The following is a 288,358-nucleotide window of genomic DNA, read 5'->3' as shown; positions in this document are numbered from 1 at the left end:
GTGTTGCTCATTAGCATACATATCTAAAGACAGGAAGACAGAGAGAGTACCAGCATTGTTCATGGTAATTTGTAATGACTATCTTTACTACCAAAATATGTGCCCATTTTCAATTTGGATTTCATAGAATCATAGAATAGTAGAATAGTTTGGGTTGGAATGGACCTCCAAAGATCATCTAGGCCAACCCCCCTGCAGTGAGCAGGGACATCTTCAACTAGATCAGGTTACTCAGAGCCCCGTCCAACCTGACCTTGAACGTTTCTGGGATGGGGCATCTACCACCTCTCTGGGCAACCTGTTCCAGTGTTTCAACACACTCATTGTAAAAAATTTCTTCCTTATATCTAGCCTAAATCTACCCTTCTTTAGTTTAAAACCATTATCCTTTGTCCGTTCACAACAGGCCCTGCTAAAAAGTTTGTCCCCATCTTTCTTATAAACCCCCTTTAAGTACTGAAAGGCAACAATAAGGTCTTCCTGGAGCCTTCTCTTCTCCAGGCTGAACAGTCCCAACTCTCTCAGCCTTTCTTCACAGGAGAGATGTTCCAGCCCTCTGATCATTTTTGTGGCCCTCCTCTGGTCCTGCTCCAACAGGTTCCTGTGCTGGGGGCTCCAGAGCTGGATACGGCACTCCAGGTGGGGTCTCACCAGAGCAGAGGAGAGGGGCAGAATCACCTCCCTGAACCTACTGGCCATGGTTCTTTTGATACAGTCCAGGATATGGTTGGCTTTCTGGGTGGTGAGCGCACATTGCCAGCTCGTATCCAGCTTTTCATCCACCAGTACCCGCAACTCCTTGGCAGGGCTGCTCTCAACCACTTCATCCCCCAGCCTGTATTGATACCAGGAGTTGCCCCAAAACAGGTGCAGGCGTCTGGCTTTAGCTCACTGTCATCTGTATTAATTATGCCTTCCTATGTTGGACCAAAACCCCTAGAGCGTTTAGTGTTTGCTTTCATGGAAGTATTTCCACACTGTACTACTCAACTCTGAATAGTCTATTCAAGGCAAAAAAGCAATTGGGTCTCAAAGTTTTTCCACGTTTTATATAACTGAAGGTTCTATAGCACCCAAACAATTGTTATGGTTCTTCTCTGCTGTCTTTTCAGTTTTGAAAATATTTTAAAATAGAGAACCTAGAATTGAATGAATTATCCCCATCCCATTTTCCCCAGTGGTCTATACAGAGATCATGCTGAATGCCTGTTCACTAAGACTTTTAAATCTATTCAGTGTGCCAGAATACAATCTCTCTTTCAAAAGTATCTCTTATTCTTCTACCTATGGGACTGAATTTGGCTGTATGTTAATTTAAAAAGAATGGCCCCAGTTTGCCATGTAACTAGACTTCCCAGTGATTTATTTTCATTCTCATTATTTCCAGTCTGTGCCATTTTGCCCAGGATCACTAGCCCTCAACAAGCTTCAATAGACTACTTTCTATGTCCTTTGTACTTGAACTGTGTCTGGCTAGGATGGAGTTAACTTTCTTTGTGGAAGCTTGTTCAGTGCTGTGTTTTGAATTTGTGGTTAAAGTAGTGTTAATAACACACTAATATTTTGGCTATTACTGAGCAGTGCTCACACAGTGTCAAGGCTTTCTCTGTATGTCACTCTGCACACACACACACACTCAGTTGCCAGTGAGTAGGCTGGGGGTGATCAAGAGGTCGGGAAGAGACACAGCCAGGACAGCTGACCCGAACTGGCAGGAGGGACACTACATACTATATAATACATAGCAATAGATATACAGCAATAAGAACAGAGGTAGGTGAAAAAGCTAGGGTGTAGCTATTGCCTTCTGAGGAGGCTGTTGCTTGGAGTCAGGCTGGACATTGGTCTGCTTGTGGAAAGCGGTGAGTGACTGCCTTTGCATAGCTTGATTTGTTTCCTCTTCCTTTCACTCATTAAACTGTTTTGCTGGAGAAGAAAAGAAAGAAGAAAACTCTTGAGTTTTCTCATTTTTGCTCTTTGTATTACCTCCCCCGCCCCACTGGCATGGGGGGAATCAGCAAGTGGCTGTGAGGGTGCTTGTGGGGGTCAAACTACAACAATATTGGATGAATTACATTTTGTGATTAAAAAAATAATACACATGTTTTTAAATGCTATTGATACACAGTTGCTGGCTGTGTGAAATCTTAAACACATGTCCCAAACTGAGGTCTCCATAACAATGTACTGATAAGCTCTGTTGTGTCACCCCTGTTAATTGCTTCGACTGGACCACTCAAGAGTTTATTGTATAACTGATCTATACAGTTAAAAGCCTCCCTGTTAAACTCTACCTCTCTCCCTGACAGGGAGGATTTAATCACTCAAGGGCTTCAAACAGCGTATATTTGATTGCAATTACAGAGACATGGTGGGATAGCTCGGATGACTGGAATGCTGTCATGGATGGCTACATACTTTTCAGGAAAGACAAGCCAGCAAGGTGAGGTGGGGGAGTTACTCTTTATGTGAAGGAGCAACTGGAATGTATCAAGCTCTGCCTAGGGGTGGAGGAAGAATGGGTTGAGAGCTTACGGGTAAGAATGAAGGGGCAGGCAAATAGGGGTGACACAGTTGTAGGCATTTGCTACAGGACACCTGATGAGGAAGAGGAAGTCAACAAGGCTTTCTGCAGACAGCTAGAAGTAGCCTCACAATCACAGGCCCTGGTTCTCATGGGGGACTTCAGCCACCCTGATATTTGCTGGAAAAGCAACATGGTGAGGTGTGCAAAGTCCAGGAAGTTCCTGCAGAGCATTGAGGATACTTTTTGACACAGGTGGTGGAAAAGCCAATGAGGCGAGATGTGCTGGTGGACCTTATACTAATGAACAAAGAAGGTCTAGCTGAGGATGTGAGGGCTGGCGGTAGCCTTGGCTGCAGTGACCATGAGATGGTGGAGTTCAGGATCCTGTGTGGTAGAAGCAGGGCAACAAGTAGGATTACAACCCCGGACTTCAGGAGAGCTAACTTTGGACTCTTCAAAGAAGGTTGTCAGAAGTAGTCACCATGGATTCACCAAGGGGAGATCAGGCTTGGCCAGCCTGATAGCCTTCTATGATGGTGTGACAGGCTGGGTAGATGAAGAGAGAGCAGTGGACATTTTTTACCTTGACTTCAGCAAGGCCTGTCTCCCCTAACATCCTCATATGTAAGCTTAGGAAGTGTGGGTTAGATGAGTGGACAAGGGAGGTGGGTAGACAAGGGGCTGAATGGCAGAGCTCAGAGGGTCATGATCAAGGGGGCAGAGTCTGGTTGGAGGCCTGTAACTAGTGGTGCTCCCCAAGGGTCTGTGCTGGGTCCAGTCCTGTTCAACACATTCATCAACCATCTGGACAAAGGGACAGAGTGTACCCTCAGCAAGTTTGCTGATGATACCAAGCTGGGAGGACTGGCTGATATGCCAGAAGGCTGTGCTGCCATTCAGTGAGACCTGGACAGGCTGGAGGGCTGGGCCGAGGGGGAACCTCATGAAATTCAACAAGAGCAAGCGCAAGGTCCTGCACCTGGGGAGGAACAACCCCATGCACCAGTACAGGTTGGGGACTGACTTGCTAGAAAGCAGCTCTGCTGAGAAGGACCTTGGAGTGCTGATGGACAGCAAGTTGACACTGAGACAACACTGTGCCCTTGTGGCCAAGAAGGCCAACAGTATCCTGGGGTGCATTAAAAAGAGTGTGCCCTGCAGGTTGAGGGAAGTTATCCTCCCTCTCTACTCTGCCCTAGCGAAGCCACATCTGGAGTACTGCATACAGTTCTGGACACACACACCCCACACACACCCCCCGTTCAAGAAGGACAGGGAACTACCGGAAAGAGTCCAGGGGAGAGCTACAGAGATGATCAGGGGACTGGAGCATCTCTCTTACAAGGAAAGGCTGAGACACCTGGGCCTGTTTAGCCTGGAGAAGAGAAGACTGAGGGGGGATCTCATCAATGCTTATAAATATCTAAAGTGTCATGTCAAGAGGATGTGGCCAGACTCTTTTCAGTGGTGCCCAATGACAGGACAAGGGGCAATGGGCACAAGTCGGAACACAGGAAGTTCAACCTAAACATGAGAAACAACTTCTTTCCTGTGAGGGTGACAGAGCAGTGGAACAGGCTGCCCAAAGAGGCTGTGGAGTCTCCACCCTTGGAGACATTCAAAACACACCTGGACATGATCCCGTGCCCCCTGCTCTAGGTGTCTGTGCTCAAGCAGGGGGGCTGGACAAGATGATCTCCAGAGGTCCCTTCCGACCCCTACCATTCTGTGATTCTGTGATACTGTGATTCTGCGATATCTGGGAGAAGATGTCTGATATTAATTAATCCAGCAAATGAAACAAAATCCAGCGACTGTAACTTGAATTTAAACTGGGAGGAACATGCAATATTTAACCTTTGGAATGAGCATAGGATGCAGAAGACTCCTGAAGTCCTGAAGCTCCTGAAGTCCTTATGTTATTACTACATTTCTTTCAAAGTACATGACACAATTCAGTGGTGATCCATGGAGCAGAGCACCTAAACAATTCAAACTGCTTAGGGAATGCCTTGGATTGTCCCCTCACCTGAGTATGGGGTAAACTGGTGGTAGCTGCCTACTCCAGGTGGCCAGAATGATCCCTCCATTACATAGTGGGCACCCTGAAAGGCATGATGAAGACTTCTATCTCACTGAGGCACTGATGCAGGAGAACCCAATGGTCCTTGGGAAAGAAGTCACCTAGGAAAAACCTGCCCTATACCATTTCCTCTTGCGGTAGAAGTCTGTTCCCAGACTGCACCTTTCCAGGGGCTCTTTAAACTCAAGGAACAGGCAATGAGAAGGGAAGGGATGCATAACCTAGACACCTGAACTGTAGAAAACTGTAGGAAATGTCATACATACAGGGCCTGCCCAGTCCAGCTTTGCATGATTCCCTGCTACTTGAATAATGTCTGTGACTTCTTTGTTTAAAAAAGAATTGGCACCTCTAGCCTATTTGAGCCTTAAGTTATTAGCTCAGTGCAGAAATCACTGCTGACATTCTCTGGCCAGTGGCATGCAGTGTTATGTGCCGAGCTTGCACTCTGTGTTTAAAGTTGATGAATCAACTGAAGGAAGTCTAAAAGAAGAAGCATGTCTGGCTTGATTCTGCTGCAGTGATGAGATGACACTAGTAATTCCTCCAAGGCTTCAAAGATTGTAGGGAGAAAGTAGCATTGATGAAGGTGACTTAGGTGGATATGGGTGAAAGCAAGGGGATATATTGAAGCAAGTGAAAGATATTTTCCATCCTGCCATGAAAGTGTGCCGAGTAGTGACCTGATCTTCTATGTAAAGAGTAATAACTCCACTGCTGTGGGCTTGTTAACTGGCAAAACACTGGAAATCACCTGACAATCTGCCCCTCAGAGTACTGCAATGAGGACTCTTGCCCCATCCAAAGTCTGTCTTTCTTCTTAAGGATCCCAGAAGAAGCATGCCTCAGGTCCTCCCCAGCACTTGCTATGGTGGCAAGAATAACCCTTCCTTGAGACTTAGGTCTGTTTGCTCCCAGCCAGTGAGTGGGGTCCCTCTTCAGTCGCCCTTGCACATGTGCACTTCATTGTACGAAAGCTATGTAACAGTGCTGGCTTGATTTATGAGGGCTGCATTTCTTCCAGTGATCCCTGCTGGTACAGGACTCACTACTTCCCTTTTATGTGTCTGTGTCAGAGGGCAACTGGCAACCAGCTGTTGGAAACTGATTTAAAAAAAAAAACAACAAAAACCTTTATTATCATTGTGATATTATTTCAAGTCCCAGTACCTGCCTATAGTCTCTCTAAGGAGGGCAATGGAGACTGTGGCTGCAGGTTAACTTTATCACTGGTGTGAAGAACTTAAAATTAAATCATCAGATTTCCCACTTGGACAAGTCACTGGAGTTACTGAACCCAAACACAATCCCTGGGAATCCCACTGCAAAGCAACAGTGATTCAGTCCAAGGATGTGTTTTTCCAGTAGGGTTTATACTCAGAGACCATACAATATACACATTTCACCCTCCTAGATGGCTGTTAATAATGGGATATTAAAAGCTCAGGTACAATAATTATAGTAATAGCATCTTGTTGAAAGCAAATCTCCCCTCATACATCTTATCCAGTCGACCTATTGTGCTGCTGTACATTGTGCAGATGCAGCACTGGTGGAAAGAGGTGGGTGGTGCTCAGCACCAGGGATGGCTCCAGAGAAGTCTGCCTTCTTCCATTACCAGGCAACACAAGGCTTCCAACACTCCTTAGGTGGGCCTATAGCCTCTGCCCTCTTCATGTGTGCCCACCCTGGTGCCTCTCCAGGACTGTCCCTGGTTCAAAGAGTCTTGGTTTCCAGCTGTGCCAGAACTACTGGGGTGGGTGGCCACAGAAGTTCAGGATGCATGGACAGACACACCAGCAAATGGTCCAAGCATTACAGAAATGCATTGGAGAGAAGTGGTCAAACCATCAGTCTGAATGTTCTGGCCTCAAATGAACTTTGCAGAAATGTGTATCTGGAAATCCACACATGGTGTTTACAGAACACCCTTCAGTCTACTTTATGAAGTAAAAAGCCTTTGTGACTGCAGTATTCATCCTCTTGAGCGTGTCAGTCCCTTCCTAAGACCTGCTGAACTTAAAGGCCATTTGCAACCAAATTTGAGGGAGAGTTGAATGGCTCTGAGGTAACTTAAGTTAAGTAAGTTAAGCTGAATAAGGAGAAAGGGCCACATTAGTGTTTTCAGCATAGGAAGGAGCTGTGGACATTGAGGTCAGGTGGAGGGAATAGGAGAAGGTCTAGGACAGGCCAGGAGGACCACAGGTACTGCCAAGGGAGGGGCAGGGAGTTGGCTTCTTGCAGCAGCAGAATAAGAGAAGAGCTGCAGGGATGCAGGGAACAAACTGATAAGAAACCAGGCTTCGTGAGTTCAGTGGCTTATGGATCCTACCATAATGCTGCAAAATCAGTTTGCCAAAAAAATCCACCCCACCGATCTTCTTTACCTCTCAGTGAAATACACCCGGGGCATTTTTGAGGAGTGCTGTGTCACTGTAGCACAAGCGAGAAAGAACAAACAGGACAACTGAAGCAACAGGTGATTGAATTAGAGATGGGCAGCAGGAATTACTCCAGTTCCCATTGGATGCAGCCCCCAGGGCTAACGCTTTGCATGCAGGCAGAGCCAGGGGCTCTTGCAACCACCTTTAGACCCCAGCTAAAAGAAATCATGCAGGAGCTGAACGAAGTCCCCATATCTTCTTTCCCTATGGAAGGAAGGCACCCAATGCCAAACAGCAAACCTCCTTTTTTCTTCCTAGTGCCCTGTGCCACCCAAGCTGTTCCTGTCCCCCCACTCCTCAGCTCCTCCTGCCTGCACTCATGCCAGGTGACAGCCTGTCTCAGGAAGGTATTTATTTTTGCATTATTGGTTAGCTTTGTTTTACCTCCTAAGTAAACCTTCCAGTATTTATAGCCTTGCCTCTGCACTTGTAGTATATATTAGCCTTTTATGCCTTCTCTGTCACCTGTTGAAATGAGAACTCAGGGTCTTCGGGCCTCTGCGGCCCTTCCCTTACATTAACTTAAATCACACCAGATGTGGGCCCTTACTGCAGGGGAAGACTAATTGATTTCGCCAGTCACAATATGCCTATTGTTTTTTAACACAAATAAACACTGTGGTGTGTGGGGTTTGGGGGTTTTTTTGTTGGGTTTTTTTTTCTTTGCCACAAGAGCCAAAGGTTATTCAATTAAAGGACTCCAGAAAGTGTGACTAATAATCCACGGGCAGGGTATTTCTACAGTAAAAAGGCACAGGGAAAAAAAAAAAAAGGAAAAAAAAAATAATCCCCACGCTACCCTGAGAACAGCGGCCTCACCGGGGCCGGCCATAACTGTGATGGATGGCTGGTGTGTGTAAGACGTTATTATTTGTTATGTGAGTGGGGGGAGATGGCAGGCGCATTGGGCAGTACACCTGCTGGGCTCCGAGAAGCAAGAACAGCTGTGTGCATTGATTTAGACGCTTGCTACTTGGGGCTCCAGGAACGAATCAAGCGACAGCTCATAAAAAAAGAGGGTTTTATGATTTTTTCCCCCTTCTTTCTGCAAACAAACGGCCACATCATATGTTTTCCTAACGCTGCCATAACTCAAAATTAAATCCCAGCCCAAGGTGTCAGGCTGGTACCATGTCAGAATTGTAACGGCTTATTTTAAAGGTCTTTATGGATGTACCAGGGAAACACTGGGGGTTTCTGCACAAAGGTGCCATTTCGTTTCGCTGGAACTCAGGCACTTAAGGGCAATTAGCTCCACTGTTAAAAAATGAGCTGAGAGTGTTTTAACTGGTGATTTTATGCTAATAACAACTACTAATTCATTTTGTTTAAAGAGAAAGTGCAGGCTGCCAAAGCTGCTCCAAGCAGCATACTCTATGGCCCCAAAGCTTCGCCTTGTCCCTGGGTCCTTCCCTCGCCAGAAGGTGGGCTGCACATTGAACTGTATGTCACAGGGTCAGCAAACCTCTTCCAGAGCAAAGAAGACCAAAGTCTGAGCACAAATGCTGCAATAGGGACAACTAGGACCTCTTTCTCCACCCTGCATGCCTGCACACCTCCATGTTGGCTCCGGGCGCTACAGTGCTGCAGATACTGCTGGATCCCATCACTCAGCACCAGGGAAAAGCCACCGTCCCTCCAGAACATTGTGCAAGGCTGCGGACTAGGCTTTATTAGCCCATGCTTACTGGCTCTCGAGCACTAGGGTGTCTGGGACAGCACAGCAGTTATGCCTTCAGGGACACACCTGCAGTCCTATGAGCAGCTGGGGGTCAGATGAGGTGCCGCCAGCAAGACCTCAGCAAGTCACTTGGCTGCTGCCTCTGGAGGAGCCAGCTCCAAATGCTGCTCTTTTGGCTGTGCTGGCACTGCTTGTAAGCAAGGATAAAACATCGCTGTAAATGGTGCATCTGTACTGAGCAGGTACAGCTCTGACATGCAAAGGAAAAAGATCTGCATGAGCTCTCTTTGTACAGATGCTCGCCAGGACAAAAACACACTTTAAACAGTGCCCTAACATCTGTTCCTCCAGGTGGGTGCAGAAGATGACATGAGAGAGGAGCAGCTCCTGTTCATTGCTCTTCAGATGCTCTTTCTCCCTCTTTAACTCTGTTACTGAAGCAAAAGATCTCAGCCCTAAAATCATGGATTTTACTTAGCGCTTATGATGAAGAACCAGCCTTTGATAACTTGTGCAAAAGCATATACAACAAATAGGCACAAAAACTTAAACAAGGAGTGCCTTATAGGAAGACTAGACCACATGGCCGGGCTATCCAAGAAAATGCAATTGGTTTTGCTTATCTTAAAGAAGGAAGGAGATAATCAGCTTTCAGAGTTGGAGGAAAGTTGATCTATTCCCACTAACTGCCAAACAATAAGGTGCAAAGCCATAAAAATGATAAAAATGAAATTAATCTGAACATTGTAATATTATCCAGTCTGTTAGACTTTCAGCCTTGTCTTTCAATTATAAGAATGACAACAGTGAAAAAGAACTGTTCACAAACATAAAATTGCACTATGGGGCTATTTATGAAGCTTCTTCTCTGACCTGCCTTACAGCTTTGACATGGCAGTCAGCAAATAGAAAATTTGAAATAGAATAGGAATAGAATAGAAAATACTCTAACAAATAGAAAATATATCACTTTCAGAATTACATTCTGAAAACAAAACAAAAAACAATAGATCCCTCCTGTATATAGACACGAATGTGTATGCTGAAGCTGCAACTGAGCAGCAAAAAGCCTCATAAACCTTTGCATGCAGCAGGTGAACCTTTGCTGCTCCTCCTTGTTCAGACATGACAAATTCTTAGGTGTTTTGGGTGCACTGTCTGCACTGCTTGGACATACCCTCACTCCCCAGGCAGAAAGCAATGCTGTTTATTTTTATTGTCTCTGAGGATCTTTCTGTAGTGCTCAGTACTCCCCATCTGAGCTCTCTGCCACCCCTACTCTAGCCATTCCTCGAAACAAATGGGCCAGCTAGTACACCTGAACTTGGGTCTGCAGAGGTGGTGGCTGGTTTCTGGTGCAGCTACTTCTCCCTACTGCCAGAGACTGCTCAGGTAACATCTGTTGGAGCAAAACTGGAAGACAGTCTCTGCTTTCTCTCTCTGTGCTCCAGTTGATGAAGCCCAGCAGGGTTATACAAAGAACCAAAGGGCTTCTTCACTCAAATGAAGAGTGGACAAAAGTGGCAAACTGTTATTTGACCAAATAAAGTGAACTGAGATGTTAGAGTATTCTGAAAAACCAGTATCCGGAGCTGAACTTCTGCAGCCAGCAGGCATCCTTGGGAGTCCTCGCTCTGCCTTCTCTATATCTTCTCCATCCAGCTGCAAGCAGGCAGCTCTCAGACTCCCCTCACCTGTTGCTGGGGGACATAAAATATTGAGCCATTCACAGTAACACCAAAGAAAAGCCAGGGAGAAATCTCAGTTTTCTGTGTTAAAGATTGGATTAAATAAAGCCTGGAACCACAGACTGGATTGAGAAAATTCTTGCAAGTATAATGAATGCCCTTTGGGACCATGGCTGAGGTCCTTCCAACCCAGTAGCTGTCTCTGGCAGTGGCTACAGGATATGCAGTTTGGGAGTAACACGCAAACCTAGCCACTATCTGTGGTCCTCAGGATCCACAATCATTGAATTAAGAATGCTAGAGAGTACATCCCTTACTAGCCCTTTTATTCCATTTTATGGGCCTGCTATCCACAAATTTGCCTAAATCCTGATTTCTGTCTGTCTCTACAATGTCCTGTGGCAACAGATGCCAGAAGTTTACATCTGTCAGGTAAACAATGTACCTTCTTTTATCTGTTTTAAAGCTATCTGCTACTAGTTTCATCATGTGCCTTTGCAGTTTTTAGAGTAACTGTTCTCAATTCACCTTACCTACCACTTACATGACTTTGTTGGGTGCTGAGCAAGAGAAAATAACACAGTGGCTTTCATGAAAATAGAAAAATATGCCAGATACAGATCTCAAACACCAGTCAATGGTTGAGGGGAGCAGGGAGTAGTGTCATTTCGATAACAAATACAACCCAACATAACGAACCCATTAGATTAGACTGTAGGTAAAACCTTGGAGGAACATTGAGCCATAAGAGAAGGTGATACATTTCTAAACCTTGGGGGGTCAGAAATCTCTATTTTTCCTTCATAGAAACAGAACAATAGTCAGAGTACCCTGGCACAATGCATCACTCACTCTGCTGTAAAATGATAAAAAACTAAACATTGTGGAGCAAAACCTCAGCTTTTTCAAATTGTCATAACTTCACTGTCTTTGATAATATAATGACACTTTCCAATATGTTTTTTTAATAAAAAGAAAAAAGAAAAAATAATTAAGGCACAAAGCCTCCCATGGTCCTGTGAATCTCAGTGTTTTCTCACAGACTCAGGAGTTTTATTTCTAACTTCCCTAAAAACAGGTGCTAGAATAATGACGTAACTTCAGCCTCTTTAAGAATGGATAGACTTTTTTTGTAACTGTATAAAGAAATGCTAGGAAACCTGTATTTTTCCTGAAAAGTTTCACCACACAGAGAGTACCTGTGAAGTGCCCTTATTTCTTCTGATGTTCTTATGCTTTTTCCCATCTTCCTATCCAGCTTAACAACAGGCACATGTATCTCTCCCTAGTTTTTTTTTTTTCTGACTGCAGGACTGATGGAAGCCAGAATGTCACTCTTAGGGGCATTGTCGACATTATTTTTAAATTGCGTTAAGTGAACATCCTTATGTGGCTCTGGTAATCCACTAGGACAGAATACCACTTCTCAATATTTATGCATTAAATCTCTACATATGCATTGCATCTTAGGCATCTCTTTGCTTTCTTAGATATTTCTGACTTTTCAGGCTATAATAATGCCTGGCGAGGGAAGGGAATTGCAGCAACAATGGGAAAAAATTGAGGCAACTCAAGCAACTAAAAAAAAAGTGAAAGTATGTGAAGCATTTTTTTCCACTACCAAGATGAAGTAAAGCACAAAAGCTAATAAACTGCTCTCTTAGATAAACTGTCTCTAAGTCCTGAGCTTTCCTGTTACTCAAGAAATAAAACTGTCATTTCCCATATGAATTTGGGAAATTCATGAGGTATGTTATTCCATATAATTAACGTTGGTAATTGGTATGGTTTTTATGCTATTGATTTTAGGTTCCAAGAATCAACCTAAGCAGCCAGATACCTGACACCATCTTGTTGCATAAACAGGGAAAAAGTCCCTTAATATTTTAAGTCATTATAAAGCTGATCCTATATTAATTTAAAGATGCTGAGAATGTGTCTCACAGTGATTGAAATAGGGAAGAAACTCCTAAGTCTACTGTCTTTTTAGGGGCATCAAGCACTTATCTTAATCTGCTAAGAGCAACAACAATATCCCAAAGCACCTCTAAACTGTGGAACTCATTTATAAACACGCCAGTACTTTTCTAGAAAGTGATCCAATAGATTTTAATATTTGTTTATATTAAAACTGATCGGTATTTTTTTGTCCAAACTATTCTATGTTTTATTCTTGCATCAAAGACAGTATAGAAGCATAAATAAAATGTTAGCATTTTAAGAAACTGAAATATGATCACTTTTAAGCATGTGCAAAACAAGTAACTTCAAGGAAAGCATAAGAATTATGTAAGATATGCACTATAATGCACATAAAACAGCCACAACCTAAATTTTATTCTAAGCACAAATAAAATTACAATATACATGTTAGGCAAAACAGTTACTACCTGTATCTCCTGAAGGACATGCTTCTCTATTGTTAGAGAAGGTCTAGGAGGTATGTTATGAAACACAATAACCCTATAGGGTGGAGGGTGAAAAGTCCCCAGTCTGATTGGAGTAAAATTAGAAGATGAGATGGTATGAGGTAAAACTTGACTGAGACTGAAGTTAATATTTTAATTTTAGCAAATAGCTCTGTAAAATCTTCAATGGTCCCACTTGTTTTAGGACGAGACACATTCAAGTAATAGGAACAAAATTCTTTATAATTTCTTTAATTGTCTGCTGTGAAAACAATGACATAATTCATTAATATGATTTGCCCAGAAAAAATTTATCTCTAAATTCAGAGAGGACATGTCCAGAAACCCTACTGCATTGGTCCTTCACATCAAGAGAAGCATGTTATCTTCCCAGCTTCTGATATCTTCTTCAGACACTCTTCCTCTAATACCTCAAGGTTTCTTGTAAATTCCCTATTTACATGGTGACCCTAGCCTGTCTCTTTTTAGGATGCAAAATCTGACAGAATCATAGCACACAGGAGAATTTATTTGCTTGAAAAATACGTACTGGTTACCTCCTTCCCCTTCCAGGGTTTTGCATAGGGGCAGGCTGCCAACGTTTGACAGGTTCCAGATGGATATACAGAACGGCAGTGAGGGTCAGTGGTGCCTTGTTCTGTGGTTAGACTTCAACACAAGAGGATAGGAAACAATGGGGGAAAAGTAGAATATTTCAGGCAAAGTGTCCTACTTTCGGAAAGGGCCACGGAGTTTTTGTACATTTACAAGCACTTTCTCACATTACGAGCTGACGGGTTTCTACTGAAGCCCTTGTCAGTCAATCTCTCTCTGTATTTCTCCCTGGTGTTCTGTTAAAGCCAAATAAAACCTATTTGCCTCTGCTTTTCTCCCTTGTTGATGTATGTAAAGTTATCAGCTTCTTGCAGGTGTCTGCTTCTTGCATTTGTAAAGACAGTTTAACAAAAAATCAACCAAACCTGAAGCCACAGAAAAGCTTTCACAAGAGGGGTCAAAAGGGTTTCCTCTTCTACTAAAGGTCTGCTACATTATTAGCAGTGCCGTGCTAGAGATATTTACCTGTTGGTTGCTTTTCAATTGATTCAACATGTGGTTACAGGGAGGTTGAAGTCTTTAGATTAAACCCACTTCAAGTTAAAATCTTGGGATAATTCTGGGGGGAAAAAAAGACTGCTTGTCCTGCTTTGGCTCCATTGTGACTTTTCTTGCTGTTTTAAGTTTATCCTCTATTAAAAGAAAACAAGCAAACAACAAATAGAGAAAAACAATCACAAATAATTAGGGTTTTGACATCTAAGAAAGCCAATGTTGGATGAGGTCATCTCATCACAGCCCATAAAGCTATCTCTTCCTCCCTTTGTAATACACATGTTCCAGTCCAAGTTCCTCCTTAGCCTTTTTGTGGCTAAAGTGAACTAAACATCCCAGGCAAAATATGTGTCTGATTTATTGGTTGTCTGGGAGAATTAATGCTACAAATGCAATAATGTCTAATTTCAATTTAAAAGGAAAAACAAACCCCAAAAGCATAGACCTCCCCCTGAAAGAATTAAGGAACTGATTCATGGTTTATAAAGCCAGAGGGGAGCAGCCTGCGCGTTGATCCTGACCTCCAGGATAGCATAGGCCAGACCATTTCTTCCCTGAATTACTTCCTTTTGGAAGTAAGGCACATCTTTAAGTGAAACAGTCAATCTTAATTTTCAAATTGCCAGTGATAGAGAACCTTGCATAGCCACCAGATCTGTTCTATTGATTATTAGCTGCCCTTCTCTGGTAAAAACATGTGCCCCTTATTTTTGGTCTGAAGTTATGATATTTGTATTTACAAATACCTTTCTCCAGTAGATAAAGGCAATGCCTTTCTCTAGTAGATAAAAGACCAAAATAATCAAAACAATGTTCTCAGTGCAGGTAGATACAGACAGTCATTTTTATAACATCCTTTAAGAGCCTGAGCTCTTTTAGAGTCTTTTACTCCAGTATAAGTCTTCCAGCCTTTCAATTATCCTCTTGATTCTCCTATGAGACTTTTCCTGCTATTCATTATGCACCTTGGATTGTGGATGCTTGTGAATATAGATGTTATGGCCACATTGTCACCAAATACCATACCTGTATTCGTTTTTCTGCTTTCTAATTCACCTCTGTAACCCTTTCTCGAGGTCCTCAGGGAGCTCCTATTTGACGGCGTACTGACTGTGGCCCCAGCACCCTCCAGAGTACATGTACAGTGTATTCTGTCAATATGTCCTGTTTTCTTTTCTCCAAATGAATGCCTTTACTTCCTAATGTGTTGCTTGCATCTGTTTCACCAGGCAATCTGGTCTGCATCACTGTTTTATCTTCTTCCCTTTTCTATTTTTATTTTTTTTTTCACTCCATAATCTTTGTGTCATATCCAGTCTTTGTCAGTGGTAACGGCATATTTTTCCTGGTCATTGATGATAATATGAAATAGTTGAAAACTGAAAACTGACCCATGCAGGGCTCCACATAAAACACACCTATTTAACAAAGATTCCAGATTTATAGTATTGCTTTCCAATTCATCAATTCATTTTTAAAACATTTAGCATATACTGCATTAACTTTTTATTATGCCAGTTTCTGAATGAAAACACGTAGTGACACCAAGTTAGATTCCGTACTGAAGACCATTTTATTGACATACTAATCTTTATGCACTATATATAGAACTTGATCTCCCCTACATCTCAGGCTACTTGGGCAAGATCTATTTTACATAAATCTACTTTGAACACACTAATTTTTGACTACAGAAGCTCTGTCTCAGCCTCTGCTATTTTGCCTACCAGTTTTAGACAGGCACCTGACTATTTCAGTCACCCTAGTTTCCTTTTATAAGCAATGTTGTTGGAAAGCTTTTACACAGATATGTACATATTTTGCATTTTAAAGACTGTCAGAGTTTACAGCCCTCTTCTCAAAGTCCATAATTCTCCCTTTCATCTCTAAGGCTCTTTATTGTGGACCTTTGGCCAAGGAGGGCTTTTTGCATAATTTCCATCTTCCATGCAGAGCACAAATCTTCAGCAATCTGGAACATCTGTATTGGCGTGTAAGTACCAGCATGTTTGGTTAGTACAGTGACCAGAGAGACAAACATTCCTCTGTTCGTATCTCCAAAGTGCATTTCACATGTATGAATGAATGGGGAGCTAAAATAGTGAAAGCAGGTCTGAGAAAATAACTGAATGAGTAGAAATATGGGCAGACAGCAACACACACAGTGTCCAACTGCATCTTTAGCCATCAACCTTTTTTCAGATGTGCAAGAACATGGTAGGGAGATAGGACTGACAGCTTTGTGAGGCAAATTAAGATATTAATTTTTGATTAAGCTGTATAACTTGCGTGTATTCTACCATCGATACATGATATACAGACCCTGTTTGAGCTGCAGACATTGCTTTTGTGCCATGCCTCTCACCTCTAACATATAAGTTTTGTCCTTAGGATACCAAAGAACAAATATCCACTGCAGCCAGAAGTTTTAAAAGAATTGGCTAAGGATTTTTCTGAGCCACTGACAAAGCTTTTAAATAAATCTTAGATTCCTGAGGATGTTCCACAGAACTGGAGAAAAAAGCCAATCTTGTGCCAGTAATTATAAATGATCAACAGGAAGACTCAGGAAACTATAATCCCCTAGAAACTTGGCTTAGCAGCCCGGGGTCTGGAGCAGGTGGAGAGGAAAGATTGGAAGAGATACTCGTAGAGAGAGATAAGAAGATGTACGTTTCCCAGTGGCACATCTAACATCTCCCTGTAGTACTTTCTCTTCTCTTCTCTTTGACTGAAAAGTGGAAAATATCCTTAGCTAATCATTTCTGGAAGAAATGGGAGACTCAGAGTTCAACATATGGAGAAACCCTTTGGTTCCAACAGTCTACTTTTCATGTGCATGTCTGAAGCTGCCAGACACATGCTTCCTTCACATCTGAAGTATTTCTTCTGACCACTGGTCTTCCTTGTCTTTTTCTTCCCGCGAGACCGGGCTGTGGAGGGAATACTTTATTACAGAGAGTGGGTGTTTTGTTTGCCTCACACTTTTTATTTACTCCAATCTGTTACGCATAATAAAGTCTCTTGCCCAACTTGCCCTGGATAGTATTTACCAAATATCAAATATCATAGTTAATTTGATGTGGGACTTTAATCTTAAACCACCTGCTTTGACCCTGTTTTGGCTAAACTGTAAGAGGCATTAGTCTCGGTGCAGAAGTGGATATTTTTGGAAGCCACAAGAAAAATGTGAATTTTTAAGTTATGGAATGTATGGCTTCTCTGAATTGTTTTTTATGCTCTTGTTCTAAAAAGATGCTATTTTTGTGCCTTCATAACCAAAGAACATCTGAACTTTGCCAGCTGAAACTTCCCAGGTGTTTACTTCATGCTGTTCTCATGTTGCAAATAAACAAGTTAAAATTATGGAAGCATAATCCATTTAACACACTCCTGTGTACATTCATATTCCAAAACCTCTTTAAGATTAAAAGAGGAGACTCTGGACTCCTAGGGCTATTATGCACTTCCATGTTATCAATGATAAGTTGTTCCAGCATTCAGACCTTGCACAGAGGGGATGAAAATATGGGGAAGTATGTTATGAAATCAGCATAGTTCAGGAGTTTTTAGCTGCTGCTGCCATTTGGTTGAGGCTGGCCCCACTGCTGTTCTAAGCAGACTGTGACACTTCTTGGCATGGAGTTTCAGACTGGTGAATGGAAAGCTGATAGCTAACAGGTCTCACGGACTTAATCATGAATCATGTACTTGGTTTTGTTCAGTAATTTCTCTCTAGCTTGACTGAATAGTGGGGAAATTTAAGCAGTAGTAGTTCAAATTGAAAAGGATTTTGATTCTCCTTGTGTTTGCATGACAGTCTTCAATAAATATTTTAACTGCATCAGGATAATGGTGCATTAAGCTTCACTCCAATGATCCATCTGTTTTGCTTTTTCATCTCTGGCAGCAGTCAATATACAGGCTTATATAGGCAAAACTTGCCAAATATATAAGCAACAACCTGCAGGAAATTTTTTCCTATCTTTGATTAGGAAATGACCTTACATTTTAAAATAACAAGGTACACACCCATTATCAGCTTTAATTTATTTGGATAATATTTTTGGCACATTGTTTTACCTATGTAGCTTGGCATCATGATTGTTCTACACTAAGCAGTGCCCATGACAGAACTACCTGCAACTGCAACCGGCATTTTTTGTGTGCATAAAATGGATTTACAGCTATAAGGATATCTGCTGATTTCTTCTGTTGTGCACATCTTTCCTCCAGTGTTGAATGCTTCTCATTCACTGATAATTCAATGGCCGTGGATGTAAGGCGTATTCAAAGCCCATTTTCAGAGGCTTCATTTTCCAACCCTTTCTTAGCAGAACTCCTGCCCACCTGAGGGAAGATCTGGGTTTCCATCCACAGTATCTTCACACTGGTTGTTTCCTGGGAGGAGCAGCTGGATGTGATGCAGCAGATGCATGTAAGCTTCCTATGTGTCAGGAGGTGCCTTTTTCCATGATGCTGTAGGGAGGCTGAGGCTGCAGCTCCCGCTGGGGATGGGCTCCCCCTGAGGCAGGCTGGAACAGCCACCCCTTCACAGGCAAAGCCTTTTGTCCCAGCAGAAGTTGAATGTGCTGAAAATCTGCCAGGAATTACCCATGTGAAGATTACAGATATTTGAGAAAAGAGATGTGAAAATGGCAGGAGTGTAAAAATCTGGCATCTCTCTTCGTGATTTGCAAAGCAACACCCAGAGTCCAGCTGATAACACAAAGAAGATCCTTAGCTTTGGCTTGCCAGAAACAGAGGCAGGAACCAGCAGCCTGAATTATGTGAAGTCCAGCAGGTGCTGGCACTGGTAAAAAGAAGGGAAATTTCAAATAAATAAGGTGAAGTGGGCAGGCTTCCTTAGAGCACATGTACAAAATTTCATTATTGTTAAATGAGGGAGCCAAGCACAGCTTTTCATTTTCAGCTCCCTGCAAGATTGATTTGACTTGTGTTTAGTGAGGGACTTCAGTCTTTTGTAGCCACCTGGAGCAGGGGACAGGCAAAGGCCAAGGTATTTCTCTGTCCAGGTGGCCCTCATAAATATCTCGGTGGAATTTATTTTCTTTCATTTACTTTGGCATTGCTTGGGCACTGCTTGATTAAGGGGTGGTGTGTAGGAACTGACATGCCCAGAGATAGACAGCCACATCTGCTAACCATTTGGATTAATTATTACACCTGTACCATAAAACACATGTTAATAAAGGGCTGGTGAACAGGTTCAGGTTGCAGTTTTAAAAAGGCCCAAAGAAAGCGGAATGCTAGCCATATACAAGAATGAGCCAAACCTTTTGCTGATAAGATGCTGCAGGCTTCAACCATATACAAGGAAGAGGCAATGTCAGATACACACAAAAAATAAATCTCACACAGAAGGAAAGTGCGTATCGTGGCAAACTATGCCTTTGTAGTCTATTGGCTAGAAGGTGAACGACAGTACACGTTCTTTCTTTCCTTCTTTCTTTGCTGTTAGATGTAAAAGGAAAAAAATCATTAATCACTCTGCAGGATACAGCACTTAAATGGGTAAAGTTGCTGAAGGGGTCTGGTTAGCATCAGCCGATTTTTCATTTCCTTTCAGTGGGGACAGTGTGGTGCTCTGGAATCCCTGGAGTCCAGGAGCATGAATGCAGGTATTGAATTTTCAGGAGGAGACAATTAAGACCAAGCATGTGAGATACAATCATATTTAGATTAATTCAGGTACCTCAGCTGAAGACCTAAACCCTCTGCCTTCCTCTTTCTTTGGAAGGCATATTTGGGAGGGCTTTACTGGGCTGGCATTACTCGTTAATCATACAAGCCTTGTGTCAGTTGTGGTGGAACACAATGGAGCTCTGTATTTATTATTTCTTCCACTGAAGAGGTTTACCATATTCTTTCTGCCTGTGGAAAATCATTTTGCTGAACAAACTCTTCAAACAGCCTTTGCCAGGTTTTCACAGCCCTTTATTCTGAGATTCCCTGCAGTTGAAACGAATTGAATGTGTGCCCTGAGCCTGGTGCCAATTCTTCATTATATGTTAGATCTCCTGACCAAAACCGTTTTCCGTCGTAATCTGCAGATGGGCCAAAAAGGAAAAGAGAGCATAGGATCGTTGAGAGAACACCTCAGTCCTCCTCACTTTGGGCTTCATCTGTGGTTGATGCTGGTCTTTATTTGTTATCTTTGGGGGATCCTTTGGCATATTATTACACATTACTGCAAATATCACCAAGGAAGGGGCACATCATGCTGCTCTGATGCCCAGCACCACCGGGAAATAATGCGTGGTTAAGGAAATGCTTCCAAAAGGAGGAAGCCAGCGCATGCACCTGTCTCTCAAACCTGCTCAAACAGTTCTTCATGTACAAAACCAACAGTTCAATACATTTGGTCCTGACCTTTGCTCTGAGAAGCCATGTCATCCAGATGAAAGCTGAGGTCTGTGCTGTACCCTGCAGAAGCCATGGATTCAGCTGGAGAGCAGCTGCATGCTTGGCAGGTTGATCATGGGTTATGAATACCACTGCCAGGTTTGAGGCTTTCATATCATCACAACCCCAGCTCCAGTCTCGGCTAAAATGCCTGCAGCCAGGGACAGTTTATAAGACTTAGTAAGCCTAGCTACGGGATGGACAAGCAGTCTGGCCTGCCATAAAGTGAAGGATGCCCTTTCAAGGAGATTTTTCATGAATGAGGACAAAAAGATGAAGTCAAATATCTGCCTCACCTGCCCAAAGAAATATTTATATGGAAATATGACAACCTGCAGGGGATGGGAATATGGCAACATGAAATATACTGTGATATAATTTTAAGAGGTAGCCCATGGTAAGTCTGATAAGGCTATTTATATGTGTGTTATCGTCCGAAGGTTACTTTCCCCTACAGCCCCAATTTAAGGCCATTTGTTCTTCACCTGTGCATGTTGGTCACTCTGATCTGTTCGCAATACAAAAATGCAAAGACTTCCCAGAAATGAGGTTATGGCTAAAGACATATATATGGCTAACGTCAACCCCCTACAGAGGATAACACTGGTTTTCTTACATTACCTTTTTTCATTGCTATGATGTCTCTCAATTGATATCAGTACATGCAGAAGTTTTAGCAGATGAAAAAAAAAAGGATGTTTCTATATATTTCTATCATAGTCTAGAAAAGAATGGCTTGTGGCAGAGTGACACTAAAGTAAAGGTACCCTTCTAATAGATTAAAAGCTTCTGGGTTTGATTTTGGTTACTTCAAGTCTGTGGAGTTTTGTTGTTGTTGTTTTGGGTTTTTTTTTTTTTAAATACCTCTTGCATATAATGCAGGTTGAAGTTTCCTGAAGAAGACTTTAACTCAGGGTAACACGTGTATGACAGAGTAACTCTGTTTATAGGCCCAAAGACAGGCATATATTTAAACATTTGGGAGGACTGGAGTTAAAATTAGCATTTAGTTTTCAAACCACACTTTTGCAGTCTTCTTTGTATTACCTCTATATTATTCAGGAACATTTTTCTGGCTACTCTGATCTTTAGAGTTCTGTCCAGGTAACAGATGCCAGCTTTTAGCCGTTGTAGCAGTTGAATCGCAGCACACAGAGACTACAGGTACATCAATGATATCCATTCTTCTGTACTGGAATAATCCTTGGAATGTATTAATTGCCAGTTATTGTTTAGATTTACTATCCAGCTCCACCTTCTGGTAAACTTGTACGAAATCTAACTTGTTAAGTTTCTTTCTACTTGCAAACACTGAAAGCATATTATTTGCTTTGTAACTACGCTCCTGATCATCGCTTAAGGATGAATTTACTGACCTTTATTAACCCTGCCAATCACTGAATTTGTACCCCATCATCTGTTTCAGGGGTACATGGAATAAAAGCAGCATTTTCAGAATAAGCAATAAGGGAGATCATCTGCATTCTCAAGTCACTGAAATTTCTGATTCATGACATCTCTTAATGAATAGGGTCTGGGCTCCAAATGTATGTGATGGCTTCCTCAGACCCATACTGCCACAGTCCTTTTAACCTTAGTTGTTCCTGGAAAAGAATGTGCAAATGTATCCACTGAGGTATTTATTCATTCCTGCACAGTTTCTCAAACAACACAAGCATAAATACACTTATACTCAAAACTGAGCATTGGGTTTACTTAAAAATTGCTCATTTATCTCTTGGCTTTTTTCCCCTCTTTTGAAGTACTTTATGCAATCAGACTGTTAGCTGTCAAGTACAGGGAACATCCAATACTACTGATTTATGAAGCACCTAGGAGTGCTGCATTCCTATCTTGGACAGAGCATGGGGACACTATGAATTTCAAAACTAGCTATTTAATTAATCAGTTTAACCAGGCTCTTATCTACTTCTTTGGTTTTTTTTTTATGCATACACCTTCCCTATGAACTTGCAGTTTTCTTTTGCATCCTCACCTTTTGTATACATGTGCTTCTGATGTATATGGCTACATCTCTACTAATAAACTAAACAGAGTTGCAACACCTGCTCAAGAACTAGTCAACAATCACCTGTAATGTTCTCTTCTAGTACACTCCTTGACACAGTTTCCCTAAGCCAACTGGACTCCCATAGGCAAAGCCAAAACACAGCCTAAGGAATAGTACAGGCCAGCTGAGTATTTTCCATAGGCATTTTGGGCAACGGTAGGTATGTCACTCTCCTTCACTGCTCATTTTATTTTTTTAGGGTTGACATAGTCTATAGCTCCCATTTTCTATTCCTGAGAACGTCAAAGACTGACAAACTGGTCCACCATGGGGCTGCGCAGGACATGCTTCAGGACATGCAATCCTGGTATACATCTTGTGCAAACCATGACTAAAAAGACAGTTTCTTTTCCACTTACTCCCCATAAGAAGATCACCTTTGTGTCTGGCTGCTGATTACAATGTGCTAAGAATGGGCTTTTCATTACGCCAGTGTGCAGATAGCACATGTTTCAATATGAACAAGGCTGAGCACAGTATATGTTTTATTTTCTCTTGAACCAAATATTTAGCTTCTTTCCATCTTTCTACTCAAGCAGCATTCAGCTGCACTATAGCTAATGGGAATTTGCCTGAGTTAGAACTTATTAGCATTTGTCCTCTTGCTGAAGGAAAACATCTTTTTTTTTTTCTTGCTTATGTTATCATAGGGCATAAAATGCCTGTTTTTAAACCAAAGTCCCATAGGTCTCAGGACAAAAGGAAAACATAGTTCTGCCCCTCAAAGTGATCATAAGACAAAAGACAATGGGGAGCTACAGACAGATGAACAAGCACACAGACACAGAGAGACAATGCTGGTCAGTGCGATGAGCTGCAACCTAACCATTGTCACCGTCGGCATCACTGGAAGAAAAACAATTGGAAGGAGAACTGAGCCAAGAGAAGCATTTGATTTGCAGAGGAATTTGCATCTCAGCACTTGGTGGCAGTCCAACCAGAACAAACACCGGAATTGGTGCAACGTTGGGTGAGATGGGGCATGGATGCCCCGCCGGAGATCCTCCCCTGGCAGGCTGGCCTCGCGCAGGACTTGCACAACCTTCCAGTTGCAGCAAACCAGTACATGCCAGCAACCACGAAAACACTTCCGTCACAGTTTTTCCAGCCAGCCAAGCCTGAAAGAGGCTCGTGGAGCAGCTTTTGTCTATGATTACAGAGAACTCCTCCAGGAATGAGGGGTAGAAAAGGAGAAAACGTGGTCATTATATCTGAAAATGTAACGCATGGGCACTATGGTATGGCACCATAGGCTGGTCAAAGATCCAATATTGTCCAAATAATGAGAGATGATAGGTAGTATAAGATTTGACTGCAGACAGCTAGAAAGGAAAGACTAGCTCCTTGCACTTAATGCAGGAGGTGCAGAAGAAGCAGAGGAAGGTTGCAAATGAAAGGTGACATGATCACAGTGGCAGGCTATGAACAGAAAATGCAAACTGACAGAACTTGGGTGAGAAATTAGCTGTGTACATGGAAGCTCATATACCTGTCACACTGTGCAAAGTGTGTATATGGTCTGGATGGGATTAATGAGCCACAGACTCTGCTCATGGATACTCTGAGTGACCAGCAGAATGGCAATGTTGTCCCCAAGAACTAAGAAAGTGAGCTTTTGTCAACCTGAATTTAAAATATTAATTAGCTGTACATGAAGAAGTGCAGCTAACAGAAGTGAGATTTTAACTTGGAAGAGAAAGAGATTCTTCTCTAGCAGTGACGTGAATTGCCTACGTGGAGTGCTCTGTGTAGAGACAGTTGATGGATTTGTGCCTGTGCCTGACCAGCAGTTTGTGGGCCTTTACACTGAAAAAGGTGTCAGAAAGGATCAAGTTCATAAAGAAACTTGAGTCTGACTGGGCTTTGGCCAGAGGATAGAAAAGTTACCTCTGAATTCAGTCATCTGCAGGATATCTTTGCCCTAGGGTGTTAAAAATTACACAAAAGAATGGTTGGCCACCACCACCACCAGACTGAAATGGCTAGGACACTTCCTCTTCTGTAAAAGCTCCTCTTTCCCTTGGGTGGAAGGACCTAAAAATGCCCTGAAAGATGGTGAAAAGGAGACAGCTTGGCTACAGTTCCTCCTTACCGTTGTGTGTTGTTTGCAGTCTCTCCCTCTGAGAGACTCTCCCTCTGAGAGGACTCTGTTCTCTTTTTAAAAATTTCAGTCCTGGCAAGCACTACTAAGAAGATTCGCACCCCAATCTAGACAGGCAGGGATGTGTCAGTGGTACAGGTGCCATCAGAGAGTCAGGGTTGTCTCTCTTCTGGTTGCTGGCAGATGTTCACCTGAGAAATCCAGGAGGAGACCAGAGTTTTCTTTCTAAGTCCCTAATCCTGTTCTTTTCTCACCAAATCAAATGTCCTCTGCAAAGGTTTTCCCTATTGGTCTCATTTTAACCCATATGACTTCGGAGGTCAGTAGGAAAGCTGTTTTGCTAACCCACAATTTTATTCTCACTGGTAATCCAGTGCCTCACTTGGGTTTTGGTCTATAATGACAATAGTTACCAGTCTAAAAAGTACTTAATCTTGCTTTTTCTTGCCAGTTGAGTTCAAATGTCCTAAATGCTATGTAGCGACCCATTATGTTTCATAATTTTTAACTCATTTCTTCAAGCTTAAATGGAAGTTTCCACACCTCTAATGGGTAACGGGATACAAAAATTATAACTGTGATTAAAAAAACACAACTTGTAGTCTGTCACAGTATTTTAAATTTATTTGTGTTTAGATACTCAAGTTCAAAATTGTTCATGCTAGACCTCTTAGTGGTTAGGGAAAACAGTGGGGAGTTACTAGTCTGGAGCCAGAGGGTGTCTGATTTTCATTGGAAGCTGGAATATCCAAAGCAGGAGCTGGAGGAGCCAAAAGTCCTTCAGAATAATTTTTCTGTTTTGCAAAATAAACAAAGGAGGATTCAGATTAAAGAAATGCTGGGACAGATTCCCATAGGAACACACAGCACATTTTGGCGGAGTCCTGGGGCTCTTTTCTGCTTTGATTTATATCAGCAGCATAAACGCTCTTTATCGTTTACCAGCTGCTAAGTACCAGCAGAACCTACAGGAATAATATGATTCAGTAACCTACAATACAGCTATTTCTTGGTTACCTTGTTTCCCCATCTGTGTGCTCTCATTTAACTGTCCCTGTGCACATGACCTGGCTGATTTCGTCAGCAGAAATAATAAGATCCAGTACAACGTCCTGCCTCTTGCCACTCTTCTCTCCATCTTCAACAAATGGATTTTATAACAGCCAAGTTATGGTCCCTATAGAGCAGATAGTTACACCAATGCCTTACACCACTGAATGCATGTGTGTGTGTTGTACAAGAACATATGTCAACAACAGTATGACATAGTTGTACTGGAATAACTGTATCCACAGTTAGGGACTGCTCTGCCAATTTAATTGTGCTGAAATAATTCAATCAGCGCCAACTGCACATTCAAACATGTTCTTAGAAATCCTAGCCATAAGCAGGGAGTTGCCTATTTCCTTAACCCCTGATACAGCTTCAGCGGAAGGTCTCACCTCCAGTCCCACATCTACCTTGACACCCATCATAAATGGCCAGCTTAGATCAGCAGGGCAGCTAGTGGGAATTGCTGGTTTTCAGGATATTTTTCTGGATACAGAGTGGACCTGTGTCAGCACAAAGTCCCACTCCTGCTCACCTGATTCTCCCTCCTCTGGCCTCTCCACCTGTATGCTATAACCATGGCAAGCAACTAGGAACTGGGAGCCGAACGGACTTTGTTCATCTTGCACAACAGCAAGACTCTGTTCTGCACTGAAGCCTCTGGGCGATCTCTTAACAGCATGTGATCGTACTGTCTCTTCCACTTATTTAAGTGCCTTGTGGCACACAGGGAAGGTACGCTGTACAATGCAACAGTGTGTACTCCTGTGTGCGTCTTCTGACGAAAAAATACATAACGGAACACTTTTTAAAAAATATCTGGTTTTTCCACTTATGTGTTACTTCAGCTACTTTTAATTATTTTTCAGATTTAGAATATACCATTCTTGGCTGTTTAAAACAATACTTGAAGTAGGATATCTGTTTAAATTCTTTCTGCCAGATACTTTAAGCTAAACAATGCACTGGTGTCAATAAGTCACTTCCCACAAATGAAAACTATTTTCAGGGTCATAGATATCTAATACCAGGATGGACTCAAGGTCTTCTATACTCAGCTCATCATTTTACCCTGCACAACCAGAGAATTCCAGAAAATGGTCCTGAACAGAATCTCAAGAAATCATCTCCTTTCCTCTGCCTCCCACCATAGCAGCTTCACCTACGGCATCCCTAGCAGCCTTTTTCCTCTCTGCACAGACACAGCAGTGAAAGGGAAGACTGCCTTCAATTCTTCTGGAGCCAAGAGAGTTGGAGGTAGGCAACACCAGAAGGTGTAAATGTCAGTGAATGGAGAAAGTGTTTACTCAAAAGCAAAATTTCCCATGCAGAACAGAAGAACAGAGATCTAGGCAAGTTCATGTTATGGCCAAGTCAGTTTGCCTATCTGCTACTGAAAGGCATTCATCTCTTGGGTCCTAGTTCCCTTTCCCGGCTGCACCAGTCCCAACACTTTGTCACCTGCTCCTGTCCTGATGCTTGCCTGAACCCACTGGAGGCCGATTCGTACAACTAGCCCAGCAGTAAGGTCAGTATTATGGTGTTTAAACTGCCTACAGCACTGTAGGATCAAACTAACACCAGAGAGATGTAAAAGAAACAGCAGGAGCACAGGAGTGGGAAAACGTTTATGGCATGGAGAAGGAAGCAGGCCCCACAAACACCTTCCCCAACTGCTGTGTCCTAGGCTTAGCTGCAACCTGGAATAGTACCATCAACCTGCTGTTGATGCTTTAGGTGGACACAAGCTGCCACTGCTGCAAAACCAGCAAGACCATTGCCAGCTGTTAAACGCTTCCTCCATCCTGCGCCCCACCTTGTGCTACCCGATGTATCTGTGCACCCACACTTGGAGCAAGGCAAAGAAACCAGAGCTGTCCAGGTATGAGGAAAAGGACAAGGCAGGACCTGTGTGTGGGGCTGGCTCACTGCCTGCTTGTAAAGCAAGTGTTGATACCATGTCCCAGGCTGGGACATGGGCTCGCTTGAATGACATCTGCAGCAGAGCCACATACATCTGTCATGCTTCCCAGTGTGACCATCATTCCGTTAGATAGCTTTCTTTCCAATGAACAGGACTTGTGCCTGATTTGCCCCACCATTAATATGCCTCTTTAAGCATCTTTAATATTTGATTTTAATGAGAAGTCACAGGAAAATGCTTTGTTAGCCAGCACCAGGGAAAACATCCATCTATTTTATCTTCACTATGGCACTGACCACTCTCATCACCTGTGGCTGATGTCCTAGCTAACCCCCCCAGATGTGCTGGCTAAGCAGCACTTCATGATTTTTTTTCAAATTAATTTAAAATGAGGCCAGGAAGGGAGGGGAAAGAGTTAGAAGCTGATATGCTAAAGTCATCATTGCCTGCCATGCTTGGGGATTTCATGGGAGGGATTTCTGGAGACAAACAGATCAGGGACTGGGAGCTCAGTGGTACTTTGTCTCTGTTACTTCCAAGTTAGGGGTATGGCGTTGGGAGTGTTGGCAAGAAATAACGCTAACCTCCCATTGCTCACCTGCCTCAGAGGTCTTGCGCTGCAATGACACTAGCTGTAGATGCACTGTTTTCTCACCATGTAGCATTGCTTCTCTCCACGATAAGGTACTATGACATCCTACAGTCACAGTAGAATACCATTTGTCCAAAATGTTACCTCTCACAACAGCAATTGCTGTTGTTATTATCATCTTCAGACTAATTTTGCAACTCTGACAAGACCAGAGCTATTTCCTACAGCAGCTCCAGCTCACACTATCTGCTCTAGCACTATCTCCTGCTTGTGCTCCAGGGAACTGCATCATCAGGGAAAGTTTCACAGCTCATACATCTTCAGTAACATCTTGGTACATGCAGTGGCTTTTCATCTATTGCCATATCATCTGTACTGCACAGAGCCCTGGAGGAACTTCAAGCAGGAGGATGCATGGGAAGACTGAGCAGCTGCAAACCTTTGCTGGTGGCAAACTGAACTACCCGGCTATTTCTGTTCACAGCCTGCAATACAAAAGAGCTCGGTGCACACAAAAAGCGTGGTACAGGAATGCTGTGTTCACAGAAAAACACGTTTTCCTCTGTCTTTGTGAAGGCGCCGTGGCCAGGAGGATGAAATGCTACTGCTGAGTGAAGACCGCCTGTCTGAGCCACAGTCTGACCAAGTGCTCTGCTTGGACTTGGATTTTCCTTGAACCACAACCCTGCATGAATCCCAAATTATCCAGAGAAAGAAAAGGCCCAAATGAGGTGTTTGTGGTGAGACAGTCTCCGCTTAAATAAATGCAAAGCGACAAGGAGTTTTCTGCGGGACTGGCAGAGAGAAGCCTTGTGGGGCAAGGATGGGGAGGTTGGGGTGACCTGGGAGGGAGGCTGAACAGGATGACCAGGGAAGCAGGAGGGACAGCTGAAAACAGCCAGTGTTGCTGTCAGTGTCTCGGAGATAGGGAGATGAGCCATGACCTGAAGCTGGAGCAGAGCTAACCGTTACACCTCCCGGCCCCTGCTCAGACCTGAGGGAGCGTGTCCTTGGTGCTACCACATGGGATAATTCAGTGTCCCCACCTCGACCTGCAGGCAGCAGTTCTGCCAGCGGAATGAAAACAAAACCTTTCCGACTAAGTACATAGAAATCATACTCTCAGCTGGAAATGGCTTTCTGCAGTCCTGGGGCCTCTCTCAAAAGCCAAGTCAGCATTTTATATTGGTCTAGGTACCAGAACTATGGCCAAATTGCACTGTCGCTTGTTGAAGAGGTCTAGCAGAACTATTTATCACTGGGCAATTAATTTCATTGAAGTGGAATTGTTTCACAAGTCTGACTATTTCACGGAGGTTTTGCTTCAGAGGTAAAGGTGGAGGAGATAGTCTAACATTATCAAAAGGACAGGGTTCCTCTGAACAAAATCTTGGGCTGTGACCTTGAAATTACTTTCTGTAATTTTCTTTCTGGTGTACGGATATATGTATTTAATATTTGTAAAAGAGGGTGCCAAAATGAAATGTTTTGAGCTATCTGAAATGAACATTTTCCAGAATATTATTTCACAAGGAGCATCTATATTTCAGAGGCAGAGGAGTGGATCCTCACGTATTAAATTCCTACATTAAAAAATTGTAAAAAATATTCCATTTTCCACATCCTTCAAAGCTATTATCAGTCTGAGCTAAAAATCTTTATTTTCTCATTCTTCTTCATGAACATAGTACTGTAGCAAATATGTAATCCTCCTGAGGAATTCACTTAGTGGAAGCAGTAATTCAGGAGTGCCACATCTTTTCTAGGGAACGTGTCTGAATCTCCCCAAACATTTGACCTCCCTCTGATAGCTGCATGAATGCTAATGACTCTAATGCCTCTCACACTCTGAGCCTAATGACAGCAACTCCTGTTGCCAATTAGATGAGATTAGGGGAGAGCTGTCTTGTGCATACTGTACATGACAGCCTATTCCTAGAGCCATATATTGCCTCTAAATTGGCTACTGCTGAATTCAGGATGGAAATGGAAAGCTATTTGTGGGAGGCTTGTCCTGAGTCCCCAGCAGGGTGTGAGAATTCATACTTAGTGCTGATGGTAGGGTTATGCTGCATTGCTGATGGATGTAAAAGAGGGCTGCCAAGAAGAGACTCCAGAACCATTTCCTAAATAGCAGCGATAAAAATTACTGTTAGAGCCTAAATCTGCACTGTTTTCCTGTATTCCAGGCAACTCTGAGCTGCCTAGGGGAGCAAGGACATAATTCTCCCTCAGAGTGTCATTATGTGAGGTTTTTGTACACTAAGCTTTTTATACCCACCTCACAAGAAGGAAGACTGAAAGGGAAAACTTGGCAGGAGAGTGAGAAAGAAGAAAGTGGAGAAAGAAGAAAAACAGCCGAGTGGGCTCAACAGGACCAGAGACTGTGCGAGAATACTGTCACATCAGACGTCATATCGCTGCATGGTCAGAGGTGTCTTATGATCCCATGAAAAAACTTGAACCAGAGTAATCAAAACAGATTTCCATGCATTTCTTTGGCTTTCTGGAGTTGTGGTGGAGACTAGTTTTAAAATGCAAATTTTGGAATAAAATATCCTCTTTTGATTTGTCTTAGCTATTTTAAAAATTACACTAAATTCGAGCTGATCAAAAATTCCTATTGGAAATTTGTATTGCACAAAAATAACCCTTTCTTAGAAGAGGAACTTTCTTTAAAAACATGATTTTAAAACAGTTTTCTGATCTCTGTCAAGCAAAATATTTCAAAATCCTGGAATGTGTGTTACAATAGACTGGATTATATTTAGAGCTTTGTTGATATTTACTTTGTTCAGTTTTTCAATATTTATTTCTTTTCAAATTGTTTACAGTACTAGAAAAGTTACAGAAAAAAACCTACAGCTCAGTTGCTCTTTTTCAAATCTGATGAAGTTGCATGTTAGCGGTTTCAGTTTCATTTTTTTTCCTTCATAAACTAGCTTTCCTTAGTTGACACTGTCTTAAAAAGCCATATGAAGCAAAATTAAAAACTAAAAAGTTAAATAATAGCATTGACATTCTCAATGGTATTTGCTTTCAGCGATCTGAAAAAAAAAAAGCCTCGAGTAAAATTAAAATTGTGTTCGGGAAAAATAGAAAAAGGTGTATAAATACTAAGAACTGAAAAACCTTCTACCTTTATTCACCCAAAGGGGAAACAATTTTGTATTTGGGGCTTTTGTGTGAAATAGTTCTGATGTTTTTCTAATAGCTTTAATCCACACATATGTTTGTGCAGTGAAAAGAATGAAAAGGGTAAATTCAAAGCTACTCTGTTTTAATCCAGTCTGAGTGGAAATTGTCCTTCCTTATGCCTACAGCAGATACACTTTTTTATTGTACAAACAGAAAACATATCTCCCCCTACACATACACTTCTTTAAATGGGGAGGATTTTTAAAAAGAAGAATGTCCATAAGAATGTTAGGAGTATATAAGAATCAATTTTCCTTCAGTTTTATTTTCACATATGCTGAGTGGCAAAGCCATGCAACAGACAGGTCATATAAAATAAGAATATATATCTGCTAGCACATTCTCATTTGTATTTTTCTATTTACACAGTCTCTTGCAGAGTTTTGAGTTTGGCAATCGGATCCAGTTTTAACTTTCACCCTCCAGAAACTATATTTGTCTACAGTCTGTGCCTCTTGTTAGTCACAAGGAAGAATTGCTTTTCAGGCAATTTTTAGATCCCCTCTGCCCTCTTGTTGCAATTCAGTTCTATCCTATCAGGAGGTTTTGACTGACATCCCCAGGACTGCACTCCTCTACCAGGGAGAAATGTCAAGATCTGGTATACCCTCCCCTTTATCTTCAGCTAGAGAAAAAAATAAAATTATTTTTAAGAAAGACAGCAAGATGTATTTGTCTGTTATGGCTTCTTAATTTTGGGTTACCCCATCACATTAAAATCAAGAATGCATTGATTACTATCTCAAGATTATAAAGGGGCTGATAAAATAAATAATCCCTTCATTCCTTACCTCTGTCACCTTTACTACGTTTCACATTGAACCATTCTGAAACATGAAACCTTACTGAGAACATTTTTTAATTTTCCTGATGCTGTTTTCCATGTATCCACATTCCACTCTTTTTCATTACCTTTTTGCTTTTCCCCTCTATTAGGCTGAAAGTGTTGTGCAGCACCTTCACTCAGAGACAACTTTTGCCATCTATAACCATGGGTCTCTAGACACTTCTTTATTAAGTTTTATTGGTGTGTTGGTTTAAGGAATAATATTAGCCATTTCATCTTACAATCTGTGTAGACTAGTAATTTATGCCATAACCACTGTTAGAATCTCCATCTTACTAATTAATTTAGCAACCTGTTTCTATTTTATCCCAGAACTCCCAGGGATATTTCTCATAGTCTATAATGTTCAGGTTTGTTTCCTGTGGTATACTGAGCCGGGTCTAAGGAATAAGCATGACCTGCCATTGAAACATCTCTAGTTTATCTCCTGTGTTGTGATTTATGGGGAACTGTGACATGAAGATTGCAGAAATCAGTGTTTCTTTTGGAAGGTTCCTTTGCCTCCCCACCCCACGGCTGTGAGATCCCCAGGAAAGTCACACAGCAGATCAGATGCTGGTTCATCTGCAGCCAGTAACAGAATATTTTGGGCAAGTGTATATCCCACCAGGTCAGCTGCTAATATTTCGCTCTTGATTTTCAGCGAGACAGGCAGGCATGAGATACTCTGACTAAGACCCAACTTGCACATTCCCACTAAAGCTTAATTTGGCTGCATTGCAACATCTGTGTTGTGCTGAGTCCAGTATCTCTCTCTCCTTCCAGGGCCAAACTTATCTATCATCACAGGCAGCAGTTTGGAAGATGGCAACTGCTGCTGCTGGTCCCAACTTACTGACAAAAAGAAAAGAAAAGAAGGATTAATTTGTATTTTTAAAGGTGCCCGATAGCTAAGGCTTCCCTTGTAGGCAAAATCAGGCTGGAGTTACTGCCTGGACACTCTTCCCACACAAGAGGTGCACACCCTTGAAATTTAATAAAAAGAGCAAACAACATCCCATATTTTTTGTCCCAAGCACTGACTGAAAGGTGACATTACACAATAAGAGTAAATCTCCTGCTCTGCTTATACCAGCTGAGTACCCAGAGACATTTCTGCCATAGCTCCCAAACCAAAATAGCAATTGGTGAAATACAACCTGCGTGCTGTTGTCAAAAACAAGTGCGAGTATTGTAGTTAATGCTTGGCAGCAAGACAGGGAGCCGAAGTTCACCAGAGGGGCCCTGCTGGGGATTCCTGGAGGCACTGTATAAATCTCCGTTCCTCTCCCCGCCACCGGCAGAGGTTCACGACACGCTGTGTATGGGAGCACCTCGAGAGGCATGCCCCAGGCTGCCGGCAGCAAACACACGTCACAGCCTGAAATAAATATGAACACATGCGCCCTACATGTGCATGCACACATGGAGGAGAGAGGGGCAGTTCTTCGTTTGATGCAAACAGATAAGCTTGATCTGATAATAGTTAACCGATCATTGAGACTTTCATTCATTTGACTCCTACTAGATTTTTATATCTGACAATCATGGCCTGACCCTTTCAGCTCTCACTGGTCTGGCACATGCTGTGAATCTTGCCCCCAGTAATTCAGTTTCTGACTCAACAGGTCAAAGTCAATCCACAGCACATCTTTTAGGGAACCACGCAGTCCTATTTTAAAGGTTCAGAGTGATGCCGGATTTACCTTATCTATTGCTTATCTGTCCCAAAGCTCAAGTACCTACACTATTAAAAAATTTATATAAGGTTTGAATTGTTCAGCTGTCGGATCTCGTTATACCTTTGTCTGCTAGACCAAAGAGCCCTGTAATATCAGATATCTTCTCCTCGCATAAGTAATTATAGAACATGATTAAATCGTTTCTTAAGCTCTTTTACAAGTGAAACAAATAGATCCCTTCTAATCTCTCATAGTAAGCATGTTTTCCAGGCCACAAACCAACCTGGCAGGAGTCAACAGAGTCAAATGAAGTCAGTGGAGCTACACGAATCCTCGCTTGCTTAGGATCTGATCCCCAAAATGCTAACATGAATATTTACAAACTAGAAAGTGTCTAGGTATGTAAGTAGGCACATTCTAGTTTCATACCTTTTATTGAGCTCACAGAAAGTATTTGCTATGTTGACCGCAAGTGCTCCCATTAAATATAGCATATTCATACACCAGCTCAAACACACAGACTACCTGTAAATACAAAACTAAGCAAAATTCAGAGTATTTATCCAAGAGAAAATTCTGATGTCTCACCTTCTTATTTTATCCAAGCTCAGTAGTGGAAATGTTAACATTTCTCAGAGAAAGAAAATTAAGTTTTTACCAAAAATGGCAGAACATTGTGTTTTCATATTCTCCAGTGCAGACATATCACATCAACATTGCCCAAATTAAAACACTTCCATGTGCATCAATGTTGCTGTGAATCTACATTGCCTCATTGCGGTAAATTGCCTCGGAGGGACTGCAGGTTTGTACCCTAACGTCCTCGGTACTCTGCAAAGGGCCATGCTCCCTGATGAGATCGCACTCCCTCTCTCTGGCTGGCTCATGTGTTCTGGAGCCAGGCAGAAACTGAGCACCAAGAAACCTGTATAGCACTGCAGGAAACGGGGACTTTCAAGGAGCTTAGCTCTGGGAAAAGGTTAACAGGCTAAGTTATAACACCAGCATTTGGCTTAATGCTCTACCGAGCTGCTCGAAAACTTTTTAGGTAAGGGGAGCATAGCAGAATTGTATGATCCAAGTGGAATGAAGACTGAAGTATTTCATACTCACAGCATGCTCGTCAAAAACTACTGCTGACTGCTTTTCATGCAAATATATGTACACAGACATTTCACAAGCGTCTACATGCATATTGCACATACAAACAGAACTGCCATATGGACTCCAACATAAATATAAATCACAAGCAAACACACCTCCTGAACACACGCAGTCTCCATACCTAAAACTTAGATGGCTAGTCTAAACAGAAGTCTTGTCTAAAGTGCCTTCTCCTTCGGAGGAGATGAATCTTAGGCCAGGATAAGTTGCTTGCTTTGAAAGTTTCTCTCTACTTACTAGGAAGTGCATAAGTGGCTGATCTAGACTAGAAGCTGAACTTTAATATGGCTAGAATGTACATTATACACACCCACATGTGGTAAAAGCACATAAACATTTAGTTATCCTACAGATCCACACACGCAAAAAGCATGAGTATATGGTACAGCTAATACAAGCACATGCCCAGATGTCTACCCTGCAAACAGAAACAGAAACCCTTTCTACCAGCTCCCAGAATTTAATGCAGGTCCTGCTATTTTCTTCATGCCTTTTCTTAATCCTCAGCTCTTGCAACGAAACGATCACTGTGGAATCTACTTTTACAGTGCTCTTCTGTCATCAAAGCTGTAAAGATCAAATTAAAACCATGAATCTGACAAGCTAAGAAAAAAAAGAGAAAGTGGACAAAAGAAACCAAAATCTATCATTTTGCCCAATCTTATGACTTACTCAGTCTTGCTCTGCTCCATAATTTTTAACACTGTTGGCAACACTGCAACTAGCCCATGCACATTAAAAACACATTCACAAAGAAAACCTAAAAACATAAATACATGTAGATATTACTGGCATGAACTTAGCATATGTGTGCATATCTTACCACCACTGTGCAAATGTGAATGTACAAATGATACGGATGAGGGTACATTCTGCAAAACGTATATATGTGTAACACCTGCAAATACTCAACATGCATCCTACACAATACAGTCACACCACCACAATTATGCACGCACAAACATTGCAAACCCACATACCTGAAATTTTGGAAGCACAAAATAGTCTGACTTTCTGAAGAGAAGTAATGAAAATATTTTCATTTGTAATTGATACTTTGAAAGTAAATGAAAAATTTTGTTTTGTTTCAAATTAAAATGTTGATTTTTGGTCAGAAAAATAAATGAAATACTTTTATGTCAAAACAGCAATTTAAAATGACAGATTTCCTTCGGTTTCAATTTAAATTGTTGTTTCATATTGAAAAAAAAGAAAAAATATTTAACACAGAGGAAAACAAAAATGAGCGTTGTGTTTCAATGGGCCAACCCAAGACAAAAATACTGTTTGGAGAAAATGAAAACCAACCGGAGAAATTGTAATGAAAAATTTTCATTCAAGTTTTCTCTTGGGAACCCTTACTTTCTAGACAGTGGTAATGCACATGTACAAATCCCTTCTTATTCCACGTACACACATGATTTGTAAGAGTATTTCATAAGGGTGCACTCCAAGCACTTTACACACACACACTCATGGGCACTTTGTGTATGTGCTTTCGGCATGTGTGCAAGCATCAAACATGCATTGGCCTGCAGCAGACACACACATATGGTCTCTGTTAAGAAACCCAAGAAATAAAGCCAATTTTAGATCAAGTGAGCTGTGGTCCCCTGGCTCAGGTTCTACTGCAGGTGATTCTATAAACAAAGTTTAGTGCCAATGTGAAAGAACAAATACGCTATAAATAGTTCATGACTTCCAAAACCCCCGTCTCATTCCAGTCCTTGTTCTAAACCAAACCAGCAGATGGGCTGAGAGCACTTCAAACCCACTCCTTGAAATAAAATGCTGGAAATAAAGGAGAACAGCATGAAGGCAGTAAAACAAAATAGGAAAAGGAGGCGGGGGGCAGGGGGGAGAAAGGCTTTAATTTATTGGGGAGAGCACTGGGAATGTAAAAAAAAAGCAGGAGTGGAAGGAAGAAAGGGGACATCACCCTGCCTGATTGCAATTGTCATTAACTTGCAGCAAGGGTATTAAATTGCAGCATGGATGCAAGTGCACGCAGCCCACCTCCAAACAAAACCTCCTCAGCATCTGATTCTTCTCTGCACTGAGTGATTTAATGCCCTGGCCCATGCGGTTTATTTACTGCCTCTTGCTCCATTTAATTGAACCCAGGGGCCTTCACACCCGTACGGGTCAGTGACGAAGCATTTGTTACCTGTGCCAGGCAGCACACCAGAGGCAGGGGAGAGGGAGAGAATCAGCCATTCAAGCACAAAAAGCAACAGTTGGAGTCTGCTGGGGGGGACGTGGTTCACGGTGGATTCTGATTAGTTTTACAAAGCAGGAGGTTACTCTGACATCTGGAGGGAGTTTGCGAGCAACTGAGACAACACGGGGCTGATCCATAAGACTTTGCATGTAATGGGCATTTACACACAGACAGAGGTGTTAGAAGAACTTGAGAATATCCCCAAATTCTCCAGTCCTGATTCAGTGCCCTAAACGCAGTTAGGGAGGCAATTGGTTTAACTATAACCTTTATAGCTGCTGAATGTCAAATAATGACAAATACTGTCCATTTAAGACTAAGAATATGAGTATTAAGCTATTTACCTACACAAGAAGTCAGTGACTGCAGCAACTAAACAAGGTGAGACAGCATTACTATTAAGATTAAAATTAATTCATTAAAATGAAGATCTACTGAGATTAAATAAAACCAGAGTTGTATGAAATTCAGTATTTCCATGTGCTGAAGTATAATTAGCTGACTGAAAGATCAGCCTTCAGTGCTGCTGGAAAAGTCTCCACAGAAGTGAAGCAGCAATGACAGAGTGAGAGTGGATCTCCAGGAGAGGTCACTATCATATGACAACATATAAGAATTTAGGGTGCAAACACAGGAGACAGTGCCATGGAGAGATAGCAAGGCAGGCTCCAGAGATGGTCGTTCTGCATTAGCACGTGCGTACTAACATGGTGCTCCATGCAGGCCTATCCACTGTGCTGAGAAACCGTGTTATGTCAGCGAAAGCACACGGCTGCAGGACTAGCTCAGTGCACCGTGCCATGCAGACACAGCTTCAGGAAACTCTGTTTTCAGGAAGTGTGCTATGAAAAGAACCGTAGGGCTGGGAGCACATAACTCAGGAATAGAAACAAGTTGGAACTGTTGAAGAGCTGTAGACAGTAAAAGAAAACAGTTCAAACAGAGGGAAAAAAAAAAAAAAAAAAAAAGAAACACATAGTATAGTCCTGAGCACTGCACTAAAGCAGAAGTTTTTTTTTTCACAGGAATCCATACAAACTACATTGCTACTGTTAACCTCTACAGAGACTTCTAGCACCTACGTGCACTGCTAGACATTACAAGAGTAACTGTCAGAGACTACGCAAAAAGGCGTTTCAGCAGGCATGGCACACTCAAAAATCACAAGACTCTGTTTTCCTTTCAGAAAGGTTGTAGTAATTATCCATTAAAAAGAAGACCTCATCTCCAACACACAGCCAATTGAACAGGGACGCTGTTAAAATCGCTAGAATTCATTCAGAGTTGCAGAAATTACTCATTACACTATGTAGACAAATGCCCTGGAAAGGCACTGGTGAGAATTTTTGGTGCTCAGAGCTTCAGCATAAGCAAAGCCAGGAACAGTGAAAAGAATAATAGAAAAAAAAAAAAGAAGGACAAGAAAAGCCAAAAGTTGCCTTGACCCATGTCCCAGGGGTGTGATATCTGAACAAGAAGTGGCCCAGATCAAACTTCTCTCAGGAGAAATATCATCCTGGGAAAAAAGTCACAGGTGTCAAACAGATAAAACTTTGTTTGTAATTGTAAGAGTAGATAGTCTTTTTCCTCTGGAAGCACAGATAAACCTGTTCCCCTCAAACCCACAGTCAAAAGACATAAGAGCAGAAGGAAAAAGGTCATTGCACTCATCAGCAAGAAGCGAGAGGAATTTAGCCTGGCAGGTTGGCTGGATGGAAACACACTGTCTAAACACCAACACCACCACAACAACTGAGGGTAAGATGGTGCCCTTCGGTTTCAAGAATGACTTACATTTACACCTTCATCAAAGCACTCAGAAACTATACACAAAATTCCACACATTTTGAAGGTGTGAAAAAACAACCCTTCTTAGCCACAAGAAACCTTTTGCCTTTTCCCAGGCAATATTAGAGGGAGCTGCCTTAAAAAAATCCACATTATGCCATATGTCAGGCAATATAGGTATTATGGGAATATTATATAATGTTAAATATGTAAACAGATTATCCTTCTGTTTTATTTTATTCTAAATAAATGTGTCAAACAAAAGATGGGACAATAAATAATTCTGTAGTGGGACCACTTATATAAAAATTTGAACTCTAATTCCAGATGAAAATACCAAACGTTATGTGGTCATGACTGAATAAAACCTGAACACTGCAGTGTCTTGGCATGATACCACACAAGGTCAAAACACATACCAGAAGTGTAGGCAATCCCAGTCAAATGCTTTGAGAGGATGAAGAATGACATTGGAGTCGCTTAATAAGGGCAGAAAACCAATGCACTCATCTGCCACTGGTCTCAAGCTTGCCTGGGATGGTAAGGACTCAGTGCTTCTCAGGAATGTCCCAATCAGAAAATCAGTATAGTCTTTGCTTTCAGGCTGGAAGCAAGACAAGAGTGAAAACAGAAAAACCCTGAGCCACATCTCCTAACTGTCAAAGCTTTAAACCAAGTACATGTAGAGTAGTTTAATGGTTCTATTACTAAACATTTGGAAAGTCTCCAAAGGAATACAATCTGTAAAATCAAAGAGGTACCTAGGAAAAGTTGACAACATACCAGCACAAACTTCTTTAGTTCATCAGGGTAAGTTGTCAGCTTTAGACTGCAGTAGTACAAAGGTGCTATATTTGAAGAAAGTGAATCACAGGGAATAAAGACAGCTAGTAGGTGAGATATGCTCAGTGAGATCTTTTAATAACCATTCTAAAAGGAGAGACAACTGGAATATCTTTCATCACCATAGGTAGAGTTAGGAGAATATGGGTTACATATACAATGCTATTTAGACATCTAACCAGCTTGAGAAATCTTGCCCTGTACTCCTCTGAAAAATAAGGAATATAGTTATATAGTGTCTTCCCTATAAGGCTTTTCATTAAAGAATGAGGGTACACACTAACAATTATCACTGAAAAAAATGTAAAATTGCATGGCTTTTAGTTTTTGCAGAGGTGAGATGATGATGTTTAATAATGAATGAACTAGGGGATTCATTTGTATCACATGCTTGATTAGTAGGGTTGAGTGTTATTTGCAGGGTACCCAAACATAGCTGGTTTTAGCAAGATCTCCACTAAAGGGCCTTCTGAACTCTATCAGCTGGAAGAAGAGCTGAGTATGAAACATCAGGCTTCAATTGTTTCAGAGAGAAAATCTGAGAGAAGGATCAGTGATTAAAGAGAGTTGCCAGGAAATATTTGATAAGCAACAGACCTAAGGAACTGTTACGTGTCCATTTTCAAAATCCCTTTCTTTCCTGCTGTGCAAAAACAAGAGCATTATTTGGCTATGTGTGAACGACAGAATCTGAAACATCTGGGTGGGGGGCTAGACAAAAGGTAGGACAAAGAAGGAAGCATTAGGCATTCCTATTTCTTCACTGAAAAGGATATTTTTCTGTGATATGTGCTCTGTAAGTACCGGGTATGCTGCAGTATAGGGAAAGAAAAGGGCTTGATTCTACCTGTCCCTGTTGAGGACAGAGACAGCTTTAGCAGAGCAAGCGGCCTTGAAATCATTCTGCATGTGTAGGAACAAACATAGTTCTGCCAACAGACCAAAGGGTGTCATAGAGAAATCTGTCTCATTTGGATTCACAGATCTACAGCAAAGACAAGAGAGATGAAAGAATGGGAGAAAGCAGATTCCAGAGAATGCCCATTAAAGCTGTTCTCACTTTGGCTGAAATGGGAAATATACATGCAGTGGAAGTCCACAGCCCACATACCAGTCAGAGCTCCTTGGACCATGGGGCTCCATAAGCATCCAGCCTGCCCTGGAGCTGGCAGCCCCAGAGGGACAGTGTGCACTCATTTGGGCTTCTGCGGGATGCATGAGGGTTTGAATGTGTTCACATGGTAAACAGAACAGTCAAGGCTGCCATGATAATAATATGATTTTTTAGGTGCTTTGGTTTCCTTTTTTCAGACGTTATTGGGCTGAATTCAGTTTATTGTGGTAAAAATTAGGTGATTTGCTTCCTCCTCCTTCATGCCACCGAACATCCTCCTGTGAGAAATGATGAGACTTGCCACTGCCCTTTCCACCTTGTTGCATCCATTTGGTGTTCCTGTTAATCAGCTTTAAGCAGCCAAGCAAGTATTGAGAAGCAGAGGAAAGGAAATGGACTATAAGTGGTGGGATTTAGCCCTTGAAGATTCCTGCAGAGAGAAAACTCACAGGAGAGAGCCTCCCCTTGTAGCTCCTCTTGCGCCACCTTTGCTGTGGCTCTATTCCATCAGGACTCTGCATGTCACTGATTCGCCTCTAACACAAGGCCTGAAGCACAGCAGGAGTGCTCCATTTACACAGGGCTTTGGGGGCAGCAGGAGTGCCAGTCCAACACAGGTGGCTTGTAACACTTCTAGTGTCACACCTTAGTGCCCACTGTTCAGGGGCCTTTCCAGTTAGGGGTAATGGGTCAATTATTTGTCCTACACCCAGAAGGACACAGCAGAAGAGATGACAGTAGACCCTCATGTCCCATGCCTTGCCTGTTGGGTTTGACATAGAGAGCTGCTAAGCAAAGGCAGTACTTAAAATAGTTGGGCAAAAAAGGGTGAAAGGAGAAGTAAGCTCTATTCTGAGTATACAAGATTGTTTTCTATTTGATTTTGTCAGCTTTCACCTTGTTGAAGTGCTCCATTCATCAGCTCAAAGAAAAGCACTTTAGTTAACAATTCAACATATCTTTTCTGTTAAGAATTTGTAATTAGCATCTCATGTCTTTTCAGCTAAGAATTTTAGCAATCATGAAAAACAAGACTTGTATGCACGATACACTTAAGGTTTTTAAAAAAAAATCAATAAACACCAAGACTTCTCTGACTAGGCATCTTCAGCTGAACACTGTACTAGTTTATAAACATTGTAGACTGAAACTACATAATATAGGAAGGATGGAAGAGGTCACATTTTTTTCTGTGTTTCATTTCTGGTGTGTTACAATGATGTTTTCTGTATTTTAAGAAGCCCATGGACAGATTCAGGTGCAGCAACCACAAAAGCATATGACCATGAGAGCAAGATGAGGAAATACAGAGTACCTGCTTTCTCAGCTTTTGTGAACCAAAAGCATCCTGAGCAAATGGCATGGCCATTAAAGAAACCAAAACCACACAGGACACATCTCTTGTAGTTGCTTGTATAGTAAAGGAATGGAAGAACCAGCCTTTGAGTCCTGCATTCTTGCTTCCCCATGTCTTTCCCTATGACATTAGGCAAGGGGATTCAGCTGGGAAGAAGCCTATAGGATTGCATGCTCATCAGTAAGTATAGAAATCAATTTGCACTGGCTTTGGAGGGGTTTGGGAAGTAAACACTGATGGGCCAGGCCCATACATAGCATATGCCATCAGGAGGTGACACACTGCCAGTATGACAGATTTGTAGCAAAGATGCTTCAGTTGATCAGCCAAGACAGAATTTCACTATAGCGCTGAAAGCCACATCAATTATTTTCCTCACATCATATCTCAGATCAGGTGAGTACTAGGCTGTGATGAACATTTGCAAGAAATGTTTAAAAATGGGAACCTTCTCTCTTCCTTGCTCTACAACATGGATGCTACTTTCTTCAAAAATTCATCCTATGCAAGGAGTTAGGTCTGAAAAGTTATGGTCTAAAATGTAGAAGAAACTGGAAAGACAATCAAGAATGCAATTCTTGGGCAAACTTAACTACGTACCTGCCACTTTGGTCCTTGCAATATTTCACAGGCATTAACACCGGAAAGACTGCTACCATTGAATCTGTTGTAATGCAAAACACATCTTCACTCAAAGATTTGTGTCCTTATTGATGTATTATCTTCTATTGAAATGAGTGAATGACTCCCATTTCCATGACCCGGAGAAGGCCTTCATGTTGGAATTGCCCAGCAACCTGGGACTGAGTGGGTAAATAACTTTAAAATACACAGACATTCTCAATTTGAAATCTCCAGCCCCTTATGAAATTAGCTTTTCCCTTGATAACTGTTTCACGATTAATTATACTCATGGTTGAGAAGTTGTATTTTTTTTCCAATTTGCATTTTTCTAACTTCAGTTTCCAGGTGCCAATTCTAATTATCATCAGCTAGATTAAAGGGTCTCAGAATGACATACATCATCTCCTTTTTGGAGACATCTACTGATCATGATTAATTTACCCATTAATGTTCTCTTTCATTGGCTATGCAAAATAAGATCTTTTAGTCTCTCAGTTTAAGGCATGTTTTCCAGATTTCTTTCTTTTTATTTTTCAAACCTTCTTCAATATTCCAACTTTATTCTCTGAGTCAATACTGAAATCAAACACAGCTCTTGAGGAGTAATCTTAGCAGTATCCTTCAGAGAGTCCTTGTCACCACCTTAGAACAAAATAATCTGGACTGCTTCTGTTTTCTTCGCAGGCCCACAGGCTTCTGGTCTGCAGTCCCCTCAAATGTTCAAAGTCTCTGTATTAATTTTCAAATCCAGAATTTAGTCACTCAGACAATTCAGGCTGTGATGTTTCTTAAAATGTTTTCAGCTACTACATTACAAGTAAACACTCAACCTAAACTTGGTTTAACATTAAGTGTTGGCCAGTAATTTTACAAAAGAAGGATACAAAGGATCTACAATTAATCATTAAAGTGAATGGAGTCACTAACATGAAGATCACACAAACTTACATTGAACACTTACATTCATACATTTGAATTAATATATTTCTGAACAAATGTTCCCATTTAGAAATTATTCATTCTGCTGTAAAGATCTGTGGGAGTACAACTTAGAATAAATTTTTTTGTCAAAAGTGTGAATAAGCCATTTTGCAAATAAGAAGCATCTATAGAGATGGTTGAATAGAGTCACATGTGTGCAGTACAAATTCACAGAAACAGGCATACCCAAATGTGAGTTTTAATGTAATGACACGTTGCATAGTCTCCGCTACTGTCAAACGATATTTGCACTGACATAAAGAAACTCAAAAACATAAAATACTGTGAAACAAGTAAACTTTTCAGAATAAAGAGGGAATCATAAAGCACTGAGCAGGAAAAATCTTTTCACTTCAGAATGCCTCATCTCTTTTTGCCTTGGGAATAAAAAATCCCTTTACAGTCAGACTCGCAGCAGCTCTCTCCAGACAGGCTACAGGGTGTTTATTTGTAACATTCATGTCTGCATGAAGCAGTCTGTTCAGTCAAAGATTAAAGAAAAAAAAAGGAGCATATATAATCCTTTTTTTGCATGCACCAAAATCTGCAATTGTTCCCTAAAGTGATGGGTTTCTGTAATAAAGACATTCAAGAGAAACCTTTATAGGCAAATCTAACTGATTTCTTTTTCAGCCTTAATTAGACTAATCCAGGAAAGAAGTGTTTTCAGAGCCATCCTGATCATTAAAGAACAATCATTTGAAAGCAGTATAACCTGAGACACACTCTTTCTTTCCACTATTTCTGACTTATGGTCTTATTTAGTTCAAAAGGAACCACTGTGATCAGCCAGGAAAGTACATATGCACGCACAGGCAGAGCAGAATAATTCTTTACAAAAGAATAATTTCTATTAAACCTGGAGATTAAATATAGATGTCATGTCAGCCTGCAAACGAACTTTTGGTGAATCATTAAATGGTACCAATTTGCTGAAGTCAGAAGTCAGTGAAAAGAGTGAAGTCATGAGAGAATTGTGCTCCAGTGATTAGATCACTGATTATCTCATTTTAATGTCCATGAACCAAAGCTATCATGTTGTCCCAGCATTCGTGCAGGACTCTTTATGGAGTATTCAATAGTCAGCGCCAAGGATGCCACTGGCTTTGAGATCTGTTCTTTGTGAAGTTTTACCTGTCACTCATCATTTCCTACATATTTTTTTCCAAACAGTGATAGAAACATAAGGATAAGAGGAATTTAAATGCCCTAAAATTGGGCTGTTGAACAAGCCAGGAAAAAAGGGATAACAGTTCCCCTAGATATGCTTCCATCTCAAAATACCATGTGTACAGAGAATAAACGTGCTGATGATGTGGTAAGCCATTTGGCCCAAAAGAGGAAATTACATTCAAGTACAAAATATTGAATCACTTGGATATCGTTTTCATACTGAAAAAGAAGTTATTTTTGCCACAATTGGCTCTAAAGAAAACAGCTTTTTAAAGGCCTGTCCTTGCTGGGTCTTGTAAACTGCTGTAGCAGATTTCCGTCTGAGAGTGAGGAGGGCACTTTGGCATGGGAAGGAGGAGAAAGCAGGCACCAGTACGGGGCTACCAATCACAAGGATGGACTTCATCCAACTCCATTATGTCAGCTCAGGAGTCCTGTTGTTAAGGATTAGTTTTGCTTTGTCTGACCTCCTGAGTTCCTAATATCACATCTGACAAAAATCACAAGACATTACTAGGTCTCTCAACTCTAACTGGTATTGATCCATATGAAAGTTTCTGGTACGTGTCAGTTAAGACAGAGGCCCATGCAGAAACCCGTTGTGAACAGGAGATGTTACCACTTATAGTGAAATACGTACCCATTTCAGGAACTGCATGGGTCAGGATTTCTTGCAGTTTTTGGAAAACCACTTACTACACTGTCTTTCAACCTACAGTTATGCTACGGGAAGAGGTATTATATGTCACCATCTATGACAATAAGCTATCTGTTGCAACACCTCCAAAGAAAGGGAGAGTGCAGGGTTTTATTTCTTTTCAATGACCCACTACATCACCTTTAGCAAGTTTACTTCCTTCTCTCAAAATAACATTCACAGATTTTGCATTAAGTATGACATTTTATTATGGGGAAAATATTCAAGCTTGTAATGTTGTCACATGATAGTACAGAAGTTACTTCAAGCAAAACTTCAGGACAATACTAAGCCTCTTAGAGGCTTTCCCACATATGCATGCTACCTGTATGCAAAAAAAATATATTAAGGCTAGGGGAGTTGATAAGTCATTTGTTTGATTTATAGACTAAAGGAGAAATGTCCAGAATTGCACATTGGCCACTGTTATGTTATTAAATATTTTTTCTGGGCCATTCTGAGCTAATCTGCTGTCACACTGCCAGGAAAACAACAGTGCTATGCTGCCGGATTGCTCGGGGTTAGGATAACCGATGACATCAGATGGATTTGTAGCAGACTTGAGTTTGAAATTCTGTGGTGCATAAGAGTGATTCTTACAGAATTACCAGTCCTCTCACATCAATGCAAAAGGCACAAACTAAATAAACTCTTAGGTCAGTGGGTTGACAAGAAGGTAGCCTAAAAAATGGCAGGGAGGGTTGGCACAGTAGCAGGAGGATGTCCTTTTGGCACCCAGTACCACCACTCACATACTTGACTGTATAGTACTTCTTTTGTGGCGGATTCCAGTGGGTCTTGTTATCTTCACCACCACAGGAGAACAATGTTGTTAACTGGCCAGTACCAAAGACCGTGTGTATCCATGAACTCCTGCCTTCCCAAGAAGCCACTTTTATCATGATGTGCTCACAGAACCACCAGCAGTTAGTCTTCTGTTCTGTCATGTAGCAAGTCTTGGCAGAAAGTGTTCCGATGAATTACAAACTTAAAATTGCACACGCTTTGAAACAGCTAATGACTTAAAATTGTAAGTGGTTGCTCAGATGCTGGGAGAATACTGGCTATTGCTGAAAAAAATAATTTTCTGTGCTGGTTATGCTGCACAGAATAAGAGAGAAAATTCTACGAGGACAATGGAGGAAGCTGAAACTACTTATCAGAAACTCAGATAAGAACGAAGTTGTCAATCCTTGTCCAAAACTTGAGGCAAGCTCTTGGTATTACTACCACAGTGCTTCATCGATCTTTTCTACCCAGGCTCTACCCTGCTTTCTCCTTTTCAACAGCATTCAACTGCCTGACCTGGGTGACTATGAAATCTCTTGTCCACCTTCCACCATCTACAAGAAGTGAGGCCCAAGTTGCATTGATATGTACCTCCTTAACAACATAATCCTGATCCAGTCCCTAAGCCCCCTTTATTTTGTGCACTGAATGAAGCTGGTAACCTGCAAAATAGTAGAATAACAATGAAGTTAACACAGTAAACATCATAACACGTTTCCAAAAATGTTGAGCTAAGCTTGGGCGGGCAACTTTAATCCTGGGATTTCTTAACTTCTGAATACGTAGCTTCTTAGGTTTTTTATTATTTTTAATATTTTTATGAAATTGGGCATAAAGAGGCATAACAAGTATGAACTTCTGCAAAAGAGGCTGCTTCTCCTCTCAGCATTAACTAGCAGCAGAAGGGAAGAGAAGATGTATTCCCTGCCTGCTACTCCAACAGTGGCCAGCATGCTCAGTGGATAACCCACTAGAGTTACACATCTTCTGAACCTCTGCCTTTCTTACCCCAGCCTGAATGCAGCCTGCACCTAGCCACCTGTCTGAAAACCCACTTGCTCCCCAGTAATAAAACTGTGTCTACTGCACCTCCTGCATCCATTTGCAGGGCTATTTTTCTGACTGTCCTATTCAAGTATAAGTATTTCACTGCACTTACAAGAGAGGCAAACATAGGCTCAGCCTGCCTACCACACGTGTGTAAATATCGGCTAGTGCTTGCACTCAGAGCACAAGGCTGTGGCCTGTAAGCATCCATCACATCCTGACTCACTCCCGGGGCTATAAAATGTGACTTGAAAAAATAGCAGTTCTGTGCTTTTTGAAGGATGGGTTTTAGTTTAGAGAGACAGACAGAGCCCTGGGGGTGCATTCTGGGCATTTCCTGCTGGACTATGCAGCTGTAAAGATCAGTCACATTATAAGCCTAACCAACTTGACAGAATCCCTTTAACTAAATCTGCAAATGAAGGCAACCCCTGATGGGAAGGAAGGGCCACTGTGGCTTAATTAACTGTTAATGAAGAGCCTGGGCCTTTCCAATACTAGTACAGGACAATTTAAAGTAACACAACCAGTTGGGGATCACTCTTGGAAAAACAGAAAGCTTGCAGCCCCCTTCACAGAAATGATGCTTCTCTGCCTTTTATTATTTCTCGTTTGCCCAGCAAGTCTCCAAAATATGAGATGTAAGGCACAATTTCAGCCAACCATTGCTAATTGCCCTCGTATCCTACCATGGCATCCCACTGTCCCCACGTCAATGTACTAGCCATGCTTACGGAGTATTCTGACCAAGAAATTATCATCTCCTGTAAAATACATTAAGTGCAGAAGTCACTTAAAGTTTATCCTCTGAATCTCTTTTAACATTGCCTGGAGTGATGGCCTCAATTAATTCAGCTAGATAATTCCTGGGTACCAAGCAATGGTGAGATGTTGTCAGGTCCTCAGTTGCAAACCTTCTCCCTGGCAGTCTCAGGTAGTGACTTGCTGAGAGAGAGAGTGATCAGTTTCTCTGCCTTTCCACAAGAGTCAAGTAATTTGTGATCACCAGCATTCACTGATATACTGTGGCAAATGAGATGAGGAAGGAGAAAAAAAAATTGGGGGTGATATTAGCTTTCGCGTTATTGACAAAGGTTCGCTACAGGGATCCAGAAAATGAACATGCCCATGCATGTTCAGCCATCAGCAATAATTTTCCCATGAGCTAGCTCTTCATTAATATTCTCCAAATTTTGCACAGTGTCACAAAGATCATGGGAGTACAATTGGAAAAGTCCATTGTTTTAATAGTCCATTGGGACCAAAGAAGGCACACTTCTTTTGCTATATTCAGCAATTCTGTACTTCTTTTAAATGCAGCACTGTTTCAAATGACTCAAGAACTGGCTCTCACCATCTCTTGTAGACAAAGTTCCACAGCTAATAAATGTCAGTGAAATGACTTTTTTTGTCAGCGGCCCACCTATGTTTTGGTTTCTTCATATTTATCTCATTACTCAAACTGTAATACTTTACCCTCTTTGGTGTTTCATGCTGGAAGTACATGTGGATGGCTCACGTAGATTTATAGACTCTAGAAGGGAACTCTGTGATGATTAGTTTGACTTCTATATAACATACTAAAAACATTTTTGTCAAGCGATTGCTTCATCTCAGCCATTAATTTGTGGCAGAATAAAGCATACCTTTTAAAAAGACAATGAGTCTCCATTAAGAGACTTCAAGCAGCAGAGAATTTATGATGTCCCTGGGTAAAGTGCTACAATGGTTCGTTATTCTCATGGTTAAAATTTTAGTGACCTGAACTCTGAGCCACCAACTCTTGCTATAGCATTAAAGAATTCTCTATTTTCAACTCTGCTTGACTAATACCTTAGTTTTCACTTACCTTATACTAACTGTGAGAGTTTAAAGCTGTCTGACTATTGTATTGCAGTCTTGACAGAAACAGAGGTCTCAAGATTATTCAGAATTACCCAACGTTGCCCATTATGACTGACAGAGATCCCCCTCTCCCCTTATCTTAAGGGACCTCAATCTTTGTGCCCCGTCTTTCCAGCCTCCTGTCTTTCCAGCAAAAAAAGCCAAAAAGAGGAAAAATGAATTTTGAATGAGTGATTATTACCACTCTTTCTGTTCTACTTTTGTGGTTCTTTTCATCCAGAATATGCTAATTATCTGTACTAAGGAGAACACTTATACGCAGAGTTCATTTTCATGGAGGGTAGGAGCTGGAAGGCATGGCACTGAGGAATATATGCACCAGTACAGAAAGGAGGACAGTGCAGCAGTTTTCTTCAGAAGACTATTGTTATTAAGTGAACTTGTTATTATAGAAACTTACATATGCCTGTTTCACACTAATGCCTACTCTGAATAAACAGCATCTTGGTTTTTAAGGATTCCTCCTAAAAGCCTTTCCACATGCAGAACAGAAGGGAATTCATCCTAAGCCCCTAAAAAGTATTGACAATAATAATAAGAATAAGAATAATCTTTCATTGTGGTTTACACATTTGGCATTGTTGGGCATACATTTCTGTACCAGTATAAACTGTTTTGGTTAGAGGCTTGACTTTATTTTTACCTTTGAATTATAGCCTCAGTTGTGGATACAGTCATATTTTCTGCTTATCCTGGTAGAGATTATCTTCCTCCAGTAAAGGACTAAGATACACCAGTAGAAACAGGTGTGGACTCACTTACCGTAGGTGTTGCCCTCAGCAGCACCACCCACAGTCTGTGCTCTCCTGGGTCACACCATGCATTAATGGCCATGCAACTGCACAGCTGCTTCCTCCATTCACCCTGCCCAGCTATTAGCACCCTTTCTGGAGCCTAATAGCATGGATACAAGTGAGGGACTTGATAAAACTTTAACTAAAGCAACAGAACAACTGTGTCTAAGTAAAGGGGTTGCATAATAAGTAAGTTCACTGTTCACAAAGGATCTTTTGGATACAAGCAGAAATTGGGTACCCCAGCATGAAAAAATACAATGATTTCATACTATGATGTTATGTTCATTAGATAACTCCTAGTGAAGCAATGTTCCCCTTGCAGGCTCCTCTGCCCTGCTGATCTCTCTGTCCTTGCTCAGAGATCTTACAGGTAGTTTTTTCCCTTGGCTTGTCCTCCTTGGCTCCATTATTGAGCTGAGGCTCTACACCCAATGCACCTGCCTTGGCCTAGGCATTTGCCAACACATTTTTAGTGCTTTGGTTAAGTAGATTTGTACAGGTCTGGGAAAAACAATGCAATTTTTTATCCCCTATGACCAAACTCTCCGAGAAATTCAGTCCCTCAGGCAGCATAGGTTTTACATCTGACTTTGATAAATCAGATGTGGGCTAATTATTCCCTATAATTTTCATTCATGCAGATATGTCCCTCAGAATTCAAGACTTACAGACTTTAAGTTCAAATCCTGAGCACTGTTCATTTTGGGAACTGGTCAAAGTGTAGAGACTGCTGGTAGCTCACTCCTAGGCTGATTCAAATTCAAAATGGAGATGAAGACATGGGAACATACATGAAAATTCACAGAATTGAGATCAGGAATCAGGCCATTTGTCCAATCTCATACACAGAACTTTGGAAGGTTTCAGAGTATGACCTTGCTACTTTTCTGCAGAGTCCAGTGACTTTGGTTTGACTGAGGCATATCAGCCAAGAAGAGGACTGTTACAGAAAATACTTGTTTAGAAACAAAAGGAGCAAAAGCTTTTCTGATGCCATAGTAGAATGACATCCAAGTAAAACTGAGGTGAGCCAATGAGCACAAGCCACTTCTCCCTCTATATCACAGTAAGAGAGGGAAAATGCTCCACGATAGGTCAACAGGACCATTTTCTGTAGTGCAGCATTTTCAGCATCATGCAGCAGCAGGAGTTGTGCACAGCCCACTACCAATTACTAACTGCAACACCTACCATCTTTCTTGGACATGAGATAAAACCCAAACATGGAGCCATCTCAGTTCTATGGAGTTAAGAACTAGAATGTTAGCACTCCACGATGGCACATCTCGGATATCAGAAATGACATATCAAACCTACAGAAAATCTCATCTGGGCTGAATAAAACATAAAGCCCAGACTCTGCCACAAGGTGATCTCTACTCCATGCTGTTTCAGGATTTCTGCAAGTCTTAAAGAGCTATTTAAGTGAAATAAGGGTAACTTTTCATAAATAAATACTTTACTCACCAAACTTGCCAGAGATGCATCTCCCCAAACCTCAGGAGAAGAACTGTCTGTACTGAATCAGCCACACTGAGAAAGGTCCCTCTCTTCATGCCTTCAACACCTACAAATCTTCCACAGCCTGCCAGGCTGTCCACAGACTGACAGCATTTCTGCAATTAAAATAAACTGGCATAGAGTCAATTTTACAAAAGGAAAGTGCAGGATTTCTTTCCGGCTTATAGGGAAGAAGGCTGGGGGAGAGGTCTGGGGAAAGATAGAGTAGTAGGTACAGAGTTGAAGCAGTGCAGCAGAGGAGAGATAGGGTGTAGTTGCAAAAAGGTCTCCTGTGTTGCCCTCGGTGCCTAGAATTAGTTGAGCTTTGGCCATGTGAGAAAAATACAAGTCTTTCCACCTAACAAGAAAAAGACTTTTTTAGCCTTTTTTTTGGCGTTAAACACCTTGTTAATTTTTCACCAATTAACAGCCGTTTAGCACATGGAGAGTGCGGTGGGCAACTTATGTAGGCGAATAAATTAAGGCTAAGAATGCATGCTAAGATGAAAATCAAAGCTGTCCGTTTTATTGGAAATGCGTCTGCAAATGAGAAGGGAGGAAATTGGTATCTCATTAAAAATGGGAAAGAGAGCAACAGCAAGAGAGGGAGAGAGAGAGGAAACCAAAATCTCGTTAAAATAACTGGAGAGTCTGTCCTAATTATACGTTTCCAATTGCTAACAAGAGGATATTTGTTAGAGGCTCAGAGTGCTTTTCCTCCAACCAAAACAAACAATATTAACGGCATTATACTGTCTCCTTGGTGCAGTAGCAGTGACAGAATCTTTTTCAAAATAAACACTTCAGGGCTGGAGATCAGCAAAGTTAATGCAAGCAGAAAAGGTCAATTGCTTTTTCTCTTAATGACTAGTTGGAGTGTTGTGGCCTGACCTCTACCCTGCTGCACGTAAAGTGGCAGGTGGGGCTTAAAAAGAGGCAGCTCAGCTTAGTAATGAACTAGTCCACAGGGCAGCAGAGGCACTCTTACCATGAACTACAAAGCTAACAGCTCCCTTCAGCCTCACCAGGTGCCTGTGTCTGATGGTGGAAAAGTGTGAGACTCATCACTCGCCTCTGAACTCAAAGATAAGGCATCGTGTCTAGCAAACAGAGAAGTGGACTGAATGCCAGAAACTTGTAATATTTACTCCCTGTTCTTCCACTGGCTGATTCAATGACTTTTCAAATGTAGCCTTGCCTCAGCTTGCTTCTGTATAGATCGAGGATAAAAATACTTTCACCTATTATTTCAAGACCCCAGTAGAAATGAGACAGAAACACAAAGTTCTACTACACTGCAGAAGGAAGCCTAGAACCTACTTTGACTACTGAAGAAACTGTAACTCAGCTTGGCTATAATACTCCAGAATCTGTCTTGTCCCTCATGTTTGGGAAACCCATTGCAGATCACAACAGGTTTCAGAGCTGGAAGGGCCTGACCTCGTAGCATTCAGCTTTATCCCTACCTCCACCATGCCAGTGACACAAGCACCAGCCACCAGTTGGACAGCTTTAACAGGTACTCAATCTAGTGCCAGCTAAATTCTTACCTAGCAAAAACCAGCAGCCTGCTCTGAGCAAAAGTATGAAAGAAAGGCACATTTTACGCAGCCTGGAAAAACGAGGCTAAAACACATTAGAAATGGTGAGCTGGTTGTCATGACATGCCTTTTCACAGGATCCCTCTAACAGATCCTCAGATCCAACCCAAGCTACAGTGTGCCCACAGCACAAGTTCCCTTTCCTCCTTTCCAAACCAAGAATTATCCAACATGTCATACAGGACATATTTCAGCCATAAGGATGGTAGAAGGTACCACCTGAAATAGCACAGAATTCTCAATCTAGAAATAATTCACCTAGCATGCTATCATCTGCCTCTTGCTGAGGAACTTCGATACTCTCTGGCATGCTATCCTATCCAGAGCTCTTCTCCAGGCTATCCAACCTGCTCTGACAAGCAAAAAATCTAGACAAGGCATCATCCTATAAAGCTGCAAAGTTTGGCTGTGGGATACAGGAGATTGCTGATTGGCAGCAGGACAGTGTACTGGTCTCCAGACAGTATCTTCACCTGCACATGTCAGTCTAATGAAAGCTGGATACAGCTATAACTTCATTGCCATCTCCTCCCTACTCCAGCGCCCTACAAAAATGCACTTAGAGGTAGTAGGTGATGAAGAGAGCTGCAGAGACAGTCTGCCTGTGAGAGTAATCCCAGGCAGATGTAAAGATGGACGATGGAAGAGAATGATTGCTGGGAGAAAACCATATGGATTTCTCAGCAGGAAGGAAGGGGATGTTCACACCCCTGCTCAGTATTTGATCTTCCTCTCCCAAAGAGCTTGTGGTCCTTCACCCAGGATGGACAAGCTGCTTGTGTCCTAAAGGTGTCTTCAAATCTTCAGGCAGCACAGCCCTCCAGCCCAGCTATCCTGAAGGAGCTAAGAGCCAAACCCTCTGAGAGGGCAACAGGTGGCTGTGAGCACCTTCCAGGTGTACCTCACTTTTGTCCAAAAGAATCCAGGTGTCAAGTATCATGTTGTTCTGATGCCAACCTTGCTTTTCATGTGCAAAGACAACATCACCACAGCATCACAATGTATACTCATTCCCTGTCCCATAAGCCAACCAGCAGCAAAGCCAAGTTGTGAATAGATGGACCAGTGGCTCAGTCCTCATGTTCTCTGCTTGGAAAAAGCTGCCAGGCTTCTCATACTGGCTATGCCTGGTGCCACTAACTGTCATGATCCAGCTTGATCCAGCTTGTTCTAGAGGGTACTGCAGCATGTGTCTGCTCCCAAAAGTATACTCTACCTCTGCTTTATAGGAGCTCAAGGCCAAAGTACAAAGGGCATATGAGTCTGTGTGGTCAGGAGACAGCTGCATGATTCAGGGCAGCAGGTCATAAGCAACATTCCTTAAATCATAGGCAGGTACCTTAGGGCCATGCTGACTGACGTCTCTTTGGGAGGACAGGGTACTGGCCTGGTCATGTCTGTCCCAGGTTGCATTAGAATGGATGTAATGAACTGAGCTGTTGTAACTGGTGCCAGTAGCTATGGGCCTCCAAAGTAATCCAAAATAAGTTATATATTCCTTATGATTAACATGATCACAAGAACATCATGGCAGCAGTGTGCAGTGATGTGAATGCCATCCACTACCCCTCCTACTGTGCTGCTGTAAAATCTTTTTTGGGTGAACAGTTCAATTTAGTAGGTCCTGTCCTGCAGCAGTATGGCTGAAGGCCAACTTGCACCACTTGACCAGAAGACATGGCTTATTCTTTTGCATGGAAAAAAAACCCAAAACAACAAGAAAAGGACAATGTAAATGTAGACAAAATCTCCCAAAGTAAATCTAGGTGGCACATTGCATGAAACTCACAAGCATTTGAAACAGTATAGCTACCTCAAGGCAATGCTTCACCAAAATCATTATTGTGCTGCCAAGAAGCACGAAATACTAGCTTGGTGCTATCCTATCTACTGACTTAGCTAGTTTTGGAGTTAGTTTTGAACACGGATTCTCACCTGACTCTTCCAGACTGTGCACTGGGCCATGTAGGGGTAGCCTTGGGTCTTCCTGCCCTGTCTCAAGGGCAAGAAAACATACATGGCAGAGTGTGAGATGTTCAGAAATGTTAGTGGGTGAACAGAACCAGGCTCAAGTGAACATGGCTTTAAGCTAGTAATAATTTCTGGCTTATAAGGAGCAAACTGAATGCAAATATTGACTACTTAGTGACTTGGTTTGATAATGTTACTAAAATCAGTGTACAAAATCAGATTTTACTAAAATGAGCCAAGAACAAGCCAAATACAGTTTAAGATCTCTTCATTATACAACAAAATCCACAAGTACCTTCCCCACTGCTTATTGTTTTTACAGGTTATAGCCAAGCTGCCGTTAAGCTGTATGTAAGTCTAACAGAGAAGGCTGGCTCTAATTTATGTTGCTATGAATCATCCAGTAGACTTCTGCTATTGTATAAATACAATGATATGGGCAGAAAAGGCCTTGAGTTACTTCACTATGTTCAGAGAACCTCTATCCATCTATTGTGAAAACTATGGGGAGGTGAAGGAATGCACTGGTCGAAGTGGATGAGACTGCCCATGCATATACAGCACCAGCCTGAATCAGACAGCCTTCTTTCCAATTTTCTTTCTTTCCTTCCCCACTTTTTTTCTTTTTCACAGGCAATTTCTCCGATAATCCTGCATGCTGGTATTACCAGCAGCACACAAGTGTGTCTAAAACCTTGACGACAGTAATTAATGTATTCCATCAGCACCCATGTCTCACAGCCAGCTGTTTTGTTGTGAAATCTGCCAAGCCCTAGAGGCAGAAAACTGTGCCCCCTCCTTTCACTCCATTCAATGTCTGGTGTAACTTTCACTTAACGATTAGTGGCTTTATTCAATCCATCAGCATAGGGCAGGGGTTACGCTACTCTCAGGGGCATCCAGCAAAACCTGATCTGATAGAAAGCGCTCTGCTGAAGGAGAAGTGCCTATCAGAAGAGTAGCTGCAGGTGGAGAAATGAGAGAGGGAAGAGGGGAGGCCTTTCAGGGAGAGAAATACCACTTCTGTTCTGCTTAGTTATCAGAGTATACAATAGGATGCCTGGGGAAGAAAGATCTTGGCTGTCAGAGCAGGCAGATACGATAGGAGCTATGCTTGATTATTGCAGTGACCACCAGACTGTGCATCTGGGCTTTCTGTCTTATGCTATTCCATGCAGAGTCTGAGAAACCTGTTTTGTACTGCCAAGCCCCTATAACTTCCCTGTACAGGAAGCTCCATTGCTAACAGCACTCAAAATAGGAATGGAGTGTTTTTATGTATCATATATATTTGCTAACCTACAAGTAGAAAAGGAACTTCTGATAATCTATGAAGAAAACCACTTGTTTATCCAAGACTTAGAGGAGCTAGAAATGGAAAACCACTTTAAGAAATCCTCTTTAAAAAACCTTTGTACTGACCAATAAGTTTATAGGTCATTAAGGTTACTGCTTGTTCTTCTATGATTCATATCAAGAATGTGCATACAAATTAATTTTCCAATACTACTGTCTCAGTAAAGGCAAAGGAAACTCAAGTAAAGAGATGGGACTTGAGCTTTGCCCTCAAAACAGGTGGTTTTATAATCTTTCTCAAATCAATAGTTTCAGGAGACATGAATGTTCCATAAGCTCCCTGTTTCCTCTGGACCTGTTCCCCAGCCAAACCTATTTGGAAGCTCTCAATCAGTCTATGTTGGCTGCCTCATAAGTCCTTCAAATCCACCACCTATTCTTTTCCTGAGCTGCGCTGCAGGCTACAGTTATCAAACCTGGTTCCTGCACTCCAGGATTCTTGTTTTCAGTAGCCCTCTCGAGCTTAACTTTTGCCCCTTTGGCCTTTGCACAGTAAGTTTATGTGCTTTTTTTCCACCTTCACAACTCTGCTTTTAATTGTCTCTCATCCATGAATCAGGAAGGCTTCTGTGGTACAAACGCTGATTTACTGGGTGGACGAAGCAGCTGTGCATCCTTCCACTGGGACTGCCTGTTGCTGCATGTACACCTGCAACATCTGAAGCAGTTGTTGCTGCTCAGCCTCTCAGCCCAGGTCAGCACTACACAGCCAAATGTTGCTGACAGAAAATGCTTTCTAACCCTCATGAGGCTAGATGTTTTCTTATGCTGTTGTCTTCTCAGAAATATCCAGAACTGTCCACATTTAGGAGCTTTGCTTCTTATCTCCCAGGCTTTTTTTCCTATTTCCAGGACTCCTCTCTTTCAGCCAGATTTTGGGTTTGCTTATTCTCTTTTACCTAACACATGGCAAAGTTAAATTACTCTTATGAAGTCATGGGGGGAAAAAGGGAAAGCAATAACTTTCTAATTTCTAGAAGAAAACTGAGCTTGACACTTGACTGTAAAACAACCAGTGATGTTACTGTGTGCATGTGTTATTTTTTTCATAGGCTTTCCAAAGTTTCCCAGACCCAAATCCTGAGACCTGGACCTTGTCGACCAAAGAGTGTGCAACGCCATTTGATCCACTATTCTTTTGCAGAAAAAGCAGAAATTGGCCCTTACCAATCATTACTGTAGGTGACAAATACCTTCAGTAGATAGGTGTAGTTTTTAAATATAGGTAAAGACTCCCTCCTGTGGAGCTTATGAACTCTGCAAAACCCTATTAGGTTTTGAAACTTCTCTGCAGGGGAAGTTGTAAGTACTAAACAGCATTTGGGACAGGCATTAGCTTTGGGGACAATCCGTAAAAAGATGTAGGGAATCAGTCTGTGTCAGTGGCATCTGAGTCTAAATTTGTTAGCCTGAAAAAACAGATTCAGCTGCTGCCAATGTCATTAGGCAGCAACAGTGAGGTGGCTGTGCATCACTAAACGATTTTCAGAACAAATAATGATGGCTGCGATGCTGTCTGTTGCCACATGCCTGATCCCATGCTCTTTGCATTTTTGGTGCCATGAGAGATGCAGGGCCAGAGGTATCTGGAGGTATTTGTGGCTCATGGGGGAACTTCTGCCCCACGTTCATGCTTCTGATGACTGCTTGGGCCTTCACAAAGACCTTCTTCCAGTCAACGGGCATGAAGACCAAAGAGGGCACCTGTGAAAGACTGCATGAACGAAAACTGGGGGTCTGGCCGCTCAAGTCAGAGCTCCAGAGACAGCTCAGGTTTTAACACTTAAAGTTTCTCAGGTATCTCCATGTGTGTGCAGACCCTGCTCCGGCTCAACCAGAATGGCTCAGTGCCCACCTCACACTGAAGCCCCACTCCAGCTCCAGAAACCAGGTACTGCTCGACACCTTTCCCCCCACACTGGGGCTGACAGGCATCCCCTCAGGTGGTCTCCATTCCCGCCCCATGGTGGGGGCCCCTGAAAGGAGGCCAGTGAGCTTGGCCAGTGTGTGGAGGCCACTGTGGCTGCTCTCCCACTGGCCCACCCCAGGCTATAGAGAGCCCTGGGGCCAGGGGAGCTGTCACCACTTGACCATCCCCACACAGCCCATGTGGTGGCCCCAGGCCTGGGCCTTGCCTCTGCCCACCAGGGCTGCCCCTGCTCCTCCTGCATCAGCCACACTGCTGCCCCCTGCCCTGCTGCCATGTTGCCCTGGCAGCCTGAGGGCGGTCACAGGGCACAGAGCCAGTGTGGGGACAGCTGGAGGAGAGGGGGACATCGCCTCCTTGCTGCCCCTGCCTGGCTCCTTCCTTCACCAGGGAATGCTGCAGTCCTCAGCTCCCTGGAGCCCGAGCAACCCTCCTCAGGCCACCTGTCCCGCCTTCATCGCCCTCCCTCTGACATTGAAAAGGGACTGTTGCTGCCTCCATGGTGCGAAACCCTGAGGGAGTCCCTGCACAGGGCAGCCTGGAGGGGCTCCCTGTGAATCAGCTCGCATCCCTGCAGGGCAACGGGCAAGGCTGCCAGCGAGCAGAGGCACAAACACAGTGCCTATTGCTGAGCTTTACCATTTACCACTTTACAACTTTACCATTGGTTTCTCTCCTGTCACAGCCTTGGTCAGTATTTGAGAAGAAACATGGGATGGCCACAAAGAGCTGGACAGTGGATGAGGGGAGAAGTTCTTGAAATAGCCACAGCTCAAAGCAAGGCAGGACGTGACGGTGGGAAGCCCCCAGTGGTGCTCAGTGCAGTGGGGATGCATTTGAGGGGAGTTCAACACCAGTAGCAAGTGCATTTCAGCAGCCCAAAGGAGCCAGCTTCTTTTAACTCCTTCCTGATCCAAGGCCAGCCATTTAGGCTTCCCAGAGGCAAAGGAGGCCGTTGTGCATTTTATTTCTCCCAGAAGATTTGCAGTCAGCTCTACCATACTCCTTCCACCCTGCCAAAAATAATGTAAACTAGGTCCTTCTCTTTAGTCTGTAGCCAAGAAAACTTCTTATATTTTGAACAATTCTGGCCCTGATGATCAGGGCTTTTTGAACACACCTCTTTTTGGTTTTCTTTCAATTCTACTGCATTTAATGGCCTGTAGATGGTGTGTTCTCCTGTATTTATGCACAGCCTCACTTCTACAGGTCCAGGGTCAAATTCCAAAGCATGGCTCAAAGGACTGGATTGGGATATCTAAGTTTGAAAGTAAAATGTGCTGGATACACTAACAGCCCTATAGCAATGTTGGTGCCTCTTGTAGAAGGCCTGTCCAGCACTGGGAAAAGAGAAAGATGCTTTTACTGCTTCCTTCAGCTACCTTCTTTATATAGACAGTTATGTGCTGCTGGGGAAGGGAAGTGCACCCAGTAGGTAGAAGACTAAGCTTTAAAACATGATAATTGCTTTAGCTGTAGAGAATTGTTTTAGTATGATTTAGGATTAATTTCACATTTCAAAATAGCTCTATTTTATTTAAAATTTTTTTTTAGTATTCCTTGAGCAAAAAGCATCCAAATACGTCATAGAATGGGAAATTTTTTTTCACTTGCGTAACTGAGAAACTACAACAGGATTGTGGTCAAACTTTCTAAAAAAATTTACCTCCAGAGCTGAGACCATGCACTGAAATGGGAGATTATAATAAAAGTCCAAACATAACCTTAATGATAGGTTTTGCTGGTTTGAAAGCTATAATATAGGGTAACTACTTGTACCAGCCCAGCATATGGGGGACTTCTTTTGTCTCTGACACTTAAAAAGGCTTCCTTTGACCTAGGAAATCATCTTCACATTCCTTAACTGAATCACCAAATGAAAAGGAAAAAAGGAATAAAATTATAAGAAAAAAAGGCTTATCGAACTAGATGGATCTAGTTCAACAAGCTCCCAAAATAGCAAGAGAACTCTGCCAAACCTCTAATGCCACAAGGTTCACTCATTCTCTGACCTGATCTTGTGTTTTTCATTCCACACTGGGTTAGAAAATTTCACTAGCCCCTTCTGGAGCTGCACATCCTGTTATGTATTGTCTGCTCTTTCTCTACTAGGAATACCTATGGTCATAGAATAATAAGAGCAATAAAGAAGACCCAAAGGAGGGAAAGACAAAGAAAAGAATGGTTATGTGGAAAAGTCAGAAAATAGGAGAAGCTGAAGGGATACACAAATTGAGAAGGAAAATACAGGGGAAGGGGAAGAGGGGAGAAAGGTGATGAGAGGAATAGAGGTGGCTCTCAGAAAGAAAAGGAGATTATGGAGAGGTATTTTACTTTTCCATCCATCTCTTAGAAGCAGAGAAAGCCATAGAATTGCACTCCTCATTACATTGTGTACTGGGTGGAATTCTCCCATCTGGTTTGACATACCAGCTGAATCTACAATCCACCCTGTAGCCTCTACAAATACGTCAATCAAAATGACCTGCTGTGAAAGCTGTGAGAAGGCACTCTTTTGTGTTATCCTCACATGCATGTTAGACCCACACAGAATCCCTGCTGTATCTTATTTTCAATCACAGGACGTTGGAAAGCTCCTGCAGATGTTATTTTTGCCATGCAAATAAAGGAATATTGTGATGTGACTAAACCATGAAAGTTGAGGAAAAACCATGAAATAGGGGTCTGGTGTGTGAGCTAGCAGAAGGGGATCTGTCACACATGGGAGGCTCTGACAGAGGACAAGCTCAGCACTCTTTTACATGACTCATTCTGGAGCCATGGAGACAACCAGCTTTGCAAATATTGCTATAGAGCTGATGATGAAATTGCTACAGCCAACCCAGATGTTCCTATAAAGAAGCCCTTCAAGAAACTCCTGAAACATCAGTGATGGCCAAAGAAAACTTCCCCATTATACCACAGAGCAATTTTAAAAAGTTTCACCATCCAGCTGCAGGCCTTTTCTCGGGTTCTGGTCTTTCTTTCTTTTGTATGTCTCAGATGTTATTGGACACAAAAAGTCAGTTTGGTGATTCAATAACAGGTCTAAATCCCTCACCTCACAGGAGGTTTGAGGAATAGCTTCCCTGTATTGCAGTGTTAAGTTTAGATTTAGTTAAATTCTGAGGAAGCTGCCATACATATGCAGTCTGCTTGGTCTGCCATTGACAAGCTGGGCTTTATCCAGATACTCACAGTTAAATATGCCAACCCAAGAGCTCTCTCTTACTTCTGTAAGTAGTACGTGCAATAGGTAAATGATAATTGTTCAGGTTTGCACATCACTATTCAAATGACATACACCTAGACTCCCTGTTGGTACTGCAGATAACATGAATCTTTAAGCTATACAAAAGTAAATTGAGGCCCTGTAAAATGTCAGATTCTTTTCTCACCTTATGGCCAAGCTTCCAAAGGAAAGACAGCCTGAATAAAAGCCATATGTTTTCTTAAGATCATTCCATGCTATTACCTTTTCATCTTCTACCATATGCTTCCTCCACATTTCTATTCCCATTAGATATAGTGGGAGAAAGTCCTTTTTTTTTTTTTAATTTAAGCAAATAATGCAACTAATCCTAACCTCATGCTGTAAATTGACCTCATGTGAGAAATTCTGGCATTTCTGTGAAGAGGACCAAGTCAGTATTTTCACAATCCTGGTACACAGTGGCACAAGGAAATGCTATTTTGTGAGCACGCTGTTGGGAGGGGTGTAGTAGGACATCCATCATCTTGTGGAGCAACGACGATCAGTAGATAGAGTGCCAGGGTGGAGACTAATAATAAAAAATATAACAAATACCTAGTAAAGAGGCATCATTTGTCCCTCTTTCATAGACAGGTAAAGTCAGGAGCATAGTTTTCTTGGAAGTCCTTCATACTGACTCAGAGAAAAGCATAAATGCCCAGTAGCCTTACTCCTATCTCCTAAATCTGAACATCAGATGCTGATACCTCTTCATTAGTATCATACTCCTGGTATATGGTCTTCTGCAAAAACAAGGTGGCATTTAGGGCTCTTCTGTGAAGTAAAGCACATTATTTTAGAATAACCAGAACCTTACCAGAGGATGCCTAAGAAAACTTTGCTACTATTTCCTTCTGACAGGTAGTCACAACTTAAATAAATGTGTCTGGGTAGAAAACTGATACAGCAGTGAACACTTGTGTATGATCCCTGATAGAGTCCTTGGATGCTTCACTGATTAATTCATTTCAGCTTTAACCAAGTTGCTTTATTGGCCCTGCAATTGGATCTTAATCATCCATCTCAAAGGTATGGGGAGACAAATTGAGCCAACCTGATGACTCACTGTCATGCTAAGCAGGTCACACTTGTCCTAAAGGGTTGCGTAAGGGTGGGGGGAGGGAGCTCACCAGGATGAAGCTAAACTGATCTGTGCTGATCTCAATCAAGCCTCTGTCCAGCAGTAAATCAGATCCTGTGACACAAGTAATCAAAATAGAAATCTGATGTGCAAGTGTCTTTGTGAGCTGAAGACTGTTCCTTTCTTTAGACAGCAGACAAGTAAAATGATGCCTCATGTAAACTGAGGTGGAAACAGTTTTAGTAAGGCCTACTGTATCAAGCAGATTTTCTGCTCATAGTGAGAACATTGAAAGTACCACAGGAGTTGGTTTTACTGACAGGTTCTGATGCAAGCAATGCCAGATCTCTCGTGCATGTTCTGAGAAAACCAAGAATCTGTGTTTTAGAAGAAATAAAGAAGAAATGAGAAAAGCTGACTGGCGTTCAGTTTGTGCTTTCTGAATTTACATTGGGTTCTTGAACGTTGGGTAAATAGATTTTCAAAATCTGAATAAACAAGCAGGCTCTTCACCTCTCCTCATAGAGAATGTTTCCCCACAGTATCTTCTCCAGGAGCTTTCCTTGCTACCCTCCTTCACAAAATTCCACTCTCCATTCCCTATCAGATAACCAAGGTGAAGTTTTAAATAGGGGAAGCGTGGGGCCAGCTACATAGCCTCATATGGGAGAACGGCTCTCCCTTTCCTCTTTTCTTGTCATATGATCAGATGTACAACCATCACATGCCAAAAATGCCAGCATCCCACATCATGTGAGGGGCACACATACAGCCACATAATGGGGAATAATATTCAGCCACGTGACCAGCTCAGTCCTTGTCACTTGATGGAAGGAAAGGCTGTGGGGACTTCAGGAAAGAGGATAGCAAAGAAGAAACTAACAAAAAAATTAATCCAGGCTGCAACACACTCCCTCTCCAGCCACCTCCAAAATCACTTTCAAGTGGCACTTCCTCCTACTGATGGGCAGCTGGAAGGCTTTCCTAGCAGAAAATGCCTTGGCCATGTCTTTGTCATCACATGGCTGAACTATAGCAATGTCATAAACTTTGTGAAGAAGCCTTTAGCCCATAAGAAATTCCAGCTACATACAGAGGGGAGCAGGCTATCATTTCATCCATACATATTTGTGAGACGTGATGTCTGGTCACCCTGTGCTCTGGGTGTGTACTCTAAAGAGGTGCAAAACCAGAATCAGGATATAGGAAATTAGGATCAATATCTTCTTTACCATCTCCTGTTCCACATACCTGTCATGCTTTTTGATATAGTCTTCTCTAATATAAACACATAGCAGTATGTTCTTCTAACTTTTTAAAATAAACAAAAATTACAATAAATGCATTTCTCCCTATGAAGCAACTTTTTCCCTTCCAGCAGCATCATCTTCCACTCCTATCTTCACTGTTCTGGATCACTTCCTTCACCCAGGCATTCTCCGAGCCATCTCTGGCACTGTCTATGGCATGCCTCCTTGGATTCCCATCCCTTCTGAGCAAGGAAAGATTATACCTTCATTTACATTTTTTGGGGTAGTTACAGGTCCTATCTGAACAAGGTGCAAGGAGCTGCATAAGTGTAAGTAGGGTGGCTGATGCTAACGAAGTGGAGAGCACCTCAGTAAATCCACTCCTGAAATGCCTCATCTGGAATCAGATCATGTGATGGCCTCGAGCTTAACATAACTACAACATAGGTAAGAAAGTTTATATATTTGACAATTCATCCAAAATGAATCTTACATAGCAGGCTATGAGGCCCAAGAGAGAAGCCTAAGCACATACAGCTTTCAGGTAACAAGTCTTTGCATCAGATAAGACCCTTCTCCTCCCTCCAGCCTCTTGTCTCTGTCATAATTTTATCTGGAAGGGGACTATTTTCTGTTCTTTGTATGACATGTAGCATACAGAGATCTTTGTCCCATCACAGAGGCCTCTGAGGTAATAAGTAAAATGATAATAGTGATACAAATTGAATGAAATCTATTGTGCTGGTCCCGTTACTTTGCATATCTCTGGATAAGCAATGGGAGTTGTTTGGGAGCTGTTGCTTTAGCAAATGGTGATGCAAGGATGATTGTTCCTTTGGGGTCTTGTTATCTATAACTTTTGCCACCTCAGTTCCCCAAAATTTTTTAATTGCATTTCCCTATAAGACAATTGTTTCTTTGAACTCACAGGTGTCTGTTCTGTCAATCAAGTTCCCTGTGAGCTGCCTTCCTCTTCATGTCATAGCATTTCCCTTATGACCAAAAATTGATCAGAGGTTCAAGCTGACAGCTGCAATCCAGCCATTCAGCTGCACTCAGAGCTGTGAGAGACAGGCATCAGCCAAGCAACTCCCCAGACAACATGTGCTTTAGTGGGCAGAATTCAGCGTAACATGAGTTGATGTTTCACAGAACAAACCATGTCCGTTCAACAAACCAACCTCATCAACTTGATGGCGTGCATCAAGGTTTTTGCTTGGTCAAGATATTAAAGAAATAAATAAAGATTCACTATTTTTTGAATTTTTTTTTTTTAAAGGAGAAGTTTTGGTGGTTAAATTTTTGTGTTTTGATTTGGGAACAAAGTGAATATTGAAATACTAGGATCTCCCAGAATATCTGCAATGTAGATAACTCTGGTGTGTCACACAGAGTCCAATTACAGTTCCTTCTGATGGGAACTGGTTGCTAATAACCAACTGAGGAGCTCTGCTGAATTTTTCCTGAAGTGGAAGAACAGGCTTTATGTCTGCTCCTACTACCCATCACAACCTGGCTTTCAAGCTTTTGGGCCAGCCTGAAACACCAGTCTGTGAACAGCAGCATCTGGGCATAGAGGTGCTTCCTATTCTTCCACTTCTGCTAAAAAAGGTGGTGTCTCCAGAAAAGGACCAAGCAGAAATGCCAGATAAAAGCAGTACCTTTGGCCATCTCAGCAGACATTCAGTGTACTTCATCAAATGAAGCCCTTGTGCTTGCTGTACTGCTGGGCTTGCATTCCAGGAGAGACACCTAATCCCCCAGGTGAAGGCTATTGCCAAGATATTTCTGTGGTTGGCCTTTGGCTTTACAACACAGATGCCTTTGCCCTCTACTCACCTGGCAGTATGTGCTTTTTTTGTTCCCTGAAATCTGGCAGAACTCTGTGATACGACTTTGTGTAATATAAGTGCGATTGAATACTAATAAAAAAGGAATTTGGGTTTGTGTGGACATTCCAGTATTTAGCTTTTAGTTTCTGCACAAATGTTTGGACTGAGCTGAGGTAGGGTGCTTCCAATATAAAAAAAAAAAAGAAACATGAAAAATTCTAATTAATTCACTGACAGTAAGAATGGCATCTTGATATTTATAAGCTATCCTGACACGGTGAAGTGTTAATGTTCATGATAATTATCTGTATATAAAATTAACCGAACAGTAACAGTCAGAGTTTATATTGGTGCTCAGTCACTTTTCTGTGTGGCACCTTGTGAATCACATTTCTTTTCCTTAGCTGGTCATTCTTCTCAAACAATTTTACTGTGATTTTTTACAAAGAAAGTGGAAAAACCTTCATTTGAAGAATACTCACACCTCAGCTGACCAAAAATACCAAAACCAAAAAGTTCTGTATGTTATCATTTGATTCCATTATATTTTTTAAAGAATTATCTTTTTTAAAAGTATTCACAAAAATAACTTTTGGGAAAAAAACCTAAAATGGGCTACTTCCAACTCAAAAGCCATTTGCTATTAACATTTTCCAACTTGAGATCAGACTTATGAGAGCTAATGTAGAGTGTATTGAGATATCTTAAAGGACAATATGACAGAACAGCAAAGTAATATTTCTTTCCTACTGGGACACTTAATCACAAACTGCATCCAAAGTATTCTTAGTGAGCTGGGAATAAGACTTCAGGCTTCTGGCCTGAAATCTGCCATTTGAACACTATTAAAATCATGGTTACAAAAATGGAACAATAAATAGTACTGTTCCTGCACCAGGCATCCCCAGATGATACTTTCACTTAGCAAAAAAAGGAGACGTTTAATTATATGAAGACTTTCTCCATTACAAATTTCAGCCCTTGATAGCATCACTGTCTGAAGACAACAGCTGTGCAAGCAGCAGAAAAATTCACTCTCTGCCTCGATGTCTGATCAGAGTGAATTCTTGAAACATTGTCTTTTGTGACTGTGTAAGAGGCTGAGATTCCTGAAGAAACAATTATCTGTCCAGCACTTGACAGCCTGTGCTCCAGAGCATGTGTCTTGTGAACAAAGCAAGGTACATGCAGGTCCTGAGAAAAGGAGATCCCTCTTGTGGGTGTTTCCCACCAACCCATGAAGCTAACCAGCATAGCCCAGGTGAATCTGTTTCACATGGAAATGCCACCAGCACCTGAACAGAGCAAGTGCCTGAAAAAAGAGTGTCAATATTCTGAAGAACCTCATGAATGAAAGAGAGCAGCACATGACTGTAGACTTGACTTAATAGCTTGGGTATTTAAACCTCTGTTTTTTCTGCAGTAAAACTGTTATTATCGGAATTCTCCATCTTGGTTCCAAATATCTGGATTTTATCAAATTCACCTATTTTTGAGAAATTACAAAATAACAAAATCCATTTAGAAGGAGACAAGGAATAAAATCCTTCAGGAAAGTAATGGTTCCCTTTAAAAACCTGGAATGAGGCTCTGATCTGCAGTGCCAGATTGCAACAATGGCAAAGGAAAAAGTCATCAAGGAAAATGCTGACTTCATATCACACCTGATGGTAACAAACCCAGCTGCAATTTCAAGCAGGGGAACGGTACTTCTCCCTCATCACTTTAAAATCTGCTCTGTTTTAAAGTTCCTGCTAAATTTGACAGTTTAAAGGGGCGTTTAATGGAATTGCTCCTTGTACCTTGTGTTATGCTTTAGCTATGGAAGGAAAACTTGCCAGTTTTACTGAAGTCATGCCAGGAGTGTGGCAATGTGCGCTATGCGTGATCATCCATTTGGGACAGAAGCGAGATGGTCACTTGCACAGACCTTTTATAGCCATCTGAAGATCGAATGACCTGCTGTGGTTCTAATCAGGGCTCAGCTCTGTGGGAACAGCCAAAAGGAAAAGGCCAAAGGAGAGAGAGAATTCAAAGCTCACATCATAACAGCAATCAAGCAGGGCCATAGTTACAGGCAAACCACAGAAATGAGCAGGGTAAAAGAATTATCCAACTATCACAGGAACATTAACGCTGGTCACATTCCAAAGCACTCATTACAGCACTCCAGTGTGGCTCCCTGTACAGCTGGTCAAATAATGCTCATCAAATAAATTATTTGACAAATTTTTCAGAGTTTCAAAAACAAATTATCCAAAAAAGTGTGCTTTTTTAATTATTCCCACAGCTGTAGTCTTGTGAGCCTAGAAATATGTTCAAGCTTGCCTCTTTCCCTCAGCTTGCTCACTCTCTACATTTTCTTAATTCGTGCTCCCCAGTTGCACTTTCTGAGCAACCCTGTTAAAATAAGTCTCTGGGTGCACATTGCAGCCTTCCTAAGCAACTCAAAATAGCAATGCAGTGTACCTTGTCCGGTTCTCCTGCGCACCCCTAAGTTTTAATAATAAATCAGCATGTCAGTACACATGACGAAGCCCAAAACCTTGAGAGTTTCTCCCAGACAAGTCAGGCATCCAGTTGTATTTCATCAATGCTCCACTGAAGTTAACGGTACCATGTTGATTCACACTGGGTGAGGATCTGCTCCATCATCACAATGACTCAGGTCAATGCACATTTGAGAAAGTGTCCTGCGTAGCTGCCTGCCTGAGTTTGCTTCTCTGTTGTGTAGTACACTGGAGATTGTAAACACATATGATCCTGCAAATATATAATTCCCCAATAACCTTGGTTGAAAAAAAAAAACCCACAAAGCACTTATTTATTGAATTTAATGGATTTTTTTTTTTTGCCTTTTATTTGTGGAGCCATCAAAATGGCTATTTGTACATATCAGTGTATACTGAGTGCTTCCCCCAGGTAACTATAAAATAACAGGTCAGGAAATTTCTCCTAGTAGTTCTGAGTGACTTTAAATGTCAACTACGTTTGTACAGCCCAGATTATGCAGTCATCCCTGAATGCTAGACCTGGATGACTCAGTTCTCCACAGCTCTTGCTTGAAGGCCCTTCAGGTGAGAAATGTGTAGACCAAAGTAATTAATTTTTTTCACTATGGTTAGAAACAGAGACACAATGGCAGGAAGATAGTTTATTCCCTATTAAAGAACCAATTTAATTTCTTAGCCCTGCTGGACCAACTCCTTCAAGAGCATTAAGTATACATTTAATTAACTAAAAGAATCCAATATAGAAACAATTAAAAACTATGCAGGTACATTTATTAAATTGTCTTATTTTGATTGCAGATTCAAAGCCCTTTTACAAGAGGTCCCAGATACCTGGCAGATCAGCTCCTGCTCTTGCTTCTAATCAAAGCTTCCTTCTCTTGAACAGTGAATTGTTGGTCGATAGAGGGAGGCTTCTGACCATGGGAAGCAGGAGCCTGGCCAGGACCAGGGCCCAGCTGAAGAATTTTGCTGACTGGTGAAACAAAAGTGAATGTTCAGTTTTGCTACTATTAAGATTAAATGCAAAACCCACCTCATGGAAAGGTTTGGCTTTTTTTTTTTTTAAATAATTGGGATTCATTCATTTAGAAAACCAAGCCAAACTTAGCATCTTCTTATATATCAAGGGAAGAGGAGAAAAGTTTTTATCACTTACTCACTACAAGGGATGTACAAGCATCAGGGTTACTAGCAAAATTATATTGCAACATCGTATTTAGATTCCGAAAGACCTTACACTTCACTGCTATGCACTAAAAAACGTGTATTCTGCACACACGCGAATATAAATGTCTCAAAATTTATCATCTCTTTTTGACTACTTTTTGAAAATTTTACATAATGAATCAGCTGTGGCTAAGTGAGGACTATGGAGAGATCTGCACTATTCCTTTAAATCCAGAGCAGGGCAATAATTAACCTAAAGTATCTTTGGAGATAGATCGATTTTTCCTAATCTAATAAAGTTGAGGGGCAGAGGAAGGGTGCCTGTACTGATCCATATCATTCTGGTAGTTCAAGCCCCTCACAAATCCTCTATCAAAATGGGTGTTAAGCCATGTTGCAGTCTCAGTGGGAAATTAAGTTGTGGATTGTTCTTATGATTAGGACAGGAAGAGTGGTGTGTGCTGATGGAGGCTGTGTTGGTGATTTTAGGCATGTGGCCAATATGTATTTGTTAGGATCTGGACACGATGTGCCAGTTCACTCTATAAAAACTCCTGGGCAGTCCAAGTAGTTCAGTAAAGTCAGTGGAAAATTAAGTATAAGGGGAAAAGGGTTCAGAAACAGAAATGAGTAAAAATGAAAATGTGTATTTAAAATGGAATCAAGATCTTAAAATCAGAAGTAAAAAACAGAAGAGTGTTTTGACCTGTCTGATCCTGTATGCATTGCAAGAGTTCTTAAAACACAAGATCTTATACATTTTACCATTCTTTCTCTTTCCTCAGCTGTGTATTTTTTCACCTTTTATGTCTTATTCCTATCCACAGGAGTGGATTCCAACAGCACTTTTATGATCTAAGGATGAGCTTTCAATTCTATCAGAATACTCAGTCTTTAAAATAAGGGAGTGGGAAGGCATGAGAAAAGGGTCTAGGGGTGAGAGATGTTAGAAGGCACCAGACTGGTTTTTTTACCAGGTGCAGAATTACCAACTATTTTGATTTTTATAGGCCAGTCTGGAAACACAAATGGCATGCTTACATCCTACAGGATTGCAATTAGGGACTGTTAGACCTGTAGATCCAAAGGTTGCAGCCCTTTCGGGTGGCTCTCTCATCCTGCTGTTCATGTACACGAATCAGTTAGACGTGAGGTAAGGAGGTCTGGGCTCAGGTGTAGCTGTCACGCAGTCTCAAGTGCCTTCCTGGAAGCTGAGGACAGTGCAGCAGTGTTTCTGGTGGTTCTCAGCTAAGTGGTAAGTCACTGCAGGTACGACAGCCGCTGACACAAATTGATGGGTGAGGAGGGCAGTGAAAAGCTTTCCTTCCCTGAGCCACCTACACAAGTCTTAAGGAAGACTTAGACAACAGAGCTGAAGAGAGACTTATTTGGGGCAATGAAGGAGTCGACAGGAAAAGAAGACAAAAAAAAACATGCCAAAGGTAAACAAAGCAGAGTAGGTGTAAGCACAGATGCTAGAGAGGTTGTTAGGGAAGAAGACCCCATCAAGATCCTAAAAAGGCTGAGAGACAAATGAGGAAGAAATGGAAATAAAGAGAAAGAAACTTACAGAAAGAGCTATAAGAAGGCAGTACTTCACAGAAAATGTGCTGTAAGAGCAGCTGAGTGGGTGAATAAGGGCATTGGGCCAGCACTGAAGAGGATGAAAACAAAAAGAAAGCTACACTCATATCAAAACATCACTTATGCAACCAGTGAAGTCATTCAACATAAGGACTGGGCACCACAGGTGAGGCAGAAAGAGGTGGACAGACAAAAGATTCAGAGAAAGCAATTACAAAAATTGGAAAAGGAGCAAGGAGGACATCCATCAACAACAATCAGCCAGGATCCTCAGTGCAGTAGTTGAGTCAGTCTTGCCATCAGGAGAGGACTTGGTCTCAGTGACAGGGAGCCCCCAAAGTCTAAGGGAGCATTTTAACTATCAAGCAGGGATTTGAGAGGAAGCAAATGGAGGGAAGGGGTAAGAGGCATAAAGTTGGTTGGACTACATCAAGGACAAGGAAAGGGTGTAGGGAGAGTCTGGTATTTGGAGCCTCCATATTTCTTCCTTGAAATGATAAGGCAATTTATTTTGGAGAGGTTTATACTTCATGGAGGGTAAAGGGGCTGTAGATTATCTGTCTCATGCAAGTTACATTTGAGCTATCAGGGTCAGGTGGCACACGAAGGGTTAACTTCAAGTCCCACCAAGCGGCTGTACAGCTGGTGAAATGCATCTGTCAACAGAACTATTACTGTCATCCCCAGATCAGCACAATGTCCTTGACCCTGGAGGTCAACTGAGAGGCATTAGCTGTTACACAGACAGAGCTGTCATGCTCCAGTGGGAACAGAAAGGTTACAAGACCAATTAGATCAGTCCAAGAAGTAAAACTGTCCCTCCTTAACCAATAGTGGTTTAGAGGTGCAGGTTAAGTGCAGTGTGATGGCTTACTGCAGCGCCTTTTCCCTTTGGAAACAAGATTTAAACACTCCAATTCAAACAGGCAAGGAGAGGGACTCCGTTTATCGCCCTTCATAGTCCCCATTTACGAGCATCACAAAACTCTTGTGTCGTTTGCTGGGTGCAAAGCCTGCACTAGACACTGAATGGCTCAAGGCTGGAAGGGTGTGTGAAGCAGATTTTGAGGTGGAGACCCCAGGGGTGGCACAGTAGGACAGAGGTTGTAGGACTACAACAGTAAAGAGCTGCAGGACAGGACTAAGAAGTTTGTGCTTTTAACCATAAGAAGATGAACACAGGCATTAAAAAGTTCTCCTTTTTGAAGTAACTGGTAGCATTCCCATTGACTACAGCAATTTTTTTTATCATTTTGTTTACACTGCTGTCACAGTAACAACTTCTCGGTCATAACAGAGGTAGAGGGCTCTTACCGTCACATTTCTCAGAAGGGATGTGAAGTCTTAAAGCTAAGATTTCATTAGTGAACGATTTCACTAAACCTCCTCTGATGATATATATAGACACATAATCCAGTGTTGTTCAATTGGCAGGCCTGGCAATTACATCCCAGCTTAGCTGAAATATTATCTAAATTGCATTTTTAAATGGGTGATTGACAGTGGAATGGCAGCATTACCCTCAATACAAGAATATGGCAGCACAGAAGGAAGAGGAGAGCACTACAGAGAGACAGACGAAGCAGAGAACGAAGTCAGAAAAGGTGAATGGAGAGGGAAAAACAATCAGGTCCTCCATTTTCTTTGTAGATTGATTGTAAACTGTTAATCTGGCAGCACATTGTTCAGCTTGTAGAAGAGCCTCCCCTCTTGCTCCTCTAACTTACCCGCCCCCAAGTATTTTTTTATCTTTTGGGGCAACCTGCTTTAGCAAGACATTTTTGCATTACTTAAATCGGAGACAACATCCCACAGTGTGTCACGTAGGGAGAGGACTCTACCCTTTTGTTTGTCTCTGCGTTCTGCAAATCCTGCAGCGTTCATGAAGTTAGCCCAGTACTCACAGCAGGTGGAAGCTCCCAGCCCCACAGCAGCTGTGCACAGCCTTGATCTTCAGGTTTTCACACACAGTCCTCAACCTCCCCTGCCCAAGCCTCCTTTCCCTGTTTTTTTTAATGCGGAAAGCAGTAACCCTCTGGCCCAGCTAGCCCCCCGCTATCAGATTCCACCAGAGGAATTCTGGGCACAAAGCTTCACAGGGCAAACAGGTCTCCCGCCCTCTCTAAATATCTCCCCCTCCCTCCCTTCCTCTCTCCCTCCCTCTCTGTCGCTGGGAATCCACCCTTATCCACTGCAGCCGGAACGATATTTTTGAATTGTGTTTATTTGTTGGCACCCTGGTGTGAAAGCGCTTCCCATCAACTGCATATTAATCTTGTCAGCAGTTTGTGAACATTTTCCTCCCTCTCAGCCCTAACTAATTTATGACTTTTGGGTCTCTTGCTCCCTTCCATCCCCACCTCTCACTGTAATGAAAGAGAAATTAATCATCCTCATTTTTGTTAAAGTGACTCCAACCATGTCAAAATGGTAAAAGACTACTTTAGCCCTAGGAAGAGTGAAGTTAGGAAAGTTGTAAATTGACTTTTAGAAAAACATAGGTGGTGATACAGGTGTCTATCCATTACATGTTCACATGATCTTTGAAGATCCCAGGTCATTTTGCCTGTACCTTTTCCATTGATCCATAGCCACTGGTTAGAACCTCTGCTGGGTTTTTCTTATCTTGAAACCCAAAGGGACACTTCAAATACCCAAGACTGTATTATCCATTATCCTGAAACCTTTGAGGCTAGTAGTTATATTCACTGATACTGTTTTCTATTCACTATACTCATCAATACATTAATACTTCTGTTACTTGATTACCTAAACATCCCTGGGCATTTTTTGCAATCCCAGACTCCTGATCCCTATTCTTGGGTACATAGCCCACAGTGATTTTTATTTCAGTGTGGGTTTCAGGAGCTGAATTGAATTTAGTTGCACTGAGCAGCCTTCTTCAGGAAAAGGCACTATTAAGTTCCCTGGCTGATGGGGGCAAGTGCAAATGGTGTGATGTTGTTAATGCATGCGGACATTGACAAGCTGGAATTATAGAGGAGGTAACTGAGAGTGTCCACCACACAGGGGTTGCACATCCCCACCACCACCAATTCCATCAGAGAGGAGGGAGGTCCCCCGACGCCCTTGGCAGGGTGAAAATAGCAGACACTGTTCCTTTCTTTATTATTATTAATTTGATGGTCACTTCTGATGAGCTGCTCCAGACTTTCACTTCCTTGGGCTAGTGAAGATTAACGTGTCCACATCAGTGTGGACCCAGATGGGTCCTGGACCCACTACCAGAACAGTCAACTGTATCTAGGATGGATACTGCCAGCTTGCAATAAGCTCTAGCTGATTAAAAGTGGACCTGCTTGCTTACATAGCACCCCAGGCTATATTTACCATCTTACTTGCCCAGGAACCTGGCTAAATAGCCCAATGAAATGCAGAGCTTTGGACAATACCCTCTAGTGTGTGTCTGGTAAGACCCCGCTATCTGGAAAACTCAGCACACGTAGTCTCAGCCTTCCAGATCTACAACACAGATGGGCATAATTCAGAGAAGCCTCTGAACTATGCCCATCTGTGAGCTAGCTAAATGTCTTCCGTAGCTGTTTGGCATTCATATGATGGTAGTAACTCTCAGCCTCTACCACCTACATCAGGGTGTGACTTTTGCAGGGACCTAGCCACTGAGCCATTACAATTAATACTTTAATTACTTCAGAAGCAGATCACTGTTATGTGCTAGGGAGGGGGCTACACTTGAAAAAAAAATCTGCAGAGGTGGGAGTATGAAGTGAGTACTTGCCTTCTCAAGGAGCATCTTCCTGAGTTCACAGGTCCCCAGGGCCCTGGGATTTGTACCACATGCCTATTAGACTTCAATTTTTTCCCTTTGACTCAAAATAGCCAGGACCAACCTGCATAAAGCATCCCCTCTTCCCTGCGTCCTGTCCCCACTGAAGCTAGAGAAGGTGCCTTGACATATCCAGACTCAGAATCTCCAGACCTTATTTTATCTTTCCTCCATCATGGTGACCAAAATTGCCCAGATTTGTCAGCCTTTTGGGTACATCATATAAATTGTTTACATGATCAGTGTTTCAGGAAAAAGGTCAGCTATAGGATAGAAGGGAAAGAAGGAGCTTTCATCTGGGTGAAGGAAAGTGGACAGCAGTTTGGATTTATAGTGTTGGGCCATTGGACTAAGAATACTTTATGATGCTGGCTGACAGGCCTTTTTGTAAGAATTTGATATTGCGTAGTACTTTATCACTGCTGTATTTGAATTTCTATTTTTTCACAAAGCATTTCACAGTAGGCAAATAGAAATAGACATCATCCCAACTAAGAGGCCAATGCCTTGGCTGAAAAAATAGCCACTTGCTTCTAGGAGACTGGAAGTAAACTCAGATTTTTCTCTTTGTAGGCCAGGTTTTTCTACCACACAGTGGAGCAGTCTGATTCAGGCAAACTCTGCCGCCCTTGGAGTACCAGGAGAAAGATCATGCTAAGCACTAAAAAGTGCAGTAAAGTGAAGACTAGACTGGTTGAAGACTACAAGTGCAAAAGGCAGAAGACATGTGACCCTCTAGACACTTTAAATTCAACTAATTCCGTAACTCAGCCTCTTCCTGCATAGATTTCATTTGCTTCCTGTCCGAATACTAATCTCCTCTCACTGCTAACAGAGCTACATCCTTCCCTTCTGAGCTCTGATATTGTCTCTGCTACCAAATTCACATCAGTTGCAAGTGTGCCACGTTATTATTTATGTCAGCATCATTCTGGCTGGGATTAAGGAGGCTCTGTGTACCCCAGGGCTGCAGCTAGTTCTCTTATTTATGTTAATGAGTCCTGCATAATAGATCTTACTGAAGACAAAAAAAGTGTAAAATTGATGACATAATCATGGGAGAGTCTACAGGAATATTAAGAAGGATTAGGATACTATCAACAAATCAGGTTTTAAGTATTGTTCCGCTGGGCAAGGAGTGTTTTCAATTAATTTGTAATTAAATAAGGGAAGCAATTTAGTGAACTCAGAGATATTCCAGCAAACGGTTTATCTCATCAGTCTGAACCTCACATTCCTCCAGAACAGGATCATTGTTTAGATCTTGGGCATGTTATATGATCTGACCTATAGGAGTAATTTAATAAAACACCAATATTTTCCTTCTATTAACCCTCAGTGTCATGCTACATGGAGAGATCTGCCTCTGCCTCCCTTCACAGTCCCCATTAGATCTGCACCCTCTCTAACGGGTTGGACAGGTGTTATCACTAAGCAGCCTGGGGCTTTCAAACATAGACAAATCAGACACATTCTCCAGCAAATCTGCAGCACAGCATCCGTATGGAGGAATGGAGATGAAGCAAGGGAGGGACAGATAGAGAGGACAGAGAACACCCAGCTTTCACAATGGAAAACATAGTTTCACTTGAAGAGATTTCCAAATAAGATGATAGGATTTCCTCATATTTTCTCAAAATTTACTTTTCAAAATTATTTCTTCAATCAGACCCAGAAGTATAAGGTAGTTTAAGAGAACCTGAGAAGATATGAGCAATTCCAGATGGGGTTCTACGCATTAACATATCCAGGGAAGGCAACCATGGATTTGTTGATTGCTTAAAGGGCTTAGTGTAACAGCTGGGCACATTTTGTGTATGACCAAAAATAAGAGTACAAATGAACACTGATGTCCAGACATCTGGCCTTACAGCTATTGTTCTCATTTTGGTCCCCCCCCATCCCCCCCCCCCGCCAGAGTTATTCCATGGAGCAGATTAAGGCGGGGGGGGGAAGAAAATTCTGACATGAGGGAAAAGGAGCCAAACGAAGAGATTTAGGACATAATTAAGAGGCAGAGTAGGAAAGAAAAACAAGATGAGGTGCAAATGGAGTATAAGGAAATAGAGTAGGAGATGAAACAGGTACAGAACTGAAGAATAAAGATGTTGGGGACGAGGTATTAGAGAAGGGAGTGACTGAAGCAGGAGAAGACAAGACAAGCAGAGGGGTGAAGAGAGTACTATATCATAACTATGTTGTTAAAGACTTACTGCAGCTGCTGATAAAAAAAAGACATAGACATCTTTGGTATATATTCCTTCCTTTTCAAGTCTCCTTTCACTTAGACTTCTATCACCCTCTCTGCCCCTAGCTTGCCCTGGTCATTGTCATATTAATGATAAAACACTGGTCTGGATTTAAAAGTTTAAAAATTTAAAAATTGAAAAATGAAATTATGGACATTTTTATTTTTGCTCATATTGACACAATACATCCTGACAAATTTATTTTAGAAGCTGTAGTGGTACTAAAGTTCAAAAGGAAAATGTGGTCCTGTCAGAGGGAATGGCTTTTGAGTCAGGAGTGTTCCTCTTTCTCGCTTTGTGAAAACTATCAAAGCTTGGCCAAACTGGAAAGGTCTCATTTTGACATGCACAGGTCAAAGCTGTGCAGCTGAAGTCTCCAAGAATTTTGTGCATGCTTTGCATGCATAACAAGTCAAGTAGGTTGCTTCTTATAGACACTGCTCCTAGAGTTAATAGTGGTAGGACAGACTCCCTCAGGATTACGATGATCTGCAACTGGGACTCAGAAAACATGGTGGGGAGGACCTACTGAATGGAAGTGGATGTGGAGGAGAGAGGGAAAGAATAAAAATCAATTGATACAGAGCAGGAAATTGACTGGAACGTAGAAATTGTAAACAGGAGTTCTTTGGCTAATGCTCAGGGCAGGGATCTGAGGAAAATGGAAGGCTACATTCAGAAGGAAAGAGGAGGAGGAATCTGAGGAGGAAAGACTCAGTTTGAGAGGAAGGCTGGAGCCACAGGCTATACTGGAAACCTGATAGAGGAAGAGGTGTGGCAGGAGAGAGATCAGTGCAATGTAGGAGTTGTGTCCAAGGTAAAGGAGTTGGTCTAGCTAAACCCAGAGGCTGGAGATGAAGCAAAGTGTAAGGAAGGCAGAGAAGAGGGTGAACACCAAGGGTGTATGAAGAGTCTGAGGAGCTGGAGTAGTACAGGGCAACAAAGATTGCAAGAAACACAGGCAGGGAGAAATTACTGTAAACTCAGAGAGGCATAAAACCAGATTGATCAAGGAACTAGTCAATGCTGGTGACACAAATCAGAGAAGGGAGTCAGAGACAAACTGAGCCATGAAACCAGAGCAAGTATGGGGAGAAGGGATTGAACTACAACATGTACCTAAGTATGGGGAAAAGATAGAACTGCAGCAAGGATCAGGGAACAGCAACAGGGTACAAGGATCATAGCTTGTTTGGAGCTGGCAGAGGGGATCCCCTTTGATCACAGCCCTCATCAGAATGGAGTCCACATCTCACCGCTCCTTCCCTGCCATGGAGTCTCTCCGAAACCCAATAGTATGTGGTAGTAAGGATTGTATGACCTCACCTCTTTTTAATGCTCATTCACCTACCAAATAGCAAACCTCTGCTGTTACCAGTTATTCCAGTTAGCTCAAGTGACAGGGGCTGCTGAAAGTGATCTTAAGTTATCAGTTGTAGAGTTAAGGATGTCAGTGTGATCCTACATAACCAGTTTATTTTTCCTTCAGTTCACCTTTCCTCTTTGAGGCCTAGGAATATAAACTCAGAAAATATTTTAAGATAATACTATTAAGCTGTTAAGGTCAAAGACTTTAAAGTTGTTTAAAATAAGGTCAGCATTGTGAGGCATGCATCATGTCAAAAGTATGAGGTTTTGCTACTGTAAGAATTTAACTGTTTTTCTTACAATTTCTCCTGTGATGCTCTATTAATTTCTATTTTTTATCTAACAGTAAACTCAATGGCTAGATGAATTTTAGTACCCTGAGACACAGTGTTCAGCATATCTGGAAATGGTTCCAACAAAACTATAAGTGTCTGCGCCCTTCTTCAGCTACACATCCTGCAGAGAAAATGCCTATGACAAGAAACATCTCATACAGCTTCTGAGGGTTCTCTCCTTCTCTAGAAACTCCTCCTTTCCCATTCCAGCAGCTGTGGTTCACCCTGTCCCTCTCAAGCTCCTTGAGGTAGGTCCTGTTAAGCTATACAATGGCCTGGGTACTTTGAAGTTAAATACTGCTTGAAGGATCGGACCATATTTTCCAATTCCTATTTAGTAATTGCTCCTTACCTGAGCATAGCTCAGGCAAGCCCAGCTTCTCTGCCCACACCTGAAACAACTATGTGCTGCTATGTCTAATTTGCCTCAGAAACCTCGAAACAGATTGCTTGTCTTCTGGTGAGACCAGGCAAGACTGGGTTACAGAGCAACACGAAACTTCAGGCACATAAGAATTGCCTTGGTTGCAGTGCTGGGGTTTTGTATTTATAGGCTGCCCAACTCCAGGCGTGGAACACAGCCACTGACTTTGCTTGTTTATCTTTGCTTTGGTTGCATGAAAACCTATAAATGAAATATAAACCTCAAAAAAAGGGACTCTGAGCTTAACCACTGCTGAGCCTATGCCCAACCGTACAACCTCTGGCTTTCCCTCAGATAATTATGGAAGGACCAGAGGTTTGATCCTCAGTCATATATGAATTTTCTCTTCTGCAGAAGGGGAAAAAACAGTTCTTAAGAGGAGCCAAACAAGACCAGAGAATGTGCTGTAGGAAACAATGCATGGAGCCCAAGTTATGGATTAGGCATGGTCTGGCTGGCATCATTTGCTTCCATTATAGATGATAAGGCCAGAAGAAGCTGTTGTGGTCATCTGCTCCAGACTCTTGCATAACGCAAGGCATAAGACTTGCCTAAATTAGCTTATCTTAAAGCTGTAGCATCTGTTACAGGAGGAAAAAACATCCAGTCTTGCCTGGAAAATATCCATATAAGGATGCTCATCATAACGCTTGTTAACTGTCCCCAGCAATTAGCTGCATTCCACATTAAATATGTGGGGCCTTGTTTCCAGTCTGAACCAGTCTGTCTTCATCTTTGTCCACTGCATATCATCATGTGTTTGTCCAGTGTACTGGAGAGGTCCAGTCCTCATTCTGCTGTACCTGCGACATCTGAATGAGAGAATGACTCCACTGAATGGTGTCATCTCAGCAGCGCAGCTCTGTGAAAGAACATGGACTTGAACACCAGTCATGAATGACCCCCCACCTTACCAAGGGTTGCAGAACATCACTGGCAGAGCCCATCTCTTTTAAAGCCCATGGGGACTCCTAGTGGGGAAGACATGATGACTTTCAAAACACTGAAAATTGTTTATAATCGAAGTGGTCACTTATAAATAGCCCTCACTTCTTGTCACGTGGCCAGCTTAATTAAGTAGCACAGAGCGTGTGCGGTCACTCACCTCAGATAGAAAAATCTGTATTGGGCCTTCACCCTAATGTGAATTTCCTGACCTGACAGATGGGGATTGAGTGTCTGTTTATGCCAAGAGGAGTTTGCTAACATTTTTCTTCTAATTACTAATTATACCAGTGAAAGGGGCTTTACAGCCGGAGTCCTGGAAATGTGAAACTCGATCATCAGAGATTTGCAGGAAAGATGGAAGATTGATGGGTGACATCAAACAGCTGACAAGGAGGCCAGGGCAGCCAGACGGACAGCAGCTGCTCCAAGAGGCTTCAGGGGTTGGGGGGCAGCTGCTCAGGGGGGCCAGGGTGTCCATGGGGGAGCAGCATGGAGGAGGCTGAGCCATTTCAACAGTTCACACACACACACACACACACACAGAGTCATTTCAGATATGAATGGGTCTAATCTCCCTAGGCTCGAGGCTGCGCGTGAGAGTGCATCTACCAACAGGTGGTAAGGCAAAGCAGCAGGACTGAAGGCAGCTGCTACTGCAGAAGGGCACCAGCTCCAGCTATGGCAGAGGGCTCCACAGGGTGCTGTGAACACCAGACCAAGGAAAAGGAGATGGAGGATGTAAATCAGCTCCTCTGGGCCTCAGGTTCCCCAGATCCAAGCCTAAACATCAGTGTGTCCATTCCCTGAGGCCCCAGGAAACCTGTCTTCCCACCCAGCTGTGGAGTGAGGCCAGGGTCACCGTGAAGAGATCCCTGAAGGGCAGTTTCCTTCTCTGAGGGAGACAGGAGTCGTACATTCTCATTAAGCTGCATCAATTCCTTTTACAGGTCGAAAGCCAAATAATCCTGGTGGTCTCTGACTCAATGGTGGGGTCAGCACACTGCCTGATTCTCCGAAAGATATTTGGCCCAGGCTGGGCGGTGTTACCCCTACCCTGTTACCATCTGGTGGACTGGAGGCTGGTGCTGCATCACAGCACTTGGACAAGCTCCATCTCCAGTGGTCCTGCCACGGTTGTACTTCACGTGGTCTCCAAACCACCGTTTTCCTTGGCATTCTAGGGAATCACGCGGTTCGGCTGCTAGAGCTTCCCCTACTTCTCCTACAGACTCCCTTGTCTAACCTGCAGATCTTCACCCAATTACAGCCACTCTGCTAGTGTGACTGTCCACACAGAGACTCCCATGCTGACAGGTGGCCGCCTTCTGCTGGAGGAGTTAAACCACCATCTTGAATGATATTCCCTGAGTGAACATTAGAGTCCTGGTGCTGGCACAGCTACTCCTGCTCCCAGGATTATTGCCTGCCCGCCGGTGCCACCCTGAAGAGGATTATCATGCTGTAAGCCCACATCACTACACCAGCAAACAGCAGCCTTCATCCTGCCCAAACCCACTGGTGTAGAAAGTGAGCAGAGTGACCAATGGAAATACATAAATTGGGAGTCTGCTGAGGAGCTGAGAGAAAACAAGCTTTCACTGTCCCAGAGGAGTAGGCATCTAGTCGATTTGTATAACATTAATTAGGATTTTATTCTTGAAAAGGGCCAAGTGCACAGTGTTCGTTTTTTCATTCCATAAATGTGAAAGAAGCATGCAGCTTAATAGTAAGCCATCCTTATGAAAATTGCTTTTTGCTGGATGTGAGAGAGCTCAGAGCAGCAGTAGCATAGGACTGAGCAGATTTGTGATAACAGGAACTTTTTCACCAGTGCAGTGAGCTGAATTTCAAACTGATATGGTAAATAGAGCACATGTATTAATACATAAATAACCTCTACTGCCACCTAGCCAATAATCGAGGTAGCTAACATTACCCCAAGCTCCATCTCAGGTAACAGGACTGCCTTTCACCAGAGTTGGCAGAATATTGTAATAATTATGAGTGTTTTCCAGAGCTCTAGGTTGTGAGTGTAAGTTTGAAACAATTAAATGATCACATAGGAAATATTATAGTTTCATGGTTTGGCTCTCATCCCACCGTTTCTGGTCCAGGTGGGTAGCCTTTGATAGCACAGGGGATAACTCTGCAACATGTACATTCTCTTCCATGAAGAAACCTAGTTACCTATTCTACCTAGGAAAGGCTGCGGTCTCCCAGACAGATGTTTGCACTTCTATGCTTGTATTTTTCTTCCCATAGATACAAAGTACTGAGCATCTGCTAGCTTCACTGTGTGAAGAAAACTGCTATAAAGAATCTAGCCTGAGTTTTGCAGCTCCAGCTTTACAAATGCATACAGAACCACACAGATAATATGGATATTTAAGATTACAACTAGCTTCTTACTGTCTTATTCTATCTTTCTTTCTTCAAATTATGTTTTATACATACTACTGTACAGAATTGTCCTTATGATGTCTGAAAAAAAACCAAAAAACCCAACCCATCCACCACAGGCTTTTTGAAGCACCCACCATCAAATCCTCATAAATATCCCAGAAAACATCTGGGCAAGACATCCCCAGCTTGATTTTTATCAGACTGATAAGCTGTTCTTTTAAATAGTCTAATGCAAATTATTTCCAGGGCTTCCTGTCTAGGTCAGGAGCCTTTCAAAACTCAGTTGTAACATTCTATTTCCTCACCAGCTTGAGGATAACAAATGGATGAAAGTCTACACATAATGTTTCCTCCCTTCAACAATTCTTTACATTCCAAATATATAACTGGAGTTCTAGAGCCCAGTGTGGGAGGATGAGCAAACAAATGGGTTAAGGCAGGTCAAGGTATCTCAGTTTAAAGAGACATTAAATACATAGTGCAGTCCCTAGTGGTAATATTGACATGCCCCACCAGTACCATGCCCCACCAGCAGCATATTTGCATGGACAGTACTGGAATTATTTTCTCCCAGCTTCAAATATCTGCATTTCAGTGCCTTCTCAGCCTTCTCACACTTCCAGCTGCACGGACTGCTTGTTTGTGTGTAGCGGCAGCAATGCAGTGTGCCCCAGGGTTTTCATTTTGAGCTCTGTCCCTCCTGTGTTCTCTCCATGCCTTCACATTCCCTCCGCAGGAAAAATCAGGAACAGGAAGGTAGTCATTCTTTTAGAAAAACCACACTTTTCCTGTCTAGTTCATGGAATAATCGATGATGGCATAAAGGCAGCCTTGAGGAATGCCTCCCAAAGGCCAGGCTGCATCATCAGTAGCCCTTTCTCATGAACACTTAGGCAAAGAATTTGGTTTACGGCACTATGAAGCTTTCCATCATTTTGCCATATTTCTGAAAAGCAAAAAAGATAGCGCTTCCTACAGGAACTCCACCGTGCTTGGCAGCAAAGATCTCCAAATCTCGGATTTGAACAGCATCCTAGTACATGTAGTGGATCAACTGACTAACGTTTCATTAAAATCTATTAGAACCACTGGATGAGAAGTGCTGCCAATTGTATCTACTACACATTGATAACCTACTCATTCTGGGCCAAAAAGAAAGGTAAGCCAGCTCAGTCTGCCCTGTTTTGCCCTAATAGACAGCCCTCCAATTAGATGTGAATATACCTCCAGTAATCCAGGATGTGTGGCTGAAGGTGTATGAGCCAGGTACATAAGCTCAGATCGTTCAAGGTATCTGGGGAGCTAACTGCCTACAGATCTGGGCCTCAGCCTGTTGTTCGAAGCATCTAGAATTACTTGAACTCTGATGGCAAGGTCTGAATGAGGTAAGTGTTGAACTTTAGTAGTCAATTTTTTCCTTGCTTCAGAACTGATCAGCTTTTCCCACAGCTAGCTTACTGCCCCAAAATAACAGCAACATATTTGCACCAGCCTGGAATCCCAAGCACTGAGCTCTAAAAAGGAACATAAAGTGCTGATTGAACCTTTTGTGAAAAAGCTACGTTATGATCTCCGAAATAAAATTCCATCACCTCCGAAATGAAAACTACCCTAGAAGTGATTCATTTTCAGAGTAGCCTTTTAATACACTCAAACTCTCACACTTCTTGGTGGCATAGCTCTGTCTTTCTAGTGTTGTCCAAACATCATTAGACCAGAAGACGGCCTTTCAATTTCAATTTCAGTTCATTAATTTTCTGTCCTGGAAAGCAATAGTTGGTGTTGCAAAATCCAAAAAAAGTTCAAATAAATCTTGCAAATGTCAGACTTTTGTATAACAGGGAACCAGACAAGTTGCACTTCATTGATCCATGCTGGCAGTAACGACACTCAAAGTTTACTGTCGGGAGTTTGCAGTAAAAATAACTAATTCATCAGTGCTTTCTTTAAATTGTTATTGCTTAGTCATCATAGGATTTTGTGGGATGACGAAGAAAAGCAAAGATAATTCAAGGCAAATGGAAGATGATGTGTTCACCAAAAAAAGCTTTCTGTTGGCATTTAACATGTATTTTAAAGAAAGCTAAGAAATCCTGTTTTCTTTCATTTTGCTCCCAGTCTTACTTTGTCATACCTGATGACAGACAGTCACAACGCTTTATGAAGTTTGTGTACTCAGAATATATGTGTGTAGAGAAGAACTAGGGTTTAGACACCACAGCCGGTACGTTGGGGCAAACTGCTGAGCTCATCTGTTTATGTCAAATCTCTCCACATTATTTGCAAATGCTGACTAGTACCACTCTTATAAATCACTAGATACAAAACAAGCATTAAGGATGGCATGATCTGAAAACACTGGCACAGGCAGGCCAATACAGTGGGAGCATGGCCAGATTTTAACTAATATTGACCCTTTTCCATTGATGGCCCTCAGCGTCTTGCAACCCTGCCACAGTAAACGTTTTGCTTTGTCTGAAGTAATGAGATGGAGAGAGGTGGAAAAGGCCTGGTTTTCATTCTGAGTCATGTTAATGTGAATTAAGGAATTTGGCTGATGGGAATTAGTGCTAATACAGTTTGTTAACTAAGAAAAGTGCTAATTTGAAATCCTTTTAAATTTGATCTGTGTAATGATGTAATGTAAACACTTCTTGCTGCATTTTATTTGCTTAAAGGTTAGTGAACTCAAATGAATGGGTGGTCATGGCAGAAGCTGTACTATATTGATGATAAGGTGCTACCAATTGTCCTTTGCAACTTCTACTTATTACACAACACCTGTCAGTAGTAAGTGGAGCTTTTACATTAAAGCAGATGAGAGCATCTGATAGGGATGAAAATATTTTTTACCCTTCCTAAAATTATGTCATTTGCTCTTTAAATCTGCAGTGTCCACCTGAAGAAGCTGAGGAATAATACACTGTTCCAGACAATTCCACAAAGGTAAGCTACCTTTCATAATAACTTCCACCTCTCCCTTATCTCAGTAGAAGGGTGCGAGATGAGGCCCTGGCAGGCAGAGACTGCTCATAGCCTGCTCATCCCCATCACCTGGTTTTCACTGTGCTTTTCCTAATAATAGCTGAGGCTACAGCACTTGCAGGGGGCTAAATCCTGATGTCCTCAGGAATAATTAAACTTTCAAATTATTTAGGTTTCTGTAGGATGGCTGGCCAAATTACAGGTTCTGAACTCAACTCATTAACTACTGCCGTATGTGGCCTTCCCATATTCTTTTATTTCATATGTCATCTGGGAAATGGCGGTGGTGGTGTGTTCAATGAAGTGCAAGGAAGGAGTCACTCCAGCACAGCTGATGAGGAAGAGGACCACATATGCATAAATACTTTTGTTGGAGCACCATGCCAGGAGCTGACTGGGGGTCGGAGCGGGCTTGGCAGGTATCATGATCCCATGGACCAGCTGCATCTAGAAGCAAGGGCTGGCAGGAGAGAGGTGCTGGTCCTTCAGATGTGAGAGATCTCCTCCTCCTCCTGCTGCTGCTGGGAGATGCTGGCTTTGAGGCCTTGTAGTGCCACAGTCTGCTGACCCAGGCAGGGCTATGTGCTGGCCAGAGGGAAGTATTTCAGGGTATTGGGGTCCAGCTCGAATTTTGGAGGTGCAGAATGAGAAAAGCTTGTGAATTAGTAGGAATGGTGCAGGTGGGAAAGCAAGAGGTGTAGGATGCTGCTCTGGTCTGAGGCAAGGCGACTATTAGTTAGCCTTCAGGTTTACAGAAGAATAAATGGTTTAGTGGATGATAGGGTAAGGGATGACAGTGTTTTGGGATACAGTCCTAGAACTGGGAAGTTTAATTGTGGCTGTTCTCTAAAGCAGATTTTAGGCACAAGTATGACCAAGAGAGACAGGTGCCAAAATATGGCAGGAAATAGCCATTATTACTCCATGTACTTCTTTCCAAAACCTACTCATTGAACTAGATACTGGGGAGTATATGTGCTCAGAGAAACAGATTGGAAAGAAAGGAAGGGGAATTAAAGTTGAAGCAACAGTTACAGAATAGCATATATTGTTGCAATTTAGTTATTCTGCAATTAGACATTACCTCCAGAAAATTCAGTTAAAAACCGTCCAAGTATGAGTTCACAGAATTAGGACACCCAGGCCAAAGAAGTATGGTTCTAGCCACTTACTAATTTACCATTTAATGGCAATTTATTACCATTACTCCAATCCTAGTTCAGATTGCATGCATTTTTATAAATAACCTCCTCTCCTTTAAAAAAAAAATAAACAAACCCACCATATCTTTCCACCACTACTTATTAATATTTTCAGTGCAAATTCTGGCATACATCTCAGGCCTGTTTACCCTCCATGGTGTTAACGTTTGGTTTTAATGGATTGGAAACACTTTTATTTTTGCACCAGTAATGGTATAATGTTTCAAATTCCACTTATTTAGGCTTTGCTTTGTTTGGCTGTTGAGACAGGTTGGTGGTTAGTGCTCAGCACTACTGTGTAAGACTCCCTTTCTTGATGGTGGCAGGAGTGAGGAGGGCTGCAGAAGCACATCTACATGGAGAACCCTCTAACCTTAGAGAAACTATTCCTTTTGTGCCAGAAAAAAGCAGACAATGATAGAGGATTTGAAAGTGCAGGAGAATGGGGTGGGGAGTTTGGCTTCCTGCAAGGGTGGGAAATGTTTTCTTTGGATTTATTTCTTCAGGGAAAAGAATAAAGCCCTGTGATCTGTTTTGGAAAGGCGTAGGAATAAAGCCTGAGATATCTGAAATTGGACTTTTTTGCTGACTGGCAGCACTGAACTGCTTCCAAAATTCAGTTACCTAGAGACAGTAGATCTACAATACCAAATGCAGAGGGAGTCTTCCTTTAAAGAGGCTGTTGCACAGCATCCAGCTGGAATTTGGAAGTCACTTTACTGACAGATGATAATGGATTTCATTTTGAGCTTTGCCAGGAATCCTTATACCATTTGCTATAGAGAGGAAAAGGCATTCTCCTCGCACATGCATGCACGTGGGAGAGAGCAGGCTATGAGAGCATCTTTTCCAAAATTAAATGCAGGGCCTTGTAAGTTTGGAGTTTGGTGTGTCCCCCCCCCCAGTAAAACAAAGTTGGTAAAAGACTACATGATCCCTGAGGTCCCTTCCAACCTGTGATTCTGTGTGTGTGTGAAGACTCTTAAATGTAGACTTATTTGTATGTATAAAGGAAGTTTGATCTGTTCTGTGTGTTACACTTGTGATAAACAACATAGGCTACATATATTTCTAACTCAGCTTGACGAGAAATATTAAAGTGAAGAAGAAACAATGACCGGCCAGGCCAACACTAGATGCTAGAGCCAGAGGGAGAAAGGACTATCTACAACTTGCTTTGTTTTTGGCCACATTATTAGACTGATAGGCTTAAATAGGTTAGGTCTATTGATTTGTGCCTATAGTGGCCCAGCATCAGAGGGCAGGCCTTGCCATGTATGTGACAGATGGACTTGGCTGAATTGTACTGTCTTTACAGTTTAGCTATTCCTTCTCTCTCTAACCATCCTTGCATGTTCTCACAGTTCAGCAAGCATCTAGCGACCCTTATGTTATTAGGAAGGCCCATTACAATTTGAGGAGGAGAGCTGATTTTATGGTTTCATTATGGTTAGAACTTGGTCTAATTAAGAAAATATTGATCTTTGGCACTAGAAAAATTATAAGCGCACAATTCCACATCAACAAGGAGAGCGCATTAATATATTTATGCTTAGCTTAACCTTTGTCCCTTTCAGGGCACACACACTTATGATTTACTGATAAAGAAATACACTTTCTAGATCCTAAAGCCAAGACAGATATTTGGTCCGCATCCACGAAGCCAATGCAGTCCATGTGGGAAGCTTTATGCAAATTATATAAACAAATTTAGAGACTGAGAACTAAATTATAAGGAATCGTTTGGTGGCCAGAGCAGCAACTGTGGGCAAAGACCTCCTACATCCAGCCTGGTATGTGAGAGTTCAGGGAGGCTGTGGGAACACATGCCATAGCTGCCAAATCTGTGTAACTGGTGAGACGGTTGTGTTGTGGGGGTTTGCAAACTTCAGGCAAAAGCTGTTCCCAGCCCAGATGCTGCAGTGCTAGAAACTGCAAAGGAAAGCAAAGTGAGTTTTATGTTCTTCGCCTTCTTCCTTTGTGAGGGGAAAAAGGACTGGACAGTGTTCTCTTAAAACAAACAAACAAAAAGTACACTTTTTTTTAAAGACCTTTCTTCTTTTAGAAATACAAGGAATATGAAGGACTGTTTTCCTTAGCAGTGCTGAAGGCTGTGTTAGCTGTTCTAGACAACCTTCTGGAAAGTTTTCTAAAACGGAAACAGCTTTCTGAAGCCATAATTCAGGAAGCCTCCCCATTTAAGAAACATTTAAATCTTATGAAAACAATATAAAGCAATTAAATGTGTTCTTAAGGACTCAAGCAAAGAGGACTCTTTGCTCACTTCTCAACTGAAGGCAAGAAGTTGATGGTTCTTACTGAAAAGATCATTTTTTCCAAATATTTGTCAAGCATTTAAAATAAGTATTAAAAAAAAAAAAAAAAAAAAAAGGGAAGCACTATTAAAATTAATTCCCCTCTCAGTCAATCCAGCTTTAATCATTTAAGATCTAAACCCTTTACTGGTTCTTTAGTCATCTGTAGTCTTTCAGGAAATATCAAGTAGAGAAGACATGACTTTTACAACTAGTAATGCCTTTCCACTCCCCACACTTTACTGGAGAGCAAGTAAGCGCAAATGTTCTTTAAGTCACCCTACAATAAAAGGCAACCAATGTTTCTTCTTCCCGAAGGAGGTAAAGAGTATACCTAATTTTTAAATATTCCTTCTATATTTTTATTAAAAACGTGGACACAGGAACATGTTATTGCATCTAGCTACTCTGCAGTATTAACCACACACACTTTCTTACCCTGCTCTGTAAATTCGGAATACACAGGGTTGTTAACCCTTCTCCCAGGGAAGGGCAAGCTGCCTTTTAATTACACAGACTATTATTAGAATTGGAAGTGTATTGTAAATTCGTGGCTTTGGTTACTCCGCTCTCATTTGTTCATGTATTCACACACTATGTTTTCTAATAAGCCAGAAAATAAAAAGCTGACTTTATGATTTTCTGGTTGCCAGTCTCCCTGAAAACCTAACCATAAATATTCTTGTCACTAATAGTGGACACAGTTTCACTACATGGAAATGTCAGGCTTAGATGCACGCAATCCCTTTTTTTGTGCAGAAGATACCCCAGACCGTGTATTGTCTGTCTGGAGCCTTAATTTGCCTGTTCTTCTCACCTGTGGCTTATCAATATAGTTAAATTACATTCATTTCTGGTAATACAAGTTTTAAGATTGCAGCAACTTCATCTTTTAGTTCTCAGAAGGAAGCTGGAGGTTTTCAGATGGCTCGGAGACAACTGGGTGTTTTGTAGTCCAGGCCATTTGGAGGAAACAAAGGCTGTAGTTTCCCAATATTTTTTATTTGCCTCTTTTGTCTGTTGGAGGATTTAACCGAGAAGGTTTCAAGTGATGTGGTTTACAGCTTGGCCTACAAGCATCTTTGGCAGCATAACCGAATGGACATGGACAAGCATCCAAACAGAAGACATCTTTAGCTGACTTCACTACTGGAGTACCTATTCTAGAACTATACGCTAGGGCCCTTTGTAATAGGGAATAAATACAATTTATTTCTCTCTTTTGTTCGGGAGAGTGGTGGAGGTAATTTTAAATGAACTGCTATAAGCTCCCAGTGATCTGCAGTCCTACTTCAGCTTGACTCACTATTTGCTGCAACATCCAACAACAATAAACAGCAAGTTATCTAGATTCGTTTACCAAGACAGTTAAGCAGCAGAACAAAACAATTTCCTTCAGATAATCGTTATTTATCGAAGCAAACACACAACAGATATAAACAGGCCAGTTCATAGTTCTCACAGCTACTGTTCATGTACTCAGAGCTGTTTGTATGCTGACATCAGTCTTGCTGGTTCTCAACCTTCCGAACAACTCTGAGCATAAAGATCCAGGTGTGGGCATAATTAAGCAGTTGTCATCTCCCATGGACATCATGGTGGTGCATATTTCCAGCCATACCATCAGGACCTGGGTACACAACCTTCTCCCATCGGTCTTCCTGAAAAATCAGAAGGGTGGTTCATAAGGATGTCTGGCACCATTATCTGTGCTTTCTGCCCCATACCTCTGTCCTGTTCTGCATCAACTGCTGATCCTGCCCCGTTCCTCGTTCTCATACCCTGTCAGTGCACCTTAGCAGGCACAGGCTGCGTACCCAAAACTTTAATGAAGAACAAGGGTATAGTGGGAATGTCACACTGCCTGTTTCTGTGAACAATTGAAGTCTGATTTTTTTTTTCTGGGCAACAAAAGAAAACCTCAAAAAGAGAAAAATGGACACCAGCCAAGAAACAGGGTGGGGGAAAATATTTATGGATGTTGGCAAATCTACTGTGCCGCTTTCCCATGTTATAAACTACATCACTGTCTGCAAACCCAGGGAAGATACCCTTCTGCAAACTAAGATGATATGAGGCTTGCCTGTCACCTCCCCTATGAACGTAAATTCCTTCTTCTCTACTAAAACCGTGTAAGTAAAGGTGTTTTATTGAGCACGTACGCTAGGTCAGTATCATCCCAGAATGAAATCCTGACTAAAGCAATAATGTGCTGCACAGCAGGGCTTTAAGGCTCCGACAAAATTAAAATAAAGACTTGGAGGCTCTGAGCAATCCTAGTCGGTATAACGGGGTGGGGGAAGGGCAGCATGTGGTTTGGGATATTTTCACCAAATGTTAAATCACACAGAATATTTCACTCGTCTCCAGTGTGAGATCACGACATGACTCCTCTGTAATGAATTCTTTATCTTGGCAGCTCTCCTGCTTTCTCCCAACTGTGCCTCCCTTTCCTCTTCTGGTCCCAGTGCTGTAACATATGGTAGTATTTGGAGAGTGATTTCGGCCTGGGAGCAGGCCTGGCTGCCCACACCTGTGCGCTCCCCGTCTCGCTGCTCCGCAGGCGGCCGCACTCAGGTCACACTCCAGCACCACGGCATGAGCTCACGCCTTCGCCCTCCTCCCCGGGCACACCGAGAGCTGCCGACGGGATGGTTTCATGCAGCCCTTTGGATGTGACATTGGATTTGGTGTCTATGTGACCACGTGCGGCCCACTGCCGTGCCCCCCCCCAAACGCCCGAAGCACTCCTGTGCGGCCTCCGCGAAGCCTCTCCTTTGGGCAGCGGGTTCCACGTGGCGTCTGCAGCTGCCCACCCGTGTCGCAAAGGATGCGAAGCGGCTGACCGGCAGCAAACAACGCGCCTGCCCACTGGCTGGAAGCCCCATTAGCGCGCTCCGGCAGCGGCTTGGCGAGGCGGCCGCCGTCGGCCCGGGAGGGGCCCGGGCGGGACACGCACACCCAGCCCTACCGAGCACGGCGGCTCCGCTGGTGGGCACAGACGCCCCCTCCCCGGCGGAGGGGCCCGGCCGCTGCCCTCGGGAGGGAAGCACGTATCACACGAGCCGGCCGCCGCCGCCGCCCCGCCGGTTGGGGCGGTCGGATGGCGTCACCCCGCAGGAGCCGGTCGCCACGGCGACGCGTGGAGGCCTTGCCCGCGCCGCCATGGGCCCGAAGCGGCCTAAGACCGGCGGGGTCGCCTCCACGGGTGCTGCGGCCAAGAGCTGGGAGGCCGCGCTGGTGTCCGCCCACCTCGAGGAGGTGAAGGCCGCCGAGGGGCCGGGCCGGGCCAGGGCGGGCAGGGGCCGCCCGGGGAGCAGCGGGGTGGGCGGGCGCCGCTACCTGGGGACGCGGGGCACCGGGCCCGAAGCCGCCCTCGCCGCTCCTCTGTGGGGCTGTGGCACTGTCCTTGCTGGGGCCTTCCGCGGGGTCCCCACGGTCGCCGGTGGATCGTCCCGACGTGGCGCGGAGCTGCTTCCCCCCCTCCCCCCCGGCACCGAGCAGCAGCCCAGCGGGTTACTTGCTTTTCCTCCTCGGCACTTTTCTGGTGCTCTGGGTGCCAAGTTTTGGCTCGGAGTGAACTTTTTATAAACTGCTGAACAACGAGGTTTGATGGAGGTGCTGACACAGCATTAACTGTAGCGTTGAAAATGTGAGGCTGTAATTTTCCTGCTTGAGTGTGTGCAGCTAAAGGCACTTTTTTCCTTCTCCCCTGCCCCCCCCCCCCCCTTTTATAGCGTGTGAGGATCTAAAGGCGTATTTAGGTTTCCAGGTTCTGTGTAAGCAGTGTAATTCTAATAAATCTTGACTTGCAAGAGAGAATTTGGTTTCAAAATAGCATAGTAGTTTAGCAAACAATAATATTTATCTAGCATGTGTTTATCTAGCGCTGCTTCTGCAAGTGAGACAAATGACTTCGACGGCTTCTTTGTTTGGTGGGTTGCTGTTGTGCTCTATTAAAAAACCGAGCGTGTTTGTTGTTGTTGCTGCTGTGTTCTGGGTTTGTTTTGGGGTTTTTGGTTTTTTTTTGTTTGTTCGTTTTGTTTTTTTTTTTTACGTGCTAGCAGTTCTGGTTAAGTATGAGGACTTTTGAATTCAGGAGGAGGCTTTTAAACTGGCTAATCAGTTTTCAAAAAAATGCCACAGATGTCCAAAAATCTCTGAAATACTTACTTGCTTTTACTTTTATTTGGTAGTAACCATATAGTACACATTTAGCCAAACAAAATCGTTTTGAAGTAAGCTGCTCCGCTAAGGCTGTTGTTTCCTATTTTTCCCTAGAACTTCAGTTTTTCAGTAGAGTTCAAAGGTGCTTGAGCTCTTTCTTGCTTGTGAAACTCATCCCTACTCTAGGAGAACCTCCTGTGAAGCATGAGAAGGGGGTGGAGGTTCAATCTCCATCACCTACTCAATTCCCGACCTTTCTCCTGAGCTTACTAGCAAGGTGCCAATTAGTGATTTTATTTTTTTTATAGCGGTGTTTATTGTGGTTGTGGATATTGTCCAGTGAATTCACTGAACAAAGTGCTTTGTTTGCTCTGCTGCTTCTATGTTTAATTTATTACATTTTTTTAAATGCAAACTATTGTATTGAAGTATTTTAAAAAGTAGGAAAAAATGCTCAAAATTTGGGAAATTACAGAATTAATATCATTCAAGACCACACATTGAGGCAGATGGAAGGAAGTGTTGAATACATTAACTGACTGTGGCAAGAATTCTGTAGGAAAAATACGTGATCGCCTAATTAATGATTATTGTAATGCCTATACCCATGGGGACTGCATTAAGATTCCTTGGTTCCTTAATTCTGGTATTGTCCAACCATTTTCTGTTCCAGTTAAGCTAATTCTACTTTCTCTGTCTCACTGTTAGTAGGCAGAGCCTTGGGAACACAGGAAAAACTGTCTCCCTGCTGTGGTCAGCTTGAACTCAGGCTTTTGTGATGCTGGGCAGCCACTGAAATGTCTTATTGCAGGAAAATTTACTCAGCTCTTACAGTCATGGGCAGGAGCATACTTAGTGCAAAACTGTCAAATGCCAGCAAATCTCTTCTGGGCATGTGTGAATCAAGATTCATCAAGTTATGGCCAAATGTGGGTACACATAATGTAAATAAACATGCTCTGTAAAAGCACATCTTTGACACAAGTATGGCTGTGCTGCCAAATTTTAGTTCCTTCCTCTCAAACACGGCGGGAATTGAATGTCTTAATTACTTTATCACATAGGGTTTTTTTATTAAAGGATAAAAATTATTTTTAAAAGTCAAATCTCATTCTGCAAATAGTCTAACCACAATATCCTCCCTGCTCCCCCCACGCAAGATTTAAACTCGAATATACTGAAAGCAGCCTGTAAAAGAGAGTGTTGATCAACTTTGTCACCAGACATACTGCACAAAATTATTTCTTACTCTTCCTCAATATTGTATATGATATACCATATGAATCTGAAGTGATTTGGGAGATGACAGGAACTCCTATCAATGAAAAAAATTTCTCTCCGTGTAGTTATTAGAGAATATGCTTTCCCTTTAGTGGAGTCTAAGGGAATTTACTAGAACTGGTTTTAAATTGAACCAGATAGACTGAGCAATGAAATTTCACATTTTAATGTGTGTTTATGGCTTACAATATTTTATTAGTCTGATCTATGAAAAGGAGTTATTTTACCAGTGGTGGTAAGATTTTATGGACGGGTATGCTAACTAAAATATGATTTAAATGATATTTACTAACCAAATAATTGCTTTTACTAAATGCACTGTGAAAACTGGCAAACAGACAACTTAAAAATACGTACAGAGGAAATATGGATATTGCAGAGCCTCACATTATAGTTCATGTACTTTTTTTCTTTCTAATGTGCTATGCAGGCGAACATGGAGCTGCATGTTGTATTTGCCTTCAGATATTTGTCAAGGTATTTTGGCTGGATTCACTACGGAGCTAAATTACAAAATATAAATTAAGATTCTTAGTTAGTTTTAAACTTTGCATGCTTTAAGTAGTTACAAGGCATTATTTGCTAAGGCAAAGGTAAATTCTGGGCAAATACAGCCCTGAATTGAAATAATAATTTTAATAATTGTAATGTATTTTATCTTTGTTATTAGCTAGTATAACTAAGGATAGCAACTGGAAGCCACATTCTGCTCTGACTTTCCATCAGTATGGTTTCTCTCATTCTACTGGCATTTTATGGCCTGAAAATTGAACTGAAATTAAAGCCTGTAAAACCATTTAAAATGTTCTGAATCGGATGGCTCCACTTTTGATTACTATTCATACTGCTTCCTCTTTGGAGAGGAATTAACTGTCAGTTGAATTTTGATACTCTTTCACCTGTCCAGATCATACAGTAAAAGCTCAGGCTCCTAAAATCAGAATCCATTAGTAATATAGGCATGTGTCAATCAGCAGATAAGGCAAGTGGACTTACAGATTTCTTAGCAGTGATGCCCTACACAGTCACTACATTAGGGCTACAAAATTGCTGATGAGCAACCTTTCCCAGTAATGCCAGCTATATTTACTGGTTTACAAGCTCCCCCATTGTTAAAAGCAAAGAATGCTAGAGGTAATATTGCCCTAATAAATCTCATTATTTCTGAGGCAATACTTAAAAATCTGAGATAAAAGAACTCTTGCTGTTTGCTGCTGTGAAGTGTTTGGAGTTTAAGTTTCCAAATGTTTTTGTCAGCCATTACAGTAAGGTTTGAAATTGTGCTGTAATGAAATGAACCTACTGGTTGTGGCCCTAAGGGGGGGGAAGCCCAAAAAACCACAAAACCCATTTAATACCACAAGAAAAAGTAAAGATGCAAAATGATAGATGCTTAGGTTGCCTGGAAAGGGGGAGGGGTGAGGTGGCTGCTTGGTGCTTTTCCTGGCCAAAGAGATCTGGAAACTGGTACTGCAAAAATAAACAATATACATGACTTTTTCAAATGTATTCTCTAGAACAGCTGCCCTTTTGTGTCTAGGAAATGAAGCAGAGAAAACAAGATAAGCTTAAAAAGGAAACAAAATTTTGTGAGCTAGGTCTGCTTTTTTCTTCAGTGTGAATTGAAGTTAGAGATTTATTTTTTTTTTAACATACCTATGCTATTCCAGGACCACTGTGACAAATAAGGTGTGTAGGCTATGTGTACTGTTTTTTAACGGTTAGAAAAAAATCACGGGGATGTACAGAGGGACACAATGGAGGCTTGAGAACAAGATCAGGAGATGATGAGACACCTGTGTTTTGTGAAAACAAGGATTTTGGAAAACTGCTAGCTGCTTACATGGAGCTTTCAGAGTTAGGTGGATCTTGCTAGAATTGGAGCCTCTTCACCTGAGGGACATACAGGCTTCCCATGTAGATGGTTATTTCTAACACTGGAAGAGACTTTGGTGCATTTCAACCCTTGACATGGTCAAGAGTTATAAAATGGGGAGGGGAGAGGGACAACACACAGTGTCATTTGTGACAAGGATTGTCACTGGATGTTTTCCAGGGTACAGTGGTCTGGCCTCCTCTTAATTGGAGCTTGTTTCAGATTGTTAAAGGAGTATTCAGTTACCAGTGCCACATTTTCAGCTTCAATTTTTCTTTCATTCATGTTTGAACCAACATTGTTGATTCTGTGGGTTATCTACTCCCTGCATTTTTTTACCTTCTGCATTCTCAGTAAGTAGTGCTTGCATTACATTCTCAATGGCAGCCTCCCTAGACTGATTCCGTGCTTTTCCAGTAGTTATTTTTATGGTTTTCCTATCCTGTTCTTTAAGCTAGGAACCTCATTCGAGGTAGCCTTAGGGTCACTAATCTATCCTCTTTCAGATCCTTTCTCAGGTCTCACTTCTACAATAACATTTGAAAGAATTGAACTCAGTAGAGGAGCAGTTGTATATTGAGGGAGAAAATATTTTTAAAGTAACCATATACATTTTACTACTTCTCTCATTTTTATGCTGTGATTTTAGGTGGTGAGCTGTAGAAATAGGGTCTGTTTCTTCTCTGTCCTTTCAGTGCCTTGAACATTATGGATACTGTTACAGTATTGATAATGTAAGAGCAGTATTGCAAAAATAATAGATTTTTAAGGTCAGAAAAGAGCATAGTCAATTAAACACCTTAAACTATGTACTAACGCTGCATGTTTGCTGTCATTGACTTCAGTAGCTGTTCTCAGTGTTGAGCTTTTCTGAAAAATTAACTTTGAGGGCTTCAAAATTGGTCAGTCTGGAAATAGATGACATGCTACTAGTAACTCTCAGAATTCTGGATCATTGTTCCCTGTTAAAGTGCGTGTAGCTCTTTCTGGTATTTATCTAGCTCCAATTCCCAAGTATTGCACCTTTTTTTACAAAAGGAATATTTTTTTCTTCACTTCGCAGCTAGGGAAATAAGGGCTATCTCTAATCTGTTTAAATTTTTACACAAAAGACCTTGCGTAGAGTTGCATATACTTCTGTAGAATTGAGTTAGGTGGGGTTGTAATTTTCACTAGTTATCTTGTAGAGGGTCATTCCATGTGTCTTGTTTTTAATATATTAGCTAGTCTTTTGCTTATGCTATAAATCTTCTCATAGCTGTTCTGTGGAGAAACTTTTGCAGCTTGTTTCTTTGAAACAGAGGACTTGGGGAGGGAGAAGATGTGCCACACTGATGCCAAGGGTGTGTCTTTTGCTGAGGGCATACTTTTTTTCTGAGAATGTTTGTGTTTGGGTAAATTCTAAGTATTTTGAAAAATTCATTTTTCACAAGCAGGACCCTGATGTTTTGCTTTGGTGCTTTGTTACAGGCTGATGTGAAGGTGAGCACCACAGTGGAAATTAAGAAAATTCTCCTTCCATTGCTTTTAGTGCCTTCCCAGAGAATGCACAACTATCGTGAAGGAGGAAGTCTTATTGTTCAAAGTGCCTGGGAAGTATTAGAGAGGGTAGACGATAAGGATTTGGAGAAGGAATCTGAGGATGGAGAAAGCTGGAAATGGGATCAGATAATGAAATTAGGGACTAGCTGGACAAGGAGACTGAGGATGAAAGCAAGGGGAGCAAGTAATGGGTGTGGGAAGCATTAGGAGAAGTGGTAGAACTTAGATGAGGAACAGAGAGTTGCAATGGAACGAGAAGTGAGCTAGGGACAGTTGTGACCAAGGGGTGGAAAGATCAAGAAGAGGCAGGTCTGTGAGGAAGACAGGTTTGACAGACATCCTTGTTGCAGGATGATGATAATCAGTGCTAAGCAGTTGAATTTGTGGGCATCAAGGTATCAGCATGTATTAAGGAGGAACTGAAGAAGGCATAAGGTTTCGGGACTCTCTGGTGGAGATTTCTTTGCATATCTGAAGAACTGCAGGAAATTGTGGGAGCAGGCACTTTATTTCTGCTGCACCATGCTTCCCCTAGCATCTAGGTTAGAAGCTGACATTCCTGAGTCTTGCTCTTCTTGTGCTGTCAGCATCTGTCTATGAGACTTACTGGGCCTGTTCCCCTCTTTTGGTGGTCCTCACTGAAGAGGACAGTGTAGTGGTATCGGTCGCTTCATTAGCTCATGTTGCAGGTGGATGGTTGTTCTAAAGGCTCTGTCTCTGCTGGCAAGCCCTGGGAACACCGGGATACTGCCACGTGAGGGCATTTAAAGCTCAGTTCTAAAAGCCTAGAAAATTATGCATTGGCATGCTAGTACGGACATCTAAATGCTCTCAGTTCAAAGAACGGTAAAGTCTTTGTGTACAGCTCTTGGCAGCCATACAGTGATAACGTTACCCTGAATTCAGATTAACTGCAACTCCTGTGCACGTGATTTGATGATGACATTGGAATACCTAGCTCTTTCATAGTGCTGTGCACTGGTGGCTTTCTTTGCAACTTTAGGCAGGAGGAGGTATCATCCCCCATCCTCCCCCCAACTAGAAAGGGGAAAAAGAAATTCAGTATACTTGGTGCATTCCCCATACAGGCCATTGCTGCCACTGCTTCTTCATTGAGCAGTGCCTGCTGCCCTAGGTCAGCTGGACACTCTCCGCTCATAAATTCCTTCATGTTTGCATGTTCTTAAAGCATCAGTGTTATGCTTGCACTCTCTTGCATTCTGTAATTTTAAAAACTTAAGGTTCATTTTGTGCTGCTGTAAAACATCAAGGAAGTTTATGGTGTGTGGAACTATAGGGGCCCTTTTAGATTAGGAATCTGGTCTTTAGCTACTTGCAGTTTCAGAAGACTACAATTAGTGACCCAGGTGATCTTTCCATCTTTTTGTTTCTCTGAATAGTCTGTGGAAAAAAAAATGGGGCATGTATGTATAATCATGTCATGCCATATTCATGTGATGTTATGCTTTGTAACCTTAAGAGTATGACAAACTCTTTCCCTCCATGCAAGCATTTACTTGTTTGAAACTGACATGGGCTGTTGATTTCTCCCATCCCAAGTCATCAATTAGTCAAACTGCAAACATTTAGGTAGGCTTTTTTTTCAGCTAAGAGAGGGGAACAAGTGAAAAAGAGTACAGTAAAACTGGAAAAAGAAACTTCTCATTTTATCATTTATATCTAACTTTTTTTTGGAATGGTCCTTTCCCTCACTTTACCGACTCAGGTTTTGTTCCTCTTTTCCACAAGGATTTTGTATGTATTATACACACATGAAAATATTTCCATCAAAATCCTAAAGTTACCATCCTCTCCTAAATTTGTCTTTAAAATATTTCCCTGCTATGATACACACTGGACTGGTTTGTGACTCTGCTTCGCCTGGTCCTGATTAGTGTGACAGTGTCTTGGGACCACCTTGATCTTACTGAAGCTCTTTCCATACTTACCTTTATGCAGCTTTATTGATATCCTTGTAGTTTACACATGCAGATGTGCAATGAAAAAAAACAATTTGGTAATTCCTGAAGAGTGTACAGCACAACCATTGTAAGTGCTTATGGTTCAGGGACCACTGATGCTGATAGAGGATACTCTGGAGTGAGATGTAGATGTACTGGAGATAGCCACTTGCTTTGTGAAAGGGATTCTGGCACGTTAAAGCAGAAGAAATAGAAGAGTAACCAGTAAAAGTTGCTTAAATGACACCATTTTGAAGCTCTTGTGGATGTATATTGCTAAATAACGTGTTCCAATCTTCTCTTGTTCTGCATTTCTTTAATGCTGAAATCAGACGGGGTTTTTCCACAAAAATATGTGTATTTTAGTGCAAAAGTTTGAAAACTGCTTGCTTTTTTCATTTGTCAATACTGTAGTGAAATATAACTTGCCATTGATAAATACTTTTTCTTAGTTGAGAATATATATTGAAACTGTGTAAGAACCATGGTATGCTTAAATATACCCTCATAAAACATCATACAAATAATGCTACAATTTTCACAAAATAGTATCTGGGTATTAAGTAATTCTCAGGATGAGGAAGCTGAAATTTGTTTATCTTTTTTCTACAGCAAATAAAAACAATAATGCCTATATCCAATTCTGATAATATTTATATTCAACATTCATTTCTTGTTTGCATGCTGAACTGTCAAATCTGCAAATTACATTTAAAAGTTACTTTATCTTTGTGTGATGCTAATTGAGCGTTTGCCTGTGAGGAGGTTTGTATAGGTTGTTAGTAGGCATTTGTGTTTTCCATAGCATAATGCTGCCACCTGATGGCAGAAAGAATTGGGACAAAGTAGTATGTGCTTTTTCGGGTTGTATACAGTTTATTTCAGTATGGTTAATACAGTGCTGTTGAATATGTCTTAAAGGGAGAAGCCATCTCTACAGGATTACTCCTTGAAATGGCGGCGAAGTGCTTTTGTTTGCTTGTGTTTTAATACCTTGAATATTTTATTTTGGAAAGTAGGATCACTGGAAGCCTAGCATCGCTTTCGTTGTTGGGACCAAAATTGAGGATGAAATCCATACCAAGGCCCTGTCTCTTGCTGTGCAGGTGCCACAGCGGAAGCTCTTCAGTGTGGTTACATGTGAAGACATTTTCAGACAGGTATTCCAAGAATGGAACTTTTAAAAACAAACCAAACAAAACCTAGATCTCATTTCTAGATACTAACTTTTGGTCTGTGGTAACTACAGATTTTTTATTTAATTGAACTACTCTGTGGAAGCTTTAAAAATTACACTAATTCATAGGAGTTAAAAATGGAAAAAGAAAAGCTTACTGTATAAGCTGGTCTGCTTCCTAGAAATAGTGAGATTTTGTCACAGACTTTTCTTTGAGATGCTGATCACAAAAGTTCCCTCCCTAAGGTACAGGGGTACCATAAGATGATTCCTCACTATTTTGGAGTGAGTGTGAGTGTAGTGTTTTCAAAAGGGAGTAACAAGTAAAATAATCTGTGTAAACTTAAAATCTTCTCACAGTGGAATGCTTTATTTCCTTACAGATAAGAGAATCTGGAAATCAAAAGGGAAAAAAGGTTAAGGATGTGCCTATGTACTATGAGGTAGGTTAAAACATGTATTGCAGAGTCAGTGCTCTTTTACACAGTGATAAATACAGCTGTGTAATTGTGTTACGCATACCTGAGTAAATGCAAATCTACTGGATGTAGCTGGTAAAAACATTCAACCATCTAGATACTTAAACTGCTTTCTTTTTGTGATACCAACAGTGTTCTGTTGGGCTGCTAATTAAGTGAGGATCAAGATGTCTCTTTAGGTTGTGTTTTATTATGTTAAGACTAAGTTATGTGGTGATGGTGGTGTCAGAAATTACAGAAAAACTATCAGACTCTGCTCTCCCAAATTCTTCCAGTAATTTAGAGTTATACCTTCATTTATGGGAATGCAGTCCCGTAAATGAAACACCATCTCTGTGTGCTAGTATCCATTATAATCTCAGTTTGATGTTAAATTCTAACCTGGTTCCTCTAGTGGGGTATGTCAGCGGGGTTAGGAATCATGCTTAGTACAAAGAGGACTTCCTTCTCCCTACCTTGTTAATGTTTCACTTACAGCTTGTGAGAGGTTATAAAATCCTGTGATTAATTAGAAGATTGTTTAAAATTTTCTCAGGTAGAGTTTTATGGTCCTACAGACCTGGAGCATAAAGAATTTTGGATCCCTCTAAAAAGATCTTGTTTGCATTTTAGTTCTACAATGACTAATAAACTTTTTATGTGTCTCAGCTTTTGGTGGACTTTATAACAGGTCTTTTTAGTTGCAGTCTGTTTTTCAGTAATGCCAGACTACTATCTGAACAAGTCCCTTTGGAATTATTTACCACTGACATGACTGTGAATTTTATGCAATTAACCCTCTTCGTTTAGGACTAGCCTCCCAGGCAAACTCACCCTTATATTACCTGGGATGTAAAACCCCATCAGTCCCACTGACAGAAGGATTTTGAAGTCTGGCTCTAAGCAGAAGCTTTGTATGATACCTGTATTTAATTACTAAGAGCAATTTTCCTTGTGAAGTGGATACTTATTAAATTCCAGCTGTCAGTGCTGTGTCTCATTAGCTACTTACTTTACTCCTCAAAGACATTTTTTTCCTCCGCTCCTTTAACAGAGAATATAAAATGCCTGTTCTGACCTTTCGCTTGGACTCAGTTTCCGTTCTGGCTGTAGCAAATTAAAAGATTGATCATGTTGCCATAAGCATTAAAATCCTGCCTCTCTGGGCAGAATTTGCTCCTGAGCATTCACTTAAAGTCCATGTGCAGTTTGTGCATTCAAAGCTTTCGCTGCAGTAAGGATAAACATATATGAGGTTAGCACAAAACACAGGGTTGTGAAATGTTCTGAGAGGAGCATTTGTATCTTCAGTGCATGCAGTTCTCTCCTCTCTGGTAGGATTCAACACACTGGCATTTCCACAAGCACGTATTCATTTCTAGGGAGACTGTAAATAAGATTAATAAGAGGTTTAATGGTCTTTGAACATATGACATGTACATGTGTGTGAATTTGGGACTGATGACATGCATAGTAATGTGGTTACTAGTGGTATTAATAGTAACATTGTTACCCATGTCATTGGTCTTGCACATCGTGTCTACTGTGAAATGCAGGGGTTTTAGATAAATTTCAGTGCAGCAGTCTGCAGTGCCTGCTTGAATTCAAGAAACTTCAACTGCTCTTGGTGTATTGCAAACTAATTATACATCATATTAAAATAATTCCTTTTGTCTATTCTAAATTATTTCCCTTCAGGGTCTCTATCATCTTACTGTGTTGTATTTCCCATCACTCTTATTGTACAAAGTGAAGAGGATCAGGGCAGGGTTTGTGAATACGTAGCTAAAAAATTTCCAAATCCAGGAGAATTAGGTGTCTAACAGCTTTTCTGTCTCTTAAGTGACCACGCTCAATTAAATGATGGTAGGCTGAGGGTCTCATAAAGAAGCTGTGAAAATTTTTTCTTTGTATATGGAAGGGAAAATGTTATGATTCCTGTAAAATATCAACAGATTTTACAAGGAATCAGGTTAATTTATCATGTATAGTTTTTCCAAATGACAGGACTAAACTACAGTATTTTTGAAAAAAAAAAAAATGCATTTTATAAGCAAGGTATGTATCTCTCATAATTTATGTACCTGATTGTTTTGTCAACTTTCTATTAAGGTTGGTACTGTCGTGTGTAATTAAGGTGCTTTACCCCTACTTAATATGATAGTGTTTTAGTTTCCAAACTTTGAACTTTGAAAATCTATTCAAGCATAAGTTTCCCATACTAGATGAAGCTGATTTCTTTTTTCTTGAAAATTCTGATGAGATTGAGTTCAGGGGCTGTGTGGATGGAAGGAATTTTTTTTCCTTGTAAGGGTTGTTTTCCAGTTTTGTTGGACTCATTGGGACAGGGTGAGGAAAGTTGCCTTTATGTTACACAGGAAATTTTGAGAAGGATTCTTGTCCCATACTCATAAGCTGGAGCTGTGGAGTAGTACCATAGTTAGAAAAGACTATGAAAGAAGATGGAGCCTCATATAGTCCCCTCATGTGCTCAGGCTGGAAGTAGATGATGTTGCTGAAGGTGGACAGCTAATAAGCCATATGGCCATGAGAGAGAGAGGGACGGAAGGGAGAGAGATGTGGAACAATTTTGTAGTCCTCTCAGTTAAGCTGAGATGCTTGGGATAAAGGGTTGCGGAGAGATGAAAAAAATGCAAGTGGCAGAGACCAGAGTAGTTTTCTTTGGATGTGGATTCCAGAACACTGCCTTCAAAATGTGTCCTTGTACTTGTGAAGTCAGCAAAAATGAAGTCTTTTCACAGCAGTATCCTTCCTCACACTGCTCTGACTCACCCCCTGGACAAGCCATCCCATGCAACCAAAAAGGCTTGACTGCAATTATACATAATCTTTATTCCACTACCTGCAAAAACTTGTATATTCTTCTTTCTCACAGCATGGCTCCTACCTATAGCTATTAAATTGAAAAATATTTGCAAGTCAGGGGCCAAATCTACATCCTGGCCCATTCTCATGCTGGAGTTTTGTGAGACTGGAGCGGAATAAATCAGCTGTAAATAAGTATTTCCCAGCTGTTAATCACTGTGTAGATAGCTAACTGTACTGCTGTCTCCTGCATTTTGAGGATAGGAGGCAGCGCAAACAGAGTGCGCTGCACTCCAGAAATCCTCACTAGCCTTATGATTCCTTGAGGACAGGTATAGGTAAATGCAAGCTAGAAAAGCTTCTAGGCATGGCAGAATTTTATATAGAAATATATAAAATTATATATAATATACAAATCAAATATTTATATATAAAACATATGCATATATATATAGAACACATACATGCATGCGTGCACACTCACGCGTGCGCACGCACACACATATGCATACACATATATATATAAAAAACCTAAGGAGTAAATGAATCTTCGTCTAGGCTCTGCATAGTATGCTGTGAAAGAGTGGAAGCATGCTTTAAGTAGAAAAGATGGGCACAACCCAGGGGAAGAGGCCATTACAGAAGTGGAGTGAAAGTCTCTGATAGCAGCAAATCTCATAACTTGCAGGGGCTGTGGGGAGGGGGTGGTTGGAGAAGTCATTCATATCAGAAAGGGAAAGGTAAATGGACTATCCAGGCTTCGGACCTCAGATGTAGTGGAAGTGTTTGATGTGGTTGAAAGGAAAGTTTCCTGCAAGTGATCTTGTTGGTTGGTTTTTTTAATCCTGCTCCCTTTCTTTAATGATGCATTTTTTCTCCTCTCCATCTTTCCTTCCCCTGAGAGACACAGAGCTCTGAAGATTTTCCTTCTCCCTTCATGTCTAGTTAAACTGCCCCAATGATCTCTGTGGTGTTCTCAGTCTAGGCTGAGAAGTGCTTGATATTTAAATGCCTCGTATTTTAAGCTTACATTGTTATGGTTTACACTGTTCTGGTTTACAAGAGGATTTAAATGGCAGTTACATCATTTCTCTGAGAGCTAACTTTTCTGGTTGGGTGTGAAAACTTTGGACTTGTTTTTCAAGTGTAAATGTGATCTGTTTTCACAAGAGACCACAGTGAATGCTACAAAAAAAAGTATGCGCAGAGTAAGATCACTAAATTGTTTTGATTCTTCTTTTTTGGTGAGAAAGGCTACTGACAAGACAATTGTAAACAATGTATCCAAGAGTTGGCTTTCTTACCAATGCTGCTGTCACCAGTTTGTTTTATGTTCTGTGAAATTAGTAGATAGACGGATCTGATCAGCAAGAGACTATGGTGACCTGTACCACCGGTTACGATATTTTTTTCAACAATAATCTGTGTGTTGAAATTTTTTAAATCAAGATTGGATTTTTTTTCTAAATGACTGAAAACAATTGAGAATGTGATACAACTTAATTTGTTTCTGGGAAGGACATTTCCTGAAAAAAGTTACTTCTAGTTTCAGTGTAAATATATGTTTCAATGTATGGCTTACAACCATATTTACTAAATTAAATAAAATCTTGCAAATAATCTCTTCTCTGTCTAGAAACTTCGAGATTGTGTTCAAATTGGCCCTTATTTTTTCTCTTTATTTTGCAATGTGTAACTAATTCCTTCATGTTTTGTTTTTCAATTCCTTAATTTCTGTGTCTTCTGGAGATCTTGTAGTTGAAGACACTGTGTCTTTTCCCAGATCATTCACTAACTTTTAAATAGAGTAGTCTCAGTGCGTTGAATGCTTCAGACCCAACAAGAAACTCACTTGTTTGATGATGTCTCTTTGTTTGTAATTACATTTTTAAATCTGTCAGTTGATGAGTTTTAATTTTTGTCACTGCTTTGTTAACTATAAATGCTTGTTTCTAAATCAATAGTCAAAGAATACTTAGGGAATTGTGCTTTTCACTATATCTGAGTTCAGATATACATATCTGTATATATATACACTATATATAGTATATATCACTGTAATAGAGTTATTATCTGTTTCGAGTAGAATTACAGTCTTACCAGAGAAAGCTGTTCTCTTTGCGAAAAGACCACTTTCTTCTGTTTTTTTTTTTTTCCCCTGAAAAGAACAAAATTGAATTGATGGTAATAATTTTATCCTCCTTCTATTCAGTTGTTCACTGAATTCTCTGTTAGGACATTAAAGAAATAATACCAGCTCCTCTGTTATTCTGCAATGATCAGGATTACATTGCCAGTGCTTAAAATACATATGTTATTCTAGTTTTTTAAAGCATTGTTGTGATATCAGCTTCCTTTTATTTAGTTTAAAACTGCCTTTGTTCTCCAAGAGTCGCCTAAAGATTCTATTCATCATATCAAGAGCTCCTCACTACCTATTTTTAATACTTCTTTGATTACATTGTCCAGGTCTACTGGTTTTTCGTATGCCTAGCTTTGAAAGCTGCCTTTGTGCAACTTTCCATTGATACAGTTGGAAATAACTGCTTATTAATGAAGTGATGCAACCATATTATCTGTTGGTTTTCCAAATACAGAGCAGAAAAATCACTGATTAGCCCTATTTTTCCTACAACTTTATTGACTCTTCTACTCTTTCCATACAATACCAGACCAATGCCATGTTAATGATATTTTTTAACCCATATCACCAGGCTTATTGCGATATCAACCTAGTTGTGCAGTTTCAACAAACAAACCAGAGAGAACCCCAGATTAAATCCTTCTACTGCTGACCATAATATACACAGTTTTGCCATCAAAATCCAGTTCAGTTGAGTGCTTGCATATAAATCTTAATTCATGCTTTGCACAGTGCATTTTGAGGGCTAAAAGGTTATTGGTTAGAAATAGAATCTTGCATTGGTTTAAAATTATTTATATGGTACATGGCTGTTTTCTTTGGTTTGTTTTTTTTTTCCCCCCTTAAGTTCATGCTGTCAGAATCCTTGGAAAATTGTGTAATGTTCACAGTACTTCTTGCCTTAATAGGCAATATGCTGTAGCAGAGACAGAAGGATCCTTGGGTTTTCTAGGTGTAAATGAAACATTCCTCTCCTGTCACTTCCAACACAAAATACATACCCCAAGATATTAAGAACTTCTGTAGGATAGTAAAACATAGCAATGAACAAGCTGAAAAGGAAAAACTTGAATTAATTTAGCCAGGAAACAAGGGATTAAAAGCAGTCTTTAAGCATTTCTGTGAATTAATACTTTGCTACAAGTGTGTAGAATGTAGACTTATAAAGTGAGGGTTGCTGCTGCTAAGACCATTTGAAGTGCTGTTCATGTCATGATGTAAAGAGAAGGTCCATTTTAGTTTGGAACTGAGCATGTAGTTCCTGGAATAGGTGCTCTGACTGTATTATGGAAGTTTATATATATATAAATATTATGCATATATTTTATATGGTATATCTTTATTATCTGATTATATGTGATTATATTTGAGTATGTATTTTAAAATATATGTGCATAATCATTCAAAGCTACCTTATTCTATTACTCCCTCACCCCAATGGCATGAATTTCATTCAAGAAACCAGTTAAGAATAACTATTCTGTTTCTAAATAACTTATGTCCTTTCTTCAGTAGGTCTGAAATACCTCACACCTTTTTATTACCATATACCTTTCTATTATCATATGCTACTTTTCTTTTAGATTCTCTCATCAATGTCTCTAACAATATCTTCAGTTTAAAAAAACAGGGAGGGCAGCTCTAGGGACAAGGGGTATGCATTTATTTTGTGTTAAGGATGTTATAGTAAATTCCTTGGGCAGAAATATCAAAAGTTTTGGTTTTAGCTTGGTGTAAAAACAAAACTCTCAGTGTCACAGACAGACCGCTTGTGGCAAGGAGTATTTTCACCCAAAAAGGTAGAAGCTGTTGCGAGTCATGTGGCCTCTGGAGGAGAGCAAAGACTGGTTAGTAGCCTGGATACGTGTCACTGAAGAAAAAAGTTTCAGAAATAATGCTAGTCATGAGCACTTTTAAGGAAGCCTTTTGGTTTCTTGTGGAAACATATAGGTAAAGGTGAAATATTTTTGTGGAAGTGTATAGATATTGACAAAATGCCATCAGAAAGGTTGTGATCAAAAACAGGCTTCTCAAAAGTAGAAATAGTTGTACTGAAGTCCAGCCTTCTCAGTCTAAAAACATATGTCAATAGAATTCTATTTTGTAATAAAAGTTAGAAAGGTTTTGTTTTCAGTCTGCTGTAGAACAAAATTAATTTTAAAAGTAGTTGTAACATGGTATGGTTCAGGAGCCAAAAATTTTCTGGTGTCATTGTTTTGATGAGAGAGTTTGATGGTAAAAACAACTTTGGCAGCCACGCTGAACGGTCAGAAGGATAGAAAAATTTTCTTTTTCATTCCAGTACAGAGCAGAACAAATGCAGCAGTCTTAAATGTCATAATAAAATGGAAAAGTTCTCCAGTTAGCCTTTGTCAAGTGCTATTGTGTGGATGTAAGTTAACAGAAGTTTATTGTGGAAGGACTTGGCCCTTACACTGTATGGATATGCAGAGGATTAATGTTCAAGAAACACTTGGCAACTGTTGCTAAATGAAGATGCCTTTTAGGGAGGTACTGGCTCCAGAGGAGGGTAAGGGACTTTAAATCCTGATCTGGGTACTATCTACTCATCTGTTTTCAGCTCTGTTGTATCTGTTACCAAGCTCCTACCAGGTGTATCATAGTACAGAATACAGTATGTTTTGTAAATGATCCCACTGCATGAGGTGGTACATTTACCTGAGATATTTATTGTCTTGTCTTCTGAGGAGAGTTTAACTACTCTGCCTCCTGGGTCCAAATATTTAGGTCAGTTTACTTAAAAGGATGTTAAGGAAAAAATTTATTAGTTTAGGTTTAGCAAGTTTCGCAGCTCCCACTGGTCTTCAGCAATTTGTGAATATAAATATGAATGAACCTTGTGGAAGACTACCAGTGTCTGCATATCAGCTGAGGTTAGATTTACTCCCCTCTTTATCTCACAGGAGACCTCTACAAGCAATTCAGTTTGCTCTGCTGCCAACTGAATAGGGACAATTTACGGCTGTGCCAAACTATTCCAGACACCGTCACAACCTAGGCCACAAATCTTTGGCATTTTTAGATGAACTGCAAACTCGGATTATCCACATTCCTCTTAGATAATGTTAAGGTATTCCAGGATTTCCTACATCTTGAAGATTTTAGTAGAAGTCACTGAGAAGAAGCTACAAGAGCTTCTACCTGTCCTTCATAATGCCTTTCACTGGGAGACTTCTTGGTGCTTGCTGAATTACTTGGACAGACAGTTGCCTTGCTACCACCAATATCCAAGAGAGTAGAATATCATCAGCAAATGCCTTCGTATAACTTGGCCAAATGGAAACAGAAGGAAATGTTCTGACAAAAGAAGCATTCACCTGGGTTCAGCTGCCTTTCCAGAACAGCAAGATCTTGCTTAGTTCTGTGCTCTATATGCCAGTCCAGTACTGATGTCTTAATGACCTAGGTCATCCTAGTGGTATTAGAGGCATGTGTGTGATTGGATAAATAGTTCTAAGCCTTGGATAACAGCAAAGGGATTTTTATTTCAAATATAGGAAACTCACACTACCTAAAACAAATAAAATATTACCCAGAGTAAAGACATACTGCCAGGTCTTTGCATCAGCCTTTGCCATTGTCACTGCATCACCAGTAGCGGCATGTGTAGTCCTTTGAGTTATCAAATTACATGACTTCCATTTGGGATTTATTTATTCCATGAGACTGAACTATTGTTGATGTGAACCGATCAGTCCTACAAATTGTAGTTGTTTCTCAATTTCTAAAGTCTCTCCAGTTCAGTATCACTTTCTAGGGATGCCTCTAAGGACAATATGTCACGTTAAGAAGTACCAGGATTTCTAAATGCTGAAACTGGGGCAAAAACTCTTGAACTCCTGCAGGAAAACAGTCTGTGCCTTCTAATTTTCTGTTTCCTAAAATCTGAGAGGTTGGATTCTATTATTTACATGAGACAATCGAACATGTTCATCTTCTCTTTCCATTTCAGAATAATGACTCTTCATAATCCTAATTCTAGGATTCTAGAAGCAATGCTCTCTGCATGTATTATTATTTTACTACTGTTAGTTGTAATTATTTGGCCTGAGGCCATTCATAAAACTCAAAATTGCTGATGATTTATTTTCTAGGAAGGAAACTTGATACCTTTTGAAATTCATCTATCTATCTAAAACCTGCTTTAGAACACTGGTGAGATCTTGTTTTTCCTTCCTAGATTACAAGGTTTCCTGCATGCATGCAGCTTGGTATAAAATTTCCTGCTTTTTTCTGTGCAGGTTTTGTTGAAACCTCTGTGTAACTAGAGCAAACAGCAGTTATGCCTGTAAGAATGTTGTCCTCAAATTGGTAGAGGGACCCTCTGGAGTAGCCAAAGAGAATGCTGTTTCCTGTTGTTTTGCCTTCAAAAATTTCAGGTGACTATAATTGGTTAATTAAGGACAATAGAGTATAAGACATTTTTTCTCAAGTAGAGCAACTAATCCCAGAATCCTTTGTCACCAAAGGAAAAAAAATGCCCGAAGTCCTCTTGCAAAGCTGGACCAAGGTGGAAACATCCTGCCTAGGAGTTTTGTGGTGCAAGCCCACGAGGCCATTGGGAATTCCTAGCCTACAAGCTCTGAGGCAGCTTAGGAAATTCTGGCAGGAGGTACCTAGATAGATTCTGCCAGCACAAGGGTTGACGAGACAGCTTTCCTTCTCATTTGCTTCTCAAAAAAGAATGATTTATCTTTTTGTTCCACCTCTGATTGGGTTCTCTTCCTAGCCAGATGCAATGTTAGAGAAGCGTGACTAAATCCTTTAGCTTTGTAATACTCATTGTGTGCATCCAGTTGGCTGGAATTGCTGGAGGCAATTTACTTCTCAGAAGCATAAAATATTCTACTCCACAATGGAAAGACTTGCTGGGCAGATTCATACCACTGAAATGTAAACACTTCAAGATTTGATCTTAGCAATATATCTCCTCTTCTGAGCACAGATCAGAGCAGACTGGCCTGTCCTCTGGTTTCTGGTCTGGGTTCTGTAGGAGTTCTTCAGAAATCACTTAAATGCTGTTTCAACTATCTCGCCCCAATGAGAGTGTTAAAAGGAAACAGGTATCTTAAGGGTCACATGAGAAAACCTTTCCTATGCATAAAACTCCTCCTTCCTGAGATAGCAATGCTAACAACTGTTCTTTAGAATCACTGAATATTCATATTGTATTTTGTCTTCCCTTAAAGCAGTTCATTTTGATAGCAATTTGGTGGTCTGGAAGCTGTGGGATCTATGTGTCATAGATGGCGAGAGCTCTTGTATGAGCTCTTTAATAAAGCCAAGGTGAAAAGTCATCCTAATTTTTATGTAATGAATTTTCTTATTTTTACTTAAATTAGGTTATTCACCTGTTTGTATTTCCCTTAAAACATTATTTAAGTACTTGTAACACTAAGACACATACGTTGTACACATGTCTTACAGTTCTCATTCTGCATTACTGAGATTAAACCAGTTAAGGTATGCTCTCAGGTTGCACATTTTCTGTAGAGAAAGTTTTAAAGAACAGACTTTCTTACAATGGATATTTCTGACTAAGTTTCTGCTAACCAGATCAAGCTGTGTTGTGATTTGGCAAAAAACAGACTCACTCTTATGAGTGACAACATATTTTTCTAGTGCACAAGCAGCCATTGCTTCTGCTTTGAGACATGTTCTCACAATAGAAAGGCAGATATTTAGTACATGAACAGCATATGTATTTTCTCAGTATTGCTCAATAGTGAAAGTGTCCTATTATTTTAGGAGATTTGTTTGAAAAGGAGTCATCAAGTATGCTTTAATTTTTTTTTTAAATTATCTGGAATACATGTTGATAGAGTCTCCATTGGTTAACGAAGATTATAGCTTAAGTTTTACAGTCTACCTTGTGGATACATAAGCTCCATATGGAACCCTGTTCAGATACGCAATTGATTTACTGATTTACATGAGTCCTTAAGCTCAGTTTGAATTGTAAGTCATTAATTCACCAATGAAGGATAATGATTAAGCAAGTGATACTTTGACATCATAGTTGAGAATAGGTTCTGAGAGGAAAAATGAAATTAGATGAATGGTCTGATAGTAGAGACTAAATTGCCTTTCAACATGTTGCAGGCGTGATGTGAAAGAAGTTGAGTCGGCTCAGTGCCTTCCTGGTATTCTTTCAAAATGATTGATCATAGTATGCTATAGTCAGTGAAATGACATCAGCAGGTTCAGAAATATATTTAGTAGTATGTGTAAAGAAGTCTTCTTTGGACAAAAGACATTTATCAGTGTGACACGTACAGCTTTTGTTCCCTAGTCTGTCTTGAAAGCTGCGTGTGAGGGGTTCACAATACTGATGGTAGATTGTAATAAGTGAAGATCGCTCTTATTTTCCCTGCTTTTATTAGCTTGCTCAGGAAAATATATTTCAACAGTAAATAATAACTCGGTTGGTACATGTAATCCATGTAGCCTCTTGTCTGATGGCTCTCCTGCTTCAAATTGTCTTGAACTGTGTCAGCTGCTAAGGAATTTGAATTACTGAGGAGTTCTGCGAACCATAATGTTTCTTTTAGGAAATGTTATGTGAGTCTGAGATATATTTGATGCCCCAGATTTCTTACAGTTACAAGAACAGGAGGGAATACAGGGATTTAGAAAGCTCACCCTGGGTATGGGAGAACTACACTATGAAATGGGCTGACCGCTGTTCATAGCAAGTGATGCTACTGCAATCTCAATGGCGCTGGCATCTGCCAGTATCATAGTGTCACCTACAAGCACTCATGCAGTGTTTGAATGGCTTGAAATACATGCCCTTTGCACCAGGCAGCTAAATCTCTGCATGGTTCATACTGCCACCATATGAGATCAAATACTGCATCACTGAAGCCTTTCTGCAGTTCACAAATGTGACCCCTGCTGTGTAAGGAATGCTAAGTTTCCTCTTCCTTTAAAGGAAAAGAGGCCCTACCTAACTGAGTTTGTCCATCCAAGTTTCCATGGTTTCTCACATAAGAAAAAGGTCGTCACTGGTGGGATGAAGTATAGCCAATCTGAAATGAATCCACCTCATAGTATCCCAAAAAATTCCTTCTGTACTCCTACCAAGTCTTTGTCTTCAGCACTTTTTTTTTTTTTTATTGAGGCTCTGTGGATTCTTAACTGTTTATGCCAGGTGCCTACATAATTCACAGGACCACAAATGAAGTACACATGCATAAGTGTAATAAATTTGATTTCTTTTATCTACTGTGCCTGGGTTGATCTATGTTCTGTCTTTAAACTAGCAGTGATGAGGGATTGGTTTTTATTTGCTTAGGCATAAAGCAGATTTTGCATTGCTGTATGAAAAACTGTTTGCTTTCTTTATGTTGCCAAATGTAGTGTGCTCATTATATCTTTGTCTTATTTGTCTGACCTCCCTCCACAGTCATGGAATATACTCCTGTTAAATAGGGTTTGGTTTGTACTTCTTTAACACCTCACGTAAGAAAATTTGTCCTTCCCACCCACTCAGACCTTGGACAAGTCTCTTCGTTTCTGCATTCTTTATCTACAAAATAGGAATAATCATGATGCGGTGCTTTTGCCTGGTAAAATGCTTTGAACTTCTCAGGAAGAATGGGTTGTAAAAAAGTCTAAGCGTTCCTTTATTCTTCCATGAACAGTAAATCAGCAACTGCCATCAAGCTGTGTTACTATATATATGCTTTTCAGGAATCCTTCCAGAATCCCTCCGTTTCCCTTCTATTGTTTTTCAAGAAATGTGCAACTCATCTAGATTAGGCAATTGGGAAGCATCCCTTTCCATAGGCTGTTAACACCACTTCTGAAAAAACAAACAAACCAAAACAAACAACCAACCAAACAAAATCCCAACCTATATGAGAATTTTTCTCTCTAAGGGAAATTACTATGGTATTTCTACCAAAGTCTCTCTTTCAGAGCATGGATTTTCTGTAGCTAGCTCTGGGTGACTGTTGCCGGAATAGCTAGTATTTTCCAGTGTGTCTCCAGTCTGTGGGAGTTTTTAAGTCTGTTCTTATCATAGTCTTAATTTTCTGCTGTGACTCTGAAGTCAATGGGAGTCATTCCAGTAAGCCTTCTATGGTTGGCTTGTTGAGACAGTGACCTGTAAGTAGTCTTACTCTGAATACGAAAGATGTAAAGCAGAACTAATCTTACCCGTAATGTATTTTCTTAGCCATCATGTAATCTTAACCATAATGTGTATGTTAAGGAGATCATCAGGTTTATTAGTGTTGGAGGGGCAGGATTGTTTTGGGAGGGTTTATAAATGCAAATATGCTGGTTGTTTGGTCTCCCTGTTATGTGATTCAGAAAAATAAGAATTTCAAGATATTTCTTTTTGTGTACTTTGCTTTCATTTTTATGAAACGAACATTTGGTGTATAATAGTCTGGATTCCATTTTGGCTTTATTGTATTCAGAGGATCATTTTTAGTGGCTACATTTTCTTACCTAGGTTTTACTTCAGAAGTGAAAATTTCTAAGCTGGGCAAGGAACTATGAAAGCTTAAAGCTAATGGTGGTGTTTGCATTAGACAAGACACAGTTCAGTGAGATGCAGTGTGCACCTTCATTGTCTGAATGTTAGCAAGCAAAATTGACACCATATGTGCCCAACTGTAATTGCTCCAAGAGGGGAAAAGAGAAACATGTCAGAACATTTGAGTAACACCTAATTCAGCCCATGGTTATAAATAAAGCTGATGGTTGCTTAAAAACAAAAGTAGGAAAATATTATGGTTATATTATTCCTCAGCAGCGCTTCCTACATAGGTGAACTTTATTACAGAGACAACACAAGTGAAAAGAAACATATAACAACTTTTTATGGTATTTTTATGTTATTTTATTTTTTTCGCAGTAAATAAAGTGGTTATGAGGCTCCAAGGAAAACGTCCCAGATGTGAGTGAGTTGTATGAAATTTAGTGGAAACAAGCTGTAAAAAACATAGTCATAAAACAGCCTGTCAATGCCACACATCTGGACAATGCAGCTGTATGTTCCCGCTGCTGTCATCACCCTAAGAAAACTCAATAGCCTTATTTCACCCCAATTAGGCTGCATACCAATGGAATCAGAATTACACAGGGAGGGGGTGTATTTTCACCAAGACAGACCCTCTAAAATTCCCTTCAAGAAGTTTTTATCTTTCATTCAAGGCTAGTGCCTCAGACACTAGTCACTTTGTAAACAGTACTCCAAACTGTTCCTCTTGATTTGCTATCTGTTAAATGCATTTTAATTTATTACTTTATAATAAGTAGTCGCTTAATGTTGCTTCTTTGTTTAAAACCTAAAAAAAAATGACATTATACTGTGAGAACTGTGTGTCTGTTGACCTTCACATAAATCACAGAAGTTTTGTCCCTTCTAGTTTTATCTCATACTACAGCAGATATAACTTCATTTGAGGTCTTGGAACCAAATAGCTGTATGTTTTACTGAATGCTGTTTTTCTGAAAGTGAAGCCATTTTGACCAAAGTATTGTACAATGCAAGCTAGCACTTCCTCATTGCAGCATGCAAAATGTGTGTCAAATGCACTATTAAAATTATGTAAGTAATAATTATTTTGTGGGGTGTTTTTTTTGTGTTTTTTTTTTTCTCTGCAGGTGATAGAGGTAGCCAAAGCCATTCTGGATAGTGGTGCAGAAATTCCCATAACACTAACTGGAAAGCTGTTGAAATATCAACTGCTTTGTCTCAAACAGAAGGACCTTCAGAGAAGAGAAGCTGAAAAGAAGGTACTATAGTATGCCTTAGGGAGGATACTTAATTAACTTTATGAAGATGCTTAATTAACTTTATGAAGGCACTTCCATTCTACTGCTGTTTGCATAAATTCAGCGTTCTCCTCATGCTTAACTTCGTAGATCTGTAACTGAAGAGAAATGTGAATAGAAATTTATCTTTTTAAGTCAATTAGATTTTGGAGAAGCAGCTCTCTACTCAAATGCAGGTAAGACGGGGGGGAAAAAAAAGAAAAAATGTTGTGCAAGAACTCTTTGCTAGAGTAGTAACGTCTCAGATGAGTCTTAGAACCAATAGAAAATAGAGCTAGAAACTGGGTTCAGCTGAATGTATCACTACTGAAGTAAAGGTGGGAGAGGTTATTACTTGGGAGGTATGAAGGACAGAGGCAGAGCAGCACTATGATGAAGTTATCATGAATCACCTCTCTGGAGGAAATTAGGAGTTATCTATTCCACCCTCTGGCACTAAGGCAGGAAAAAGTGCACACAAACTATTCCTGGCAGATGTTCTTTGAACCTGTGCTTTCACTTTTCTACAGCAATCAGTATTAGTGCTCAACTATCTCTGCAACATGGCCATTTGGAAAAAGTTCCTAACCTTATCAGCCCTGCTCTAATTTAAACCCATTACTGCTTTGCTTCTCACTGTGTATGGGGACAAGTTGTTATCTTCATTCTGCAGAAATACATTACATATTTAACTAAAAAACCCCACAAATATACATCATGGCTTCTAGGTTTTGATTATGCTTGTTCCTCTCTTCTGAACTCTCTCCAAATAGTTTGTATTTTGAAGTCTGCTTCTCAGAACTGGGTACCTCATTTTCCAGTGTTCCCAAAATTCACTTCCACATATTGTCCAGGATCATGCCTACTAGCTCCAAGATTGCCTCCGTCAGATTACTTATGCTTTCTAGGAGGAATTTCACCAAGCACGCACAGAATCACAATCAGATCAGATCTCTAACTGCTTTCTAATGTCTGTAATTAAAAAAATAGTTCTTGATACATTTCAACAACTTACTGAACAGTTGGTCTTTGCTATAGTCCTTTTCCAGCAAGCATTCATGCAGCTGAAGACCGTTACCAGAAAGTCATAAAATTGCTGCAATAGTTTGCACTGTTAATTGATCAAAAACTATGAAGTAAAATGTGATTATATGGAGACCTAAGCAGTCTATGCATATAAAAGACAGAAGAAGAAAATGGTTTCATAGATGTTGTGTAGTTGAAAAGTCTGTAAATTTCTTTATCAATAATTCTATTTGTGGGAGTAATTGGTGGATGAAGTATAGTGCACAAGCTCAAGAATCCTAAATGCTAGGTTATAAATTAAAGTTGTGTCTTGTTCCCGTACAAGTCAATTACAGAACTGATTAGCAAATGATAGTGTAAGCCACGGAAATATATAAAGAATCTGAGAAGAAAAAATGCATTTTCAAGCTGAAGAGAAATTGAGAGGCTGAAGCTACAGAGCAGATTTTTGTAATGAATGGAGAAAAAAATTCCTTTTCTATTAGGTATCAGTCACTGCTGATAAGTAAACTGTTAAATCAAAAATTTGAAGTTTAAAGATTAGGCACGTCAATATTAAAAGGTAGCCTTTAGCTTTGATTTGGCAAGATTACTTTTGTAAGTATAATTTTATTTCCCTGGAGAATCTGAGGATAGTCGGTATTGAAGGTTGAAGAATCTCTGGAATTTACAGTTTCTCATCTGTTTTAGCCAAGCAGTCTGGACAAAGTTGTCAGCTCCTCTGGATTATATTTATATCAAAGCATGACAGGCAAACATGAGAGCAGCAGTTGAAGGACAAAACCAGAGTCAAGAATCAGGATGGTTGTTGGCTATGAGGATGATCTGCAGTACAGGACGGGCAGAAACTGGCTTTCAATTTAGAATTCCAACTCTGAATTGTCTGCCATAGAATTTTTAATCCTTTCCAAGTATCTTGTACAGCACAGGTTCCATTGCCAGCAACTAGGGGGTTGATACCAGGATTTTACTAGCAGATCAGTTCTCAGAAAGCCAGCATAAATCTCCACTGTTTTTTAGAATAGATATCCATTAATAGAATGGATTGGCAGAAGAAAAACAGCAAGTGAATAAACAAAAAAAAACCATTATGAAATTTCTGTATTTCAGTAGGAGCAGAAGCTTGTCATAAACTGACAGGTGTGTGCATTTAAACTAATATGCAGAAGAGAAGAAGCATCTCTGAATTAGAAAACTGTTTCAGGTAGTAAGATTCTGTAATATGAAGCTTAAAATAATAAAATTACAGAATGTAAAGAAGCTAATGGAAGATTAGAAACTCCACGAAAAGCCACACCTTGTAGGGAAAGAGAAATATGACATTGAGGGGAAAAGGAAAGAGTCCTAGAAATGAGAGGTTTTTACTTCCTGAGGTATTAAGGTCAACTAGTGTTCTTTGTTGGAATCTTGGCAACTTCAGAAATGTCTTTGCTTATTTGAGACTTAATTACATAAAATGATACAGATGCAGTAGGTAAAGCTGATGCAAACTTCATATCCTGATGATTGTATCATCTGTTTTCATGTGTTCATCCGTTTAGAATCAAAGTAGTACTATCAAAATCTTTGTTTTGAAATGTTGAAAGTGGAATAAATTAGAAAGAAAATAATGAAAGCATCCAAATCCCCCATTTCACAGCACAAATAGTTTTAAGAATCTCTGTTTCTAAATTTTACAGAAAAGGAATGCATGAAGAAGGGAAAGCAGGAAAAGATTTTCTGCCTTGGTTTTGATTTTGAACTAAACACAACTTCTACAGCTGGAAAGTCTGCTTTTCCAGCTGAATCTAGGCAAAGCAACTGTGTAGAGTCAACCGCCCTATCTCATTTGCATGGAAGCTTTTCTTGTTGCTTTAATAGCCTTTAAAGTGACATTAGCAGGATGGTAACAGTAAGTGAAGTTAATATGGTTTTATTGTATTTAATTTAGGTTTACAATCCTTAAATATTATTCTTGCATAGTTAGTGCATCATCCTGCTGCTGGGTAGAAATAAGGTGGAGATTTTCTTACTCTTACAACACCTTGCTTTACCTTAATTTATTTTTGATTATTTTAATTTTAGGCTGGCTCTGAGCTTTCTGGATTTATAGTGTGAGGCTTTGGGATACTTAAAAAAACTTTTTTCATTCTTTACTCTTAACAGACCTTAATGTAGGTGTTTTTGTTTGAAAATAATGAGAATGGCTGAGTAATATCCTGTGTGAAATGAGCACAAGACTCTTGGTTCTAGTTTATAGTAGACAGATATTTACATCAAAGAAAAATAGTGCTGGTACCATTTTACACCATACTCAAGAGTGTTAACAGAGATGCTAAATACTTAACAGAAATTGAATTTTTGTCTTATTTCCCTTCAGTCCAGGGAAGGTTTCTGGCTGATGCAAGTGTTGTAGTGGCAGTAACTAAAGCACAGGGGTCCTTTAGTTGTCTTTCTACCAGTTTGCATTTCATTAGTTTTGTAGGTATAATGTCTGCCTACCGCTCTGAGTTCCTTTTTAATGTGAAATCTTAGCACTATGATTTAGTAAGAATATAATAAACTAAATGCTGTGTTTGAGAAGGATAAAGCAGAGTGTTCAAGACAGCTTCACCACATCAACATTATAGTGGCTGAGAGGGAAAGTATTCAAATAAAAAAATTGAACCACTAAAATTTTACAGCAGTCTGCCCTTTGTCTGCACCAAGGCGACAATGAGAACTTAGTTTATTCTTCTTGTCAGGCAGAAGAAGAGCAACAAAAGGAAAAAGATGGAGGACAAGAGAAAGCTAAACCTCCTGGAAAAGAGAACCTCTCTAGTGCCAAGACAACTGAGAAAGAAAGGAAAGGAAAAAAGAAAGAAGTAGGCTTTCTAGCACCAGTCACTGTTAAAAAGGACACCCAACTGAAGCGACGGGGAGAAGTGGAAGAAGACAACAAATGCATCGGTATGTAAAAAACGTAGATTTACTCCTGATAAACTTGCTAGAAATCTTGCAACCTAGCTTTTCACCAAATACTTTGTTTTGTTCCATGTTGAAAAGCTGAGATCTATTTGGCAATATTAAAGCATTGCCACTTTGCATTTGAAGAGGGCACTGTGTTCGGCTCAGTATTAGGACAAATTGCACAGTCCAAGAAATAAAGATGAGGTATATGTAGCATGTCAACATCAAAAATGTTTTAGCATGTGTAAGACTAAAAGGAAGTGCCAAAACCAAAACCTTTCTTACAGGATTTCAGAATAACTAAACGCATTTGTGTCAGTATCCAAAGGCAGCTTTCTCCTTGTAGTATAAAGTATAACAGATCTGCCATTGTCTGGGATGAAGCCAGGTTCTGTACAAAGAGCAATATGATTTCATTTACTGTACAAACATGTGGATAGAACTGAGACCTGAAGAAATCTACTCCAGAAATGAGCTATACGGTGTAAGGAATAATATACTAACTAGTGCTGAGAAAATCTTTATTCTTAATACGTAGCACCCATGGTTACAAATTTCACTGGAACAAAAAAATATTGGAGAATGTGCATAGCTCTCCTCATTAGTTCACAGTTACATTTAATTTGGACCGTAATGTGTTTGAGCGACATCTACATAAACAGGATCTCTCCTGCTGGAGAAGCACTTGGTGATTTTTGGATGCGTTATGTGTACCTGCTACTCCCTGGTTGAACTGCTGCAGGCTTTCCTCACTCTTTCATCAGACCTCTCTCTGCATCTCACTTGAGATCAATGGTACTCTTCAAGCATTTAAAAAGCATTGGTCCAGGTGTTTAGAGCAAATCTTGAATCTAGTGAAGCTGACAAAAATACACAAGAATAGAACAGTAGCTATCTCTGCATAGCTCCTCGTTTTTCAGATAAGCCTTGGCATAGCCATCATTCTTTCAATAATTTTAAGGTTTTTCAGTGCCTGAAATAAGTTTTCAAAGGAACATTCATGCTTGTAAGAATCCAAGCTGAAATAATGCAGAGAACTCATGTTATCTTGTAAATTGGTACAGAATGTACAGTAGAGAGTGGCTTTGGGTGTGTTCCATTAGGACCTGTAGAAACAATTCTACCAGCTCCAACATTTTTTCTCCCTACTGCCTTGAGACGTGAGCAGAAAACATCAGGTACCTGTATAAGATACCCATGCATTGTTGCCTTGTTAGTCACAGCTAATGAGAAGATAAAGTAAGGAAAATACAAGTTACTTCCAAAAACCAACAGCTATGAAAAGTATCCTTCTTTAGTATGCTTTGTAGCTTTATATCATGAACTACTAGTACTGCTGTTAAACTATGATATTATTGACTGGGATTTGTCTCATTAGTCCCAAGGATATTTACAAAATAGCAATAGTTGCAGATTGCCTCCAAGGAGAAGTTGTTGAGGTATTATATGCTTGGTCACTCGTGCTGTATTTGATTTTACAGTCATGACTATGCAGAGGTGGAGCCATTCTGAGAAATTTACCACATTCACTGTGCATCCGCACAGTTAGGCTTAACAAAACCCAAATTTATTCTGATTCATACAAAAAAATTGTATTCAGTGGATTGATTTCCAGTCTGAAGTATACATGGATATACATCTCTGGTCCAGCTAAGGAACTACCTAACAATGGAGAAGGGAATCTGACCTTGCTACTTCATTTAGTTGTGCTGAGGAAGACAGTGAGGAGGAACCTATAGCCCCCTAAGAAGGGACAACACCCCGCAAACCCTTCACCCTTGGCTACAGGAAAAACACAACTATTGTTTTATGGGGAGGTAATTGTTTCTTCATTCTTCTTGACAGTTCCACCTAGAAGACCATATCAAGAGAAAATTAAGTCAACTATTGCCAAAACTTCTGGAGATCGTTCTAAATGCACATTAAGTGTGGTGAAACAACTGTGTCAGTAATTTCTGTCCTTCCTCAAGAACATGGCAATTGAGGTTCTGAAGTACCTCACACTATGCTTTTGTTTTGTGCCTTGGGACAAAGTGGTGCCAGCTCTACTTCTCGGTATCAAGAACATGTACATCTATGAAACTTTTCTACCAGGAGCGTAGTACTTCATGCATTTTCCGTATTTTATGAGAGTGAGCAAAAGACGTGAAGATCCTTAAAGTTGATATAGTGAAAATTTTTTTTCAGCATTCTTGGCCACTCTAATATAGCTGTATCAAGAAAAAAAAAAAGCCAAAAGAGAAAAATGCCCCAATTTTCACTTGAGAGTAGTCTGAGCTATTGCTTATATATGACAATGTCTTGAACTCAAAGGCAATCTTTGTGTTTCTAGTAGCTAACAGTAATTTTATCATTCACCCCTAGTACGTTATCACCTTTCTGAAATTGAATATTTCTGCTTTTGAGTAATCTTGAGATTACTTGCATTGATGGCTTTCATCATTTAAATATGAACTAGTCATTGATTATTAGAGCTGACTAATTATTATTAACTTGTCATGGTTATTAGCATAATCATAAGTATAACTCTTGAATGGCAGGCACTCTTATCAGCATTGGAATTTTGGGATCTCTGTAAGACACTATGCAGACATCTGTATTTTTTGTTAGAAATCATTAATGCTCAGTAATTTTATGTGCTCATGCTTTTTTTTCCTGCAGTAACTGAGGCATCAAAATGTGTAGTTCAGTTTCAATACTAGCACTGATATAATGGACTAGTTTTCTTCTGGTTTTGATTTTGCTTTTGCAATATATATACTGGGCTGTGGTGGCTGCTTCCTCAGTCAGTCTTTCTCCAAATTCATAAGTTCTTTTATATTTACCTAATGTTACAATAAGAGAAGAGACAACAGTGTTGCCAGCCTGCTGCTCCGGGTGGTAGCAGCATTTGCGCAGCCCTGGCTATATACCTGAAGACAGGCAGATGTCAATGCCAGGATACCTTTTTTCCTATCCTTTTTTCTCCCATGGATGAGTGAGTCCCGTGAGCTGAGGAGTGCCCAAAAGACACTTAAGTGTGTTGTGTTAGTAGGCATAAGGAAGAATCTCAATGCTAAATAGGATATAAACCCATATTTTCTTGTTAGTGCAGGATCTGCATTAATTGTATATGTTCCGTAGTCAATGGAGAGATACTAGAACTTCAGCAGGCAGTTTCTGTTCTCTTAGGGTAAATAGCCATGCTGGGTGAATTAAATCATCTGATACCTGTCTGAATACCTATATTTCTGCATGGGCAGTAAAGGGAATCTCTGCAATTAAATTGGACTAGAGTCAAGCTTCTAGGCAGCTTGTTTTTACTTACATAATGTTTTGCATTGGTACTGAAACATTGTTATGCATATATCTACAGAAGTAATAAGCCCAAATGGAGCAGGCACTCAATGAAACTTCTCATCTGTACTTTAGGATTAATTTGGATATGCCCCTTGCCAGCTGAAAGAGCTAGTGTGATCTGGTATTGCCAGCTGATAAGGGTTTGACAGGAGTCCATCTAGCAAGCATGAACCTGTTGGGCAGGCAGCACTCACCAGTGAGTGAGCTCATACCTACAGCTAATCCTTCAAAACTGTTACCGTTAATATCGTCTCTCAGCTAAGACACTGTAACTTATTCTGTGTGGGCTCCCTGGCCAGCTTTCTGCTGAATGAAATAGGATAGCTTAAACTACCATTAGAGCATGTGAGTATGTCCTGACACTAAATTCCTTTAAGAGAAGCAACTACAGAAATGCTGCTACAACTAGCATTCTGGTCATAATCAGGTTCTCCAGTTTTTCTCCTGGTGCTTCTCCAAACAAGTTTTACTTCTGACTTATTCTTCCTGCTGAGTTCTAGGTGGTTTCCTACAGAAAACTTCAGTCTAATGCATGTGATATTTTGAAACTTATGTGTAATTATCCCAATGAGATTATAAAAGAACTGTTTCTCTGACCTTAATTTGCAATATCACTGTATAGTCAAGAAAAAAATGAATTTTGTTTAACTGTTGAATGTCCTTGCTCTAATCTGGTTTTATTGTGTTTTGAACAGATGACGAACCAGATGATGGTGCCCATCATTACTTTATAATTTTGGATTTCCATAACCCTCAGCTGTTGCCTGTGATGTGTGAACTTGGGATTAACATTTCAAGTGTAATTAGAATTTCTTCTGAGAATTATAAACCATTGCAGACATACTTGGAAGCAACTAAACTTCAGGAACAATCTTTACTTTCACCTGAAGGTAATCTGGTCATAAGAACAAAATTTGTGTAGAAAGGGGACTGTTTTTTATCCAAGTAAAGACTATTCCTGCTGTGTTTTTTCTCTCTGTGCCTTGTGTTTGTGCAGGTTACCTGTGAACAGCTGTGTTTGCCAGTGCAAAAATGGTATTACCATTTATTGGTTTGGTCACCAAACCAGATGGTTTGTCAGTGCAAAAACTTGACTCAGCTGGACAGTGGAAAGAGGGACTGACTAAGCAGGCAGTGGTTCCAGCCATAGTTTTCCATAGTAGCCACCAAAGAACAACATTTTATCAAATGCATATTTCTGTCAGTCATTAGCCAGGAAGGTGTTTTGCTAAGCAAACTTGGTTCATTTGGTAATTTCAGGGGAAGTGCACAGCTGGCTACTTTGGGGCTGTGGCTCCGGCCAAATACGCCACAGATTAACACCCTGCAATTGTACTCAGCTGCCCCCAGGCTGTAACACCTCTGTTGACAACAAGCTAAATATGAGTCATTAATGAAAGCTAACCATACTGAGCTGTAGTAACATAGCCAGTAGATCAAGGGAAGTGGTTGTTGCTGGTTACTTTGCTCTCATGTGACCAGAGATCTGAGCTCCTCAGTACAAGAAGGATACTAATAAACTTGAGTGAGTCCAGCAGACAGCCACTCTATAAGGAGCAGCTGAAGCATCTTGGCTTACTTGATCTGGAGAAGAGAAGGCTTATGGGCCACCTCATAGCATCCTTCTAACACCTCTGAGAAGGTTACCAAGATCACAGAGCAAGACTTTTTCTTTTTCCAAGTACCTCAGTGAAGAGCGGTTGTGGTCATGAATGGCCTTTGGAAATCCCAGGCCCCAGAGACAAGGGGAAAATCTGGAGCAAGTAAGATATATCCTTGGTGGAAGAGGATCGGGTCAGGGAATACTTAAGCAAGCTAGAGACATGTAAGTCCATGGGACCTGATGGGATGTACCCATGAATGCTTGAGGGAGCTGGCTGGGATGTGGCTGTGAGGCTACTCTCAATAAGTCTTGAATTATCATGGCAATTGGAAGAGGTGCCTGAGGACTGGAGGAAAGCCTCACCTCGATGCCTGGGAAGCTGATGGAACAGCTAATCTTGGAAGTAATTTCCCAGTACATGAAGGACAAGTGTTTGGTTAGTCAGCATGAATTCACCAAGGGGAAGTCATTCTTAACCAATCTGATAAAGTCTATGATAAAATGACTGGCTTGATAGATAAGGGGAGAGCAACGAACACTGTCTGCCTTGATTTCATCAGGGCCTTTGGAACTGTCTCCTCATAAAGAAACTGATGAAGTATGGGTTGGATAAGCAAACACTGAGATGGACTGAAAACTGGATGAATGGCCTGACCCCAAGGGTAGTGATCAGTGGTATGAAGCCTAGTAACTAGTGGTGTACCCCAGGTAGCAATACTGGGTCCACTCCTGCTCAGCATCTTCATTAATGATCAGGATAGTGGAGCAGAATATACCCTCAGCAAGTACCCTGATGATACAAAACTAGGAGGAGTAGCTGAAACACCAGGTGGTTGCTCTGCTGTTCAGAGGGACCTGGACAGGCTGAATAAATGGGCTGGCAGGAACCTCATAAAATTCAACAAGGGCAAGGGCAAAGTCCTGCACCTGGGGAGGAATAACATCATGCACCTGTTCATGGTGGGGGCTGACCAGCTGGAAAGAGGCTTGGCAGAAAAGAACCTGGGGAAGGCGGTGGTGAACACCAAATTGAACATGAGCCAGCAGTGTGCCTTTGTAGCAAACAAGGTATCCTGGGCTGTGTCAGGTCAAGGGAATTGATCCTTCCTTTCCTACTTAGCACTGGTGAGGCCATACCTGGGAGTCCTGTGTCCAGTTCTGGGCTCCCCAGTACAGGAGATATATGAAGCTACTGGAGAGAGTCCATCAAATGGCCACAAATATGTTTAAGGGACTGGAGCACCTCTCATATAAGGAGAGGCTTAGAGAGCTGGGAATGTTTACCCTGGAAAAGAGAAGGCACACAGGGATCTCATCAAAGTGAGAGAAGTGGAGTTGTACCAGATGCCCTTCAAAGGTCCCTTCCAACATCAACCGTTCTGTGACTCTGTAACTGAAATAAAAGATTCTGGCAAGATATAGGGTGGGCAGGAATTACCCCAAAGACAGTCAAGCATTGTAACAGGTTGCCTGTAGAGGTTGTGCGATCTCTGTCTTTGGAGATTTTTCAAGACTGAGCTAGCTAAAGCCCCGAGCCTTTTGTCTTGAATTTCATGTTGATTATACTTCAAGTAAGAGATTGAGGTCCCTTCCAACCTGAATTATTTTAAATCTAAGTCAAAATCTGGTGATAAAAAAGCATAGGGGAGAAAATTGAGTTGTTAGCCATAATTGTTCATACATGTGTTTTTTGACTAATAGTTATGGTTCTAATTATAACTGTGCATATTGACTTTCTGCAGTGTTCTCTGTGGTGCTGGGAAATCCCTTGAGATGGATTGTGACACTGTTGAGATAGCATGAGCAACCCAGTAAATGAGAGGAATGGTGTCCAGGGTATGTTGAGCAGGGGAGAGCATTATGAGGGTTGTTTATGTTGGAGTGCTGAAGGGCATGAGATGGGATGTTGTGACTCACTGCCATTCTGACCACTGATGAATACAAACCATTTATCTATAGTGTTGTGCAGGCAGAACTATCTCAGCATGCCATTTCTTCCTTTTCATTCATGTTGACAGAATGAGTTGCTCATATTGCCTCGTGGCAAATGCTACAGGTTAGATTGTGTGGGCACTAGGGAATCTGTCCTGAAAGGTGCCAAGGTGAGTTAATACGAATCACATAGATTTAACCTTTTAAGAGTTAGGCAATCACAGACCAACTGATGGACTCAAGGAACTAATGTCATGTTTGAATTTGTTTGATGAGCGATCTTATCTCTGGGAAAAGAATGAGAGGAAAACATAATTTCCAGCTTATATAGTTTTGTTAGAACTTGTAAAATTTGAAGGTAATGTCTTAGTAGAAAGTAGTTGAAAGTGCAGAGAGCAGGAAGTGTGGATTTATTTTATTTGCAACACCTGCTGGGGGTGAGGGGGCAGGGGCAAGTTTCCCCAAATATTTCCAAAGTTATATTATCTTTTCTTTGTCTTGTACATAAGACATCAGTAAACTTAAATAAGTAGTAAGTAAAACTTGTGAGGAAATAAATATACATGGTAGTATCATGTATAAGTATTATAAGTATATATAGTATTATAAGTAGTATTATAGGTAGTAACGCAAGTTTTCCCCATTACTAAGAAAGGATAGGTTGCATAGCAAGAAAACAGCTTGGCTAAACCATGCATTCTTTGTGGACCTCTGATATAAGGATGCAAGGCTTTTGGTACTCCTTGCTGTCATGTGTGTTGTGGGTGATTAATCTGTTTTCATTACAAATACCATTGCAGATAGGTGCTAGTTATAACTAACCATAATTAATGCTGGTAGCATTTGGTGGTGGTAAATAGCTCATTTTCCAAGTGGCAGCCTGTCACTAGTGGAGTCCCCCAGGGATCGATATTGGGACCAATGTTATTCAACATCTTTGAGTGGTCTGGATAGTGGGATCAAGTGTAGCCTGATGAAGTTTGCGGATGACACCAAGTTGAGTGGGGAAGTAGACACTCCAGAAGGGAGAGCTGCTTTGCAGGAAGATCTGGCTAGGCTGGAAGAGTGGGCCAACAAGAACCTTATGAAGTTCAACAAGGAAAAGTGTAAGATCATGCACCTGGGAAAACATAATCCAGGAGTGCAGCACAGACTGGGATCCACCTGGCTGGAGAGCAGCTCTGTGGAAAGGAACCTGGGGGTCCTGGTGGACAGGAAGCTCAACATGAGCAAACAGTGTGCTGCTGTGGCCAAGAAGGCCAACAGGATGCTAGGTTGCATCAAAAAGGGCATCAGCAGCAGACATAAAGAAGTCATCATCCCACTCTACTCAGCGCTTGTCAGGCCAGACCTGGAGTACTGGGTACAGTCCTGGTCCCCGCTATACAAAAGAGATGTGGACAGGCTGGAAGGGGTCCAGAGAAGGGCCACCAAGATGATCAAAGGATTGGGAAGCCTGCCATAGGAGGATAGGCTGAGAGAGCTGGGTTTGTTCAGCCTTGAGAAAAGGAGGCTCAGAGGGGATCTCATCACCATGTATCAGTACTTAAGGCGTAGTTACAAAGAAGATGGAGAGTCCCTTTTTACACAGAGTCACATGGAGAGGACAAGGGGGAATGGACACAAATTGCTCTTGGGGAGATTCTGATTGGACATGAGAGGAAAATTTTTCACATTGAGAACAGTCAACCATTGGAATAATCTTCCCAGGGAAGTGGTTGACTCGGTCACATTGGACACTTTTAAGAGTCATCTGGACAGGGTGCTGGGCCATCTTGCCTAGACTCTGCTCTTCCTAGAAAGGTTGGACTAGATGATCCCTGAGGTCCCTTCCAACCTGTGATTCTATGATTGTGTAGCAGAAAGATTCAACTTCAGATTGTGGAGGGATAGGTAAAATTACCAAGTGCTACTTAAGTAAGGGAGAGAACTTTTCAGATCAGCTGATTCAGATTAATTTAAAATATATTCTGTTTAAGGATCTGCCTGCCATTCTCAGTTATATTTGAGAACCTATAAAGAGCAAGTGAGACAGTGGAAAAAGAGCTGTGAGGAAAAGGGAAAGGAACATAAATAGCCTAGGCGATGTAATATGCTTAATTTCTGTGTCTGGAAAAATACTGGAACAAATAATTTATAACCACTTAAAAGGAAGATGAGGCGATGAATAGCAGCTAGTGATTGCTATTCAAGACCAAATCATGTCAGACAAGTTTAATTTCCTTACAAAACGAAGTACTGGCCTTCTGAGCAGAGGAGTCGTCTGTTGTATATTTGGGTTTTAAGAAGGCTGTTTCACATGGCCCACAGTGAGCAAGGTAGGTCTAGATAAATATATAGTAGGTGCAGTTTCATTCAAAAATCTTGGCCTCTGTAGAGTAAATGTTAAAGGTTTACTATCAAATAGAAGGGTGCATGGAGCAGACTCCAGGGAATTGGTGTTGGGTCTGGTATTATTTGATATTCTCATGGATATTGGAATAAAGGGGTGTGGTTCAAAAGTAAAATGTTCTTGACAGAATAGAGAAGAATAATCTGTAAAAAGGACTATTCTGTTTAATATAGGCAATATAGTATGCTTATATAGGAACAATTAAATGTACAAATAAAACCAAGGAAACATGGCTAGATGGCAGGTTTGAAAAATAAGCTATCATGCTGACTTCAAAAATGAACATAAGTCAGCAATATCACTATGCCACTAAAAATCAAATACCATCTCCAGATTATAAATGAGAATATGTCCTAAAAAATACGTGAAGTAATCTTATCATGCAACTCAATAGTGAGGTAAAAAATGTGTGCCAATCAGAAAAATTCCAAATGATGCGAAAGCTAATTATTAGGGTTCTATAAAATTTTACCTGTGAGAAAAAAAAAATTGCATTGTTATCCTTAAGTTTAAGAACAGAAGGCTAAATGATGTAGCGAAGAAATTATAAACATTTTCGAGTTTGTAAGAAGCTAGAACAGAAAATGGTGAGTTTAAATTGTAGTAGAGAAAATAAAATTTAGCAGGAAGAAACATTCTACAGGTGAGGTTAGTGAAGTACTGAAGTAGACCATGTAGGAGTACTATTGAGTCTTTGAGGCTTTTAAGGTTATATTAAGACAAACATTTGTCAGCAGCAAATACAGGTATAGTCAATTGTGCCTTGGAGTAGGTATTAACTCAAGTATTTTGTAGTTGAATGACTTACAAAATAGATCATGGTTGATCATTTCAATAATATATAGAGGTACTTTTAGAAAGGAAGACAGTAACCTGTAAATGCAATTATGTTACAGGGTTTCTGTTGTTCCTAGCATGAAAGCACATGAATCATGGATTAGGGACCACAGCTTTCATGTCCTTTTCCTTCCCAGGTGTTTGCATCCCCTAATGGCTTTCATTTTGTGATGTTACCAAGTCAAGCACTACTATTACCCTTTCATATGGTTAGTTTTCTGTTCCTCCAATCACTCTACTACTAATTCAGCTTTTCTGCACGCTTATGAGAGAACTCGGACCAATCCTGACAAAATGGAATTAATTTTTCTCCATTTCTGCTGGAAATGTGTGACCTGACACATCCTAGTGGTTCTAGGATTTCTTTTTCCCAATGATTGTTCAAAGTCACTGTGCAATGTGTTAGTATATACTAACTGCTTTTCTTCCATGGTTATATGATGATAACAGATTTTTTTGTTGTTGTTTTTCCAAAATCATGTAGTATGCTGCTGGGTACTGTCTCATTTCTATTACTGGGACTTCAAGGTAATTCAGTTCCTCTGTGGGGTTGTGCCAAATCTCTTCAGTATTGACAGTTTCTCCCAGCTCCTGCACCTTCTTTTGGGGTTACCCATGAACACGTTAATTCATTCTGAGAGGGTTTACATGATGAAAATATACTTGAGGAAGGAAAAGCCTTAGGACTGCAGGTAAAAGAATTAAGAGGGGATGCAGTAGGCAAGGGTAGAGCATCTGATCCTGGCAAGCCATGATGTTTCTATGAAAGGGGAAGCCTAAGTGTCATTCACATTTTAATGTGTTTTTTATTATTAAACTATGGGGTGGAGTTAGTAAAATGTTGTTATTCTATTGTAAAAGAGGAATGTCTAGCTACAATGCTATTAATACAGTGCCATTCACCTTTCATGCAAAAATGCAGAGATTAATCCATTGGCCTGCTCAAGCAGGGGGGTTGGACAAGATGATCTCCAGAGGTCCCTTCCACCCCCTGCCGTTCTGTGATTCTGTGACTGAGCATAGGACTGTTTAAGATCAAGGGGCCATCTAGGCCAGTGATCTATCTCCAGAAGTACTCGCAAACTGATGCCCAAGGGAGGGTGAAAGAAAGGAATGGAAGGAAAAGGAAAAGAGTAGTAGGGAAAGCATGTATGAAACTTCTCAATGCATATATCACCTAGCCACTGTTTATTTTCATGTCAGGGGATTTTCCTGATCCTGATGTGGTTTTGTCTTTTTAGCAAAGCTCAACAGATTTACCTTGTTTGTTTAGATTCTAAAGTACTTGTTCAGTCTTCCCTTGAACTCATGAGAATGTCTTATACCTACAGGATCTTTTGGCAGAGTTCCCAGGTCTCCTGCCCAGTTTCTAGAGTCACTTAACAGGACATATCTTCCAAATCATGATAAAACTATTTTATAAGTTAATTGGCGAACATTTCTGATGGCTGCTATAGGAGGCATATATGACTTAGAAAACCTTAAGGAGATGAGCATTTTTGGAAGAGTCCACAGCCTCACTGATTTGTTTTGTTTTAAACCCATGGGGATACTAGAATTACACAAGTGAGGTATTTGGCCTTCATACATAGGTTTTGGAAGTGCTGACCATCCGTAAGTCCAGATGAAGGCAAGTCAGTGCAAGTTTAGTGTCCTTACATCTCTTAAACTAGGCTACAAAAACTATGGTTGATCTTGGATTCCAGAGTGTGATTGTAAGACTGGAGTTGAGAACCTAGGTTTTTTTCTGTAGCTAGAGCACCTTTGAAAACTGATCATTACTACGCAGTAAAAACAGAAATAATACAACTTCTACGCTTGCTATTCATAGTCATACTATGCCTTAATTTCCTTTCAGTCCAATTTCTACACCGATAAAATTGTGATAATAAGGCTTGCTTACCCTATACTGAAGGAACAGGTTCATCAAGGTAGCGCTGGCAGATTTGGAGAAGTGCAACCTGGGATTTTTATATCTCCTAGTTTTCAAACACTCAACGCTGTTGTTTAGCTTGGGGGGGGGGGGAAGAAGTAAGGGGGTGGTTCTGGTTTTGGCTTTTTTTTCCTTCTAAAAGAGCAACTGTGTTTTACTGAGGCTTTATCTTCCTGGACTTGTCAGATTTTTGCTGAGACTCTGAGGATGGGATTATATTAACATATGGAAAACTAATATATGATTTGTGCTTTCTGTAAGGAGGCATTGTACCATGATTTATCTAATACTTATAAATGTTAGTTGTAGTAGCAGAGAAAAGAAAGAAAGATGAAGCTATCAAAGACTTGGAAACATTTTGGAGATACCTGGAGCCACTTCTGAACAGTGGAAAGCATGGATCAAGTCTCTTCAATGTTGCCAGACTTCATCACCTAGTTAAGGAGAGTGCCTTTCCCCCTGATTGGTCTGACAGAGAAATGCTGGTCAGTAGATTCTGCTTTCACAATGCGTGACATGCTTTGTGGTTTGTTAACATTTAAGACCAATTTAGAAATGACAGGAATTTTAGCTTAGTCTTCTGTGAAACAGAATCAGAGTAGTTAGTGTATTTCCTATGTATCCAACAAGTTTATTCATCACGTATTCACAAGGAGTCCCGTGACTAAAAATACCTGACTTGGAGTTTCTTAATATTGCAGGCCACAGCAGCAGAGTTTTAAAACGGTTTGAGGTATAAAATTTTTTCAGCATCATTACATAGACCCAATTTGGATCTCATTACAGGGTCAGATGTCAGTATGAAATAACAGAAAAATTTTGTCCTCATAACAGCAGGTCTACTCACTGTATCTCAGAACCGTCACATGAGAACAAATTAAAATGAATGCAGGAATGCTTTTTGTTATAAAATGTTGTTTTAGCGTACCCAGTACTGCTTCTTTTTGCCCAACCCAAAACATGGCTCTGGCTCATTACTCATTATAGCCTGCTGAGTCAGGCTTATTACCGGGCACTGGAAGAGAAAGTGAACCATTAGAAATTTTTTCCAACCTAGGTTCTCAAGTCTAGTGAGGTACAAAGTCTACTATTTTTCAATCGACAATGACAGCAGTAAAAAATATAAACTGCTAAAACAAAAGAAAATAACATGCCATGATTTAACCTACTGTTTTTTTAGCCTATATTATTAGGGTTAAAGGATAGGCTACACGCTCCTAACACTTATTTATAGTACATTAAATCCTGTATATAAACAGTCTGGTGAGCTGGGAAGTACCCTTGATCCAGAAGGGATCAGAACAGAGTTTAGCTAAATCCACAGTGGTTTCCAAGGCATGCATTAAAAATGCCTCAGTTGTGGAAACGTGTTGGGTTGCTCTTTATAACATTACTTATCTTTATACTCTTGATCGTGAAATCGTAGGTGGATAGAGTAAGTCTGTTCTAGTGGACTTCGTGGAGTATGAGTCCTAGCTTGCTGCATCCCTGAAGTCCAAGGTATGCAGGAGGAAAACTCGTGTGACAAGTTGTTAGACAATGATAGGAAAGATAGAGTATTATATACAGCAAGTAATTGCCATGTTCAAATAATTATTTCTAAAGGAAAATATTATTAAAATTTTTTCCTTTGTTGAAGACTCACTAGTGGTTAGACTCAGAGAACTTTTGACAAGCATCTGTGTCTGTCCTGAGAAGAGAGAGCAAGTAAATTGAATCACATAACTGTAGTTATACATGTAATAAGGCTATACATATAATGTGGCTAAACTTTGCATATGTCCCATTGAGTAGAGCCAGGTTGTGTTACTTGTAACTGTGTAAAAATTCTTGTTTTGTTTAAAAGATTGTGCATTCAAAACACTCCAATAATTTAACTGGATTTTTAGTGTGTAATATATGAATGGAAGGTTTTTTTAATAGCCCATTTTTCAGAAGAGTATTGAATTGGAAGAACAACGGTGCAAGAATATTATCTCTGAAAATTCTGGTTTTCACAAATTTTCACAAATAGAACTTCTGTCCCAATATCTCCTCTAGTCTTTAAATGTTATGAAAACTGAGACAAGTATTCCATAACTGATCATTGATTTGTGGTGCTTGTTTTAAAGCACCATAAAGAGGTTCTGAGTTGAAGAATGCAGATGCTTAATACTTCTTAAGGGTCAGTTAATATACTTAGTCCTTAATGATAGTTGTGCTTCTTCACCATGATTCATTTTAGGACACTTAAAATCGAGACATCCAGTGTTGATAGCCACCTCTTAAGAGGCAAACTTTTTAATGCAAGAGATTTCCCCTACTTTCCCAAAAGTGAAATAATCACTCATAGAAGCGCTGTTGATGGAAATTGTCTAAAAAATTATAATAATTTCATCTTTTCCACAATGTCTAGGATGTACAGGGGAAGAATACATCCATTAAAGGCACTGAAACTTGAGTGTGGTAAATGGCCTTAGATAGGGTTTTGGTAATTGTTTGAAAGCATTTCACGTTTAAAATAGAAGTTGGTTTTATTCTTTTTATTGCGCCCATGCCTCGGTGAAAAACACAATACACCACGTCAAGAACCTTGACTTTTTCCTTGTCAGGCTTTTGGAGATACAGCACTCTCCCTTTGGGTGTTGGGCTGGTATGCTGACATTCCTTTGCTTGCACAACTATGGAATTCATAGTTCAGTACTTGAGGCTTCCCTTGTTTTAAAAGGGCAACAGAAAGAAAGAAAATAATATGAGATGACATTTATTGGTTGAGTTTTGGCTTGTTTGTGGTTTTTAAAATTCTTTTTATTCTTCTAGGGCAGGAGAATAGTTGACCTTGAAAATAAGCTGCAGGTTGATCACCAGTGGAAACATGAACATATGATATAATACAATTATTTCAAGTTACCTCTCCTGTTCCTTCCTATCCAAAAAAAAACCAACCTTAAATTCTGGTTGTAAGAGACCAGAGCTTGAATAGTTACTGTTAAGACAAGTTAGACTTTATAACAATGAAAGCAGTTGGGCAGTACTCGGTCCATACTGCGGTGTGGCATTGTTCGGGCAAATAAAGATGAGGAGGCCTTGTTTTCTTAGAGTAACTCTATAAAATGTTTTGAATTAGTGGAGAAAAACAATCCCTTGCAAGATTTTTAAACAGTTGTAGATCTGCTAGTTAGAGAGCTAATGACTCACGTGGCTAATTTACATGACACTTTTGTATGCAAACTTCATCCTTTGTGTCTGATTTTCTGTCATAGCTTGCATTTGGCACTGCACTGTTTGAAAGCATTGCTTGTTTAATGTATGACTGCCTGGACTGGAGAAGACAGCATTGTAATTACTTGGAAAACACCAAATTTATTAATGTGCATGCATTATCAGAGAGCAAATCGACACAACCTCCTGTAACTGAGGCAAGGATCCTTTGTGCTTTACCATGCTTCTTGTAGAGAATAACTAGTTATAGGCTAAAATTGCCTGACTTTAATTATGTGCTCAGAAATTCACCTTGGACCATCACTCCGTGTATAATTTTTTTGTGAATGAAATTGGGATTTTTGTCTTCAGCATTTAAAACCTAAAAAATTGGGAAAAAAATAGCAGAGCATTGGGGAAACAAAGGAAAATTTGAAGGATCATACAGGTGCTGGCATAATGTACCACAGGTGTAAAAATTACTTAAATAGCTTCAGCTGACACCTTCTTATGTCTGGAAAATCACTATGCCTGCATGGAGGTACTACATCTTGTTGCAGATCTGTGAACTATCCAAAAAAGATTATTAGTTCTATCCATGATTTGTTTTGGGTTTTTTTTTTTTGTTTATGGTAGACAGAAGCTTAAGTGGGCAGAAGAAAGTGTCTTATAGGACATAAACTAGTGGCAGGGAAAAAATGGGCTTACTCCATTTGTAGCAGTACTACTGAATGCTTATTTAAAGCATTCATAAAACTACTTTCTTACTATCTTGTTCCATTCAGTTAGGTGGGATTTGCCTCCCCTAATATCAGCCATATAAAAGTTTAGCAGCTGGTCTAGGGTAAGTAACCAAAGCTAAATGAAATCAATTTCTCCCATCTAGTTACTCAATCCTCATTTGTTCCATCTTTATTTTTGTTCCTTTAGGTACAATCAGCATCAGAGATTACACCTTCAAAGAAAAAAGGGCAAGGAGAAGAAATTCTGCCAACAGTTATTTTGTCACAGGGTATGTCTAAAGGGTTAAAGCACTGGTCTATAGCTGTTCACTCTGTTGTACCATTCACTCATCTGACTGCACAAATCCTTGAAATTATTTGCACAGTAAGCTGAAGATGTGATTTGATGTTGTGAGAGTAGTTTCTTGGTGACTATATCGTGGAAGTCTCTGGAGACTGCAGTGGTGATAACTAAGTTCTTTAGAAAGTCACTTTTTTCCATCTGTTCCTAGTCACAGTCAGATTTAAGAGCTCTACAGTAATGGCCTTTGTTAGTCTTTTTTAGGAAAAATTGTCTGAAGGTTGAACTGGTTGATAGTATAAATGGGCATTTCTGAAGAAATTGATCTTAATGTTTTATCACTTATTACAACAGAGGAAGAAGCTTCTACTTTGGCTACTTCTGTGGACATGAGGTATTACAATGACTTGCTGAGTCAGATTCCGGAGGAATACTTTTCTGTACCCTTAATGCTGAACTGCATGTTAGAACAGGTGGGAATATTCTCTTTATAATTCCTGTGGCTAATTAGGCTTAGACCTGGTATAATGAATTGATCAAAGATCAATAAATCCATCTGTTTCAGCCTAAAATAACAGATCGTGCATGGAGGTACTGAGCAAGGAGGTTCAATACAAAGGAATCACAACTCAAAACTGACCTCTGGTTTTCTTTCATGCTGTGCACTTACACTGTATATACAGTGTTATTCCAAAATTTTTTTCTCAGGGCTTCAGATCCAGTATAATGAAATGAGGAAAAATAAATATGTAATTTCTTAGCTAAGTCAATAACAAGTTTTCATGTCCTGCAACAATGTAATTGATACTGGACTTTTACTCAGAATAAAGGTCTTAGGGCAAGCCTGACATAGAAGTGGTGTATATCGGTGCTAATGCTAGACAGATTTAACTTTTGTTGATTTCAGGCACAATCTATGAGTTAGCAAAGACCCACAGTATTACTTGGAAATCTTCCTTCTTTTAGAAATAAAATGTCAGCACTTTTTTTTTTTTTACTTTTTGCAATTTAATCTGAAAATAGACTCGGGCAAAAATACTCAGAATATGATTTTGGGTAGGAACTAACACGGAAAATTGCATTTTTACTACTTGTAGAAAAAATTTATGGTTTTCTTTCCTGACAAAATTCATGGATGTGTGTTTAGCTTATAGCAGGATCTGCTTGGTAGTTTTAATGAAGTTAAGCAGCAGTCATACTGTAAACCATGCTAACATATATCATGTTTGCTAGGTTATTGCAAGTGAAGAAGACCTTACACCACCTAGACTGGTGGTGCCAAAGCCCCGGGCAGATGGGCTACATCATACCATTGCAGATCATTTAGCCTCTGTCCTTCCTTCTCTTCCACTTTCTGAGAGTGAAAAAAAGGTTTGTGTTGTCTTTATTAATTTCCTAAAATGACAAATAGATCTGATTATTGGGGTTTAATACATCTTTCTTTTTAACAGAATCTATATGACTACTTTTCTCCAAAATACAGTGAAAAAACAACTGTCACCCCCAAATACCCTCTCTTATTTAACTACCATGATACCCTGGCTCAGCGGTTGCACCTGCTGAAGGTATAGTACTACCTATCATATATAAACAGTTCTAAAGTCCACAGGCAGTGAACACTCAATGTACTAGAAAGGATGGAGTGGTGTTTTTACAGAGCATAACATCATAGCCTAGATTTTTCCTTCTGAGATAGATGCACTAACACATGTGTTTAGTCTGCTTAAGAAGCAATGGGTTACTGCTACTGACAGAGAGCACATCACAAACATAGAGCATTATATTACTTTCAGTGATCTGTGTGCATTATTAATAAAAATGTTTAGCCTTTGGCATAGATGGGAGATATTACAGAACTGTGTTGATTTACTCTAGTCAAACACTGATGAAACTGCAGAAAATTAATTACTAACTTGATAACAGTGATTTAGCATGTAGACTAGATTAAATACTAAGATGTAGAGAAGTATAAGAAAGGGTACAGAGTTTGTTAGTGAACACAAGAAGTGTGCTCAGATTGGCTAAATGGTTGGAGTATAGTGTATACCTAAGATATTGCCAAATTCTAACAAAGGCATAAAGGTTCAGAGATTGCAAGGTTTGGGATTATTTCAAAGTAACAGTTTCCAGACTTTCTGAACCAAAAAAAAACCCTGTGAATTCCTCAATTTTTTCAAAGCCAGAGTGTAGTTTTACCATTAAACTTTGAAAATACTCAGAAGGCAATACAAGTGATAATACAGTTTTAGATTTCACAGCTAAGGTATATCTGCCTGGCTTCATGAATTATAAATTGTCTGTGGAATACTTTGACTATTGATTATTGATTGACCATTGATTAAAACAGTATTCAAAAACAAATTGAGCTTGACACATTGGAGGTACTCAAGAAGAAGGCAGGACTGAGCAATCACCAACAGAGATGCTCTTGGCAGGCATATGCTTGATGTGTATGATATACTTACTGCAGAGGAAATTCAGAATATAGTGCAATGTTTGTGGCGTGGATAGAGGAAAAATGTTTGGAAGATACGGTCCAAGAAAAACATACTGTAAGTGCATAATGCTAAAAAAAGGACAAAGCTGAAAGATACCAATAGGTCTCAAAAGATGAATCCTTGAATGTATAGGGATGCTGCAATCACAGACTAATCAATGAGTTTACAGACTTCATTATTATGAGAAGTAGCACAGACCAGCTGAAAGATACATGGAAGGTACCTGCTGCCTGACTGAATAGATCAGTACATACTTCTGTATTCCAGAATTTTTGAGTCTAGCTAGCACAGGCAAGTATCTTTGAACAAGTGTCTGGTTTTATGCCGTCAGTTATTCTCTTATGTATCTCATTTTTTTTCTGCCTAAGGTATCTGGCACCATGATTCAACAATACACTGTGAGCACATGCTCAAATTTAAGTTTATGTCCAACTGACTTAAGCACATGCTTATGCATTTTGCTATAAAAAGATTTCTTTATTCAAACATAATTTTTAGACATGGTGTGAAAGTTCCCTTTAACTTTGGTACTTTGGCATTTGTTCCAGGTCCAGGAGAACTTAAATCCAGAAAAGATAGAACGTGAAATGATGGATAAACTGCCTCTTACAAAACTTACCCATTTCACCCTTCCTTCAACGGAAAAGAACATTAAACGCCTGGCCAGAGTTCACGAGCTCATGCATTATTGTACCAGTGGTAAACTGATTTTCTTTTTCAGTGATATAACTTCCATTTTTCCTTCTGTTTGATGATCCTATTAAATAGCAGGAATTTGGGGACAAATTTTTTCTCAGCTGCCTAAAACCTTTGCAGAATTTCCCATTTTCACATTCTTGCTTATACCTTAGCCTACTATACAAGTTAGGGCTAACTTTAGACCTCAGTTTCATGGTTAATGGACAAAGCTATATGAGTATTAAATATTGCACGACTAAGAGCTGGAAGTATGTTAGAACTCATTTATTTATATTCACAACCATAAAAACACATACTAAATCTGAGAGAGAAAAAAAAATAGTTTCACAAATTGCTATTTTGATCCTGGGATGTAAAATGCATTTTGGGAGACACTGACATAAGCTGTGTCTTTATTTACCAGTGTCCTTTTGGTGGAGGAGCACATGTATCTTAGGTAGATGATTTTTATTGGACAATAAATGTCTTTCAGAATGTATTCTGTACAAGCTGTTGGTGTTAATGAAATAGCTTCTATAACAGTCCCTTTATCAAACCAAGAAGACATTCACTTCTTCAACCGTAATCACTTCCGTAGGTAACTTTTCTTGGAGTGTGCATACCACCATGAAGTACACTGTGAAACAATCTCAAAGACTGCATAAATACCCTTAGGTAGTTTTGAAAGTTTACTCTAGACTGCTAAAAAATATAAACATCCAAATCCCTTTGGTTACATTTATGCCATCATATAAGGCACAGGATTTGAAGGTACTTTTCCCAGCTATTCAGTCCTGAAATCCCTTGTGTTGGATTAATTTACACTCGCTGCATTGTTTCTAGTTGTTGGTATGTTAATTTCAGACATTAAGCTATTAAGGCATTCCATATTGCTGTAGCATTCCAGCTGATGGGTATCAAATTTGATGGTCTTAACTGGACCTCACAATACTGCCAAACTCTCCCAACTGTTAACAATGTCTTTGCTCTTATCAAGAAGGTGATTGATTTGAACAGGAGATGAGAGATCTCCTTTTTCAAGATGTGTGGTGTGCTTGGGTGTTTAACTACCATAAAGAGAAAATATTTCAAACTGAAGATAATCTTTGTATGATTTGGGCACTGAACTACCTGTCCTAAAATTCAGTCCTTCTCGTGATTATCACTGTTCGTGAATACCAATGCATACAACCATAAATAGGATTCATTATTGCCTTTGCACCTTGTGTACTTTTGTATAAATTATGTGTAAAATTTTGTCTGAAGAGAAAAAAAACATTTGATCCTTTGTTTGACAAGCTACAGGTAATAACAAAGTTTATGGTAATGGAAGCCTTTTCATGAACTAAAAATAACTGGTTGTTAACAGGTTTGATAAAGTCAACTCAGTATTTTAAAATCAACATCATTTATGTAAAGTTAATGAGCCAAGAGGTATTCAGATGTAGGAAACACTTCGTTTAAGATGGATTAGTAGTTAGGCATATCATTTTGCAATTTGAAAGCATTGAGCTTCGAATGCAGTGTAAAATGTATCTTACATAATTTGATTCAATACCATTAAGGAAATTGTTGTTGGCTTTTGCAGAGCTGCCAAGAACAATACACTTACAGAGTCTTCTATTTATCTTCTGCTGAGCCATAAGGACATTTTCAGTTAATGATTGTAATACTTTTCTAGAACAACTGTGTTGGGCTGAAGTAGAAAGAGCCTTCAGAGTGTTTACTTTTGAAAGCCTGAGGTTGACTGGGCTGAGTGACTCTGGTCTCCTGGAGAGCTCTGGATCTATGGTTGGAGTTGATTCTGAAGTGTCTTATATACCTTGGGATAATCCAGCCCAGTTTGCAAGACAGCTGAGACAACTATTCCTTATGGAAAAGAAGTTTAGTGGGAAATCTCCAAGAGGCTCTGGTAAAAACCCCTCTGTTTACATTACTCCTGAAGAATTTAAATATATTTATTTTACTGTATCACTTGCTATTTCAGGGCTGTGATTTTTCTTACCTGTACAAATTACTGAATTTCAAGTATTGTATAGTCTGTACATTGCCTATCTGTGTAGGATTATTAGATAAAGACAAAGCTAGCTACTTTGTATGACAACATTAACAGTTCATTTAAGCAACTCTTTAAAATTATATCTGCAGAAAAGTATTTACTAGAAAACTGTTTTATTGCTTATGATGTCAAATATATTTTAGAGACGTAAAGTACTGAAGACATGCTTAAATACCTTTCTGAATATAGGCTCCCATGAGTTACGGTGGCAGCCGAGTCTTTACAAAGTCAGTAGCAACCACTGAGTGAAATTAAAAGTGATGTATAAGGTTAATTAGATGATTACTAGTGAATGAGTATTAGGAAGTGGAAAGGATATATAACTTACACATGGGGACTCCAGAAGGTGATATAAAATGTTGAAAATTTAAAAAGGTGTGCTATACATTGTAGTTACACATACATCCATACATGTAATTTTTTTTCTTACTTCATTTGCAGCCTGTGCAATTAGTATATTTTAGCAAGTTACTATGTGACATTTGAGCCATTATAACTCTCTCATTCATATTAAAATGGGAACATTTTAGATAGAAGGATCGGATTCATGGCGTTGCCCATGCTTTCCTAATACAGATGCCTAGGCAACCAGCTTAGATGCGATCCTTTCCTTAGAAGGTTGGAGCAGACGAAGTGAATTCTGCTTCTCTGCCTGTCTTCTGAATTTTGGGAACTTTTTGGGTGTTAGTTTATTTTACTTTTATGCTAGTCACAATACTAAATATTGCAGTTATAAACATAGCCTCCAACATTTCATCACTTCTGCAACACTAAAGCAAATACCTGGAAGAGAAAACTTTTGCTTTCAGATTTCTCAGATCTTCTAAAGGCAGTCAGTAAACAGGTCTAATTTCCTATAGAAGGAGAGCCAGATATATGTCTGGAAGCTGAGCTGGTTACGAGCCACTTAGAAATTAACCCTCTCCAAAGTATTTTCTCACAGGAAGAGTATTTTTCTTGTACATGTGAATTTTGATCAAATATTACTGACCTCTGCACTAACTCTGTGCATAAATAATTCTATTAAAAATAAATTATTTCAAAAAATTATGAGAACATAGAAGTTATTCTCCATGTGATCCTATTCATATCAGGTACCCACTGTAACAATGATAGTTTATCAGGAATGACTGGTCAGATCCTTGGCGGAAGTAATATGCTGTCAGTAGCTTGTAGAACTCCTATAAATCCAATTAATTTTAAGTTTAAAATTTTGCATTTTTCAAAAATATATGAAAATGTCAAAATTGATTTTGCCTTCTTTTTTATGTCGTCTGTGCAAAGGAATGCTTGTTATTGATCTCTTGTGTAGTAAGCAGAAAAATGGTTCTTCATGTATGAGTCTTGAGGACACTTCTTAGAGCATTTTTAATCTTTTTGACCATGCAAGGCCAGCATAGGACAAATAAGAGGATGATTTAAGTGGGTCTTACAAAAAGTTCTTTGCTTTTTTCTTTTTTCCTTTTTCGCCCTTTTTTTTCCTTTTCTGTCTTTTGTATTTTTTAAATGAACTATCTGGCACTTCTTGTCCCTGGGTTTTAAAGTGCTCTTTTAGGAAAGAAGTGTGGCAGAGCTGATCGTGTATTTGTTGGACTAATGTCATAAAAGGAATCTTCAACTTGATGGCAGTCTCATCAGGGAGGTTAAGGAAATTGCATCACTCCAACCTTAGAGTTTACGGCTGAAATTTCTGGCATGTTTCTTAAAATTCTGTTTTCAATTTCCAGGACATACAGAAACAAATGGCAAAGATGGAAGAGATGGTCTGACTGATCCTGTTTTGAATAAAGAATTGGATCCTTCTATTTCTGATATGGCAAGTGTAAAGAACAGAATAAACTGTACTCTATAGCATGAGACAGCAGAAGATACTGATCAGTGCAAGGATGTGTTACTGGGGATTCCTTTGCAATGCTGCATGAAAATATTAAATGTGTGATGTTTGGCGAATAGTGCCATAAGCTCTATGAAATCGCTTTCTTTGTGTTCTAAGGTGATGGGTCTTGGTGAAGCTACTAATGACAATTCTATGCTGGTTTCAGTGTTTACCAGAGGTCAAATACTAGCATGAGAGATTGAGAGAAATTGCCAAACTGTGTCACGCTAACAGACTGTGTAGTTTGGCATCTTCAGAAACACCTGCCTGCCATACAGCCTTGGATAAATATAGCAATTTTAAAATTACTTCATAGGACATGTTTAAATATTCATAATTGCTTACAGAACTCAAAAACATATAACCTAATAATAAAAATATTTAGATTATATTTGCTGTAAAAAAGACTAGACCAAAAACCTTTGGGAGTAATTGTGTTTTTTATTAAATAGTGCCATACGGGTCTACACATGTGCAGCATTATGCAATTAACTGTGATGCAACATGGGATGCTGTCTATTAAGTCAACAAGATTATAGTTAATTTAATACAACTGACACTGAAATGTTGATAGTCATTATTTTGTTTTGGTGTATTTTGAGGTGAGTCTGGAAAATTATGGCCTAGGACCAAACTTAGAAGAAATAAAAAAGACACAGAGGCGTTGTTTGACAGACTGGAGTTTTGCTGAGCACTTTCAACCCCATGTTCTTCTTCAGGTATCTTTGAACTGACAATCTTATACGTACAGTCACCCCTCAGAATGCTGTACAGAGACTTAGTAGCAGAGTACATGTTATTCCCTTGCTAGATAATGAATTCATTTTTATCCCTTTTTCATTTTTACCAAAACCCATTGTTCTCTAGCTGCTTTTCAGTTTCTTGTGTGAAATTTGGTTTGTAAAAGGCTTTTGTTTCCTGGTTTGGCCAAACTGCAGCTGCCCTTTTTGGTAGGGAGTCTTTTAGCTAAACGTGTGATGGAGACAAAAAGATCTTGCCCTTAGGGGTGATCCTCACTGGCAGTTACAGGACTCATTAGTGCACTGTATGTGAAAGCATACTTTTCAAGTACCTATGCAGTATATGTTTTATGGGCAAATAATAGAAAATTTTGTTGTAATGGTACTTCACCCTTTCAGTGCTACAAGCTTTATTTATAGAATCTTGCAAGCTAAAGACTAAAATTCATCTTGCAGAAAGGCAGAACAAATGTGAAAGATAAGTTCAAGTGTAGATGAGTTAAGTTGATAGGCATTCTCCGGGGAGGGGTGGATTATTAGCTCCTGTGCTGTCCTAAGCATCCTATGCTGCAATTCTTGTTTGATTCTGACATGCGCTATACGTGGATGAAGGAAAGGCTGCTTGGACTTTTTCAGTACCACTTTAGCATTACAACTGTAAATTCCGGTCATACATTTCAGTACATGGGGAATTCCTTCTTAAGCAACATAAAAAACTAATAATAACTGAACTGTTAATAATAAGTGATTGTAGTCAAAAGATACTGATGGAAAATAACTGCAAGAAAAAAATAACATTTTGTAAGAATATTTCCATATTTCCTTATACATGTCACATCTGAACATAATTTTTACATCAGCTGATATTAAGGTTTGCTGATATTAATGCTTAATGAGAACATTTCTTGAGATGGGATTGTTTCAATTTTACCTCAGTTGCATAGTTCTGTAAAAATAATAGTGTCAAAGAAAGCTTTCTTCTAGCTATAACTGTAAAGTAAGTTATAGTAACAAACTTATGTAAGACAATGTAAACATTGAAAACGATGGGGCAGTACAGAACAGAGTGGAATAATGTAGAACACAGTAAATCTCAGAGATGTGCAGGTCATAGTATAGCAAATTGAATAGCAAGTAAACTTAACTGAGCTAAAAAAGTAAATTTATTTTTTACCTGGTATATCATAGTTCTTTTATTATTTATTAAACATTAAATACGTCATAATTTAAATTGTTTAAGTATTTGTTTAATATTTATATTAATTTGTTTATTATTTAGCTGAACTATTTAATTCATGGTCAGTCTCAGAAGGTGAAGCATAGTGACTGCCTGTTCTCAATATTGAATAGCAGTGGAGTTTTAATTTCCACCTGCCTGAACGCTTCAGATTGCTGGAATCCAAATGCTTTGCATGTATCTTGTAGGAGAGTGAAGTTCTGAAGCACCTTTTGCTAAAAGCTGTGGTGTGTAGCATCTGTGCATATGCTACTGTGCAGGGAGGGTGTACCTTTATTTCTTTCCTTTTCAGGTTCTTCATACTGCATCCCAAGAATATAGATGTATAGATTCCTTTTATCATACCCAAGATAACTCTTTGCTAATGGTTCTTCACAATCCTATGAATCAGTATCGTTTCTGCCAAGAGACTTGGGATATTGCATTGCACTCTAATGTTGGATTCAGGTAACTGATTTTATCTTTCATGTCTCATTCACAGTCATTTTCAATTAAAACATGCATGACTATGCTTGGGGCAAAGCTTTGAAATTAAAAGATACCATGACATAACACATGAGAAATCAAGTCACACAGGTGGAGAACAGTGCTATATCAAAAGAATTCTATTCAGACAAAGCTTTTCTGAGCAAGGAGGACCATGCAGTAACTGTATGTAGCTCCTTATCACAAACTATAAAAATACATATAATGCACACACACACGCAAAGTCATATTAGGGATATCCACATAAAGAAAATTATGTTGAAGGACACCTCAGGTGAGGGGCGTGAACAAGAAAATTCTAAGAATATAATTGCCAGTTTTTTTCAACTATGTACACATAAATTGGGTGAGCATCACTAGGAAAAATTTTCAAGAAAAGCTAGAAACCCTTAGAATACATTAGAACGTGTGGGGGAGTTTTTTTTCCACAGAATACCACGTTCTTAATTCCTTGTCACTATCTCCTTACCAGTTAGAAGTATGCAAGTGGATGATGTGTCCACAATAGAGGTTTTGTCAGTGGACCTATTCATTTTGTAATACATTTTTGCACTGAAAGAGCAATATAGTTTATGTGGATCCAACTGCTATTCCAAATAATGGACTGAGAATAGAATATGTGTCCGTGTACTGATATGTAAAGAAGCTACAATGCCATGGAGAGACAGCTGAGCTAACTTTAATTGAGCTGTCTTTAACCATGTCACTTTGGTGCTCTGTGGATTAATTAGATTTGATTTATCAAAAAGAATTTCAAGCAAATTATCCAGTGGACAACACCTGCCTCTAGAGGCCCCCCAACTTGTCTGCAGGCATCCCTTTCTAAGTGCTGTGCCTCATTTATCAGAATATGGGAATCTTTTAATAGCAACTTTTGTTGGTACCTATGTATTTGAACAGGTTTGAATGCTAATAGGAAAAGTGTGCCTTCCTAAAGACTTATTTTGTGTTGTATTTTGTACCTTTTTGCTCTCAGTCAAGGAACTCTGTGTGAATCTATCTCAGCTTTCCAGGCGCTTGGACTTAAATTATTTTCCATTAAAAATGGGTGTTGTGATTAGCAGTGACTGGGACCAGAGCCAGAAGAGACTTACCAGCAGAAACACAAAAGTTCCCTCTAGAAAATGCTGGCTGTTTTGTGGTTGGGCAAATCCACTAAATGTCTGGTCAATCATTTTTTTTGCATGTGTATAACAGCTGAAATCTTCCCCAAAAGATAGTGAGAGATGGTGTGTTCAAGTAAACCTGGGTCTTGCATTCAGATAGACCCAGGCAGAGGGTGAATGGTGTCAAAGTCTGTTTTACAAGTCTATTGGAGCCCAGAGCTGTTTGCTTTGCCAGCTATTCTTACTCTTCTTTGGGGCACTGGACATTAAGGGCCTGATTTGGGTTGCTTAAACGTAAAACACCTGGTGCCAGCTTAGCTGCCTGGTGTATCTGAAATGTCCGCACAGGGCTGACACCTATGACGCGAGACCCATACTCTTTTGGAACAGACACTGGAGACCAGGTCACATGTCCTAGTACATCTAAGACGTCACTTGGTGTTTACACACACTGAGTAACGCCTCATTCCAATGGCATGTTGGCATGTTGTCTGGAGGAGCAGATAGTGAGGAACCAGACCTCCTCAGGAAGTGTTTATCCTTGAAGCAACAACTCTTCGTCTGTGGGGTCCTAGAACAATTTGGCTGGTCACCTTGAAAGAGCACTGAAATAGTCAATTCAAGGCCAGTTGAAAGATGGGAACAGCTCTTGATACCTGTAAACCAAAAGTTGCTAATTTTACATCCAAAGAAGGAATGAAGCTTGTTCTCTGGTAGATGCATTATAATTTAGTTAAGGATGGAATAGCTATATGCTTCTTCCTTCTTACCCTTCCACATACACTGGAAACTGGAAACAAGGCTTAGATATTAAAGATAGCTTCTGCTTGGGGCAAGCTGTCTTTGTTCAGTGACACTTCACTGGGTTCTGTTTCAAGGCAGGAAGGTGCTCTTACAGAAACTGGCATGAAAGCTAACAAGAAAGTTTGGCTTTGCTCTTGTTTCATAGAAATATTCAATGTCACTGCTATGTAAGCTACTTAGTGTCTTTGAAGAGCTATGGGCTCTCATTTGCTTCTGTTATGTAGCATCTGTACGTGCCTTTTCTCTGCAAAACAATCAGCACAATTTCTGTCCTTATTCAACCTTTTTGCTAAATATATTTAAGATTTCCAGACAAAGTATCCTAAATATTTGCTAGTGTTTGTTTCCGAGCAACGTAACACTTCTGTGGAAGACAGCCTTTAAATACCTGGAGTACTTCAAGCTGTTGCCTGCATTAGCTTCCAGATCCTGCTTGAGTTGCCAGAAACAGGCACAAACCCTACTTACTAATTAAGCAGTAGTATACTGTTTTTCACCTTTGTATGAAATAACTGGCTCCTGATGAGTTTAGTAAATTTATTGATTTTTCTTTTTATTAAAATTATTGTCGTTCTAATTTTTGGGATATGTTTAAGGGTCACACATTCACTACAGGAGAATTACAAATACACAACACATACTGTGCTTGACTGTCTCTCTGTTAGGAGTTCTCTGTCTTCGCTTGTTACTTTTTTATTGTGACATCTTATAGACCACAGACCCACTTTGTAGGTTGTTCCATAGTTGCTCTCTGGAATATACTTTTGTTACCTGCTAATGATTTAATTATAGTGGGTCCTGTTAAAGCAAATTATCATGCAAGGGGAAAATTAAATTTCTTATGTTGCAGCAGCTTTTGCTCCTGGAGATCCCAGTTACCCTTCCTTCTTCTCTATGGATATCAGGTCATGTAGTTCATGTAGAACATCCAAAATTTGGGAATTGTGCTGTTCAAAGGGTAGGCAGCAGGAGGCTGCCCATGAAATCCAATGGATACTGCTGACTAGGGGGATCCAAAGGCAGGTACACATGTATCTGCAGTCATACTTGCATGTAAGACATTTCAACTCTGGTTAGGATAAGTGGCCACTCTAACAGGAGGCCAAATGAATTCAGACATTATCAAAACTATTCTTTTGCTCAAAGTTAATGACATTTGTTTACTGTTTCATGGTAAACACATTACACAAGTTACTGGAAAAGAATAATCCTTTCTGAGAAATGATTCTGAGTCAGACATTGGCAGTAGTGACATCAGAATACATATTAATAGAATGTGTATTTTTGACTTTGAATGACTGTTTCGTTGCCCTTAAATATTTTCCACACGAATAATCTCTTTTTTATTTATAACGTATATTCATCTTCAAGTTATTCCAATATTGGCAACTCTAGGTTCCAGCCTAGTTTTGCCTTTTGTTTTCAACACCTTTGTTTTTATAGCTTTGGTTCTATCTGAAGACGAGTCACCTAGTCCCTACTGAGTAAATGGTCCACAGTTTCTCCATGCACATTTCCCAAAGCAGGCTCCGCATACATTGCAGGAGTTCAGAGAGACTTGTATACACTTTATGTACAGCTTAGAGGTACACATCTCCAGCCTGTGTAGATAGCCTACATGTTAGTTCTCTTGGTCATACAATGTAATACTGCAATAAGAGCTTTAAAACTGTCATGAAATCAAGATTTGATTGTCCTGCCTACATGTTCACAACCAAAAATTAATGCATACAGAGCTTTTGGGTACAATTGAATCATCTTGAACTTACAGGTGGAAAGCATTGTGAAGACACAACAACTGAACTTCATGCATTCTTTAAAAGCCCTTTTTAGTTTTGCACACAGGTAGAATTTCACTTTAAAGAATTAAGGTAACACTCCAAGCAAGGGTTGAGTGGCAACTGCATATAAGACTTGCGGGTTTCATCCTGCCTTGGAAGCAGTTGTTCACAATGAACTACTATAGCAGTCATTTCTGACACCTTTGGAAGATGAGACAATGCAACTATCAATACCAGCTGCAAGCTGTGGATCAATTTGTTATTCAGTGTTCACTTCAACTGTTAATTGTGAATATTCAAAAATTATGCCAGGCTACAGTCCACTCTTGAATCTGGATTTGGATGACAATTTCCAAGCACCTTTTTTGTCATACTGATACAGAAGAGCTAAAAATTAGATAGAATAACATTTCCACAGTTGCAGAACAAACGAAGGATATTCTAAAAGACAATATAAATTAAGAGCAGCTAAGCAAATAAGTTATCCTGGTGGTTAAACAGTGAGGAGGAGAGTTAGTCTCAACCTTTCTTAAACTGAATGTCTCTGTTTTCTGACTTTCTGGATTTTCTTTGAAGGCAGGCATTCTTTGGAAGACAAATTTCTCATATCTGTACAGAAAGGAGAACGAAAATCCCAAACATAAATATATCAAGCAAATACCAGCTGGGCAAAAGTACCTGTAAAAACTGAGTGAAACCCCATCAAATGCAAGCCTTCCGTCAAAGGTTATAGAATAATATTTGTAGAAGAAGCTGAGAAGCCAAGTGATCTTGTTTGACCTGAAATCATATTAGTGAAAACTGTATTATGGTAATTAGAGAAATGTTGTGCTTTTCAGGAACTATCTTGAGCTGGTGGCCAACTCAATAGAAGACTGGGTGAAAGAAGAGGAAGTCAAATACCAAGAAGAGAAAATGGGTAAGGAAATAGTCTCTTAAACTGGAAAAAGCCATGGCAGAAGGACCTTTTGAATTGTCTGCATGTGCTGTCAAAAAAATTGGCTTCCCTGAGAAAACCAAAAGTGGGCATCTTTTTGTTTTATCCTAGGAAATTCCTCTTTCATGTTGAGTGTTGAGACCCAAAGTTGTTCAGAGTAGAATTGCATATATTTTTTCGTAGGATAACCATGTTTTGTCATCTGTATAGACTTAAATATGTTTTGATGTGAATTAAATACACATATTTAAATATTCTGCATCATCCCCTGTTCTGAAAACTGAGACCTCTAATGTCAAGTTACATTTACAACACCTGTGTTTGTTTAATGGAATTACTTCAAGGATTACATACAAATATGAATCTCTGGTTAGATGACTGAACATGTGAATATATGAGCAGTAGTTGCAGTTGGCAACGTGGTTCAGGAAAATTCCTTTTTAAAAGGGCAGGATAACAGCTGGAAGTCAGAAGCTGAGGGCTAGAAGCTAAAACTGGAAACTGGAATTGACTAGACAGCAGAGCAAACTTTAATTACAAGCAACATTTTGGATAGCAAAAATTGTAAGCAGTTCATACAGTAACTGTTGAGCAGGTAGCAAAATCTGAAAACCCCTTTTGACAGAAGAGAACTTTTGTCCAAATTGTCTGTGTGTTTAAATGGTATTAACAATCGTTTGTTGATATTTAGCCTTTGCTTTGTTCACCTTCTTTAAGAACGCACTTCGAAACCTTCTAGTACTAGCAATTAGCGTTTACAAAAATAGGAATGTTATTCCTCAGCCCAGTTACATGTCTGATCATAGTTTGGAAACTGAAAGGATGGTTATGACTTCTAAAGCATAATTTGTACCTATCTAGCTGTCACAGGAACTAGATTGAGTCTTGCCCATCTGGTGCCTCATGATAGATATGATTCAGACAGAAGTTTACTTGCTGAAAGGAGATAATCGCCTCTAGCTGGGATGTGCAGATGGGCAACAGTGTATGTAGGTGATTTCAATTTCACTGGCAGTGTTGTAGCCCACACTGCAATTCTTACTTTTTAATACAAAGTAATTGAAGTAGAAGTTTCTGATAGTGTACTTTAATTTGTTTTTTCTAGCAGGTTAATATTAGTTATCCAACCGCAATATAAAACCCTTGATAGGGGTTTATCTATACCCTTTTCATGAGTGATAGATGCTATAAAGCCCTAATAGTAAACAGGGGATATGGTGTTTATTTAGTGAAGGTTTGAGGGTTCAGACAGCATTTATTAACTGTTTTTACTTGAAAGGTTGTAATATCTATGATCCTGGTATTTAGCTTGTTCTGGTGTTTGGTGGGCTGGTTAAAGCACTGGATCTGAATTCTGGAACAGTGGTAGTAGCAAAAATAATAAATACTGCTTATTGTTTATTCAGCATTGCTCATCTGCATAAAAAAAAAATCTTGTTACAGGAGCAAAGCCTTCAATAGCAAGAAGCAGAGTGACTCTTTAAATATGTTGACATATTGTTAAGCATATTTGGTCCCCAGTTATGACTATCAAGTAATACTAGTTATTAGACAAGTTTCTTCTAACCTGAACAGTCTTTCTATTTTCTCTCCAAAAATATTTTAACAATTTCTTTATTCTACTTTTATACTTTTACTATTTACAAATATATATTTTTTATTTACTTGCAATTATTTTATTTTTATTTTTCCATTTAAAAAAACTATTACATTTTCATATATTTATAACCTCATTTATTCCCCTTTCATTTCTCAAAGGTAGCATGTTAGGACCTGAGAGCGTAGCGGAGACTATTCCAGAATCCCAATCCAACAAGGAAAGAAGTCCTTTTATCAGAGAAGGCTCTCTAAAGGTAAGGCAAAAACATGTATGTTTCTGAAATTGACTAAATAACACTGCTTTCCCAGGAAGGTAAGCCTTCATTCTTACGTAGACTTGACTTAGTCCTCTTAGTTTTTCTGCTCTTGGCCATTTTTTGTATACTTTATTTCTTGTCTTCTTTAATTTATTTCTTATTGATTCAGTTATGTTATGTTATTTTCTTAAGGGAAGAATGGAATTAGACTAGACATTCCAAAAGCAATTCATAATTGCAGAACTAGGAAATGAGAGTTATGGATAATATCCTACTTGTCATTGAAGTTTTCTGGTTATAAATTTTGAAAGCATAAGATCCAGGTTCATGGAACTACTTACGTACCCAAGTTCTACTTTCACTATCTACATCTCTTTGAAAGTAAGGAATGTAAATATGGTACCTCAGAGTTCCCTTGTGATGGAAATGGGGAATCCCATTTTATAGATGTAGACCACGGTCGTGCACTACAGATTGAGTCAGCTAGGTTCACACAGTAGGTTTCTGGCTAAGGTAGGAGCTAAGCACACATTTAAGTCTTAGCATTGGCACTGTCCATTAATCTGCACAAATCTAGCTTAATTGATGTTGTACTCACCTGCTTTTGTTTTGACTCCTCACCAATTCCTGGGTACTCAACTTGAGATGACATGGCTCAAGTTAGGCTAATGCTAACTTGTAACTGTGAATGCTTGCCATTTCTTCCACATAAATGCTTGTGCTTTGATATGCTTAGACTATAAAATGCTACAAAGCCCTAAATACTCTGGAAAATCTTGGATGTCTCTTGTCTTCCTGATAAAAGTTGGTAATTCTAACTCTGGGCATTGATACCTCATTCTTCTTTCTGTAGAAGAATAAAATCAGTTTGTCCCACAGTTGCATTTTGGGAATAAAATAATGCCAGTGATGCATTCTGATTTCATGATAAACATGTTGTGGAAAAGTCCACAACAAAATAATCCTTTTATTACTGAATGTGTAAAATACAAATAATTATTTGATATACCTCCTGTGGTCAAGAATGACTGATCCTATGGATTGAATGAGTCAGTAATTTTATGCAAAATATAGTGTGCAATATTGTAAAACTGTCGACACATTTGGAAAACATGTGAGTGAGAGTGGCTTAGAACATTGGTTCCTTTGAGTTTGCTTACTTGTACTCTTTTCAGCATGCACATATGAAATATCTTGTAATACAAAGAGAACTGCAGTCATTTGAATTCCTAACATACTACATAGGCTTGGAAGGAAGAGCAGGACCGATTTCTAGAGGAAGAACAACTTATGGAAGCAAAAAAAGGAAAAAAAGAAAATTCAAGAGGTAAAAAGGAAGGACAGGAGATAATAATACATGAAGAAAGTAAAGGTTCCAACCAGAAACCCTCCAAAGAGAAGTTTAAAGATGAGCCAGCAAAAGCCCCTAAACTTCAGGAGGATCCCAGCATCCCAGAACCACATTCTGAGAAAGTTTATAAGGTAAGGAGTCATATTATTGCACCTTGCACCATTTTAGGAAAGCACTAACTATTTATACAGAGAGTCAAGATTACAGCAAAGATATTATCCGTTGTGAAATTGGAGTTCAGAGAAAATTAAGCCTAACTAGGTCTTGTTCAACTCCATCATTTTAGCAGCAGATCCTTTCCTAAAAGTTTTGGAAAGCAGTTTCTAATGTTTAAGATTATCATACACAAGACTATTTAACTTGGATGGGTTTTGGCACATATGACATGAACACAAAGGTAAGTTGATCGTGGTTTTGTGTCCATAAAAAATACATGTATGGGATTAATTTTGCCTAAAAATGTGGTTTTCATAGGAGAGGGTAGGAAAGGGGAATGTAAAGACCTGTTCCAAATCCCATATTCAGGGGCTGCTAGACCTAGTTGAACTTTTGTCTGTCTACGTTGGAAATCAAGTAAAAGGAGTTCACTGTTTCTTCCATTTCCTGTTACAAAATTCATGTTCTCGGAGGCAGCTATTCTGCCTGTTACATTAATAGAGGGAAATTTCTTAGAGGGAGCTCTTCACTAGTTGTATCCAAACGGTTTTTAGGCAGTTTGCACTGCTTTATATTTGCAGCGTCAAAGCCTTGCATTCAAAACTTGTGTAGGTCAATATATTTTAGTCTAAACTTGCTTGAGTATAGACTTCAGACTCGGAGATATACAACATTTCAGTCTGAACCTGAGTACACTCACCTAACTTATGCCAATTTGTGGCTCTTTGGAAGGCACAGCAATCTAAAAATCAGATTTACAGTGTCTGAATTCCAAAATCTAGAGGGTGGAAAGCTGAATCTTTATATGCCCTTTATCTGATCCCATGGCATTGTACTTTGTATCTTTGCACTTGGCCAGAATTTTTCTTTCCTTCCCATTTCCTTCCTGTCCTCTCGAGGACAGGAGAGGTGCCCAAGGACTGGAGGACAGCAAATGTCATTCCAACCTTCAAAAGGGCAAGAAGGAGGACCTGGGGAACTATAGGCCAGCCAGCCCCACCTCCACCCCTGGAAAGATGATGGAGCAGTTCATCCTGGAGGTCATCTTCAGGCATGTAGAGGAAAAGAAGGTTATCAGAAGTAGTCACCATGGATTCACCAGGGGAAGATCATGCTTGACCAACCTGATAGCCTTCTACGATGGCGTGACTGGCCTGGTCAACAAAGGGAGAGCAGTGGATGTTGTCTGTCTTGACTTCAGTAAGGCATTCGGCACTGTCTCCCATAGCCTCCTCACGGGCAAGCTAAGGAAGTGTGGGTTGGATGAGTGGACAGTGAGGTGGATTGAGAAATGGCTCAACAACAGAACTCAGGGGGTCGTGATCAACAGAGCAGAGTCTGGATGGAGGCCTGTCACTAGTGGTGTTCCCCAGGGGTCTGTGCTGGGTCCAGTCCTGTTCAACATATTCATCAATGACCTGGATGATGGGATAGAGTGTACCCTCAGCAAGTTTGCTGATGATACCAAGCTGGGAGGAGTGTCTGATATGCCAGAAGGCTGTGCTGCCATTCAGGGAAACCTGGACAGGCTGGAGAGCTGGGCCAAGGGGAACCTCATGAAATTCAATAAGAGCAAGTGCAAGGTCCTGCACCTGGGGAGGAACAACCCCATGCACCAGTACAGGCTGGGGGCTGAACTGCTGGAAAGCAACTCTGCTGAGAAGGACCTGGGAGTGCTGGTGGACAGCAAGCTGACCCTGAGCCAGCACTGTGCCCTTGTGGCCAAGAAGGCCAACAGTATCCTAGGATGCATTAAAATGAGTGTGGCCAGCAGATTGAAAGAGGTTATCCTCCCCGTCTACTCTGCCCTGATAAGACCACATTTGGAGTACTGTGTCCAATTTTGGGCCCCCCAGTTTAAGGGTGTGGAACTCCTTGAGCAAGTCCAGTGGAGAGCTACTAAGATGATCAGGGGACTGGAGCATCTCCTGTATGAAGAAAGGCTGAGAGACTTGGGTTTGTTTAGCCTGGAGAAGAAAAGACTGAGGGCGGATTTCATCAATACCTATAAATACCTGAAGAGTGGGTGTCAGGATGATGTGACTAGGCTCTTTTCATTAGTGCCCAATGATAGGACAAGGGGCAATGGGCTCAAGTTGGAACACAGGAAGTTCCACCTGAATATGAGGAAAAACTTCTTTCCTGTGAGGGTGACAGAGCAGTGGAACTGGCTGCCCAGGGAGGTTGTGGAGTCTCCTTCTCTGGAGACATTCAAAACCCACCTGGATGCGTTCCTGTGCCCCTTGCTCTAGGTGTGCCTGCTCAAGCAAGGGGGTTGGACAAGATGATCTCCAGAGGTCCCTTCCGACCCCTACCATTCTGTGATTCTGTGATTATATGTTAAGCCACCAGTCTACTTGCTATTCTTCAGTTTCCATGATGGCTCCATACCAGTGAAGGACCAGATTCTGCTCTCATGTGTAACAAGTTATTCAATTAGTAACTAAGAAATTATTTGGATATGAGAATAACACACTACCTATTTGTTAAAATCATTATTACATTAGTTAAACATCTAAGCAAAAAATGTTGATGGGAACAGTGGACACCTGATGATCTGTCCTTCATTTGCCTCTTTCATGGCTCGCTCTTTCTCATTTATGCATAATCTAAAACTTCTTTTTTCCAGTTTCTTGGCTACAATACAGGGGAGGATCTCATTCAAGTATCAGGAACCACTCGATATCTTTTCCCATCTGATGGAGGACAGATTCAAGTAGAGAAGATAGAGTTTGTAAAAGGTGATTCTTTAATTCTTTATGCATTGCTTTGACTCATTTACTAACTGATGGCATAGTTTCTTGATCCATAAATGCACTTTCACATCTCGGTAGTAGAAGTTCAGTTAAAGACATTGTGAGAGTACCATGTAATTCTGTATTAGCCTCTATCACTACTAGTGTTTATGTTTTCCTGTAGTATGTTAACAATTGATAAATAAAGTACCAGAGGATTAGAAGTTGAGAAAAATCTGTTCATATTTCTCTGTTCCATGGCAACCAATGCATGGTACTCCAAGAATGCATGTTCGAATAATTTGTCCAGTGACGTGCAATATATCTAAGCAATGGGGTTATTCTGCAGCCTCTCAGATCTTAGTGTCAGGAAGTTTTTGAATATTTAGTCTAAATTCATTTAACCTTAATTTTGTCGTCTTGGTCAACCACAAAGCAATTCAGTCCACTTCTGAGCAATTTTGGGTTTTGTGTGCTTTATAGTTGCAGGTGTAGGGGTTTTTTTTGGGTGTGGGGCAGTCCTGAAGCCTGGTGGGAGCAATAATAATATCCCGTTGCTTTGCAGATCTAACTTTGGTAAAGGTGAAAGTGATAAAAGACAACCACAATTTCTTCATTCATATCACAGACCCCAAGAAAAACTTAAAAGAAATTGAAGTGCAAGAAATTAATGAAGAACAGAAAATTAGATCAGGTTAGTGGATTGACATCACTGATATAAAGAATTAATGGTTTGGCATATTTAGTAACTGGATGCAAACCTTATCAACTAAGATAAAATAAATCCCTACTAATGGCAGAGAGTAAATAAAATCAGCGTTCTGTAAACAGAAGTAAAAATACAGTTGGCTGACTTAAACACCATGTAGAGATCTTACAAAGAAGTAGAACCACAGTACAGGTCAACAGGTGCAAACCAGTCTCTTTTCCAAAGCAAGGAAGTCAATGAAAAGAGTCACTATTCCTTAAGAAAATAATTTTCTTATTTAGTAGAGGACTCCTTCAGGTTTTAACATGGCCTGGGAAAGCCTAAGATGATGCAAACTGAATCATGTCCATTGTGACCAGAATAAATGTCTGCCCTTGAAAGGGAAGATTTCCCCCACAGAACTGTACCTCCATTTGTGGGTCAGGTGACCATATCACTAGTGCGTCCTCAAGACTTTTGCTGTAGAAACAGATCTTTCTGCAGTTCAGCAGCTTCTAGTGCTGGTTGACGTGTTACTAACACTCAGAAAGCATTGAATCCAAATCCTTTCTGAACCCAGGTGAAAGTGTTTCCAAGAAGGAATCCAGTCCATAATGATTTGTATATATGTTTGCAAAAAACACTATGGAATTGCCTTCACTGAACAGGAGAGTATTGGAAGAGTATGACTTTTTTAGGTGTGTTAGCTCTTTTTATCTTCATCAGTGTCAGAAAGCATCCTGCCCTTGCTCCTCTCCTTGGCTTCAGCTGCCACCACTGATGTAATTGTAGGTTGTCTAATAGAAAATTTGCATCCCTTCTGCAGATAAGATGTTTCTTCTGTGCCCTTCTGAAATCTGAGGTCTGCCAAATAGTACTTTTAAATCACCAGTGTGCCAGCATCTGAGGCAAGTTGTATTCATTTGGCACAAGTGAGAGGCTTTCCTCCTGTGTAGGCAGGAGTACGTTATAGAAAGGCAGTAAGGAAGAGAAGAATTAATCCACTCTGATACTTGGCAGTAGCTGAACGGTACAATGGTGAGCTTTTAATGCAGTCAAAATGTCAAAACAGCATGCTGCAGGTGGTAGTCACTGATAAACATTGCAATGACAGTAAATAGGAGCAGACAAAGTCTCAGCATCTGTGCCTTGTTGATGAAAGAACTGGGAGATGGCTAGGTGTTGGGCACCTGCCTTAACCTTCTTTTGTAGTCTTCTCTGCTGCTCCTCACAGTTTTAAGAAGCTGTTCCCCATACTGGAAATCCCAAGGGTTTCCTTTTACCGGCAGACTCTTCCTTTAAGGCAGTAGGAGTTGAACTAGAGGCAAGGGAGGACCCAGTGTCACTGTCTCAGAGGTTTTACTGTGCATAGGCCACATGGTTTTCAAGGATCAAGCACTCATCACATGACATCTTGTCCTGCATCCCTAAGTGAGCTTGTCTCCTGATCTGCTTTCACAAATGCCAGGCATATCATTGGATCTAATTTCTCAACTTTTTCTCCTTTCTTTTACTTTCTTCTCAAGATACAGTGCCTGTGACAGTACCTGAGAGGCAGTGACTTTTATTACCGCATAGGCCATGCCTGATAGAAATGAGCAGTTCAGCATTCTTGTCAGCCAAGTAGGGAACAGAAACAAGGATCCTTGACTCCAGGACTAGGTTCTTTTGCAGTTTAAATTCACAAAGACTTTCGCTAGTTGTTGCTATTAAACATGTTTTTACATATCTAGCTAATTAGAATGCAATTTCTACATGAAAAATCACAGCTGTATCACAAAACTGACTATCATTCCACTCATACAGTAGTATATAATAAAATTTTCCCTGTCTTTTATTAATCTATTTTACAGGTTAGTCATCCACATTGAAATGCCACTGTTCACACCAGTCATTGCTTTGCAGGTCAGGTGGTTCTGACATGTGTTGCTATCTTTAAAATTCATTCTAATTTTTTCTAAAGGAGAATTGAAAAATCAAAAGAAAGCTGTGAGCAAGTTTGGATCTTTTTCAGCCACCTTGGAAAATGGAATCCAGCTGTCCCTGAGCTATTATGGACCTACAGGGAAGACAGCAGGTAAAGTAAGCAAATAGAACAGGATATTTGAGAACCATAGGGGGATTTTTTTTTTCTTTTTCTCCATACACCCCTTAACCCAATAATTTGTTGCATGCAATTCTGCCTTTCTCAGCAGCTGTTACTACATGGTGGGGAATTTTCAGCAAGGCTCGAGATGAAATTACATTGTCAAGAATATTCTGTGATTCAGATTTCGAAATGGAGGAAGGTCTCTGTGCTTTTTTACTTACTGTGAAAACAGAGCAGTGTAGGGAGAAACTTACAAGTATTGTTATTAAGTAGCCCAGGAAAATCAGCCAATTAATTTGAGCCAAAGAAAATGTGATTTGCTGAGGAACCTTCTTGGTTTTCCAAGAAATAATATTTTTGTAAACTTATATAGGTGATTATGGAACTTTCATTTTACGTTAGGAGTTGGACTTTAGGTTACAGTTGTACAGACATAATGAGGGATTTCTCTCAGCCTTTCAATAAACACATTCACCAACTGGAAGCAATTGCTTCACAAAACCACAGTGAAAACAGCATGTGCTTTTACCAAGAGCTTTTTGTTTCCATTACATTTGAAAGGCCACTGAAACCATCATACGTATAAAAGTGAACCCCTCCTCTAATCAGAAAACAATCCCAGCATTTTTCAGCTCTTAAAATATGACAACATTTAATTGAATGCATCTTTGTGTGGACTGTGGTAAACCATTCAACTGTAGAATCAGTTTTAATTACTCAAATACATTTTACAAATTAATTACTGAAAAAGGACTTCTAAAACTTGGGCCAAGAGAGCATCTGCAGTGTAATGGACTGTGAAAATTTGTATTTTGTCATAGAAGAGACACATGTGTAATTAAACACCTACATGTCAGCTGTGATGTTCAGGTTTTTTCACATCTACCATAAGCATCCTATTCTACATTAGAATAATCCTTGCCACACTGAGCTTTAGTGTAGCACTGCTGACTGCCGTTCTTTGATTGTTTGCAGTTTTTCTGCAATCACTTGCTCATGCCTAATTCCTCTTTTTGGTGTTTGTATCATAAGTACTCAGAAAAATTCTGACCAGAAATATTCTGGCTTAGACTATTCTCATATGCCACCCATCCCTAATGTAGAACAGTATGCCATGTAATCCACAGTTTCTCTCCACTGATTGATTAAATTGGGTGTAAATTACTCATTTTCCCTGCATTATGGAAATAATTTTTTGGAACCTCTCTAATGCTCATTTTTCTGTTTTTCTCATTTTTCTTATTGTTTTTCTCAAAACAATTGGAAAAAAATCTTATTGTTTCTCTCATTTTTCGTATTGTTTTTCTGATTTTATCTCTTCTGTCTTCCATTTAGGGAAGCTAAGATCACAAAAGGCTTCAGGCTGTTTGCCAGCTTTATGCATCTTTTTAATTTCTTGGTTAAACATTAATATTTGTTTAAGTTTTGAATTATTTGTTTTCTCTAGCATGACCAAAATCTAACTTCAGGCCATCTTACAATCAGACTTAGAAGTAAGCTCCTCATTGCTTTGTGAATCTGGCACTGCCTGAGCACCTGTGGAGCTTTCCTCTCTGGGTATTATAGAACCTTTGCACTTGCTCTTTGTGCCTTGATGAAATCACGAGAGTACACATTGATATTTATATTCTCCTGACAAGATGGATTGCAATCACTAACGATTTTATTGGACAGTTGCCTCAGAATCCTTCATTCCAGCTATTCTACTTCTCAATGGAGCATTAGCTCTGTCAGAGTTTATTAGTCAGCTGTTTCTTCTCACCATCCACCTGGAGATGGGTACTACTACTTGCTTATTCCATGGCCATGCTGTCTAATAAATGTGTATCAGAATGGACCCCATGGAGAATTTTAAACTTTCCTATTTTATATGATTAGCTGAGAATTTCTCTAGCATATTACAAATAAAACAGCTTGGTTCACCTTTCGTCAGACTTCCAATAAGCTGTAAAAAACACACAGCATAAATTTCAGTACATTAAAGCAGAGACACCTAACAAGGCATCAGATTCTCATGCATCAACTAATGAAACGGAGCATTTCAAAAATCTTTGTAGTGATATAAATTTCTGTTTCAGGCTAAAGGTCGTGAATATATTCAGATATCAGTGCATTTGCTTAATGCTGGTGCCAAGACAAAAACTGAGATTGAAGGCTTAAAAACTGAGGTGGAAGGCTTGTTATCCATGGACTCCTAAATAGGACTTTATCACCAGATGGTCTAACAGTTTCTCATAGCCTTAAAGTCCTAAATTTGGGGTCACCTTTGCAGTTGCCAGAAATCCAGAATCATTCATAAGACAAATGAACATACAGGCAGCCTTTCTAGCAGTTTAGAACTTTAGTTTTAAGGTGGTCTCTGCATTTTGTAATCTGCAGAGCTAAAAACATCTATGCCAAAATATTTCTGGAAACAGTGGGCATAGTAGCGTTTAGGCCTACCTTTTATCTTTTTCAGCCAAAAATATACTAGCACTTCATCTGCATTACAGAAAATGCTGTGATCTCACACCAGAATCGTTCTATTAGCACACTTCCAGATGCATTTCTTTCCTTCTTTGAATGCGATCTGGCCTGCAGTTTGTCAATGAGTTATTTAATTTTTCTTTGCCTGATGTGTCAGTTTTCATGTTAAACAATATTGTTCATTGGAAGAAACAGAATTAAAATGTAATTTTACCAAAACAAAGAAGGATTTTGGAGTCTTCCTAAAGACATTCTTGCAATGACTGGCTTGTCATTAAACTTCATACTTTGTAGAAACTACTAAGCAAATCAAGCTTGCTTTATTTATTTTAAAAAGGTTTTCAAAAGATGGTTTCTGAGATCATCATGTTTTGCTCCCTGGTATTCTGAGTTCTTATCTAAATGGGTGTGGTTAAGATGTGGATAATAAGTTGCTCTGTCTAGGGTAACAAGTTCTCCAAAAGAGACAAGAATTAAATAGCTTAAATTGCCTGGATGGGAAACAAGGTGCTATTTCATGAGTTGTAGGTGTGGGACTTAGGCTGCCTTCAAGCAAGAAAAGATGATTTAAAAAAAACTCTTTCAAAAAAGCATTAAGGTTAGAGCTGGCCGGGTTTTTCTGATTAAAGTGAAATGTCAGTTCATTGAAACAAAAATGTTTTACAGAAAATCTTAGTTTGTATTTATTTTATTTTCAAGAAACTGTTTTGGAAGGCAACATGACTACTTCCTGTCATGTTTAACAGGCTGCCCTAATGCTTGGCCTTTAAGAATTGGGAGAGTCTTAGCAAGTCCACATCATCAGAATCTTTCTGAATCATTATAGCAAAATAGAGCAATGTAGTGCAAAACTGCTGGAGTCAGTCCATGCTGGATCAGCCCATGATAAAACATAACAATAGTGATCATTTCCTAGATATTAGACTCAAAATGTCTCCACCTATCTAAGTATTCTGGAGGTAAAAGAACATTTTAAAAATTATATTTTCTATTTTTGAGAGACAAGTGATGACCTGTGGGAAACAATAATTTCAAGATGCCTTTTAGGCTGGCGAGTAGTCAGTCTGTGTAATGATTGTCTAAATAATTTCATATATTCAGTCCCTCTATGTAAAATAATAAACTTCTGCACTGAGGTTTCTAAGGTAAAATCTAGTGTAGAAAATCTTGTTAAAAAAATAAGATGTGGTCATCTAGATTTATGAAAATATTGCTTTCCCCTTTTTTAGATGATGAAACAGATCCTGTTTTAGCAAGAATTCTGAACATCCCTTCTGTTCATACTCCGACCATAATTTCTCCTGCTACATCAGCTTCAGGAAAAAAAGATAAGTCTGTCAAACAAAAATCAGGAAAGTCTCTGCCCTCTACAAAAGCAAGCCGTAGAAAAATAGACCCTCCACCACCTGATGACATGGTAAAGCAAGAAGAAGGAAAGGTGAGAGAATAGATATTACCCAGTGAACACAGAAAGGAAACAAACAAAAATTCAAATACATAAACTTAATTAACAAAACCATATATTCTTCTCAGAGGGCTTTATGCTGTGCCTTAACAAATTCATAACTATGGTGCTTCTAAGGATATGCTTTATTCTTCGAGTTGTTCTCAGGTGTACATATTGGCAGCTGTGAATAAAGCTAGGCTTTACAACTCCATGATGTAAAGCAGTGGTCCACACACTTTTGTCAATTTTGGCTTTATAGTTACACCTTGTTACATTATTAAAATCTCAGTGACTAGAACTGCTTTAGAAACTAATTTTTAGTTTAACCAATTAGGAGAACTTTTCTGTGCTTTTCAAAACCTGTATTGGCAAGTCCAATCAATAAATTAGCAGAGACAGTTTTGCAAAAGCTTGCTCTGCAATTTGGTCTTTTCAGCTGATCACAAGCCAGGGACCAGCAACTTGAGGAAGTTACTTTTGCCTATAACTGAAGTATTTCTATCACAATCCTTTGGAAAGGATGAATGACATTTCAAAAGCAGATTCTGAATTTCTGTTATGGAATACTTTGGCACAGAATAATGTAGGAATTACAGGACCATGTGCATCAGAAATGCACAGCATTTAATCTTGAACGTCTTCCACAAACCTCTATTAGAAGCTGTTTTGGCATAAAAACGTGTCAGTGGGGGAGGCCATATCGGATCAGAAATGGGTCACAGTTCCCCCTCTGTGAAATGACTAACCTAGCTTATTTCAAGTCATTAGCTAACTATTGGCAGAACATTTTAGGTAACCACTGGAGGTTTGTTTGATCCAGTGGTCTCACAGACTAGGAAGGGTATGAGTTACAGGAAAGGTTCTCAAAGAAATATGGGAGGAAATATTAGCGGGACGGTGGAAGAGGGTGCAGGAGTTTGCTATTTGAGATGATTTAACCTCATTTCTTTTTTTATCACTGTTTTCTCCAACCAGCAGAGTCCCAGAAACGGACACCATTAAAATACAAACAAACTCTAAGAGAAGGATAGAAATGAACATGAATAGTATTAAAACCAATTTAGTTATCACCTTCAGTTTAGGAAAAGACAGTCTTCTGAAATAGGCGTAATCAGAAAACAAAGCAATCAGGTCCATAAAAGTCTCCTGTAATGCTAGTGCTCTAAAATATACTGTCTGGGAAAATTCTTTAATTATAGTTATGGTAAAAAGCTATCCCTTTTTAACCTGCTCAAGTTACAAAAGAGTAGCATTTCTAGATAATGTGCTTGTTAATATCTTTCCAGGCTAACTGCAAAAATGTTTAAAGCATATAGTAGTGTTTTCATTTTCCCCCTTTAATCAAGTACGGCTGAAATGATGCAGAAAGAACCGCTAATAGAATGTCCCAGTTCTCACCCTGAGCCAAATTTAAGTCTGATCTACTGCATATAATACTTTCAATCACCAATTATTTTCCATTAGCCCAGTCATTCCTCCCTCTTATGTTCTGCTTATCCCACAGGATGGTGGGTGATATGTAGAGGACACGAGTGGCACCAGGTCTGCCATCTTCTTCTGCACTGTTTTCTCTTTTGTCCTGTTCCTCAGACTTTCTCCATGGAATATTAACACTATCCAACTGTAGTGGCTTCCAATTCCAGAGGCATTTCATGAAACTCAACTTTAGTTCTTGTTACCATTTTCTAGGGCACTTCCCTGAAAAAACTCACCACCTTCTAGTCTAAAGATCTGATTGTGTCTTTTTCAGAAGTATGTCTTGAAAAATTGGTCTTTTGTCTACTCTGGTTACTTTGGCCACTTCTCCCAAAATCACTCTTGCTATATACTCAGGAGCAGTTTATGAGTGTTATTCTCAGCTCACTTGGCAAGGGAGGTTGAATGGAGATCATAATTCTGTTGACAGAGCTGGGATGAACTATTTTAAAAGGTAGAATGGGCAATATGGAAATGAAGGGTTAAATGCAGTGCAGGTTTATTCAGAACAGGAGATAACGTCTATTACAGAACAAATGAGAAGAGAGAGTAACAAGAATAAGACAAGAATGAACACATACTGAGAGCTGCAGGAATAGCCTGGAAGACTCTCTGAATATGAGATAGCTGTGCTGCATCCATGGTACCTAGTGGATGAAGTAATGCTGTGGCTCCTGTTTCAACATGATTTCTGTCCATATCCACAAAAAGCCATGCTGACCTAATTTCAATAAGTTTAGCTAGGTATTTAAAGAGCATGAGTGTGTAAAGTGGTGTAGGGAGTTGCCAAACCACTCAACATAATGTACAACAATTGTGTGGTACAAATGAACCCTACACATAAAAATTCCCCTACCATTAAAATTCTGTCAGGAGGACATCTAAGCTCCTCCTCTTCTTCCAAAAGGCATTTTGCTATTTTGTTTAGAATGTCTTCAGTCTGTTTTTGATGTGTTAATAAAAATTCTGAAAGAGCATCCATATTAGTGTGTACAGCTCCCGGCTGCATGAGTCTGCAAGTATTTTGGAGAACAGGATTAAAATCCAAAGGGAATGTGACAAATTCACATGGATGTGGCCTGGAAAATAGGATGCAATTTAGTAGAATAAATGCGAGGTTCTACAGTTACATATAAATAATCGATATATATGTACAGAATGAGTAACAGTTCTAACAGTAACAGTTCTGCAGAGAAAGGTCTGAGAGCTGCAATGGATCACAAGCTATACATAAGTCAACAATGCCATCTTGCTGTGAGAAGGGCAAAGACCACATTGAGGTGAATAAACAAGAGCATAGTCTGCTACATATGTGAAGTTCTTTTCCGTTCAGGGCTGATAGGGCCTCAGCTGAAGTATTGTGTCCAGTTACAGATGCTGCACTGCAAGAGGAATGTGGGCCACACTGGAGAGTTCTAAGGAAAGCACCAAGAAAGATCAGAGGTCTAGAAAATTTGATTGGTGGGGAAAGATTAAAAAACTCGGTTTGGATTTGTTTGATCTAGATTTGAAAGACAGAACAGCCTTCTGTAAAGAGCTAAAGGGACCCCATAATCTCTTATGCTACCCATATAATCAGAAGAAATAGAAGTAAACTAATTTTTTGCAAGAGAGATTCAGGCTAACCAATAGGAAAATGTCAGTAAGATTAATCAAGGTTAAGCACTGGAATAGATTGCCAGGAAACCTCCAGTCCTGGAAATTTTTGGAATAGGTTATGTTAACGGTTTTCTCTAACGACATAGACATACTTGAACTTTTTCTACCATTAGAAAGGAAGAAGTAGGTGACAACTGAGGGTTACTTCTACCCTGTTCTATGACTTCTACTCCATGACCCTGTGACTACAATCTTAGGGTATTGAGGATAGCCTTAATTACCCAGTAATACTGTGTAAAGTAACCATAAAATGTAAAGCATCCTTTATGCTGAAAAATAGGTGGCAAAACATCTGCCAATTTTTCCCTATATTTCTATTCCTAGAAGTCAAAAATATGTGGTAATATAAGGACAAGTTCTCTCTGTTACCTCTGTCTGCCACCCGAAATTGTTTTCATATTAAGACTACTAGCATAGTGTAATTCATTGTCACATAGGTTTTTTGGGGGATGATATCAAAGGTTCCATTGTTGTATTTTTTACAAATGTTCCAGGGTCTTCAGACATTCCTTAGGTCAACCTCTTATTTTCTAGTCACCAGAAAAGTTTCCACTACAGAGCAGTGCAAAGAGAATTACACATTTTGACTGCCAAATATTCCTTCCTGTCCCCTTCTCAAGTCAGTACTGTATTTGCAGCAGACTGGAAGTACTGCTTTACTTACCTTTTGTGATCTTTTAATGATTATGGATAAAATAACTGATACGCAACTTCAAGAATTATTTCATGCTGTTCTGCTTCACACTATCCGTTTATTGTCATCTCCTCTTACACCATGTGCAAGATAGCCTAATGACTCAGCAAAATTAATAAAGTTAGGAAGAGTTGTTCTTCAGGGTTAATAAAGAGGAATGAAAGAAGATAGCATAATCAGAGAAAATAAGCTAATGTTTCCACTTCAGAATCCATAAACTCTCAAAAATGTTAAAAATAAGTGATAGAAAGCACTTTTTAAAAAATATTTTGTTACAGCTGAAATCTGTAGTCTAATTCTTTATTTTTTTAGAATGTGGAATAAAACTCATTCTGTTTCATTCCGTAGATGGAAATGGAAGAATTAGCTTCCCAAACACAAGTGATGTCAAACGCTCTTGCTTTCCAAAGTTTGAATGTCTCCTCTCCCAATGGACTAGTATTAACTTTCCTGGGTGAAAGTTTCGGAGGTTAGTTTTCTGAGCCACTGCAAAGTAAGGAATTTTAAAAGAAGTTAAAATTACTGAAGAAAATTATTCTGCCTTGATGACTTCAGATGTAATAATATGAATTTTTTAACATCTCAGATGCTAACTCTGTCATAATGTGTATTTAATTGTATTTTCAACATAAATAATGTGTTGTAATTCAAACAAATATAAAATCTAGAATTGCAAGTTGTTGGACATAACAGATTGGGGGCAGGGAAGCAGCAACCCTAAAAGCACTTGGGAGTCATGTTTCATAATCAGTTGAATATGTGTGTATATTGGAATACTAAAGAAAAATGAGCAAATTGAATTCATAAATGCATATATATTGTGAATGTTAGGTGATAACTGTAAGATTGCTTTATTACCTATATCTGCACCTCCTTTGGAATTGCATGTACTGTTCTTAAGACCACAAAACAAGATGTTCATATTTTGAAAGATTCAGGGAAGAGTGACAATAATGATTAAAGCATTGGAAGATGTATCTTATAGTGAGCTTATGTCACCAGAGAACTCTAATTACCAAAGAAAAGGTCAAAGGAGTGACTGGTGTCAGCCTGGAAGTACAAAGGAAACAAAATTTTGGTGAGAGCTTGTGAACACAGTATTCAAAGGTATTACAAATCTCAGGGGCTTGAAACTGAAAAGTAGTACTTTATGCTAGATTTAAGCTATACTAATTTTTTAATGGTAAGAATGATTAACAAAACTAACCCAGGAGGCTCTGCTACTAGATATTTTACAATCAGGATTTGTTGCCTTTCTAAAACATATGATCAGTTTCAAACAGGAATTACTTCACATAAGTCCTTTGGTTTTATGCCATCCAGTACATACAGAGAAAACAGTCATAATAAGCCTTTCTGCCCTTATTGAATTTCCCTTTGAAGACCAATAGGCTATTTAGATACAAGTTTCTGTGTGTGACATCCTTCTGCAATGATTCCATTTCCCAGTGTTTTTGAAAACCAGTATGAGGTTCATCTTGTCGTACTGTAAATTGTAGTAAATCTTGGATTTTTGTAATCATGCCATTAAGTTTTGAAGCAGATGAATGCAAATTTTGCTGTTGACATCCTGTCAATTTCAAAAACAGCTACCTACAGATGTCATTTAGTGCCTATGTACAATAAATGTGTCCAGGCCAAGCTGTATTGGAGCTATTGAGTATGTGAAACTAGATCAGCACAACTGCAGAGGCGCCCATATCCAGGAATAAACCAGATCTATCACATACACCAAGTACATTTTAGCAGTAATTCCAACACATCCCAAGCATGAGTTGTTGCATAAAAACCAGTAGAATAATTTGTCTTCCTGGCAACTGATGAAACAACATACCCGTTAAAAACCAGCCAAGTTGTAAGTCCAGTATATATAAATTAATAAAAACCAAGAAATTTGTATTAAATAGCATTAATAAATGTAGTATGGTACACAAGGGTCCAGCACAAATTTATAACCATGTGGGAGAGGAATGTCTCAATTTTTTTTTTCCCCACTTAGATCTGAATTTCTAGTAAAAGCTTCCCTCATTTTTTCTTCTTGGACATCTCTCTCCTTTTAATATCAAAATCACAGAATCATAGAACAGCCCAGGTTGGAAGGGACTTCAAAAGATCATCTGGCCCAACGTTTTGTGGGACAGGGAGCGTAGATGAGATTATCTAGCCCTCTGTCCAATTGCATCTTGAAAACCTTCAGCAATGGGGTCTCTACCACATCCCTGGGGAGGTTGTTGCAGAGAATGATTGTTCTCACTGAAAAAAGTTTCTTTCTCATATTAAGATGAAACCTTTCCTGGTGCAACTTGTACCCATTGTCCCTCGTTTTCTCCATGTGGCTCCTTGTGAAGGGAGAGCCTCTGTCATCTTTGTAGCTGCCCTTTAATGGAATACTGTGATGAGGTCCCCCCGAGCCGCATCGCTGGAGAACAGACCTAACAAGTAGAGTAGAGTGGGATGATCACATCTCTGTCTCTGCCAGTAATGGCCCTGCAGGTGCAGCCAGCTTGGCACATTTTGCCAGTTTAGGATAAATGTGCTCTGGTCAATCTGGTAGTAAGAGGATGCAGAGGGTTTTCAAACATACATAGTTTGTCAAGGAGCATGAGTTGGAATGCTGAACAGATGAGGTGAACAGAGCAATTATGGACACATACATGTAGTCTCTTGACACAATTACCTTAATTATACCCATTAGCACACTGAACACACTGCCATAATTTGCTCAAAAAAACGTATTTGTTCAAGTAGACAAAATATCTAACTTCAGTTTCTATACAAACTCAAACTTGGTAAAACTCAGTATCTATTTTCACCTTTATGGGCAGCTAGGAAATTCCTCTCACCTAATGTCAGTCTTCCAAAAGTTCATCATCAATAATAAATCCATCTTCATATTTCCCTTGTTTTCATTTGGAAAGACAGACACGTCTGCAGAGTTTCTGAGTAGATGACTGCTTTGAATTGTTCTCTGAAAAACAGAGTCTGTCCCTTACTCTGTGGATTACAGAGGAAGCCAAGGAGGGTTAGTCTTACTCACCTGAAGTTGCATACTTGGTGTAGACACCATGATGCTGGGTATTTAGAACTATTTGAATGAGTACTCTGTAGTATTAAGTAATTCAGAATTTGTTTTCAGATTTGAAAGGTGAAGCCACTACAGCTGAAGCTGAGCAAGAGATATTAAAGAAAAGTGATGCCAAAGCAGATGAAGCCAAGGAAGAGGAGGCTGAGAAAGGTGAGACCAAAGCAAATGAAGCGAAGGAGGAAGAGGCTATGGAAAGTGGAGAGAAGGAACATGAGGTTACAGAAGGTGAAATAAAGCACAAAGACACAAGAGAACAGGCCAAGCAGCCTACTCTGGAAATTCTGGTTAGGCAGTGTTATCCTCAAAAGGTAAAGAACTCTCATCTATATACATCTGTGGCAAGGCAAACAGAACAAGAGATGTCAAGAGTCATCACCAGTCAAGGAACTGTCATAAAGTACATGATGGATGGATCTACCCAGGTACGTTTAGTAGAATTCATTGAAAGCAGCTTGTGTGTGTGATTACCCTTGAACTTGTGCTTGTCAACTGAGATAGAGAAGTGTCCAGTTTGTATATGAAAGAGATAGGTAACCACCGAGTTATGCAGCCGTGTCAGGACTAAAATGCCCTTGGCTTTGTTCAGAATCAGAACTTAAGGCACATAGGGAACTTTAATGATGAAAATTTTTGGCATGTGAAGATTTTGGGCAACTTTGGGATTAGGAAATAGCTGAATGGTTTTGAGTACTACATTTCTGGACTTAAACATCTGAAGTGTAAATTAGTTGGGCTTTGGGTACTTTTGGCAAGACAAAAGCATCCGTATATTTTTTCAGTCATATAGGATCCAGAAAAAACCTGAACTGTTCTTCAGTCCTGCAGACACCTTTAGGTACTCTGAATTTTCATCAAAGACTTCATATTCCTAAGTACCTTCTTTGTGTACACCTATTTAGGTTGCCCAGAATTCTGGTGCCTTTTAGGTGCTATAGGCTAGGTACCATCTTGTAATCAATCTGCTAGCAACTGTCTTTTTAAAGTCTAAGACTCTTTGCGTAGTTTAGCAGAGATGAAAAGAGGAGTCATCTCTTTTGACTCAGAAACTGTTAAAATAATTCCTTGTATCCTCAATGTTTTTTTTCTAAGTAGACCACAACTCCTAGTACAAATTCTTTATGTTCATTTGTTACATTAGATCTTAAACCATTTAGCTGGGATTTCAGAGAAGCATATCCATTTCAGAAGTATGTAAAGAAGCTAGCTGCCCTATGTCTATATATTCTCAACATACTGTCTCCTGACAAATATAGAATTTATGTGCTTAGCATAATTGTACCATAGACTTTGTATAAGCAGCTTATGAATATACCCTTCTTTATATTAACTTAATGTTTGTGGCTCAGCAAGAATGTATTGCATATAAATAAGCATTCAAAAAAGAAGAAATAGTGAATTACCTTACAGTAACTGTAACTCTTGAGTTGTTTCTGTACTTTATCCATTTGTTTTCCACATTGCACTGTCTTCTCCCTAAAGCACCTGTACTGTGTCTGTAAATTAATTCAGGGATACTTGTTCCCTGCTACACAGGGAACATGCATATGAAGACTTGAGTGTAATGGACAATACAACTCAGAAACCAGCTTTATGACTTCTCTCTGTTAGCTGTCTTGATAGCTAAAAAATTAACAGCAATCTTAGACATGTTGAATACCTGAATACAGATCAGTATGGTGGTACAGATGCATTACCACTGCTACAAAAAAAGACACCTTTGACCACTTAAATAGTCAAAGAATAATCTTTACTGTTTACTTTTATAATGCCTATTTGTTACTAGAGTCTCTGTTAATTATATAAGTGAAGTGCAGCAATTTGCAGTTCTTTATTTTTGAGATAGCATTTTTTATTTCTTGTATTTATTCTCGGAGTCTTACTTTTTCCCCCTCCATCATCCACGATATTCTAATGACTATTGCATTTGTGACACATTCTTTTGAGACTTTCTTTTGGTTTTTATTGGGTTTTGAAGTGATTTTAACCTCTAGTATGTCCTTGACTGCTGCAGATTCTGTTTGCTGATGGCACAGTGAGTAGGAGTCCTGATTCTGGCCCTGTCCTACCACCACCTACAATTCCACATAACATGCAACTGTTACCAGAATTCGAGCCTTCACCTGAGACCAGTACTAAGAAAGGTAACATTTCCAGTGTTTTGGCAGATTTAAAGTTAGCAGGGCTGATCAGATTTAATAAAGGGCATATTTCTTTAGTCTGAAAATTCTGCCAGTGTGAAAATGCAATTTTACCTGTACTCAGCTGCTGCACACTGCTAATTTGTTACCTTCATATCAAATAATTTCTCTCCTACTCCAGATTTCTTTTTCTTCTAATATGCTAGGACTCTAAAAGGGTGTGTAAGAACTACGTCGGTAGCAGACTGATTCATCACAAAGTGTTTTAAATGAAATCCTTGTAACTACAGTAGTGTCAAATCCTTACTTATGTGTTACACAGATTTTAGTCTTGGTATTATGAAATGCTTCTCTTGCAGAGGACTTAATATATTTTTCTTTCTCATTGTATATATTTTTGTTTTGTATCATTTTGGTTTGGTTTTTATTTGGATTTTTTTGTTGTTTTTGTTTGGTTTTTATTTTTCTAGGACATATATGCCATAAGCCTTTTAGACTCCTCACTGGACTATGCTGTTGTTTTTTGCATACACTTAGTTCCTTTTCTTGAATATGGGAGACCAGACTTCTCTATCACATTCTTAAATCTTGAATCTTGATTCAAAGCTATCTTTGAATCTTGAAAGATTCTTAAAATTTCTCCATTACCTTTCACAATGGAATCTCCATCCCTTTTCTTCTGATCCACCATAGGATTATGTTTGCCGTTCTTGTCACCATATTTTCACACTGATAACTTGTAGTCATTCTGTATGAATGATACCTCCAGGTCTTTCTTTTCTTCTACTGTTGCAAACTTGTCTGAATCATATATTATTTTTATTCCCTTGTGCATTAAATTTCATTCAAGTGGGCTGTATCAAATTCCTATTACTTCAATCTTCAAGCTCATGGGACAGTTTTGGACGCTTTTTTTATTCTGTAATACATTCAGATTTTCTTCTACATTGATACTCCTTCCCAATGTCATGTCATAATCAGATGTCATTAGCATGCTGTTTACTTTTTATCTGAAATTAATGAGCACATTAAATAAGATTAGTTCAAGGGCACACCTTTGAGTAACATCACTTGTAATTTTCCTCCAGCCTGATAAATAGTTCTTTCAATTCTGTCAAAACCAATACTCGCAAAAACTCTTCACTTTATTGTTTTTGTCTTTTGCCTGAGGAAATACCAAGTCTGATACAGAAATTTTTGTTTCTGCAGGAAAAGGCAGTGACAGAAACAGTGTATCACACCCAATCAAGGATGGGTTTTTTGAAAATACTGTGCAGGGTCTGGTTAATTCTGAGCAACCTAAGGAGAACCAGGCAGGAACCTGGATAACAACAGCTCCATCAGGCATTCAAGTGGGCACTGAGGGAGCAAAGAGGATGAATCTGAAACCACTGTTAATCTATCAGGCAACTGACCCAGCTAATGGAACGGTATTACTATTTTTGTGTTGCTATAGCACGGCCTACTAAGCTAGGAGACAGGACTGCCATCATATAAGTTGTAGGATTTGTTCTTTGAACATATATCCTATAGGCTGTGATATTACACGGTTACTAACACAAAAGCTTTAGATTTTGAAGAAAATGCAAGTGCTTGGTTTCTGAAGTAAATGAAGTTGCAGTAGCCTAGCTTCATCAGAGTTTTAGTATATAATGCCTTGTTTTACTGTTGTTGCTGTTACAGGTATCACAGAGCTAATATAAATGTGTATTCCTTCATTCTTTCAGGTTATGACTGTACGAGAAGATGAAGTGATAATTGTTGAGAAGCTAGATGGTAGCAGAGTAGTAGATCATACTGATGGTACTAGGATCACAACTTTTTATCAAAACTGTGAAGAACTTTTTGTACCAGAGGATAATGAGGGAACAGGTAAAATCAAAAGGGGAGCGCTTATCTCTGCTATATCTTGTGAAGCAGATAAATACTAAAGAAGGCTCATATCAATAGCCTAGGTAACAAATCCACTAGTGCAGTCTAACCTTAGTTTGTCTGCTTGGTCTTTTTTTCATCAGCGTTTAGAGAAAAATTGCATTGTAGCAAACAAGCAAATTTCCTTCTTTCCATGTATATACTTACATGACCCACCTTCCCCATGAGACCACAGTGCCCAAGTTCTAATATGTTCATTTCCCACTTTTCACCTACCCTGATAAAACAACCAAGCTGATTTGAGTCCTGACTGAATAGGTGTAAAAAGACCAGGGCATCCTCATATTACCCAGAGAGGCCATGGACTAACCAACCTCAGAGGTATTCAAAATGCGATTGAATATGGCCATGGGAAATAGCATACCTCATGCAAGTTGAAACTACATAAGCCTGAAACAAGTGGAGCTAGTGGTCTTCTGTGTTTCTTCTGGCTGGCAGCGTGTTCTGCATGCTTAGTTCAGTTGCTGGGTAAGTTCTGTAGTTAACATCAAGTGTTTTACTGTGTTGGTGTCAGAACTGTTGTGTTCAAACACAATATAAAGTTCTGGTTGTGGAACACTTCCCTGTAAGTTTTTAAAAATCAAAACAATGACCTTGAACTGGTCTGTCTGTTCAATGAGAAGGCAATGGCCAGATTAGCATATCAGTTTGATTTATTTTCCCTGACTTCTGCTGCTGAAAATGACTTTCTTCACATCCTAGAGCTTGTATCACAGGCATAAAAAATTTCAGTGGTCCAACTTGTATGTTACAAATATCAAGATCATTACAGTTAGTACTGTACTTGATAAATTAGAGAGTACTCTCCTGACCACACCAGCCACAGATGGTTACAGACACTTTTTGCTGTTGGATTTTCTTATAGTCACTGCACTGTCCAAAAATTTAAAGGTTGAATATTGTTTACCTAACATAATTTTTTTTTTATAAAGGACATTATGAAGTCTGAGGGTCTTTTACCAAGGAGATAAAGGTCCAGCCTTATGAGAGAAAAAGCAAATTGAATCCTAAGACTTTTCCATGGTTCATGTGCTCCTGTCTAGTTGTTCTGTATTAATTCTTAGATGAACCCTCAGAAGCCATCACAAGGAAGGTGAAATGCATACAAGTAGAGAATCCTGAGTTCGCTACTGTTATAATAAATTGTGAGGATGGTACCTGTTGTACCATCTTTGGAGATGGGACATCTATTATAGCAAAACCACAGGGAACATACCAGGTGAGAATTATTTTTAGTTTGTGACAGTGAAATGTATCTTTGTGTTCCAAGTTCCCTGCCATAAATGTCTCTCACCTTGAGTATTTTAAGTCCCTTCTCTATAGCCTTCACAAATCCTATGATTCCATCTCTTTTTTACTCTGCCATTATTTAGATATTAGAGGTTCCAGTCGACTGGAAGCTGGAAAATGTCCCAGTTTTCAAGAAGGGTAAGATGGAAGACCCTGGTAATTGCAGGCCTGTCAGTCTCTCTTCAGTGCCTGATAAAATGATGGGAAAGGTTATTCTAGGAGTTACTGAAAAACACCTGATAGACAACACAGTCATTGGTCATAGCCAGCAGAGGTTCACAAGGGCAAAATCCTGATTAACTAACTTAATTTCCTTTTACGACAACGTCACCCATGTGGTTGACCAAGGGAAGCCAGTACATGTGGGGGTTTTTTGTTAGTTTTAGCAAAGCTTTCGATACTGTCTCTCACAGTGGCTTTCTGGACAAAATGTCCAGCACACAGCTAGGCAAGTCTGTAATACATTGGGTGAGCAATTGGCCAATGGGTTGGGCTCAAAGACTTATAGTAAATGGGGTTACATCAGGCTGGCAGCCAGTTAGCAGTGGGGTTGCCCAGGGATCAGTTTTAGGGCCAATGTTCTTTAATAGATGCAAGACTTGAACGTACGTTAAGTAAGCTTGACGGTGATACTAAACTAGGAGGAGCTGTGGACTCCCTCAAGAGTAGAGAGGCCTTACAAAGACATAAGGATAGACAGCTGGGCAATCACCAACTGTATGAAATTTAACAAGACCAAGTGCCAGATTCTCCACCTGTGAGGCATTAATCCTGATTATATGTACAAATTGGGGGATGAGAGGCTGGACAGTAGCCCCATGGAAAAGAGACGTTGGGGTTTGGGTGAATGGCAAGTTGAATATGAATCAACAGTGTGCTCTGGCAGCAAAAAGGGCCAACCATGTCCTGGGGTGCATCAAGCACAGCATAGCTAGCTGATCGAGGAAGGTGACTGTCCCCCACTGCAGTGGTGTGGACTCACCTCAAGTACTGTGCAGTTTTGGGCACCTCATTATGAGAAGGCCATCAAACTACTAGAGTGAGTTCAGAGGCAGGCAGCCAAGATGGTGAAAGGTCTCAAGGGCAAGACTTAAGGGGAGCAGCTGAGGTCACTTGATTTGTTCAGCTTGGAGAAGAGAAGGCTGAGGGGTGCCCTCATCGCAGCCTACAACTTTCTCAAGGAGGGCAGCGGAGAGGGAGGTGCTGATCTCCTCTCTCTGGTGACCAGCAATAGGACATGAGGAAGTGGAATGAAGCTACATCAGGGGAAGTTCAGATTGGACATTAGGAGAAGGTTCTTCACTGAGAGGGTGATTGGTCACTGGAACAGACTCCCCAGAGAAGTAGTCACAGCACCAAGCCTGTCAGAGTTCAAGGAGCATCTGGACCATACTCTTAGTCATATAGTTTACTTCTAGGTAGTCCTGCAAGAAGCAGGGAGTTGGACTCGGTGATCTTTATGGGTCCCTTCCAACTTGAGATATTCTAGGATTCTATGATATTTCCTTACAACTATACAGTATGTTTAAATCACAAATATATATTTCCTGAAGTTAAAGAAAATATTATAGAACCTAACATCAGTCTAACTCCTGGACCTCATCTTCTTTCACTTCCTCTAGTCTCTCAAAATTGAATGATTCAGTAATAAAGGTCTGAGAGATATCCTCTTGATTTGCATCTGTTCTTCATTTTCATGGCACCTCTAAACTGAAGATTTCACCTTTCAGGACTGAACCTTTTCTCTTCTTACTGTGATAGGTTTTACCCATCAAAACAGGCTCTCTTTTCATTGATGAAGATTGCTCAGCAGTTTATACCCATGATGTTTACAATTTTATCAGGAAGAAAGAAGAGAAACAAGCAGGGAGATACATTATGAAACACACTTCCAGCACTATTTGTGAGATGACGGATCCCGAAGGAAATCTTTTCAAGGTAAAATACACAGAAGGAAACAAGTTTCTGCATTTTAAGTAATTTTGTCATATAAAAATATCTCAAAGTTAGCTTGTAGCCTTGTAGTACTTATTCTTAAAGTAGCCTAGCTAGCCAGAAGGAGCAGCTCCCCAATCAAGTCTCTGAAATGTTCTTAAGGAAGTGATGGGTTTCCCTTTTTTGGTATTTCCTCTCTTTTAGAGAGATTGAAATAAAATACATGGTCTACAGTTTACCTCACCTGTAAACTGACTTGTCTTATAGCAAAAAATCATCTCTGCAAATGAGGATTAAAAATGAGAAGATATTGACTTTTAAGAAAGCCCATAGAAACACTCTAATCTGCCTGGTAAGGCAAATATCGTAGTAAAAGGAATGATTAAGTATTTACGGTCATGCTGATTGTACTGTGACCCATTCACACCCAAGAGATATTTTTGAACTAGGTTGCTACTTAGTTTTGCGTTCAGGAAACATCATCTGTGATCCACCTACTGTTTTCTAATTAAAGGTTCTAATTACAGATTCTAAATGTGACATCCGTAGACTATACTTTCTATTGTTGCAACTGTAATCATTACCATTTTCCCAGATTCCTGTGAAACAGCACTGAGGTTCCACTGGACGTATGCATTACAATACAGTTTTTAACCTGGTTTCCTAGGTTGCAGAAACAGTGCTTATATAAATCTAAGCTATTGGTCAATCTCTCCGTAACAGATCTTGAACTAATCAATGGGGGGTAAAAATTTCAAAGATATCAAGTTCCTACAAAATCAATGCAATTCAAAGCAGCACAGAAGTTGCTTGGCGTCAGCCCATCCTGCTTTTTCTCGGCTGATACTTAGGGAAAAAAGGAAGGAGGTTGAGGAGGCTGTGGAGTAGTTGAAGGTATTGTGGGAGCAGTGATCACAGGCGATATGGGGGCGTGTAGTTAGAAGGGTGAGATAAATGGTTGGTAGGGATGGCAACCAGGTACAGGTGTAAAGGGTTGGTTCTTCCTGTGTCGTAGTCACACCTGAGACTACAGTGAAATGAGCGTTGACTGCGTGTGTCAGATTCAGTTCATGGACTGCCCTTTGAATCGCTCTGGTTTAAACTGTATCTTCCAAAGGCATCTGTCCTTCAACTGTCTACACTAAGAATTAGAGGCATTATTATACCTTCTGTGCATGTGTCAATGACATGCAAGTTAATAACCACAAGAAGGAAATACTCAAGGAGGAGTCCTCAATACACAAGAAAGAAATTCACTCAGTATTATCATAAGATTATCTGAGACCATATTTTTAAAGTGAAAAAATGCCTGAAAGGGACCCCTCTATACATGTATACCTGTATATATATCTATAGGTATATATAGGTAGATAGGTACAATCTGTGTCTATATCTATCTATATCTCTTTGTGTATCAACATATATATAGATGTGTGTGTATATTTATACATGCATATATACATCAAGTATATATAGGTAGATAGAGAAATATATATAATGCATATATGCATCAATTATATCTCTTCATATGTCAACACGTATATAAGTGTGTGTATATACAGGGGCATGTGTTTATACATACATTCACCTATATACATACACACACCTGTATCTATATACACATTTATATATCTATAGACACATTTATATTTAAATATACACCTATATATGAGTATATATGTATGCACTATGTAATTATTAAGTAATATATTAGCATATAGACACATATATAATTATGTATATATTTGTGTGTATCTGTGTGCGTAGGTGTGTATACAGAAATACATATATACCTCACAGAGGTACATCAGTACCTGTCTAAGTATGCAGTTACCTGGCTTGACCAGCAAGTGAGTATTTTTGTGTGAAGTTGCCTGTTGATGCCTACAGATGTATATGTTGAAGAGGGAGCACAAGCGTGGATGGCCCCATTTGACACCTAACAATCCTTGAGCATTTATTAAATACTAGCATTTATGATAAGGCATGTCATTCTAGAAATGTTTGGTTTGCTTTTTTCAGTCTTTTCAGTTTTCTTCTTCATTTCTTTTTCCTGGGAATTCCAGGTTGCTCAACCTGAAATATGTTTTTTCTGTCTCTTTCACTGGGCTAGGTCATATTACAGTTCAGCAGCAAGTTATTGTTTTAATGTATCATGTAACTCAAGTAATCTTATATAATTTCTGTTATAGGTCATGGCTGATGGCAGCACATCTGTGTGTGTTCCTAGCATTGGCTCTGATGACAAGGAAGACAGAAGTTCAGCATCAGCACTTCTGGAAGTTAACAAACCTATCACTTATGATGAGCATGTCCCCAGGTAAACTGCACCAGATTCATAGGTTTACTCTTTCTTTCTTCACTACACTGTATTTGTACAGGGTTTGTAGGTTTGCCCTTCCTTTGTTCAGTCCTCTGTATTTGCACGTTTGATGTCGTCATCTTGGAGTTCCGTTTACTTGTCATCACAGTACTTTTTCATTTTTGTCATCTAGAGAAGAATGTAATTTGAAATCCATTGGATTTAATCAGTGTGGTGGGTTGACCTTAACCAGCTGCCAAACGCCCACCCACCCACTCTGTCACTCCCCCTCCTCAACAGGACAAGGCGAGAAAATAAGATGCAAAAGCTCATGGGTCAAGATACAGGGAGAGCACTTTCCAGTTACCATCACCCGCAATACAGACTCAGTTTGGGGAAAAGTAATATAATCTCTTGCCAATTAAAATAGAGTTGGATGGTGAGAAACACAAGATGAAATCTAAAACACATTCCCCCATCCCGTCTTCTTCTCAGGCTCAACATCACTGCCTCATTCCTGATCCCTCTACCTCTTCCCACCCCACAGCGCAGGGGATGGGAGGTTGCAATTAGTCCATAACAGCTCCTCTCTGCTGGCCCTTCCTCCTCACACTTTTCCCCTGCGCTATTGTGGGTCCTTCTGATGGGCTGCAGTCCTTTTGGTTAAACCTGCTCCAGCATGGGCTCTCCACGGGCAGCAGTTCTTCAAGAAATACCTGCCTGCACTGGCATGGTCCGGTCCACAGGCTGCCGGGGAATCTCTGCTCTGGCACAGAAGCACCTCTTCCCCCTCCTCCTTCTCTGACCTTGGTGTCTGCAAGGCTGCTTCTTGTACCTTTTCCCTCACTCATCACTGCCTGTGTGGCATTTTGCACTTTCTTACACACACTTCCCTGAGGCACCACCATCTTGGCCGAGGGACTCAGCTGTGTCCTGCAGCAGGTCTGCTGGAGCCAGCTGGGAACATCTATGTCCAGCACAGGGCAGCCCCTGGCCTCTCCTTGCAATGACCACCCTGCAGACCCCCACTGCCAAGACCTTGCCTCCTATGCCTGATACAGTCCTGTGTGTGTGGCTGACTCTGCAGGTTCTTCATCATCTATGCAGATGGTTCTGGAACTGAGCTCCTGCGGAGCAGGGATGTACACAAGTATCTTGCTGAAGCCTGTGGTGATCCTGCTGCTGCTGTCTTGCAGGATCCTGTACAAGAACATCCAGGTAGGAAAACTGTATTTCTTTTCTAACAAAAGAAAACTCTGGGAAGCAAAGAATTAACTGAATGACACTGTGAAGGGATATGTGAACAAAAAACTGTCTTTATCCGCTCTCAGACACGCAAACAAAAGTGATTACCAAATGCATAGATTCTCTGTGTATTTACCATCAAAAATGAATCTGTTACAGTATTCATTAATCATATAGTTCTATTTATCAATGAAGACGATACTCTGGTGTTGACCCTTAGTCTGGCTGTTGGAAGGATAAATATATGTTATTAAGAAACTGGAAAAATATGGCTGAAATAGGGGATGTCAAAAGTACATGGCACCAACCAGCCTGTAGTAACAATACAAGAAGTTACATCTGAAATGATAGGTTATGATTGTAATGTTAGTTGGAGATACTGTGTTTCTATAAAATACACTGTGGTGTAACAGGTAAATCCTAAGAAAATAAATATATCTTTAAAAAGACAGGAATGTATGGTACCCCTGGATACCAGGGGTTATAAGGATAGTTTGCTTCAAGCCATAAAATACAAAGACATTCGTCTCAAAGATTTGTATCATAAGCATGGGGAACAGCTTTCCCACCTACTACTCTTATCAGGTTTTCCACGTTTTTAAATGCTGCTTCTATTCACAATAATGACCGGTTCCCCACTGAATAAACTGAATAAAACAATTTTTCCAAGGGAAAAGGAAAAGAGAAAGGGCACTGAGGGAGACAGAAATATAGGGAAGATGGAGAAAATACATACCCAGTGAAAATCCCAGTCAAGAAAACCTGCTCACAAGTCATTTGTAATAGTAGCACACCTGCTTTTCCAGACTTCATACTCTACCTTTCTCAGTACTGGCTCTATTTGCCTTGACACCAAGGCTTTACAATTTTGTATCATTGTGTCAAAGTACTTCAGTGATCCATTTTGAATGCCGCCTGTGGGGTAGATAATGGTAGAATGGTAGATTAAGTAGGTCTTTGGGTTGGGTTGGAAAAAATATCTTGAAGAACATTAAAATTAATCAGAACAATAAAAAGAAATAATAAATAATCTCTGATCTATCCAGTGATCAGACTGTAAAGTATAAATTAATGTGAAGAATTATGCATGTTCTGAATATGATGTACTTCTGAAATTAGTATGTAGTAAACATGGATCTATTCTTCCTTGTTTGGGATACTCCATAAACTATACAACTGAGCTGTTACCCAAGGGTCAAAGCAAGTAGCATAGACAGTCTGTTGTTAAACATGGTCTGAGTAATCTGAACTTGTCCGACTAATTCTATAATCATATTAGTGACCCAATATTGTCTGTAGCCATGAGCATCTTCACATGGAGTTGTACCACCTAGTAATAAGGGTTTTTTTATACTTAGATAAGTATATTTTTCTGGAGGCTTGAGACACTTGTCCAGCATTTTTTTGATTCGAACTGATTCTTAGTGAAATCTGTCTTTGAACCAGGTGTTTTAAGTATTACTGTCCTCCGCCCGTTGGCTGAAGCCTCCCCCTGGGTAATGAAGAAAGAACCAGAGAGTATTGTTCCTCCAAATCTTCAGTCAAGGACCAGGGACACATTTGCTCCTCTTGAGGTATAATTATCTCAAAATTGTCTTTTGCTGCTTAAGCAATAGATGTTTGTCACAGGGTGGGAAATGGAGCTCTAAACAATGTGACATTGTTAAGTCCAGCTTATTAAGCAAGCAAAGCAAGGGGCAGGCTGTGCCAGGGAAAATGTAGTCACCTTGGGCTGCTTCTACTCTTAGTAAGGTGATGTAGCAATTTTAAGGGGAGTTTGTCTTGCAAGATGAAGTTTTAGAACAGATAAATTGTGCCTGAGAATCTATTGACTTTATTGCCTTGATCAGTGATGCTATAAGGAGAGCAGGTGCTTTTCAGCTGAGACGCATATTGCCAATATCTGCATTTAGTCAGTAATCTAAGTAGCCTCTTGCTCTTTTTGCTTGTTCTTGTCTCTGTTCAGAGGAAGATCACAGGTCCCTCAGTCAGAACACATATTTGGAGGGGTCTCTGCATTGGATCCAAAGAGCAGACGTGTTTGCCAGTACCTGTGCGAAAATGTCCTAATAAACTGCAAATCCGTCAGCTATTCCAGTATGAGCCTCTCGGTGATGAACTAAGAGAAAAGCTGTGGCTTTCCCTTAAGGTAGTAGAATCACATTTCTTCATTCTTCCAGTAGGCAACAGAGAATAGACAAATTGGGTGACATGAATTTGCAGTATATGCCTGAGAAAGAAATTCTGCTACTTTTGAAAAACAACCAGCATTTCATACATAGGCGGGTGCTCTAAGAAAAGTGTATTTCTGAAGCAGCTCAGCTGCTTTTACTCATCACTTGCGGAACCTACTTTTCTGTGCAAATACATGGGTTCCAGTCTAGTACACATCACAGATAGTACACTAAGAAATAGTTTCATTTCTGTCAATATTGATATCTGTTACTTTGGTTTTACTTGGCTTAGGGTTTGTTTTCCTTCACAAAGCCTTAAAAACATAAATCTACAAAGTTGTACAAGAATTTCTAACTCACCATAACTCATGGACTCTGTCCATGTCTAGCAAATAGCTATGTCACCTTTTGATAAAGTGTGTGTCCATCCCTCATGAGTGGCTGGTTCATAACAAGGTGCAAGCTGCATCTCATGTGCAAGTATTCTGAGATGGAATCTGAAAGTTCTGCAACTGATCCTTGTCAGCAGCCTTGTAGTTCTCAGTTTTGGTATAAAAGATTGATTTATTTAATTCGCATTGTGAAGATGCTCGGAGAAGAGATTTTAGAGGTAAAAACTCGGTGTTCCTTACCAATTAAAGAATTACAAAATAAATGTGTTCTATATTTTATTCATTTAACATATTTTGATGATGGCATTGCAGTCTGAATTTGAAAGTTAACAGCATGTGACATTTATGAAGGTAGTAGCGTATTGTAGGCTACTTCAGTTAGATTCCCCACCCCCCTATTACATTTCAAAGACATGTTTGCAGTAGAAAAGTATTGACAGCTGTTCAGCCCTGGCATGTTTGGGACATGCCAGTCCATAAGAATTAAATTTTACCCTTCTACAGTCTGTAAATATATTTAAATGATTCTTTAATTTGCATACTGATCTTTCAAAGGCAATGCTATCAAAAAAGTTCCACACCAAAATCCAAGCCTCTTCATTGATCAGATCTGTTGTTGGCTTTTAGAGAAAGGATGGTGTTTGTTAAGTTGGGAAGGCAGAATTGCAATTACTGACACTGAGAAAACATTTGTAATAATTGCATTAATGTGCAATGGAAATATCCTCATTGCTTATATATTGATATTTAATTAATGGATTTTTCCAGAATGAGTTATGTTAAATCTTTAGCCAAATATTCACTTTGTCAGAACTAAATCAAGATCTAAAGAAAAAGGTATTCTCCCTTTCCCCTCATCTCCTTTAAGATTTAAGAGTTATAAAGGAATGAAAAAGAACTGGAACAGGAAACAGATTGCTTCTGCAAACCTTGTCTATTCATAAAGCTTGGTACTGGATGTAGCTTTCTAGCAGAGTGGTGTCCTTCTGTAAGGACCCTTTTTTTTATCCAACTGGTCTTCTAAAGCATAAAAAAGTGTGGGGAAATGTTCTTTTCCGTAACAGTGTGATTCTGGCAAAGTAAACATCTGTCTAAAAACAGAGCATCGGATTTTTTTCTGAACCTAATTCTTCAATTATGATGTTGTAAATTTCCTTTTCCCTAATAAGAGATCAAACAGGAGGGAGATACAGATCACAATGTTTGTTAGAACACCTTTTATTATTTGTTAAGCTGATCTTAATAATATAATTGATTATTATTAATAGCAGCTATTTACTCAGCACATTCCTTCATGCACTCACGTAGTTTACTCAGACACTTGCATGCTCAATCATACTTGCCCAACTGGTGCAGCAGGTGGGAGGCCAAACCTACCTGCCTACCTAGAAGCAGGGGGTCACACTGAGGCAGCAGGGGCGTCTAGATAGCTTTTGGATGTGGTCCAAGTCACAGTTCATTGTGGATGCTCATGTGTGCTAGTGGCCTGGTAGAGATTCAGCAGACTTAGTGTATCAGTTCTTGGAGATTCAATAGTCTTCAGAGTTGATTAGTCATTGGTAAGCTTTCACCTGCTACCTTCTCCACAAGTACTCCTCTGATCTGTTGGGTTTTTTAAAAACTATTTCTCCATGCAAACCTTTAGATAAGGTTTATCTATATAGTCTCTGTATAACCCATTCACACAGATTCACAGAATGGGCCTTTATGATGTTAAGAAGCAGCATATACATCCATTACTTCTACAAACTCTTTTCTCTATATACGTGCCACTTAAGTCTACCTCTGCAAAGAAAACATCTGCATCTTTCCTGTTCTTTTTCATTGTTCCACCAGGAATATATAGACAATATTTTAAAGCAGGAAAATGAGCTGGAAGAGATGCATGTAAAAGAACCAAGAACAGAAGAGGAAAAGGAGAATGCTGCAAGTCTCCTTGAACTGGTTACGGTGAGAAAAATACAGTTTTTAACTACTTTTTCCAGCAAAACCCTTGTATTGAATTGGAAGCGTCAGCCTCGAAACACAGCATTATCCATTACTAAAATAGCAAATGTTAGGGTAGCACAGTGCCAGCTCTGCTGTAGTTTAATGGTAAAGCAGAGCCACACTCAACAATCACCTGGGCTACTGAATGGCACTACTGCCATTTTGGGGAAGCAGTGCTCAGAACAGTTTAGGAGTTTGGCTCTATGGAATGATACATTCCCAAACAGACTGGACAAAACTACTGAAATGTGTATATCCCCCAACATTAGGATGAGACCATTTCCAGTCTGTTGTCATTGCAGCTGGATGACTTGTATTTCAACCACAACCACCTCCATAGTGAGAGTTTAAACCCTGCTTTTGGGATAATCCAAAACCAATCTGGCAGCATATTGTTATTACTGCTTATTAGAGCATGAGAAGAAAGAGGGGGAATAGGGAATGGGAAAGGTGGGAAAATAGGGAAAGAGGGACTTGGGGTAGAGGTCAGGAAACAGTGAAGTTAGTGGGAGGTGAATGGTAAAAAACATTAGAAAAGTTCAAGCAGCAAAAGTGGGTGGGATGAATTAGGATGAATGAGAGAAACACTTTACATCTTATGTAAAGAGTGATGAGTTTGTTCTATTTCAGTTATTTAAATTGTTTCCTACAGCTTCCTTTCATTTGGTACCTTGTGTGATGTGAATTCACACGCTAGATTTTTAGTAGTTACTGAACACTGTTTTCTTTCTTTAGTCTCATTTAAGAAATAGGTTTTTTGCCATTTAATCAAATAAGAAGCATATTGTGAATTCAAACATAAAGAATTAAAAAACCTGTCATTTGAAAAGTAAGATCTAGACATGTTAATTTGAATATTCAGTACCAGATGATCTATCCACCTTTCAAAAGTGAGTGCATTCTAGGAAACATCATCATAGCCTTAAAGTCTATCTTTTAAACCTTGTCTCAACATGCAAAAACGTTAGGCATGAGATCTTTCCAGTTGTAAATGTTGTTAATTTCCTTTTCCTAGCTTTCTTGATAGATCTATAACTTCACTATTTTTTCCTTACGAGCTTAAAAAACCCACGTAATTCTAGAATTTGTCTCTGGACTTTTTAGCCCAGTTGGCATTTTCATTTGCTCAGCTAAAGCCTTTTTTATATATAACAAGCTTCTGTATATATTCTTGGTCAGTACTTTCAAGTGACATACAAGTTTTAAAAAGAGAATAAAGAAATATCTAGCAAAAAAAACCAGGAAGGAACTCACAACCTTCCTGGAAAGAGGAACACAGAGAAGTGATCTATCAGTAACTCCATCTGCCTCTATCCTCTAGGCAGACTATTATTTGCTTTGGTGAGATCCAGGTGCTGAATCTCACATGCTGCTCAGTTCCAATGGACTTGTCTAGTGAATATTGTTGGTTGTACCAGCTACCATAAGCACATTTCCAAGTACAGATTTCACATTTGACAGCTATCTTTCTGAGCAGTAGAGCTTCACTGTGGACCTCCTGCAACCCAGGAATAGTGTCACACTCCTCCCAAGTTTCCCCTGTTCCCCAGCTCTGTTAGAACCTAGACTGCCTGGTCACAGGAACTCTGGTTGCCAGTTAACTGCTACAGGGACAGCATAAGAATAAAGGAAACAGCTTAGTTTAGAGTCTCTGGCCCCTCAAACACTTCACTGCAAACCAACCACAAGAGAGTTCCTCAGTAATGAAGCCTACAAATTCCTGAACATATTTCCCGTTTGACTTTTTGTTATGACCAGAAGTTTTATATCCAGTTCAAATCCTTTGCAGAAGGATTTGAGTTTGACTATTAACTGTCTTAGTTGATTTAATAAACAGCAACCATATAAAATACGAAGCCATCTGTGAGGTAGGTCATCAAGAAGGAAACAAATACCAGTTTAGACCCTGGAAATTATACTTCATTTCCTTTTTCACCAGCTCATGTTTTCTAACACACTGTAACACCTCCATCCTTGTGCTCACATTGTCAGGTAGCAAAATAACACTTGCTTAGGATAGAAATCCTTTGAACAGGATGCTGTTGGTCTGAGGTCTGTTTCTGACATGGTGACGGTTATTCCTTCTTCATTGCAGTCCTTTCCTGACAGAGAGAAGTCAAGTGAAAATCTCAGTGATAGAGGTAATAAAAACTGAATATCTATCTTAAAATTGTAAAATATCATAGTAAGTTTTTAAGTACTGTAATGTTATTTTTAAAGAAGGAACATAAAGGTGAATTCATCTGCGTGCTATGTGTGATTTTCACATGATTAGAACTTGTTAGCATCAATGATTCAGTACCTCTAAAATACAGTTCCTGTATTTAAGCATGTATATCTGGCATTTTGACTCACATTTTCACATTTTGAGTTTTCTTGGGTATAAGAACTATGACAGTACTTGGTTACTTTTATACAAGTATCAACTTTTCAGACAAGTTTTCAAAGCAACCAGATAAGTCCTGGTTATTTATTACATTTGAAAATCCGGTCTCAGACAATCATGTATTTTGGTTACATTAACCTTGCTTGAGGGAAAGATGGAAAAATGTATTTGTTTTCCCTTGTGGATTTCTGTTGAAGCTTTCATAAGATACTTTTTAACATTTAGTAATGTTTTCAATAAGTACAAAAAAAATTAAGATGTTTTTTTCTTTTAAAATCCATAAGTCTTTTCCATAGAAAAATCCATAGTATTCAATCCATAGTGATGCTACCTTTAAAGTGTTATTTTTCTGCCCTTCCTGCCTTGTAAAGAGTATTTCTGCTTGATAAAAAAAGCATACTGTGCAAAGTAAATGGAAACTGCTGCAACAAATTCATACTACACACTTTCCCGATTTAAAACTGTAATTAAAATGGAGATGTACTTGTAACATACCACTAGTAATGAAGGAGATAGTGTGAAAAAGAAGCTCTTTAAGATAGACAAAAATAGAAAAAGATGGAAAACAAAAGTATATTTTATGGTGAAAAAGCTTACAAAAAAACACAGACCAAACAATTTTTAAGTTTGCAATTACATCGTTCCCAAAACACGAAGAGATGTCATAATCAAATAGGATCATATCTCAAGTATTCAGATCTCCTAAATTTTCCCATGGAAATTTATTTTCAACCAAGGAAATTTCCTTGGACTCACAGTTCAGGTGTGAGGCACGAAACAAGCAACACATTTTATAGAGGACAGGGAAGCTCTTTAGTAAAGCCCCAAGGCTGGTCACCATCTTAAATATGGAAAGATTGTCTTTTCTCCATTCACAGCCACAATTAAGCACAGTTTAAGTAAGCTGAAAGTAATAAAGGTCCCTGAAAGCCCACATTATTTTCTTTGGCTGGAGAAAGAGACCTGAAATGTTGCTTCCCAGTCAGAAAGTGGCTGAACGTCAGCAACTTTTCCTATTCACAGATTTGTATCTTAAAAGAACATCAAGATATTTCAGGAAATAGAGGGTAGGGGTATGAACTTAGTCTGCTTCTGGTTCTTTCTACATTGAATTGAATTAATTTCCTATCTGTTAATGTTCTGAGCTTGATTCTGCCTCTTCCTTCCCAGTAACAATCTGTTAGGTTTTCATCAAGTGACAGAAAGATGCATTAAAAATATATCTTTTTATGGTTTTTATTCATAACACTTAGCAGTGCTTAGCAGGACATGCACATTCAATAATACTTTTTATCTTGCAGCTCACATAACTGAGCTGTATGAACAGGCAGTGGCTTCTCATCACCAGTGTCACACAGAGAAGACAATCGCTACCCAAAGAGAGGACCAACGGCAGAGGTTCAGGTAGGACAGACCAGTAAGAACTGATACAAATGTAAGTAACGCAAAGGATGGAACCAAGCATGCAGGCAAGGCAATGTACTAAACTGACTGTCATTAAGGACCGGTTACCTAGATCTCTAGATATATATTGCCATGTTTTGCTGGCTTTTCCTGTTATTATTTTGTCCCTCTGTGCCTCATCTTTCCTTATCTCAAAGAGACTTCAAAGTTTCTTGGAAAAGGATTTTGAGGGTCTCTTTGAATAATATAATAAAAATGCAGATATGAGCCAACAATTTTGCTGCAAACCATACAAGTCAGTCAGGAGTCACCTGAGATATTAATATAAAATACTCTCATAAAAAGCATTCTCTTTCCAGGGTTATCTTGTAAATATTTTTGTGCTTATAAAACATTATACCAGTTTTCTCATTTTCACAACTTTTTTCTTCCCTGATCGTTTAGCCCAGAAGGAGTAACACCAGTGTCCAAGTGGCAGAGCAGACTAGAAGAGTACAGGTAATAGTATTAGTAGGACAGGAAGTTAATTATTTTAAAAGCCGACTTAAGTCTGTTTTTGGAAAGACTGTTCCTGATTTCACCAGGTCTTGGGTAATGGTTTGTGGTTTGCTAGCAAATAATCAGGTGTTTTCTGCAACAGATGCTGAATGGATGGTTTCATTCTCTGTCATTTTTTCAAAACTAGGCAATGTTACTGTTAACTTATGCTATTTAAAACAAGGCTGAAGTCAGAAATCATGTGTTCTGGTTTCTGATTTTGCCACCATTGTGGAAAATAATTTATATTAATATTTTCAAATGCTGATGCTTTAGGTCAAGATTTGGGTATTCCACAAATCCCAGCTGATTTTTTAAATAGAACCATAGCACATGGTGGTGCTTCAGAGTGTCTCAAGGCAAAACAGTCCCAGCTCTCTCAGCCTCTCCTCATATGAAGGATCCTCCAAGCACTTAATCATCTTTGTGTCCCTTTGCTGTACTTGCGTCCATGTCTTTTGATGTATCAGGGAACCCAGAACCGGCTACAGTATTCTACATGTGGTTTCACTAGTGCTGAGTAGAAGGGAAGGTTCACCACCGTGCCTCCTTGGACCTGCTGATGACACTCCTCCTCATGCAGCCCAGGATTCTGCTGGTCGTCTTTGCCACAAGGGTGCACTGTTGGTTCACGTTCAATTTGGTGTCCACCATGACTCCTAGGTCCTTCGCTGCAGGGCTGCTTTCCATCGGTGGTCAGGGTGGCTTAAGCACCCCATGAGGACCAGGAATTATGAATGTGAGGCTTCTTCCAGTTGTCTGAAGAAGGCCACATCTACCTCATCTTCCTGATCAGCTGGTGTATAGCAGACACCCACAACAATGTCATCCATGTTGGTCTGCCCACTAATCCTAACCTGTAAGATCTCAGTTGGCTCAGAATCCACCCCAAGGCAAACCTCCATGCTTTCCAGCTGCTCTCTTACATACAGGGCAACTTCCCCTCTTTGCCTTCCTAGCCTGCCCTTCCTAAAGAGCCTGTATCCATCCATCACAGCACTCCAGTCATGTGAGCTGTCCTACCACTTCTCTGTGATCCCAGTGAGGTCACAGCCCTGTGAGTGCACAGACTTCTAACGTCTCCTCTTCGTTACCTGTGCTGCATGCAGCAGTGTACAGGCATTTCAGAGAGGCACCCAGCCATGCTTATACCCCATAATGCCATCACATAGGCATTTCCTTATTTAGATTCATATGCTTGGTGTGACCCCACTTCAGCCCTGTTCTGTTGAAAGTGGTGTCCCTTATGTTCACATCACCCCAGGCCCTTTGCTTGCATGCCACATCCACTGCTTTCTCACTTGATTGTTGAGGCTTCTCTCCCTCCCCACTTCATTGTGGAGTGCACTATAAAGTGCAGGATACACTCATGGTTTACACCTTGGAAATGCAGCTGCATTTCCAAGGATGTTTTTAGGAGGTAAAACATGTGGACGGTAGGTGAACTCATTATCTTTAAGAAGAGCCTTAAGATTAGGGTTATTGTAAAAATCAATACCTTACTAAAGCAAGGCCCATTTTGCCACATTTGAACATTCTACTTTGGGATTTACCTGTATCTCAGCTTCCTGTTTGTGAAGTATTTCTCATGGGAGTCCTAAGGAAGGTGCTATAATCTTCAGATTAGAAGTGGTTTTACAGAAGGAAGTGTGTATGTGTATAAACATAAAAATCTTCGTAACCTTAGAGATGTATTTAAGGCTGACCCTCAACTTTGATTCTAATCCCCTTTACTTCACTTGCTTCCAAGTTTTTAAAAAATTGCCCTTTATCTCCCACTGATGAATGGTGAAGCTGTTTGATGAGTTCAAGAAAAAGATCTATATAGATGCTTTGAAACAGCATACATTGCTTAAAATGTGTATGTCACAACCAGATAGATGAATTTTCAGGAGAATTTCTACTCAGGTGTAAATCAAAAAAGTCACTGGATTTCAATCTGCAAATCAAAAGTCACTGGATTTCAATCTGCAGTTATGGCAAGTCACAAAAGCGTTTGAAAAAAAATACGAGTAATCTCAAAGTCACTATTGAGAGAAAACTATGATTTTTTGAGAAGTAAATTTATTATATTTTATTATTATATAGTATTTTTATGTAAATCATTCTGTGGAGATAAATAATTATATTCCTGCACTATATAATTCTTTAGTACCACTCAAAAAACTTCTTATTTAAGCATTGTGCATTAAAACCAATATAATTTTCAGTTCTAAAGAAAAGGACTTTCTGGATCTGATAGACTGTCAAATTCCTCAGTGTAATCCAAGCATGACTGTTTGAATTTAAATAATTAAAAATATGCATTTAATTTATGTAGAAATAGAAAACCTGATACATGAGCTAGGATTAACATAGAGAAAGTTATCAGTAACATACATTCATTCACGATGGAATTAAAATAATTATATTGACAACTATTTAGGTCATTCACTATTACTTAGATTGAACAGAATAACCTGAAATGGTTATGAACATAATTATTATATATAACCGATATTATGACCAGAAACTTGCTTTTTCTTTCTTATTGTTGTGAAAGGTTAAATAGCAATTGAAAATTAAGTTCTCTTCCATACTACTTTTTAATTACTTTCTGGCTTACATGAGATAAAAAAAACTTTCATAATTTCAGATTTATATTTTAATACAGTATTTTACACTGTTTTGCATACTGTGTAAAGAATGACTTTAAATATATATGTCTGAGTAGGCAGCACCCAAGAACATCATGTGCAATTCTGGCTCTAAAGCCAGTGTCAAAACTCTCAATATGATTAAGAGTGATAATTTCATAGCTGGGATTAGACCATGCAAGCCACTGAAACTATAGTAGTGTAAAACTGGGCTAAATCAAGCTGAAAATATAACCGATCTTTACTGTGGTGGATTTCAACTTCAGAAGTTTGAACAGCTTTTTCTGTATCCACAGAACCATCAAGTTTTTCTGTGATAAAATAAGGAAATTAGTTTAATCTTGTATTAAAAATTTTAGCAATGCATCTGAAATACCAATTTCCAGATTTAAATATTTGTTGCAAGGTTGGAAAGACACTATTGGCAGTCTCAGACATGTTCCACAAGGTTTAGAGAACTGGAGCATGTTTTGAGGAGGAGCTCTTTCTAGCAGCCAACCCAGTCAATATGCATTTTGATCAGCTCCTCCATAAATCAGTATTTGAGGAGGACATTTTCTCTGCATGCCAGACCAATCCATTCTTGATCTATAACTGAGAAAATTGCCTGTTACAAGACTATCACTCAATGTGATTAACCAGAAAGAAAAAGCCAATTACCTTTACCCCTTCCATTCCTCCATGTTTCAGACATAATACTGAAAAGCTGGGTTAACTCAGTTATAATGCTTTTTTCTTTCTTCTCCACATCAACATGTTAAAAATTTCTTAGGAAAGAACTTGATGAAGAAAAGAAATCCTTAATGGCAATAAGAAACAAAGTAATTCCTCCGTATTTTGAATCAGAATTCAGCAAGCAGTTTTTCCTGAAAAAGGTAATGTAGCTGAAAACTGGATGAGTTTGTGTTAGGCCAGGTAGTTTCTGCCACACTCCCACAAAAACAGTTGTGGGTTTACATCTCAGCCTCAACTTATCTCAAGAAATCGTTACAGAGGAAAGTTGTGGCAGAATTAATAATGGAAATTATATGCCCTTGTCAAAGGAAACATATATTGAAGGTGGTGTATATTTATTGAGTACAAACTGTAGATTCCTTACATATAATCTGGAGAGAGTCTGATCCAGAGCAGAAACTGAACCTTGGGTCTTTTCACTTACCCCTCAAAAACCTCTGTCTGCTAACTAGAGGGTTAAAGGTGGCCTTGGGAACTGTCCTGTTTCCTGATAAATGCTGTAAGTGCAGAAAGCATACTCAGAAATGTACTTTGGAATGCGAGGTATACTTATCTAGATTTTTTCTTTTGTTACTGCTTATTTGTTTCCTTTGCACCCCTTTTTCTTTTCTTTTTTTTTTAGGGGGGTGGGGGAGGTGGGGGTGGGGGTGGTGTCTGCTGGGGTTTTTTTCCTAAGTATTTAGTTGGGAGACCTAAGCCCTCTTCTAACTTTTTTCTAGTTTCCTGATGTGGAAGCACTGTCTATGGAACTTCCTCCACTTAAAAAAAAACAAAGCGGGAATTTCCCTCTAGAGATGATGAAAACACCCAGTAGAGGTAATTTGAGCTCTTCTGCCTGGTAACATTTTAGCATCTTCTTCATTGTTTCATCCACTTGTCTTATTTCATATTGCAGTTAAATTTAAGATTACATTATCTGACCCCATGTATTCCCAGTCATTTTGACACATGAACTGCTTTAACCACAATGGCTATATCTATCCTGATACAAGAAACATACCCAGCAGCATTCCCTGACATTGAGATCCACCAATATGGAGTAGTCTCTGTAAATTGTCTCCCAAAACAAAATGGCCTTTCCCCTGGCCAAAACTTGTGTACCTGAGAGTGGTTTTGGGGAGACTGCTAGGTGGTACAACCAATATCATGCCAGATTCTAACAATTTAACAGTATAGATTATCATATTCCAGTATCTGGGAATGGTCCTGTTTAGTGCACTAATATCAATGTGGTCTGTAAGACTTCTAAATTTAGTGTGTTAAAGGAGCCTTTGCAGACGTCACTGAATGTGGAAGCACCATTGGCTTTGGATGCAAGGCTGAAGAATTGTGCTATGAACGAAGGGTGGATGGCTGCAAAACGCTCAAGAAGAACTTAAATGGAATAAACAATAGTTAGGGGTGGACAAGCAAGAACTAAGGAGGCCAAGTTTAGAAAAAGACTAGTATGACTGTAGGAGGAAAAATGGGAGATAGAATTCTGAAACTCAGTGGTAAGAGGGGCATCTTGGAGACAGTGGCAAAAGCCATATGCAATAGGGAACATGCAGGCTAAGGATAGTTTGGAGGATATAGGAGGAAAGCAGTGACTGGACGACAGGAAGCAGTGAAAGAATGGACCATCATCTTAGGTTTGAGCTTTACAGCATTGAGAAGAATACTTCAGTTCTGTTTCAAAAGCAGCCCTGACAAGTTACTGAAATCACATAGTTAGATTGTCACAATACACTGTTGGGTTGAACATTTTGGCAGAGGTTAAACCCCCTTGCTTTCCAACCAACCTCAGATAATTCTGGGAGGTTGGGGACGGTTGGACTTAACTTCTGATTAACTCCAATATGTTATCGTGGCTTGGTTCCTTTTACATTCTCGGAAACAGAATTAAGACTCAAAATGGAGTCCAGTGCCAAGTCACTTTATTTGGCCAGAAATAGGTACAGGAGAGAAAAGCAAAGAAAGAAAGAAAAAAAAAGGTGAAAAAGGGAACAAGAGGGAGAGAGGGAGGGAGAGAGTGGGACTGTTATGATAGCTATCACCATGGATCTGCGGCAGTCCATCTGGTCCAGGGGGGAGTCCAGGTGTCCGATGCATCTTTGAAGCCAATGGAGGGTGGGGTTGTTCCAGAACGTGGCCCCCGTCGTCTCTGCTGGTTTCCCCTTTTATAAGGTCACTATCTTGCATAGCCACTAACAGTCTGCACACCCCTGCCCCCCACTCGGCGGTGGGGCGCATGCCCAGTACTGTCACTAGGGGTTGCCTGAAAGTTCTAGAGGGTCCAAGCCCCCCACCCATATGTTGCCCGTCGGCGTTGGGCCTGGGCCCATGTGCGGAGGACGAGTACTCTGAGATAATGGGGCGCACATTCCTGTCGGGTCGACCTTGGTGATTAAACTGTTCCGCTCAGCTGCCGTAGTGATCAGCCTTTAGTAGTGAAACTTGCCTGCCAACAAGGTTGAGACAAGTTTCTAGTCCCCGACAGAGATTAAAAGTCATACACAGCAAAGAATCATATCAGGAAAGCAGTCCTCCCTGGGGCTTTATCAGACCCCCACTAATTCCCATATTTCCTCATTTTGCAATCACCATATTGCAATCACCAGAAGACCTGTGTTGGGTTGTCCATTAGCCCTTTATGGCGTATTGCTCAGTTAGCCAGAGAACAAGAAATGACTAATCACAAGAAGTGCATTTTTGATCCCTGTCGCCTAGTGGAGCAAAATGTCACAGGCAGAATTTATCTAGCTTCTCCTGGTTACATAGACAGCTTTCAAAGGTTGTCTAAATTAAAGTGCCAAAGACTGTGATTTTTTTTTAAATGTGTTTATGAAAATGATGATGATCATGAAAAACAATTGTCACAGTATTCCATTATTTTCCCTTTAGCATCTGAATGTCTCAATACCATGAGTGATCCCTCACCTTCACCTGGCCTTCTGCTGCAGGCTCATTCCAAACAAAACAAAGGTTCCAGCAGCACAAAAGGTAAAGCTGCCTTCCAGAATGTAGTTTGGAGCAGGTTAATATCTATCTTCTCATAACTTTTGACAAAATATTTACAATAGAAATTTAAATCCATCTATCTCATTCCGTGTTCTGAATACATCTGAATGCAATACTGGCAGAAATGGAGGGAGGTGTAAAAGTAATGGGAGAGATTCCCTCCTTCACCCTAAGAGACTGCTATAACAACATGGGGATGAATGTAGAACTGCAGACAAAGCCAAGAAGTAATTTCTCTACTTAAAAAAAAAAGGACAAGCCAATTTTTCCTGTTCATTAAGGTCTGTATCAGAAGACTCTCGAACAGAGTTTGCTGTGGTTAAATGGTCTTTGCCATTTAAACATCCCTGTTCAGTTTTGCTCTCCTTGCTACGTTTGCTGTCGTCCACTGTGTTTATGCATCTGCTTGTGGTGACAGCCTTGGGTGATCACCACCGGAGAACACCAGTCTGCTTTAATTAGCCCCAACCTTTGGCTCTCACGTAATGCCACACCAGCTGAGCTTTGGCAGCGCATACTTGCAAAATCTATCCTTGCACCCCATGGTTACATCTTCCCTTCTCCCCTTTCTTTCCCTTCCACACATACTGGTACCCTTTCTTAGTAGTGGGGCTCTGCAAGAGCTGTTGCTTAGGGTTTTTTCTTTATATATGCTCTGGGTCATTACAGCTGGCTGAACATGAGCCAGCAGTGTGCTCAGGCGGCCAAGAAGGCCAATGGCATCCTGGCTTGGTATCAGGAATACTGTGGCCAGCAGGAGTAGGGAAGAGAACGTGCCCCTGTACTCGGCACTGGTGAGGCCGCACCTCGGGTACTGTGTTCAGTTTTGGGCCCCTCAGTACAAGGACATTGAGGTGCTGTAGTGAGGAGCGGCTGAGGGAGCTGGGGTTGTTTAGTCTGGAGGAGGCTGAGGGGAGACCTTATCGCTTTCTACAACTACCTGAAAGGGGGTTGTAGCGAGGCAAGGGTCGGTCTCTTCTCCCTAGTAACAAGCGATAGGATGAGAGGAAATGGCCTCAAGCTTTGCCAGGGGAAGTTTAGATTAGATATTAGGAAAAACTTCTCACTGATAGGGTTGTCAAGCATTGGAACAGGCTGCCCAGGGAGGTGGTGGAGTCTCCATCCCTGGAGGTATTTAAAAGAAGTGTAGATATGGTGCTTGAGGATATGGTTTAGTGGTGGACTTGGCAGTGATAGGTTAGCGGTTGGACTCAATGATCTTCAGGGTCTTTTCCAACCTTTATGACTCTATGATCTGCTGTGTAGGTGGGAAGTCCTTCTCTACCACCTGCCTTTCTGTTGTCTGGAAATAAGAGGGGGAATCTAGAGAAGATACTATTCTCAAATAACATTTCTGCCTCCTCACAGTGACTAACTGACCAGACTTAGCATTCCTGCTAGACAGTGCCTGCAGTGCAAACTGAGAAAAAACAATTCCCTTCAGTAAAAAACATTGATCTAGAGGTTGACTCCTGGTGAGAAGACAACCATCATAATTGTCTTGTGTTTTCCCTATGGATATTATCAGAGTTTACAATAAGCTAATTGTGTCTTAGGCTGTCAAGCAAAAGAAGCTGTATTTAGATCCAAGTTGCTCTGGCTATCCCTTTGCTCAGTCTGTCTACATTATACAGTGGAGCACATTTCAAAGATGATAAGGTAGCTAAGATCATCTTAAGCCCAGAATCAGAAGCGTACAGGTCATTGGTATGAATGAATTATTGCATTCAGGACAATAAATCCTGCTCAGAGACAGAGCTTCCTAATTGGTTGTGCTGGCAGGGCTGTACTGCTTTGGCGCCTGGACTGGCATTTGTTGTTACATGGACATACAGATTAGATTTGACCAGCCTTGGTGTTTCTGCAAAACTGATCATTGTGCAGTGCAGGCATGCCTTTGGAACAATAATGACCTCGATTTTTATTTTAGTGCTGTGGGTTTTGTACCTCTTCTGCTTTTAATAATTTTCAGCAGGTGTTTATATGTTCATTACAAGTTTCCACTGAGGTACTTCCAACTAATTAGTTCTAATAATTATAGTACAGCTTTATTTACTACTTAGATTTTAATTACTTGCTACTGTTAGGGAGTTTCTTAATGTTTTTCTTAACCTCTTAAATAAAAATGAGGCCAGTTCTTCTGTCCTTGTGCTAATCAAATGCTTTCATAGAAAATAAAAGTCTTATCTGATTAAGAACTTTGGGATTAGGCTGAATATAATGCTTCATTTTTGTGCTTTTGGAAATCTTTCCTTCCCAGACCTAAACAAGGCTGCAAGGTCACAAGAGATACCCTTTCAACGTAAAGTTCAGAATCTGCTGGTGAATGCTGCAGGACAGCCAAGAAAAGAGACAGTGAAATTACCATCATCCCTTCAGGGGAGAAAACCAAACTCCATACCAAATAAAAAGGTAAAATAACATCTTTTTTGTTGATGCTAATATTCTCTCAGTCATCTCTTTTGCATGAAATATTCATTCTGAAGCAATACCATAAGGTATTTTGAATCTATTTAGTGAAACAATAGCAGTTGCAATTTACACGTAAGTTTACAGGCAATTCTGAAAGACCCTTTCCTCTCAACTGCTCAGACAAACTCATATGCCAAAAGCATAGTTCTGCACCAGACACCCACATGAAAGCTCTGATTTCTAAAAGAGTAGAGCTTTCCCCATTCTTCCTGATACATCTCAATGGCTTAATATATCTGAAAACACAAACCAGTATAAATTTGCAGACAATATTCAAAGTGCCTCTTTGGTTTTTACTCAAATTAGGATGTCTTTTTGTAATCCTTCAGGATGAGTGGACAGAGATCAAATACAGGTTAAATACCTCTGAACCTACCTTGATGGCCACCAGCTTTATCTATTGTCTAATATTTTAATTCTGTTTCCAAAGATAGAAGATCCTGTAGCAGGAAGGGTCAACACATCTTCTCTTGCAACAAGACAGCATCTTAGTGGCTTCCATCTCATTCCACCCAGAGTGATGTTCGGAGTACTGAAGGAAGGCTGTACCTATGCAACAACAGTGATCCTGAAGAATGTTGGTGTGAACTTCTCCAGGTTAGTTTTATTTCTTAGTGCCTTGGTTTTTAACTGTCCAAATACACATTGCTTGCTAATTGTCAACCTTCTGCTCTGATTAACATGAGATAACAAATGGTATTTTTATATTTGGAATAATTTGATAATGACTGACAAGATATAGAAGAGGAGATAATATTAGAAATACTTCAGCGTTATTTGCATATTAGTGTTATTAGGAAGATGGAAACCAGTAAGGAACAGGAGGTCCTATATGCATAGTTCTGGTCCACTGCAGATTATTTACTGGTTCTTACTGAACTTCTCAGGTTCAGGGCCCAAACTCCCTTATGGTAATGAGTATTATATTTGGCTTTGGGAAATCATGCTGAATGCTGCCAATCAAGCTAAATGGTGGGCACAGCTGTATTCAGGCAGCCACATGTCTTTAGCTGTACTGAAAAACAGATTCAGTGTTGACACTGGGAACAAGCACAGGACGAGGATGAAAAAAAGCATTTATTTATGCACACATGTTCCAATGTGGCGAGCATAAGTAAGTCCATTTCTAGGTCTGCAGTGTAGCAGATTGTCTCTTGCACTGCAAGACTAATCACAAGAAATTATCAGATTTACCCAGCCACTGTGTAGAGAATATATAAATAAAGTAAGTAAATGCTTGTGACTGCTCTTTCTTTTGTGCTACGATTCCCCTTTCACATGACTGAACAGATGTTCATTCAGTCATTCCTGCACCAGCACAGTTCCAGCGGTTTTACTTTAGCGATGTTCAGGCAGGTGTGCTTATGACCCCTGCCCTCCCAGGTGCCATTCATGTGACAGAAAAGAGGGCAAAGCAGATTTCTCCTACTTGGTTTGCTCAACAGCACTTCCCTTAGCTGTGCTATATGTACCTTGCTCTTTAGCTTAAAGGAGAGCCTGCAACAACAGTCTCTAAGTCCTTACAGCTTCTGGGCTTCCACCTAAGGTTTGTCACTTCAAACACCTTCATTTGAATGGTTAAAATCCCACCAGATGGTTTCAAGAATTGCAGTACTTCATGGGAAGCTTTCATTTCAGATGGCTCAAAAGCCCAAAAGCTAAAACCAAGCTTTCAAAATTCCTGTGTTCTAAGATAGCTATTCCCACCAAAGTTTTCCAATGCCAGCCTGTCAATCCCACCTATCCTCAATTACCTCCTGCAGCTCATTTATTTAGGAGTTAAATGAAAGCTGCTGTTTAGGCCAATCTCATCCATTTATCCTAATGGACAGTTATATACTGTTCTCTCAGAAACTTAGAGTAAGCCAGGCAGCTTGGACCACTCCTGTTATATGGGCCTTCTTTCTGCTAGACCACAGGCTCCAGGAGAGGGAGGCTAACTGAAAGCATGGAAATACTGTCATGTTGGCCTAGGTCATTAAAAAGGTGGTTCTTCCTCGTGGTGATAAATGGTCTTTGGGTTTTCCTGCAACACTTGCAATAGTTAAAGAAAACAGTAAGGAGGGCATTAAAGATTCTTGGGCTCAAGTGTGCAAGTCTCATGACCCTGATGTGGTGCTGCTTGTGGATGCTGTTTCTTTGGAGCACTCTTCAGATGAGGAAGCACCTGCCAAAATTCCCTTCTGGATGCAGGTGGCCTCTTTAAAAAGAGAGTTGAGAGGGCTGTCACAGTGACATTACATCAGCAGTCACAGCATCCCTTTACTATGCTACCACAGTGCTGGAATGAAATAAACATTTATGTCCGACATTTGTTGTTCTCCCTCCTTGGGTAGCTAATTATCATCAAGGGCGTAGCTCACAGGAGACTTACCCTGCTGGGATCATCATGATCTCTGTGAGTACTCAGCCAGCTAGGTCTTGAACATATTTCTAAAGTGCCAGCTGAGGGACTACTGTACATCTCCTTCCATCAGGATGGATGGCAGAGATAATTTTTTGTTTGTTTGTTTTTCAAATCAGCATAGTTAGATACGGCCTGAAAGAGACATTTTTTTCCTTTAATGCACATCATGGCACATGCCAGTATAAATCAGCAGATCCCATACCAGCATCCTAGAGCTCAAGATTTACACATTACTTTTTTCTTTTTAATTATTTTTTCATGCCAGGGCACTATACATAGCCAGTCAAGGAAAATACCACCATGATTCTGACAAATCTAGCTTTTCTTTTAAGCCTTTTATTAGCTGCTTTAAGAGGAAAGCTAAGTGACTAGCTGCTGAATGACAGCAGAACATGCTGAGGGCAGAGGTAACACCAATGGTGGGCAATTCTGAGCCATGTCTACCTCACTCTGAAGCCAAAACTTTTCCACGACAGTGTCAGTAGTTAACTATGTGCCTTCCAAACTGCCCGTACTGTACCATGTCCCACATGTTGGGACAACCTCACAAAAATCAAGTCCAATTTCTCATAGCAGCCAATATTCCAGAGAAAGCACAGGAATTCTGACAGCATTTATAATTCTGCCAGAGCTTTTCATAAGATGGAGCCATATACTAGGAATGCTACTGCGTTTCCTTTAACAGCTTCTGGTGCAAGTGCATGATGGTAACTGTTCTTCAGGTAGAAATGAAAATCACAGGATAAAGTGCAGAGCCATGCAAAAATAGAGGTCATATCTGCTCTAATGATCTTTAGAGATCTTAACAGTGGAAGTTGTGTGCACAAAAGGACTGTACAGATGTGAAACAATCAGTGAGAAATGAAGAAGTGAAACTACTGCCTTAGTGGGTACCATGAAATTAAAGAAAGAGGATTATTTACACAAAATTTATACCAGTATCATGCCTTCTGCAAAAGAATCATAGCAAAGGACATTAAAAAAAAAATCATTAAGGACTGCTGAGTGTGCAACCCACAGCTGTTTGCCAAAAAGATGTAGTTTGTACTTCAGCTTCCTTCGTGTATGCAGGCTGAGAATGCTGATGCTTCACAGTCTGTTGTAAGGACCAGGCTCTTTGGAGACTTACTTTGGCCCATTAATCTGCTCCTTTGGGTTTTTTTGCTAGAAACCTGAGCCTTGGCTAAAAGCCAAGGAATACTGCTGTAGCCCAAGTTGTACATTGTGACGGGAAGGATGAGCTAAAAAAATTCTGCTGCTGTTTGCACAAGCAGAGGAGGAGCAGCCAGCCTGCTTCCCAGCAGTGCCTTCTGCCTGCCTGAAACAGTTTCTGGCAAACTAATTCTCTTCTCTTTCTGACAGGTTTCGGGTGAAACAACCACCTCCTCATACAGGGCTGAGAGTGACGTACACACCAGGACCTGTAGGTTACACAGATGATCTTTTGGGTTTTGCTAGACTCAGCTGGCCCTCAGGCTGTCTAGGGGTCCTCTTGCACCAGCTGTCTGGGAATAAAGCTGGCAGGGTACCTGATTTGTTTAAAATTATTTGAAAGTGATGCTGCCTTCTGCTGTCCCTCTGCTGCATTCAACCAAGCACCCCATGCACTCTGAGTCTCAGAGCCTGCACCAGAATGCAGAGGGATAAACATGCTAAGTTCAGAGGAAAGCAGCAGTTCAACCACTGAGGTTAAAGGGAGCTTTTCTGAAGCAAACGGGATACTCTACCACTAACTCTGAGTTTTCCTATCGTTTAGGGTATTTGTTGTATGTGCTCTGTCTTATGCCTAGACTTTCTCTCCTGTCCTGATACCTTCAAGAGTTGAAACTAGTAAACTCTTGCTCCAACCATTTCTTCTGCTTGCATCTATTCTCCACCTTAAGTCTTTTAGCTAGTAAAGCACTATAACTGTCCCATTAAGTAGGAAGCTTTCATGCTTCCTGCTTTTGTTCGGTCTTTCTCTTCACCTGCACATCATATCTGAACAAATGACTTGTGCAAGGAGGCAATGCCAGAATGCAAGTTAAACCTTCTAGTCCAGAGCCCCAGACAAAACCCAGCACTTAAAATGGCTGGAATAATTCCCATTCTCTTTTCCTCTCCACACATCCATCCCTTTTGGGTCTCCCTTTTCTTCCTACCTCTATGTTCTTTTCAGACTAGACTAGTTTTGTTGGAAGGGACCTACAACGATCATCTAGTCCAACCAAGCACTTTGGGGCTGACCAAAAGTTAAAGTTAAGGTCATTGTCCAAATGCCTCTTAACACTGACAGGCTTGGGGCATCAACCACCTCTCTTTTTGATTCTCTCCCAACTGTCCCAATTCCTCTTTTCCTTCTGGAACCTAAAAGGAAATTTATGGGGAAGAAAATACAAACACCTGGCAGTTTTCTTTCAAACTGCAATGTGAAGAGACACTGTTTTGTACAGACCTTTCTAGGGAAACAGTGGGTAACTGGCAAGCACAGTCGTGTGCTGGGCACTAAGTCTTCAATTACATTGCAGAACAAGAACCAGCTGCAAGTGGTGCTGGAGAGGATTATGTATGGAACATGCACCTTACCTGTGAGTCACCCTCTGTCTCTCCTAGGTGGCAGCAGGCTTGCAGGTTGAACTGGAGATAGAGATTTTTGCCATGGTAATTGGAGGGGAAGATACTGGTGGCCTTGAAGAAATTTCCCATGATATTGAAATATTAACAGAAACAGAGACTCTTCTCCTGCCTGTGAAAGCAAATATCCTTTTCTATCTTCCTTCCCACACACAGCTTCTAGCATCAACCCTGGGGACCAGCCACCTGTTGGGAGCCTTAAGCACTGTTTCCAGAGCAGGCTGCTGAGGTAGCAAGCTTCACTGTCCTTTTCAGAAACACACAAACAGGTCTTTTCAAAAGCACAACAAACAAACGAAGAATTTAAGATTCTGACCCCAAAAGCAATTTACATCACAGTAACAAGGTTTTGAGAAGTGGGGAAAGGAAGAATGATAAGCCCAGAAAGATGTGGCTTTTAAAGAATAAATGAAAAGAATAGGAACTCTTTCCCACCATCCCCAATAGAAATCCTTTATAACATTTTTGAACCTGTGGTAGCATCAGATGGTACAGCCTTATGAGCAACAAAATCATGTATCATCCTGGGTACTAAACAGACAAATGAGACAGAAGCACAGAAGTGTATGAACGCTGTGTGGGTTCTCAGTGGGCTTTTCAGTTGTTTAATTGAGGACAGAGGTAGAGTAAAAGAAAATAGCAAAATCAAGAACTATTATTTCTCTTTCCCTTGTGCTCCAGAAACTGTAATTATTTTTTAGATAAAATTACAGGCTTATTTTTTTAAAGGCAAATTCAGAAGAAAGGGTGAAGTTCTGGAGTTCTGTTTGACTTTTAATCAAATTTACACTTTAAAACCTGGAAATAGAAGTCTTCTGGAAACCTATAGAAAAAGTAGCAAGGCAAAGGGCATCCAAACACTTTTTTTTTTTTTGATTACCACACCAGAAACTCCACTCCTGGTAAAGGCCACCCTTACCAAAGAAAGAAGAACTTCAGGGTCCTCTGAGACTGACCAGAGTACAGCTAACAGCAACTCCACTGAGGCTTTATATGCTCTGGAAGTGACATTGAAGGTCCCCAAATTTACGTCACATTAACCCAAAAAAGTCTTTCATGCCCATTATTGCAGAGCTGAGCTAGACAGGGCTGGTGACATAGCAGCAAAACCAATTCCTGCTCTGTTATCACTCACCCAGCCCTCAGAAACAGTTGCAGACCAGCCTCTAAAACATATACCCTTCCCCAATATTTTACCTGATCTTTAATCTTAGAACTGAGGGTAGTTGTCCAGATTCAAGTTGTTTCACAGCCTTATTTCCAGAATTCATTCCAGCCTCCACACATATTATTCTAGTTATATAAATGTACAGAAATGGTTAGATCCTTAACATGATATTCCACCTGTGTTAACCAATGACACTTACGAGTGCCACCCACAAGGGTACCCTAAGGGTGGGATGGCAGCAACAGTCCAGGCCGTTCCTACAAGCCCCAAGCCACGGTTCCGGATTACACTACCCCGTAAGCTTTCTAATTAATGTGAGTACTCCATGCAGTGATACCAGCTGTAAATTAAGTCACTGTTGTTTTACCTCCTCTTGTGATCCGCATCATCAACAAACCTCATGCAACTGACAGGAAAGCTGTCATGCACACATCACGCACACATGTCCAACACGCACACCCAGACCTAAGACAAGAAAAGGGAAGCACTGGATGACATTAAGCAAAGGGCTCACTGCAAGAGATTTACAGATCACTGCAACTGCTCAGGTCAGTGGAGGCAGGCACAGAAGAGCCTCCCCAGTCCTCCCCAAACACTTCACTTAACTGTCTCCACATCAAACAAGCCATTGAGCCTCCTGGCAGCAGGAGGCTAGATTTAGTGCAGTTAAGCCCTAATAAATCAGCCTCTCTTTAACACTCTTCACTTTCTAAAACCAAGTCTTACTGCTGACCCTTTGACACTGACAAGAAGTCTAACAAGGGATGGGAGTCTTCCTTACAGGGCAACCTTAACGTAAGTTCAAGTACACACAACCCTCTGCAAACATTGTTTCATACAGCACATTTCTGTAACTTTAGAGAATCAGACTCTATAGAGAGAATGGATAAGTCTTCCCTGCCAACAAGAAAGCCTTATTGGGAATTTCTCCTCAAACCACCAGCCATCACGTTTAACATTAGGCTGGTGTTTCACCTCACCGACATCAACCCTGGTGCTCTACAATAAAATCAATGGTGACAGTCCATAAACAGGAACCCTCTGGATGTTCCTTCTCTCCTCAGCTGAAGAGTCCACATTTGCTTCATATGCGTAACACTGACATAATTTTTTCTTTCAACTTTAACATCTGTAACTCTGCCACGTTATCTAACAAGGCAGTAAAGAAATCCCTGCTGTATTATCTGTTTTCCTCTCCTCTGGAGAAAAAGAGCACCCATATCAGTCAGTTCTCAAACATAGCAGAGACACACACCTCTGACTGCTGCATCTGCTCTACGACTGCCCAGAGTACTTCAAATGTAGCTTTTTTTTTCCTGTTTAAGTATCATCCTACCTTTTCCAGTGTGAAATTTTACCCGCAGAGACAATTATAGTCTAGAAGAACAAAAAATTTAATGCCTTCCAGCTTAGGGGCTTACAACCTGGAGCTCATCAGTGAAGGCAATTTAGACAAACTTCTCTTGCTTTGTGTTGAACTGGAAGATAAGTACTCACACAGTCAGTTCACATTTCAGTGAGACACCCCACTGTCCCAATTCGGTCTACTACAGCCCTGCACTAAGATACGGCTGTTGGATCATCTCTGTCCACTGACTATACACCAGTCTATTTTTTTGGCAGGAAAGTCCTGGAAATTCTGATGTCATCTCCCATTAGAAGCTCCACATTGAGAGGAATTAACTACATGGTATTCTCCTCCTACATGGCTAATCCAGCTAATATCATGGGGATTGCTTCCCTAGTTGCCATTACCATAGCCAAATCTCCCTTCTGTTCTGACAGTGTCTTTTTGTGAATTGATTGATAATTCCTACTGAAGCTGGCCACAGCTACCCCATGCTACCCAAGCAACTATTTCAAATGCCTCTTTGAACATTCCTCCCCACAAAATCTTCTGGACTCAAAACCATGTCCATCTCAAACACGTCAGGAAACTCTGGACTGGTTGGTTTAGTCTCTCAAAACATGAAACACTGACACTCCTAGGTTAAAAGTCCTGTATTTGATTAAATAGTCTTGTTCAGTCATCCAGAATAGAAATAGCTGAATCTTTGCAGAGGCATGTGACAACTTTTTAAGTTTGTGTCACCTTTCCCAGGTGATTATCACCAGAGCCAGTGATTCTCTCCATTGAGACTAGAAACTTCCCTGCAACATTAGGATCTATCACAAATTTGCCACACCTCATAGTAGCCATCAACAAGCAAAAATCACTGATGAAACATCACCTGACTGAACTTAGTCTTCTCTCATGTATATTTTCTTAGTTATTTCTCATTTATATTTAAAACATTTCACAAAGATTCTCTTAGTATACCCAAAATTAAATACTGCATAGGGATACTGAAGGCTTTCACAGGCAGCTTTCTAAGTAGACTGCCCCTCCTGAACTAGTGGTTGTTTTTATTCCACTCAATCTGTGAAATAAAAACAAATGCTTTCTCTAGTTGAAACCCATGTAAGAACCCTTTCTCATGTTGTTCCCTTCCAACAGCAAGAGCAGAGGCTAGTTCTGCTGGAGCCAGTCTGCACCAATCACAGTGCTCACGAAACACTTGCAAAGAATCTGGACAGAATTACTTGGTTTGCTTCAACAACTGTACAAAGGTAGAGTTGGGGTTTGGTTTTTTCCTTTCATGTTAATTTTCTCTCCTCTTTCACTACAGGTCAGAGCCCTGGAAGAATAAGATGAAGATAAGCAATACTGGAATACCTGAATTTTTGTCCAATGTAGTGGAAACATCCCAATGTAGACTTTTTCATTTATTTAATCAGATTAATGTGAATAAATACTTTGTCCCCTATTAATGGGAAAGGTGGTCCAACAGTTGCAGAGCCTTCTGACATGGCTGTCTGAAATGCAAACAGTGGAAAAATTACTGTATTTCAACCCCAATGTTTGATACTCTGCACTTCAGAAGAATGCTGAATGGTTCCCGACAGGTTTATTTTGTTGTTAAAAGGGGTTAGGTTTCTATAACCTGTGCTGAGGCACCTGAAATCTTTTTAAAGTACCAACCATGCAACAGGTTTCACTGAAGTCAACTGTGATTCTTCAAGAAAGAGCTGCTGATCTGCTCTGGTCTTCTAATTCCTAAGTTTATTTGCTTTCAGTCATAGGCTTAGATTTCTGTGTCTTCACCTGCCTTTAATTAGCTGCAGACACCAGAGGGGGATTACGAGTACACAAAGCTACACTTGACAGAGAGGGATTCTGCTTATATCCTCTTGTTCACTATCACACATGATCATCTTCAAATGCTCATGTGCACATCTCTCTCCATAGTGGAAGACTGAGCCACTTAGAGATGACCTTTTTGCCCCCTTTGTTCCTACTGACACAGTAGTGACTAAAATAAACATCCCAGTCTCCCTGTGAGACACCGTATTTGTATATCCAGGTGCAGTTCTGCTTTCTTGTTATGAACTCATTTCCAATAAGGTGCTTTCTTGTCCTTTGCTTTCTGTGCTTCATCCTTTTTCCAGTATATGACATCCTGAGAGATGGGGAATTTTCTGTGATACATGCAGATGACTTAGTCTCTCAACACTTTACAATGACTGAGAATCCCATGACTGGGGATTCAATAATAGCTTTCACCAGTGTGAAATATGGATGCCAGTTCTGGACTCTCCCACCCACACTGTTAGGTGAAACACATATTCTAATTATACACATTTTAAGCTGGCCCTTTACTTGCAAGTGCTTTCCTGCTCAGGTTTGTAAATCCAGGGAATTTCACCTAAGAAAGGGTAGGCTGAGGTACCTAAGGATATCAGAATTCTGGTGTGTCAGTGGATTGTTGGCACAGGACAGGCCTCTTCTACTTAAAGCATATGCTGACCACCCTCTGTAGCCATCTGAGCACTCGTTGGTATTTTCCACTGCCCCACCAGAAATGACTATTTGTCCATTAGCTCTTTGAGTCAGAGTTGACCTATTAATCAAGGCTGAAAGCCAGACCACAAGCTGCTGAAACAGATACCCAGCTGTGGACACTTTAAGCCCTACCCACTGCTTCTTGCAGTGTTGGATTCTTCAACACCAATGATTTTGCTACTGACTGACTGTGCTGATTTCTGCCCTGATGCTTTTTGGTTTTCTGTAGACGGAGGCGACAGCCTGACATCAATCCCCTTGGCAGTGCATTCTGAGCACTGAGACAAGCCCTATTGCTGGTACAGACTGGTCACAAGTGATACAAATCAGAGACACAGAGGAAAAGTTCAATGGGGAACTGTGTCAACACCTATGGACCACCACTTCCCACCACCTCAAAGACCTTTTCTTCCCAGGATTCTTCCCAAATCCCAGTGACAGCAAGCAGAGACAAAGGTGAAGGAATGCAACCTCCTCCAGCTTAGGCCAAAGGAGACACCTGTCATCATGAGAAGGTCATTCTGCATCCCAAGTCACTTGTCTATACCACCATCTACATCCTTGTCATCAGTCCCTGATTTCATGTGCACCTATGGCCCTGGCTTTTCCCCCAGGCCTCCCGGAGATAGTCAAACAGCAGCTCATTACTGAGGTTCCATAATATTTATCTCCCTGGCATTAAGGTAAACAGAGCACATCACACAGAGGCATGAGTCAGCCTTCCCCTTTTGGTACCTGGTATTGGTATCTCTATCCTCAGTCATCAGTGCTGAAGGTGCACTGTGGTGTCACGAGCCACCTCTCCATTTGTAACACTTTTCTTCATTTTTTCCAGTGGGCCAGCCCATTTCAGCAGCAGCTGACAAGGATACAAGCTGGCAACTGAGATTACCAACACAGTTTGTCATCTTACAGTGCTTCCTCTCCCTCTCACTCCAGTAATCCGTCTTCTGAGGGTCTCTTTGGGAGGAGTGATGGAATAGGACAGAGTAAGATGGAATAGGACAGAGTAAGATGGAATAGGACAGAGTAAGATGGAATAGGACAGAGTAAGATGGAATAGGACAGAGTAAGATGGAATAGGACAGAGTAAGATGGAATAGGACAGAGTAAGATGGAATAGGACAGGATAGAGACAGGTTTGAGCGGAGCTGTTTGATCACAAGTTTCATCCACATCTGGACAAATACAAAATTACAGAGGCACCCAGAAACAACTGGAAGAGCTGTATAAAGACTGCTATTTCCATAAAGAGTCCAAGATCCATCTGGAATTGCAGCATGAAGTGCTGCTGTAAATTACCCAGACGTGCTCACTTTAGCCTGCCCCACTGTCCCCACTGTGAAATCACATGCTCTGATACAGGACAAGTACAACATTGCAACAATTCAGTGCAGTTTCTAAGAACGAGCAAGTACAATGCAAACAACTCACACTTCTCACGCCCATTCTGCCAACTCTATGGAATAGCACAATCCTGGACAGCAGCCCCTTCATTTGCTCCCACACATTTTATTCAGTGGAAAGAAAAAATCCCTTGAGAACCGACACACAGGGCAAGGCAATAGAGGCTTTACTAGAGAAATACCAGGACAAAACTCCATGAAAAAAGTTGTCTCATAAAGCATGTATAAATATGCCTTTAATAGAGTGCAGCCATGTTTTTCCCGATCCCACTAAAAAACAAGTGGCTGTAGACCAAGTTCTCACACTTTGTCAGAACTCACGTTCCTTTGCCCAGAGGCTCTGAGCACTGTAACAAACTACCAGCAGGTGTCAAGAGAGATAAAATCTTGCCAGCTGTCTTCCCTGGACAGGGCGCAGTCCCAAGAGCAGTCCATGTGCTGGATTCACTCCCTTCAGTTAAAACACTGCCAGAATGAGCTGACTTCTTCCACAGGAGAAAATCGACTCCATTTCTAACGGGCGTTCTGCTGGAGGAAAAGCATGTGCCTTTGACAGCCACCTCACAAATAGTTCAAATGCATACAATTGCAGCAGACTAGAGAGAGTTCATCTCAAGACAACCATTCTGAGCTGGGGTTATGTGCTGGGTTATACCACATGGGGAGGGGCCAGACTTTGTCCCAGTCATCAGACATCACCACAAATGTTCAGCCACAAGAACAATTCCATGGCCAGCACTGAGGTTACATGACCCCATCCAGGTGTTCTGGGTCCTGGGCAGCAAATTCTAGAGCACTGCAAGAACCATCTTCTCTTTCTTCTTCCTCTTCCTCCTCTTCTCCTCAAAACGGTCAGTAGCATCAGCAAAAAACATCACCTCATCCTTGGCCTCAATCTCCCTCTTCAGGTACTGGAGCCCTGCCATGTTGAATCCCAGCACATCCTGTAAAGACAGCCAGCACCACACTGTTGGGTACATCTCAAGCTTGTTAGGGAGCAAAGGGTCCTGCACTGGCCACACCCTCTACTAAGAAGTCATAAAAGGAAAACAATCCACAGATTTAAGTAAAGCAACATTATTTAAATGTAAACTTCATCTGAGTAGAACAATCAACCCTGTACTCTGCTCCCCACAGTTCTCTCTCAAGAGCAGCTGTAATCTGCTGTATTTTCTGAAAGACAAGTTGCTGGCAGGCACCTGAAGTTGCATCTGGGAAGATGCACAGTCTGCATTATTTGAGAAACTAGTGGCCCACAGAAAAGCCCAAGAGAAATAGAGTTTATTTACCTCCTACATATTTAGAAACCAAAGCCCAAATTCGTATATCAAAAAAACTAGAGTAAATGAGGGAGGGAGCACAGGGTCACCACTGGGTAGTCTCACATCAGGAAAAACAAGGAAAAGGCAACCTGTTTGCACAGGAGGAAGGTGAAATGGGCTCAAACCCAGAACCAACTGGACACCACAGACAACACATGCTCCGAGACTCTGGGCCATCCTGTTATTCCAGATCTTGGAGAAGTGGAGGCTGCAACACTCACCCGGGCCTCACTGACTCTGGAGATGGTGGTTTTCTTCAGACTTTCTATCACTGTCACCAGCATGTGGTTGCTTGTGATCTGCCCAAAATGTATCCTGGGAACAAAGCAGGCAGTGATGTATTGCAGCATTGTTCTTACAAATATAAGACAGCCCCTCTCCTGAGCCTCTGCATGTTCTGGACATAGGATTTTTAAATTAGGCCTCCCCAGATCAGCCTTATACACCAGACATGGGCAGATTTATCTGAAAAAGCTATTCCCTGAAGCTTCTCTTTAACACAGTGGTTCAAGGGGAAGGTCTCTCTTGGGTTCTCTCTGAGGGCACGGGCTCTACAGTGACTGTGCCAGTGAAAGGCATCATTTCAGCCTTGATGCAGGATCTTTCATACCGATGAGACTTTGGGGATTAAGACTAGCAACCCCATCTGGGCATGTCAGTACTCTGCATCTGATCAGTCCATTCCCACACACCACTCACTGTGGGCTGCATTGATTCCTTATCTCCTGCAGAGACCATATCTTTATTCCCAAAGATGCTTCCCAAGAGCCAGAGACATATGAGAAAGCCCAAATTTTCCTCATGCTCTTACGCTACATGCGTTCATGGTAAGCAACACCATTCCTGCAGCTCCAGATGATGGGGTACATTCCTCAGTTCCATGCTGTCCCAAAGCACTGTCTTGCAGCACAGGAGCAAGGAGTACCTCTCTGTTCACGTAACTGGCGCAAAGTGAGTTCATGACATGCACCAGCACGAGGGGCACAGAGGAACCAGCAGGCCTACTACTGACCAGAACCCTCTTTGGGCTTCCTCAGGTCCAGATTCTAGACAGCAATAGCAGCTGAGCTATGACTAGCAGGTCTGTCTGGGCAGATGAAAGACTCACTTGAGCAGGAAGAGCAAAGCTCGGCACAGGAGTTCTACCTCCAAACCCAGCTGAATATATTCATTGAAGAGTCTGAGCAGGTCAGGGACATAGGAGAATGGCAGCACCAGGAGAGACTCTTCCAGCTCACTAAGGGGAAAGCGAAGGGACAGAAGCATTAGTCTCAGTCACCACACTGCGACAGATGACCACGAAACACTTCTGTATAGGAAGGCTCTGGTATAAAAGCTGTGCTAAGCATTCATCACTGCTGGTCTGTGACTGCCCACAAAGCACAGCGTAGCTGCACAGACCAGAGCCCAGGCCAGCTGACATCTTCTGGCACAAGGAGCAGGCACACAATCTTCCCTCCTCAGCATTCCCAAGTTGCTCTTCACATACATGTGCATACACATACACAGGCTTCACCCAACGCTCCCCATGGAAGGAACAATTTCCATTCCCCAATTCCATACATGGTCCAAAAGTGGCTGCCAGGAACAGTAGCTCCAGACTCCCCAGCACTGCCCATATCCAGCACGGGAGACTGTCCCAGGACCCTGCCCAGAAATCCAATACTCAATCACAAACCTGTTCAGCAGTAAGGCTCTTGGGACTCACCTCGACTTGACCTTCTTGAAAACTTCTAGCACATATGCAGAAGGCTGTAACAGAGGAGACACCAGCTCTGCATATCAAGAAACATTCCAACGCAATCATATGCCTTAAGGCCCATTTCACCCAGTTAGAAACACGCAATCACGTCTTGTGAGATGGACAGATCAAGCTGAATATAACAAAGAGGAAACCCCTTCAGCTTCAATCAGCTGCCAGTCTGGGAAGTTATCCCTCCACAAAACATAAACCCAGCCTTCTTGGAATAATCTAAACTGATGAAAAATATTGTGAAAAGTCTAATTTATAGTCAGCCAGCTAAATTATCTCATATTCAGTTCAATGAATGTTGTACAAACTGGATAAAAAATTTGGTGAGACAGCCAAATACATACAAAACCTTATACAATCTCATCTCCTGCTACTCCTGTTTATCTGCTGAAAGTATTTGGCAGATGCAGAGCACAGATGGGAAGTCTCTCCCAAGAAAGAGGATAACAGTCAATGCACAAAGTATTTTTGTTCATGGTCTGACATACTAAATGCCCATTGTGGCCATTTCACCATGTAACAGGACATGTAATAACATGCCATTGTGTTTTTACCCCATGGCCTAGCACTTGGGCATTCTTCCAGGACCTTGGGAATGGGTTCAAATCCATTCTCTGTACAGTGGGATTCAATCAAACATCACCTGGCTCCAAAGAAATTGCTAGCTGCTAATCCATAGGATTTCATTTACCCCTCTTCAGTCTATTCAACTTGCAATGAAATATGCCTATATTCACAGAGGAAGGGAGAGAATGGCTCTGGCTAAATGCTTACCCATGTCACATGGTGAGGGGCACAGTGACAGGGGTTCTCAATTGCCCATTCCAGTGGATGCTCAGGTATTTTGTGTTATATGGCACAGCTCCTCTGGAATATACTATAGCATGGCAAGTGCACCCTCCTGGCAGAGGGAAGATGTGCCCTTAGGCACAGGAAAGGTTTGAACTAGCTTTCCCCTATCTCTGAGAATATCGTAAACCGCTGGCTCATGATAAGGTACATGATAAGATCATGGCTATGCTTAACCCTGAGGGGGTTAAACTTTTGTAACACATATGCAAGATAAAAAAAAGGAAAAAAGTAAAACAAAACCAACCAAACAAGAAAAGCCCAAACTGTGCTAACTTTGCACAAGCAAAACTGCTCAGTTTTCATTTCAGGTTGAACCAAGTAGCCCTCCTCCCCACAGCGACCTAGTCTTTCAGCTCAGCCAGCAAACCAAACAGCCCCACTACAGTTGAGAATGGCTCTGTGGCCTGGGCATTCCACTTACTGTAATATTTCCATAGGCACGGAGGATGGGATTGACAGGAAAGGGAACCTGGAGACACAGAATGGGTTAGAATGAGGCAGAGGGGGGGGTGTGTGTGGGGGGGTGTGTGTGTGTGTGTACAAATGCATATTCCCAGAGAAAACTTTAACCCACAGTAGAAGAGAGCTTTTTTCAAGTGTCTTCCTGCAATTCCCACACCTCTCCACCCTCCCCAGAATGTCACTGAAGGCCTCATTTGCAGCCATATACATCTCATTCTCAGATGTATATGATTAATTCAAACGTGTATGAATTTTCTTCCAGTTCTTAATTGTCACTTTTCCCACTTATATCACAGCCCCTTATTTAGCAAGGAGTGATGAGATGAAGGCAAAGAATAAGCTTTGGGATGAATGTGCAGCAGCATGCTCTTCCAGGGACAAAAGTTATATCCTATACTGTGACTTTAAATGTAAAGATTGTTAGAATGAACACACCACTAACCATGCCCCAGGGCACAGTGCCATCTTGTTCTCCAAAAGATTTCAGCAAATCTTTGCTACGTCCAGCTGTCCTGATTTTATCTGCATGCTGAGCCTTTCCACCCAGATGACAGAGCTGGAAGGAAACACCCACACACTTTGGGACTGGTACATTCCTCAGTCTTTTACCTCTTTTCCCACAGCTTTGCATATGGCCTTGTGCTCCGTTAGTTTTGCCGTCTCTTCTCTATACAGCTCGATAGCTTCCATGATCCGCTCAGCCTGTGCAGCACAAGAACGGCACATCAGTGAGACCAGACAAGCCAAAGCAAAGCTCAAGTCCAACTGGACAAACAGAGGGCGAAGCAGGAGGGCTGACACGGAGCATCACATATCATCTCACTCAGAAAGGTAACCCCTACCCCACACTGCAGCACTACTCTGAGCACATCAGTCCTGTCCTGAAGATGTCAAACACCATCCACGTTCCCCCCACTGCCCCACATGCTCTCCGGTGCAGCTTCAGTTGTTGCCTTGACATTGAATTACACCCCAGGCAAGCAGTGCCCCTTCAAGGCACAAGCCAAGGTCAGGGCATTTTGAGTATTCAGACTGAGGATTTCCTCTGTATTTACAAGAGCACCAGACTGTTGAAATCTGTGGCCATGAAATTACCCACCCCCACACCTTCCTGGTATACCTCCCACCTTAGGCACTGCAATAAATTTCCACCTGCCACAGATGCCCATGGGACAGGGAAGCCCCTGGGAAGGAGGCCTGCTGCCTAGAGAACATCCAGCTACCTTGGGCTCCTTTGGGCTGCAAAACCCAAAGGGCAAGAGCAGCCCTGTCACTCCCACACATGACAGGCAGAGAAATCTGCAGCCTGAATATCTACAGAAACCTCACACCTTGTTCGCTGGAGAGATCTCAGGAGGAGATAATTCCTGGTGGGTGAGTCTCCAGAGTCAGACCCCTCCCTGTTGGCCATGGAGCCGGACAGACTGCTCTTGGAGGCAGGGGCAATTCTGCCCTTATGTGACAGCACAGGTTACTTCTATTCAAACTGATGCTCCAACCCTGTGGCAGCCACCCTCCTCGTGAGATTGATAAGGCACAAAACAATGCTGGGGGACCCACACAATCTTACCGCTTTGATGGTTTCTATAGTCTTCTTTCCTGCCAGCCCCGTCTCTCCTTGCGTCTCTCCAGCCACCTACAAAATACAGAGTTTGCAGCTTTCTCCAGTAGCAGCTGATACACATAGGCGCCCCCTGCATCCTATCACACTCCATGCTAAGAAAATCCATCAGCTCCATTCCCTGAAATGGTCATTTATCTGGGGAAATACAGGATTTCCCAAGGGCACAGCTCTTCCTCAGGAACAGAGGCACCATGCTAACACTGAGCCCTGGGAGGAAGGGTAAACACAGCTCTTGTTCTACCAACAGAGACTGAGTAATCCAATCCACGTCAAAACTATCGACAACACAATCCAAGCATCTGAGCAAGAGGGATCAGGCTTCCCCACTTGTCCTGCACTATGTGGACCTAGAAGCAGCTGTCAGAAGGCAGCCCAGCCTTGGTACAGAGCTGGTGTGGACATGAACTGGGGAGATGAGATAGGAAGGGCAACAGCACAGCAAGGTTTTAGCATCCACAGCTACTGGGTAGCAGTTTGGCCAGCTCCATGCACACTCCTGAAGTTGTCTATAGGAAGTACCAGAGTCATCTGCACCATGGGGCAACCACAGCTTCAGCTGCACCTTACCCCCTGCACCTCCTCAAAGCAACAAAAAAAACAGTCCTCTATGACACTTCTTCTATGCCTTTTACAGTTATTCCAGACTCTGTACAGTCAGACTGACACACACTCAGATGGTGCAACTCACCACAGGCTGCTCTTCCTTCGCCACGCTCTCTTCATATTCAGCTTCTCGTTGCTACAGTGGATGAGAACACAACATATTAACACAGGTGAGCAGGCAGCAAGCAAGGGTACAAGTCCGTTCCATACTGGTTGAGCAAGGGAGCCTGCAGCTTCATGCAGCCCATTGCAAAACCAGTACAAATCAGCAGAGATCAACAATGCCAGTGCAAAATGCCCAACTGTCCCTGATCCCAACCCCACGGAGAACTCTGGAATCTCCCAGAAAGAAATCAAGGTCTCTGTCTGGATGCAGGAACAGCCCTTAGACAGCCCACAAAGCTGAGACACAGACAACAGCAGTTCAGCACCAGGCCTTCCACCTGGCACATGGCACAGAAGAAACAAGTTTAGAAAAGTCCCAGGGTTGTCTTAGCCTGCAAGAGGGAAGAGCCTCCTGTCTGGCATCTCTCACACAAATAGGGCCCCACCAGTGTGCAATTCACTACTGGTGCATTCATGCCCATCTCAATACTCAAATTTCACCCAAATCACATTTTTCTGGCATCTGTAAAAGGAGCTATCTCCATCTCTCCTTTTGCCACCATCATTCCTAGCACACCAACTACTGGCCATCAAGATGCTGCCTATGGGTCATCTCAGCTCTCTGCAAACAGGCTGCGACAAAAAAAAAAAAAAAAAAATTGCAGGTTTCTCATCCACTCCTGCTTCTGCACATGTTTCTAAATGCTTCCCCCACTGTGGTTTGAGAACCAATTTAAAAAGGGGAGACAGAGCCAGACTCCTCTGAGGGATATAGTGAAAAGACAAGAGTTACAAATTGTTCCAAGGGAATTTCCAACTGGATATGTGAAACAAGTGCATCTGCCAAACCCAAGGGTGGTTCAGCACTGGAACAGGTGCTCAGACAGCCTAGAAAATCTCATTCCTTGGAGATGTTCATGTATCAAGACAAGTCTCTGAGCAGCCTGATACAGCTTTAAGGTTATCACGCAGTGAGCAAAGGGTTGGACTAGAGACCCTTAGTTATCTTCCTGATGAAGACCTTCTGTGAGTCTGATCCCACACAATATGGATCCCACTCAAATGGAGTAGAAGGGGCTTCTTCCAGTATCCCTGAGCTCTGGGGTCTGCTCCTGAGACAGAATGGACCTCTCACAGTTGGAAAAGAAGAAATAAAACCAAACTGCATTTAACAGGAGCAGACTCTCCATCCAGACACTCCATCCAGAGTGATGCTCTCCATCACTCCCCACAGCAGTCACCTGCTGAACTGCCTCCAAAGCACACTTGAGTTGAAAAGAGCACAAGAGAATACGAGAAGGCCAAAGACTGTAGCCAACAGACCTGTAGAAAAACACAGCTATAGAGGAAAGTCTGGGAAGCAAGAGAGGAGCAAAACATAGAGCAAGTTAGCCAGGCTAATGCAGTACAGACAGGCAAGCACAGGCAACATCTCCAGTGCTGTCTCCAGACAGCTCAGGCCACAGCCCCATCATGCAGAAATGCCAGTCAACCCTGGGCACCTCAACACCAGGCTGCAGTTACTAATGAAGAAGCCTGCCAAGCGTGGAGCCAGACTTCTACAGTGAAAAATGAAGAATGTGCCTTCTGAGGAAGAAACAGGTCTGAAAGTTGTCTCTGACAGGAAGGAAGGATGCAGCTCTTACCATCTCCCTCTCCTCTTCCAAAACAAGTGGCTCCCTCGTCCTTTCCCAGAGGCGCAGGGACTTGTCATGGGATGCTGACACCACATAGTCTCCATTGGGACTGAGAGCCAAACACCACACCTCCTGGTGATGCCCCTGCATGGTAGACAGAAGAGGTAAGACACGACCACCACCCAGCTCCCAGCCCCTGAGGGAAGTGCTGCTCATGCAGGGATAATGCTTCCTTCTAACAGCCTCCACAACTTCCTACCTCCAGTGTCTGGATGTGCTCAAATTTATCTGCATCCCACTGCTTAATCTTGCTGTCCTTCCCAGCTGTGAAGAAGAGATGGGACTTTGCCACAAACTGCAGATACATCACACTGGAAGAGAAAAAGGCTCAAATTCACCCACTTGGAGAACACTGCAGACCTCCCCCATCCTATGCTGGACAAAAGGGTTATTGCTGTATCACAACCCCTTGGAGATAAGGTAGCCCACAGCCCAGAGATGCTGTAGGATTTGACTGACCTGTCATCGTGGGCAAAGAGAGAGCGGTGACAATCCCCAAAATCCAAGCCCCAAATCTTCACATTCCTGTCAGCAGAGCCAGTTGCAATTAGAGTCCCATCCTACAGAGCAACAAAGAGGAGGGTGTGGGAAGCTGGCTGGCAGCCCCATGAGGAATTGCTGCTGAACCAGTGACTAAGTAGTGTTGAGTAGTCACATACCTGGCTCCTGAAACATGCACTCCTGATCCCTGCACCTCCTCTCATCAGGGTGGCCCATGCTTGTGGTACTGGCACAGCCCACTGCCAGCATCCTGGCTTTTTTCTGAGCCTCTGCAGGCACTTAAGACCTTAGCTGTATCTGGACATTTTTGGCTTTCAATGAGCTGCATTCCAAGGACAGCCCAGAGCAAGATGCAGCCCAAGTATGAACAGGCATGAAGAGGCTGCTCCACCTCAGCACTTGCTCTCTGCTGCCACTAACGAAGAATTCAGGTTTCTCTCACACAGTAACTGTAGCAGAGAGCAGGCTGTGCTTCTTAAGAAGAGTATAGGGAACCACCGCAGCATTTTGATTTCCACTCACTCACAAAATGCCCTGTTCAGTTCTGTCACAACCACTACTCCACGACCCCTCCCATGACTGTGGGATAAAGAGGGGCTTGCTGTGTCCCATCAAGAAACTGCTAAGTTGAGAGGAAGGAGGTGACAAGAAAGCATTGCCCTAGAGGCCTTACTGCCAGCAGAGGTTCTCACAGTCATCCCGATCACCACGGTCCCACCTAACACACAGCCCTAATGATACTTACAGAGGAGATGTCCATACACAGCACTGGCAGCTTGTGTCCATACAGAGAGAGGAAAAACTAAAGCAGAAAGAAGAAAGGTGTCTCGGTTAGACATGCTCGGTAGAGGTGTGCAAAAATCTCAAGATCCAGGCTAGTTCTGCTCTGCCTCAGGAGCTCTGTCTTTCTAGCACTGCTAACTCTGGTGCTAACCACCACTGCCTATGGAGTTTACTTCTCTTTGCCTGTCAGTGCTGGTCTTTCTTGTGTCATTCTCTAACAGGCACATGCTAACACACAACCCACAAAACCACCACACACTGCTCACAAAGAAGATTCTCCTCCCCCAGGCTTTGCCTCTGCTATGCCCTATTTAATGCCTTACAGTGCCTTGTAGTTCTGGAGTACCACCATGCCTGCAGTGTTGAGAGTGAACCTTGCCACCTGCAGGTTCACAATACTTCCCAGATGAAAAATGAAAGTGTGGGCTAGCCATGGTCTGTCAGATTTGGACACCTGAAGTGGGATGCGTGGTCTCTCCTTGATTCTTACTAGTGTCACGCAATAGACAGACACTTTTCCTGTGTATTACTGGTCTTTCAGGCTACAGTTACATCACTCCCTGCACAGCCTCACTGCCCATTTGGTCATGCACCTTGAGCGTGTCAATGTAGAAAATCTTCACAGTGCAATCCAGTAAGGAGACAGCCAGCAGTTTCTGGCTGGGGCTGTACCGCACACAAAGAACATCTTCATCCAACTGCAAAACGCGCACATGTTTCATGGAGAGCCTGGCAACAGAAAGAGGGAAAAACAACTGTTATCCCAAACAAACAAGTGGGGAAGAGGTATGAATACAACTCCCACATGGCACCCTGGGAAAGCAAGTTAATTCTAACACACAGCATCTCATTCCTCCTTACGACTTGAACAAGACAGGACTGGAAATAAGCAGGGATTGCAGGCTGATAAACTTCACTACTGCATTACTGCTTAATGATCTGGAGGCCCATCCTGTGTTTAGAAGCTAAACTCACACACAAGCAAGGGGTCAGAAAATGGCAAGTACTCTTCCCCAGCTAAGCTCAGGCCTTCACAGCACAGCACTGAGCTCACACTCTTCTCCACGTGTTCCACATACATGTCATGGGCACTTGTGCACAGCAAAGGCCAAAGCATCCATCAATGACAATGGATACTGCAGCTGAATGTAGTCTAGAAAGGTTTATTTTCTCACCTTTTCTGAACGCTGCTCTCATCCTTCACAAGCTCAAACTCCCAGAACTTGACACATTTATCAGCACCTCCTGTTACAAAGCCACGCTGCAGGGGAAAACAAAAATTGTGAAACCAGTTTTGCCATAACCCAGAGAAATTCTTCAGCAAGGAAATGCCAACACAAAAGGAGGCTTTTGAAATCTCCCACATTCCTACAGTATTAATGATTAAGCAGACACCACCAAGAGTACTTGCTCTGGTTGGAGCATTGGCTGAACAACAACAACAATTTCAAAAGTTCTGGCAGGAAGGTCTAAGACAAAGACTCTAAATGTAAATCAAGACATGGGCTGAAACTCTGGGGCTGAAAGAAGTCATCTCAGCTGCAGGTAATGATGTGTTTGTGTTTTGTGGGCAAGTTGACACTCTCACTGTTACTGGATCACACACACACCTTACCAACAGCCCACAAGCACAGCCTTCTAAAGGAAGAGCAGTTCAACATTATCCCTTTTACATTAAGAACAGGGGTAGAGTCTCTCTCAGATGTTTTAATCTGTAGGGTGAATGAATCTCAGGCAGGTTATTACTTGCTATGGTTTAGATTCCACTAAAAACCACTCCAGCTTCTAGCACATTACCATGTAAGAAAAATAAGAAAAGCACACACAACAGAAGAAAGTGGAAACTGATGGAAACCAATATGAACCTGAACTGTGGTAATGGAGAAAAACTGATACAAGGAGTAAGAGACAAACAGATTTCTACAGCCAAGGTGGTTAGGCCAAACAGAGTTAGTTTGTGCGTGTAAAACAGGAACATTAGGGAAAAAAAGTATCATTTCAGTAGTACTGACCCACTTCTACAAGGAAGTATGAGAACTATTAAACAGCAATACTCAGTAAACATTTCTCATCTGTTTTGCTCAGGGGAAAACTACATACTGTATTCACATTGCAAGACAGTGATGAAAAACTGCTCCAGAAACTCACAAGGCTGTCAAAAAGAAGCTACCTATGTCAGACATTTATAAATCAATGGTTCAGATCCCCTAAATCCAAGACTTTTACAGAGCTGAATGATGTATTCTCCAAACTGTCAATGTCCATTCTCAGCAACTTCAAAAATACTGAGGGAGATCCAAGAAGAAACTACGTTTAACACCATAATTCAAACAGGGTAAACAGGCAGGCCTGGTAACTATGAGGATGGTCAATAGAAGTAACAGGTAATTGCAGTTTCCACCAAAGTAAACTGAATAGGAAGAGTTTACAGAAAATTAATTTGATGGGGATTATCCTTTCCCTTAAGATTAAAGCTGTAGTTGATAATAGTAACAGTGTTGCTCAAGCAAGGCATGCCTCTTAGCCTTGTGTTACATTTTCATTACAAAACAAGGATAATACAGCTCAATAGAGCAAGTACTCCATGGATTAAAGACCAGCTAAGAGGCTTCAAAGCTTAATTTTAAATGAGAAATACCTAATAACTTGACACTATGCTACTTACAGATTTTACGGATTACTAGAAAAATAACCAATTAAATATAACTATATAATGTCAGAGCTATTAAAACTCTCTGAAAAACAGTGCCCAAACAGAACCAAAACATTAATCTGTATGTTAGGAAGCAAGGATGCAAGCCCCACGTATATGACTTCTGCAAAGCAGTGTCCAAAAATGGGTTTTGAGGGACACATTGGATTATTACGTGAACGCACATTCTCACTGCAGAGCTATCGCCAAAATAGCTATTTAAGTCCTTGGATGGATTCAAAAGGCACTGGTATAATTCCTATCCCACAGTGCATGCAGATCCTGGGGCCACCAGCAAAAAAAAAAAAAAAAAAAAAAAAAAAGACTACAGTAACTTAAAAAGTACATTTAAGAGCCTGGAAGACACATCCTGCAGGGTCTAGAAGTTCAGCCTAATGACCATCAGATAGATGAGGAGGGTGATTTGGTCACTCAAGAAGAGTACAATATGAAGAAAAAACATCACTATGTTAATGAGATCTTTAATCCAGCAGACAAGCAGCAAATTTAACAAGGAGAATAATCAGCCACTGCAGCCTGTTACGAGGGGCTGAAGCTCTCCACAGCTGGAACACATCCACAAGACATACTGCTGCACACATGGACTCCACCAGGGCTGTCCGAGTGTTCTCAATCATGCAGAAGCCAGATGAGGAGATGAGGATGGTCCCACTTTAGCCCAAAGACTCATTGCCATGTGCCACATAACTAGAGGGTTTATTCATCAAGCTGTGCATGCATCCACAGTTAAAGTTCTTAGACACTACCAGCTGCATCCTCTACCTCCCAGGATGAGGGGTTCCCATGCTCCAATCAGTAGTGCAAACACAGCACTATAGGAAGAAGCTACATGAAAAAAACATGCAATAGATGATGCTTAGAAGTGTGGCTGAGTTACCTGGTCTGGTGAAAGAGCAATGGACCACACTGCCCCGTCATGAGCATTAAGTGTCTCCATCAGACTCCCAGAAGCCAGGTCATAAAGCTGCAGCTTCCCTGTCTGCAGAGAGAGACACATCAGAGAGGACAAATCACCCCCTCCACCTTTGCAACACACAACAGCTCCTAGCAAGAAAGCAACCCTGCCACCCAACTCCTGAACAGCCAGCTTTATTAGGTGGCTGTTACATACAGATGGCCAAACTCCTATTCCTCATCAGGGACTTCCCAAAGCTCTCCCCAGATGTCCAGCTTAAGCCAAAGGAGCTACATAAAGAATCTGGGAACAAAGCAGAACCTAACTGTTGGAGAGGGTTTTACACCCAAAATAGAGTGCTCCAGATCAGGAGACACAACGCATTTTCTGTAAGGCTGCATTTTCAGAACATTTCCAGACCCAGGCAGTCTGGAGTGCAGAAGCGATACTATTTACCTTGCTGCCAACAATGACCTGCCGATCTCCTGGGACGAAGAGCGAGCAGAGTGCGTACTCACAGTCCATTGTCCGGATGCACTGCAAGGTCGATCTGTGGACAAAGACAGAGCCCAAAACCTCTTATCACACACAAAATCTGGCCTGCTAAGTGAGACGTGCTCCAGAGTGGCCTCTGCCCGCAGCTGTCTTTTCAGCTGGGGCTAGAAGATACACCACCACCATCCTACAACCCAAACGCTATCCAGCATTACTGTTAAGAACATTTTCCATAAAAACAGGCAGTTACATAGTTTGCCATAATTACTTATGGCTCTTACGAGCAAAGACAGAGCTCTGATTCTCCAACAGCAATTCTTGTCATTCAGGAGAGGAGGGAGAAGTGTAAGATAGCACACTCAAAGGAAACAGAGCTTGAAATCAGCACCACTCAGGAAACACTGGGACAACACTCTAGATCAAAACAGTAGCCTACTCAGTCTAATACCAGCTCGTTCAGATAAGATGCCAAGAAACCCAGGTGTTCCCTACAGAACAGACAGTAGCAAGTTTAGGGTAACAGTTACTAGCCCTTATTAAAAAAGCAAAAAAAAACCCACAACAAAATATAGTCCATATACTGGACGGCTATGTATGATCTTTGCTTAGAGATTTGTCTTTTATACCTGCCACTAAACCTAGCCTCAGTGCTGCTTTACAACATCAAACTCCATGAGTTAATATGCAGTTTTAGCTCTATGGCTTCTCAGTTTCCCTAACAATGAAAGAAGTAAAATAATTTCCTATTTACTTCCTTTACTTCATTCACTATTTTATTTCTCCATCATCCCCTCTTCCTTATCACTGCCTCTCTGAACACAGCATCCCCGAGTTCTGTGAGACTGACACACATAGGGTAGAGGGGACGTACACAACTGGACTGTCTACCTGTTCCAAATCTTTACAGACTCTGCAGCTGCTGAGAGAATGGCAATGTTGTCAGAGCTGAAAGCCAATGTCCTGACATCACTGCGGTGGCCTCCAATGGTTATCTTGGATGTACGGACAGCCTGCGGGACTTGTTCGGACAGGTTCAGGTTATATGACTCAATGATGTTATTCTGGAGCAGTAGTACAATCTTCAGCTCTCCTTTTGGAGAGAGAATCAAGTCAAATGACCTGTTTGATTAGACAAAATCAGAGCTGTACACAGGGACAATAACACAAAATGTAGGAGGGATCAGTTATCAAGAACAATTGAGAAAGAGGAATATAGACAGAGGCATGCCACAAGCAAGTGCACACAAAGCCAGAGGTGTGCACAAAGGGGACCTCTTGTGGAAGAGGTATGAATGGAGATCATGGCAGGCCTCTCCCCAGCTCCCACTTGAACAGATGTTAAGGGGGAAACTTCTTCCATCTCTCCCTACATTGAGCTGCACAGAGCTCTCCCCAGGTAGCTGCATAACCACAAATCAGCCTCTACAACAGGCTTTCCACTCACTTGATTTTAGAAGAAGCTTTGATGTTAGTGACCCGCTGAATCTCCTCCTGCAGGCTCAGCTCCACACTGGTTTCAGGCTCCTCTTCAGAGTTCTGTCTAGAAACGTCAGACGACAGAGGAGAGACAAATAACCCAGCACAGCCAAAACAAACTAATACAAGGATAGAGAATAACATAAGGAAACCACTTAGCCTGATGTAAACAAACGCCCTCTTGCCCAGCAGTGCTAACTACATTTAAAAACAGGGTGAGACAGCAAAGTTCATGCTGGTATGCAGACTACTAAAGAGACAAACTGTCCTAAAAAAGGCAACCTCATCCACAGCCAAAGCACTTGAACAAGGCACATTAGAAAGATGGATACAAAACAGACAAAAAAAAACGGCGTTTGAGTGCAAAATCAGCTTCTGCTTATGTCCTACCACTGACCAGAAGTCCTCAGCCATTGCCAAAATGCATCTCCAGATTTATGTGCCCTGTACATCAATTTCTACCATGGATCCAGACCTCTCGCTAAGGGCTGTTGTGAGGCACCTGTTAAGTGCCAGGATACCCAGAGACACACTTAACACAAAGTAAGCATTAATAAAGCTTTCACCTGTATCTCTGCCTACTGTAAAACAGGAGACGAAGTATCAGAGTCGCTCTGGCTTCTCAGATGAAATTCTCATTCCTGTATGTCCTACCAAGGACTTTATTTGATGCACCAAGCAGTGTAAATATGAATGTCAGGTAGAAGTGAGCAACTCTGAAAAACCCATTTTATGTCCATTCCTTTGTACACATTAGGTTTATTTGCAGGGGGAAGACTCAGAAAGAAAGGTTACTTCCTCAGTCTCTGGGAGCAGCGTTGCTCAGACAAGCACCAAGAATGCACAGGAACAGCGACCTCAAAATACAACAGCTAGCACAGACAGAATGCCCAGCAGCTTGGAGTTCAACCACTGTGTCATGCTGCTGAAAGGCTTTCCTATCTGTTCTCTGGACACAGACAGCATCCAAATACATCCAAAAGACTACTTACTTGGCTTTTTTCTTTGCTTTCTTCATTTTCTTTTCCAATTTCTTTTGGAGTTCCTCTCCAGAAAGGATAGAGAACACTTCCAGAACAGCGTCTGTTCCCTAGAGACAGAGCAAACAAAGTCAAAGGCACACAAAGCCCTGGCTGGCCCTTACAGAAACTACAGAAGGTGTCTAACAGCCTCCTTTACAGCTTGATAGCAAAGCTCTGCATTACTTACATGGCAGGCCAAAATCTTGCCTGTTCGGTCTGTGGCAAGAGTAACTATTCGGTCTCTCCCTTCCCGCATGATGGATCCAACTTTGCTGCACTTTATGAGGCGCTATAGGGAAAGAAGGAGAAGAACTTAAGTCTGAAAGGTCAAGTGATCTTTTCAAGCAAACTGAGAAATCTACTGGCAAGGGAAGTCAAGAGGGGAAGAGGTGGAAATGAACCTTCAGGGTCCTGATAGAACACCTAGCAAGGATAATCTAGGGACAAAACAAGCATTTGTGTAAGCTACAGGCTTATCTCACTATGTTTTGTTGCATTTTAGCTGAAAATAATCATTGACAGTTTCAGCAGAAGAATAATTTAACTTCATTGGCAAACCACAGCCATTTAAGAGACAGAAATGAATTTTTATGCTACAAAGGCAGCAGAGATCAGTTCTTCTGTTAGAAGAGGCAGAGAAGGTGAGAACAGAGACTCTTAAACAGGTCGTTGAAGGGACAGAAATCCTCCGGAGAGGAAGTTGGAAACGTATTTATAAGGTCAGGTATCTTCTACTATAACTACAAGCAATCTGAAATCTGAGAAGGACCCCAGAGAGTTGCACCAGAAAGACAGATTCAGTAAAGTCTCCACCAGCAGCACAAGTGGGGACGGTTTTCCGCAATTTAATCTCACACCATATTTCATTATGGTTACTCTGACCTCTCGGCTTCTGCTACTGACCTGCAAAGCCGGGCATCAGCACTGAACCCAGCAGCTGCCAGCCAGCTAGTGACTATTTTATTTCCATGTTGCTCAATGAAAGAGCACTGTTAGCACTGCTGAACTTTAAACACTTGCTAGTTCCCCCCAAACATAGGCAAAGAAAAAGCTTTCAGTGGACAATAACATGTGTATGTGTTTTGGCACACATACTTCTGATGATGTTCTGTAGGTAGATGGGGCAGCAACTGCTGCTGAGGAAGATGTTATGAAGCAAGACAAGAATTACCACATTTTCCCTAACAGGCTAAATATGACACTCAGGGTATAAACCCAATGCAGAGGAGCAATGTGTGAGTGACTTTCAAACTCCTGCTGGCTCTGCAAGCAGCACCATGTAAATGGGGTTAGATACACCATCCCACAGACAGCATGGAAAACGGAGCTTACTTCCTCGGGACTCTCATCCAACTCTAGGGTCTCATCCTTGCCAGTATTTTCTTCTGCTCCAGGTGAAGATCCTTTGCTTTTCTTGGATTCTGGCTCATCAGGGTCTTTTACCTGTTCACGGACAAAAAACCCATAAGGAATACCTTAAAACACACAAGCTACAGTGTTACGGTTCCACGTATGCGGCAACAAAGGAGTGGCCTACAGCATGTCTGTAGGCACCAAACACTCCATTGTCCTCCCCTGCTTCTCATCTAACCACAGGACTGCCTTCTCTAGCCATAACCTAGAAGGCAGTAAGTTCTGACACATTCTGGAAATCTTGTTCTGGACGTGCTCGCAGCTTCACTTGAAAGCTCAAAACACAGAAAACAGCAACGTCTATCCCAAGAGCAGCTTCTGGACCCCTCAGACAGCAAAGACATTGCTTCAGCTCTGTTTCCTAGAATGTCACTCAGATTTAATGTGTTCCAGACCCATCTTAGCCAAAGGCAAGCAGCTGGACAAGACTATGAGAGGTTATAGAGGGAATATCTTACCTCCTGGATGTAAGTGATATCCCACACCCTCAGCTCACTGTCAGCACTCCCAGTGATCAGACGCTGCTCTTCAGATACCAAAGCCATCCCCCAAACCTGTCCAGAGGCACAATGTGAAAAATTGGCTTATAGCTCCTTTAACTATCGTAACAAAAACAAAGCATCTTTGATTGATTTATTTAAACAGCAAACAAGAAGAGACTGAATCTAGCTGGGACCTCATCCAGGGACATCCATATTGGAATTGTCACCCACTGCATGTTGATGACAGCTCCTGGAAAGTTTGAAAGTTTCTCATTTGCTCATCTCTAAAGCCTAATGACAAGCAAAATATATCACAGTGCTAGTTTACAACTCCTGAGAGCAGGGAAAGCACCAAGTGAGCCATGACATGTAATCCGAAGTCCCTCCTCCCCACACATCCTCTTTACCTCAGTACGGTGTCCAACCAGAGTTTTGAAGCAGTGCTGGGTGTCCAGATCCCACCATTTCACCAATGTGTCTTTGCCGCTGGAACAAAGGAGAAAGAACTCAAGACATGAGGAGAGACTGCCAGAGCTCATGCACTTAGAAAAGTGGTAGAAATAAAAAAAAAAATAATCTAAAAGATGCCACAACATATCACAGAGCAGCTGCTCAGACATTGAATTCCACAAGCTATACAAGGACAAAGTGTAGCAATACAAAGGTGCTGCAAAAAGGTATCTAGCAAGTCATTGAAAACTGCTTCCTCTTCTGGATTCAGCTGCAAGCCCCAGTGTCACACAGCCTCCTTTCTCACTTATTTAGGGTGAGAACAATAAAAGCAAAGTGCTGATGAATTCTAAAGCTGTTTCTAAAACCCCTCTCCGCATTCGCAACCTGTGCCATGCCTGTGCACTGACCAGGCTACAAGAAAAGTAGCTGCCTTCATTCTGAGCAGTGATTTGGAGCTGCTCCTCCTAAAGGAGAATTACAGCTGTTTCGGTCCTTCTAAGTCCCCATAGGACTAGACCTCCTTGAAAAAATATTTCTGGCTATATTATGCTACCCCGATGCTACAAGAACATCTGAGAAAAGTAATCTGAACATTTATACAGATTCTTTCAGTACACCCTACAACAATTAATATTTTTTTTTATTTGGTAACTTTGTCAGAGCCTATTTTCCTCAATAAGTCTCAACTAAATCAAAATATAAAACTTGTTGTTCCATTACTAAGCTGCCTCAGTACAAAAATATCTGATTACAAGTGATACTTATTGTTAATCCATCTCTTTCGTTTCACAGGATCCAAAGGTACTTGTAAATTGGACATATGAAACTATTGAAAAAAAAATCTGTACACAAAGGACTGCAGTTAGCTGCTTGGGGATAAAACCCAATCTTAAGTAAGAAGAAAAACTTTGCATCTCCAGAAAAATAGTATAACATCTGTACTCTTAACAAAAAAGAGGAATTCTTTATCTCAATTTAGTTACTGAGAGAATTAAGAAGCATTTCCAAAGTTGACCTGCAAAAACTTGAAATTGCATTAAGAAACAGGCATCACCTATCAAGCCAACAAAATACTACTTTTTCCATTCAAAACAACAAAAAAGCACCAAAAAAATGTTATAATTTTGCACTGAACTGACTGATATTTGAGCAAGAGTATCATCTGTCAACTGTTGATTATTAAAGGAATACAGTCAACTAGCAGCTCATGTTGAATAACTAAAAACTAACTCAAAAAAACCCCTATCATCTTTTAATTAATGCCTATAATTACAGCCTGCTAGGAAGCAATTTTTCTGTCACATTGCTGTGTGAATTACACGCACAGAAGGTAAGCCTGCTTAATCCTTCAAGAAACAGCAAAAATGGTTACATACATAACGAACATATCACTATGCCTTGTTACAATAATTCTAAGTTACTACATTTACCAGCAAGTTAAACCTTTTTCCAAACACTGTTTTTCAGGATAGCCATTTCAGTTCTGCTTAACACATTTGGATTCAGACACCAGACTTTTGAGATATGCAGCCGTGACAAAATCATATTCTGAGCTGCTAGTGGGTCCGAGATATCATGAGTCAAACAGCTGTAGCATCTAGGATGTCTGAATTGCAAGTAAAACCACAGCTACTTTCCTGATTGACCACTACACTTAACCTTGCTCACCTGGTGACCAACAGGTTCTTCTCCTTCAAGAAAAGGACTTGAGTTACAGCATCCTTATGTCCTTTCAGCCGGTACAGACCACTCTCATTGATGACATCCCACACAATGACATCTGTATCCTGGAACAGACAGAGTGTCTCCAAGGGACTGGCGTTTGTCTCTGCAAAATATCTACCTCTGCTATGAGATGGAAAAGGTTACCTGAGAGCAAGGTTTCTCACTCTGAATTTGAATGTTAGGGATGATTAATGCAAGTGACGTTCATTCCCCTGAGGTGCACCTCTGCCCTGCCTCACAAGCTTCTTCACCTTTAACAGGTCTTCTAGTTCCCCACTCCTGCCCTGTGGTCCCCGCTGCTCTCCCAGCCCTGGGCTCCCCAACTTCATTGCCATCTTGCAGCCCTAACTCCTCTCCTTGCCATCCTCTGACTATAGGCAGTGGCCACATAACCCACTTAAAATACCAAACGTTTTAGTGCAGGTCAGCCTTCTCCACAGAGCGTGTCTACGAAAGGGCTGTCCTCCAGATGTGCAACCCTCACCTTTGAGCCAGATACCAGCCGTCCACCCAGATGGTCATACTGCAGGGTTGTAACTGCAGCCTTGTGTCCATTGAAAGTGATATTTGCCTCTCCACTTAGGAGGCTGAAGACACGGATTGATCCATCTTCATACCCAACAGCCAAGTGCAACCCATCTGGAGAGGGGCAGAGGCAACTGACCTCCTGCTTGACACCCTTAAGGATAAGAACCTGCAATTTTTAGGAGACAAAACACATATAATGTTGATAAATAGCATGTCAGAGCCAGATACTTAGGCAGCAGAAAGAATATATTCTTCTCTTCTACTGAACTTGCAACTGAGCACTTCTGCCACTTTAGAAGTTCATTTTTCAGCTTCCTACACCGAATACAGTGTCGTTAGCCCCATTTTACAAGGCAGACAGCAGCTAAAAGGGAGGTAATTTCTCATAATCAAACAGGAAACTGGTGCAGAATGAGGCCTGGAACTCAGAGGCCCCTGCATTTTAAGTTCCAGAGAGCAAGGAACATTGTTTGAGAGTAAAGTCCGAAAGCTTCTTCCTGACCCATCCTCTCTTGCTTGGACTGTCTCAGAACAGAGCTGCTTTTCAACAGACTGCACAAGAGCTTGGGAATGATAAAAACATCTCTGAAACAACATGCTAGCAGTCACCAGTCTATGGGCCATAAAGCCAATGCTGAATTCAGTTTGTGGTGGACAGTAGTACTTACAATGATTTCAGAATCTGACAGGAGAAAACATGTGGCAAAGTCCTTAAAGTTACAGCTCACAAACCCACTATGGAATACAACTTTCACATGGGAAGCCCGGTTCCACAGCCAAAACACAAACTCCACAACATCCCTGTTTCATCCCAGAACTTTCACATAGTACTGCTACCGGTCACAAGATAAAAAGGGAACAGCTTACCAGTCACCGTGGCAGCAAATACTCTTCCCCAACTGAGGCACCAACGGCAAATCTCAAAGGATCAACAGCGAGATTCAGCCAGGGCACACCCCACAGCTGCAGACTCGCACCACAAGCAAACCTCAAGGTGCATTTAGACTACAGGAAAGGGGGGAAGCTGTAGAGGTGATGCTTCCCCTAAAAGGCAGCCCACTGACACAGACAGCTTTACTGCAGGTGGTCCAAAAACATGCCCCACTCCCCACCCCCTCCCGCACACACACACCCACACACCCCGCTGCCCCAGGGAGAGCCCCGCTCTCACCTTCTCTCCTTTCCGCGTGTCCCACACGAAGACGTGCTCGCAGGCCGGCACGGCCACGCAGCGGCCCCGCTCGCCTCGCAGCGCCACGAAGGCCGCGTTGCCCCTAGCGCTGGCCACCAGCCCGAAGAGCGCGGCCGGACCGTACCGCAGGTACTGCCGGGTGAGGCCCATGGCGGCACCGAGGGGAACTCCGGGCTGCGGGGGGAAGGAAGGCAACAGGGAACCTCGGTCTGGTCCCGCCCCGCACGTCCGTTACAACCGGCCGCCACACGTGCTGAGCGACCGCCCCCCGACTCGCGCCGAGACCGGAAATGTGTCGGAGCGGGCGGGGTCAGCCCTCGCCGGAAGTGAGGCAGTGAAGCCGGCGGCCGGGCAGCCCGGGGCGGGGCTACTCCAGGAAGCGGAAGCGCTCGGCGGCGGCGACTCCGCTTTTCTGGGTGATGTCGCCAAACCGGCGCCGACCGAGATCCTTTGGCCGGGCGGGGCTGGTGGTGGCAGCGGCGGCGGGGCCTGCCCGTGAGTTGCTGCGCGGCCGCTCTAGGGAAGCGGCTGCTATTTCTGCTCCTGGCGGTTTGGCGCTGACAGGGGCCGGGGGGAGCCGCTGCCCGCCCGCCGGCCTCGCCCCTGCGACGCGGGTCACCCGCAGCCCGGGTGGGTGCGGGCGGTGGGTTGCGGGAGAGGCAGCGCGCAGAGCTTGTGTGCACCCCATTCTTCTGTCTGCCTGTTACCCGCTTACTCCGGCGCTTATTTTTGGCTGTTCATCGGAGAGAAGGCACTGTTGCAGATGAATTCGTGGCTGAAGCCATTCTAGCTGCTCTTACCTTCTTCTTCGTTCCCTTTTTCCCAGCTCTTTAAGGCAAAATTCTTACTTAGGTGCTCTTTTGGCTGTCTTTGTCCTAGTGTCGGCCTTTATGACCCCTCAGTTTGAGTTCAGCTGTTTGGGTTGAGTGGGGTTTTTTTCCTAGTTAATGAATATTATATTTGTATTACTCATACATTCAATATATGTTAGAATTAACATTTCGGAGTTACCGGTTGTGGATGCTATCTTTTCAAAATTATTATTAATTGTGAACCTCTGAAAAAGGTTAAATATGTAACAAACTGAAGTTACTTATGTGTGTGCATTTGTTCTAACTTAATTCACTAGCATGGCTTAGCAGTTACAATAAAAACATAGTAGTCGGGGTGTTAAGTGCTGGCAGTTGAACAGTACGTTTTGGCAAGCGTGAGTCTTAATCTAGTAAGCTATGTCATGTCAGCCTTTTTAAAAAATGAAAAAGGTCAGGTGGTGGAGTTCAGTCTGTGTGTTCATTGGGCCAGCGTTCAAATTTACAACTTTGCTCTCTTTCTTGCAAAACGTATTTGGGTGAAGGGGTTTTGTACCTCAGTGCATGACTGTAAGAACTAAGCAACTGTAAGTCTTATTTGCCGTGCTTTGGAATTCACTGAACTGCAAGGGTTGTACGATTTGGGAGGAGGGAGGATACTTTCATTGGCTTGTTTGTAAGGATTTTTTTGCATTTAGGATTCATGGTTGTTTGGAGGATGGTGTATTTTCTTTTGGGGGTTGTTTTTTTGTTTTGAAAGTATTACCCAGGGCTAGATCAAAATCTCTGAAGGGATAGACTATATGTACCCTGCTACAAATGTGCTTTTTGTTTAGATAAAGAAATAAAAATTTTTTAAAAGACCAAGGTCCTTTCTATACTTGGGAATTTGTGTTCAGCATTTTCAAAATGCAAGACAAGTCAGTTGGACTGATTTAATAGAGGTTTTCATCTTGCACTGTTGGAAAAGGATTGTCTTGCAAGTATTTGCATTGCCTTTTTGAGTACAAATAGCAAAACAGAAAGAGAGTGTGGTTGAGTTGGAAATCTGTTTTTCTGTTTTCTGCTAGCTGTAATTGCATTGCAGTCTGTGAAATGTCTGGCTCGACAGGAATTGCTTTTAGTGAACAGCTGGTGACCTGGTTTGATTTTTCTTCCTCTAAAGCACCTGGAAGACTCCAGTGAGAATTGGAGTGTGACAAGTTAGCAGAGGAAAGGAGTTGTTGTTTCCATCTCATGGATCCCTTGGGTGCTCCTTCCCAATTTGTGGATGTTGACAGTCTGCCAGGCTGGGCTGATGCCTATGAGGCTAAGCAGCTGGACTCTCACCAAAATCCTGTTGAAAAAGCTCAAGCTGGTGTTAGATCACCTTTTCCATACAGGAAAGACATCAATGCGAAAATAGTCTTATGGTGAGTTCCATGTGGCTCTGGTGTGTTTGTCAGCACTTTTCCATTTACTGCAGGATGCCATTGCCTCATATAACAATTGCTGCTATAGAATAAAGCCTTCAAGCCCTTTTTTGTTGAATCAAACGTTACAGGTCTGGAAAGAAAATAATAGTTTTGTTCACTGTAAATCTACAAGTCTGAGATTTGCTCCATTGTAGGTTATAAATTGCATGTTCATTGGTATTCCTTGATGCTGGACTTCATACTGTCATACTCTGTGGTTAATATCTAAACCTAATTGGGCACTTTGATACAATTTTTTTAATTTTTAAAAAATATACTTGCTGTCTACCAGCTTTTTTCTTTCTTTGCTGGCTTTATTCTCTTTTCCTTTTCCAGTTTAGGTCAGTATTTCTTTCATGTGGTTCTTGTGGCTTGCTTTGGGTTTGGTTTGCTGGGGTTTTTTTGGTTGGTTCCTCCCCCCCCTTTTCTCTCTCCATTCTGTGTTCTCTCTCCATGGTTTTCTACCAAAATCTATTGATAAAGTACAGTGTGCTGAGGTGGACTTACTCCACCAGTTTTTCTTTCCTGTAGCTCAGATACTTGAACCTGCTCTCTAGAACTCTTTGTTAATATGAAGAGAAGAGGATTTCTCAGGGATGCAGATTCAGGGATCAGCCTGAACCTCTTTCTGGTTCATACATGCAGGAAATGGGGCTGTTCATGGATTTCCTGAACCTGATTAAGTAAAGAAAAAGTAAAAGGTTAAACATCTCTTATGACTTGGGCTTGGGTACAGTAAATGCGTGCAATTTAAACTGTTACTTGAATATCTCTCTGTGCATGGGAATCTTTATTTCCCTTCCTATGCTTTTTGATCCCAAAATCTATAATGGCTGCTACTGTGACAAAAAGCAGGTCAGAGTTCTGGTACTGCATTGTCTCTTGTGCATCTCTGCTTTGTTTATCTTCTGCATGTCTGATCCTTGAACAGCAGAATGAATGTGATCAAATTATGGGTTCACAGTTTCAGAACAAAAGCAATGAAAACTTGTCTAGCTGCAGTGTCGCTCTAGATCCTCAGTGGTCTGAGGAAGAGCAGTGTGGATGCAAACTGAAAAAAGTACATTGCAAAAAAGGTTGAAGTTTTGAAAGTAACGTACCACAGGGACTGTCCTTTTCTTATCTCCAAGAAAGAATACACGGGTTTTTTTGAACACATTACACTCCATCAGTTTAGCACACTGCTTCGCATGTTCTGCTAGCTAAACTGCCCTATGTACAACTACAACGCTGTCTTTTCTAAGTTACTGTTGAGGCTGGGAAGTTTTAAGGAAATGGCGGGTTGCATGTGATCTTCCTTCATCAGTTCGAGGCAAAGGATGATTCTGCATGGTGAGCATGTCAGGGTACACTTTGCTATGTAGGCCCTAGAGTACTGTTAATGCCTGTCCTTTAACTGGGCATTTCCTTGCTTGTCAGTACTTATTTGAGAATATCCTGCTTAATCTTACATTTAGCCTGCAATAAACTGTTTCCTGTTTCCTCAGGAAAGGAGATGTAGCATTATTGAACTGCACAGCCATAGTAAATACCAGTAATGAGTCTCTCACTGATAAGAATCCAGTATCTGAAAGTATTTTCATGCATGCTGGGCCTGACCTGAGGGATGAACTCCAGAAGCTCAGAGGTAAGTGGCTGGAGACAGCTTTACCTTATTGACATCTACTGTCCTTGCATAGTACAGAGCATCAGGATTTGGGCATAAACTAAAATCAAGGTATAGCTTTTCTCTCCCTCCCCCAACATCTGGTGTTAATGTGAAATAAGTGGAGGAAATGCTTGCCAGTCTAGTGTCTTCTCTTTTTGCTATTCAGGTTACAGATCATTAAAAAAATCTGTGGCAGATATTCAAGTTGCTGAGCCCTTACTTTGTGGTACAATATTTCCTGTTGTTATCTGAAGCCACTTGAAGGGGTTAGCTTATCAGAGCTTTTACTCAAGGGACCAGTCTTGTACATCTTTAGGTTTTGCTCTTATCCTGTTCAGTGTGTGTACACTGTGGAAGACAGAAACTGAAGTTCACCATTACAGAAATTAAGTGGTTTCTAATATACACTTTGATTATCCCCTGTCAGGCTATTAATATACACACGCAGTCTTTCAGGACTGTCATCCTGATGGCTGGATTGCCATCTATTATGGTGATAATAGATGATGAAACACTACATATCTAATTAAACTCTTAGTGACTACTTAAGTTGTTCAGTTCATTTGCCTCCTCTGCACCACAAAAGGTTTTATTAGCAGGTTACGAGACCATCCCTAATGGAAGGCTATTTGGAAATGGATGAGATTTGTTTTACCTAGATTCTTTATTAACAGGGTTTATGGATGATAATTAAATTTACAAATACTCAGCTTTATTTCCAGTCCCTGTTAGATGAAGACTCTCCTTATTTTGTGTGCGAGGAACAAAGAGTTTATAGTTATCTAAGGTTATACAAAAGTCTGATAGAGTTTGCAGCTAAGAATTCATATTTCTAGTAACTATGGTACTGAGCTGAATTTTGAGACCCAACTGATCCCTGACTAGTACTGCTTACTCTCTTGGGTAACAGCTCTATCTCCTTATCATGTAGTAACAAAATGGATAGAAGAGCCGTAATACTTCTAAAACAACTTTCTGTAGCTTAAACTACAGTTGAATAGACATCCTGTTTTTATAAAATCATATTTTGCTGATTCAGCTTGCTTTTTGTGATTAACCTGGAAGTGAAATAGGAGGAAGAGTAACCAGGAGAGGGAAAAATCAGTGTCCATTGAGTGGAAACAACTGTTAAAATGTTGATGTTACAGAATAGTTAGGACCCTGCTGTGTACGCCAGAACTCTTCTAAAATACACTTGGGTTTCTTGTGTGTACTGCGAGGTGGGAGGAGAGGGACAACATTTCAAGTCCTTAAAATTTGAAATCTGTCAGCTGCACAGGGAGTTATTTGTAAAAGCTGGGCTTAGCTTCCTAAATGCCCCTTTACCACGCTCAGTTATATGTTGTTTTGCATCCTCCACCCTGTGATGACACTGATGTCTTCTCTCTGTAATGCATTCTGCAGGTTCATGAGTCCCTATGCATGACAGTTTCCTTTAATCTTGTGACAAGAGCTTTTCAGAAATCAGTTATTCTGTGACACTCTACTGGCGTGTTGCGTGGGGGAGGAAAGAGAGGCTGGGTTACAGTTTGGCTTTTTTGCACCCTTAATGTGTTTGTCACAGCAGCAGAAGTGGAAGGGAGCTTAGTTAAGAAATAAGTTTGATTCTTTTGTCACCTCTGCCTCCTTTTTGTGCTCTTTCACATTGAACTTTGAACTTTTCCCAAAAAATGTCCTCCTATAAAAAGAAGTAAAAATGCATGGTCTTTACTCTGAAGCTGTAAAATAGGTGCAGTGGTGATTTTCAGTTAGTTTTCTCCTGCTTTATTCCTACTGCTTGGTGTATGTATTCATATTTCATGGACTCCAAGAAAAATCATGATCTTAAAGCATGTGATGTGCTGACCTTTCAAAGGCCTGTGCTTTCTTTAAGGCTCAGCTAACTTGTGCGTTCCTGGGAACAGTGTGTCATTTTGATTAACGCAAATACTACAGCCAAGGGTCCGTGCTTGCAAATGAAGTGCTATTGATATATGCTTGCCTATCAACACATACTTGTTGCAGTCTAATAAAGACCTTCTGTAACAGCAATACATAGTAGTCTTCCAACTCCAGTGAGACTTTTTCTCTGCTGCACACTTTATATGGAGTTTTCAGACTTTCCATTTTATGCTTGGAGAGAAGCTGTTCTAATGTTTGAAATCTCATTGGATTAAAAATAAGGTCTGTGGCAAAACTGGGAACACAATCAATATCTTGACCTGTGCAGCTCACTCTACTAGCTCACCTCACCCTGTATCTTAAAATAGGAATAATACTGGCTGCTTGCTTTAGTACTATAAATTTTGTAGTGATCTTCAGGCAGAAGGCATTGGGAAGTACTAAGTGTGATATAAGTGTAGTTAGAGATTAGTGATGCTACATCTGGTTGTCTGAATTTATTAGTTTCCCTACTGAATTCACAACTGTACCTCAGTCAAACTTGCTTCATTCTTTTTCGCAAGGCGGTTTTTCCTACAGGTCTTTGCTTGCCCTTTTCAAGTTGCGTGACTTAGATGGACCATGGAGGAAGAATAGTAACTTGATAATCTGATATATTAAGTGTTTCACTTTTAGTTTCTACTTATTCCGTATTGTGCTTATTTAGTTGCTCTCTTGAGCTGAAGTGTCTTAGAGGACGTGCAGTAATTTGGAAGAATATGCTTAGTTCTAGTATGCTGTTATTATTCCTTCTGATTAATCCAGAAGAAACAAGGTGGAGGTCTATAGAATTTAATGATGTGATTTATCGTATCAGAAAGTTTACAAGATGTTGGCTTAAAGGCAATGTGTTGTTGCCATTAAGAAGACATGCTTCAAGTTTTGAGTAAGAGAGACTGTCAATGTGGGATGTTGCTTGCCGTAAAATATACTTTAATGCATGCTGAGAGCCTGCCTGAGCACTGCGAGGAACAGAGCGGAGTGGGAGAGGTGAATGCTCCTATTCAGTGGGCAGCTTTGTGATTGACTTATGCCAAGCTACTGCAGTGCTGCTGCCAGAAGGGTGGTAGCAGGCGCTTGTTCGCGTCTCATTCCTTTTTCATGAACAACCTTTCACCAACAACCTATAAGATCAGGTTGAAAGCTAATCCAGTGAAAATATTAGTTTTCAGCCAGATCAGAAAGCTGAAGTGCAGCTGTACAAGCAGAAGGAAGAAGGTGGAAAATGCTTGTCTTTGAGGGTAGGGAAAGAGAAAGACTAGAAGTACTTTGTCAGCTGCCTAGAACTGGAGTGGACTAGATTTGGGTGAGGAAGGGGAGAGTTAGACTTTTTCTTCCAGGTGCTGAAGAAAAAACAGACTTCAAACACTGTAGCTGTTCCTGGATTTTCCTTTCAGTTTGTCAATACATTTCTGATAGTGGAAGAGAGAGGTCTATGGATGTCATCAAGGATTCTGACAAACTGACTTCCCTTGTGAAAAATTACAGGAGTTACGTACGAGTGACTTGCATGGGATAGCCAAAGAGCAGTCAAAACCAAAAAGAGGTAAAGATGTAAAGTATGCTAGCATGTAGTAAGTGATCCTGGAGTATATAACTGGAGGGTGTTGTGAACGGAAGAATTAAATGTACTGTTTGAACTTCCTTGCTTTGAGACTAGACACCTAGTCTGTCAAGAAAGCATGATCTCCACGAGAATCATACTTCTGCCTCGTGGATATGAAGAAACTTGCAAAACAAAGAAAGCTACCTTGTTCTGGGAGCATAGATGAAACAAGCGCTTGTTCTGTTTATTTTTAATAGCTTTGCCAACAACTGGTGGGTTTGTTTAAGGAGCCTCGTAGTCCTTTTATCCAAAAAGCAGTCTCCCCAAACCAATTTGTTAAATTCAGAAGGACTTTTTATTGCTGGTTTTATAACATATTTGTGCATCAGTTCTCTACACATTGTTAAATCAGTTCTTCCTTTGGCTCTGTGTGTAGCATAGTAAGCACTGTAATTAAGACAGCATTTCTAGCAATTTCTGGTTTGTCCTTACATGCATAGTTTTAAAATTAAGAGAAATGAGCACAGCTCTCACCTTCTCATAGAATGCTATCCTTAATATTTGATGTCTAAAACACTGACTTCATAGAAGTGGAGCTGTCTGGCTGAGTCTGGAGGAAGTCAAGGGCTTGAATACTTCTAGCTTATCATGACATTGGCATTTATCCTTGTGGTGTGGTTTTTTGGGTTTTTTTTCAGGGTGCAGGACAGGAGAGGCTAAACTCACCAAAGGATTTAATTTGGCTGCACGTTTCATCATTCACACGGTGGGACCCAAATACAAAAGCCGGTATCGCACAGCAGCTGAGAGTTCTCTATACAGCTGTTACCGCAATGTCCTGCAGCTTGCAAAGTAAGTGCACAACAACTTACACGAGGGTTTGCTACCCATGACGCATATCTTCTAGATGCTTGGGTCTGCACAGAGGCCAAATGGCTGTGAATATCTTCTCATGTATACTGGATTTGGTTAAGGATATGAGAACGTTAGTGGCTTCGTGGTATACTTCATGCCTTTTGTTATCTGTGAGGTAGTGTAGATAAAATGTGCAGAGAGATCTGAGCTGGTTCTAAGTCCTGAAACAGGACGGCTAGAGCTGTGCAGCATTCAGTTACTGTGAGGAGAAGCAGCATTGATAATTATATTGGGTTCCGCACTGTGAAAAGCTTTAAATGAGCTTGCTCAAGCAGCAACTTCATGTGTCTCTGCAGCCACATGGACATACCCACAGGCAGATCTGACTGCTGTATCAGTTCATATATTTGCCTTCGTACAACAGCCATCTAAAATTCTGAGTTAGGGTGCAAGGCTATTTCCAAATCCACAGTTGCTGTAGATGGGTTTGTAGTTTTTCCACTTTCATCTGTGGTCTTTTCTACTTCCTCTTAGCTAAGGTTTTTTTTCTTTATATCTTTCTGTGTTCTTTCCTGTATTCTATTACAATAGCCATGACAGGAGAATAATAGGAGCAGTGTCAGAAAATATACTTAATTTCTTAGGGTTGGGAAGCTCAGTTCTTCCAAGTCTGGACTGTGTGTTACAGTGCAATAGTAACTGTTTCATAATCAAGATTACAGCTAAGGCTTCCAGTATGTGTCAGTTTTGTTCTACCTCAGAAGTAACAAGCAAAGTTAGTTCTGGATTGAAACATGTTGAAAACAATTAAATATTTTTAATAAGTCTGCTTACTGAATTCTGAGTGCCTTTCAGTCAATCTATTCTCTAGAATAACTTTTGACACTTGTGAAATTGTCTACCAACTCTGAGCCTGTTCAAACTCCTCTGACTGTTGGCAACACCTCTGCTTTACTCTTCTAAAAATGTGGCTCTCTGCTGGAAACATCTTACTGATCTTAAAGTGTGTATTTACTCCAGGCCAATGATTGTCTGATCATACCTAAGATTGAGTAAGCCCCCTCTGTGTCCAGACCTCTAACAAAACAAGTGATGGGTCAGGTGGAGGAACAGGAAAATCTTTGCAATAAAGAGCCCTTTCTTTCCCCCTCCTTCTCCTCACTGTCAATCCTATACAGGAAGGAAAGTATGTTGGAAAGGATTGTGGGAAGCTTGAGGGAAGAACTTCTTCATTCAGGATATGAGAAATTGCAGGAACAACGTAGCTGAGGTAGGAGAAATCTGAGAACAAACACAAGAGGAAACAGTGTGGAATCATTAATGGTTCCCTCCTTATCTGCTTAACGATGGCACGTATGCATCTTGCCAGGAAAGAATCCTTCTGCACAAACCTGAAAGAGGATTGGTGGAGCACAGATGCAGGAAAAAAGTACTGATGTTTTCCTACTGTACTGACAGACATCTGTTCTCATCTGACTTATTCATTTGTTTTTCTTTTTCTGGATTTCAGGGAGCAGGCAATGTGCTCTGTAGGATTTTGTGTCATTAACTCTCTGAAAAGATGTTACCCCTTGGAGGATGCAACCCACATAGCACTGCGTAAGTTTGTGGGGAAAGTGACATAAACTGGATGGCAGTATTCAGCAGATTGCTTATCTTTCTGACAGATTGTTGATGTGAGGAAACCTTTTTCTTTTCATAGGGGACTGTAGTTTTGTTAGAGACTGTAAAAAGGCAAGGCCTGCCATGGTTGATCAGGAAATGAAGGATAAAAACAACTGATCCTTTCTTTGAGAGGCCAGCAGTTAAGATCTATGGGAATCTGTGCTGGAACTTTTGTAGTCTTCAATATAGTCATTAATAAACTGGAAAGATGAACTGGTAATAGAAAATTGTTCAGAATAGCAAAGATGAGCCCTTACTGTGGACAGCTGTAGAGGGACCTCAAGCAACATTTGCCATTCTAGTGTCATCAGTATATCCAAATGTAAAGTGATGTTCTTCCCCTGCTGACCCACCCTTATATGCTTCTGCCTTCACATGCAAAATGATTGGCTAATCCTGGGGAGCAAAATCTTGAGATTATAATAGTTCCATGAAAACAGCTCACTGGAGTTCAAAACGGCAAGCTAAGGAAGACAAAACAAAATTGAGAATGTTACGCTAAAAATCTGTGTTTTGTCCACCCTTTAAAGCTGTACATTCAAAAAGAATATAGTAGAACCAGAAGCTGAGGAGGTCAGCTAGAATAGGGGTAGGCAAGAAACAACTGAGCTAAAATCTTTTTCAGACTAGGATACACAGAACTTGAAGGGGGTGTGATAGATGTCTACAAACTCATGAGTGGTATGGTAATGGTGAATAGGAATCAGCTGTTCACTATCTCCTAAAATAAGAACCTTCAAAAAATATTAATATGAATCAGGTTCAGAAAAAACATGGGGAAATAGTTCTTCATGCTTACACCGTTTGGTTTACGGAACTTATTACCAAAAAGCATTGTAGATAATAAAAATTTGCAAACTTGTTTGGGTTCAAGAGGAAACTATATTAAAGAAAAAAAGGTTACAGAAAGCAAAACAGGAAAAGTTCCTAGAAAATACTTAGACTAGAAAAGTGCTCAGAAAAGAATTATATACTTGCCTGGTTTGTTCTTTTCCCTTTTCTCTTTTGACTTTTTAATTTCTGTTGGCCTGCTCCTGTCTGCTTTCCACCACCTAGTCCCTGGACCTTCCTACATGGTATTCCTGCACAATAGGAAAAGTTGTTGCAGATGGAAGGAGTGGGTTTTCCTCTTGCTGTGCAAGCTGACTGGAGAAGTCTTTCTTACCCTTTGCTTAGCAGAGGTGCTGACACTGGAGAAATAGATTTGTCTGTTGTTTCCTCTGCTATCTGCCTGTTGAGTGAGACATCTGAGAACATCTGCTCACAGAGGTTCAGAAAACTTTTTGCTGTGGAACTGAACAACTGCATTTGTCCTGTAAAGTAGTGTTGCAGGTCAACCCAATTACACGTGATTTTCTGTACAGGAAGTATTTGAAAATAGCAGGGTTTGTTTTTTTTCTCTGAACTGCTGTTTCTTGAAGAACCCTCACTAATATATTCTCTGTAGAGTAGACTTCTTTCCGTTATTGCTCTTTTCTGTTGTCTCTGTGGGGCTATATGCTGCTTGATAAGATACTGCTAGTTCAACATATTTGTCTGGACACTCTCTCTCTCGACAGTCTGAAAGGAAAGCACTTGAAAATCCTGATGTGTCAAGATTATTGTGGCTCAAGGGCCTCATTTGTACAAGGACATGTCTGACTGAGAGCTTGGTTACAAAACTTTTTTTTTTCTTTTCCCCTTCAGCTGCAAATATTTAGGAACTGGACTGTGTCCCTGGATTATGCTAAAGCTTTGGGGGAGTAAAAACAAAAGTAATAGAGGAAATAAATTCTCTCATGATTTACAAATATAATTTTTATATGCCTCTTCAGCATAGCTGTCCCCAGAGGTTTTGTGTGGCTGATTGTCTTGTACCAGCTTCTGCTTTGTCTTGCTTATCATCCTGCTTTCCATGTAACTGAGGGCACAATGACTTGTTCTAGGAATACTTGGTTTTGGCAGTTTGCACTGGACTTTGTAAAGCAAGGATTTGGCTTGATTTTGCAGGGCCATAGAATCATATGCCACAGACTGAGGAATACCTACTAAGCTAAAATCAGAGACTTTTTCTCTTTTTGTATCCATCTCTAAAGTGAGAAGCAGGAAAGAGTGGAGATGAAACTTCCAGCATGGCCAACAACCCATTTAGTGTGTTAAACTCTCACTTAGTCCACACTTGCATACAGCCTGTGGAGCTATTTTGTATGAGGGGAGAGATGTGTCTCTCTGTTCTGCAGTCTGACCTCCTCACTTCTGTGCATAACTTCCTCTTTCTCTTTTGCTAACTACCTTTAATCGTCTTCCTTGCAGGCACAGTTAGAAGGTTCCTGGAGATTCATGGAGAGACTTTGGAGAAGGTGGTATTTGCAGTCTCTGAGCTTGAAGAGGTATCTCTTTGATGTTCATTCCACCAAAGTTCATGGGCATGTTTGATATTCTCTGCAGCAGTTTTAATTCCTGCATTGTAGAACTGGATTTGGATTTCCCTTTCAAATCACATAGACTTCTAGTCTCCCAGCATCCTTCTGTTTCCTACTAGTATAGCATCTTTTCCAGTACTGTTTATGTTCTTAGGAGACACTATGGACATGTTCAGAATCTTTCCACTTCTGGCTTCCATGTTCCTGAACCATGAAGAGGGACCAATATAGAGGTTATAGCATGCAGTTGTGCTGGATGGTATCTGCCAGCCAGAAGGGAAATTCCTCATACAAGATTTCTTCCTTACACAGTGCTGCTTCCCTTATGCTTTAAAAAGGCCAGTTTATCATGCCCACAGGTGACCTGCAAACATCTTAAACATTGCTTGCGGGCTTGTTGAAATAACAAGTTTGACATTTAATGATTTGTGTTCAGACAAATGTTAGCAGTTTGAATGTTGACTTCTGTTGTATATTGGACTTGCTAATGGCTGTTCCTGGGCAGAACACCCACACTGCGTTCAGGTTCTGTGGCATCTGGATGAGGAAAATAACTAACTTGTTGGGGGTTCTAAAACTGCTAATCAGCTGGAGAGAACACATGAAGTATTGCAATGTTCAGTAGAGATTTTCACTATTTTCCTCCACATGGGGAGGGTCTCTGGTTGTTTCTTTTTCTTTTTTCCCAGTCAGAACACTAAAGGTGATCTGTGTAGTGGTGCACTTTAATATAAGCAGCCGTTGTTGAAGTCTGTCATCCATGCATATTGTAACTTCATTACAAAGCTGAAGCATTTGCAGTCTACCTGAGTTCATGCAGGTTAAAGCACAGTCCTCTCAAGGTTGTTTGCCAGTGGCGGGGGCAGGGGGAAATTAACCTTGATAAAAGTTATCTGCCTTTATTGCAAGGTAGCAGCCCAAAATAAGCCATTGACGAAAGTGGTACTTCGCCTCCAAACCCCTGAGAAGATCCCTGCTACAAGGGCAGGTGTTACTTAACTGAAGAGCAAGGATGCGTGATAGACCTTCACGCATTTTTCTTATTTGTAGGCCACTTACCAGAAGTTGCTGCCTCTGTATTTTCCAAGATCCTTGGAAGAAGAGATACAATCCTTGCCTTACCTCCCTGCAGATATTGGCAATGCAGAAGGGGAGCCTGTAGTACCAGAGCGGCAGATCAGGATTACTGAAAAGCCAGGTGTTCCGGATGGTGAGTTCTTATCTGAACCTTGGAATAAGTATCTGTGTGTGAAAGTCAATGGCAGAACAGAAAAGGCACGTGGCAAGCAGAGATGTCTTCCTGCCGCACCCAAGGCAGGCTGTGATGAAGACAGTTATCAAGCTGCCTTATTTGCTTCATGTGTTCCACAGCAGTAACTTCTGCTTTCTGCCTCATTGTGTAGAGTGGTGTGGTTAGAGGATGTGGTAGAGCTGTTGTTCTGTGTTCTTCCTTTCTTGGGGGGAGATGTGGGGTAGTTTTGCAAATTTTCTCCCAAGGTGATAAGGAATTTTGCAGGTTTTTTCAGAATCTTGTGGAGCCCCTAACTGAAAAAGACCTTTTTTGTTAATGGCTATCTTATATATTAGTAAAATATTGCTTATATATTAGCAAATGTTATCTCAAATGGTAAGATTCTGTTGGTATAGCATGTGCATCCAACTAGTAGATGCTCAATGAAAACTAGCAGAAACTCCCTAAAAGATGGAGGAACTAGATCAGTGTTTGGGAAATGGTTGTCAAAGCTCAATGAAAAGAAGCCTGTTTGTAAAGAGGTTGCTTAGATGTCAGGGATGAGGAGGTGAGATACATGTAGCAAAACAATTTAATATATAAATGGGCATGGCTGGCATGTTCTGCCTTATTTATTAAGCAGTGCTGTGAAAGTTTTACACTTCTTCAGGTGAAGCCTTAAATCATCAGAAGCCGGTAACTTGGAATGGGTTTCAAAGGTTTTCTACTTTTGCATGGCCAGATGGGATAAGGCTGAATATGCATTGAGGATACAGACAACTTAATTTTCCTGTTCGCAGTTTGATACCTGATGTACCTACTCCTGCTGATGAGACTCCAATCTTTTTCTCTTTACTTTTTTTTAATCCCTGTCCAAACTGCTGGTTAGAGTGGTATTTGCAGCTGAGGCTGATCAGTGTGAGGCATTCAACCACTAGCTAATAATCTGAAATTACTGGTGTTGCATATGTAGGAATGAATGGGTATAGTGGAATCCTGCACTTTTGTCCCATTGCTATTACAGCATGTCCCAGTAAAGCTGGGAAACTCAGTTCCCATCCAGGTTGCCCAGGGAGGTAGTGCTAGAAGCCTTATCAATATACCTTGATGGCATCAAGTTCAGTGGAGCATTCTGGTATTGTCATCAGCAAGCGTGTGCTCTTGTAGTTCGTAACACAGTCATGTTGTGAGCAATACTATAAAAATATTCAAATTTGGGTTACCACCAGCTCTACAGTATCTGTTCAAGCAGTGTCAGTGATACAAAAAAGTGTTCTACAGAACAGCTGCTAAACTGAGTAAAGCTGCAGCATCTGTCCTTCTGCATGCTTATTTCTTCCCCCCCTATGACAAGTAGGACAACTGTAAAGCCCATGTCTCTCTCTCCAGACCTTATTTTCTGAGAGAGTTAACTATTATCCCTTTGTTACAAGCTGATGATTAGGACTTGCCCAGTTAGTTTCCAGGTAAGGAAAGTCCATAGTTATGAATCATATGCCATAATCTGTCAGTGGTACTGATGAAATACCAGAGCCATGTCATGGTACATGGTGGTTTTTTGCGTTAGCTTATAGTTTGATGACTGGGTTGGCTCACTGAGTTATATAGCAATTCATCGGTAGCATTGCTGTCTTGTACGCAGCTTGAACATCTTATACTACCTTTGTTTCCACTGCAGATGCTTCAGATGAAGAGGGTCTGGAGGCAGATTTGTCTTTCATTGGTTCCCATGCTTTTGCCCGCATGGAGGGAGATGTTGATAAACAGAGACGCCTTATTCTTCAGGGACAGTTGTCAGAGGCAGCACTGCAAAAACAGCATCAGAGGAAGTGAGAATTTCCTTGTCTGTGTGAATGTTCTGCGTTAGCTGTTCAGAGGACCAACCCTTATGATGATTTTGTTATCTGTAAAGCCTAATCTTCTGGCAAGGAAATACAGCTAAAACCTGGTGTCACCCTGAGTCACTGTGGTAGCATCTTTGGCCTGAAGGGAGAAGGGAAGGGGCATTAGGAGGAAAAGGGAAGTTAGTGATGAATTCACTAGCATACCCAGTGCATCTGACCAGCTCCCTTATCTCTTTGCCACAAGATGTCACTGTTTTGTCACTGCTTTTGTAGTGGAGTCACCGGCTTTCAATACTGCCTACTTGCTCTAAGGCTCTGGGCAAATAGCAAAACGTTTTTCTTCTGTCTTTCAAAAATGTCTCTCTATCTCCCCTGCCTCCACCCCACTAACTCTAATGTGCATGATCGCTTCCTTAGAAGCCAGTTCCATGCTGGTGTCCACTTGAGGCATGATGCTTGGCTTGTTTTGTTAGATGAGGCACTAAGTTGTTCGCTGTTCAAAGGGGGGAGAAACAAAGATTCCATATGTGACACTGGTTGCTGCATCATGCTTTAGAGATTTTTTTTTTCCTCTCCTATTTTTCAAACACTTACACTGAGGTATTTAAATAGAAAAAATACTCTCAGATCTTCTCAGCCCAAACGCAATGCCACTATAGTTCCTAGTTGATGTGTATTCATTGCCCTAGTGGAAATCACTAGGTATGTAACTAAAATACTAAAATCTTTTTTCTTTCTGTCACATCTTGATAGTTGCTCCATAGGTCAGAATACCACAAGTTAGAGAAAGGGCTCAGTCAGAAAGAGCTTGTTTTGTCCTTCCCTTCCCATATACCTCTTCAGGCTTCTAATGCTAATCCAAAGGGATGACTGGATATTTTTAACTTTCTAGTTATAATCGCTGGCTGTGTCAGGCAAGAGCTGAAGACCTCTCTGATATTGCTTCTCTTAAAGCCTTGTACCAGACAGGTAAGTTGAGGATACTGATGACTGATATATATTGTCTTAAAGTAAAAAATACAAAATAAAAATGTAATATTTTCTTTGGACTTGAGTATACAGTATATAGTCATGTTGTTGAGCTGGAAGCCCGGCCAAGGACTAGGCAACATCTCTGCAGTAATGCAGAAATTCTCTCTTGGCTTTGAAAGACTGTGTGACAAACTTCCAAACTGCTTTGCTTTAACAATCTGAGGATACTATACATACTCTGAATTATCTGTGACTTTAGATGTAAATCGGTACTGTCAGATTAAGCCAATGCATAAAGTGCTCTGTATGAGGTAATTCTGACCAAAAGACCTGTCTCCACCCTTTCATTTCAAAGAAATGAATGTTGCTTTCAGGTGATTAATATAGAGAATACGTGGTTACCTAAGCAAGTTTTAATACCGCTGTCCTGAACAAAATGGCTTGCTTTACTTCCCCCAGGTTAGGTATGTGTTGCTCTCCTCTGTATGTGTTGCCTGGTACTACTGGCTGAGTACCATGGCCAGCACATCTTGCAACCTTGAGTTCGGTAGATGGGGAGATTAGGGAGAGATTCAACACCGCAATGGACAGTTCAGTGAAAGAAAATAGCTGTGAGGTCCTTGCAGCCTGGAAAGCAGAGATGGAGAACCTGCACTCTTCAGTTCACTTTTGCACTGTAGGTAGCATCATACTCAGACATAAAAACTTGCCATAGTTCCACTGGCTTATTGCTGTCTTGCACCATGACAGGAACAAGCAGGCAAGTAGTCAGGCTCTTAAAAGCATAGCTGTGTTTCTGCAGAGAAAGTCTGTTCAGCACTTTGGCTGATAACCCTTGGCCTCCTGAACATCCAAATACTTACAATGACCTTTGTGCAACTACCAAGGCCGTGTGATACCTTCTGCTCAGTAGCAGCAATTTTAAATTCTTTTGTTTGCCTTAGACAAGGCCCTTGCAGGCTGCAGGAGGTCCATAAGGCGTACTCTGAAAATCTGTGCATTAGACTTCAGAGCTTGGTTTCTAGGAATAAGTATGCTTTGGTGATAGAACTGCAAGTGAAGGTTTTTGTTTGCATTTTTTAAATAAGCAGCATGTTATTACTTGAGATTTAGGTAAATGTGGAGTACACAGGCAACGTAAAATTGCATTCCTTAAGACTTAAGTTTCTCAGATGCGATGCACCCTTTTTTGGATCAGAATAGCTACTGGTGTAGTAGGAACCGTAACTCTAGGTGTATTTCCTCTGTTGTTAAGATGCAAACCAGGTGCTTTGCAAAAATTCTGAACTGTGACCGGTTCTTTCTGGTTTGAAAGGGACCAACTCCAAAATCTGGCTTGACTGAGAGAAATTGAGACACACATGTTCTTTCTTTTGTAGGTGTAGATAACTGTGGCCGCACAGTGATGGTGGTGGTTGGAAGGAATATCCCTGTAACGTTGATAGACATGGAAAAGGTAAGGCTTTAAAACTAGAGTTGTGTGGGTTGAATATGAATGTTGAGGGTGTAAGAGTCTGATTATAAGGGTAATTCAGTGTTAATACTAGAGACATTATCTGTAGAAGACTTGAGAGTTTAAAGAAAATCTATTTTTATAGGCAGATAAAAATGTATTCCGTTATAAAGCTTTGTGTATGTTGGAGTAGCTTTTTTTCAAGGAGGAACTGGACTATTTTTAGAAAAACAGGTCTAACATGGACTCCTTTTTCTTCTCAAGAAGAAAGAGCCTTGCCCTGCTTCTGTAACTGCCAAAACATGAAGGGTGAAACGTAACAAGTCAAGTTAATTTTTCATGGAAACAGCAAGAATTTATCTCCATCTGTGAGGTCAGCTAGACAAGAGACGTCTAGATTATTACAGTCGGGTTGAAGATTTGGAATGTTCACCTTGCCTTTGTAGCTGAAACATCGCCTGATTTGTCACTGAACTAAAGGAAGCCTATTAAAATGTAATGCAGCTGTGAAAGTGTTCTTTGGGAATATAAATTTAATTTCTTTCTGTCTCAGGCTCTTCTGTATTTCATCCATGTCATGGATCATATTGCAGTGAAGGAATATGTCCTGGTGTACTTCCATACGCTCACAAATGATTACAATCAACTAGACTCTAATTTCTTGAAGAAACTCTATGATGTTGTTGATGCCAAGTGAGTGTCAATAGGAAAAGAACCCTTCTGGTCTTCCTCTGCGCTATGCAAATGTTTATCATTCCCTGTATCAGGTTTCCCATTTATTTGTGAGAGAGTTTTGCTAGGACAAAGACCTAAAATAGCAAAGGCAATAGGAAGGAAGATACGTTTCTTTCCTTCACAGAACTATCTATCAAACCAGGAAGTTCTGTGCTGTGCAGTCTCCATTCTGGAGCTGTTAGAGAGGCATACTCTGTGTTGTCTGTCTGAGTTCAGGGGTGGAGCTTCTGGAGCCTGGCATTGTTAAAAGTATGTGGCTACTTGTGAGGGAAGAGGCTCGGGTAATGATGGTAGTCATAATTTGCCCATAACTTTCACTGTCCACATAAAAGACTGCAGGCTTTGATGTCTTTCCCTGAAAAATAATCATTCTGCCTTTTTCCCTTTACATTTACCTTTCTGTTATCTGCCCTTATATTAGATCTAACTTCATGAAATTACCTCACAGGAACTTAACAGTCAAAACATAAATCATTTTGCTTATGTTGTGTAGATGAGCTTAATCAGAAGTCACTTTTAAAGTTTTTAATTTCTTTAAACCAGGTACAAGAGGAACTTGAAGGCACTGTATTTTGTCCATCCAACATTTCGTTCAAAGGTGAGGTGCATATATATTTTCTCACAAAAGAAGTGTTTTGGGTGTTGGTGGGGTAGCATGTAAGACCATAGTATGAGGAACATGGAGGTATATAGAAGACTTCCAAAATAAGGCAGTATCTTCTGGATCCTCTGTCAGAACTTCAAATTCATCCCCATCTTTGATCTAGCTGTAGTCTTCCAACCTGAGTGATAAGTTGAACCCCAATGCAGTACCACTGTCTGTGCCTTGTTTTGCATTGCTCTTAACAGAGAGATGGAAGCTTTGGATCTCACCTCTTTTGAAGAAACATTTTGTCCTTTTTCCTGCTGTCTGGTTGGCAGGATGACCAACCATGACTAAAAACTCTTAAAATTCTTTTTTGTGTAGCTCATTTCCTGGATATTTCACCTTTTCTCTCACCAGAAGTAGTGTTGCATGAGGCATTGCATGTGTGCTGCACATCACTTAAGAGCTACCCTGGTAAGGGCAGAGGGTGGTATGTTGAGCAGCAATGAGATTAGTCAGGATTATAGAGAGTAGAGTAGCAAAGAAAGATGGGAAGAATGCCTCCGCGACATGGAGTGCAGAAAAATTCTGTTAAGCCTTCAGGAGATGAAAAACTGAACTCTTCAAGCAGTAAGATGTTATCCTTGACCATGATCTGTGTTGGGCAACAGAAGATGGAGCTCACTCCCTTGTGTACTCTATACACACTACTCGTATTGCAGCAGTATGAGTACTTCAGATGAACTAAGTGTCAGCAGCAATCCTTTCTAAGGTTTTTGTTATTAAAACAGTTAGAAATGTGATCCTCCATGTTGACATCAGATTAACCTCTGTGTTTATTCTGCTTTTTGCTGACATCAAATTTGAGAAAATTATATGCCTGCAAAAAAACATCTAAACATCTGTTTGCACATGTTCAGCAAAAATTTATTTGCTAAATTTCTGGAGTCCTTTCTTTTTGTGTGCACAGCTGGGACAGCATGAGACTTAGAGCTTCCTTGTTTTTATGTAGATGAGACTGGGTCTTCCCAACAGCATACCTTCCAGTTTCTGTCAGGATATTAATTATTCCCACAGGGTACAGATCTGAAGTCTGAGTGCTAGAACTAGAGCTTCTAACTCTGCTCCTGAAAATGTAGGAGCTGGCATAGAACATTACTAAGGTCACAAAGGTGAATGGAGAAATTGAAGCTAGGAAGTACTAGTGTTTCAGATTTGCAGCAGCACTCTACCTCCCTCTTCTCTTAACATGCATTTCTAGTTTGTTAAGAAACATTTTTTGTTAGAGCATGAGAACTCATGCTTACCAGTCCATTGCCATGTTCTCTGTCACTTTGGGAACTGCAGTGGGACTCCACAGATCTGTGGGGAATGTAGATAGTTGGTGGGAAGCAGGGAGGTTGAGAGACGTAAGGCTCTCTAACTTGTTGGAAATGGAATTGGTTTGTATCCTATTCTAGCAGCACAGCTGGAGGCAAAAGAGAACGTGTGTCCATGTCTTTCTGCCAAGCCTTTTCTCTAACTGAAAGGCAAGCGGGATTGCTGCTGGCTGTTGCAGAGACCATCAGCTTATGAAACATGATGGGGAATGTGCTAGAGAAAGTCCTGGTGGAGAAGTGGCTGCTAAGAGGGATTTTTTTTCCTGTTTTTCTCTCTCCCCTCCTTTTTTTGGCTATTTCAGGGTTGTCCCTGTGGAAGATTGATAGCCCAGAAGCCTCAAATCTCTTTTTAAAAAAAAAAAAAAAGTTTGGCACATTCATCTTCCTACTTGAAGCATTGACTTCCTTCCCTAGAAATAGTGGAAAATACCTCATGTCTCAAATGCAGGAGAAAGGCTTGTGCATTCATACAGCTTCCCAAATCTATCACCCTTATACATGTATCTTATTCTTAAATCTCTGATATAAATGGTCCATTTTACTGTGGTATCGAATTCTGGCACAGTGGATGTCTGCCTTCTGTTAGAGTTACATTGCTTATTTCTGGGCTAAAAGGGATCAAGAGGCTTTTCATCATGCCTCTTGGAAACTCCTGTGCCCCTAGAAAACAAGCGTAGTTCTGAAAGCCCTTCATAGCGCCAATGATGATTCTTTGGTTTCTAAATGTGAAACTTTTAAATTACGTATATTCTGAGGATAATTGCCTATCTAGAATACATGGTTTTCAGTATGCAGGGAGGAGAGTTCAGCAGTTGTCCTAAGACACAGAGTAACTAAAGCAGGGTGTGTCACTGCACAATCTGTTTCGATTTGTGACCTTGATTCTCTTGTAGTGCTGCTGAAATGTATCTCTCATGATGGATTTGCATCATGGCCAGCAGCAGTTTTTTAGGCTGGCAGCAACTCTTGCAGTATGAACATGTCATTGCCAGGATTTAGATTAAGATATACTTGAAGTGCTATCACAAGTTCCTTCATACTCTTGCATGTAAATGTACTTCTGCTTGTTGTTGCTACAGTTGCCAATATATAAATAAAGGGCTCTCTGAGGCATTTCATGGGAAGCCTCTCAGCTCCCTGCTTCTGAGAGCTCTCCAAACAAAGCTTTATAGACCTTGGTGTGTTCTGAGTGAGGTGTCAGTGGCTGGATCTGAAACCTCACCCAGAGAAATTCTGTTTTCATAAATTTAGTAAGTTGGCTGTGAATCAAGAATGTTTCAAAACTGAAACATACCTGAATGCACAAATTAGATATTCATAATCTGTATATTTACAATGAACAATTTTTGGTTTGTCTTTCTGGGGAGCAGAATGAGGCCCCCACAAACCAAGGGGAAATGGTCATGGACCTGCTACACCACTTAGACACACACAAGTCTATGGGGCCAGACGGGATACACCCAACAGTACTGAGGGAGCTGGCAGAAGTGCTCACCAAGCTACTTTCAATCCTTTATCAGCAGTCCTGGCTAACCAGGATGGTCTGAGTGGACTGGAGGTCAGCAAATGTGACACCCATCTACAAGAAGGGCCAGAAGGAGGATCTGGGGAGCTATAGTCTGACATTTGTGCCAGGGAAGGTTATAGAGCAGGTCATCTTGAGTGCCATCATACAGCATGTACTGGACAACCAGGGGATCAGGCCCAGTCAGCATGGCTTTATGAAAGGCAGGTCCTGTTTGACTGACCTGATCTTCATGACAAAGTGACCCACTAGTGTATGAGGGGAAGGCCGTGGATGTTAGTAAAACCTTTGACACAGTTTACCACAGCATTCTCCTGGAGAAGCTGGCTGCTCATGGCTTGGATGGGCGTACTTTTCACTGGGTAAAAAGCTGGCTGGATGGCTGAGCCCAGAGAGTTGTGGTGAATGGAGTTAAATGCAGTTAGTGGCCAGTCACAAGTCGTATTCCCCAGGGCTCAGTATTCAGGCGAGTCTTGTTTAATATCTTCATCAATGATCTGGATGAGGGGATTGAGTGCACCCTCAGTAAGTTTGCAGATGACACCAAATTAGGCAGGAGTGTTGATCTGCTCGAGGGCAGGAAGGCTCTGCAGAGGGATCTGGACAGGCTCAGTTGTATGAGGTTTAACAAGGCCAAGTGCCGGGTCCTGCACTTGAGTCACAACCACCCCATGCAACACTACAGGCTTGGGGAGGAGTGGCTGGAGAGCTGCCCATCAGAGAAAGACCTGGGCGTGTTGGTAGACAGCCGGCTGAACATGAGCCGGCAGTGTGCCCAAGTGGCCAAGAAGGCCAACAGCATCCTGGGTTGCATCAGCAACAGTGTGGCCAGCAAAAGTAGGGAAGTGATTGTCCCCTTGTACTCAGCACTGGTGAGGCTGTACCCCAAGTACTGTGTGCAGTTCTGGGCCCCTCACTACAAGAAGGACATTGAGGTGCTGGAGTGTGTCCAGAGAAGGGCAATGAAGCTGGTGAAGGGTCTGGAGAACAAGTCTTCTGAGGAGCAGCTGAGGGAACTCGGGTTGTTTAGCCTGGAGAGAGGAGGCTGAGGGGAGGACCTTATCACTCTCTGCAACTACCTGAAAGGAGGTTGTAGTGAGGTGGGTGCTGGTCTCTTCTCCAAATTAACATGTGACAGGATGAGAGGAAATGGCCTCAAGTTGCATGAGGGGAGGTTCAGATTGGATATTAAGAAAAATGTCTTTACTGAAAGAGTGGTTAAAAATTGGAACAGGCTGCCCAGAGAGGTGGTTGATTCACCATCCCTGGACGTATTTAAAAGTCATGTAGATGTGGCACTTAGGACATGGTTTAGTGGTGGACTTGGCAGTGTTAACTGTTGGACTTGGTTATCTTAAAGGTCTTTTCCAACCTAAATGATTCTGTGACTCTAAGTCATAAAAGCAGTTTCTGGAGATCAGATGCCACTATAAAGATAGTTGCAAATCACTTACGGCTTTTTCTACACAAGACCCTTCCAACTGAATAAAATTTCCCAGATTTTAGTAAGTTTCTCATTGGGTTATGACCCAGTTAGAATATTGGTGACACATTTTATCTGTCGTGTGCTGATTTTTGAGGGAAAGACATATGATACTTTAACCCTGTGATTTTTCTAGCTTGGCAGAGTAAGTTTGATAGCCTTTTGTTCATATTCAGAACTGCAATACAAGAAAAATGAAGGAAAACTTCAGCAGATTACTATGTTTTTAACTTCTTTGACTGCTCTGGTATAACTTCTACTGTTAGTACATTAACAGGGATTTGGTTTAAACTGAAGTTCTCTGTCCTCTTACCAATAAGGAGATGGCTGCTCTCCTATTCTGTTTGTATAACCTGTGATTACTGAGAATGGAGATAATAGAATAGTTCTCTAGAAACATTTCTGGCCCTTTCCCTTTTTTCTGTTTTACTGGGTAAGATGCGTCAAACTGCAAAGGCTTTATACTGAGAAGGGGGGGGAAATAAAAATAGCAGGTTTTGTGATGGCTACAATAATATTCCCTCTTAGACTTTTACACATTAAACATTCATAGCAATTATGTTTAAAGATTATCATTCATAATAGACCTTAGAATGCATGCTACTTTGGTATAGGATTGTGAGGGTATTTTTCACTCATTAAACTGTCATCTAGTGTCACTCAGAGGTCTTGTTAGAAAAATATAGTAAATAATGGATGCCAGTAATAGTCTGTCTCCGTGCTTTATGCTAATGCAAATCTCTAATTCTGCCCTTAAAATAATGAACCAATCTTAAATGTTCTGTCCTGTTCTTTACCTCCTTTTCTCTTTTTCATTCTTCCTTTCTCATGAAACTATGCTGTGTTGAAGAGGCAGCATAGTTACTCCAGGACAGTTTTTAGGCATCGACTTTAAATGTTTTCACACAGATCATTTTTATTGACCTAAAGTTTTAGCTTACTTGAAGCTCCCACTTCCCTCAAGGCTTTTCTTGTGGTGTTGCTGCTTTTTCTGTTATCTTACTGCAGTCAAAGCACAACTATCAAACAGAATCTCAGGGTGGTTGAGGTTGGAAGGAACCTCTAGAGATCATCTGGTCCATCCCCCCTGCTCAAGCAGGGTTAGCAAGTGCTGGTTTCCCGGGACCATCTGAGTGGTCCCTAATATGAGCATTTGTGACCTGTAGAACTGTAACCTCTGGTTCTTACAAGTTGGTTGGTTTTTTTTCCCCTTCAGGCTGCCCGGAAAAGACTAGATAATAAATTTACAAAAAATAGTATAGTGCTTAATTTTGGAGAAGATGGGTTGAAAAGTAAAAGTTTGCGCCGTCAGTCTAAACAGGAATATTTGATACCTTGTAGGAGTATCAATGGTCTCTTACTGGCCTTTGCAAAACAAAAATTCCTTATCCTGTTTACATCCAAAAGAGACAGAGGTATACATACTTAAAATAAAATCGTGTAGAGTAAGTTGATAAGTCTTACCACATTTCTTAACAAAGCCTTATTAACTTATCCTACAAAAATAAAACAGAAGGACGAACTCACTCGGTCAACCCCAAGCAGAGAGAAGACTTCACTAGGACACCTGAAAAGGTGAAAGTCTTTCTCTTTCTGTCCCTCAGATTGCCTTTTCTGTGAAAACTTGAAGGCAAAGGGTTGAAAATGCTTCTGTCAGATACAGAGTCAAATCGGTCATATTCTGAGCTGGCTAAACTGGAAGTGAAAACGTGCCACTCTACAGATGGTTTTTTGAAGAGAAGTATTAGAATGGCTGTCACTGTGGTACAGTAGAAAGGGACCTTAAACTGGCAACTGGGGACAAGTGAGTGTGGAGTCAGAAAACATTAGCTTGAAAGCTCCCAAGACAGTGCTTGCTAAGAGTGGTGTGTACTTCCTGACCTTGTTGCGTTATTGCCATGATATTAGTGTTTCAAGTTTAACTCAAGTCTTTTTAACTACGGAGTATTATGTTGAACTTGAAGGTTTTGAAACAGCACCACCTTAATTTGCTTTTGTTGGGGTTTATTTTCAGGTCTCGGCATGGTTTTTCACAACCTTTACAGTCTCAGGGCTAAAGGACAAAATCCACTATGTGGAAAGCCTTCAGCAGTTATTCACAGCCATATCCCCAGAACAGATTGATCTTCCCCCTTTCGTCCTCGAGTACGATGCCAGGGTGAGTGACTTCATGTGGCAAGCATCAGCCTTTGCTCCTAAGTGTAGTTGTTGTCCATGTCCCATTCTGCTCTGCAAGACCTTCAAAGGGCCTGACTTCCACATGTTAAGAATGGGGAGAAGAAAGGGAGGGTTCCTGGAGAGTCTAGTTTTTCTTCTGTGAGTAACACTTTTCTCAAACTTTTTTCTACATCAGCCCAAGTAGAGGGCTTGGCCAAAAAGCAGACTACTTTCCCAATACAGCTGTCTTCTGTGTGCATAGAAGGCAGACTACCTCTCTTCAGCCAAGAGCTGTAACACACTAAGAGCCTGTGGACAGGATAAAATTCATGTTATATACCTGCTATATACCTTACACTGACGGGGAGGGGAAGCTATCTGTGTTTCATCTTCCCTGCCCCAAGTATCAACAAGCATGCAGGAAAGAGGAGGGGGGAGAAAAATATTGGGGAAAAATGGAACTGTAGCAGGGTGTCTTGCCTTTGGTGTTGGTCCCTCTTCTTCCTCCTTTCTCCATCCCAGGTCTCCACCCAAATAGTGGAATAGGATGATTTAGCCAATGCACACCACATTCAAAGAGGATGTGCTGTACTCATGGAAGACAAAGCCATGAGTGCTTCTGTGTCATCATCCATTGCACCAAGATGTATTGGAAAAGAGTTCTGTTCAACTGCTTGTTTTGTTCTTATTGCAGGAAAATGGGCCTTACTATTCTTCTTATCCTCCATCTCCTGACTTGTGATCTGCAGTCCTGTGATGCTGCTGGTTTCCCGTGGATCCAATGACCTGATGCCTGCCAAAACCTGTGCATTTGCCCATGTACAGAATTCAGAGAGAGGGTTTTCCTCCCCCAGCTCTGGTATTTTTTTACTGATGAGATATTTTCAAGCACTCAAGCAATCAGAGAACTTTATGCCACTGTGAACTGTACAACTATTTCAAATATATTTATCCAATGCAAAAGTTGATTTAAAGATCACTAGGTGCATTTTATTTTGGGTTTGCTGTTTTTTTGGTTGTTTGGTGGGGCTTTTTTGAAGCTATTATGTTTATTTCTGAACAGACTTTCTCTTTTCTGGAAAACCCATCAAAAGCCCTCGATCACGTTTTTAACTATTACCATTTTCCAGCTGTGTTTGTAATACACATTTCTGAGTGGTCTGTACGAATATTGCACAGTACCAGCCTGACGCATTGCTCATCATGTGGTCTCTTGTGTTTCACATCTGATTACTTTTCCCTTTCTGTTAGTGCTGATTACTTTGGTCTTGACCCAGCAAAAGTATCTGGAATTGGGAATGCCATGTCTGCAGGCTGAACAAAGCACTACAGCCAAGCCAACATTACTGCAAGACTTAGCACCATAAATGCTAGGTGAGCTAGGAGCCTTGATAAAGTCCCTGTCAGTTATCATTGGATGATGTGACATGTCAGGATGCCACTACCCTCCCAGTAAGAATAAAACTGAAAAGCATTTGCGGTTTCTTTTCTCTAACTGTAGTTGTTCATGTTCTCCTTTGACATGGCCAGATGTGTTTGTATGAGAAATGAATGCCATCTGCCTGAAGTATGTATGGAGAGGAGGGGGAAGCAGTGACTCCAACCCCAACCTCTGGTGGCAGAGATTGTTTCTTAGAGATATCAGTGTCCCTTTTATTTCCTGTTAATTGATGCTGATTTTTTTGACAGACACAATACATGTAAGAGAGCTCAGCCACGGGGTACTTATGGAACTGGCTGTGAAAAGTGTTTCAGCCTGCCAATGGAAAGCTAAAAGATGAGGGAGAAGGCTCCCTTGTAAAACATAGTCAGGGATGGCAGTCCTAAATACAGAAGGACGGAATCCCTTCTAGGAAGAATATCACCACAGTACTGAATATGAAAACGATGATATGATTCTCATGTTTTCATTCTAGCTGCTTTCCTGCCCTGACTTGTATCTGCTACTCTCTCTTTACCAAACTTCAGTTTTCCTTGTCCTAGTGCTTCTCAATAACTACCTGTTCTAAGCATAAGCAGAAGTCATCGTGAGATATCTTAGAAGGTGGTCATTCATACCCATTGACTCATTTGGAAATAGAAATCTCTCTTCTTTTTAAAGGTACTGTAAACTGTTGGGATAAACAGGGAAAAAATCCTGCCTTGGTCTTTGTCATCCAATTGCATGTCACAGTTTGTGTTTGCAGTCTGAGAGTTTGGGCTTTTGTGAGTTAGGAGAGCAGTGAAAGACAAGCCATACTGAGTTTCCTTTCTTTCCTACTTTGGCCTCCCAGCTTAATTTTGTGTTTATCCTCCATATATCCTCAGCACATTGGTATGCCAGTTACAGATGAAGATAACCATTTGGCTGGGATTTAACAGTGATGCTTTATACAACATACAAAAAGCGAGTGGTTTTGCTTTTTAAGTGTCCCCCAAGGTCCTCATGTGATTCCATTATCAGATCCAAGGTGCTGCTGAAAGCTGGAAACTGTAACACAATGGAAAACCACCTTGGTCTTAATAGTTGGGAGCGATGCACCTTATGGTCAGTTCACCTGATCCTTTCAGCACGTTTCTAGTGGTTTTTGAGAGAAGGAAATAGCAGCAGTCTATACAGAGCAGCTCCTACGTGTCCCTACCTCCTCTTTTTACCTAGCTGTTTACAGCTGCCCTTTTTTAGCAACTCTTATAGCCAGCAATGAATTTTCCATGCTTCTCTAACGATTTGTATAGCTTTCCACCCCCAGTAACCATCTGCTGTTTTTCACACCCATGGCATTTTCAGTGGAGCTGTTGCAGAATAGCTGTGTCCACTTAATAGGCAGATCAAAGGTGATTCAGAGCATATCGTGAACACCAAACTCTCAGCTTCACAGTTTTTAGGTGGTTTCTGTCCCTTTAGCTCACAGATGGCTCAGTCATAAAACCTAAACAGTTCTTCTTAGGACTCTGTCTGCACGTTTTTCAAACCCTAGTCCAGTCATTTTAAGAAATTACTTGGCTCAGTGAAGTGCGAAACTGCCTCCAGAGCATTTGCAAAGCAAAAGAGAGATCTTGGCACTGTGCATCTTATTGTGTATATTTTTCCCTTGAAAGACTTTGCTTTAATTTTTTTTTTACCCAAGTCTCGCAAATCTCAGTGGTAAGACAGACTGCATTGTGCTACAAAAATCCTGCATTTTCCAGTGAGCCTGGAGTTGTGGCAATTTACCAATTTATTTTTTTAATGGAGACTTTTAAATGTAACATGCCAGTGGGGGGAGAGAGAGGGGGGAAAAAAAACCCCAAGCAATCATTGAAGTGCTCAGGATATTCATTGCTATTAAGATGTTTAATATGCAAAAAAGTGGAACAAAAAACTTTCAGCTGCATTTGGGGAAGAGGCTAAGAATTGGTCTACTTGGAACAACTCAATTTGTGATCCTCCAGTGCCAAGGCAGGCAAACACCAATACCTAGCTTGTACTCCTAAGGCAACTGGCCCACTGGATTTTCTTCTCTCTCCCATGGGAAATGTTAAGGCCTGCAGAGATTAAAATGCTACAGCCCCATGGCCTCTGCCTCCTTTGAATACCAGGTGCATTTCTGATAAGCATTCAATTACTTGACACTACACTCCCGCTAAAATATTTTAAATGGCAAAACCATTCACAACATGTATAACTGAAAAAATGCCAAGATTCCTAATGCAATTTAGACATAGCTAAGGGGGAGGTGGCTTTGCTTGGAAGGACATTATGTACAAAAACGAGGGAAAGGGGATTGTATCAGGTGCTCCACAGTGGCCTGTCTGCCAGCACAGCATCTGTTTTTAATTGGCTAATCAGATCCTGTTTGAAGCCTTTCTCAGCTGTGCTTCCCTTGAAAACCAGATTCTGTGTCCAGATGAGGCAGGACTGCTTGCAATTACAGTGTAGCTAGTACAATATCAGCAAAACTCAGTGTAGCGTGTGCTCAACACTTTCACCAAAATGTTAAGAGTAGAAGCCTAAGAAAGGAGAAGAAGGAAGGAAGGAGTAGAAGCCTCTAAGGGACAGGTAGGCAGCAGAGCCTCTTCTCTTTCATTCTTCCCATTTACTGGAGAAGTCTTATTCTCCCCTTTTTGGCGGGTGCTGAGAAAAAGGAAAATTGTTAAGTGCCCACCCTTGTGCTGTGGGAGGAGGACCGTGTGAATCATCAAGCAACAGTTCAGTGTCCTCTAACACTGATGCTTCAGAGTGGAACAGGTTTTAGGAGTGAGATGTGGCTTTGTAGCCAGGGAGTCAGCAATGGCATGAGTAGCCTGAGCCAGGTCCTGGAGAGGTGGTCTGGAGGGACTGGACCTGGACTAGAGACCCAAGGCAGTGTACACCCCAAATCTACCTTGTGCCTACGTTAGTCATTGTATGTGATCCATCTCGGCCTGGTGCCTGCAGCTGAATTGCTATCTGCATATATGATTTTCAGATCCCCCATTAAGGAAGCTGTAGGGAAAATGTGATGGGCTGAATCTCAGTCCTTTGTGAAGGTCCTATAACTCTGAGAATGTACATGAGTAGCAAACACTGAGAAGAAGGGCTTAGCATGATGATTTTGCTCTTGCTGGTTGTTTGGGTTTTTTCAGGAAGCAGTGAAAAGCAATTTTTAAGTAGTTGATAAGGAGAACTTTTTAATCATTGACCTTTTAATGAAGCCCTGGGGTGACGTACTCACCACCTCTGCTGGGCTCAACTGTGTGGCCTGTCACAGAGCAGTAGATGTCCTGTGTTCTGCATCTTTTTTTCCTCCATAAAAATCTGTGCCTTGTACCTTCAGGAAAGGTGGTTCCTGGGCATGACTGGGCAATGCTTTGGGTGGGAGGGTCTTCATGGTTACCATCATCCTGAGCTGCTACCTGAGGTGCAGTTCTTACCTGGCACATGGATACACCATCTCCTGAGTAGTTAGTGCAACTGGGCTGTAATCCGGCCTTCTGCTTGAAGAAAGAGGTGGAGGTGAAGTTTCAAATGTGGCTGTAGTGCTAAGTAGAGCTACTTTATCAACAGCATCAGTCACAACTGAGCCTTGTTTGGAGGACTGCTTTGGTTTCTAGCATGACACTGTAACAAACTCACCCCTACCATAAAGCAACCCTGCACGAAACCAGACAGATGTATCAGTAGGTGAGTGTCTTGTGCTGGGGTTAGGTGCCCGTCCTGCAGAACATGCCTGGTGTTGTCCATGCAGATTACCGTGCTTATTTTCTAGAAAGAGCTGATAGCAAACTCTCATTCTCACCAGAATGTTTCCGTGATAAGGAGCTCATCACTTGCATGGTGATCACAGCAGCTGGCTGGTGTTACAACTTGGACACACTTAGGCATTGCTAATAGTTTGGCAGGAAAAAATGTATTTACATCAACTGAACGGGTTTGCTTATTTGTGAGTAAGATGTTACCCTGTCTGCCCGGAATGGGCATTTCAAAGGTGGATTTGCATATCAAAGACTTAACACTAGTGGATATCATCAAAGAACAGGGAAGATGCAACGTGGCCCCTTGGCTGGCTGGCCAAGCCATTTGATTTGTTATCTCTGCTAGTTCTCCGGCTCACCGATCCATTGGCATCCTTTTCATTGGGTCTTGCTGAGCTGGGTTTCTGCCGGAGCAGTGAGCCACCATGTGCCTGCGGGATCGAACACAAGGGAAATGGTGGAAGCACACAAAAGAAAGTGTGCAATTTGGGGCAGGTGGATCCACAGCAAACCAACCTACTCTTCTCAGTGGCAGCCAGGAACAATAACAGGCAAAGTGTAACCAACCTCTGCCCTGAGTTGTATACATCCTGTGTAGATTCAGGGATCCTAGCAGTCTTTGGGCCCCCTTGTCAGCAAGCTGCAAGGACTCGGAGATAAGCCAGCAACAGGAGATCCCAAAAGAGAGTGACTGAACCAAGCCTGGCAAGTGCTCACCTGAGCACAGAAGAGTGGAGAAAGAAACCTCAGACCCTGAGGTCACTTGAATCTGCTGCCATCAGGAAGTAAAGCCTAATCTGACCAGCCTGTCAAACTGTTTGAGTTTATAAGGGTAGAGAAAACTGATAAAAAAACTGCTGGGTATAGCTGAAAATCCCCCTGGAAGTGCTCTGCATTTGCACACCAGGGGCAATACATCTTTTCTGTTGCCAGTGGACTTCAGAGGGCTCTTCTAAAGGTGGCTGGACAGTACAACATTTCAGGAACATGATCCTCTCTGATTGGTTACAAAAATGCATCCAGAAGCTTGTACACAAGCCGGTATGAAACTTGTTAAGATGCTACTGAGCAAAGACCAGCTGGTGGTCAACAGCACAGTCAACGGTAACATTAAACAGGAATTTCTGTAAGTCCAGAGCCATAAGAAAGACAACTAAGCAGAAGAGCTGCTCTGTTATGAGACCAGATAAAAGCATTGTATACCTCTGTTTCAAAAATGCAAGCATATTTTATGGTAATGGTAGGATAGCTTCTTTTGGCAGATCCCAATTAAGAGGTTACGGTAAAGGGAAACGATCCATGTCCTATTGTGGTAGCTTTGTTTGCACGTGAGCCTCTCTTTGAGCTTATCTCTGTTACACAGTATACCAAAGCACTCTCAAGGGACTGATCCAGGAATTTTTTATTTTTTTTTTTTTTAATAAAATTTTAAACCCCAGCAACTGATCATGCCAAAACACAATATGTAAGAAATGTTCTGCAGCGTGGTTGGTGCAGTAGCAGCCATCAGTGGGACCTGCTGCTGTGCCAGCCTCGGACAGCAGAGCCTCGGGGCATGGGATGGGTACTCACTACAACTGAGTTTACAGAGACCAGAGGGAGATGGCAGAGTTTGTGCAGATGGAGTGACCGTGGGCAAAATGCCCTTCTAGACATTTTTCAGGGCCATTGATGCAGTTAGGCACATTCTCTGCTGCATCATATTTAAATGTTTCACTCAATGCGCTGTGTTCATTGTTGTTATCATTAGCAAGCAAAACTACTTAATCATTACAGAAGCAACAGTGCAGAAACATTTCACAGTTAGCAACGAGCCTTCAAAGTGAGTCCTAAAATCAGGCTCTGGGGCTGCCCCCTGCAAAACCCATTGCTCCCTCCTGCCCCATCCTCCAGATGCTTCTGAAGGTTTTGGGGTTTTGGCTTGGGGTTTTTTTGGATGGGGAGGAATAAAGCTATTTAGGAGCTCCCTGGACTCTTCAGCTGTTCTTTGATGTGTCACAAGGTCCACGAATGAAGCACGTACCTGTACCTAGGCACCACAGGAGAGATGGGTGCTGTGCCCATGGCAGTGCTGCACAGCTGGGAGCTCATGCTGCTCCAAGCCCTCCACCTCCAGCTGCCAGCATCCCATGCAGTCTAAACAGCACTGGTGCTTGCTATTTCTGGCAAATCCCAAGAGAGAAGCAGCTGTAGCAGCTCCAGGACAGCGGTAGAGGGACGTGCACATGAGTCCAAAGAGAAATATTCTTTTCTCTTGGCAATATAACAAGCCCTAATAGGAAGCAGCCCACACGAGCTTCTGAAGAATGAACTCACCAGGAGACTCCTCTGCTCTGATCAGCCTCCAACCCTCATCTGCTCAGGAGTAAGAATAAACTGGGACATACGAGTTATTTTCATACGCACAGTTGAGAAACCTCACACAGGGAGGACTAGTGGGGAGGATGGGGCGATGTTGGGGCTGCCTACCCTAGCACCAGGAAATGCAACAAGGAGCCTGTGGAGCCCACAGAAACTCCCCTGGCCCCTTTGGGGCAATGGGGGGGGGGGGGGGGGCAGGGTGCTTTGCTTCCCAGGCCCAAAAGGCTGTATTATTATTTTTCTTTTAACTTAGGCTTGTGTGGGCTGCCATGCACTGACCTGTCATTGTGTCCCAGGACAGACACCCGCCTGCCTGCAGTGTGGGCAGGCACAGCACCAGCAGCACTGCTATGGCACAGCCAGCCAGGTCCTGGGCAGCTTCTTGGAACTGCCCAGAAACCAGCCAGAAAGCACAGGGTTGTCTTCAACCAAAGAACAGATTTTCAGAATGTTATTTGATGGCCCAAACTGCAATACTCATGCAATTCCTTTTTTCTTTTCTTAAATTTTAAATAGTTCACTTTTTCAAACCTTATTTTTTTCCTTCAGCATTTGCTTTCCTGCTGGCAGACACCTTTTTGAAAGGTCACACGCAGCCAACTTCCTCCCATCCTATTCTTGCCACTTTCCAAGCCAAGTAAGGCAGATTTGACATTCTATTCTGGAAAAAAAAAAAGGGGGGGGGGGGATAAATTATCACAAAACCATTTGTTTACCCAAGGACATCAGTTGCCAAATTGCCAGGAGAGGCAGCACAGTGAATGGGGAACCATGGTCCTGAATTTTGTCCCTCATCCCCACCCTTGGCACCAAACTGGCCCAGCATGAGGAGCTGTGGTACCTGCTGGGGACGGGCTTTGGCACAGCCAGGCCTCGGGTTGGGCAGCCCCAGGGCTGAGGCAGAGGGAAGCCAAGCAGCTGCTGCTGCTTTGGCGGGCAGCACTGATAGGGGTGACCGTGAGTCCGGCCGTGCCCGCTGACTGGCCTCATGCCCAGGGCATCTCTGTTTGCACTGCAGTGAGGCACTGAGCTGTGGAGGGTGGTGGGAATGGGCCACACAGACCCCAAGGCGGGCAGGCTTTTTGCAGCGGTCTCCTCAAGCTGTTCAGCCCATGGCATGCAAATGCAATTGCCTCTTTTTCCAAGACCATTTGAGCAGCAATACAGCTGTCCCCCCCCTTCCCCCCCCCGCCGAGTTTTAGCAGCCTATGCATATGCATAATGCAGCTCTGTTAGCATTTTGCAAAAGCTCCTTGGCCAGGTAAAGTCAGCAGTCAAACAGGCAGAAGGTTTTTCAAAGGAAGTTTCATTCTTTCCCAAGATACAAACCATATCAGTGAAGCCAAAGTGTCCTCCGTCGGTAGAAAAAGGGCACATGCTGTGAAGTGAGTCAGCCCTTTGCAGCGTCACTCCCAGGGCAAAGACACGGTGATGACAGATACGGTCTCCAAAAGGTCACAGGCAATTTGTGGCTTTGTGCGAGTTTTATTTGTTGTAGGGCCTTCTGGTCTATAAGAACCCAAGGTAGCCAAGAAGGGGTTTGGGTTGGGTTTGTTTTTTTTTTTAGTTACTGATTTGCTTTTTAATCCTGAATTGGATTCTCTTTGCATGAACTGCTTTCCCTAACATCCACTGTCCCCTCTCTGTTTCCCACAGAAAGACAGCTAGGTAAGGATAATCAGCAATGGAAACCTCCACTGCTAGCTGAAGCAGCAAATGCTCTTTGAATTTTCACATAAAACACTTCTGACCACTCGCCAGACATCTGGAGACAAATGACTGCTAAAAGGAACCAACACAAAACATGTAGGTTTTGAATAGTTTGATTGACTAAAATATTTTTGCCTATTGGTTGCTCTTGGTTTTTGCCCTTGCTTGGGTTGTGTCAAATCCATCTTCTACACCACCAGTCAAAGTCTTCCAGGAAAAAGAGAGCAATCAAAATCTAATTTCCTAAATAAAAAATAAACAAACAACAATAAGAAACCCAAGGCTGCCAAGGTTGCAGGTATTTGTGTCTGCTTATAAAGAAACAAACAACGAAAAACCATCTCCCAAACAAAGCAACTGTCCTCCCTCCTCTCCCTCGCAAGATGGGCTAGAAAGCCAACCCTCCTTTCTGTTTTAATGCTGCTTTTCAAATGAGAAGGAAGTTTTCAAGTTGGAGACAGGATGAAACAGGCTAATTTATGCCAACAATTTGCACTGACGCTTCCATAAAGCTTTAGCCCACCATTTTAAAGAAGTGCAGACCCATAGGACTTATACCCCTACCTGGCAAATCACCAGAGGTAATAAATAAAGGAGAAGCAAACACTCATTTAAAAATCATAAACCCACCAACTGCAGCCAGGGGATGCCTGCTGCAGAGCAAATGACAACATCTCACAAACCCAACAGGATGTTCAGCTGAGTCAGCGAAAAAGTGGCTAAAAGGGAATGAACTGACATTTATTTGGACTTTCAAAGATTTTTTTTTGTAAGTTTATCTGCAAATACTGTGTATGGCTACAGGGTCATGGGGTTTTTTATTTTTCCTTTCTAGCCATTCTGCCTGGCACTGTTTAACCTAAAGGTTATGAAAATAGATATTAAAACCTTCCTTACTAGTGGAAGGCCACAGGGACTTTACCCATTGGCTCCTGACCCATATATTTGAGGAACAGCAAAACCCAGTGCACCCTGCCTCCTGCGGTACAAGGGGCAAAGCACTGGCATGGCTCAAGACGAGGCGATGGGGTAGAAACACGGGTGGGAATATTTGGCTTCCAGGGCAGTGATTAAGAGTAGCAAGCCTAAAGATGGGATTGATTTGGTTTAGGCTGGAAATGAACAGTCTCAAGCATGGCTGGAGGGACACCCACGGCCCTTTCATGACAGCACCACGTGCAGTTTCTCTTCGACACCCCAGCATCTCTCATGCTGCTGCAACTGAACCAGCCTCTTCCAGCCCAGGAGCAGCACCCTGCAGCTCAGTAGATCCCTTTTTAAAATTATTTTTGGCCAATTTCAACTGATGGTCCTAATTGCCCAGGCCAGCAGCTGCTGGGAACGAGCCCCGTTGGAGCCCAGCGCTTTCATGTGAGAAGCAGATGCGCCAGGCTGCATGATGTACCATCGCTCCTGGTTTTTGTGCAGCAGTGCAGTTGCAGCACTGGCCTGAGCAAAAACCTGCCCAGCAGAATCTGCCACAGTAGCAATGCTGGAGGCAACCAGTGGAGCCAGTGCATTCAGAGGTGGCTGACGGCTGCCCAGCTGGTGCCACAGCCTGAGCAGTGCCTGCAGGCACAGCCCAGGATGCTGTTGCTCAGAAGTGTGGTTAGTACAGTTGCTGCCTCCCTGGCGACACAGCTTCTGCAGCATCCCAAAATGCAACATGACTCAAGCTACAGCACAAGTTCAGGGCTCGTTTTGCCTCCTCTTTCTGGGATAAATACCCAGGTCACGCAAGCCTGGGGACATATGCCGGGGCAGCGAGCAGTGCCAGTGGTCAGATGCATGTGCCAAGGGTCTCTCAAAAAAGGCCACCGCCGGGGAGAGGGTCCCATCTTGGCACGCAGCCTCGTCTCACTGCCTCCTCAAGGTCTTCTCAGGATCTTTGCCTGACAAAACATCAACAACCTTGTGCACAGCTGATGTTTAGACTGACCTCACTGCTGTGTCTCCAGTGTGCTGCTGCTTCGCAGGGATCGCTGGCTTTCAGGCATTTTACACAGTGGAGCTCACAGGCAGTGACTGAGCTGCAGGGTTACAGCATGCCCTTCACACTAGCGCTGGCTCCCCTGCAATGCCGAGAGGCAGCTGCCGGGGTCCCGTGTGCTGCTCCAGCCAGGAACACCAGAGGACTGGCATCCGGCGTGAGGCAGAGCAGCCAAGAGGCTCAGCCAGCACTGTGAATTCTATTAGATGCACCATGGCTGCCACCCACAGCTGCCAAACTCTCTGAAAAAACTCCGACTTCTCTTCAGAGACTCCCTTCCCATTGCAAGGGGTCTGCCAAGTGAGCATGTTGTTTGCTCTGCCCACTGTGCTGTACTGTCTAGACATGGGGGCACAAACCCTCCTGTGACCCTGACAGACACCTTTTAGTAGGACCACAAGCTGGGCTGTTCTGCATTCCCAAAGGAGCAAGCACCTCCAGGGACCACATGCACCCCGATACTTCTGATCCGTTACTGGGGTGGACTATGAACAGCTCAGAAACTTCCTAAGCTGGTAACTAGGCCCATGCACACCCAGACATTGCTCCTCCAGGGTGGACACGAACATCTCCACCTGGCCACCCACCAGCCCCAGGCTTCCCAGGGTGGGAGAGGTATGAACACCACCAGAGCAGGGTGCGGGGGGCACTGGGCACACAGAGGACTGGATTCAGGTTTGGGAAATGGCACAGCCAGGCCACTAAAGAGCTGTGTATGGAGCAGGTGCTGCATAAGCCACTGACCCCATTGCAGGACACCACTCCAGCAGTGGACATCCAGCCAGCATTGGGACAGTGGCTCAGTCCATCACCAGGCTGACCCAGGGATACAGCAGCACATGTGGCATTTTGCTGGTGCGCGGCATTTCACTTGCAAGTCAACCACCAGCTCCCCAGAGAGCTGGAGGGTTTGAAGGCATCGTACACCACCTCTACATAGAGACCCTCACCCAGCTCAGCCAGCAGCCTGGGTGCAGGTCCCCTCACCTGCCTGCATCAAACCCTGTGGCTGCAGGCAACCACACTGACTGCGACGGATGGAGACGGAGCACAGCCCTGCGGTGACAGCACTGGCCACTGCCCCATCTACCCACCAGTCCTCAGGTCAGAGCACAAAACCAAGGACAGGAGTGGTTTTGTGGGGTGTAGGAGCACAGGAAAGCAGTGGGATGCATTTCTTATCTCAGGGGCACAGAGGTGGCTTTGCTTCCCATGCCATGTGCAGGCATGAGGGGAGAGGAGGAGGATGGTAACCAAAGCATTTGGCAGAAAGGGGGTAGCCATGCACCCCAGGAAACACCTGGTTTGAGCCTGAGCTGCAGTGCGTGCATAGGAGGATGTGGCTGGCTTCTCTCTCCTTTTCTCTCTCCTTTTCTCTCTTCCCTGTTCAGTACATTATTGGCACCTGGGACGGGGCAAAAGCTTTTGTGCAGGCTGCACCTGGCCCTCCGACTTTGTCCCGTTTTAGCTGCCGTGTCCTCTCATAGAGCTGCTGTTCTGAGTCAGAAGAGGACACTGACAGAATGGTCATTTCCAGTCACAAGCCCTGCTGTGTACCACCACCCAGGCTCAAAAATGGCCACCCCAGCTGACGAAGCAGGTCAGGAGAGGGATGTGCTTCACAGGACACTGACAGCCCTCAAGTGGCTTCCGTGTTACCAGGACACCCCTGTTTCAGAATGTTTTTGCTTTTGGCTCCAGCTCCCCAGGAAACCTGGCCACTACTCCAGGGCAATGGCACAGCCTTGATGGCCATGGTACCTGCTGCACACGCTGCCATTGCACCAACAGAAAAGCCAAGCATGAGACCCTCCAACAAAGAGGGTCGTCTTCTGAGGCTGCTGATGTTCTGGTGGTCCCTTCTTGAGCACAAGCCAGCTTTTGCCTATATCCAGCCCTAGGAGAGCTCTAAGCCTGGCCCTAGGTTCAGAGGTTCCCCTTTCCGTTTTCTCAGGCCATGGCCGACACACAGCTACCTCATCCCAAGCCTACAGGGAGCTACAGGTGGCTCTCCTTATGCAGTCTGCCTGGGATGGCCAGGGAGCACGAGCTCATCTCTTATGACAGCTCCCTTCAGGGCTTGGAGGGGCAGCAATTTATCAGTTGCAATCATAAGCACAACCCCTGTTAGCACTGGTGGGCACTCAGCAAGGCAAGCTTCACCAGGGAGGGTATGCCAGGTAGCTGTCTTCCAGGGGCTGACAGAGAGACTAGAGCCCCCAGCCCACAGCATGCTTCACAAAGCCCATCTTTCCACTGCCTGAAAGCTGTGGCCAGACCTGTCAGAGAGGCCAAGCTAGGCTGAATCTGGCTAGTAGCTGTGTTGCAAGCAAAGTTACTTATCCCCTCACTGAAGAAGCAATGGGCTGAATGCAAGTCAAATGCCGGTGTTTATAAGAACTCCAGCTGCATAACTTCTTGTTCAGGAGGTGAGGAGGAACCTCCAGGCTCCAGAGCTTTATTTCAATCCACCCTGCCTTTTCTCAGGCACTGCTGTCTCCTGTGGTATGGGGAGCTGTCTTCCTTGCTGGAGCTCCATCTCTGCTGGCCCATTCTGCAGAGCAGGAGGAGGGGTCGTGCAGCAGAGGGGCACAGCCCCATAATTGTTGGTCCACGAGCCAGCCAGGAGGCTACTCAGAACTGTGGTTGGGATCACAGTCGGCTGTTTTGGTAGTGGTGCTGGAGCTAGCAAGGGAGATGGGGAGGAGGTAGGGGCTGGCTGCAGCAGCTCTGCCAGAGGCAAGGGACTTGCATAGAACCGGGACATGCCACCGTGCAGGGCACGGTAAGACTCTTGTTCTGCATAGAAACAAGGCTGCCTGTGATGGGCTGTTTTGCTACCCGTAGTCTAAATTGGGTCCTGTGGCCAGCACCAGCTTCACTGCTGAGAAGCCAAGGTAAGGGGAAGCGAAAGCCACAGGGACCGTGACACCTGCTCTGCCTCACTGTTCACTTGCCTCTCAGGAAACCTTGAGTTGCTATATTTGAGCACTGATTATATCCTGGGTCTGTTCTTATCCTTGTTTGTGAAGTTTGACTGAGTTCACACGCTCCTGTGTACACAATGTGCCACCCTCCGGCTGCCAGGGAGCACTCGCAGGTGGCCAGGATCCCCCCACACTGCAGGGACACAGGCTTCTGGGGAGGATGCAAATGCTGTCCTTGAGCTTTCTGCACTGCACATGGAACTGGAGAGGAGCTGCTGAGAGCCCATGCTGGGCACAGGCATGCAATCCAATCCCCCCACCCTATGCTGCACAGCAAGAGGTGCCCAGAGATGGAGGGTTTTGGCCCTTGTCCTGCAGAGGGATTTGCAATAAAAAGGGAGAGCACAGAGCTAAAGTCAGCCCAGATGCAGAGTAGCCCCTGCAAAGGGGCGTGAAGGGAAGGCTAATGCAGGGGGAGGCATGGGGAAGCAAGCAGAAGCTGTACGGGTTGGGCTTTCTGGGAGACGAGGGAGAAGAAAGGAAGGGCACTAAGCCCCAGGCCATCCTGTGTGGCTGGGCTCCTGAATTCCCTGTTGTACCCCATCAGCAGCATCTTCTTGTTCCTGAGGGTCATAACAATGATTTTCCACTCTACAAGACCTGCCAGCCTGGGGACGGCTGTTCCACACCATGACCCCTCTTCTCTTCAATCCCATCTCATGGCAGCTTTTCCTCTCCAATTATTTTTCTACCATTGAAGGGATCTTTAATTCTGCTAGGAGTCAAAGGGCACTCAAACCCACTTAGGCTTTCAAGCCAACCCCTAAGTCCTGTCACTTAGGGGTGAGGTGGAAAAGCTTTTGTTCTCATATTTTTTCTATTATAGTCCTAGAACTGAGTTATCTTTTCTGCCTACTAAACAGGATTTTCCTTGAGACTTTTACTTGTCTCTGCTTTTTGAGGAAGAAGCGAAGGAATCCTTGCAAGCCCATGCTGCAGGGAAGAGTGTTTCCCAGTAAGTGCAGAGGTGAGCCTGAAGGGACACAAACCAGTAAGGTGCCAAAGAAAGGGACTTTACTGTGTGACTATTTCAATTTTTTTCTCCTTCCCTCTCTTTTCAGGTCTCCACCAATAAATCTGGAATTAAAATACTTCCTTCTCTCATGCCAAAAGGCAAATTAATTGGTCCTTGTAAAACTCTCACAGTGAAAGGATCTGCCTGAAATGGAATTAACCATTTGTGACTAAGGGGCTGATATACATGAGCCATAGCTGTGAGTAGATGGATGCACAGTATTCATCGAGGTAGCACAAAGAAAAGCCCTGAGAGGGTTGGAAATGAGCCTTCATCTTGCCGTCATACTTCTAATCACAGGAGAATGTGAGGATGATCTGCAAGCTCAGGAGAAGGTTTTTACAGACACGCTTTGAGTGGAAAGTCTCCAACATCAGTCCTTCCATTAGCTGTAGGCTGGTACTAGCTCAGCAAGCAAAGACCCAGCTTCAGTTACTTACTGCCTGATCAGTGCCCTCCCTGAGCTCAAGGAGTCTGTCTTCAGAACAACTGGTGGGAAGAGGGCTTGGAGAATAAGCGCTCCCTCTATAGAGCCTTCCATTCAGACCAGGATCACAAGGAACACGGCGGTTCAGGTTGCTGAACTCCCCATCTTCTTGTTCCCTAGCTAACCATCCCGCAGCGTCTCTGCCCCTTGAGATTTCTCCATCAGAAGAGGAAGTTCTTTAAAGAGTTCATTACCTCGAGGATGTGCACAACACCCAAACTTCACACATACATATACCCCTTCGAGACCCCACTCGTCTCACGACGCCAGCTTTCATGGGGCCATCCCGGGCCTCCGGCGGGTGCCCCCGGGGGTTGGCAACCCCTTCCCCGCCAAGAACCGGGTGGGGTCCCGGCCCGGGAGCTGCCGCCGCCGCCCCCCGACCCGCGGCGGCCGTCGGCGGAGGCGGCCCGGGCGCTGTCCGCGGTGCTGAGCGCGGCGCTGGGCGGGCGCGGGGCTGGGCGCGGCTTTCTGGGGGACGGCAACACCGGGGGGCACCACCCGGCAAAAGGGAAGTGTCTGCTCCTTGGGTGAAGCCGGGTGACAGTGAGGAGGGAATCCAGAAAAAAACCCAACCAAACTGAAAAAAAAAAAACAACAACCCAACAAACAACACTAGGGTTGGAATGAAATATTGGAAAATTAGTTTACAGCATGACTTTCTCCACTGCGTACCGGCTCAGGGGTATCGTCATCATCCAAGCCTAAAAGTAAAAGATTATTATGACCCAGTCCTCCATGTACTTCACAACATACTCAAGCCATATTCCAAACCAAATTCCCTAGCCACTGAAGGAGAGGGTGCCTTGCCGAACTTTGCAGCAGCCTGAAAAGCAGGGGAAAAGTGTAGAGGTTGAGGAGTTTCAGAAAACTGCTTCTGTAAGGATACATAGTTAATTGCTCTTACAGCTTTCAACAGGCCAGCCTCTTTACAGACATTTACCATTACAGTCCTTCCAGGCCTCTCTCCCACCTGGAATGAATACAAATCATAAAATGAGACACATGGCAGTGGCGGACCATTTATGGCTGTCCCAAGCAGACACGTGCAGCTGCTGAACAGGTGTGTGCTATCTATATAAGGTGGCAGGGAGTAACAGAAAATGACTGAGGAATTCACCCAAAGAACACAGCAGACATGCACAAGTAGACTGAGTCACAGCTCGTTCACTGTGGCAATTAATCCAAGGCAAAACAGAGAAGGGAATGACTTCTCTGAGCCTAAAAATGGGCATTTAAATACCTGCCTCTCTTCCCTTTCTTACCTGTAGAGCCCATGTTTCTCCAAAATGAGAAATTAAAACCAAAAGTTTTCCTTGTTAGTAATATTTATTTAGGGTGAGGTGCACTGGGTTTGGAGAGAGCAGGAACTGTTTTAGAAACCTCAGGGGATAAAGTTTATTGGCTAATCTGGGCAGGATTTAAATCACAGGGCATACATTCCCACTTTTACAGACAGGATCATGGATCTGAACATCAGTGATCAGCAACTTTGTTTTGTTTTCTCTTTGAAAAAGCCTGCATCATCACTGATGTTTAGTACCCACAGCACTAAACACATAAGAAGAAATCTCTTCAATAGTCTTTGAAGACAAAAGGTCAAGAACAAATGGTGTCATGTATATTTCCTAATGGGAACACTGCCCTTACAGCCTTGAGTTACATTCTCCAAAGCACTTTGTCAGCCTAAAATACAGGTAGCATGTACTTGAAGCATTTTCAAAGACTCCTGCCTTACAAAATTTTAGAATAAGGCTTTCTGTGCTCCAAATCCAGTTTATTTCTCAAGTAGGCAGAGAAAGCTGAGTGTGTAAGGCAGTGTCTCTCTCAGGTACCAGCCTCATTGCTCAGTGCAGTGATCTACTATGTCCTGTTTCTTCCATGTGGGGCAGGGAATGCAGTAAGTGAGAAGAAGATGAGAGATTACATCAGAAGAAAAAGATCAAGCAGCCCACCACAGTTTTAAGCTTTGAGGCCAAGGTGACTGTAATTCAAGGAACTACAGTAACACACTCCCCTTCCCAACACATATCATGCCTCACCTTCCCCAGCACCAAAACCTTGCTGTAGGAACAAAAGGCAAAAAAAAAAAAAAAAAAGATTCTCATATATAAAGATGGGTCTAGAAAGCTCTTCTGCAAAGCCATAATTATTTAAAGCTGTCCACCTAGAACTGTTCTAAGGAGCACTTCCCTGTGTTTCTTTAACACCATGTAAAAAGTAGAGAGTATGCACAATCACTTTTTCATTGCCATAAAGGAACACTTTTTCTTTAGCAATGGGACTCAGTCAAGCTATCGAGATTCACAGAATCACAGAATGGTTGAGGCTGGAAGGGACCTCTGGAGGTCATCTGGTCCAAGACCCCTGCTCAAGCAGGGACACCTAGAGCTGGTTGCCCAGGACTATGTCCAGATGGCTTTTTAATATCTCCAATTGTACAAGCCACATTCAAAACTGGAGTCATCAAACTGGGTGGCAAATATGCACCAACACCATTCATATGTGAAAGGCTGGCATCCATCAAGACACTTGTGAAGGTCCTCAGATGTCACTCTTTCATTCAGGAGGGTCAATGTGAAAGATGTTGAAACGAGTTGGGTGTTGGTCTCTTTTCCCAAGTAACAAGTGATAGGATGACAGAAAATGGCCTCAAGTTGCAGCAGGGGAGGTTCAGATTGAACATGAGGAAAAAATTCTTCACCAGAAAGGTTGTCAGCATTGGAACAGGCTGCCCAGGGAAGTAGTGAGTCACCATCCCTGGAGGTATTTAAAAGGCATGTAGACATGGCACTTAGGGACATAGTTTAATGGTGGAGTTGGCAATGTTGGGTTAATGGTTCAGACCCTTCACTGATCTGAAGGGTCTTTTCCAACATAAATGACTCTCTGATTTTCATTCAGTAGTGTCCACCAGGATAGCTGCTAGTGGGTAGGGTGAGGACACCCATAGAAAGACCCTGTCTTTCCATTAAGGCAGAGTGCCTGGTCTCTTGAGGACTCCCATTGTCTTTAAAGGATTGTTAGAGAAAAATTATTTTTGTCTCCATGAAGGTCTGTTCCACATAGGGTGGAATTAAAGAAGAAAGAAGTCGCCTTACATCAGCAGAGGCACCATGCACCTTGTGATGATTCCTGGGACTGGTGAGGCTGGCCTGCTATTGGATGCACCCTAATTGCTGCTACTAAATGGGGCAGAGATAAACGGGAGTGGGCTACTGTGGGTGAACCCCTACAGCCCAACAAAGCTATGCAAAGGTTCTTAGAGCTGACACCAGGTTTCCTGTTCTCAGCCACATGGAGTGTGTGATCTCAAGTTTAGGTGGGTTTACTGGACTTTTCCTGAGCGCTAACTAGGGCTGGATGGGGGTACATGCATTCGCTAGCCAAAACTGGAGAGGGCCGGTCATAGCTACTGAACCCGTTATACTGGTGCCACAAGATGAAGTGGCATATCTTGTATCAACCTCATCAACTAGGTTCCAGATCCTCTCATGTGGCTGTATCAAGTGAGGACTGCTCTGCTGTGCTGTGGGAAGGTCATTGTTCTTGCCTGCAGCCAAAACAACACCCTCAAGAAGCCCATGGCAGAAAAAGAAGGGAAATCTTTCCAATTCTTATCTTTTATGGTAAATACGATGCTTTCCCTTGGACCTCACTTCATATTATGTTAAAAAGCTTATGGGAAACAGTCCCCTATTCACCTCACATGCCAGGACCACTCCCTCACGTGTATAAGGCATTTCTTGCACTAACCTGAAAACCTTGAGTCAGAGTTGAGGAATTATATCATTCTTCCTAGATCCCCTCTTACAATATTGGGATGGAAGCCATATGTTTTCATTCTCCTGGAATTTACCCAGTATTTTGAGATTTAACATTAATATCAGCAGACCAGAATGCTCTCCATCCGACTCCTCTCACAGGTTGCTGTTTTCTAATATTTTCCCCCTATTGCTAATGGGCTCAAGAGTATTTTGTCATCTAAGCAGAAAACTCTCCCTTCCAAACATTCATCAGAAAAAAATTAAGCAGTTCCATCTTTCTGAATCTTTATTAACAGACTTACACATTTTTTTTTTTAGTATATCCTCAACACTAAGTTTTGTTCCAAAACTGAAACATCTTCCTGTTATCTTCACGGAAAATGTATCTAGTTGTTTTTTAGCACACACACCCCTACAGTTTTTTGTACTTCAGAAGTCTAACTTTCATCAGATGTCACCTATTACTGCTTTTCCCCCTGTATCTAATGTTCTGCATATCTGCTTCTACTTGCTGCCTTCATTGTAGTTCAGTACAACAGCTTTTAGCTAAACCTATCATCTCTCTCGAATGTGGAAATATAGCTTTTTGGCTATTTAATACATTCTTCCTAACAAATTTTCCCCATTTCAAAACAATTTTTCCTCTGAAAAGTTTTCTTCCGGGTCTGTTTTACTCAGAATTTCCTTCTGTTGAGATATTAGGCTTTTAGAGACACACCACAACATATCAAACCACTAGCAAGAACACCCTGTTTCACATCCTAAAGGCTATTGCTTGGATAGTCCAAGTCCAGCTTCCAGAACCCTGAACCCCGTCCTGGCTGAACCAGTCTCATCTGTATGGTCACCAGCCACCTCTCAGCACTGACTGGTTTTCTCCTGCTGGGTCCTAAATGTTTTGGAGTAATTTTGCAGTCTTTTTCACATGGAAACAGGGGAGTCCTTGAAGTCCACAGGGCTGACAATGACTTCATCCAACTGTGGACCAAAGATAATTGGAGAAAAATGGTTAAGAGCATGGGTTAAACATGCTCAAAAGATGTGAACTGTTCTTCAGTAAAGCTCTGGTTTCTCAGTCAGACTTTCACCTGAATCCTCTGCTCCTGCCATCGCAGCAGGGCTTCCTGGCACATGCACAGATGTGGGAAAAACAAAAGCCGAGACAAGGAGGTCACTCAGCCTTAGGGGAGAGTGGAAGACCATGCAAAGGCTTCTCTTCCCTGCAAGAGATGTCTCCACCCTTCTCCCTGCAGACCTTTGGCTAGAAAAGTTGCTAACACTTGGCTTGCCATGCAGTGGAGAAAGACACTTGAGTAACCTGCAAGAACAGACCCACACTGTCATCACAAAAACAGTCACAAGAAAGGAAGAAATTGCTCCAGTGGGCTTGGAAGAAAATCCCCGGTATTTTTGTCTGATTTCCAGCCATTCAGGATAAGACTCTACTTGATCCTTTTAGTTGTAGATACCTGGGCCAGTTGCTCCAGGATTTCTTCATAGTTGCTGGAGACACATGGACATTTTTAGAGCCCAGTGATCTCACACTACAGCACAGCTTGTCAGAAGAGAAGACAGGGTTGAGCAAAGGTTTCAAAAATATACTCCCAACAAACAAGACATGCACAGAAACCCTAACATAGTCATGGTTTGTCCTGGTATGCCTGACATGACAAACAGCTTTTCTCTTCCCAGACCCTCGTGCCTCCCATGCCACATTGACCTCAGCCAATGCCTGGTGCAGCAGCCCCTTGTAGAAGCAATGCTGTAAAGACTAACTGGAGGCTGAGTTTGGACCCCAGCTAACCCAAAGCGTCAATGAGCAAAAAAGCACCAGGCAGGTTTTGCAGCCAGGCACCAGCACCACAGGCTGCCTCATCTCACAGTAACCCCCTGGGCACAGGATGCAACACTGCGCGAAATGCTATCAGCAGCTTATTTTAGGTAGCTGTGCATCAGGAACCCTTGGCCAAAATAAACCCCTAGGCTTGCTCCAATGTGTCTTTTTTTTTTTTTTTAGAAAATAATTTATATAGGTGGTCTTTCGTGAAAGAAAAATATTTTTGTGAGCCTGTGCGATATTTCACCATTTTTTAAAGAAAAATTGGTCTTCACAGTGGATCATAAGAAGCAAAACATCAGCTTGAATAACATTCACACCTACAGTTTTCTGTCCTTATCAAGAACAACAGGAACCTCCAGGTGATATCGGGGAGCCAGGCTACAGCTGGCACCTACCCAAAGAAAAATTAAAATGGCAACTACATAATAAAAGATGTTAGTTCTTTTAAAATATTTTCAGTAATAAGAGTCATTTGAGCTTTAAAAACAGTTCTTCAAATGTTTGTTTACAACATTTGTACAATGATTACACCTTATTTTCTCAGTGCTTCAGTTCTCTACTAACTCTATACTGTGAGAATGAAGATTTGGTTAAAGTCTAGGTAATGTGCCAGCAGTCCGGCACGTCTGGATTCTCAAGAATCCATCGCTACGGAAATAAAAAGGAAATTAAACCACTGGAAAAATGAAAAAAGTATGTTAGGTTGCCATGGAGCCCGATTAAATTTGGAGGTAAGATTTAACCCCCGCTAAATTCACATCATTATGCAGTGAATACGGCAGGAGGTTGAAGGGCCCCATGCTGCTGCTCGGCCCTCAGCATTGCCCCAGGTCCTCTCTGAAATGGCCCAAGCACAGAAATCCTCTCCTCAAGATGCAGAGCGGGCACCACCAGCTTCCAGACAGCTCTGGCCACCCAAACCCTAAATATCTTTCTACAGGTTTCTCAGTCCTCTGATGTAATTTTAAAAAGTAGTGTCACTCCAATGGGTATAAAATTTAGCTATCTAGGTCAGACTGTTTCAAACAGTTCCATGAGTCAGTGCTATTACACTGCAGCCTGTTTGTGATATATTACACTGTAATATATATAGCACTGAACAGCCTCCTCTGAGATGGTCCCTCTTACAACTTAAACATTGTTTGTAGTCTATCAAGCATGCCTGAAACAGCCTCAAGAACAGCCATCATAAAGAAACTGGGTTTAAATTGATTTTTTTCTACAGTTTTTCTCTTCTTCAAGTACAGACCAGTATAATGCATTATAGCAGTACTACTACTACTTTTCCATGAAGTCTGTGATCTGGAGGTTTTTTCAGCAGTGGACACAAACTCTGAAAATGAGCTGGTGTTACAGTACTGCAAGTCAGTCAAAGGATCCCTGAGATGAACCCTTTCACTACTTACCTATTCTTTATTAGCAGTAAGTAAAATCAGTAATCAGATAGTAAGCACCTTCAAAGTAAAAGCTGCTGTTCTGGAATTAAAAGCCCTAACTTCTCAAGAAATTTTACAGTTAAAGGTAAGAGCACTTCTGTCAAATATCACATTGCTAGGTAATGAATTCTTATTTATGAAATAATTTTTCAACTAAATCCATGTTTTCAACCAGTACTTTAATTAAAAGAAAAATTCAAGTTCTGGTCAGCTGAAACCCCTGACCGTAGTTGCAGTTATACCCATACGGCCATCTTTTAATTCTAACCAGACAACAAAAATCTGCCTGAGAATCCCGAAGGCCAGAGTTCAAACTGTAACTGCTGAGGAGAGCCATGTATGTAACGCAGAACAAAAAGCACATTTACCACCATGATTTTATACTGCAGTTGGGTATTTCAAGAAGTTACAAATTACATGTACAGGGGATCCTAAACATGGGCATAACACAGCCCCTCTGCAAGTTCTGCTGGCTCACTGCTGCAGTTTTAAATCGGACATGCCTGTAAGATGGTACACACCTCTACTTCAAAACTGCAGCTCCCCAGTTCACCTGTGTGGCATTCTAAACACCCACATCCTTGTATTCCATTTCTGAAATGCCCCAGTACCATCCACTCCACCTTCCCTTCCCAACCCGTCAATATGCAAGGGCTTCCAAAATAGCTACTCCTGGCCCTGCCAGCAAGTCCGTGCATTACCTAAGTGTGCTGCTTCCCTTCCTCAGGGCTCATTTTTTGGTCTGGGGAATGGTAGTAAATAAAAATCCTCCTTCTGTCAGAGAAGTGCTGCAAGGAAGGAGGCTAACCACCAATTTGAAGCATGCACATACTTAGCTGGAATATTACTCCACATTCAAAGTTTCTTCTGCTCCAAAACACACTTTTTTTTTTTTTTTTTTTTTTACGAGCAACATTTCTCTGGAGTAACTCCCTGGATTCATTGCCAGAGGCTGAGCCCCATCTGCACATGTTGCTCCCACCGATCAAACAGGGCTATGGAAGCATACTCCAGCACAGCTGGGCAGCAGAACAGCCATTAATGCAGGAGCCCTAGTCGCTCAGGTCTGCCAGGCATTAGCAAATCCCTCATAGCATTTGGCGAACTCCCACCGGTGTCGCAGGGAATTCAGGTGGTGGGAGTGGTGGCAGGGTCTCTTCCCAAAGATAACTTACTTTCCCCCAGCCTTCAGAAAAGTTACCCAGGAGGAGAAAGTGGAAAGGAGCTCATGAGGCCTAGAGAGCTACATCAGTCCTGGCAATTAGTCAGGACTACACAACATTTGGGGAGACGCACACAAGCAGTAAAATAGACAGGCAGATGATTGTGATGACTAGCAGATGTGAGGGCAAGAACAGAAACATGGAGCTCTTTGCTTCGGTTATGTTGTGAACTCATGTCCCAGGGATACTTGCCACCACAGTGTTTTAAGATGCAGGGGTGCAGAGGAAAGGACTGAGGAGCTGCTGTTAAGCAGTGACAGAATATAAGCTTTCTTTGCTGTCTCTACCCTGTATTTGCAGAAATAAAAAAAGATACTCCCAAAATAACACGCATCCAGTACCTTTGTGGACTTTGTGCTGACGCTGGTTTTAAACCACCTGCCGGTTTCAATGTGCCCACAACAACCTTGTGTACCCTTCAGCCTGCAAGAACAAAGCAAAACTGTGAGCACTTCTGTCATCTCCAGGTGCTACACAACACTTAGTCAGGTAGTAAATAACAAGGATGAGTTACTCTGTCCATTTACATTGTGACTATTTGCCCATAGAATTCAGACAAAATGTTTTTCTAATACCGCCAAATGCAAAATACTACATCTGGAAACCAGGAGCACAGATGTTGTCAGTACCAGATGGGAGAGACTGCCTTGAGAAGCAGCACATGGACTTTAAAAATCACTGCAAGTAACTGACTCAGCATGAGCCCTAGGCATGCCGTAATACCATGTTAAAAACAGCAGGCACAGTCTGTGGACACAAATATCAAGAGGTTGAGAAGCAATCTTAGCACTGTTTTTAATCTGTGGTATGTAGAACACTGGGCTAGCAACTGGTGCTGGGTTGTGAGATGCACAGGAACCACAAAGCTCCAGAGAAAAGGTTTCCAGCTTCTGAATCCAATATATACAACATAAAGCTTCAAGTGCTCATTTTCCACAGTTCATCCAAGAGCTGAAGGGATTAGTGGATAGCACGAGACAGACTGTGACTTTTCAGCCTTGTTGATAAGGACACAGCAATCCACAGGTTGAAGATGAAGTTCAAAGACCGATATGGAAATATGAATTAATTTCTCAATAATGACCACAATCAAATGTTAGAACAGGTTCTCCAAGTACACGATGAATTGCCACTACTGAGCACCTTTAGGGTAAGACCCGGGAGGCACACTGAGACATAGCTTTCAAAATAAGTTATTCAAATAAGTGATAGAGAGGGGGTGGAGAAGGGAATTGTTGCAAGTGGACAGTCCATTCTGGAGCGAGAAGGGCATCCACAAAGGGACCAGCCTGTGCGTGTAATTCGCGTGCCACACATCTGACACGCTCAGATCACTTGCCTTGCTGCACGAGGGCAGTGACAGAATCAGAAGCCTCACACTTCAACCATTCACTTGCAGGGGAGACAATTTTCCCTTTGCTTGAGGTGCAAACAGTATAATCCCTGGGTAGCACAAGTTTCACAATTTTCTGAAGCAGATTTGCTACAAGAAAAGGTAGAATAAAGTTAACATATGTTTCAGGGGTACAGGAGTACATGAACTGCCTGGTCATGCCATTCGCATGCTGAAACACAGACCACAATCAACTACATAACATCAGAAGGGAAATTTTCCAGCTTTGACAGTGAGACCACCTCTGCAGCACCGAAGTGTCACTTGCCTGATGGGAGTGCAGCGAGAGATTATTTCCCCAAAGCCGTTCAGGCCTTGGATGTTTGTTGGGTCTCCTGAAGCATGCAGGCCAGCTACAGGGGTATATCAGTAAAAAGAGGGTTATTGCTACAGATTAGATTAGCCTGGCCAGCTTCCTTGTGCTCTGTCTTGGCCAGATCTCTCCAAGAGTCTGCACTTCTCCATTCTCTGAGCTCTCCTGATCAGTGATGAAAACTCAGCACAGTATTTTGCAGGATCAGCCAGCCTAGGCAATTAGTTCCTGCTGGCTTACTAAACCACCCAGCCAAGAGTCAATGTGATAACACTGGAGCAGGTAGTATAGCTTTCCTTAACATACATGCGAACCACCAGTTTAGGCTCTAGCAGCTGCTTTGCACAGTTCCTGGCAAGATTCTCTTTTTCCAGCATGACGACTCAACTCTTTCCTACTGGGAAAATGACTAAGGTTTGGGAGGTTAACTACTCCCTTCACCAGGCAGTCTTGCCTATAGGATATGGAGCTCATCTTTTTCTCATTGAGATGAAGCAGAAGAGATTACAGCACTGCTACTGCAGCAAAACATGACTGCTATGTCTAACGCTCACACTCAAGGGACATTACACCCTTTGATATATCTCCCTTTTAAGTTGCTGAATGAATAAAAACCCTATTTTATCGCTGAAAATGGCAGCTTCAGGTATTTACGGTATTAACACACTAAACATGTAGTAAGGAATACTCAAAAAAAGCTGGCATGCAAAGAGAATCTGCATTTCTTTCACAGGTTCATCTATTTTGTCTCTGTAAGGGCATGCTGAATACTGATTTCAAAAATATTAAATATTCCATATTCCATCATGGAAGGAGGGAAGGGAAATAGTTGCCATTGTTCTGGCAGATGCGCTTATTTAGAGCGCCATTTGTCTAATGCCTCCCTCTCCCCATCACAAGACTGAGCTCATCTTACACAGCACGGATAAGGCTGGGTTCTAGCAGTAGAACAGACCAGAACACTTACTTGTATTTTCACAAACAGTAAAACAGCAGTAGAGCAAGAACATATTTCTTTAGTTCCTCTCAATTTTACCATTACATAAATTCCTTATGGAACTTGGTGTACGTACCACCACTTGCTTAACCATAGCTATTTTGCTGTTTCGGTATCTGACCCTGCAAAGCTAAGTTTGGTATTCTAGAAGCTTAAGGATGTTACCCAAAATAACTCTGAAGCTTTTATGATGAGGAACTGAGGAGTTGAGGTAAAGAAGTTTCAGGTGACAGGCAGATGGTTTATGTTGCCCAGCTGCATTATCAGTTCTCAAGTTCAGAGGGAAACAATTACATCTTGAAAAGGGACAACACAAGCTTCATGATTACTTCCACGGGAGCACATTGTCTCTGCTACCTCCACAGGAGTTTCCACTACAGGTGTTACAAAGTCTTGAAGACTGGAGTTTCTCCAGCATGACTTAACAGAGAGGTTAGAGCTTGTCTGAGCTCTGGAGCAGATTAGAAACAAGCACACTTTTTACAGTCCATTTATTTTTGCTCCTAGAGCAGGAGGAGCAGCAAGTAGAATGCTGCATGCCCCTAGCTTTTATTTAGCTTTTACCTGCTCAACCCCCATTGACCATTGGTATGTAGAAGCATCAGCTTTTAGGACAGAGTGAAAGCAAAGACTTTCAACCTGTAAATAACTTGAAGAGCAAATGCTGACTTTGTTTCCTACCATCTTGACTCATGAATTGAGGTATGGAAGGGCCCCTGACTTGGAGTAGCATACAAAATGGAGTACATCACAGAACAGACTGGCAGGCTTTAGCTCAGACCAGACACTATCTAGCAGGCCTAGGACTGCTCCTCAACAGGTTTTAAAGTCAAGTTGAAACCAGATTAACAGTGAGAGAGGGCAAAAATGGTTGTCTAGAAACTGTCACTAAAGTGAAAGATGAATCATATCTCACTTGACTAATCTTCAGTAAATTGAAGCAGATGTGTACATTCATGAGGAAAAAGAGAGTACCTTGAATAACATCTAAAACCAAGCATTACTGTGTACCCCATCACTGTTTCTACACACAGAGTGGCCAATAAGGTCCACCAATATTTTGTCATCAGTATTTAGATGCAAGAATTACCTGAGGCAAGCAATGTTTAGCATAAATTTATTTGCACAAGAATTTCAGAATCATTAAGGTCCAAAACCCAGTTTCCAAGAATGACAAGTGAACACCACAGTGCAGAACAGTAGACAAAGTTACTGTGACCAATCTCACATTTGGGCTTATCACGAATCCAAATATTTCTAGTATCTTGTTCTGCCAGCAAAAAAAAACCAACTCATTTCTTCCAAAGACATATAAGACAGATTTTCCAAGAGCTGACTTCTTTTAATAGTAAAAAATAATAGGATAAACATAGGAAAAAAAAGGCCTTTAAATTTCAACATAAAGTGCAATTTTAATCAGAAAGAGACAAGCCCAAACCAGACACTTCAATGAGTGGTCTTCTCTTCCAATACAAGTGAGAAAACAGAGTGCTCCAACAATTCCCCCCCAAGTTTCTACAACTATATCCCAGCATCCCACCTTTAACTAGTTTCAATGAAATTAAAGAACATATGAAATACACTTCACCATATTTTAAAAATGGTTAAGACTTAGATGCAAAGGCTACAAGTATTACTATCCATTTGGCTCTCCCAATGCCCAAATTAGACTGAGCTGCCAGTGACTATGGTCAACTTATTCCTGTGCCTAACGCTTATGGCACCCTGATTGAACAAGCTGAATGAGAGGGATAGTAAACAAGTACCATCAGTATACTGACAGCTTAGAACTGAAGCAATTTGTTCAATTTCTCTAAAAGGCCTTTTTCCCCAAGCCCTCATATAGTGATAACCAGAGGTGACTACCAATATTAGTAGTTATTCTAGTGATCAGAAACCCACAAAGCCTAGGCACAAAACATACCAAATACTTAACCCCAGAACTCAATCCCAGAAGACAGGTCTTTAAGTTTCGGTAAAAACCTTTAGGTATTTGGACTAGACTTAAATACTACCTACTGCTTTGTACACAAGGTTATTAATGTTAAAGTGTGAGGGTCCTTTGAAGATTGTTACTCAAAAGCAAGCAGTAGTCTTCAATCTCCAGCTTAGTGATTGACCAAACTAGCTGAGGACAAACACAGCAACAATTAAATCTTGAGCTGAGGGAGCATGCAGTATGCTTTACCTTTCAACTTTTCAGGACAGCCATGGATCAGCATAGGGATTTTACCAAAGTGACTAAAACCCAGTCTACTACTAGGTCTCCTTTATCAAACAAAAAAAGTCTATCTTACAATGAGGAAGTTATACCAATAACTTGTATGTCAAGGGGGACTAGGCAATAAATATTGACAACAGATGCTTAACCTCAGACTGGCTTAGCCCAGCAGAGTTTAAAAGCTACAGGAAGAAAACAGCTATTTTAAACTGCACAGTCTAGTTTACTAGAAGCCTAGTCCTGATGAATGATGCACTGATACAAGACTTGCAGTCTAGCATTACTGCAGCTTTGTTTTGATCCCACTGCCCAGAGGGAATGTGTTAGAGTAATAGTCTGAAGAACAGTAGTCTTTCTCTAACCTTCACTTGACACACAAGTGAGCAACAGAGGATAGAGCAGGTTTGCAGAGGCATCATTAAATACTGAAAGGAGACTGGATCAAGCAGGCAGCCTAGACTTGGCCTACAGTCATCATTTAACTTTCACCTAGTGCTTGTTCTTACATTACTCCTTGCTACAGAGGCCACCATAAACCTGAACTCAAACCAGCTAGCACACACCAAATTAAGCTACTGCCACGTGCAATATCAGGCTGCTGGGACAACTTGAAACAGGAAGGGGTAGGCTGCACCACAGTGATGAAAAGCTATTGTGTATTCCAGCTTTACCTGCCAAGCCAGGATTATTTTGAAGGCAATAACATGAACAGTGTCCCAGCAATCCCTTAAACAGTAGGTCCAGTGCAGTAGGTAGTGTGCAGCTTCAGTATACAGTTTAACTATTCAAGAGCTTAACATCTAGCAGCCAGGCTACAAAGCATCAATGTTTCTAATACACCAGAGCAACTTAAAAGAAGGACAGGGAACACTGCAGTCCTACAAAGCTTAAACCCAAGTCAGCTGTTCAGAGAGCAGC

At 41.3% G+C, this 288,358-nt stretch overlaps 3 protein-coding genes and 1 long non-coding RNA gene across 9 annotated transcripts; 2 read left to right on the top strand and 2 right to left on the bottom strand.

The window, feature by feature from the left end:
• Positions 1-68,902: 68,902 nt before the first annotated feature.
• LOC142052162 (uncharacterized) lies at positions 68,903-73,432 on the bottom strand. The gene is made up of 3 exons (XR_012658745.1): positions 73,251-73,432; positions 69,427-69,568; positions 68,903-69,153 (listed from the first exon to the last, which is right to left on the bottom strand). It is a non-coding gene; the product is annotated as an uncharacterized LOC142052162 (long non-coding RNA).
• An 18,792-nt stretch (positions 73,433-92,224) lies between these two features.
• SPAG17 (sperm associated antigen 17) lies at positions 92,225-208,265 on the top strand. 3 transcript variants are annotated; one of them, XR_012662837.1, is made up of 49 exons: positions 92,227-92,644; positions 101,230-101,370; positions 101,771-101,830; positions 116,457-116,588; positions 120,356-120,560; positions 124,595-124,789; positions 132,900-133,081; positions 135,839-135,994; positions 136,707-136,788; positions 137,154-137,272; positions 138,033-138,170; positions 138,251-138,364; positions 139,846-139,996; positions 141,657-141,887; positions 143,762-143,850; positions 144,513-144,629; positions 146,180-146,334; positions 150,904-150,983; positions 152,760-152,854; positions 154,103-154,339; positions 156,994-157,105; positions 157,665-157,793; positions 159,751-159,864; positions 163,572-163,780; positions 167,967-168,087; positions 170,755-171,125; positions 172,715-172,844; positions 174,051-174,271; positions 174,569-174,713; positions 175,838-175,992; positions 177,825-178,001; positions 180,191-180,318; positions 181,388-181,518; positions 182,992-183,119; positions 183,512-183,694; positions 185,948-186,061; positions 188,196-188,241; positions 189,788-189,890; positions 190,335-190,388; positions 193,836-193,938; positions 194,518-194,614; positions 196,682-196,780; positions 199,059-199,210; positions 199,701-199,867; positions 203,040-203,100; positions 204,270-204,402; positions 205,623-205,772; positions 207,082-207,148; positions 208,128-208,265. XR_012662837.1 is itself a non-coding variant. In XM_075107714.1 (48 exons), exons 1-48 carry the CDS (start codon positions 92,549-92,551, stop codon positions 208,151-208,153), a joined length of 6,516 nt encoding a protein of 2,171 aa, XP_074963815.1. In that variant the 5' UTR covers positions 92,225-92,548; the 3' UTR covers positions 208,154-208,265. The 3 variants fall into 3 exon arrangements, 2 of the variants coding, with proteins under 2 accessions (XP_074963815.1, XP_074963824.1); XM_075107714.1 differs by lacking the exon at positions 207,082-207,148 and having other exon boundaries at positions 92,225-92,644; positions 204,270-204,424; positions 205,645-205,754; XM_075107723.1 differs by lacking the exon at positions 207,082-207,148.
• A 2,626-nt stretch (positions 208,266-210,891) lies between these two features.
• Positions 210,892-233,140, bottom strand: WDR3 (WD repeat domain 3). The gene is made up of 26 exons (XM_075107672.1): positions 232,823-233,140; positions 231,608-231,817; positions 231,067-231,185; positions 229,353-229,431; positions 228,922-229,017; positions 228,383-228,493; positions 227,238-227,339; positions 227,021-227,118; positions 225,997-226,092; positions 225,441-225,671; positions 224,514-224,607; positions 224,040-224,141; positions 221,625-221,710; positions 221,043-221,178; positions 220,412-220,468; positions 219,625-219,725; positions 219,365-219,476; positions 219,115-219,249; positions 217,449-217,499; positions 216,707-216,772; positions 215,746-215,838; positions 215,096-215,143; positions 213,778-213,821; positions 213,178-213,306; positions 212,291-212,384; positions 210,892-211,691 (listed from the first exon to the last, which is right to left on the bottom strand). The coding sequence occupies exons 1-26, from the start codon at positions 232,991-232,993 to the stop codon at positions 211,536-211,538; spliced, it is 2,817 nt and encodes a 938-aa protein (XP_074963773.1). The 5' UTR covers positions 232,994-233,140; the 3' UTR covers positions 210,892-211,535.
• Positions 233,141-233,162: 22 nt separating this feature from the next.
• On the top strand, positions 233,163-259,711 carry GDAP2 (ganglioside induced differentiation associated protein 2). Of its 4 annotated transcripts, none has more exons than XR_012662835.1 (14): positions 233,163-233,338; positions 234,818-235,064; positions 236,594-236,733; positions 240,919-241,072; positions 242,586-242,674; positions 245,033-245,109; positions 246,193-246,352; positions 248,052-248,202; positions 249,110-249,186; positions 250,569-250,645; positions 251,196-251,335; positions 251,921-251,975; positions 252,345-252,437; positions 258,365-258,470. XR_012662835.1 is itself a non-coding variant. In XM_075107680.1 (14 exons), the coding sequence occupies exons 2-14, from the start codon at positions 234,889-234,891 to the stop codon at positions 259,247-259,249; spliced, it is 1,488 nt and encodes a 495-aa protein (XP_074963781.1). In that variant the 5' UTR covers positions 233,163-233,338; positions 234,818-234,888; the 3' UTR covers positions 259,250-259,711. The 4 variants fall into 4 exon arrangements, 3 of the variants coding, with proteins under 3 accessions (XP_074963781.1, XP_074963789.1, XP_074963799.1); XM_075107680.1 differs by lacking the exon at positions 252,345-252,437 and adding an exon at positions 259,202-259,711 and having other exon boundaries at positions 258,365-258,508; XM_075107688.1 differs by lacking the exon at positions 252,345-252,437 and adding an exon at positions 259,202-259,711 and having other exon boundaries at positions 233,197-233,473; positions 258,365-258,508.
• The last annotated feature ends 28,647 nt before the right edge of the window (positions 259,712-288,358 follow it).

The sequence above is a fragment of the Phalacrocorax aristotelis genome, chromosome 1 (assembly GCF_949628215.1).
Source record: "Phalacrocorax aristotelis chromosome 1, bGulAri2.1, whole genome shotgun sequence".
Taxonomy (NCBI): Eukaryota; Metazoa; Chordata; class Aves; order Suliformes; family Phalacrocoracidae; genus Phalacrocorax; species Phalacrocorax aristotelis.
Note: the sequence above shows the minus strand (reverse complement) of the source record. Positions and strands in the feature narration are given on the sequence as shown.

Bases quoted from the DNA above. Each gene is read 5' to 3' on its own strand.
- GDAP2 (XM_075107680.1), top strand. From the start codon at position 234,889: ATGGATCCCTTGGGTGCTCCTTCCCAATTTGTGGATGTTGACAGTCTG. The intron at 242,675-245,032 runs GTAAGTTTGTGG...TCTTCCTTGCAG, and splicing joins TGCAACCCACATAGCACTGC to GCACAGTTAGAAGGTTCCTG. The intron at 258,509-259,201 runs GTGAGTGACTTC...TTCTTATTGCAG, and splicing joins TCCTCGAGTACGATGCCAGG to GAAAATGGGCCTTACTATTC.
- WDR3 (XM_075107672.1), bottom strand. From the start codon at position 232,993: ATGGGCCTCACCCGGCAGTACCTGCGGTACGGTCCGGCCGCGCTCTTC. The intron at 221,711-224,039 runs GTAACTCAGCCA...TTTCCCCTGCAG, and splicing joins TTGCTCTTTCACCAGACCAG to CGTGGCTTTGTAACAGGAGG. The intron at 220,469-221,042 runs GTGCATGACCAA...TTTCTGCTTTAG, and splicing joins TCTACATTGACACGCTCAAG to TTTTTCCTCTCTCTGTATGG.
- SPAG17 (XM_075107714.1), top strand. From the start codon at position 92,549: ATGGGCCCGAAGCGGCCTAAGACCGGCGGGGTCGCCTCCACGGGTGCT. The intron at 168,088-170,754 runs GTTAGTTTTCTG...ATTTGTTTTCAG, and splicing joins CCTGGGTGAAAGTTTCGGAG to ATTTGAAAGGTGAAGCCACT. The intron at 183,695-185,947 runs GTAGTAGAATCA...TTGTTCCACCAG, and splicing joins AGCTGTGGCTTTCCCTTAAG to GAATATATAGACAATATTTT.